The sequence below is a fragment of the Bos mutus genome, chromosome 11 (genome assembly GCF_027580195.1).
Source record: "Bos mutus isolate GX-2022 chromosome 11, NWIPB_WYAK_1.1, whole genome shotgun sequence".
NCBI classification, from domain to species: Eukaryota; Metazoa; Chordata; class Mammalia; order Artiodactyla; family Bovidae; genus Bos; species Bos mutus.
The window spans coordinates 91,744,391-92,032,748 of NC_091627.1; the positions used below are offsets into that span (position 1 = coordinate 91,744,391).

Sequence of the window (288,358 nt, forward strand, 5' to 3'; positions counted from 1 at the left end):
CCTCTGTCCATCTGATTTTCCAGGCAAGAATTAACTGGAGTGGGTTGCTATGTCCTTCTCCAGATGGGTAATAGTAGAGAGTAAGTGCGGAGAAGGCAATGGCACCCCACTCCAGTACTCTTGCCTGGAAAAGCCCATGGACGGAGGAGCCTGGTGGGCTGCAGTCCATGGGGTCGCAGAGAGTTGGACACGACTAAGCGACTTAGCAGCAGCAGCAGCAACAGAGAGTAACTGAGTCGCTGATTTAAAGAGGTAGTCACAGAAAGCTCTAAGAAGATTAAATTTGACTTTCAAATGACAAGTCTTTTTGTGAAGATTTTTGCAGGCAGGATAAGTAGTGCAAAACTCAAGTAAGTGTGTTTTAAGATCTGAAATTAGGTAGTGTGTCTGGAGCGTTGTCTTTGAGGGGAAGAAATGAAGAGAATATCGAAGTGGTAAATAGGGCCCAGATCAAGCAGAAATTTCTAATCAGGGTTAAAGAGCTTGCTTTTTTTTCTACCCTCGCCACCCCCACCCCCACTCCACCCCCCACTCCCCCCACCCCCACTCCCCCACTCCCACTCCCCCCCCGCCCCGGAGTGAGACAGGAAGCCAGGGGACACTTTTTACAACGGAGTGACCTGCTACATTTTGGCTGTGGTATGCAGAATGGATTGTAGTTGGAAGATAATTGCTAACATTTATTAAAGCACTTATGTAGTAGGCACTCAGGACTTAAAGTGTATTAGCTCATTTAATCCTTATATTATCTTTTCGGGCTTCCCCAGTAGCTCGGTTGGTAAACAAATCGTCTGCAAATACAGGAGAGCCCTGTTCGATTCCTGGGTAGGCAGCTTCCGTTGGAAAAGGGATAGGCTACCGACTCCAGGATTCTTGGGCTCCCCTGGTGGCTCAGATGGTAAAGAATCTGCCGCAATGCGGAGACCTGGGTTCGATTCCCAGGTTGGGAAGATTCCCCTGGAGGAGGGCATGGCAACTCAGTATTCTTGCCTGGAGAATCCCCATAGATGGAGGAGCCTGGCAGGTTACAGTCCATGGTGTCACAAAGAGTCCAACAGGACTGAACGCTAAGCACAGCACAGTATCCCTTTGATACAGGTACTGTGGTTAGCTCCTGCTTGGAAAATTGTGTGTCAGGGTCAAACAACTAGTCAGGGGTGGAGCTGGAATTCTGTACAACCTAGTTTTAAAGCCTTACCAGCTATCCTGTACTTGCTACTCTTGGATAAGGTTAGCATGGAGAAGGAAAATTAGAATATTATTGCTTCACTTACACTGAGCAAATCGTTTTTGATTCTTGAAGTTTCTTTCCAGGCTTTCGAATTTTAACAAAACTGAAATCAGACAGTACATATTCTTTATAGTTTGCCTACTTCATTATAAGGATGTACTGTGACTTTTTCTCATGTCTTAATTTTTCTAGATTATAGTTTTAGTGCCTTAGAGAATTCAGTCATAGGCATGTGCCTTAATATCAATTGTGTGTATGTGCTGTGCACGTGTGTGGATGTGTACAGTCACTGTCAAGTTTGACTCTGCAAACCCATGACTATAGCCCACCAGGCTGCTCTGTCCATGGAGTAATTTTCCAGGCAAGAATACTGGAGCAGGTTTGCCATTTCCTCCTCCAGGGGATACTCGCGACCCAGAGATCAAACCCATGTCTCCTGCATTGGCGTTGGCAGGTATCACTGTGCTACCTGGGTATCAGTATAGTTAGCTAATTCCTTATTGATGAGTGTAACATGGTTTAGAGGTAAAAAGAAATCTCTCAAAAGTATTTTAAGAAGGAGAAAAGAAGACTCTAATACAGGGAATTGAGTAATTGGTATAAAATCATAGGAAACAACTACACAAAAGATCACAGTGAAACTGAAGACTTGAACAACTCTATATACCTGGTAGATCTAACACATCTAGAATACACCATCCAATTTCCATCCGGTGGAAATTAAAAGAATCATATTCTTAGTCAATGGGACAATTAAGAAATCACAAGAGAACTTAGAAAAAACATTGAGATGAATGAAAATTAAAACAACATACTGAAACTTACTGGATGCAGCAGAGGCAGTCCTTGGAGGGAAATTTATAGCTGTAAATGCCTATATTGAAAAAATAAGAAAAATCTCAACAACCTAACCTTCCACTTAAGAAACTAGAAAAAGAAGAGCAAACTAAAAGCAAGCACAAAGAAGGAAATAAAGGGACTTTCCTGGCAGTCTAGTTGTTAAGACTTCATGCTATCTCTGAAGGGGGTGCAGGTTTGATCCCTGCTCAGGGGCACTAAGATCCCACATGCCATGTACCAAAGAAAACACACAAAAAGCAGCCACCTAAAAATATGGCAGGTTGAACAGACTCAGACAATGGAGAACTTAGAAGACAGGAGTGATATGTGTGCTCATTGCTTTTGGGGTGTAGTTACTCCAAGGCTTTCTCAATGCAAAGAACTTGAGAATATGTGTACACACACAGACACATATTTACATCTACATTTCTTCACCTACTTTTATATGTCTTAAATTATGGATTCATATTCTTAAATCCAATTCCAACCCAACCATACAGGTTTCATTCTTTTGTATTCATAACTCCTCTCTGCCACAGTGAGAAACATGGTTCCAATAGGGATAATGTACATTGACTTGTTTGAACAAGTCTCCTGTATGTAAGCAGTTTGTCATCTGTGCTGACTCCGTTCCTCCATATATACACCTCTCTATTCTTGAGAATGTATTCCTCATTGCAGATTGCCCCCACCCAAATAAATAACTTCCTCAGACTAAGTGTCCATCATTGTAGACACCCTCCTTATCCCACCTGGTCTGTAATATCCCACATATGTTGCTTTTCCTCATTGCAAAGCCTGCCCTGAACCACAGTGCAGAAAAGAACTAAAATAGCAGGGCTGAGATTGCTATCCTCTGAAAGGCCTTGCCAGTTTGGCCCTTAGTTGGCATCTGGGAACTTGGATTTGTTCTTCCCTAATAATGGTTCACTGTGCTTAATGGGGATAGGCCTAATGTTTTCACAGATGTCATAATAATGCTGGAGGAATTAAGCACATCCTGTGTAACTCCATTGGGAGAGGACTCTTCAGAGCCAGTCTTTGGTTTCCTCTGGACTTTGCACCATACCCTTGTTTCCTTTGCTGGGTAAGAGATGCACCATCATCAGTCTGCCTTAATACTATACAACTTTATGTACGATAAACTTATTTCAACATAATTCCATTTACTGTCCTCTCCCATTCTTTGTGCTATTACTGTTATCTACTTTACTTCTACGTATATTATAAATACCACACTGTAAACTTAAAAAAAAAAAACCTGATAGGTATTTAGAAACATAAAGGAAAAATTATCTTTTGTATTTACTGACGGTTATATCATTTCCAGGTATGACCTAAATCAAATCCATTAAGATTATACAGTGGAAGTGACAAATAGATTCAAGGGATTAGAGCTGATAGACTGCGTGAACTATGGATAGAGGTTCGTATTATTCTACAGGAGTGAAAGTGAAGTGAAAGTGAAAGTTGCTTAGTTGGGTCTGACTCTTTGTGACCCCATGATACAGTCCATGAAATTTTCCAGGCCAGAATACTGGAGTGGGTAGCCTTTCCCTTCTTCAGAGGATCTTCCCAACCCAGGGATCAAACCCAGGTCTCCTGCATAGAAGATGAATTCTTTACCAGCTGAGCCACAAGGGAAACCCCATTGTATAGGAGGTGGTGATCAAAACCATCCCCAAGAAAAAGAAATGCAAAAAGGCAAAATGGTTGTCTGAGGAGGCCTTACAAATAGCTGAGAAAAGAAGAGAAGCAAAAGGCAAAGGAGAAAAGGAAAGATATACCCATTTGAATGCAGAGTTCCAAAGAATATCAAGGAGAGATGAGAAAGCCTTCCTAAGTGATCAATGTGAAGAAACAGAAAAACAATAGAATGGGAAAGATCTCTTCAAGAATACTAGAGATAGCAAGGGAACATTTCATGCAAAGATGGGCACAATAAAGGACAGAAATGGTATGAACCTAACAGAAGCAGAAGATATTAAGAAGAGGTGGCAAGAATACACAGAACTATACAAGAGATAATGACCCAGATAACCACGGTGGTGTGATCACTCACCTACAGCCTGACATCCTGAACTGCGAAGTCAAGTGGGCCTTAGGAAGCATCACTATGAACAAGCTAGTGGAGGTGATGGAATTCCTGTTGAGCTATTTCAAATCCTAAAAGATGATGCTGAAAGTGCTGCACTCAATATGCCAGCAAATTTGGAAAACTCAGCAGTGGCCACAGGACTGGAAAAGGTCAGTTTTCATTCCAATCCCAAAGAAAGGCAATGCCAAAGAATGCTCAAACTATCACACAATTTCACTCATCTCACATGCTAGCAAAGTAATGCTCAAAATTCTCCAAGTGAGGCTTCAATGTACAGGAACCAAGAACTTCTCGATATTCAAACTGGATTTAGAAAAGGCAGAGCAGCCAGAGATCAAATTGCTAACAGCCATTGGATCATAGAAAGAGCAAGAAAATTCCAGAAAAACATCCACTTGTTTCAATGACCATGCTAAAGCCTTTGACTCTGTGGATCACAACAAACTGGAAAATTCTTAAAGAGATGGGAATACCAGACCACCTTACCTGCCTCCTGAGAAACCTGTATACAGATGAAGAAGCAACAGTTAGAACTGGACATGGAACAACAGACTGGTTCCAAACTGGGAAAGGAGTACATCAAGGCTGTATATCGTCACCCTGCCTATTTAACTTATATACAGAGTACACCATGCGAAATGCTAGGCTGGATGAAGCATAGGCTGGAATCAAGATTGCCAGGAAAAATATCAATAACCTCAGCTACGCAGATGACTCCACCCTTATGGGAGACAGTGAAGAAGAACTAAAGAGCCTCTTGATGAAGGTGAAAGAGGAGAATAAAAAAGCTGGCTTAAAACAACATTCAAAAAACTAAGATCATGGCATATGGTCCCATCACTTCATGGCAAATAGATGGGGAAACAATGGAAACAGTGACAGACTATTTTCTTGGTTCGCAGATCACTGCAGATGGTGACTGCAGCCATGAAATTAAAAGACGCTTGCTCCTTGGAAGAAAAGCTATGACATCATATTAAAAAGCATATTAAAAAAGCATATTAAAAAGCAGAGACATCACTTTGCCAACCAAGGTCTGTGCTGGGAGCCATCTCCTGGCATATTGCATATTGAGTGCAGCACTTTCACAGCATCATCTTTCAGGATCTGGAATAGCTCAACTGGAATTCTATCACTGCCGGGAGCCAGCGTGAGGAACTCCGCCCGTGGCAGAGGTCATGAGGAAGGAGGCTCGGCATACGCAAAGGTGGGATCGAGCCTCAGGAGTCCCCCAGGAAATTCTCGAGCATCTACCCCCAAAACCAGAGTCTGCCTTCTTTCCACTTTGTGCTCTCACCTACACCTCTGACTTTACAGGGGGCTGTCCCCCACTACCTCTCTCTGCAAAAAAGAGTTAACTTACAGCTCCAGTTAATAAAGTTCCTGGGTGTGATAGTGTTTCAACCTACAAACTCCTTTGCAAGTCCTCTAGCCTGCCTGTATAGGTTTTTCCGGCCACATGTGATTGCTCAGAGCCTCCCAACTGTGAGAAGCATGAGATGTTCTAAACTGTCTAAATACAGATTCCTTTGAGCAGTTAAAAGATTGATTAGAAATTGTATTGGTGAAGGGTTTTTCACTTGTTGGGCCAATGTTTGCTGCTAAGTCTCCATATCCCTTACCTGCTGTGTCCCTGGCAGTGTATTGATTAATATAATTGGTGTAAGTAGTAGCTTTAATGTTTGTAACCTGGGACCCTTGAGTTAATTCTTTTTCTTGTTATAGCCCACCACACCTTTGCCCTATAGGAATGCAACTTTAATGCTTTTGGAGGGTGGCACTTGACTAATCACCTTTAGAGAAAAATAAGTTTTCTGAAGAAAGGGTCTTAAAATGTTAACAGGCCTCCAGGCCAGAAGATGATGCAAATCACCTAAACTTTTGCATATGATAAGTTTGCAGGAAGAAAGCCTGGCTTACTGCATGACTCTACCCCTTTCCCCATTATCCTCTATGCATAACTTAAGGTATAAAAACTACTTTGGAAAATAAAGTGTGGGCCTTGTTCACCGAAACTTGGTCTCCCCATGTCGTTCTTTCTATCACCTTCTGGTTGAATTTTTCCTCTGAGGCGGGGAAGCTCGTCAAGCCTACTAATTTTGCCTGGGCTTCTAAGATCTGACCGGGGAGGCCTTAGTGTCTCCTCTCCTTCGGGAGAACAGGAGGACGCCTGCGGCCTTCGTAGGTGACATAAATTCCCTGCTTTGGAATTTTATTCAGCCTCTTTTCTCCACTGAATTTCCTCACTGAGCTATCCTCATTCTATTACTCTTTATATCTTTGATGAATATTTAAATAAATAGGTCGCCGATGCCGTCTCTCCTTTGAATACCCTGGATCAGCCGGGGCTGGACCCCAGCAGGTCTGTATAGTCAAAAATAGGTTTTTCCAGTAGCAACGTATGGATGTGAGAGTTGGACCATAAAGAAGGCTGAGCACCGAAGAATTGATACTTTTGAACTGTGGTGTTGGAGAACTGCAAGGAGATCCAACCAGTCTATCCTAAAGGAAATCAATTGTGAATATTCATGGGAAGGACTGATGCTGAAGCTCCAATACTTTGGCCACTTTGGGAAGAAATGACTCATTGGAAAAGACCCTGATGCTTCAAAAGACTGAAGGCAGGAGGAAGGGGATGACAGAGGTCGAGATGGGTGGATGGCATCACTGACTCAATGGACATGAGTTTGAGCAAGCTCCGGGAGATGGTGATGGACAGGGAAGCCTGGCATGCTGCAGTCCATGGGGTGGCAAATAGTGGGACAAGACTGCGCGACTGAACGACAATATCATTTCCAAAGTCCTTAAATCCTTCCTGGAGATGTGGATTCCTTTGGAGGATTCCTTTTCATCAGCCCAAAGAATTTCTTAGATACTTCCCCTGGTGGTCCAGTGGTTAAGACTCTGAGCTCCCAATTCAGGGGGCCCAGGTTTGATCCCTGGTCAGGGAACTAGATCACATGCCACAATGAAGATCAAAGATCCCAAGTGCCACAACTAAGACTTGGAGCAGCCACATAAATAACTTTTTAAAAACAGTCTATTTTAAAGAATTTCCTATGTCAGCCTGCTAAGAACAAATTCTCTTACTTTTTGTACAACTGGAATGACTTTTATGTATTCTGAACATTCTAAGTAAACACAAAATTTTAGGTTAACTTTTATTTTTGCACTTATTGATGTATAGTTGAGTTCCAGTGTTGTTGATAAGATGGTTGGATGGCAACATCAACTCAATGGACATGAGTTTGAGCAAACTCTGGGAGATGGTGAAGTACAGGGAAGCCTATCGTGCTGCAGTCCACGGGGTCGCAATGAATCAGACACGATTAATCGACTGAACAAAGTATGTTTCAGGTGTATAGTCAAGTGATTTCAGTTATATATTCTCTTTCAGATTCTTTTTGATGATATGTTATTGTAAGATATTGAATATAGTTTCCTATGCTACACTGTAGGTCCGTTGTTCACCTTTTTTTATATAGTATTGTATAATTTTTACACTTTAAAAATGTCACTCCATCATTTCCTGGATTCCACTGTTTCAAATAAAGTTACCCACCATTTTTGCTTTATTCAAGTGTAATGTCATTTCCCTTTGCTGGCTGCTTTTGGTATTTAACTGGTTTTGTGCATGTGTGTGTGTTTTGCAAAGGATGTACTCAGATGTGATCTTTGTTGCATTTATTCTGCTTGGAGTTCACTGAACTTCTTGGACCTGTGATGTCTTCCAACAATTTTGGGGAATTCCAGGCATTACTGCTTCAAATATTTCTGTTGCCCCATTCTCTCCCAGTCCTCTCCTTTTGGACCTCAAAGTACATGTACATTAGACAGATTCTGTCCCACAGGTCTGAAGTCTCTTTCTTTCTCTGTGCTTCACTTTGATAATTATATTAACTGCCTTCCTGTTTTCTTATCTCTGATGTACCCAGTTTACTGTTAAGCCCACCCAGTGATTTTTCAAATTTCAGACACTGTCATTCATTTCATAATTTATAATCACAGACTTTCTATTTGCTTTTCAGTTTCTACTTTTCCGCTAAGAATCCTAATCCATTAATCCATCATTTTCCCTTGTAAATTTTTTAATGTATTTTAAAGCTGTTAAATAATTTTCTGTTAATTCCAAAATAGTCATCTGTGTTTCTGCTTCCATAGATTTTCTGTTGATTATGGATTATATAATTTTTCTTTATATGCTTATTATTTTTGCTGGGCTTTGTGAATTAATATGTTGTAAAGGCTCTGGATTCTGTTTTAACAATGTTTTATTCTGGCTAGCTGTTAAATTACTAATGGATAACCTTGATGTTGTGAAAGCCTGATTTTAAGCTTTGTTTCCAAGTGAGTTTCTTCCAGTTGTGCCCAGAGTTCTAAAGTACAGCCCTTATTCTAGGATGCTGTCCTTCCTCCTAAGCCATGGCCCTTTCCTGGTGTCAATGGAAAACCAGAGTGTTTACTAGACCCCTCTTACTGGAATTTGAATTTCAAACTCTATTTGTCCAGCAACTGCTACAACTACTCTGGATTTCAACTATTGCTTTCTCCTGGATTCTTTTGACTGTCACACTGCACAGGTATAATTTCAGAATCCAACAAGCTTTTGAAAAGAATTTGCAGGCAGATTTTGGGACTTAGATCTCTCCTTTTCAAAATTTCCCTCCCAATTTCACACTGTTCTAGAAGCACTAACTGATTCCTCAGCTCATTAAGACTGTCACATTCTCCTTGAATTCTATTTCCAAGCACACTGCAGATGCTGCAAGTGGCTCTCATGGTGAAACCCAGTTAATGTGGATTTCTTCTAGTATATGATTTTGTGCTGGTTTTGCCCATTTTTGACTGCTCTCTAGTCTTCTAATCACGGCTTTTTATATTTTGTTCAGAGTTTGTAATTGTTATTGGCAAGAGTCGGTTCAATACAAGCTACTCCTTCAATACCAGACTACAACCTCTGAAATCTCAAAAAGTTTCAAATAAATTAAAGGCAAAATAAAGTTTATAATTTATTTCCAATCCATTAGGATAAAAACTCACTTATGCAGCTGAATCTTTTAATTCATTTCTTCTGAAGAAAAGTACAAAAGTCCAGAGTAAAACTCAGACAAGTATTTGAAGGAAAATCCGTTGACTCAAAGTCCAAAAACAAACTGTAAATGGTTCATTCTGCCAAAAGAATTAGTTTTTGTACAAAATATAATGAATTTTACACTATAAACAAAGACTGCTGTATATTAAATTAGAGTTCTAGTATCTGCTTTTCCTCCAATTCTTTCCAAGCACAAAGCATATCTGCAAGTCAGAAACCTAATAACCCCATTTGGCAGACTGTCTTAGAATAAGCTTTTACCCTTAAGATATCTGGAAAGAGAATACTGATTCTTTCCATTGGCTCAAAGTCCAGTACATCAGTAAGTTTTAATTTAGTTTACAAAACTCTGCCATAGTAACATGAAGAGCACACTAAGGTTTAAACATTACCTTTTACTAAATAATATGACACAGAGCTCAATGCAAAATCTACAAGGTCACAATCTAAGTCTAATATTATTTCTGAAATCCTCAGCAACTGCTATCTTTATTGAAAAAGATCAAACCAAAACCTTACACGTCCTACCATATAATTACTCTACTTTTATGGCCCTTCTATAAGAGAAACACAGCTTAAAATAAAACTTAGGTCATGTAAGTCAAAGAAAATTGTTCTCTAGCACTAAGTTCAATTTCAGACTTGATCAGGAAATTAACTTCCATAGATGGATGTGCATACAGTACTATAATTCTGACTCAATGTTTATGACAATATTAATTTACGTAACATGTGAAGTCTGTTATCTAAAACTTTTCCCAATAAATGAGCTACAATTAATGTATATAATATTATGACAATTTTAAAGGAGTTTGTAGTTTAAAAGTTGTAAGTTTAAAGCACATGGACTTTTAATACAACTTACTACTCATCAATAATCTTTTTCCAAATGAAAATTTAAAAATGAAATTTTATGAGCTTTATTGAAAATGTTTTAATTTGGGATGTTCATTATACTTATCGTGTATATTTTCATCATCTTTCATTATCAGTATTTTATAATGGATGCTATAATGTTTGAGACCTTAAAAAGATACTACTCATGACCTAAAATATCATGGTTTTGGCTTAAAATTTTTTTTTCTATTTATCTCAACCCTCATTTTTATTATCCAGGGAGTTCTATGATTAGAGGAGACATGATTTAAGTTATAGCTACAAACAGCATATAATCATACATCTTCTACATTTAGATAAATCTTTAAGATAAGAAAGAGTAAAGTTAAGAAGTATGGGTTTCTTCATTATAAAATTCTTATCTAGTGGGGGAAAGTTAACTTTAATATATTTTCTCAAAACCAAAGATATTTTTCCTAAAAAAAAAAAAAATTTTGTTACTACTATAAAATTATTCTTTCCACCCATGACATTTTACATAAAAGCACCAAAGACGATTTCTGTAAACAAACTTTTAACCAGTAAACTAATGGCAAATATCCATTTGCCTTTATTACAATATTTAGAAGGCCTTGATATGAGTCTCTACTTCCTACAAGGACATTTTTATAACAAAAACCTACACATACAAACAAGAAATGGAATTACTGTACATTTTTGGGGAACAAAAGGCAGATTAACAGACTAAAACTTTTTAGTTAACAAAGTGAGCACAAGAAACCTATAAAATGTATGCAATGTATAAAAATTCAGTAATTTTTTAAAGTTTCATTGGAGGGATTAATAAAACATGGTAGATCCACTGGCTTGTAATTATCCTGTAAACAGTAAGGAAGTAATAAGCAATAAATTAGAAATGTCTTCACTCCCAGTATTTCCCTTCTCTTGCACAGGAACCACTTTCATAGTGGTTAAAATTGGCTTTCTTAAATATTAGAATAATTCTAGCAGAAAATAAATTCCATTAGGAATAAGTTAACAGTCTACAATAGATTTCTGACAAACATATTAGAAAAAAAATACTACAGATCACAGGAGGACTGGTCTACATATTATATGACAGAGTATCTGAAAACTTCAAAATTTCTCCTTCTCCTTTCACTAAATTTGTTTTGTTTTGTTGCTATCGTATTGCTCTCCAAATTATTTGGTTGAAAGGTAATAGAAAAAATAAAAAGTGAAAAGAAAACATTTTTAATGTCTGTAGATGTATGAAGAAGAAAAAAAACCTTCAAAATTCTTTTTCCTACTACTGTTACATAGGAAAAAGTTTCATTTGGCACACAATTTGTAAAAAGAAAAAAAAAAACAGAGTGTTTGGCATTCCAATCACCCATAGTAAAGACAATAGTAGGAAATGAAAACAGGAAAAATGACTATTTTAAGAAAAGATGTCAGAAGACAAACCACCAAAGGCTCTGTGTCTTCTACCATTCCCCGTCTCTGGAACACTTTCATCTGCAACATAATATACAAATTACTATTTACATTACGATTACGTTGGTAAAGAGACCAGATTCAGTTTTTGCTGTGTTCTGACTTACAGTGCCCATTGGGATATCCATGACCATCAAGCCAAGAAGGCCTTAAACAAAAATATTCCATTTGCATTGTATACTTTATTTAAATTTATTTTATGGTTCATCTTCTGGGGTGCACAAGTAATTGTAAGACTCTGAAAAGTCCTGTAAACTTAGGCTGACTTTCTGTAGCTGATAAAAGTATTCATCGAAGATGGTGTGTTTTTCTCTTGAAAAGTAAACATTCTGCAGGCTTACACAGTGGTATCTCCAAAGTCCTTGTTCCAACGTATGTATGCTTCTAAGGTTTGAGGGCTTACACTGCGTTTTATCTTTTTTAAGGATTCGGTGAAGTCAGATAATCGAATATTTCTCATCTAGATTTAAAAAAAAGCACACAATACAAATGATTATCACATATACAATAGCTGACCCAATGGTGGCTAAAAATGCTTTATTAATGTGAAAATATATATAGACGTATTCTTAGAAAATCATGTCAATCATCTTATTTTACATATTAGTATATATTAGGTACGTTTCCTATTTAAGAAATCCTACCAAATAATATACTTTCATTTCATGTGTTTGGCTTCTTAGGTATTAACATTTTAAATCCCAGTATTTTCCCACTATAAAAACAAAACACAATCATTACAGAAAACTAGACAAAATATTCGCAATCAGAAAAAATAAACACAATCCCACTACTCAGATATACAACCACTATTTGGGTTATCTCCTTCCAATTTTTCTTCTGCATAGTTTCATGAAATTTTACATTCTCAAGTCTCACTCACCACAAGCATACTCTAGCTAAATTCACGTTTCTGAGAAAGGGAAAAGGAGTTAACAAGATGCACATGGGACTCTGAAGGAACTATTGCTCTTAATACAACATGGAGGATGCGTATGTCTAAAATTTTATTGTTATTGCTTGTAATACATTTTCATATTAATTTGGTCTTATTTTCTGAGACTTTTAATTGGTTTTGAGAATACAGAATAAAACAAAAATGAGTTAATAAATACCTAATTTTTACCTAAGCATTTTTAAAAGACAAAATGGAATCTGGCACAAAGTGGTCAATTAAAAATTATCACATATTTACATGTATATTTTGCCCCCAAATAAGAAGTTAAGAACTGGAGACAAAATTTCAACTGATACTTATCTGTATTTTTTTTTAATTTACATTTTAAAATTTATTTTAAATTTTACTTATTTATGGCTGTGCTGGGTCTTCATTGGTGCCTGAGGGCTTTCTCTAGTTACAGAGAGTGGGGGCCACTCTTGCAGGCCCTAGAACATGCAGATTTCAGTAGTTGTGACACACGGGCTTAGCTGCTCCCCAGCATGTGGAATCTTCCTGGGCCAGGGATCAAACCCATGTCCTCTGCATTGGCAGGTGGATTCTTATCCACTGAGCCACCTGGGAAGTCCTAAAATTTATTTTTAATTGGAGGATAACTGCTTTGCAATGTTGTTAGTTTCTGCCATACATAAACATGAATCAGCCATAGGTATACATATGTCCCCTCCTCTTGAACCTCCTTCCCACCTCCCAGCCCTCTAGCACCAAGTTGAGCTCCCTGCGTCATACAGCACATTCCCACTGGCTACTATTTACGTATGGCTATGGTTTTTCCCGTGGTCATGTATGCATGTGAGAGTTGGACTGTGAAGAAGGCTGAGCACCGAAGAATTGATGCTTTTGAACTGTGGTGTTGGAGAAGACTCTTGAGAGTCCCTTGGACTGCAAGGAGATCCAACCAGTCCATTCTAAAGGAGCTCAGCCCTGGGTGTTCTTTGGAAGGAATGACGCTAAAGCTGAAACTCCAGTACTTAGGCCACCTCATTGGAAAAAGACTCTGATGCTGGGAGGGATTGGGGGCAGGAGGAGAAGGGGACGACAGAGGATGAGATGGCTGGATGGCATCACCGACTCGATGGACGTGAGTCTGAGTGAACTCCGGGAGTTGGTGCCTGGTGTGCTGCGGTTCATGGGGTCACAAAGAGTCGGACACGACTGAGCGACTGAACTGAACTGAACTGAATGAATATGTTTCAATGCTACTCTCTCAATTTGTCCCATCCTCTCCTTCCCCTGCTGTGGTACACAACTCTGTTTTCTATGTCTATGTCTCTATTACTGCCCTACCAATAGGTTCATCAGTACCATTTTTCTAGATTTCATATGTATGTATTAATACATGGTATTTGTTATTCTCTTTCTGACTTATTTAACTCTGTAAAACAGGCTCTAGGTTCATCTACCTCACTGGAACTGACTCAAATTCGTTTCTTTTTATGGCTGAGTAATATTCCATTGTATGCTGCTGCTGCTGCTGCTGCTAAGTCGCTTCAGTCGTGTCTGACTCTGTGCGACCCCATAGACGGCAGCCCACCAGGCTCCCCCATCCCTGGGATTCTCCAGGCAAGAACACTGGAGTGGGTTGCCATTTCCTTCTCCAATGCATGAAAGTGAAAAGTGAAAGTGAAGTCGCTCAGTAGTGTCCGAGTCCTAGCGACCCCATGGACTGTAGCCTACCAGGCTCCTCTGTCCATGGGATTCTCCAGGCAAGAGTACTGGAGTGGGCTGCCATTGCCTTCTCCCATTCCATTGCATATATGTATACAATTTCTTTATCCATTCATCTGTTGATAGACATCTAGATTGAGTATATTCTTTTTATTACTCTTATAAAACCCAATCTAACTACTTCATATCCTCTCTAATATCAACACTGCATAGATTAACAAAATCAGTAAGAAAATAAAATGGATTTCCTTGATCTCTATAAAAGGTTGCCATTATTTAGTATTTTCGTATTTTTAAATTAGGGCTTCCCTGGTGGCTCAGACAGTAAAGAATCTGCCTGCTCTGCAGGAGACCCAGGTCAGTTATTTAATGGACACTTATACAGTAGAATTTCATGGACAGAGGAGCCTGATGAGCTACAGTCCATGGGGTTGCAAAGAGTCGACCATGACTAAGTGACTAACACTTAGTTAATGCAGTATTCACTATTGCCAGACTTTCAGTGCTTTATAAACATCAACTCATAAGCCAGGACTAATAGCTAAAAGCTGTTACCAAGTTATTAATATTAAGACCATTAGGTTAAAAATAAATTGCATAAAAGTATACATTAGAAGCAAAAACTTTAACAATGTAACCAGACACACATTATTAGCGGAATGATCACAAAAAGGTACATCATGTTATTTTTTATAATTCAGTAGTTTTAAGTTTTAGTACTACCTAAAATTTAGGGACTTCTCTGGTGGTCCAGAGGTTAAGAATCCGCCTTTAACGCAGGGGACACAGATTCGATCCCTGGTTAGGGAACTAAGATCCCATAGGCTGCAGAGCAACTACTAAAGCCCGTGTAGTCTGGAGCCCATGTGCCACAACTATTGAGCCCACACACCACAACTAGAGAGTCTGTGCACCACCATGGAAGATCCCACAGGATGCAAGGAAGATCCACGTGCCACAATGAAGACCCAACAGCCAAAGAGCTAGATAAAATTGTTTAAAATAATGAAATGGCTTACATATTTTTAAGATACAAGATACAATTCAAGTAGATATGTTACACTGTAATACTGAAATAAATGTACTGTTAGAATGAATTAATGATATTTTTAAAAATTTGCATTTTTAAGCTGTCATTGGAGTAGACTAACACCCAAACTAACAAAAAGAAAGCAGTATGTATTTTGACACACAGTCATTAAATTATTCTCCATTAAAATGAACCCAGGTTCCTAAAGTTGCTGATTCTAGTCTTGGGATAGGCAATTTCAAGGTGTGCCTTGCTCCCAGAAGGCAACAATGTTTTTCAGAGTTCTAAAGTAGAGTTGAGAGGACTCATCTTAATATAAAAGCAGATTTTGCTGGCCAAGTGTGACCCATTAAACATAAAATTAAATTGATTTACAGATGTGGCAGGTTCTCCTGCTGTGTCTCCTAATGATTCCATCTCTTGTTATATATGCCCTTGTGTAATCCCTTCCCCTGAGTATAGACTGGACCTAAGCACAGACTACAGCAAAAGTGATGAGATGTGACTTCCATGATTAGGTTATCAAGACTATGCCTTCCATCCTGCTGGCACTCTCTATTCTCTTCCTGGCTCACTGGCTTTGATGAAGCAAACTACTATGTTGGAGAGGCCTACGTGACAAGGAACAGAAGGTGGCTTCCAGCCAATAAACACAGAAAACTGAGGCTTTCAGGCCAACAACACAAGAGGAAATTAATCTGGCAAAAAACAAAACACAAAAAAACACATGAGCCTGGAAGCAGATCTTTCTAGTTTGAGCCTTATAATGACCATAGCCCCAGACAACATCCTGATTACAGCTTTGTAAGAAACTCTAGACCAATGCCTTGACTGCAGCCCTCAGAGAGTTTGAAGTGGAGGATTCAGCTAAACTGTGCCCATGTTCCTTTCTCTGTGAAAATGTGAGATAATAAACACATGTCATTTAAGCTGCTAAATTTTGTGGCAAGTTTTGTTATATGGTAATAGACACCTATTGTCACAGAATTGCCTTGTTTTAAAATCATGACTCTAGAAGAGTTACTAAAAAAAGAAAACAGACTGAATTTATTCTTCAAGTAAAATAGGAACTATGTTTAATTGAGTTTGTTCAATGAAGAAGAAAAATGTTGAAGTTTAGGTATACGTATAATTCTCAGGATGGGTAAAGCATAAAGGTTAATAAATCCACTATCAACAGAAGACAGGTTTCTTATCTCATGAAATAATTATGGACAGATTCCTAAGAATTTTTCCTATTCCCTAAGCAGCCACCCACTTGCTTTCATAAAATTTGTATAAGGTACTAATGAAGGTGTATCCAAGCATCCATTTATAGGTTTTTTAGTGGCCTTCCGAATGGTTCAAAGTGAAAAAGTACAAGTGTTAGTTGCTCAGTCATGTCTGACTCTTTGCAACCCTATGGACAGGGGCCTCCTCTGTCTATGGAATTCTCCAGGCAAGAATACTGGAGTGGGTAGCCATTCCTTACTCACAGAAAATGCCAGGGCCAAGGCGCTTGAGACAGAGTGAGGAATGCTTGCAGACATGGGGTTCAGTGGATTTTGCAGAAGTTGATTAGGAGTTAGCAGACAACTTCTTACTAAAAATTATTTGTCAGCTGATGGTTTTATTTCATTACTTATGGCCTTGATTAGCTCCTTCATTCTGTATGGTCTGTTCACGGGACAAAGACAGGCCTAAAGTGTCACACAATAGACCTTTCTTCAATTTTAATCTAGGGGGGCCAGGGTATATACATGAAATACCAAGTTTACCTGTCCTGAGTCCAAGGCAGGGAGAGTGGTGTGTGGGAAAGAAAGAATTCATGTACAGTGTTTATTTTTTGGATAGAAAAGCACATATTAGGTTTATTTTAAAAGAACATTTAAAAAATAATATATAGATGGGATACTGTTAATAATTTATACATAAGTAAAAAAGCCCTCAAGACACTTAGTACTAATATATATTTAATTAGAAATATATGGAATCAAAATAATAAGTCAGATAAGAGGAACATGAAACTATACTTTAAACGTGAATTTTAAAGGTAAACATAGCTAAACACCAAAGTATATGATATGTGGAATTCTTTATTCCTAAAAAGCTTCATTCATACTCCAGGTAAACTAGACTGTTGAAATGGAAAAGTGCTGTGGTTGCAAGAAGTGTGAAGGCTTTCTTAGTAATGTAGCTGGCTAACCACTATGCACAAGATGCCTGAAGATAAGAACCTCAAATTTACTTGGAAGCATGAAGAAAAAGGACAGCCAAAATGTACTCAAATTCAAGTACACTCATTCTCTATATTAAGATTTCACTATTAATACTTGGACAGGACTCTCTGCAATGTGTAAACCCCTTGCCATCCTCCAGCCCATGTTTCTGGGGGTTTTTGTTGTTTTTTTTTTTTTTGAGTTCACACTCAAACTCCAGTGGAGTTCTCTTCTCCATTCTATGCCAAGAATGAAGTCTCTTTGGTTGGTTAGTAATGTCTCAGGTGCTATCTGAGCTCTGAGAGATAAGTTACATAATTTAAATCTGATTTAAAATGTCTGAATACATAGTTATGATCATTCTATATATCCAATTCTATATTTTGCAGGCAATTTTTTTTTTAAAGTAATGCTTCAGCATCTCTTAAGGGGACCTACCATATTTTCAAGATGTAACAAATTATGTTACAATGGAAACTGTATTGCTTTTATAAGAAAGAAAACAAACATTACTGAAAAACTAACAGAATAGAACATCAAGGGGTTAACCTGTTACAAGCCATCTTTACAATGTATAGAATTCTCAAGTTGCCTATAAGTTTGTTTTGTTTAGTATTTATATAATGATTTGACAGAAAATGATTTAATGATTATATATAATATATTTTGTGCATTACCAAAGGACACCAAAGGAGACCGTCATTTGACAGTCCTCCATATTTTGAAATGAAGCAAAAGTAATTTTTTCTGGTTTCTAATCAAATTGGAAAAATCCAGACAAAAGGTATATTTTACAATCTACAGGACCAGACAAAAGAAAGATAATTATAAAATAGTTTACCTCACTGGCAGACATATTCTTCACTTGTTCTGGTTTCAGTTCTGTAAAATATAAAAATGAGCCACTTAGGGAAAAAAATGACTTCCAAGTTTAAGTTAACAAAGTTCAATAATCTAAAAGTATATGTTCAACATGAATCATTATATGAAGAGAAAAATAGATTAATAATAAGAGCACATACAATTTATAAATGCTTAGACTAATACTCTTTCTTAGGAAGGCATCGGTTTCTTCATATATGGCTCAAGAACAATAGAATCTATAAATCTGAAACTAAACTTAAAATAATGCAACTTCTTTACAAAAGTCATTAGTTGTTTTAAGCCAACAACTTTTTTTTTTCAGAATAACAGCTAACATATCCCCAAAATACAAATGATTTATACATTAGCTAATGTTTCTGAGTTCACTATCTGAACAAGATATTATGCCTCCAACATAATGAAAGCTTGACTAAAATGCTTTACCCAGAGTTTCAAAATATATTCTCAAGGTTATATTTATTACTCTCTAAAGCAACAGTTCTTCGGAGAAGGCAATGGCACCCCACTCCAGTACTCTTGCCTGGCAAATCCCATGGACGGAGGAGACTGGTAAGCTGCAGTCCATGGGGTCGCAAAGAGTCAGACACGACTAAGCGACTTCACTTTCACTTTTCACTTTCAAGCATTGGAGAAGGAAATGGCAACCCACTCCAGTGTTCTTGCCTGGAGAATCCCAGGGACAGGGGAGACTGGTGGGCTTCCGTCTATGGGGTCGCACAGAGTCGGACACGACTGAAGCGACTTAGCAGTAGCAGCAGCAAAGCAACAGTTCTTAACCAGTAGTCTGTTTGACCAGAGGAGGCAATGGCACCCCACTCTAGTACTCTTGCCTGGAAAATCTGGTAGGCTGCAGTCCATGGAGTTGCTAAGAGTCAGACACGACTGAGTGACTTCACTTTCACTTTTTACTTTTCGTGCATGGGAGAAGGAAATGGCAACCCACTCCAGTGTTCTTGCCTGGAGAGTCCCAGGGATGGCGGAAGCCTGGTGGGCTGCCGTCTATGGGGTCACACAGAGTCGGACACGACTGAAGCGACTTAGCAGCAGCAGCAGTCTGTTTGACCGTGAGAGAGATACTCTGAAGTTGCATGTTCCATGTTCTACTTTGCCATCATAGCCAGTAATCTGAGTGCAAACCTGGGAGCATCACCCATCCACTTCCCATGCTGCCTGTGGAAAAGTAGCTGACAACATCTACTCTAAAGTGATTATCACCCTGAGTTTAACATAACCTAAGAATGATAGATGTGGTATTTCAGAATCAACAAATTACCTTGAATCAAAACAAAGCAATGAATGATATACTTTGCTGCAATTTTTCAAATAACATATAATAATAAAAGTAAAAACATCTATTTATATGTTTCCTTATACACATTAATTTCAAGTGATATTAGAATACTGAACTGAAAAGAACCATAAATAGATAAGAACATTTTCCCTTTATTATTCTTTTTCACTTGCTTAAAAAAGCTCTCTTATTCTTGAGGGGTTTTTATTTTTTTTTGCTGCCAACCTACTATCAAGTTGCAAAATCTGCTGTCTAGAACAAGGCTCACGGTACAATGATCCATGGACTGTTTTTATATGGTCTGTGAGCTAAGAATGGTTTCACATTTTCTGTGTTGTGGGGGAAAAAAAAAGGGTAGGGGAGGAAGGAGGAGGATGAGGAGAAGGAAGAAGAGGAGGAAGGAGGAGAATGGAAGAGCAGGAAAAGGAAGAGAAAGAAGAAACAGCAGAAGCAGTAGCAACAGCAGCAGCAGCAGAGCTACAGAGCATGTGTGGCCAATGAATCTAAAGCTTTTCTCAGAAAGGTTACTTAACCTTAAGTCTAGAAACTCCGAATCAAGTTTTAATCAAGTTTTCCACTGATTCAGCTTTACTGCTTTCCAGTGAATAAAAAAGACCTCTCAATAATGACTTCTTAAACTTCTGAATGGTGTAATTAACAGTTCTAAATGTTTCAAGCTCTGGAACTCCTACCTCGGATAGGACCCAGTGCTGCATCCTTTGCCAAAGCTGTTAGATCACTGCCTGAGTATCCGTTGGTCATTCTGAGAATAAGAAGGGAGAAAGAACAAGTTATTTTTACCTTTTCAGATTTAAAATCACCACATAATAAGAGGGTAAAACCCTAAAAACCCTGCTTGTCATCAAGCAGACAGCTCTGTGATTTGATTTTTAAGTGCACAGGAAGGCCCACTCACTAAAAACAAAACAACCTACTGGTTCCTTATAATGCCTCAAATTTTCACCATTAGAATCAATCCCTTTTTATTTTTTAATCAATTTATTTTAATTGAAGGATAATTGCTTCACAGAATTTTATTCTCTGCCAAATGTCAACATGAATCAGCCATAGGTATACATATGTCCCCTCCCTCTTGAACTTCCCTCCCATCTCCTTCCCCATCCCACCCCTCTAGATTGTCACAGAGCCCCTGTTCGAGTTCCCAGAGGTATACAGCAAATTCCAATTGGCTATCTATTTACATATATAGTATTGTTAACTTTCCATGTTACTCTTTCCATATATCTCACCCTCTTCTTCCTCCCCCACCCCATGTCCATAAGTCTGTTCTCTATGTCTGTTTCTCCACTGCTGCCCTATAAATAAACTCATCAGTACCATCTTTCTAGATTCAATATATATGTGTTAGTATGTGGTGTTTATACTTCTCTGACTCACTTCACTCTGTATAGTAGGCTTTAGGTTCATCCACTTCATTAGAACTGACCCAAATGCATCCCATAAAAGTGGCTGAGTAATATTCCATTGTATATATGCACCATAGATTCTTTATCCATTCATCTGTTGTTGATGTTCTAGCTATTGTAAATAGTGTTGCAATGAACACTGGAGTACATGTGTCTTTTTCAATTTCAATTTCCTCAGGGTATATGCCTAGGAGTGGGACTGCTGGGTCATATGGTGGTTTATTCCTAGCTTTTTAAGGAATCGCCATTCCATCTTCCATAGTGGCTGTATCAATTTACATTCCCACCAACAGTGCAAGACGGTTCCCTTTTCTCCACACCCTCTCCAGCATTTATTGTTTATAGACTTTTTGATGAGGGCCGTTCTGACCAGTGTCAGGTGGTATCTCATCATGGTTTTGATTTGCATTTCTCTAATAATGAGCAATGCTGAGCATTTTTTCATGGGTTTGTTAGACATCTGTATGTCTTCTTTGGAGAAATATCTGTTAAGGGTCTTTTTCCCACTTTTTGATTGGGTTGTTTGTTTTTCTGGTATTGAGTTGTATGAGCTTCTTGTATATTTTGGAAATTAATCCTTTTTCAGTTGTTTCATTTGCTTTATTTTCTCCCATTTTGAGGCTTTTCTTTTCACCATGTTTATAGTTTCCCTTGCAATGCAAAAGCTTTTAAATTTAATTTGGTCCCACTTGTTTATTTTTGCTTTTATTTCCATTACTCTAGGAGGTGGGTCATAGAGGATCTTGTTTTGATTTATTATGTCATCAAGTGTTCTGCCTATGTTTTCCTCTCAGAGTTTTATAGTTTCTGGTCTTACATTTAGGTCTTTAATCCATTTTGAGTTTATCTTTGTGTATGGCAATAGGAAGTAGAACCATTCCTTTAGATTAAGGTATACTGCATCTCCAGGAGACTCCATTAAGTTGTAAATATGTGCCCTGGAGGTTACATCTATAAACCATTGCTGGCCAACTGACACATAACTGCAATTACTTCTCTATAGATTAATGAGTCTCTATCTAGACCAAGAACTGCCTTGATGGAATGAGGGGCAATCAAGGAAGATTTCTTCATCTGTAGGACACCCTACAGGACAGACAGGGTGAAGGAAGGGTCTGGGGTAGAAGACACTGGCAAAAAGAGGTACACCTGAATGGGATGCCACGGTGGGAACACCTGGGCAGCCAAAAGATTATTAAAGGGAACTAAGAACTAGGGAAGTCAAGAGGAAGAGGAAAATAGAACAGGAAAAAAACATTTACTTATCGTGTACTCTGTTAAATAACTGCAGAAACATTATTAGCAGATTTTTTACTGGAATAACAAAGAAGGCTCTCAATATTTCCAAGTACTGAATTTGTTCTTTTTTCATAGGTATCTGGGAACTCAAAGAGTTTTTACTATCAATACTAGCTATTCACATTCTTGTTGAATATTTTAAATTACTTTTTGAGTTTTTTCCAATGACTAAAAATGCATGAGTGCATCTCCTATATTCAGTTTCTACTTAATACACCACTTACTAAAAAAAACTTGAAGATGTCAAAGTTTAAAAAAAATTATGTGTAATATAAAAGAACAAGTTTAAGTGAAAATACCTGGTGGTGTGGGCAAATACGCAACGTTTTACATCTGAAAAATTATTTTAATACAACTTAAATGTATTAAAAAAAATATAGTACCATCATTAGCAAATAGCTAATAGGTCATGTCTTCCAGAGGATTTAGAAACTGAAATTTAGGTATCATACATAAGAAAATGAGATAAGTGAAAAGATAAAGGAAGTAGAGAATGAAACAAGTATTTAGATAAATTACTCGTTTCAGACGTGCGCTTAAACAAAACAGAAAAAGACTTCTTAAAAATAAAGAAAAGCTGCAGGATAGACGAAATCAAATCACTCACCTAGCAAGTTGAGCTAGTTCTTTTTGGGTCAATGGGCTTCCTTGTTTACATAATAGATTTTTTAATAAAAGTAGTCGTGTCTGAAAAGAAACATTAAAGAATTATCAGTCCTAAGAGTTAGCTTAATAAAATATCCAGGAGTTAGGTTCAAACCCTAACTCTCATTTAGAAGCTCTATGATTTCACACAAAACACTCTACCTCTTACAGCCTCACTCTTATCTATTAAAATGACAATTTTTTGAAAGTTCCTAAAAGAGTTAAAACTAATCCAAATAAAGCACTAAGTAAATAGCTGCTGCTACCACCAAGGATGTTAAGGGTCTGAGATAGACAACCACAATTTAAAGGTATGGATTCATATAACATGGACTCTCACCCACTTTAAGCTATAATTCAGTGACTTTTAATAAGATTAGAGTTGTGCAACCATCACCATAATCCAATTTTAGAACATTTCTATCACTCCAAAAAGCTCACCTGTGTCTGTTTGCAATTAATTCTGACTTCCACCCAAAGCCTTAGCTAACCACTATCTACTTTATGTTTCTAGAAATAGCCTTTTTTTAGACACTTCATATAAATGGAATCATATAATAGGTAATCTTTTGCATCTGGCATCCCTCACTTAATAAAATAGTTTTGAGGTCCATCCATATTACAGTATGTGAAAGTACCACATATGGAACAGTATGGTACCATTTAGCAATAAAAGGAATGAGCACATTTGTTTATCTATTCACCAACTGATGACTAGATTTTTTTGCAGTTCTTGGCTATTATTTACAATGCTGTTGTAAAAATTCTTGTACATGTCTTTATAGATACATGTTTTCATTTCTTCAGTAGAATCTTATGAATAAAATTCTGGAGTCTTACATGCATGCTCAGTTGCTAAGTCGTGCCCGACTCTTTGCAACCCTATGGACTGTAGCCTGCCAGGCCCCTCTGTCCATGGGATTCTCCAGGCAAGAATACTGGAGTGGGTTGCCATTTCCTCCTCCAGGGGATCTTCCTGACCCAGAGACTGAACCGCGTCCTCTTCGTCTCTTGTACTGGCAGGCAGATTCTTAGGCACTGTGCCACCTGGGAAGCCCGTGGAGTCTTACAGTAAGTTCATCTTTTTAAGAAACTGCGAACTTTCCAATGCAGCTGTACCATGTACTAGAAGACTTAATAATGTTAAATGGTAGGTCTTGTTTCTGCCTAAAATTAAAAAGTTCAAACATGGATACATACCTCCTCATTTGGCAAAGACACATAAACCCGTTTGGTAAAACGCCTAAAAAAAGGATTCAAGCAATCTCAGAAATACAGTTTTGAATTTAAACAGCAAATAACAAAAACAAAGCTTTAAGTATAGTGCTCAAGGCATTTGAATACATTTTAGTAGTCATCAATGTAAAAAGTCACTCTTTTAAAATATTCTAGTTAAATACATAAAATAGGTAACTAATAAGGATCTACTGTATATACCACAGGGAAGACTGCCCAACACTCTGTAATGACCTACATGGGGAAAGAATCTGAAGAAGAGTGGATATATGTATATGTATAACTGACTCACTCTGCTGTACACCTGAACCTAACAGAACATTGTAAATCAACTGTACTCCAATAAAATTTTAAAAAATTCCAGTTAATGTTTAAAAATCCTTAGTATTGTCAGATTTAAATTAACCATTTGTGTATCTGTATTTTTTAACAGTAGTAACACTTTAAAACAAAATATCTGATATAAGAAGTTGAAGAAACAGATCTCTGCTATCTCCGTGAAACTGAGAACTAAAACCAACGAGAACAACAGAAACAGAAACGTAAAGTCCATCATCAGCAAAGTAGGGAATGTTTATAACTAAAATGTATGAAGAAGGCCTGCCTAGGGCAGTGAAAATTACACCACAAAGGTGAATGTAGACAGGACCCGCCACTGCAAATTCCAGACACGGTTGTCAGAGCAGTTTTCCAGAGGGAACAGAGAACACTCTGAGGGGAATAAAACTAACCTCCCCACATTTAAACAAGCATGTGAGGACTGGCTCTGCAGATCATGTGACCCTAGTCAGCAGCAAAGGAATGACAAGGAAGATGAGACTGAACAAAGAAACTCAAAGACACAACATCTTTGTAAGAAGATATCAGTCAGTCTGGCAAGAGGACAAGCTGTCTTGCAATGGCCAAATCTTTTTCAGTGGAAGAAGAGTAAATCGACCCAATCTCTTATTTACATACATGTACACTTCTTCACCAGGTGCGTCTTTGTTGTGAGTCAGGGAGATGGCCCACCAGTCCAGGGTATATAGGATAATTCAAGATATTTGCCTTGCTATCTTAGTTTTCTAGCTCTTCTACAACATCCTTTCAAAATTACATTCTCCAAGAAAACTCCCCTTATTCAAATAAAATAGGCAAAACAGACAAAAGCATAGGACTGATTTTAAAAAACAGTACCAAAAAAAGAGGGGAAAGAATACAGTAAACATAAAATAGATAAAATGAAGAACATGCACAAGAGGATTTTGCCATAAAGCAAATTAAAACTGTGACCAAGTATCTTTCCAAGAAAATAATTTAATGAAAAAAAGGCTCCTATGAAATTAGAGCTCAATGAGATAGAAAGATTCAAAGAAGTAAGACAACAGAAGATGAAAAATGGGACTGCAAAGAACAGGAAAGCAATAAAAAAGAAAAGAAAAACCACCACAAAAACAAAGATCACAAAAGTAAAAGTAGTAGTAGAAAGGAGATTAGACACTAACCCTACTGGGTTAACCCATAAATGTGAATAAAAGCAGGCTGGCTTCAGACTTTCACACTGCAACATCCAGTCCTAGAAACAATAGGCAATGTTACAAATTCCTCAGGAAAGGAACGGGAGGTCCAAGAATTTTATGTTGAGTCAAACTGTCCTCCCAGTAGAAAGGGAACACATTTGCTCAAACACATGAGAAGAGAGAATGCAGCTCCCATGAACTGTGTTAGCAGGGTAAAAATCAGTTTTGGAGTTTTAAGATACTTTAATTCAACCCAGAAGAAATAAGCAATTTGCCTAAAACCATAAAGTTAAAAACAGTTTTCCTGGTATCATGCTGGTCCTGTCCTCAAAAGTTTTGTTTACTAACAAGAAGCCAGAGGATGGATATAGAGAGGAAAACAATGAATTTAGTCTTTACACTGAGAACGAAAGACAGAAGAAATACGTGAGACGAATGAAGGAGTAAATACATCTGTAATAAATGTGCGCATTTCCACATGAATTTCCCTACCTGAGAACAGCTTCATCAAGCTCTTGTGGCCTGTTGGTTGCACCCATTACAAGCACTCTGTCATCTCCAGCAGACTGTACCTGTAAGTCAAAAATTTTTTCAATACTTTTAAAGTAATAACAAAGAAAAACACAATAAAGATATCTACTTCTAATCTGGGCCATTCAATTGGAAAATACATACATTACAATGCTACCACATAAAAATATCATAATCAATACGTACACCATCAAATTCTATTAGAAATTCAGTTTTTAGACGTCTGCTAGCATCATGTTCTCCTTCTCTTCTTTCACACAAAAGACTATCAACTTCATCTAGAGGAAATACAAGGATGGAACTTTAATTAAAAGCCAAGCTACATGAGTTATCTGAGATTAACCTAGTTTATTATACATTTAGGATACATTAGGTTATTAATATAATGTATCCTACTCAATTTGTTGGACAGTCTTTAACCTTGTGCTTTTTGAAAACTTTTTACTTCTGCAACTATACTTCAATAAAAATTTTAAAAAACTTTTTACTTCTGAATAATCTTTCTTATCATTCCCTCACATTTGGAAGAAGGGAACTTTACAAATGTTCAACTAAGCTGTTGGAAGACATGTTCTTACCTATAAAAATTATGGAAGGTTGAAGTTCTCGAGCCACAGCAAAAAGAGCTCTCACCAATTTCTCTCCTTCTCCTACCTAAAACAAGGCATTGGACACTGTTAAATCAATAAAATGCAAGATTGTTCCTTCCAGCTTTTTTAATTTCACTACTGAAAATCTAGTACCTAGGAATTTAACTTCCCTTCTTTGCAGCAACCAAAGATTTGGTTTAAAGAATAGGGGTGAGTGGGGTTACTGATTGATCCTTATAACACCAGTAAATAGACTACTTATTTATTAAGAGAATCTGGTGAGTACTTAAAAAAATATATATATATATATCTCTCTGTCTTGTTTCACTATGCATTTCTAAGACTTGAGACTGGAGTAACTGTTGGGATATAACTACTGAGAAGAGGGAACACCAGAGGACAGAGGGATGCAGCACTATTCTGTAAGCCGTAGGCTGCAGGGTGTATTTATAGAAGCACGTAAGTTGGAACGTGCTCTCCTAAACAAAACTTGCTTTACTAAAAACATCTTGAAAATCCATTCTCACAATATCACTGTCAATAAATGTTAAAGCATTTCTAGGTGGTCCAGGTGGTCTATGAACACTCCTTAAGACAGTATCAGGGGCTTGAACACTATACTAAAGCCATTCTATGCACCAAAGCATCTATGCTCTGAAAGGGTCATGAGGTTTGCGGTAATCTACTACAAAAACTACTTTGTCCTCTAGGTGGCATCTATACTTTTTATTGAAAATTAAATTATAAAGAAAAACAGGAAAAGCCTCAGATTTAGAATCTGCAAAACAAATATTCCCAGAGCCAGAAGGAACTGAGAGAGATGACCTCTTATGACATCAACCCTGTAAGATTTCCCTGGTGATCCAGTGGTTGAGTCCACCTGTCAATGCAGGGAACCTGGGTTCAAACCCTGATCTGGGAAGATTCCACATGCTGCAGGAACAACTAAGCCTGAGGGATACAACTACTGAGCCTGTGTTCCGCAACAAGAGAAGCCACCACAATAAGAAGCCTGTGCATCGCAACAGGAGAGTAGTCCCTGCTCGCCACAACTAGAGAAAGCCTGCATGCGGAAATGAAGACCCAGCCTAGCCAAAAATAAGAAAATACATTAAAAAAAAAAAAAACTTTATAAAGGAAGTAAAACCTCAAGTGATACTTTCTTAAGGCCAGTTCCGTAGGTAAGTCAGGTTGGCATCCCTACCTCCTAACTTCCAGGACAGTGTTCTCTGTTGTAGGCTAATATAGGTAACCTACTGTAACAACAGTTTTACTTGTAAAATTTCACACAGGAAGCAAAATTCAACCAGGAGAAGTATCACTGTATAGTTACTTTTAATTACTTTACAAAACTGAGACCTCTGCCAGTACCTGATCTTGTACTCCTATCCTCCAAATTTCTATTGTTCAAGCCAGCTAGTCTGTGGTATTTTAATACACAACCCTAACAAACAAATCTCACAGAAAAATTTCACTTTTACTTAAATGAGCCTAACAAAGGCACATAACTTTCTACTTTGAAGAGTAAAAAAAGAAGATATTTAAATAATATGTAAGTAATAGATATAAAACTCATAGAAAAACATCTTTGTATAAGGTTATTGCCATTTATTCTTAACACAGTAACATTTAGACAGTAACTTAAAGCATGACAATACTGGAAAAAGAACACTCACATATTTTGAAGTTAAACTTGCAGCACTTATATTAAAGAAGGTTGCATTAGATTCTGCAGCTACTGCTTTAGCCTTTAAAAATCAGAAGGGTAAATATATTAGTTCAATTGCTTTAAAAAGATAACTACATGTGATCAATTTAATTTCTAGAAAACATTTCCTGAAAACATAAGGTATGACACAATTTCCAATAAATAGCAATCAATGTATTTTCTTCTCAGCAATGAGAAAAAGGTGCAGGAGGAGCTGTGCTTCTTCTCACTCTCTTTTTCTCTAAGAGAGATGTCAAAGGGACAGGTTGAAAAAAAAAAGAAGGGTGTGTTATTCTCTTCCCAGTTATAAAAGATATCTGGTTAGAGAAAGATAAACAGCTGAAGGAAAAAGTTACTCTTTCCCTATTTAGTTTTCCCTATAGCAGAGTCATGCAGGAAAAGAGGTATTCAGATCCTAGCAAAAACTTCTGGCAGAACGATATAGAAAAAAACAATCTGTTGTATGTCAGTTATGCCTCAATTAGAAAAAAAGAAAGGGAGAAATCTGTTATCAGGCTGATTATTTTATTTAAATAAACCTGCTAAAATAGTAAAAAAAAAAAAAAAAAAATCCAGAGATTAGCAAGATACTCAATATAGTAAGGTAAGCTCTTCTAGGGCAAAATTTTAATATTTAACTTGGGAAAACAATGAAAATTATACTGTTCCCAGAATCAAACTAATACTGGAGATAACATACATGGTTTTTTTCCTATCTTCATCATTAAAAACTAGCTTAAAACCTGGGAGTTCCCTGGTGGTCGAGTGGTTAAACTCAGTGCTTTCACTGCCATGACCCTGGATTCAATCCCTGATCTGAAAACTAAGATCCCACAAGGTGTGCAGTATGGGGGGAGGGGAGGGAGGGGAGAGGGAGAAAGTATATAACAACAAAAGGCAAACCATAAACAACAGACTCAGTGACAATGAAATGTTTCTTTTATTCATATTATACCCTTAATATCTCAATAGAACTTGCCAATTTAAAAGGGATTCTTACCAGCATTGTTTTCCCATTTCCAGGTGGGCCAAAGAGTAACAGTCCTCTGGCAGGAGCCCTAAGCCCTGTGAACAACTTAAAAATACATACTTTAGTTCATAACTGTGATTCTAGAGACACTTTTTCCAGACATTTTGAGTATTATTTGTTATCTAAAAAGTACTATTTGTGATCAGTAGCATCCTCCAAAAGAGAGCTGCCCAGAGCTCTAAAGAGAACATATTATCAATAAATTACTACAATTACCCCAAACAGAAGAAAACAAAGTGAAGTAAACCCAAATTCTTATTGAACAAATTGAAAGCAACTGAGCTTCCCTGGTGATCCGGTGGTTAAGAATCCGCCTGCCAACGCAGCGGACACAGGTTCAGACCCAGGCCTGGGAAGACACCACAGGCTGTGAGGCAACTGCCCGTGAACCACAACTGCTGAGCCTGCCAGCTGCAACCACTGAACCCTGTGTGCCCTAGCGCCCGTGCTCCACAATAAGAGAAGCCACCACAATGAGACGCCCGTGCACAACAGAAAGTAGTCCCCGCTCACTACAGCTAAAGAAAGCCCCCTTGTGCAGCAGTGAAGACCCAGTACAGCCACGATCAAAATTAAAAACATTTTAAAAGTACATTTAAAAAACTGAAAGCAGGCTGATTAAACAAGACATACGGAACAAAGAATGTTTCTCCCCTTCTTTTAGAAATCTCACCAAAATAACAGTAAATGAATAAAAAAAGAAATACATCTTCAAAACAAAACAGAACAAAAATACAAAAGGAAACAACAGAGGACACACATTTCTGTACATGGTGAGTTGATAAAGTGTGGTAAATTATTTAATGGAGTTGAGGGAGCTAAAACTAAGCACCTGCTTGTGAAGGGATACCTAAATACCAGGAGCATGCTAACATGAACAAAAAACACTGGAAAAGCTCTGGAATTGGAGGAATCAGGTATGGGAGAAAGCACTAGTAAGGCAGTTGGCCAAAAACGGGGGACTGATTGAAAGTCTGTGTGAGGAACAACGGAAACCATGCTCCTGCCCTGACCAAGAGCACGCAGCGTGTACTGCTCTTCCACAACAAAAGGAGGCAGATGCTTCCTTCTCTGCTGCTGAGTCACTTCAGTCATGTCCAACTCTGTGCGACCCCACAGACAGCAGCCCACCAGGATGCCCAGTCCCTGGGATTCTCCAGGCAAGAACACTGGAGTGGGTTGCCATTTCCTTCTCCAATGCATGAAAGTGAAAAGTGAAAGTGAAATCGCTCAGTCGTGTCCAACTCTCAGTAACCCCATGGACTGCAGCCCACCAGGCTCCTCCGTCTATGGGATTTTCCAGGCAAGAGTACTGGAGTGGGGTGCCATTGCCTTCTCCATTCCTTCTCTAGAGACATGAAACCATAGTTGCCAAACTCAAGGGCACCAGGCATAGCAGGCATGAAGGGTGAAGACTCAACTGATAACATTTTACTGAACAGTGAAAGTGTGTGTACTTTTAAGTTGAACCATATAAAGTAACTGATATTCAACTTAGAGACAAAATTTTATTTGAGTGGGTTCAGGTTTACAGAAAATTTAATGGAAAGAACAGAGTTTCCATGTAACTCCTCACCTCCCCCACCTCCACTATTATTAACATCTTGCATTGGTATGGCACATTTAATACAGCTGATGAATACTGATACATTATTATTAACCCAAGTTCATAGTTTACATTAGGGTCCACTATTTGGGTCAAATATTTACCATTAGTTTCATGTAGAACAGTTTCACTATCCTAAAAACTACCTTCTCCACCATTTATTTAACCTTCCTGCCCTCCCTACGAATGCTTGGCAACCACTGATCTTTTTACTGTCTCCATAGTTATTCTAGTTGGAATCACACAGTATTAGACTTCTAAGATTGTCTTCTTTGACTTAGCAATATGTACTTAATGTTCCTCTATGTATTTTCATGGCTTGATAGCTCATTTCTTCTTAGTGCTGAATAATATTTTATTATCATGCATATACCATAGTTTGCTTATACATTTAACTACTGAAAACCATCTCGAATGAACAAAGGTTAAAGTATTTGCTTTAAGTAATTCTGAGAATAAATTAACTCAAGAATGTATTTTTAATATTATTTATCTCATTCAAGCCACTTTTAGTGTTCAGTAACTTAATTATTGTTGTTGAGAAGGTCTTACAACTAGCTGAGAAAAGAAGTGAAAGGAAAAGAAGAAAAGGAAAGATATATCCATCTGAATGTAGTTACAACGTGAAGTCAAGTGGACCTTAGGAAGCATCACTAAGAACAAAGTTAGTGGAGGTGATAGAATTCCAGTTGAGCTATTTCAAATCCTAAAAGATGATGCTGTTAAAGTGCTGTGCTCAATAGGCCAGCAAATACGGAAAATTCAGCAGTGGCCACAGGACTGGAAAAAGTCAGTGTTCATTTCAATTCCAAAGGTCAATACCAAAGAATGTTCAAAGTACTGCACTATTGCACTGACTTCATATGATAGCAAGGTAATGCTCAAAAATCCTTCAAGCTAGGTTTCAACAATACGTGAACTGAGAACTTCCAGATATACAGGCTGGATTTAGAAAATGCAGAGGAACTGGAGATCTAATTGCCAATGTCCATTAGATCATAGAAAAAGCTAGGCTATTTCAGAAAAACATCTGCTTCACTAACTATGCTAAAGCCTTTGACTGTGTGGATCACAAAAAATTGTGGAAGATTCTTAATGAGATGGGAATACCAAACCACCTTAACCTACCTCCTGAGAAATCTATATGCAGGTCAAGAAGCAACAGTTAGAACTGGAATGGAACAATGGACTGGTTCAAAATTGGGGAAGGAGTACATCAAGGCTGTATACTGTCACCCTGCTTATTTAACTTACATGCAGAGTACATCATGCAAAATGCCAGGCTAGGTGAAGCACAAGTCAAAATCAAGACTGCTGGGAGAAACATCAATAACCTCAGATATGCAGATGACACCACCCTAAGAATAGAAAGTGAAGAGGAACTGAAGAGCCTCTTGATGAAGGTGGAAGAGGAGAGTGAAAAAGCTGGCTTCAAACTCAACATTCAAAAACTAAGAACATGGCATCGGGTCCCATCACTTCATGGCAAATAGATGGGGAAACAATGGAAACAGTAACAGACTTTATTTTCTTGGGCTCCAAAATCACTGTAGATGGTGACTGCAGCCATGAAATTAAAAGACACTTGCTCCTTGGAAGAAACGCTATGACAAACCTAGACAGTATATTAAAAAGCAGAGACATTACTTTGCCAACAACAGTCTGTATAGTCAAAGCTATGGTTTTTCCAGTATACGGATGTGAGAGCTGGACCATAAATAAGGCTGAGCACCAAAAAAATTGATGCTTTTGAACTGTGGTGTTGGAGAAGACTCTTGAGAGTCCCTTGGACTGCAAGCAGATCAAACCAGTCAATCCTAAAGGAAACCAATCCTAAATATTCATGGGAAGGACTGATGCTGAAGCTCCAGCACTTTGGCCACCAGATGTGAAGAACTGACTCATTGGAAAAGACCCTGATGCTGGAAAAGACTGAAGGCAGGAGGAGTAGGGGATGACAGAGGACGAGATGGTTGGACAGTATCACCAACTCAATGGATATAAGTTTGAACAAACTCTGGAAGATGGTGAAGGACAGGGAAGCCTGGCGTGCTGGAGTCCATGGCGTTGAAAAGAGTCAGACATGACGGAGTGACTGAACAAAAACAAAATTATGATTCCGTGTTTTTAAGATGAAATAAAAATTCCAGCACTGTAAAAAAATGAATAAATTCATCATGATGCCTGTCATACCCAACTTTCCAATCTAGCCTAACAATGTCCCCATTGTGATCCATGCAAGCTCCCCACTGTGGAGAATTAAGAATAAAGCTGATCTGTTGCACAATGAAGGTGCTTTATGAAATAAGCTCTGACCCATGATCCATTTTACAGTCTACTGAAAAGATGAAAAGATGAGCTAGGACAATCACATTCTCTTTCTTGGGAATCTTAACAGGAATTATAAAAATGTTCAAATTGACAGATGCAGAGATAGACAAATGGTCCCAATCCTGAGATCTGGCTCTACCTCAGATGCTGTTCCTCCTTAAGCTCCAATTTAGTACAGTTACTAAAGCTTCTGCCCCACCCAAGCCTAGGTTATTCAACTTTGAAATTCCAGTTTTTTCAAACAGTATGGCCCTACCATGGAAATATTCCTAAATGTAAATTCATATGCTGTTTGACCTTACTCTCCACTTTAGATATGCTCCTTAAAGCTATGCATAGAGCAGAAGCTGAATGACTTCTAACACAGTCCAGATATTTCCTTACTACCTTTACAATTTTAGATATATTTTTGTACCCTAAGAAGAACATCATTTATAATAAAGCCCATACTTGAGACTGATCCACCACTTAACTAAAATGTAGAGAAAGAAATTTAGGTCTTAGGACTAGTTTCTTTGGCAACAAATGGACTAAATGACTGCTAAGATCCTTTTCAGGTCTGCGGTTGCATGAATCCTTTCAACAAGCATTTTTTTGGTCAATACTCAGTCTGCTGCATTTACTATGCTTATATATAACCCTAGGGAAAAAGTTAGCCCAAAATACAAACCATCATATGTTTCCTCAAAGTGTGGCCTGAGGTGGTACAAGAGACAAATTTGGCTACTATAAAGACAAATGCTTTCCACCTTAATAATTCTCTTATTATTTTATTGAGTGTTAAGAATATTCAATTAGTATATTAAACCAGTGATTTCCTGCACACTGCTTCTTAGAATGAGCAAGAGGTAAAAGAAAGTAGAATCTACAAATAATAAATTTCAGTATAGTTGGTGCTCACAAGTTACAAACAGTATGAGAATGACAGAGACTATAGAAAAATAGGGCTACACAACCTTTACACGTTCGTTTAAGAGTGTATTCACAATAACGTGCCATATAACATCTATGTTCACTAGATTCTGTAAACGAGTCCACAAAGACTTGATAGCTCAGGAGGAAGAGAAACAGCTGACCCAGACTGGATCCTCAGATTTATTTTTTGCAATTTTTTTAGAACAGCATCAAATATGAAATCTGTGAATTGTGAAAATCCAAAACAATACCAAATATGGAAAATTAAATATTTATTATCAGTTGCAAGATTACTTAACTTCTTCAGTGAGTTAAAAAATTATGGGATGGAAGGTTAGGCCCCTACCCATCACTTATCAGCTCTTCCACTTACTTTGATCACTTAATATCTTCAAAATAATTCTTTTAAATAACCTTATCTTAATTTCTCTTTTCTCAAGTATGATTTCTGTCTTTTAATTTTAAATCTCTCTTACCTTAATATAAAATTATTGCCTGTTACCTATTTTTCCTATAAACTTAATTACAAATGCATTGGGAATTAGTTACCATTATAGTCAATCTCCTTTCCAATACAGTTAACATCAACTGCTAATGATTTTTCCTTTAAAAAAAAATCAAATCTACTGTTAAATGAATTAATCATTCTAGTATAGCTCATTTATTTACTGATACTATGGATTCAGTAATGGATGATGCTATAAGAAAATGACAATATAAAGTCCTTACCTCAGGTCTCAGAGAAGGAAGAATAACAATTTCTTGCAATGCTTGTTTTGCCAGCTCTTGACCAGCTATATCATCAAATTTAACAGCTGTTCCACTAAGAAACAGAATTTCAGTTAACTACACACATATTCTTCAGTTATTATAATATTAAGTCTAAGCTCTATGTAATGCAGCCATTTTTATGTTAACAAGAGTGAAACTGTATAGTTAAATCAGTACAGCAACGGCTTTCTCATTTATAGTAATTGAAAACCATCATAAAAATTAAATATGTAAATTAGACAAGGTATTTATTATCCATTTTACTAATGATATATTTTGCCAGTAAAAAATGTTTAAACTCCATAAAACGCTTTAGATGACAATACTTACTTGTCCACAATTTCATTCATTATAAGGTTAGCAAGGTTGCTGTCCACATTCCTAAAATTCTTCAAGTCTTTCTTTTTACGAGCAGCAGTTGTAGGGGTAGAAGGCTTATTTGTTCTATTTGTTTTTGGTGTACTCTTGGAAGGACACAAAATTTTGATGTGAAAACACAACATAATGTTCGCAATTTTCACATGTGAGTTAACTTTAATGTTCACAGAATTAAAGGAATAAAAGTAGCAAAAAATAGATATAAAATCCCCAAATTGTATATTTATTCTAAGATAAAATGGCATTCTCTATAGAACTACATTTGGCATGAAGTGGGTTTATAGAAGATTTTATCCAGAGAGATTTACTTACTATGAAATAAAAAGGTTCTATGACAACACACTCACATAATTTTGATCCTTGTTAGAATTGTAACAAAACTCTATGTATGTTTAATGTTATAAAACATTTATGTACATTTACATAATTATACAAATAACGAATTTAAAATGTCCTATAGGGAATTTCCTGGTGGTCTAGTGCTTGGAACTCCCTGCTTTCACTGCTGAAGGCCTGGGTTCAGTTCCTGATTTGGGAACTGATATGGTAAGCCACATTTCATGGCACAGCCAAATAAAGAAATTAAATTAGAAACAAAAAGACTGGATAAAGAATACATAAAACAGACTGGATAAAGAAACTTACTGTTAAAAACACCTAGTTAGAAAGATTTCCTTCAAAGATAATAGAGAAAAAAAAAGATTTGCTTTTTAGTAGCAAGTTGCATCTGCTACTTAGACTTTATTTTTTATTCTTTTTATTTTTAAAAGTTGTATTTATTTACTATTTGGCAGTACTGGGTTTTCACTGCAGCATGTAGTATCTTTTAGTTGCAGCATGCAGGATCCCTAACCAGGGATTGAACCTAAGTCCCCTGGCTTGGCAGTGCAGAGTTTTAGCCACAGGACCACCAGGCAAGTCCCTACTTAGATTTTTATAAATCTAAATTTTAAAAAAAGAAAAGAAATCATTCAACTTTGTGGAAACTTATCAATTCTCTTAAGGTATTACAAAGTACTTATAATAAATTTAAGCAAGCATTGTCATATTCAAAATTTTGTTTGCAACAGCATAGCAACTGAAGTTACTGTCTCAAAATACCTTATGAGTGGCAGCTGAAGAACCAGGTCCTTGTCTCACGCCAGAAACCATGGATAAACCACTGCAACTAGGTGCTCTATGGTGGCCTGAAAGACCTGTGGGTCCAGTTTTCATAACTGTTTTTGAACGAGGCAGTGAATTACTAGCATGTGTTAACGGATCTTTTCTTTTTGGAACAGCTCCACTTTCTATCAAGGAAAAAATAAAGTCATCATGGTCAGAAAATTGTGGCTAAACATTATAAAAGTTAATATAAGAACCAGTACAAATTTGAAAGCTAGTAATATTATTTTTATTTCAGCAGTATCTCAAAATAAGACTTCAGTCAGAATATACACTAAAGTGTTCATAATGATTGTTACTGGGTGTGGACAAGATTATGAGTATTTAGCCTTTTCCTTTTCCTGGTGTATAATTTTAAGAAATACATATTTGTCATAAAAAGAAATAACTATTTGTGGGGGCAGGAGGAGGATACAAAAAAGGTACCAAGAAAATAAGGCTGCCAAAATTTTTTTCTTTTTTGTTTTGTTTTATTTAAAAGCTGCGAAAAATTAAAGAAACAAAATGTAGTAAAGCACTAGGGGTAGGCTGTATGGGGGTGGGGGCGGGAACAAACAGCACATCATTCCACACTTTTCAGACTACAAAACAGTATGAAAATCCAATCTGTGCCACCAGAAGAGTTTTAAAAGGTAATTTTAATTTAAAGAGTATAAAGATGTGGTTAATATGCCAAGTATTTCGTGCTGTATCTATGTTACCAGGTGGCTCAGTGGTAAAGAATCCACCTGCCAATGCAAGGAGACACAGGAGATGGGGGTTCGATCCCTGGGTCGGGAAGACTACTCATTCAGTATTCCTGCCTAGAGAACCCTATGGTCAATGGACCCTAGCAAGCTACAGTCCAAGGGGGCAAAGAGTCAGACATGACTGGGCATGCATGCATGCACATATAAACAAACAAGTATAAGATATTTTCTAATAAGTCTAAAAGGTCACATGACCTACCTACTCTGCTCTTCTACATAAATTATACACTTTAAATGTTCAAATCTCACTGCTTCTAAATAATATTTTCATATACTATATAACAAACATCACAGTTTATTAATAGAAATGTTCACTGTTAAATCAGTCAGCAAATTAGAGTAGCCTAGAGAAAAGACTAGCTTAAACACAAAAGCCTTTGCCATAATATCCCTTAATATAGCTTAAGGAAACTCCAAAGAAGGGAACTTGCTTCCAGTGTACGGGGCATGGGTTTAATCCTTGACTGGGAAACTAAGATCCCATATGCCACACGGTACGGTGAAAATCTGTGCCATTTGTTCAAGGAACTAAAGGATAATGACCCTATAGAAAAAACAAGGAAGAAAAGAGAATGACAACAATTAAAAGCCAAAGTGTGAATAAAAGCAAGATCCGTCTAGGGTGGTAAGTATTTATCACTCACTTCAAACAGGAAAAAGGAGACTGGAGAAGAATTTCTACAAACAGAAAATATACAGTCCTAAGATTATAAATGGATAAAAATTTTTACAAGGAATTGTGACAATGATAGCAGACTTCTCATAAAAATAACAAAGGTCAGCAAGCAACCAAGTGTGCTCAAAATGCTGAAGGAAAAAACAATGTTAACTTTCATCTATTCTATATTCCGGTGACCAGCCAAGTAAGGACGAGGGTATTTTCAGACACTAGGCTGAGAGAGTTTACTATCTACAAAACTTCATTAAAAGAAATATTAGAGCAGGTCTTTTAGTTAAAAAGCACAGAAAAGGGCAAGAACCTATAATGTGAAGCTAAAGAGCAAGAAAAAAAAAATCAGACAACTTGAGGGGAGGAAAAATGGAAATTGAGTTACAGATGTAGAAAACAAACTTATCATTACCAGGGGGTAAGGGAGGGGAGGGATAAATAGAGATTGGGATTGACATATACATACTACTGTGTATAAAGTAGATAACTAATAAGAACTTAACGTACAGCATAGCGAACTCTAGTCAATATTCTGTAATGACCTATATGGAAAAAGGATCTAAGAAAGAGTGGATATATGTATAACTGATTCACTATGCTATACACCTGGACCTAATATAACATTGTAAATCAGTTATATATAATTGATTTAAATAAAAATTTAAAAAACAAGAAATCTTTAAACTTTTTTATTACATATGAGTAAAGAAAGCAGTTTTTTTATGGTCTATACTATGAATTTTCTGTTACAGTTTGAACAAAGTAATATTTACTTTAATAAAATTTAAGCACTGGACACAAAACTAATTCTGAAAAAGTTACCAATAAAACTAGACAAGATGTTAGAGAACCTAGGAAATGAAGATTCCTTCCACCCAAACAAAACAAGGCAAAAAACCATTTAATTTTCTGTAGGAGCTGATGTGATGCTCAAAACTTATGGGAAACAAATTTATCCTATAGTAAATAATAGTATTCTAATGTTTCTCCTTACTGTGTGAACTCAGCTTCAAACTTTTTCCAACAGGGGTTATAACTAAATACTCATTCATTGTATAGGTGAAATGTATATGCACTGTAAACTGGTATATGATCAAAAAATTAAAATTATTGTCTCAAAAAACACTGCTTTATAAAAACCTGGTACAGGTACCGATAGGAAAAAACACCAAAGCTCAAAATAAAATAGAAACAAAAGAACATCTTAATAATTTAGGAAAATGAACCTGCACATTTTATCATCTCAAAACTTGGAGGTTGTAAAATATGCATATATAACAGGTTGAGAATGGCTACACCTATCTGTTACATGTTTACATGCCATGAACGACAAGGATGCTGTTTTTTCTACACAGCCCTGTGCGAACAAAAACCAATCAAATCTATCACTGTAAAATCAAATCAACATTATCAGGTTAAGCAGGACTCTACTTTGCATGCAAGCTTTATTATTTGACATGTTAGTTAACCTAAACCCACCTGACTGGAGATGTCCATTACGGCATGTCAAGTTAGTACTGTCATTATAGACGTCCGTTTGTGACTTGGAAAATTGCAAACTTGGTTGCAGCTTCTCTATGCAACAGAGGGGAGTGTAAAAAAAGAAAAAAATAAACAAACAGAAAACAACATAATAAAAAATGTTTATGTGAAAATTAAAAATGATTCAAGGTGTTAAAAAGTTATATAGTAAAGGGTTTTGCATTTATATAAAATTATCTTTAACAACATAACTAATTAGCAAAAACTCAGACGTTAAAATAGCAACAAAAATAAACGAGTGAATTACTGTGTTCAAAATATGCATTATTCAGGTTTGGTAACCTGAGGCAATTCTATAACACTACTATCACCAGTAAACATTTCCTGAATATCTAATACATCCAAATCATTGTACAGGGAGAACAGGATAGAGTTAGAAAGAGAACATTAAGAAGACTTTACAGAGGACGTGGGCTGTGAGTTGGCTAGGATCTGGAAAGATTTAAAAAAAAAAAAAAGGACATCTCATCAGCAAAAAAGAAATGCAATAAAGCAGAATGGAATAAGCAAGCTGCAGAACTGTGTGTACAGTACCCTACCATTTATTTAAACACACATGTATATTTGAATATCTAAAAATTCTCTCTAAAAAAGACCCAGAGAAACTGGTAAATACTAGCTGCCTCTGGGGAGGGGAAATGGGTGGCTGGGACACAGTATGGGATGGATGCTTTTCCAACTTCTCAAAATTTTTGGCATGTGCATATAGTATCTATTTTTAAATTAATCAAAGATTTTAAAGGATTATATCAACCCTACCCCTCCCCCCCAGTTCAAATTACAATGTGATCCTCTCAAGATCTGGGTCTCTATGTCTAGGACATGAAGCCCCAAAGTGTAGCGGTTTGAATTTTCTTGCCACCCTACATCACTGCTGCACTCTTTTCCCAGTCAAGTCACCCCATATTGCTAACTGATGAACACCTTGCTCCACCACTCATTCACTAGTATGAACTTGCTTCAGCATCAGTTTTCCAAGGGTTTCAAGGATTAAATAAAGTAATACATAAAGGACCTACCTGGGCTTCATTTATATTAGGGCTAAATTTTGACCATATCTATTTTATTGAAATACTCCAAGTTATCATTACTGATTCTTTTTTTAAATGATTTATTTTCATTTATTTATTTGGCTCTGCAGGATCTTAGCTGTAGCATGTGAACTCTTAGTCGAGGCATGTGGGATCCAGTTCCCTGACCAGGGATTGAACCCAGGCCCTCCTCATTGGGAGCACAGAGTCTTAGCCACTGGACTGCCAGGGAAGTCTCTCATTACTGATTCTTATCTCCAGTACTAAGAAGTCAATGAAACGTAGCACATATATACTGTTTAAACTTTCATTGCTAAGGTCAGACAAGCAGGCGCCATGCTTGGTTTATGGTACAAACACACATGCCTTTGGGACAGGTTAAATAGCAGCTATCCTCTCTGCACAAAGCACAAAGCTTTTGTATCCTAGAACTGGCTGATACAATATACCTTGGAGCCCTTTTATTATTGTTAGTTAACAGATAGGTCATCTGATTTTTCTCAAAGATAATACTCATCAAATCACCATATTGAGAAAGAAACCATTTGTGTTGGTTAAAGACATAAATTAGAAAAAACTGATTTGTAAATGTCTTATTTATCAATTAGCACTCTCTTCAACATTCTCTTCAATGTTAACAAAAAGGTCACGTAAACACTCATTATATAGCAAAAAGAAACAGAAACAAATCCTTAGTTCTGATAACTAAGAATAAAAAACCACAGAATTTGTTTGTAGGGTTTACATTTATATGTGTGAAAACGTACACATATACAATAGCAGGACACAGCTAATGTAAATCTGCTCCAGTCTATTTTTTTTTTTTTTAAGAAAGTAAATTTAGTTTAATGCTTTCTTTTAGAATGACTAAAGGTCATAGATTAACCAATGATGTAACATGAAACAAGTCACCTTGCTTCTTGATCCCCTCATGGGCAACCCCCACACAATCATCTCAGTGATCTACTTAGAAGGGAACCCTTTAGCAGCTTCCTGCTGCCCCCAGATTAGCACTGAAGCTCCCTGATATGACCAGCAAGGTCTGCCATGATCTGCCTACATCTCTCATGCCTGAGCAATCCCAAATTCACATCTCCATCAGCACCATGGTTTTCCTTGTCCCTCAGTCTATGTTCATGCTGTTAGTTCCTCCTGGAATATCCTTACTCCCAGACATTAATAACTTTTATTTATCTTTTTAAATCCCCACTTCAGGTTTTACTTCTTCCAGGAAGACTTCTCAGACACGTGTTTTCCCATCTCCACAAAATACATACATTATCTCCATCCTGCAGTGATGATTTATCTATTTATGCCTCCTCCACTGTATCAACAAGAGCCTTAAACAGAATATTTTAGCCAATCTATCGGTAAATCTGTTTGCTCAACCTTCAAATATAATACTAATTCACCTGATGGTTACTCCTGGTATCACCCTAATCCAAGACTCCATTTCCCCCAGCTTACCATAACAGTTGTCTTACTCATACTCTTGCAACATCACAACCAGGGATCCTTTTTATACGGAGGTCAGATGATGTTATTCCTTTCCTAAAAATCCTTCTAAGTGTACCCCACTTCACACATGGTAAAAGCTCAGATCTTCATCATGCCCTCTAAAACCCTGCCTGTTGTCAAGACCCTCCCCTCCCCACCTCCACCATCAGCTCTTCGATCTCTGCTATATTCTCCTTGCTCTGGCGCACTGGTCTCTTAGCTGTGTGCTCAGTCATGTCCAACTCTTTGCCACCCCACGGACTGTAGCCCGCTAGGCTCCTCTGTCCATGAGGATTCTCCAGGCAAGAATACTGGAGTGGGTTGCTGTTTCCTTCTCAAGGGGGTCTTCCCAACCCAGAGATTGAACCCAGGTCTCCTGCATTGCGGGCGGGTTCTTTACTGTCTGAGTCACCAGAGAAACTCAACATGTCAGATGTGTTTTCTTAAGGCTTTGCATCAGCTCTTACTTCTCCACAGACTTTCTTCTCCCAGACACCTGCAAGACTAACTGATGTCAGCTTCTCAAAGAGGCATACCCTGACCATCCTATTTAAAGCTAAGAATTCAGACCACCTCTCATCTACTCCTAAACCCTTGTACTGTATTTTATGCTTTCTTTTTTCCATGTATTTATCACCATCTAACACATGCTATAACTTGTTTATTCTATATGTCTATTGCCTACTGTCATTATTCCTCCTGCTAGAATATAAACTCTTTGACACAGGGATCCTTGTCTATATCCTAAGTGCTTACAATGTGATAACCACCCAGTAAATATTTCCCAAGTTAAGAAATAAATTCAGTTTATATTCCTTGGCACTGTATCTGGTACAGAGTAAGGATTTAATAACTGGACACTGAATAAAGCTAAATCTTTTAAAAAGAGCAACTGCCAAGCATACCAAGAAGTCACTGCCAAAATTACCTTTCTATTTATAACAGGTTTTACACTTAACCTTTGCTCTAAGGTCCACTTTGACTAAATTAAAGATATATTATACATAGGAACTCTTCCCACCTCCATCAGAGAAGATATATCCTCTCAAACCAGTCTGTGTGGGGAACTCCCAATATCATTCTTCATCCTAATTGGGTACCTATCAGCCATCCCACCTCTGAAAAGCTCCATTTTTTAAATAGCACATGATACTCAAATACACTCTACTGTGCACTTTTGCACACTTCTTTACTGTCTTTTGTATATAACTCCCAGAAATTCTGCATTCTCAGAAGACAGGAATATGTTGATGATGTCTTTTATTCCACCCTCTCTTTTTTAAAGTAACGTCTTTCATGAATGGACATATCGTATTTTTGATAATAGACAACAAGAGCACCCAAATATTAATTCTATTAATACCTAGCTTCATGTTATATTACTATTATATATCTGTTTTGTCCATTCTTCTAATAACACAAATAAGAAATCACAAAGCTACATTTAAAGAGAAGTCTACAAACTGATGAGCTGCTTGTAATGTTTTACCATATCACAACTTACAATAAAAGATTAAAAACCAGCCATTGTTCAATTTGAAACAAGTTATAAAATGTTCCATAATCAAACAATCTACATCACATATATTGATACTCTGTATATATACTACAAAGTGTTACAGCTAAAACACACAGAAAGGACCAATTAGAACAACTAGGTAGTTATTTCACTACAACAACCCTTGATGTACTATAACACTACTAACCCTGTCAGCCACAGGAGCCAGGGGAACACTGTCTTATTAGCTATCTGAAAACAGTAAGGGCTTTTTTTCAACAATGTGGGGGGAAAATTTATAAACACAACAGACCATATAAGAATGAATGGATGAATGACTGAATGAATAAAATACAAATGTATATATACTACTCAAAAGCAGGGGTGGTGATGGTGATTACACACAGGTAAGGAGATGAACAAAAATCAGCATTTCTAAGTACTTGCTTACTCAACAATTTATTGGTCACAAATATGGTGAGACAATAATTATCTATCAGCCTCATGTTACAAATGAAATAAAAAAGACTGAGACATGCTAAATAACTTATCAAAGTTGCAGAGCAACAGATAAAGTCTGCTGTTTGCCAAGTTTCTATACTATCTGTATCACTTCAAGCGATGGTAGAAACAACCACCCAAGAAGGGTGGGTTTTAGTTCCACTTTGATTTACCATAACCTATTTTTAAAGCCTATACCATCAAATAGAAAATGAGAAGTGTCTCATTATAGTCCTTTTCCAACTGATAAACACAGAAAGAATGACAATTACAATGTCACTGGGCACAAGTCATCAACTGCTACTAACATCATTAAGAACTATTGATGCATAAACACAAACCACCCATCATGCAGTCTTATCATTAAGAAATAAAAGTCTACTTTCAATCCAATTAAGCCTCTATATTCAAATATCAATTTATAGGGAGGACAAGAATACATTAAAAGATAACATGGATATACATGCAGCAAAATAGACTACAGGAAAAACTATGTGACAAAGATTTGGTTCATAAATCCCAAGAAAAAGAAAAAACCAGATGTGTATATTAAAAAAAGACATATAGAAAAAAAGAATACATTTGAATCAGTCCTAATGAGGTGGATGAAACTAGAGCCTATTATACAGAGTGAAGTCAGCCAGAAGGAAAAACACCAATACAGTATACTAACGCATATATATGGAATTTAGAAAGATGGTAACAATAACCCTGTGTACCAGACAGCAAAAGAGACACTGATGTATAGAACAGTCTTATGGACTCTGTGGGAGAGGGAGAGGGTGGGAAGATTTGGGAGAATGGCATTGAAACATGTAAAATATCATGTATGAAATGAGATGCCAGTCCAGGTTCGATGCACGATACTGGATGCTTGGGGCTAGTGCACTGGGACGACCCAGAGGGATGGTATGGGGAGGGAGGAGGGAGGAGGGTTCAGGATGGGGAACACATGTATACCTGTGGTGGATTCATTTTGATATTTGGCAAAACTAATACAATTATGTAAAGTTTAAAAAATAAAATAAAATCAAAAGAAAAATAAATAAATAAAATTCAAAAAAAAAAAAAAAGACATATAGTATGGATCTTCTTGAGATCCGGATTCAAACAATTAAATTATAAAAAACAGTAGCAGTTATTAAATTATGAGATACTGACTGCACATTATATATTAAATCTAGAAACTGACCTTTTTTGGCTATTACTTTTATGTTTGTATTAAAAGAACTATTTTTTTTTTTAGGTGTGATAATGGTATTTTGGCAATTTTTTCCCCCTGGTGGTCATGTCTATGACCCCATTTAATACAGTTTCCTCAGGAGGAGGAATCATTACCTTCATTACCTATAATGAAATGAATTTTCATTTTGAAGGTTCCAAGTACAAAGCTAAGTGAAAAATAAAAATGACACACAGGAAAGGAGGAAAGAAGGGAAACATAAGAAGGTACATTCTTCTCACTTTGGGAATTTTATTTTTAAAGCATCTTTATCTTTTGAGATACAATATAAAATATTGATAAATGAAATAAAAAGATATGAAGAAATAGTTTCAAAATAGTAATATGAAGCTGGGGAAAGTGGGCAGGGATATAAACTGGGGTTTGCAAACATTTTTTGTAAAGAGCCAGAGACTAAATATTAAAATACTTTCAAAAGTTATATATTAAGAGGCTTTGCAGGCTACATGATCTCTGTATCAACACCTCAATTCTGCCACTGCAGCACAAAAGCAATCAGATCATATACAAAGAAATGAGAGCAGCTTTGTGTCAACTTATAAAAACAGGCAGTGTACTGAACTGAGTCCATAGGCTACAGTTTGCCAATCTTGAATCAAGACCAATGATAAACTGATAATTACCAAAGTTGAGTGACAGATAATTAGTTCAATATGCTCTTTTCTGTATTTTAAAATTTTCATGAGTTAAAAAAAAGACTAGAACATATTTTCAAGTGTGTTCTTATGTGACCATTGATCCAGTGTGATCACTGATTTATTTCTAACTATATTCAGAATTTCACTAAACACAGATTTCAAATGTATCTCATTGCAGTTATACAATTCATTAACTGATACCTAATAGTTGTAAACGGTCCTTGGCCATAACTAAATTAGTCATCATTTTAGCCTGAAGACGTCTAGCTCTTTCACACTGTTCACCTGAAAGAAAAAGTAGAAAAAATAATTAAAATATCTACATTTACCTACTAACACTGCTTCCAGATAAGTTATCATAACAACTAATCTCAAGAGAAGTCATTGTCTTTATAAAGAAATTAAGAAAATATCATTTTCAAATAATATCTTAAAAAAAATCAGTTATAGTTCCTTATGAGAGTATCAGACCTAGTGTGGTATTTCATGGATTTCATGGCTTATGAGACATATTTTTTTCCCCTACATTTAAAAATCTCTGAAGTTGGGAAGTGTTTTAACACCAGTGCCAACCTATTAATGCTATTAGCCAGACTGCAGTCACAACATAGCTTGTCACTGCCTCTGCATACAAAAACTTGGTTATAAATATTAATATTTCTATTATAGCTATATCTAAATAAGATCAAGACAGCAAACTGAATAAGGTTAAAATTAAAATTGTTTGTGATAAGAAGAGAATGTGTTAATAGTTTAACTGACATTTTTTTCTCTTAGTGGTACAATCGAAGGCATCTTCAATTCAATGAAATATTTTTCTCATAACTCATTTTCTTTGATCTCTTCTTCTATACATTTGACAAAAATTTTTGTACATAATTTATAAAGTGATGCTCATAAACTCATGAAAGTCTCCAAGACCCAACCTCCCTGCTCTCTTTTATATAGGAGACCAGTAGCTAGAGAAATAGTCAAAATAAAAAGGAGACAGAAAAAATCATGGTAAATATTGGACACATTGTAGTTATTGGAGATTAGCTGATATAAATTATAGAATCAGTCAGCCAGATAAAATATCTACTGGGTGGATTGATCCCTAAGGCTAAGATTCTTAGCCCATGTATTATAATTTCTGCTTTTGAATTTATCAGAGCTATGATAGCCAAGTACTTTATTCATTTAATAGTGTCACATATAACACATATTCACATACAGTATTTAAGAATTCAGGTTTTAAAGCCAGACTGCCTGAGTTCAAATCCTGACTCTACCTCTTCATGCCTATGAGATCTCAGGCAAGTTACTTCTTCCCACTTAAGGTTTTTAATCTGAAAAATAAGGATAACAGTAGCAGCTTCAGAGTGTAGGGCTGTGGTGAAATTAAGAGAGATGATAAGTATGAAGCACATAAAATGATGCTTCAGTACACAGTATGTGTGCAGAAATTTGTTGTCTATATATTTAACGGTAATATTAGACTCTGATTTTTAATTTGATGTGACAGAAAAAATGAAAAATAACTACTTTGATTTTAAAAGACCATGTGTAAATAAAAACAAACATTACAGCTCATATTCTAACACACAGTCAAGCATCACCCACAGTGCAAAAGGGGGATCTGTGGATTAACTACTCCCTCCCTGCCTTGACGGCTGAGGAAAGAGTGAGGTTTCAAAGCCAGGGCTACAAATAGGTTAAAATATCATGAATCATGGTTCCAAGGAGGACACAAGTAATATACCATTTTTTATCTTACTGCTATAGGTAATCAAGTTTAAGCATATTTGGTCATAACTTCATTTTTAGCACAGGTAATAAAGCATTAACTGTAAGTCTAGAAAGAGTAACAGTAACATTTAAAAATCTGTTAAATACTTTTATTTAGATAAACATATCGGAAATCAGGGCAATCATGTGAATATAATTTGGGATGCCACTAAATAAATGTAAATACAACCTTACCTTGTCCTGTAACTACGACGGCTATTCCTTTTTCTAGTTCTTCAATACCTTTCTTATACCATTCCACAGCTTGGTCCTTTTGTCCTACTTTAAAATAAAAATAATAATTTGTATAAATCATGTGCGTGTGTGTGTATGTATGCATGCGCTAAGTCGCTCTAGTCGGGTCTGACTCTGTGTGACCCCATGGACAATGTAGCCCACCAGCCTCCTCTGTCCATGGGATTCTCCAGGCAAGAATACTTAAGTGACTTGCCATTTCCTTCTCCAGGGGATCTTCCTGACCCACGGAAGATCTGGGTCTCCTAGACTGCAGACAGATTCTTTACTGTCTGAGCCACCAGCGAAGCCTAACCTGCTGCTGCTGCTGCTGCTGCTGTCACTTCAGTCGTGTCGGACTCTGTGCGACCCCATGGACAGCAGCCCACCATGCTCCCCCGTCCCTGGGATTCTCCAGGCAAGAACACTGGAGTGGGTTGCCACTTCCTTCTCCAATGCAGGAAAGTGAAAAGTGAAAGTGCAGTCGCTCAGTCATGTCCGACCCTCAGGGATCCCATGCACTGCAGCCTTCCAGGCTCCTCCGTCCATGGGATTTTCCAGGCAAGAGTACTGGAGTGGGGTGCCATTGCCTTCTCCAGAAGCCTAACCTAAGAATACACTAAAACATTTTCCAAAGCATGCTGTTTTTAGGAGATACAGGGATGAAAAAAGGGGGTGGGGTTGTGATCGAGTAAGCTAGAAAACTGTTATCCTGTGACTTCTCAGTACTTAAGCATTCTAATGAATATGTGGCTCTGCATGAGAGGAATACATACCTCAATGTTTCTCAGTTTCAGAGCAGAAAGTCTTTTGTTGTTTATCATCTCATGGTATTGATGCTTAAAACCACTATAATAGTGTGTTAGAGAAATAAACTTGACTTCTCAAGATTTTACTTTAGATAAATGGTTTTAAACATGATTTCAATAATAATGAGAAAAAATAAGCACTGTTTAACCTAATTGTATTCAAATATGATGTAACATGTTCATTGTTGGATGATCCTTTCAAGAGTTAGTTTTTATTTCACAAATGACAGTACCATGAGAACTGGCATAAAAGGTCGCACATGTGGCCATTTAGTAACACATTTCTATTTTCTTTGAAACATGACAGCATTTATTCTTGATTCAAAATTAAGCTCTAAAAGGACCTAAAAATTCAGCATGATCAAAATATGTATAGAAAATTTCTTTCAAGTGGTAACAGTTCAGTTCAGTCAGTTCAGTCGCTCAGTTGCGTCTGACTCTTTGCGACCCCATGAATCTCAGCACGCCAGGCCTCCCTGTCCATCACCAACTCCTGGAGTTCACTCAGACTCACGTCCATGGAGTTAGTGATGCCGTCCAGCCATCTCATCCTCTGTCGTCCCCTTCTCCTCCTGCCCCCAATCCCTCCCAGCATCAGAGTCTTTTCCAATGAGTCAACTACTTCACATGAGGTGGCCAAAGTACTGGAGTTTCAGCTTTAGCATCATTCCTTCCAAAGAAATCCCAGGGCTGATCTCCTTCAGCATGGACTGGGTGGATCTCCTTCCAGTCCAAGGGACTCTCAAGAGTCTTCTCCAACACCACAGTTCAAAAGCATCAATTCTTTCACGCTCAACCTTCTTCACAGTCCAACTCTCACATCCATACGTGACCACAGGAAAAACCATAGCCTTGACTAGATGAACCTTTGTTGGCAAAGTTATGTCTTTGCTTTTGAATATGCTATCTAGGTTGGTCATAACTTTCCTTCCAAGGAGTAAGCGTCTTTTAATTTCATGGCTGCAGTCTCCATCTGCAGTGATTTTGGAGCCCAAAAAAATAAAGTCTGACACTGTTTCCAAGGTTTCCCCATCTATTTCCCATGAAGTGATGGGACTGGATGCCATGATCTTCGTTTTCTGAATGTTGAGCTTTAAGCCAACTTTTTCACTCTCCACTTTCACTTTCATCAAGAGGCTTTTGAGTTCCTCTTCACTTTCTGCCATAAGGGTGGAGTCATCTGCATATCTGAGGTTACTGATATTTCTCCTGGCAATCTTGATTCCAGCTTGTGCTTCTTCCAATCCAGCAAGTATATGCAAATTTCATTGATTTTGAAAATTAAAGCTCAACATTCAGAAAATAAGATTGTGGCATCCGGTCCCATCACTTCATGGCAAATAGATGGGGAAACAGTGTCAGACTTTATTTTTTGGGGCTCCAAAATCACTGCAGATGATGACTGCAGCAATGAAATTAAAAGACGCTTACTCCTTGGAAGGAAAGTTATGACCAACCTAGATAGCATATTCAAAAGCAGAGACATTATTTTGCCAACAAAGGTCTGTTTAGTCAAGGCTATGGTTTTTCCTGTGGTCATGTATGGATGTGAGAGTTGGACTGTGAAGAAGGCTGAGTGCCAAAGAATTGATGCTTTTGAACTGTGGTGTTGGAGAAGACTCTTGAGAGTCCCTTGGACTGTAAGGAGATCCAACCAGTCAATTCTGAAGGAGATCAGCCCTGGGATTTCTTTGGAAGGAATGATGCTAAAACTGAAACTCCAGTACTTTGGCCACCTGATGCAAAGAGTTGACTCACTGGAAAAGACTCTGATGCTGGGAGGGATTGGGGGCAGGAGGAAAAGGGGACAAGAGAGGATGAGATGGTTGGATAGCATCACTGACTCGATGGACTCACATGAGTTTGAGTCAACTCCGGGAGATGGTGATGGAAACGGAGGCCTGGCATGCTGCAATTCATGGAATTGCAAAGAGTCGGACATGACTGAGCGACTGAACTGAACTGAACTAGAATCTGCAATGCGTCATAAGTGGCTAATACAGAGATACAGTAAAGCAAAGGTGGAAATCATCCATAAGAACTGCTTTTTGTTTTTCCCAACTCATGTCCCTATTTAATTAAAAATTCCCATGCTATTCTTCAATATAATTTGAAATGTCAAAATCAATAAAATATCATGACTCTCCTGATAACAAAGAATAGATGAAGTCTTATTATAAACATCACACACAATAACTAAGAAATGCTGTTGGGCTTCGCTGGTGGCTCAGTGGTGGGGAATCCACCTGCCAGTTCAGGAGACACGGGTTTGATCCCTGACCTAGGAAGATCCCACATGCTGTGGACCCACTAAGCCTGTGCGCCACATCTACTGAGCCTGTGTTCTAGAGCTCAGGAGCTGCAACAACTGAACTGAAGTGCTGCAACTACTGAAGGCCAAGCGCCTAAAGCCTGTGATTCACAGCAAGAGAAGCCTCCGAGACGAGAAGTCTGCGCACCACGAGCGGGTGGCCCCCACTCACCGCAACTAGAGGAAAGCCTGCTCAAGAATGAAGACCCAGTACAGCCAAAAATAAATTAAAAATTTTTCAAAAAAAGCAATGCTGTCCCCTTATCAGTGTGTACCTCCGACCACCTTCCTCCGCCGCCTCTCAAATAAATCACTAACTAGATCCGGCCCCTTAGGGTACTTTCTTTCTTACTATGGTGCCATTAGTATTTTACAGTGTCTGATCCAGAATAAGTGCTCGATAAGTACTTGATAATGACACACGAAGAAATTATTAAGCATTTAAGTCAATTCAAACTACGTAGATGTTTACTTTCCGTTTTTTTGTTAAAAGAATCTGTTTACATTTTTGGTTTTATAATTTAAAAAAGAAGCAAGTTACAAAAATCAGTAAAATAGCGTTTGCATTCTGAGTGGTAGGAATATTGATAATGTCACATTTGCCTTAGAATTTTAAAAATAAAGTGCAATTTAACAGATACAACAGAAGTTCCCTTTGTTGCTCCTCTTCCCATGTCCATGCTCCTTTCCTTCCCAGAAATCAGTATTAAGAACTGACTGCCTATCTTACTTGTACATTTTTTCTATTGTTCCTATTTTATTTGTATCACTTTATTTTAAACATATACATTGTTTCTGAGATCTATGTAGCCATACAGAGATCCAATTCATTCATTTTGACTTCTGTATAGTATCCTATCCTATAGTTTAACTATTTCCTATGAAAAGATATGTAGGTTTCCAGTTTTCCAATATTTCAAATAATGTTACAGTAAACAGTCTTGTACCTGTCCCTTTATATACATGTGTCAGTTTCTCTAGAGTGTATATATATATATATGCTTAAGAAGTAGAATTGATGAGTCATAGGTTCATCACATATTCTCCATTAACCGGAAATCAACAAAATGGTTTTTGAAAGTGCTTGAGCCAATTTATACTCCTATTAACAGTGTATGACTGTTCTCACTGGCAACATCTGAACAAAATCTTTTAAGGAATTTTACCACATTACATGGAGGCAAGTGAAATGACTGATTCTGTACAAATAAACTCACATGCTCAATAATTACTCAATTATCTAATATTCTTTGGTAATAGGAAGTTGATTTACTGCCTTATTTGAATCTCGGATGTCAGTATGATAGTAGAAAATGAAAATGCATAGATTATCTCTTATCTAAAAGTACAAGACCACTGGAGAAAGGAGAGATGTATAAATCAATGGAATAGAAATACAGAAATAGACCCTTACAGACATTATTGATCTGACTGACAAAGATGACAAGGTAATTCAAAGGAGAAAGAAGAGCTTTTTTAAAAAACGACACTGGAATAACAGGTATCTGTAAGCAAAAAAGCTTCACATGAGATATAAAAATTAAGTTAAAATGGGTTATAGACCTAAATGTAAAACCTAAAAATATAAAATTTATAACAGAAAGCAGACAAAATTCTTTGTGATCTTGGCTTTAGGCCAATCACAAACCTTAACAAGAAAAATTGATAAACCAGACTTCATAAAAATTAAAAGTTCCTGCCCTTCAAAAGACAGAGTTGACAATATACAGACAAGCCAGAAACTGACAGGGAGAAAATATTTGCAAACAATACGTCTAATAAAGGTCTTGTAACCAGAATATACACAGAACTCTTACAATGATATTTTAAAAAGTCATTAAAAAATAGTGTGCAAAAGATCAAAACATATACTTTACCAAAGAAGAGAGCACAAGAAATGATCTTCAACATCATTAGCTATTAGGGAACTACAAATTAAAACTATAAGATTTTAATTTTGAATGGAAAAAATTACAAGACAAAGTATAATGAATTTCTCATACATTTGCAGGGGTGACTATAAAATCATATGGCCATTTTGAAGAGTCTGGTTGTTCCTCACAACATTAACATATTCTTACCACATGATCTAGCTCTTCTTCTACATATTTACCCTAACAAATTAAAACATCAAAGACCTGTGCATGAATATTCACCAACTTTATTCATAAAAGCTAAAAACTGGAAACAACCCAGATGTCCACCATTTCGTGAACAGATTAACAAATTAAGGTACATCCATACACAGAATTGGAGAAGGCGATGGCACCCCACTCCAGTACTCTTGCCTGGAAAATCCATGGATGGAGGAGCCTGGAAGGCTTCAGTCCATGGGGTCGCTAGGAGTGGGACATGACTGAGTGACTTCACTTTCACTTTTCACTTTCCTGCATTGGAGAAGGAAATGGCAACCCACTCCAGTGTTCTTGCCTGGAGAATCCCAGGGACGGGGGAGCCTGGTGGGCTGGCGTCTATGGGGTCGCACAGAGTTGGACACGACTGAAGCGACTTAGCAGCAGCAGCAGCAGCAGCATACACAGACTACTACTCAGCAATAAAAAGGAACAAAATACTGATGCATGTAGGAACAGAGATGAATCTCAAAAACATGCTAAGTGAAAAGAGCCTGACACAAGAGGCTACACACTGTATGATGCCATTTACATGACAAAACTATAGTGACAGATGAGACTGCTGACTGCCAATAGCAAAGGGGAGTGCAAAGGGATCAGCTAGAAAGAGACCCAAGGGGCTTCTGTGGTGACAAAACATTCCATATACTGATTGTAGCGACAGTTTACACAACTGTTTGTCAAAACTCACTGAACTATACAGATCCCTAAAACTTTACTGTATGTAAATTATACCTCAGTAATTAAAAGTGCAATACTCTAACATTTAGATATAAGAACATTTATTTTGTGTTGGATAATAATACCAGAGTTAAAATTTTGATTACAAGAATAAGATTAGAAGAGAAAAACTAGAAAAATATTTTAAAACATCCGTTTGAAGAGATTAGAGAGTTTTCAAAACAGTGAAAATTATCAAAATTTGGAAGGAGAGATCATTTCAGACCCATTAGGATGGTTATTTTGAAAATTACCAAAATATGAAAAAGAGAAACGTCAAAGAGGTGAGTCTACCATCTGGGGCACTTCTCTGCTTTAAGTGAAGTGAAACTCGCTCAGTCATATCCAACTCTTTAAGACCCCATGGACTGTAGCCTGTCAGGCTCCTCTGTCCAAGGAATTCTCCAGCAAGATTACTGGAGTGGGTAGTCTTTCCCTTCTCCAGAGGATCTTCCCAACACAGGGACCGAACCCAAGTCTCCTGCATTGCAGGCAGATTCTTTACCATCTGAGTCACCAGAAAAGCCCAAGAATACTGGAGTGGATACCCTATCCCTTCGCCAGGAGATCTTCCAGACCCAGGAATCAAATCATGGTCTCCCACATTTGCAGGCAGATTCGTTACTAGCTGAGCTACCAGGGAAGCCCATCAACAATTCTGAATGAGAATGTGACCAAGAGACTAAACCCAAGTCTCCTGCATTGCAGGATGATTCTTTACCATCTGAGTCACCAGAAAAGCCCAAGAATACTGGAGTGGGTAGCCTATCCCTTCACCAGGAGATCTTTCAGACCCAGGAATCAAATCACGGTCTTCCACATTTGAAGGCAGATTCTTTACTAGCTGAGCTACCAGGGAAGCCTGTCATCAATTCTGAAGGCGAATGTGACCAGACTCATGGAACTAAGTTGACAAAAAATGAATTCTAGGGCATGCCCAGGAGAACTAGTGGCAAAGATTCCTAAATTTTGATTGGGCCCTTGCATCAGTGAAAAAGGATAGCTTGCATACGGACTGACACCAACATTCAAATCACTTAAATCCCTTAAGTTAGGGGAATCTACAGCCTATAACCTTCGATGACCATCCTATTGACTAAATTTTTTTATTATTTTTTTCTTCTTGGACACGTCACACAGCTTGTAGGATTTCAGTTCCCCAGCCAGTGACTGAGCTTGGGTCCCAGCAGTGAAAGCACCGTGGGACCGTCAGGGAATTCCCCCTTTTGACTAAACCATGGCAGAAAAATCAAAACTTACAATGATCTCCAGCACACAAAAGGCCTTCGGGATGCTTCAGCAGTTCTTGGTTTCCCTTATACATTTCCCTGTCTCCTATATGGGCCCCAATAACATTCAGACTCAACCAACTGCTGCTGCTAAGTCACTTCAGTTGTGTCCGACTCTGTGTGACCCCATAGATGGCAGCCCACCAAGCTGTGCCATCCCTGGGATTCTCCAGGCAAGAACACTGGAGTGGGTTGCCATTTCCTTCTCCAATGCATGAAAAGTAAAAGTGAAGTCGCTCAGTCGTGTCTGACTCTTCGCGACCCCATGGACTGTAGCCTACCAGGCTCCTCCATCCATGGGATTTTCCAGGCAAGAATACTGGAGTGGGTTGCCATTGCCTTCTCCAACTCAACCAACAAGACTACATCAAATCAAGAGAAGAATGGGATGGCAGAAGCTTACAATCAATGGTTGCAGTTGTAGCTGAAACTATTAGCCAGTAATCTGAACTACATACACAGTATGGCTCATAAATCTAGGAACTACATAATCTATGGACAACAGTGGCCCAAGGGTCAAATACAGTCAGCTTCCTGGTTTTCTATATAAAGCTTTACTGGATCACACCCCCTATATATGAGTGTTGAATAGCTGTGAAAGAGCACTTGAACAATGGTTCAACAACAACAAGACAAATGAGGGCTTCCCTGGTGGTTCGGTGGTCAAGAATCCTCCTCCCAATGCAGGGGACACGGGTTCAATCCCTGCTCTGCAAAGATCCTACACACTGAGGGACAGCTAAGCCCATGCACCACAACTACTGAGCCTGCATTCCAGAGACCGGGAGTCACAACAACTGAGCCCACGTACGGCAACTGCTGAAGTCCGAGCACCTAGAGCCCATGCTCAGCAACAAGAGAAACCACTGCAATGAGAAGCCCACCCGCTCACAACCAGAGAGCAGCTCCTGACTTGCTGCAACTGGAAAACGCCCAGGTGCAGCAACAAAGACCCAGTGAAGCCATAAATAAATTCTTCAACATGAATGCAAAAATGGGCAAAGAACTTTAATAGACATTTTTCCCAAGAAGATATGCAAATGGACAATAAGCACATGAAAAGATGCTCAACATCCTAAGTCATTATGGAAATGCAAATCAAAACTATGATGTGATACCACTTCGCATTAATTATAGCATGGCCATTATTTTACAAAGTAAACAAACCTTGAAACTAACCAATGTGGGGAAATTAGAAAACCTTGTGCACTGGTGTTGGGAATGTAAAAATGCAAGGCTGCTGTGGAAAGCAATTTGGCAGTCCCTCAAAAAATTAAACATAATAATGAACATAAGATCCCACAAGTCTACTCCTATGTGGATACTCAAAAGCACTAAAAGAGGGACTCAGAAACTTGTATACCAATATTTATATTATTATTATTAATTTTTTAGCTACCCCTTACAGCATACAAGATCTTAATTCCCAGACCAGTGATTAAACCCACGCCGCCTGCACTGGAAGCACGGAATTTCAGCCACTAGACCACCAGGGAAGTCCCTAGAGCAGCATTATCAACAATAGATAGAAATAACCCAAATATCCAGTAGCAGATGAATGGATAAACAAAAGATGGCATACACATAGAATGGGATATTATTCAGACTAAAAAAGGAATGAAATCTGTTACATGCCTCAGCATTGCTTATAGATGCTGAAATGCTAAGTGAACTGCCAGACACAAAAGGACAGATACTATGTGATTCCACTTATATGAGGTGCCCAGAACTGGCGAAATCACAGATAGAACGCAGAACGGAGGCTATCAGGGACTGGGGGCGAGGGAAGAATGGAGAAGGGGAAATGAGGAGTTATTGTTCTATGGGTACTGAGTTTTGGTTTGGGAGGATGTAAAGCTCTAGAAATGGACAGTGGTAATGGTTGCACAATACTGTGAATGTATTTTTGTTTTTTTGGCCATGTGGCATGTAGGATCTTAGTTCCTCAATCAGGGATTGAACCACGCGTCCTGTAGTGGAAGCATGGAGTCTTAACCACTGGACTGCCAGAGAGTCCCCTGTGAATGTATTTAATGCCACTGATTCCCACACTTTAAATCATTAAAATGCCAAGTTTTGTTATCTATGTTTTACCACAATAAAAAAAACTAAATGACCCATTACAGGCAGTTTGTTGACCCCTTGTATACAGCAATGAAAATGAACAATTACTGCCAAAAGTAACCTCAAAGATTAATCTGACAAGCATGAAGTGAAGTGAAAGTCGCTTAGTAGTGTCTGACTCTTTGTGACCCCATGGACTGTGGCCCACCAGGCTCTTCTGTCCATGGAATTCCCAGGCAAGAATATTGGAGTGGGTTGACATGCCCTTCTCCAGGGGATCTTCCCGACCCAGGGATCGGACCCAGGTCTCCTGCACTGCAAGTAGATTCTTAACCATCTGAGCCACCAGGGAAGCGCCCTGACAAGCATAATGTTGAGCAAAAGCAGCCATACACAAAAAGAACATCAACTGTATGATTTCATTTATAAAGCTGATTTATGGTGTAAGAAGATACGAACTGAAGATACCTTTGTGCAGGGTGTGGAAAGGTGGTGAGCAGAAGGGAGGATGAGAAAGGCAGGCTTCCAGAGCAATATTCCAGTTTTTGACCTGGTGAGGTTTCAAACTGCTATGTTCAGCTTAATAATTCATTAAGCAATACACAAAGTGTGTACTTCATGTATACTTTAATAAAAGTGTACTTAAAACTGAAAAAAAATACAAGAGGAAGATTAAGTATTTTGAAATGGAGAGTCCCTACATATTAAGTGAAAAAGGTTACAGATGAGTTTCTATGCAACATGATTCATTTTCTTCTAATGAATAAATATTTATGCTTATGTAACTAGACAAAGTCAGGAAACTTATCAGTAATCATCCAAGGATAAGGTTACAGAAGATTTTCACTTTCTATATTTGTGCATTATTTTAATTTTTGATGTGTGTTATTGTACAAGCAACAAAAAGACTGATGATATCCATCTTTAAATGAAGGTAAGAATACTGGACTAATTTGTGGATTATCTATTGCATCTTTTTCTTCACATGTTAGTAGTACTCAGATTGCCACTGAGAAGATCAAAACAAGAGCAGCTTGGGTAGAGAGGATGTCAGTCTGCAACTATGTGAGTTAGAAGATAGAGATTTAAGTCCTTGCTCCATCATTTAAGAGCTCTCTGACTTTGGGAAAGTCAGCCAATCTCTCTGAACTTTAGTTTCCTTACCTAAAAACAAGATGACACTTCTTTTACCTAACTCCAAGTTGTGGCAAAGATCAAATGAAACAGGGCATGGGATAATATTTTAATAAAAGAGATACGTAAAAATTACTTTTGGCATACTTAGTAAATCTGTTGATAAATATAAATCCTTCTACTGCAGAACTGTATGCACAGTTGTATTTTTGCTCTTAAAGCCCACTGTTTTTACTCATCTATTTAGTCCTTCTTAAGCAACATTCTACAAACAACTCCAGGAAATAAGTATATCCATTTTCCTACACAATTTTCTGCTAGCAACCTGCAAGTGTCACATTTGAAAGTAACAGGAATCTTTAAAGACCTTACAGTAGATGTTAATGTGTGCTGATCCACAATGAACTATAGAGGCCATGAAGCATCAGACTGACAGCTCCCAGGTTCATTCTCTCATCGTTCACTATCACAGAAAGGATCCTTTCTATTGTTTTAATTCAGCAAAAAGGCCATATTTGCTTTCATGTTCAAATATCAAGGTTTATTTCTGAAACGAAGATTTATTTTTTCCCCCACTTAACTGGAAAGGTTTTCAACCCTGTGTAAAGAAATCATTACAGTTTTTGGACATTTTCTTTAACCTTAAGAATTTCAACTGATTTTCTTTAAAAATCTTTCGTATTTACTATGGATGGATGGTGGATAATTTTAACTTCTGTGCATTATCGGTATTTCCCAAATTCTCTATCAAGAGCTTGCATTCTGGGCTTCCCAGGTGGTTCAGCGGCACAAAAAACAAAACTTCCATCTGTCAATGCAAGAGACACAAGTTCGATCCTTGATCCAGTAAGATCCCACATGCCTTGGAACAGCTAAACCTCTGTACCGCAACTATTAAGCCTGTGCTTTAGAGCCTGGGAGACACAAATACGGAGCCCATGTGCTCCAACTACTGAAGCCGGAGCTCCCTAGAGCCTGTGCTCTGCAACAAGAGAAGTCACCACATTGAGAAAGCCCATGCACCACAACTGGAGAGTAGCCCCCACTGGCCACACTTAGAGAAAAGCCCACGCAGCAATGAAGATCCAGCATAACCAAAAATCAGTCAAGCAATCCTAAAAAAAAGCCTGTATTCATCTATGAGTACGTACATAAGAACAAAAAATTCATTTTATCTCTTTTGTAATAAAAAGCTAGGATACTAAGTGAGGCTAAGAAGAGACTTCCATTTGTTTTTTCTGAACTAAGAGTCATAATTAACAAATATATTTTTATATCACTCCTTAGATAATTCTCCTTCTTCCCCAAATCACATTTAGACCGCTGTTTCCTAAAAGGAAGATAATAAAAACTAGATATCAAGGTTTAACAATGTTCAAGCATAACCTCTAGAGGCTGTAACCTTAAAAGAACTGTAAAATTAATAATAGTAGTTCCTATTTTCTGAGGATCTATTATGCACAAGTACTGAGTATTTCACAAACATTATCTCAGTGTAGTAGTAAGTAACTTGCCCAGGATCCTGTACAGTCAGAATTCAAATGTCTATTTGGGTAAGAGGCACTGCAATTTAAAAAGGATGAAATTAGACCCTCAAAACTGAGACAATGAAAAGCAGCCCCTGACATCCAGGAGCTAGTACCATCAACTAAGCCTTAGTGTAACAAGGAAATGATTTGACATTACAACTGTGCCTTGGTGTTATACTTAATATAAACAATTTCATAGAACAACAGACAGGTCCACTCTGTAATCATGATGAATGAAGATAAAAACAAGACTACTCTGCAATCATGTCTAACCACACACAAAACATCAATACTGCCCAAGCCATGAAACACCAAACATCCTTCTCTTCAGGCTAATGAGTGCCTCTCAACCAACCATAGCTTCATCCTCACTCTAGTCTCCCCTTCTGTATCAAATTTAAGAAACTTAATTACAGAATTATCCACAATTCCTGAAAGCATCCAATCCAGTGCAAAACCTTGCTTCCATAACTCCTCCTCAAAAATCACTGAGCACAAGCCCAAATTCTGTACATTCTTTCTAGTTGCCTTTTCCTGAGATAAGGGATGGTTCCCCATGGTGTGTGTTCTCTTGGCTACAATAAGTAATACATCCCACTTTTTAAGCCACAGGTGTGTGTTCTAGTGATAGTTCACTGAAAGGCTCTGGCAAAATTCACTTAAGAACAACAACAGTTAAGCACAAAATATCTCCACTTCAGCATCAAATATCTGCCAAAGAGCAGAAAGATGTGAATAAGCATAATCTGTCTATGCTATATCTATATAGCTGTAAAACATTTACTAGTCCCAAGAAAACCTCAATTTTGACATTTTTCTTTCCTTATTTACCAGAACAAACTGCTGAGTTTGAGCGTGCTCAAAGATGTTTTATTCTACAGGGTATCAAGTGTGAGCAGTTGTTAATTCACAAAGCAAGAGCCAAAAAAAAAGCTAGGTCAGCTTATTAATACCTTCACTACTATTATATAGGTCAAGAGAGAGGAAAATTAGTAGAAAAACAGAGAATCTATACTTTGCCAGAGTGAAAAATCCAACTATTATTGGGTAGAGCACACAGAATAAGCTAGCAGAAAAAAGGCAGGAAGGGTTAGGAAAGATCCTTCTTTGGTAATTTAATACTTATTTACTGACAACTGTCATCAGGATGAGTAACAATAATCTTAGGAATCTAGTTACCAGGTGAGTTTTACAGGGTTAACTGTATTTTACATTAGGAAGGATATAAACTATAATAAAAAAAACAAAACCCTAAAAACAGAACAAGGGAGGAAGTTCCTAAGAATGGCTGCCTTTTGGGCTTTAGTGCAAATGTCACTCCATATTCTTGCAGAGAAATATGAAATGTTTATTGTATATTTAATAAAAAGTAATGTTATTCTCTGGGAAAAGTATGATATTATCAGAATGTCAATCCATCAGAAACATTCTTTCCTTGTTCTAATCATTTAAACCAGAAATGAGGCCCCAAAAAATTGCCTGAAATCAATCCTTTCAAACTGATGTCTCAGAGTTTTTAAGAGTAAAAGAAAATGTACCAGATCTCCAGATCTGATACTTCTGATTTCTATCCTCTAGCTTCACCTTCTGAAAATAGATGTGGATAAGCAAGTATTTTGTGTGTGTTTTAAATAAAGAACAGTGTTGGTTTACATGAAATTATAAAATTATACAGTAGTTTAAAAAAAAACCTCTTTTAAATATAAACTGACTCGAAATTTTAAACAGAAAAGGATTGTATTTAGATAATTTCTATCCTTGATGACAGATGCTGCATGCAGCCCTATCTTATCTTGAGAAACTGACTCTCTCTCTCTCATACAACACACTGGGCCCTTGCTATCTGTCAAGTCCTACATATCTGAGGTAATTGAACCACACCTAGAGAATCTGTACTACTGTATTACTCAGGAGATTCCAGGCTTGTCTACCTGTCTACCTGTAGGAGCCATGTAAAGCATGTTAGTTCATGTTAATCTGAAGAACCACTATTACAACCTCCTTTTCTCCCCTAAGTATCCAAGGGGCCCTTGGAATTACACAATAGAGAACCTGCTTGCTGCTGCTGCTAAGTCGCTTCAGTCGTGTCCGACTCTGTGCAACCCCATAGACGGTGGCCCAGCAGGCTCCCCCGTCCCTGGGATTCTCCAGGCAAGAACACTGGAGTGGGTTGCCATTTCCTTCTCCAAGAGAACCTGCTTAGTATAAAATAAAAGTATGAAATTATGCATCTGTTCACCTAAACTCTGTTCCTAATTCTGCTACTGTGCGTTCACTCTTTAAATTCCAGTTTCTCCAGATATACAGCTGATATCATAGGTTATCAGTTTTCCAAAATGTTCAACAATAAATAAAACATCTACAAATCATTTAACTCCTTGGGGAAAAAAAGGAGGATATATATGAAAGAATAAACACATTTTTTTAAGAATACACACATTTATTAATCACATAAGAAACATCTTAACACATCTCACTGGAGAGGAAGTAATTTTCTCTCAAGTTAACATCCAGAATGCAGAGCTGAGCAAATTAACTGGTATTCAATAAATGCTCTAATGAACAAACTTCACATAATCTTTTATTAGGTGAACAGAATCTGCTGTGCTATTCTTTTCTATTCAAAAATAGCATGATTTTAGATAATCTAGGCCTTTATGAAAGTTCAGCATCACAGTTAAGTATGCCATAAAAAAATAAAATTCAAAATAGTCACCACATAAACAACATTTACACATTACTTTGTTAAAATAAGATTTAATTTGGCCTTTATTATTTGAAGGCACCAAATATGTCGATTACCTAACATCATGACAGTCTGAAATAGCCCACTTCACCTGCTGGAATAAAGTGGCTTTCAGTGTATTTATAAACTAAGTCAAGTTATCAAGGGAAAGGGAACGCAGGACATTACTAGCTCCTTAATGATTCAGGGGCTAACCACAGAGTTAGGAAACTTGTGAAGACTATCTATTCAATTCATTTCTATGTATTTTGATGCAGGAGGAAAGAGAGAGAATGAAATTCTCCTGGAATTAAGTTCTGTATTGTCAAGGATGCCAGAGAGGCAAACAGACCTCAAATATGAACTCCTGCATCTACTGAATTAAGGTTAAAATATAAAAAATTTCAATATACTCAAGGGAAAATCTGAAATAAAAGAGAACCACAACAATGTAAACTCAGTTTTACTTCACTTTTAAAGGAAAATGAATATAACTAATTTGCTTCAGTCTGAACCAATTTCATTTGGAATATAATGCAGCAGTTGTAGAACTCAAACTAAAGACATATCATTGCCTATTCTGATGTCCACTTTAGAAACTAAAGTATAAATAAAGCAAAATCTTTGAATAGAAACATTACCTGCTGAAAAAGAGCGAAATATGTGGTACATAGATGCTGAAAATATTTATACTTAAATATTTTAAGAGGACTTAAATATAATAGAGGCATATATGTGATATCCAAAGATAAATCACCAGCATGAAATCCAAGGTCTGAATTCCACTTTCATCACTTACCCCTCACATGGAACTGATTTCTCTTTAATTTTAAGAGTCTAGGACCTTTTTTTAAAGCCTAAGTTTTCGTTGATCTCTCTTGCTACCTCCCAACTCCCATCACCCAGTGTTAACAAAATTTCCTTGTGTGTACTGGCATTCTCTTTTCAAATGCAACAAATGATCTACCCTCAAATATATCCCTCTATTCAACTTTTGACCTAGATTAGTAAACTTCAGAGGACTCTATTATAATAAAATAGTGCAATAAACAGTGCTTCTCTAGAAAGGGATAATAGTATATGCTTCTTCATCCTCCTCAGGTGATCTTGGATCTTCCTTAAAGGTGGTAAATAAAGTAGTTAATAAAAAATTTCCCTCCAAAAACACACAGTATTCTTTTCTTAAATGTGTCTCCTTTCTTCAACTTTCTGAAGCCTCCTCTCTGTCCTTTCACTCCAAGCCCATGAATACCTGCCTCCTTCCTTATACCCTACTTTCCAGTCCAAGGGCCCACAAAGGAAATAGATTTCAATGAAACTGAAAATCTAGAACAGTTTGTGGAGTTAGTAGTGGAGACACTACACGTGAACTGCAGATTGCTTTTTTTTATACTAATGAACAATGCAAATGAGTAGTTAGAGGGAAAAGATCTCAGCAAACTGGAGTTAGAAATGAAAGGAGGGATTTTCAAAATGTTATAATTTCATTTATCATTTTCCATAAAAATTTGTCATTGAGTGAGTGAAAGTCGCTCAGTCGTGTTACTCTTTGCGACCCTGAATTCTCCAGGCCAGAGTACTGGAGTAGGTAGCCTTTCCCTTCTCCAGGGAATGTTCCCAATCCAGGGATCGAACCCAGGTCTCCCGTGTTGCAGGAGGATTCTTTACCAGCTGAGCTATCAGGGAAGCCCAACAGTATCTTCACCTCAGGGGGTAATTGTGAGGATTAAACAGATTACACATGCAAAGCCAAGAAAATAGTGCCTGGCATATAAAAAGACTAAAAAAAACGTGTTAAAGAAATCTGAAGAATGTGGTACCCTTGCTTTCATCCAGAAACAGAAATCTTTACATTTTACTGTAAAATAGTATGTATAAACTAACCCTATTCATTCAATATTTCAATTTAGAAATTTTGAATGGAATACTTGGAATATTCATTTAGATGAAATCAAATCAACCATGGGCAAAAGTTTTATACTAAAACAGAATTTTATTGAAAATACTTAGAAGTCATTATACTGATAAAAATAACTGTCGTGAAACTTAAAAAATAGTGCAAATTCAGCTGTAATCATATGCAGCTGTTCCTTTCAAAATTAAGTCACCATTTGTTCTCTTTTTTCTGACACTACAGTACTCTGCTTTCACTAAAAGCCTGTAACAAGGAACAGCTTCTTCGATATCAAAACCTTTTGGAAACCTGGCTCAGAGCAAGCCACTCACTGTTTACAGCGCTAGAAAGGCTCTGTGTGGTCACTCTAGGACAACTGTCACTGTCAGCAGCACGTCCAGGTGTCTCACAGGGACTCGGGTCATACAGAAATGTAGGTGTAGGCTAGTGTCTGAAACAAAGTCAGCGGCTAGGGTGCCTGAAAGGGGAGGGTTTTTCAGTTGAGACTCATAAAGGATGAGGGTCTAACCCCGAGGAAGCGGTCTCGCAGGGCAGATCAGTTTCGGGGGCGCCCGCTGGCTCCGTCAGGAAAGGGACGCAGGTGTTGCCCTCCCTCGGCGACCGCATCGCTTTCTTCCCGGCGCCGCCGCCCCCTCCCCCCCAGCCCCCCATTTACCTTTCTCGTCCTCATCGATGCGCAGGGCGACGGAGATGTACTCGAAGGCCTGTTTGTGGAACGCTCGGACGCGCTCGGCCTCCCCGCCTGGCACCGGTGCCGGGGGCGACGCCGAGGCCGGCGCGGCCCCGGAGCTCCTCTTGGCGGCCATGAGGGCGCGGGAGAAGCGCTGGCAGAGCCACACGAAGAGGAGCCCCAGGTGGAAGGCGACCAGGCGCAGCAGCGCGAAGCCTAAGAACAGCGGGTAGGAGAAGTAGTACAGGTTCCGCTTATGCGGCGATTGGGGCGGAGGGGCCGGCTTGGGGGCGGGACGGGAGCGGGCCTGGCAAGGGGGCGGAGGCCTGGGAGGCACCGGGCTGCTGGGGCCGCCGGAGCCTTTCTTCTTCCCTCGTCCACCCGGAGAATTCATTCACAGCTCCCACTGCCGCCGCCGCCATAACCCGCCTCCCGCAGACCGACGGCGGCCAAGCGACGGCGGCAGCCACTGGGACGGCAAGGGCCACAGACCCCCGGGCGGCCCCGGTCCCAGGAGCGGTGCACCTCCGCGCGCTGCTCGCCGGCCCCGCCCCTTTCTCCTCGCTCGTCCAGGAGCACAACCCCTTCTCCTCCGGCGGTCGGTGGCTCCTGCCCCTCCCTCTCTCTGTCCTCTTGGCTGTTCGGTAGCTCAGAGCGGCGGCCGGGAGCGCAAGCGCAGCCCTCCCGACTCTTTATCCGGCGCGTGCGCGCACGTCGCCGTCTTTGTTGCCCTGAGCTCCTTGTGCGCGTGTGCGCCGCTCGCCATTCCTCCCTTCCCTCGCAGAACTACATTTTCCAGTATGCAGTTCGGCCTACTTACCCCTTAGGGACCCGTAGCTCAATCGATTTCGCTGACCCTGGTAACTCAGTATCAGGGCACCTAGACCGTTAACTCAAGAAAGGGACCGCTGCAGCTTGGGGTCCCTCGGCTAGTTTGTAGGACTTGGGGTGTCGTCGTTTTCTTATATTTCTTTCAGCATTTTCTGCTGGTCTTCCATAAGGAATGGTTGATCTCAGTTTCACCGCAAAAGTAATGGGTCCAATCTAGTAATTATTATCTAAGAAGATAGAGGTTGTAGGACGCTCAAAAACGTCAGGTCACTGAAAACGAAAATGTTAGTTCATTGGGGTGAAATAATCGATTCGAGAAGTTTAATTAAATTGGTGCGTATTTATGACCAACATAGACAGCATATTGGGCTTCCCTGGTGGCTCAGATGGTAAAAACGTCTGCCTACAATGCGGGAGACCCAGGTTCCATCCCTGGGTCGGGAAGATCCCCTGCAGAAGGAAATGGCAACCCATTCCAGTACTCTTGCCTGGAAAATCCCATGAACGGAGGAGCCTAGTAGGCTACAGTCCATGGGGTCGCAAAAAGTCGGACACAACTGAGCGATTTCACTTTCAGACAGCATATTAAAAAGAGAGACATTACTATGCCAACAAAGGTCCCTTTAGTCAAAGCTATGGTTTTTCCAGTAATCATGTATGGATATGAGAGTTGGACTATAAAGAAAGCTGAGCGCCGAAGAATTGATGCTTTTGAACTGTGGTATTGAAGAAGACTCTTGAGAGTCCTTTGGACAGCAAGGAGATCCAACCAGTTCATCCTAAAGGAAATCAGTCCTGAATGTTAATTTGAATGACTGATGCTGAAGCTGAAACTTCAATACTTTGGCCACCTGATGCAAAGAACTGACTCATTCGAAAAGACCCTGGTGCTGAGAAAGATGGAAGGCGGGAGGAGAAGGGGACGACAGAGGATGAGATGGTTGGATGGCATCACGGACTCAGTGGACATGAGTCTGAGTAAGCTCCGGGAGTTGGTGATGGACAGGGAGGCCTGGCGTGCTGCAGTCCATGGGGTCACAAAGAATCAGACACGCCTGAGCTACTGAACTGAACTAGATGTCTAGTCTGAAGAATTAGTTTCAATAAGGGAATTTTTAGGTTTTGCATGGTAGTCATTCCATACTTCCTCAGGAATCCAGACTGGACTTTTTTTTTTTTTTTTTTTCCGTTTTTCAAAATCTGCTCGACGTCCCTTCCTTTGGAAAACTACCTCTGCTGCCAGTATTATCCTGAGCTGCAAGCGCAGAATCTCGCCTCCCGAGTCACAGAGGGGAAACGGGAAACACTAGGGAAGCCCTAGGTTACCCATACTGTCCTAGAAACTGGAATCTTGCATGGAGACACACTGAAATAGGAGGTAAGTTAAGAACTGAGTGCTCTAAAGAGCTGCTCTATCAGTTCACATCATTGAGATGCTCAGAACTACGAGGTTCCTGGGCTGGTCACTTACTTGATAACCTATCTCAAAACTATTGAATTTGTTTCTCTGTTTTTCTCTTCTGTTTCTCACACTCCCTTTATCCTTCCCCGGTCTCTCTTTTTCTCTCTCCATCTATCACCCTATTTTGTTTTTTCTTTTTGGTCTCTTTCTCTTTTTACTTGGGTTAGCTGCAATTGTTTCTTGTTGCCTCAAACTAGGGAATCCTAGTGGATATAAAGACTTCATCGTTTACAGTGTAAGGTTTACAAATGCTTCCAAGAAACTCCACATTCTGGCCACATCTTTACCTAACTTTTGTGCACCACTACACTCTTACAAATATAGGCTATTGCAAAAATGACCTACTCCCTGTTTCCCTCTTACTACTCCCCACCCCTTTTCCTGCCTCTGTTCTCTGCCAGTTCCTCATTCTGAAATGCCCTCTCTCTTTCACATCTGATTAATTCAATTCCTGAAGTCTCTCTTTTGAACCCTGTGGTATGATTCTGTTGTTGTGTGAAAATTGATTTATACATTTATCATGTAATATATGATATATCCATTGTTCTGCATCCAAATTCAACCAATAGCAGGTGGAAAATATTTGAAAACCCAGAAAGTTCCAGAAAGCAAAATTTGAATTTGCCACATGGCCTGCCACTATTTGCATAGTAATTACATTGTATTAGGTGTTGTCGGTGACCTAGAGATTATTTCAAGTATATGGTAGAATGTGAGTTGTTGTTCAGTCGTTCAGTTGTGTCTGACTCCTTGCAACCCCATGGACTGCAGATTGCCAGGCTTCCCTGTCCTCCACCATCTCCTGGAGTTTGCTCAAACTCATGTCCATTGAGTTGATGATGCCATCGAACCATCTGATCCTCTGTCCTCCCCTTCTCCTCCTTCCTTCAGTCTTTCCCAGCATCAGGGTCTTTTCCAGTGAGTCAACTCTGCATCAGGTGGCCAAAGTATTGGAGCTTCACCTTCCACATCAGTCATTCCAGTGAATATTCAGGGTTGATTTCCTTTAGGATTGACTGGTTTGATCTCCATGCTATCCAAGGGACTTTCAAGAGTCTTCTCCAGCACCACAGTTCACAAGCATCAATTCTTCTGCATAGGAACCTGGAATGTTAGGTCCATGAATCAAGGTAAATTGGAAATGGTCAAACAGGAGATGGCAAGAGTGAACACTGACATTTTAGGAATCAGTGAACCAAAATGGACAGGAATGGGCGAGTTTAATTCAAATGACCATTATATCTACTATTGTGGGCAAGAATCCCTTAGAAGAAATGGAGAAGCCATCATAATCACAAAAAAGTCCAAAATGCAGTACTTGGTTGCAATCTGAAAAATGACAGAATGATCTTGGTTCATTTCCAAGACAAACCAGTCAATATCACAGTAATCCAAGTCTATGCCCCCAACCACTAATGCTGAAGAAGCTAAAGTTGAATGGTTCTATGAAAACCTACAAGACCTTCTAGCACTAACACCCAAAAAAAAAGATGTCCTTTTCATCATAGGGGGCTGGCATGCAAGAGTAGGAAATCAAAAGATACCTGGAGTAACAGGCAAGTTTGGCCTTGGAGTACAACATGAAGCAGGACAAAGGCTGGAGAACACACTGGTCATAGCCAACACCCTCTTCCAACAACACAAGAATGTGAGTATATTATATTAATAAACAAATACTATGTCATTTTATGTAATAAACTTGAGCATCCCTGGCTTTTGGTATTGGGGAACAGAGAAATGACTGTATAAGATATATATTATTTAAAGAAAAAATAAACAGCTTCTATTTTAAGAAAAACTAATGTAACCTGTTCTTTGAAGCACTCTGTGATTCCCCCTAATCTCAATCTCTTTTCTTCCCTCCAGAGGAAGACACTATTCTGAATTTTGGATTTTGTGGTTTTTTCATTCCATATGACCTTTGGGATCTTAGTTCCTTGGTCAGGAATCAAACCTGTGCCCCTTGCAGTGGAAGCATGGAGTCTTAACCACTGGAATGCCAGAGAATTTATCTGAATTTTGTTTATTTTCTTTCTTTTTTAAAAATTTTGTTTAAAAAAAATGTTTCTTAAAAAAGAAAAGAATTGTTTTCCTCTAAAAAAAAAAAAAAAAAAAAAGATCTCTTCATTTTTTACAAACCCTTATGTCAAGGGCTGACTTTCAATAGATTGAAGTGAGGAAGCTATTCTGCTATGTACGAAACCCCGACCCAGAAGCAGGTTGTCTACGGATGACTGTCTACTTTAGCACCAGGTTCCCCAGGAACGTGCAGTGCGTGATGGGCAAGGGGGTATCCTGAATTTTGTACTCATCATTTTTCTCCTTTTCATTTTAGTTTCATGTATACATTAACATGTATAAACATGTTATGTAGTTGCCTGGTTTTTACCTTATACAAATATAATCATATTGCACATATTGCCCTTAATTTGATTTTTCTGTTCAATATTAAGTGTTTGAGGACTTCCCTGGTGGTACAGTGGCTGAGAATTCGCCTGCCAGTGCAGGGGCACAGGTTCAATCCCGGGTCCAGGAAGATCCCATATCTACTGAGTGCGCGCGCTAGAGCCCTTGGACCGCAGTTACTGAAGCCTGCGTGCCTAGAGCCTGTGCTCGCAGCAAGAGAAGCCGCCGCAAGGAGAAGAATGCGCACCACGGGAAGACTGGTTCCCACTTGCCGCAACTAGAGAATGCCCATAAACAGCAATAAAGGTCCAGCACAGCCAAAAATATAAATAAATAAGTATTTGAGATTCCTTCTTGTTGGTTTGTACAGCTATAGTGTATTTGTTTTCACTGCAACTGTTGAAGGGTATTTAGTTTGGTGCCAGTTTTGTTTTTTTCCCCCTGACTAATTTCTTAACTTAGCCAAGACACAGCACAGTAGTGGAGTGGTTCTGGAGTCAGACTACTTGCATTCGAATCCCTGTTCCGCCACCTTCTTGCGCTAGCGACTCGGCCAGCCTCCACGTCTGTAGTTCAACTTCCACACCTATTACATAACAGAGTAGTAGCCAGTGCCTGGAATGAAGTTGTACCTGGATATTTGTTAAATGAGTTCTCCCACATCTATACATATATTATAATCCAAGTAAAATACTGACAAGTTTCTGAGCACTCTTTGCTCTTTCCCAGGACCACAGTTATCCTCAGGTCATTTTTCTTTCCCTTAGAATTGATTTTCCTCCTACTTCCACCATCAAAATCCTTCAAGGCTCTAATACTATCTTCTTGATAAATCCTCCCCTTACCACTTCCAGCAGAAATTATATATTTTTAATTCGTATAACAATATGGTTGTGTTACTCTGTGGTTCTTCTAATATATAGTTTATGTTATTTAAATACTTTACTATCTCCTGATATAGTTTATAAATTCTTTTCAAGGCAGTGGCCAAACTTTACACATTTTGATTCACTTTCTGCACCTAGCCTGATGCCTTGCTTATGGTACTCGTTTAATAAACACTGATATTTTGAAAAACAATTCAAATATGGTAATTGTTGTAGATATCTGTTGCTATGGGCTTCTCTGGTAGCTCAGCTGGTAAAGAATCCACCTACAATGTGGGAGACCTGGGTTCTATCCCTGGGTTGGGAAGATCCCCTGGAGAAGGAAACGATTACCTGGTTTTTACCTTATACAAATATAATCCTTATATTTGTATCTTATCTTATTATCTTATTCTTATTATCTTATATAAGGTATAATATAATCCAGTATTCTTGCCCGGAGAATTCCATGGACTGTATAGTCTATGGGGTTGCAAAGAGTCGGACATGACTGAGCTGTTGCTATATAATTAACCACTCCAAAACTTACTGACTTAAGATAACCATTTATTTACTCACAGTTCTGTAAGTCAGCAACTTGGACTGAGTGTGGCAGGGTGATTCTTCTGCTGGCCCTACCTGGGTTCATTTATATGACTGCAGTAATCTACTACAGGCTTGACTGGGGCTGGATGGTGTAGCTATCTTCATTCAGATGTCCAGAGGCTGGTGGTGGCTATTGGCTGGGGCATGTATCTCCAGCAGAATATTCCATATCTTTTTTTTCTTTGTAACTTTTTATTTATTTATTTTATTTTTGGCTACACTGGATTTTCCTTGCTTTGCATGGTCTTTCTCTAGTTGCAGTGAGAGGGGGCTACTCTTCATTTCAAAGTGCGCTTCTCATTGTAGTGGCTTCTTTTGTTGCCGACAACAGGCTCTAGGCACCAGGCTTAGTAGCTGCGGCTCACAGGCCCTAGAGTGTGGGGTCAGTAGTTCTGTGGGCTTCCACAGCATGTGGAATCTTCCCAGACCAGGGACTGAACCCATGTCCCCTGCATTAGCAGGCAGATTCTTATTCACTACACCACCTGGGAAGTCCCACCATACTTCTTTATATAGCGTCTGGCTTCCAACAGAGCATGAAAGGAAGATGTAAATTCTCTTTAAGCCCAAACTTCAAAGTTGCATAATGTAATTTCTGCTGCATTCTATTATCAAAGCAAGTCATATGGCCAACCTCAATGGAAGAGATGGGAAAATAAATTCCACATCTCAATGGAGTAGTAGCAAAGTCACATTGCAAAGAAGTGTACATGTATGGATGAAAGGAATTACTGTGGCCATCTTTGCAAGTAATCTACCACAGTGATTGTAGGTAGAATTTCCTTTTACCTCGATTTCAGATTAGAATCTAAGAAAGCATTTCCCAGCCATTTTGCTGAGTCATCAAAACATTCCTAGTTTCAATCATGAGGTACAGTAACATACTTAAGTTTAAGGAGACAACAGCAACAGTAATAATGATGACTATAATCATTAATACAGTAATAATGATGACTACTACTAGCTAACATGTATTGAACCCATATTCTAGGCTAAGCAGGTTAACTTGACTGTTGTAGTCAATCACCACTATTTTAAGCCTTATTGCCTCCATTTTTCAAAATAAGGAATTTGAGGCTCCTAACAGCCTGTTAGTTGCCCAACATCATGTATTAATTAATGACACATGCTACTTTAGGGTTTTAAGTTTAAAATCTAGGCCTCCAAAGAAAAACACTTTTATATAGACTGTTTATATTTTATTAATCTTGAAATATATATATCACTTGCCCCTGTATGGAGAGTGATCTTTCATTCCTGAGCCTCGAGGTATTGGGTTTTTGGCCCCTTGACTCCCACTTGCTAGATCTCTGCTATCCAGTTGTTCTTAACATTGACTGCTTTTCTATACCTCCCCCCCCCCCTTTTTTTTTTGGTTTGGTAAAAATATGGGTTTGAGAGAAAGACAGGTTGGTGTTTTGGTTCTGTCACTTATTGGTTGTGTGATATGGATCAACTCCTTTAACTCATCTGTAAAATTGGTAGAATAAGAATTAAATTGCAAAGTAAAAGAATACATCTAAAACCTCCTGCATAATACCTGCAATGTAAGAAGGCTCAGTAAATTTTGTTTCTGTCTCTTACATGTACAATGCCATTCCAGAATTTATACTCTACTGGGATCTGAGTTTTCAATAATCTCAGTCCACATCTTCTGCCTCTTGGAATTATATGCCAGTCAAATCCATTTTTCTCAATTAACATCTTAACTTGCCTCAAGAAAAATAATGCCTGGATATTGTTGACGCTGTTTATTTGCTAAGTCATGTCTGACTCTTTGCAACCCGTGGGCTGTAGTCCACCAGGCTCCTCTGTCCATGGGATTTCCCAGGTAAGAATAATGGAATGGATTGTCATTTGCTTCTCCAGGTGATCTTCCTGACTCAGGGACTGAATCAAGGTCTCCTGCATTGGCAGGTGGATTCTTCACCACTGACCACTGACCACTGGGAAGCCCACCTAGCTATTACCCTGGCTTTATAATCTCCCTGCACTGAAGATACTAACCTTCTCAGCCATTTACTCTATAGCGTGACAACTTCCCCATTGTCAGATGGCAAGAACTTGCAGGACACTTAATCTTGAAGGGAATCTGGGCCAGTTTCACCAGGACAAAAAGGAGGACCTGAGTACTGTGCTAACGAATCCAGGACATTTGGTCACTTTATCACTTTAACCCATTAATTTATTTAGAAAGAGATTACCACTTAATAGTTGTTTTATATATAATTATAAATATCTTGTAAATCTCCTTCTCTTCTAAGAAATTCCCCAACCTTCAGTTTGAAAGATGCTGAATTATTTAAAGTAGGGACCTATGACACTTATTAAGTATTTCTTTTCAATTAATAATTTAAAAAAAGTAAAATGAAGTGGTGCACCTAGAACCAAGAGAAGAGATAACTGATTTTGAAACAGGCAGAAAATATAAGAGAGAAACATTAAACATGGTTGGAGATAAGAAATGGCAAGAGTAGAGTAACAATTAGGGAATTTTTATCCTATAGCTATGTTCATAAGCAAAAACATGAAAGAAAGAAAGTAAAATCGCTCAGTCGTGTCTGACTCTTTGTGACCCCGTGGAGGTCACAAAGAGTAGCCTACCAGGCTCCTCCATCCATGGGCTTCTCCAGGCAAGAGTACTGGAGTGGGTTGCCAAAACACAGTTGTCGACAAGTAATCATTTCCCCACATTGTGACATATATTTATTCATTCATTTGTTCAACAAACATATTAAGCACAGACAACCTGCCAGGTGATGAGTAAGGTGCCAGGACACAGTAGGGAATAAGAGTAAGTGTACAGTGCAATACATGGCTAAAAAACTTAAATAGCAAGTAGCAATAGTGGTCAAACATATATATATATAAATTCCATGTGTGGATGTGAAATTCAAATATATATATATGATGTGAATAATAAAGACTTTGAAAAATAAATAAATTCTTAAAAAATATTTTGAAAAATTAAAGAGTAGAATTCCCTTATTAAATGTGACAGCTGTTACTCGGCTCAAGCTCTTTGCCTTTCAGAAATGTGTGCCTCTGTTGCCAAAGTTTTAAAACATTTAAAGAGAAAACAGAATTCTGAAATTTTATGTGAAATTTATTGCTCAGGAGATGTTGGCTCAAAATTTGAAAACAAACAAACCAAAACTGAGGCACCAGTTTGAGATTCTCTAGTTTGCAGAGGATTTGTTACTATGGAAAGTGTGGATGAGCTCATGGTTTTGAAATAGTAGTAGGTGTAACAGTATAAATTGTTACCTAATTTGCTCAGCTCAGTTTTTAAAGCTGTGAGGCTATGGAGGCAGAGCAGAGTCAGTTAACACAGGATATTAAATGAATGTGGTAGAATGGCAGTCTAAATTACCAGAAGGTATATTCAGTCATCACTCTAAAGAAAATACTTGGGTATGTAAATATGTTACATTTCCATGTTTATGGTGGGAAGGCATTTACTCTGACATACATGAAAAGGAGAGTAATGGGAATTGTTAGCACTGGATGAGTGTTGGGGCATAAAAAACAAGTCGTCAGTTTCCCAGAGTGGTTTCCATTGTCATTTCAGAAACTCTTCATTATCCTTGAAATCCTTCTTATCAGATAAGCTTGATTCCTATACTGTTTGTAAAAGTATTTACTTATTTATTTTTGGCTGCAATGGGTTTTTGGTGCTGTGCACGGGCTTTCTCTAGTCACAGCAAGCAGGGGCTACTCTTTAGCTGTGGCGCGAGGGTTTCAGTAGTTGTGGCACAGAAGCTTAGCTGCCCAAGGCATGTGGAATCTTCCCAGAACAGGGACTGAACCCCTATTCCCTGCATTGGCAGGCAGATTCTTTAACTGCTGGACCGCCAGGTAAGTCCTCAATCCCTATATTCTAGTATTTGTTGTTGTTCAATCGCTTAGTTGTGTCCCACTCTTTGCCACCCCATGGACTGTAGCACACCAGGCTTCCCTGTCCTTTACTTACCATCTCCCAGAGCTTGCTGAAACTCATGTGCATTGAGTTGGTAATGCCATCCAACTGTCTCGTCCTCTGTCATCCCCTTCTCCTCCTGCCTTCAATCTTTTCAGGCATCAGGATCTTTTCCAGTAAGTCAGCTCTTCACATCAGGTGGCCAAAATTTTGGAGCTTCACCTATAGCATCAGTCCTTCCAATGAATATTCAGGATTGATTTCCTTTAGGATTGACTGGTTTGATCTCCTTGCAGTCCTAAGGGACTCTCAAGAGTCTTCTCCAACACATATTCTTACAACATATTTTTGCAAGGATACTTGAGTTTCTCCATTTAATTTCTTCATCAGTGAAATTATGTTAATTGGAATTATGTCCCCTTGATCCCATTCCTCCCTGCTTTGCTGAAATAATTATTCTTTGGTCCAACTTGCTCCAAGGTTACCTGCTTGCATTTATCTCAACTTCATGTGAACTCCTTCAGAATTAATCTGAAGCATTCAGATAGCTAGCATTCATCTGTAATCAGTTATCTTATACTGACATTTAAATGTCTGATCTAGCTGAACTAGAATACAAATTTATGAGGGCAGGCACTGTAATTTATATTTATCTTAAACTCTCCAAGAGTGGAAGATCTCCATGTTTACCCCCAGGTTTGGTCATTTACTAGAAGTACTCACACAATTCAATTTCTCTGATGGCTCAGATGGTAAAGAATCTGCCTGCAGTGCAGAAGACCTACATTCAATCCCTGGGTTGGGAAGATCCCTTGGAGAAGGAAATGGCTACCCACTCCAGTATTCTTGCCTGGAGAACTCCGTGGACAGAGAAGCTTGTTGGGCTACAGTCCATGGGGTCGCAAAGAGTCGGACATGACTGAGAGACTTTCACTCACTCACTTATACGACTCAGAATAGAGTCTTATTTGCAGCTCTGATTTATGACAGCAGGAGGATACAAAGCAAAATCAGCAAGGAAAAAGGCACATGGACAAAGTCTGGAGGAAACCCAACATCAACTTCCAAGAGCCTTCTCTCAGTTGAGTCACACAGGACACCATTCCACCAGCAGTGAGATCTGACAGTATGTGTGAAATGCTGTCTATCAGGAACACTCATCAGAAATTCAGTCCTGCTGATCATGTGGTCATCCTCTGCCTAACACATACCAGAAGTCCCAACTCCTAGAAGGAAAGCAGGTGCTTAACATAAACCATGTTGTCTGCACAAACATTTTAGACTCAGTGAGCCACTCTTATCATATAGGGAAAGTTTTATATCAGTGTTGTTGTTTAATTGCTCAGTCATGTCTGACTGTTTTGCAAACTCATGGACTGTAGCCCACCAGGCTGCTTTGTCCGTGGGATTTCCCAAGCAAGAATACTGGAGTGGGTTGCCATTTCCTACTCTAGAGGATCTTCTTGACTCGGGGATCAAACCCACATCTCCTGCATTGGCAGGTGGATTCTTTACCACTGAGCCATTGTGACCCCATATATCAGTGTAGGGAACAGTTTACTCTTCAAATGCCTAGACACCAGCCAGTCTTTCAAGCAGGCCTTTCTAAAGCCAGCAGTCTTGGCCCTGCTATGTTAACTCTTTTCTGCAGATGCCCCATAAATAGGAGGGTAAAGGGAAGAATGAACTGGAAGGCTTTTTTTTTTAATGCTATCATATAACCGACGAGACTCATTACTCATGTAAATATTCTTCCTCATTATTGCCTGTGTTACATACAATAAAATGACATACAATTTAAAAAATTATCTAAATATTTTTGGCCTCTCTCTTTTTTTTTTCCACTTGTTCCCTGTGGCATGCAGGATCTTAGTTCCTATACCAGGGACTGAATTTGTGCTGCCTATACTAGAAGTGCAGAGTCTTAACCACTGGGCCACCAGGGAAATTCCTGGTCTTTTAATATTTTTTGCAGGTGCATTTGTGTATTTCCCTGTTGCTTATTCCTTGGAAGGAAAGTTATGACCAACCTAGGTGTTGGAGAAGACTCTTGAGAGTCCCTGGGACTGCAAGGAGATCCAACCAGTCCATTCTAAAGGAGATCAGTCCTGGGTGTTCACTGGAAGGACTGATGCTAAAGCTGAAACTCCGATACTCTGGCCACCTCATGTGAAGAGTTGACTCGTTGGAAAAGACCCTGATACTGGGAGGGATTGGGGGCAGGAGGAGAAGGGGATGACAGAGGATAAGATGGCTGGATGGTATCACTGACTCGATGGACGTAAGTCTGAGTGAACTCCGGGAGTTGGTGATGGACAGGGAGGCCTGGCGTGCTGCGATTCATGGGGTCGCAAAGAGTTGGACACGACTGAGTGACTGAACTGACTGAACTGAGATGGCATATTAAAAAGCAGAGACATTACTTTGTCAGTAAAGGTCCTTCTAGTCAAGGCTATTGTTTTTTCCAGTGGTCATGTATGGATATGAGAGCTGGAGTATAAAGAAAGCTGAGTGCTGAAGAATTGATTCTTTTGAACTGTGGTGTTGGAGGAGACTCTTGAGAATCCCTTGGACTGCAAGGAGATCCAACCAGTCCATCCTAAAGGAGATCAGTCCTGGGTGTTCATTGGTAGGACTGATGTTGAAGCTGAAACTCCAATAATTTGGCCACCTGATGCAAAGAGCTGACTCATTGGAAAAGACCCTGATGCTAGGAAAGATTGGGGGCAGGAGGAGAAGGGGATGACAGAGGATGAGATGGTTGGATGGCATCACCGACTCAAAGGAAATGGGTTTGGGTGAACTCCGGGAGTTGGTGATGGACAGGGAGGCCTGGCATGCTGAAGTTCATGGGGTCTCAAAGAGTCAGACATGACTGAATGACTGAACTGACTGTTGCTGTTATTAGTGGTGTTTCACCTGTTTGCTATTCATAGGCGTGATAGGGCTTTCTCTTTCTCTTCTGCCTCAGGTGGTCTTCAGTGTGATTGGAGATGGCAGGGATGAGCATATTCCTGGCCTTTTAATTTCAAAACAAATTTATGCCTTTGGTAAAAAAAAAAAAAAAAAAAACTCAAACAATATAAAAGTTTGTAGAAAGCAACAACTTATTTACCTTCCACATTTTCACTCTCCACAGGTAACCACTATTAATAGTTTGTTGTATATCTCTCCAGGCTTTTTTATATGCATATACAAGTATGTACATGCAAAAAAAAATACCTCACTACACAGATTTCCTACAACATGTGTTTTCAGACAAAATTATGTTGTGAATATTTTTAACATGCCAGTAGCTATAGATGTAGATTTATATAGCTATGACAAATCTAGACATCATATTAAAAAGCAGACATCACTTTGCCAAACAAGGTGCATATAGTCAAAGCTATGGTTTTTCCACCAGTCATGTACAGCTGTGAGAGTTGGACCATAAAGAAGGCTGTGGGCTGAAGAATCGATGCTTTTAAATTGTGGTCCTGAAGAAGACTCTTGACAGTCCCTTGGACTGCAAGGAGATCAAACTAGTCAATCCTAAAGGAAATAAACCCTGAATCTTTATTGGAAGGACTGATGCTCCAATGCTTTGGCCACCAGAGGTGAACAGTCAACTCACTGGAAAAGCCCCTGATGCTGGGAAAGATTGAGGGCAGGAGGAGAAGGGGATGACAGAGGATGAGATAGTTAGATAGCATCACCAACTCAATGGATGTGAAACTGAGCAAACCTCAGGAAACAGTGGAGGCCAGAGGAGCCTGGCAGGCTATCGTCCAAGAAGTCACAAAGAGTTGGACATGACTTAGCAATTGAACAACAACAGCACCGTAGATCTACCTCATTCTTTTCAATGGCTGCACAGTAGTCCACTGTATTGAGATATCATAATTTAATCTATTCCCAATCTTCTCCTACTAAAAACTGTGGTATAGTAAGTATCTTTGTATCCTTGTGTTCTATGGGATAAAATCCCAGAAGTATAACTGCTGTGTCATTCTTTTGGCATTCCATTTCTTTTGTCGTAAGCTTATAATGAGTATGAACTCCTTCAGAATACACGATAGTCAATATTTTTTGGCTAACTCTTCAAATTCATTCCCTTTCTTTCCTCTTCCTAGTCATTCTAAGGTTTTCCCTTGGGAAAACCTCTCCTGTCCCATTGCATAGCCGTCATGCAATTCAGGTGGGATTAACTACCACCAGCTCATATCTGGTCGACCAGATCATGTCAGGTCTGAACCAAGACGGACGGGTCATAGTGGAGAATTCTGACAAAATGTGGCCCACTGGAGAAGGGAATGGGAAACCACTTCAGTATTCTTGCCTTGAGAACCGCATGAACAGTATGAAAAGGCAAAAAGATAGGACACTGAAAGATGAACTCTCCAGGTCACTAGGTGCCCAATATGCTACTGGAGATCAGTGGAGAACTAACTCCAGAAAGAATGAAGAGATGGAGCCAAAGCAAAAATAACACCCAGTTGTGGATGTGACTGGTAATGGAAGTAAAGACTGATGCTGTAAAGAGCAATATTGCATAGAAAACTGGAATGTTAGGCCCATGAATCAAGGCAAAATGGAAGTGGTCAAACAGGAGATGGCAACAGTGAACATTGACATGTTAGGAATCAGCGAACTAAAACGGACTGGAGTAGGTGAATTTAACTAAGTTCAGTTCCGTTCGCTCAGTCGCTCAGTCGTGTCCAACTCTTTGAGGCCCCATGAATTGCAGCACGCCAGGCCTCCCTATCCATCACCAACTCCCGGAGTTCACTCAAACTCACGTCCATCGAGTTGGTGATCCATCCAGCCATCTCATCCTCTGTCATCCCCTTCTTCTCCTGATCCCAATCCATTCCAGCATTAGAGTCTTTTCCAATGAGTCAACGCTTCACATGAGGTGGCCAAAGTACTGGAGTTTCAGCTTTAGCATCATTCCTTCCAAAGAACACCCAGGACCGATCTCCTTTAGAATGGATTGGTTGGATCTCCTTGCAGTCCAAGGGACTCTCAAGAGTCTTCTCCAACACCACAGTTCAAAAGCATCAATTCTTCGGCGCTCAGCCTTCTTCACAGTCCAACTCTCACATCCATACATGACCACTGGAAAAACCATAGCCTTGACTAAACGGACCTTTGTTGGCAAAGTAATGTCTCTGCTTTTGAATATGCTATCTAGGTTTGGTCATAACTTTCCTTCCAAGGAGTAAGCGTCTTTTAATTTCATGGCTGCAATCACCATCTGCAGTGATTTTGGAGCCCCCCAAAATAAAGTCTGACGCTGTTTCCACTGTTTCCCCATCTGTTTCCCATGAAGTGATGGGACCAGATGCCATGATCTTAGTCTTCTTAATGTTGAGCTTTAAGCTAACTTTTTCACTCTCCTCTTCATAGTAGTGGTTAAAGTCATGAATTGAGCCAGTGTCTGAATTTGAAAATCTGACTCCTCCACTTGCTAGCTATATGTCTCTAAACAGTTACTCTTCCCATTATATCTACTATTGTGGGCAAGAATCCCTTAGAAGAAATGGAGTAGCCATCATAGTCAACAAAAGAGTCTGAAATGCAGTACTTGGATGCAATCTCAAAATGACAGAATGATCTCTGTTCATTTCCAAGGTAAACCATTCAATATCACAGTAATCCAAGTCTATGCCCTGACCAGTAATGCTGAAAAAGCTGAAGTTGAATGGTTCTATGAAGACCACAAGACCTTCTAGAACTAACACCCAAAAAAGATGTCCTTTTCATTATAGAGGACTGAAATGCAAAAGTTGGAAGTCAAGAAATACCTGGAGTAACAGGCAAATTTGGCCTTGGAGTACAGAATGAAGCGGGGCAAAGGCTAATAGAGTTTTGTGAACAGAATGCCCTAGTCATAGCAAACACCCTCTTTCATCAACTCAAGAGAAGACTCTACACATGGACATCACCAGATGGTCAATACCAAAATCAGATTGATTATATTCTTTGCAGCCAAAGATGGAGAAGCTCTAAACAGTCAGCAAAAACAAGACTGGGAGCTGACTGTGGCTCAGATCACGAACTTCTTATTGCCAAATTCAGACTTAAATTGAAAAAAGTGGGGAAAACACTAGACCGTTCAGGTATGACCTAAATCAAATCCCTTATGATTATACAGTGGGAGTGACAACTAGATTCAAGGGATTAGATCTGATAGACTGAGTGCCTAAAGAACTATGGATGGAGGTTGGTGACATTGTATAGGAGGCAGGGATCAAGACCAAGAAAAAAAAATGCAAAAAGGCAAAATGGTTGTCTGAGGAGGCCTTACAAATAGCTGAGAAAAGAAGAGAAGCTAAAGGCAAAGGAGAAAAGGAAAGATATACTTATTTGAATGGAGAGTTCCAAAGAATAGCAGGGAGAGATTAGAAAGCCTTCCTCAGTGATCAATGCAAAGAAACAGAGGAAAACAATAGAATGGGAAAGACTAGAGATCTCTTCAACAAAATTAGAGATACCAGGGGAACATTTCATGCAAACATGGGCACAATAAAGGACAGAAATGGTATGGACCTAACAGAAGCAGAAGATATTAAGAGGTGGCAAGAATACACAGAAGAACTGTACAAAAAAGATCTTCACAACCCAGATAATCACGATGGTGTGATCACTCACCTACAGCCAGACATCCTGGAATACAAAGTCAAGCGGGCCTTAGGAAGCATCACTACGAACAAAGCTAGTGTTGGTGATGGAATTCCAGTTGAGCTTTTCAAATCCTAAAAGAGGATGCTGTGAAAGTGCTGCAGTCAGTATGCCAGCAAATTTGGAGAACTCAGCAGTGGCCACAGGACTGGAAAATGTCAGTTTTCATTCCAATCCCAAAGAAAAGCAATGCCAAAGAATGCTCAAACTACCACACAGTTGCACTCATCTCACATGCTTTCAAAATAATGTTCAAAATTCTCCAAGCCAGGCTTCAACAGTATGTGAACTGTGAACTTAGATGTTTAAACTGGATTTAGAAAAGGTAGACGAACCAGAGATCAAATTGCCAACATCCTCTGGATTATCAAAAAATCACGAGAGTTCGAAAAACATCTACTTCTGCATTATTGACTATGCCAAAGCCTTTGACTGTGTGGACCACAACAAACTGTGGAAAATTCTGAAAGAGATGGGAATACCAGACCACCTGACCTGTCTCTTGACAAATCTGTATGCAGGTCAGGAATCAACAGTTAGAATTGGACATGGAACAATAGACTAGTTCCAAACTGCGAAAAGAGTACGTCAAGGCTATATATTGTCACCCTGATTATTTAACTTATATGCAGAGTACATCATGAGAAACACTGGGCTGGATGAAGCACAAACCGGAATCAAGATTGCCAGGAGAAATATCAACAACCTCAGATATGCATATGACACCACCCTTATATAAGGCAGAAAGTGAACAACTAAAGAGCCTCCTGATGAAAGTGAGAGTGAAAAAGTTGGCTTGAAACTCAACATTCAGAAAACCAAGTTCATGGCATCGGGTCCCATCACTTCGTGGCAAATAGATGGGGAAACAGTGATAGACTATTTTGGGGTCCCAAATCACTGCAGATGGTGACTGCAGGCATGAAATTAAAGACACTTGCTCCTTGGAAGAAAAGTTATGACCAACCTAGGCAGCATATTAAAAAGCAGAGATATTACTTTGCCAACAAAGGTTCATCTAGTCAAAGCTTTAGTTTTTCCAGTAATCACGTATGGATGTGAGAATTGGATTATAAAGAAAGCTGAGTGCCGAAGAATTGATGCTTTTGAACTGTGGTGTTGGAGAAGACTCTTGAGAGTCTCTTGGACAGCAAGGAGATCCAAACAGTTCATCCTAAAGGAAATCAGTCCTGAATATTCATTGGAAGGACTGATATTGAAGCTGAAACTCCAATATTTTGGCCACCTGATGCGAAGAAGTGACTCATTTGAAAAGACCCTGGTGCTAGGAAAGATTGAAGGCAGTAGAATAAGGGGTGACAGAGGATGAGATGGCTGGATGGCATCACCCACTCAGTGGACTTGAGTTTAAGCAAATTCTGGGGGTTGGTGATGGACAGGGAGGCCTGGCGTGCTGCAGTCCATGGGGTCGCAAAGAGTCGGACACGACTAGCGACTGAACTGACTGAACTGATATTCTTTCCCGGCTTGTTGAATTTCGGTCTGAGATTTTTTCCGTAAGAATTATTCAGCAAGTTTTTTCGGTTCCGCGAAGAGCTTCGGCAGATTTCAGGCAGCACCGAGGGATGGCCGGGCCAAACCCCTGACAGCTGGTCTATTCACTGGGTCTGCAGATGGGGTGGCGACTGCTCAGCGTAGGCCCGTCAAGGAACGATTGTTTCGCAGACTGCAGGTCACACCTTGGCCAGGACGCTGCTTATCGTAGACAGCACGTTATCCTTACAACCCGTACGGTCCCGGCCGTACAATTCTGCGCAGGCGCGGCAGTCGTGCGACATCCGCCACTTACGGCGGAAGCGGTTTGTCCTGGGAGTTGGCGCGGTGCAGGGCTCTTAAGAACGAACGGCTTGGGCGCGGGTAATCAGCTCCCTTTTCCCTTTTCCCCACCTCTTCTAGGTTTTTGGGAGTACCGCGGAGCTACCGGACCTGATGCGGGCGCCCGGTCGTGGACAGTCCCATCCTGCTCCTCTACAACTCGGGGTGCTCCCGCGCCCAGGTGGGGGTGAGGGGCGGGGTCGGGACTGGGTTGGGCTCCATCCTGGCGTCTTCATCTTAAAATCTCCCAGGTAACTCACGGTTTTTCTTGTTTTCCAAGACTGGTATCCTGGGAGTGTGACTTGCAGGGTCCACCATGGAGCCAGAGCAGATGCTGGAGGGACAGACGCAGGTACTAGGAGGCCCTGGATTTAGGGTGGCTGTGTGCAGTAAGGAAGAGTGGCTGATGCCTCTGTGACTTGTGTTTTGTTTTCTAGGTTGCAGAAAATCCCCACTCTGAATATGGTCTCACAGACAACGTCGAGGTAACTTGCCCAGTTCCTATGCCATATCTTTGCGTCTTTTAAGAGCTGCAGAAAACTTGGGATCCATTTTTGCTAGGTTGCTTTGCACAAGGGAAAACTTTATCATCATGAACCAAATAGTGTCAAATTATGGGCAGCTTATTTTATTAGCAGCACTAATGCTTCGTGGTATGTAGACGTACGTATTAGCTGAGTCCAGGGGTTGAACTTTGAAAATGATATAGAGAAAGAAACGTATATTACTAACGGAGATTGTCAGAATCGTTTTGCTTGGTGGCTGTTTATGTTCTGTTGGAATATTGCAGTGGAAAAACTGCACATTACAATTAGGAAACCCGTTGTTTTTGTAGCAGATAGTGTGCTGGTGAAGTCAACATTTAGTCAAGGTTGATATCTTTGCAGAGTTTATTAGCAGGAGACATTGGAAGCTATAACACAGGTAGTAGACACCGTTTTTGCCTTACATGGTTAAATCTGAATTCAGAGAGTACACGTGCAAAACCGTATACAAAAGGAGTATACTTTTATAGAGCTTTTTCATTAGGTATTAAGAGGTTACTTTCTAAAAGAAGAGGTTACTTTGTAAATGAATGCTAGATCAGTTCAATTAACCAGAGCTAGGTGGGATTTTTTTGCGGGGGGGGGGGGGGTGGAGGCAAGAATACTGGAGTGGGTTGCCATTCCCTTCTCCAGGAGATCTTCCTGACCCAGGGATTGAAGCCAGGTCTCTGGCATTGTAGGTAGATGCTTTACCGTCTGAGCCACCATGATATATGATGATATATGATTTTGAAAAAATGATTGCTATAATATGATTTGTGAAGATGAGTTACCATGAAAAAGAGACAAAGATAAAAGGATAAAAACACTGGGATGCATAAAAGCACTGAGGCAGAGAAACACACAGACACCTTTATGGAATTTTCTCACCATGGTTAGTATGTTACAGAGGAACTGGCTTCCACCATCGCCGCAAAACAATCCCCAGGTTTCCAGGTGTTATTTTGGATTTACAGTGTAATGTCGAAAAATCTGAACCTTCAGTCTGGGGATTTATTTCCACCTCTGTGGTGAATGATCCGGAAATACTTCAAGCAGTGAGAGCTCCTTAGGGAAGACATTTGTTATGAATTATGGATGAGGGGGCCGGAGAAGGCAATGGCACCCCACTCCAGTACTCTTGCCTGGAAAATCCCATGGACAGAGGAGCCTGGTGGGCTACAGTCCATGGGGTCGCTAAGAGTCGGGCATAACTGAGCGACTTCACTTTCACGCATTGGAGAAGGAAATGGCAACCCACTTCAGTGTTCTTGCCTGGAGAATCCCAGGGACAGAGGAACCTAGTGGGTTGCTGTCTGTGGGGTCGCACAGAGTCGGACACGACTGAAGCGACTTAGCAGCAGCAGGTGGGATTGGTTAGGAATATAGAGAAAGTGTGTGTTTTATGGGGGAAAGAAAGACATCAGTAATTACGTTTGGATAAATGAGGGCAGGAGCATTTCCAAGTACAGTAATAATAGTAATAGCTACTAGTATTAGCGCTAAGTAACTTTTGTGTATTTTTCCTCTTGCAAAGCTCAGAGAAGTTGACTAACTTGTTTAAGTTAAACCTAGGCAGGCTGACATTTTTGAGGTGGGATTAAATTATATTGCTCATCTTGATCAACTCCAGAATTCCCTGTCATGTGGAGTGACTTCTCTGTGCCTGTAAATTGCCAGGATTATTCATTGGTTTGATAACAGGGTTAAGAGAATTTGAATCTTCATGATGCAGTTTTTAATTGAGCTGCTATGCTGAATCAGATGAAGATACTCTATGCCACTTAGTGTTTTAGTCATTTAAGAGGATTGTTTTTAGGCATCAGTGCAGTCTTTTCTTGTTGATGTTTGTATAAGGAGGCAGAGCCATGATACAGGGATACCAAATACATTTTTTCAAACCTTCAGACCAATTTCCATAGTACAGTGAGAAAAAAGGAAAGTGGAGTGAATGAATGATGATGCTACATTATTTGGTGATTGGTTTTCTTGCTTCCATAATTTTGAAATGCCTGTTCTTTTATGAGTTAATGGTGATAGTAAAATAATAATTATGCTTGTTTGTTTGTGAGGTTTTACTTGGTTAAATAAAGTTAACAACCTTATGTTAGTCCCTTCTTTCAATATGTTATTGTTAATTTACTTGTTTGTGATATCTCAAAGTCTGGAAATCACTGTTCTACAGCTGCTGCTTTTCTTTTTAGAAATTCATTTTTAGAATTCCATTTTATTTTGATTATTGACTTATAATTTTTTTGGTGGCTGCTTTAGGACTTGTACAGAAGTTTAACTTCCCACAATTTACCTCCAAGTGGTATCATATCTTTTCATGTATGGTATAAGGACCTTACAACAGTATCTTTCCATTTGCTCTCTCCAGGCCTTTATACTGTTGTTATCACATATTACATTTCTGCATATGTTATAAACCCTTCAATTGATTGTTTTTATTTTTTCTTTAAAAAGTCAATTATCCTTTTTATTTAAAAAATTTTAAATTGTTTACTTCACATTGTAGTTAATTTATTGCTCTAGAAAATTTTTAAAACCATCAGATTACATAATGATAATGAGACTCTGCCCCCTCCACAATCAACTGAAATTAATGGGCTTCTCTAACTTCAGTCAGTTCAGTTCAGTCACTCAGTCGTGTCCGACTCTTTGTGACCCCATGAATCACAGCACACCAGGCCTCCCTGTCCATCACCAACTCCCGCAGTTCACTCAAACTCACGTCCATCGAGTCGGTGATGCCATCCAACCATCTCATCCTCTGTCATCTCCTTCTCCTCTCGCCCCCAATCCCTCCCAGCATCAGGGTCTTTTCCAATGAGTCAACTCTTCGCATGAGGTGGCCAAAGTATCGGAGTTTCAGCTTTAGCATCAGTCCTTCCAATGAACACCCAGGACTGATCTCCTTTAGAATGGATTGGTTGGATCTCCTTGCAGTCCAAGGGACTTTCAAGAGTCTTCTCCAATACCACAGTTCAAAAGCATCAATTCTTCGGCACTCAGCTTTCTTCACAGTCCAACTCTCACATCCATACATGACCACTGGAAAAACCATAGCCTTGGCTAGACGGACCTTTGTTGGCAAAGTAATGTCTCTGCTTTTGAATATGCTATCTAGGTTGGTCATAACTTTCCTTCCAAGGAGTAACTGTCTTTTAATTTCATGGCTACAATCACCATCTGCAGTGATTTTGGAGCCCCCCCAAAAAAAGTCAGCCACTGTTTCCACTGTTTTCCCATCTATTTCCCATGAAGTGATGGGACCAGATGCCATAATCTTTGTTTTCTGAATGTTGAGCTTTAAGCCAACTTTTTCTCTCTCCTCTTTCACTTTCATCAAGAGGCTTTTTAGTTCCTTTTCTCTTTCTGCCATAAGAGTGGTGTCATCTGCATGTCTGAGGTGATTGATATTTCTCCCGGCAATCTTGATTTCCAGCTTGTGCTTCCTCCAGCCCAGCGCTTCTCATGATGTACTCTGCATATAAGTTAAATAAGCAGAGTGACAATATACAGCCTTGACGTACTCCTTTTCCTGTTTGGAACCAGTCTGTTGTTCCATGTCCAGTTCTTACTGTTGCTTCCTGACCTGCATATAGGTTTCTCAAGAGGCAAGTCAGGTGGTCTGGTATTCCCATCTCTTTCAGAATTTTCCACAGTTTATTGTGATCTACACAGTCAAAGGCTTTGGCATAGTCAATAAAGCTGAAATAGATGTTTTTCTGGAACTCTTGCTTTTTCCATGATCCAGCGGATGTTGGCAATTTGATCTCTGGTTCCTCTGCCTTATCTAAAACCAGCTTGAACATCTGGAAGTTCATGGTTCACGTATTGCTGAAGCCTGGCTTGGAGAATTTTGAGCATTACTTTACTAGCGTGTGAGATGAGTGCAATTGTGTGGTAGTTGGAGCATTCTCTAACTTAGTAGATAAATATTTCAAAATTACAAAAATAGCTGGCTACAGTTGAGCTATCAAGTAAGTATCACATTTCTGTGGATCAAAAAGTTGAATAAAAAGAAAACTGATGTTACTGATAAGTCCCTGAGTGTATTTGAGAAATCCAAGTTACATACACAGAAGAAAACTGGTTACAAAAACCATTACATTACTCAGTATTAACATTTTGCAGTGTTTTAAACAGCAGTAATAAAGATCAGAATGAGTTTTATAAAGGAGTTGATGGAAGCGCAACAAATGTATTAAACATACAACTCAATCATAGTTGGATTATACATCCAATTCCCCCAAACTTATCTCTGCATTGCAAATTAGAAATATACACTGTTTACCTCTTAATTCTTCCTCTGGCCCCATTCCCAATCAATAACCTTACCTATAAACCTTTCTGTTAAATCTTTTAAATCAGATTTGATGGGCGAGTATACATAATCTTCATTATTATTTAAGAACAGATACTAAGTTTAGTCATATGCTAAATCTTCAGTTACATGACTTTCAAAAGGCATCTGCACTGCTGTAATTATGAAAATTTAGGCCTAGGAAACTAAGAAAACTCTCAGTCAAGAATCTGATCTAAGTAATTGTGTAAACTACTGAAACCTGTGTGTGCACATTTCTAAAAAAAGGATTTCGTATTTGAGAAATGTTACTCAATGGGTCTCTGAAAGGAAAAGTGTCTTTTGACTACTGCTCTGTAACGTAAAATGCTAGGTGACCACAGACATTTACCCAGTTGGCTAACAAACAAGCTTACAGTGGGACCTTTTAAAAAAAATGTTTGAAGCCACAGAAATAATTATGAAAATAAAAATTTGGAGGATCATAGCATAAGATACATATAGAATTACTATTATAGTGATACATCAAAAATAAATCTGTCCTAACCAAGTAGCACTTGGTTGGTTCAGAAAAAATTTGAAATTAAACACAGTGGGAAGTGTTTTTGTTAAAATCACCCAAAATTACTAAAAGCCAAAAGAATACTGTCTCAAAATATGCTGAATTTACACGTTAGTATTACCATAATCAACTCATGCCAGGTACAAATTAAGGTTACCAATTAGATGAAAACAATTTTTAGAGCTATTTTTATAAGAGAAATAGATGTACTTTATGATGAAGGCACACCAGTCTAAAGGATTTCTGATACATTGTCACAAGATTTAAACTTACTTAACCATTAACAACAGGTTACAATAAAGTTCCTCAGTGTTTAAAAGTTTGATTTAGCATTCTGGGAAAACGATTATTTTTCTTTTGAGATGTATTTATGTAAATTGCATTGAGGTCAGTTTTACACCTGGAGAGTACCAGCTGCTAATAATACTCATTTGTATTACATATAACTTAGCTGGATGGTAAACTATGCAACTGTTAGTGCTAGTCTGCTCATCAAAGCAATGCTCTGGAGACAAAGTCTTCTTACAAAACAGTGGGCAAGCAGGTTTCATTATTAGATATTCAACAACAGCCCTCAATTCGTTAATGTCCTCTACGATATGGATTTCTTTGAGAGTGGTATTGAGGAATCTATAGTATATAAAAAGCTGGAGCAAACTTTCTTGGCCACTAAAAAAGCATAAAAACTGTAGCAGCCATCAAGATTATTTAATGATAAGTATTGAATTTCAGAATATTCTGTTGATTAGTGCTTAATTTATGGACGAGAGGTCCCAGTAGAGATAAACTATTTGAACCCTTTGCACTAAGTGCCTTTTTCCAGTATGTGGCAGCATGAAGCCAAGAAAATAACAAGACTGGGAGAATATTCATTGTAACTGGAAGAGTTGACAAAGATGAATGAATATAACAGGTAGTGCCAGCAGTCCCCTAACAAAGCTCAGGCCAGGAATGCTCTGCTTAACTGGAAGCGAAGTCATCTTTGGTACAGCCTCAGAGCACTGGCCAGAGCACTTGCCAGCAAAGCAAGTTACTTGGTAACTTGCTTGGTAACAGCTTGCCGCTTCATGCAACCCAGCAAGAGGCAGAACAAACAGAACAGTAAACTGAACAAGCCAGAAAGCCACATTGTTGTTGTCCATTCACTGGCCATCAAGAATTGCACTGTGCCCGCCCCTGGGGGGCCGTTTGGGGAATGTATGCACTATGGGGGTCCCTCACACACGTCTGGGAGGCTGTCTGGTACCAGCAAGATTTCCAGAAAGACCAGAGCAAAGGCGGAGCTGCAGAAAGAGGCCCAGCAGGGTCGACCTAACGCCGCCGCCCGCTCCAGGTGATTGTGGAGCCCGGAAGTGTTCCCTTCACTTCTGTCTAATTATCTCTTTAAAGGAGATTTAAACATTAAGAGGAAGGAGTCACGTTTATCCATATAGTTATTATTTCTGGGTTCTCCGGCCGTCTGTGTAGATCCAGCTTCCCATCTGGCATCATTTCCCTCCTCCTGAAGGGTTTTCTTTAGTGTTTCTTGTAGTGGAGGTCTGCTGGTAAGGAGTTCTTTAAGGTTCTGAATGTCTAAAAAGGTATAATTATTTTCCCCTTGTTTTGAGGTATATTTGCTGAGTGTAGATATGCTTCACTGTCTTCTGGCTGATGTTGTTTCTGATGAAAAGTGTTCTGTCACTACTCTCTTTGCTCCATATTTAAATCCCTTCTCTTTGTGCTTTTAAGATTTTATTACTAGCTTTAGATAACTTAATTTTGATGTGCCTTGGCATAATTTTTTGTTTGTTTTAATGTTTCTTGTGCTTAGGATTGAGTTTCTTGGACCTTTGCATTTAGAATTTTAATGATATTTGAAAATTCAGACATTTCTTCAAATATTTTAAAGTATTTTGTTAGCTTAATTTATTCATTCTTTCCTCTGTCTTCTTTAACATATGGAATATATTATAATAACTAGCTTAATGGCATTGCCAATGCTGTCGGTATCTTTCTGAGTCTGTTTCTGTGAATTGGTTTTTCTCTTCATTATGGGTGGTTTTTTCCTGCTTCTTGGTCTGTCTGGTAATTTTTACTAAGGGCTTTGCACTATGCACTTTGTTGGGTGCTGGTGCATTTTTTTTTTTTTTGCATTTCTTCAAACCTTGAGCTTTGTTCTGGGACATGGTCAAGTTATTTGATCCTTTTGAAGTTTGCCTTTAAGCTTTTTTAAATGGGACCAGATTAGCCTTTGGCAACCCACTTCCATGGACAGAGGAGCCTACACTTTATGGGGTCACAAAGAGTCGGACAGGACTGAGTGACTAACCCACTAGTCTTTAGTTCATGCTTAATTTCTTCCTTGTGTATTCTGCCCAATGCTTCATGTATTACGAGGTTTTCATTCTGGGTCATAGGACCATGAACTACTCCTGGCCTGTGGAGCTCTGGGGATTGTGCCATGTGCTTCTTCCAAGTGGTTTTTTCTTCTGGCCTTGGGTAGTTCCCTCACACTCATGCTCTGACTAGTACGCACCTGAAAACTGGGAGACGATCTCTTTGTCTCTTTCTGATCAACTCCCTTCTGTGAAACTGTCCTCTTAGCGCTCTGCGATTTCTAGTTCCCTTGGTCTCTCTGAATTTTCAACTCTGTCTTCTCATCTTGGGGAGACTGCAGGGCTCTGCTTGGTTCCTTCTTCCTGGGTATCACTGTAAGTTCTTTAGGCAGGATGCAGTAAGCATGGCAATCATAGGATTCACCTCACTTTTTCCCATTTTTATGGTCACTGTTCTACACTCTTAAAAGCTTAATCTATTATGAATATGTGTGTTAGTTTGGATATACGTTTGACCCTTGAACAGCATAGGTTTGAACTGCGTGGGTCCACTTAAATGTGGATTTTTTTCCAATAGTAAATACTGTAGTACTGTGATTTCCAGTTGGTTGAACCCAAGGATGTAGAACTGTAGGTACAGAACCACAGATATGGAGGAGCCAACTGTAAGTTATAGGTGGGTTTTGGCTGGGCAGAACGTGTTGGTGCCCCAAACCTTCATGTTCAGGGGTCAACTGTAAATTTTTTTAGATTAATTTAGGATTTTGACTACTAAAATTAAGCATTACAGTACATCGTAAGTATTTAGTGAATGTTTAAATGATATAAATCAGAGAACTTGTTAAGGACCTTATTATAGGATCTATTAGAGTTGCTTAGGTATTGGTGTTTTTTGTTAAGGTATTGGGATGTCATGTAAATGACTAGTTTTTATCATATATTTGTTGAAATTTACTGATGAACAAGAAGTTTCTTAATTCATGGGCAAATAGCTATTCCATTCATTAGCATATATAATTTTTATTAAGTCCAAAAATTAGACTGAAAAATCATAAGCAAAACTAGACAAGTTATCTGATAGTTCTGGCAAATGTTTTGAAAGGCATGGTATGTATGTTATATGCTTAAAGTTTTTTCTCAGTTTTTACAAAATAAAAATTTTCTTAAAAAAATTAAGTATAGAAAAATAGTTTTTATAATTATTGACTTATTTATATCCATTCCAGTATGATTGGAACAAAAGTTCTTTAAATAAAAGTGCTCTTAATAGTGTTTTGACTTTTGAGATGGCGACTTATTTCTAAACTTCTGAAATGGTAGATTTTCAGAAGGCATAGCTTTTTAGTAAAGCAGTTTTTGATACTCTGGATATCAGATGAATCTATATGAAAGGCCTGAATTTTCTCATGGGGATTCTTAGTGAAGGAAGTATAAGTCATCATTTTCTAAACATCATTTAAATATCACAGTAATGATCTTTCCCGTGTTAGTAATTTCTTCTGTTTTTTGGCTATTTTTACTTAATATTTTTTCTTAAATTTACTTAAAAAAAATCAGATGTATTTATTTTAAAAAGAAACATAAATGGAAAAGCATTCTCATTGTGGTAGAGGTAACTATAAAAATGAAAACAGGGAATTCAAAACAGACTACAAAACAGAAGTAATATATTTTAGCTCTGTTGCCTGTTGAAGCCTCTGAGCCTGAAACCTGTTCCCTGTCTAAGGAGGGAGGTTAGCAAGTGTTACAGAAGTGTTAGAGACATGTTAGGATCAAACTGAGACTTTGTCCTTGATATTATCTGTGATGAAAAAATTGAAACAGAACTAGTTTTCTCACTGTGATTCAGTGCTGCTGCTGCTGCTAAGTCACTTCAGTCGTGTCCGACTCTGTGCGACCCCATAGACGGCAGCCCACCAGGATCCCCTGTCTCTGGGATTCTCCAGGCAAGAAAACTGGAGTGGGTTGCCATTTCCTTCTTCAATGCAGGAAAGTGAAAAGTGAAAGTGAAGTCGCTCAGTCCTGTCCGACTCTTAGCGACCCCATGGACTGTAGCCTACCAGGCTCCTCCGTCCATGGGATTTCCCAGGCAAGAGTAGTGGAGTGGGGTGCCATTGCCTACTTAGTGTCATGTCCAGATTTTTTTGAAGCACACTGTAAGAAGGTATTCTCAAAGAAAAAGTACTTATTTTTGCTCCTACAAAAGGCAAAGAGAGAAAGTAAGTGAGCATCTGGAGATACGACATTAAAAGGATGAGATATTATGATGCCTTCAGAAAATTCTTGAATGACATTTAGAAATGGGTCTGATTTTATTTTGGCAGAGAGATTTGCAGTTTTAATATTTATGCATTTTTTTTTTAATTCTCTAGAGGATAGTAGAAAATGAGAAAATTAACGCAGAAAAGTCATCAAAACAGAAAGTGGATCTCCAGTCTTTGCCAACTCGTGCCTATCTGGATCAGACAGTTGTGCCTATCTTATTACAAGGACTTGCTGTACTTGCAAAGGAAAGGTAAGATAATAGTGTCTGTCTGCAAATGGGCTTACCAGAGAAAGCAAAATAATAACTTCCCTGGTTGAAATATTAATTATGTGTAGTTATTTTTTTTACTGTATAAGGAACTTATAGATACTAAAGATTTTTTAAAAAGAAGTCAGATATAACCTCAGTTCAGACATTTTATTTTTCTACTAGTCTTAGATCCTATGTGTATATTTGTAATCATGGTATACATGTAATTTTATATCTCGTTTTTGAACATTTAGGTTCAATTTCCTTTATTGTTGTTGGTCACCAGGTAGTTTATCTGCTTTCATTTCTTTTTGTTTTTGTTTAATTACTTCCTTATGATAAACACCCAAGAGTTGGTTTACTATTTCAAATGACATGACTATTTTTATGGTGTTTGACCCATAATAATATATTTCCATCGAAAAGTTTATCCTTAAGATTCTTCCAGTGTAGCCTTAGCTACATGTGTTATAAACTTTTTTTTACCAAGTTGTTTTAATTTACATTTTTTTGTTAGCAAGATTACAATTTTTTCTCTGTCCTGTACATATTTTTTCCCTGATAAGTCTACCTAAATTATTTTTGTATAAGTAAATCAATAAGAAAATTTTTTTTTGTAAGTTACGTTAGTCAATATTTATTGGGTGTAACTGGCTTCCAGGTGGCGCAGTGGTAAAGAACCTTCCCTCCAGTGCACGAAAAATGGGAGATGTGGGTTCAGTCCCTAAGTGGGGAAGATCCCCTGGAGAAGGAAATGGCAACCCACTCCAGTATTCTTGCTTGGATATTTTTCTCAAAAGACTAATGGTGAACACTGTAAAAGAAGGCCAGTATATTGGAAATTCTAAATATTACTTTAAATTCTAGAAGAATAAAATTTGAAAAAGTTTTAAAGTAATATTCTGTTAATAAATGCAAGTTTTTGCATTTATTGTAAGGCATTTTAGCAAAATAATCCCTCAAATTATTATGTAACAAGTATTGTCTGTGTCTGCTGCTGCTGCTGCTAAGTCACTTCAGTTATGTCCGACTCTGTGCGACCCTATAGACAGCAGCCCACCAGGCTCCGCCATCCCTGGAATTCTCCAAGCAAGAACACTGGAGTGGGCTGCCATTTCCTTCTCCAATGCATGAAAGTGAAAAGTGAAAGTGAAGTCGCTCAGTCCTGTCCGACTCCTAGCGACCCCATGGACTGCAGCCTGGCTCCTCTGTCCATGGGATTTTCCAGGCAAGAGTACTGGAGTGGGTTGCCATTGCCTTCTCCATGTCTCTGTCTAGTTAGTTCAAAAGGCTATTTAAAGTGCTAAGAGAACGTTTAGAGATTATTGTAAATCAGTTCTAAATATGCTTTTTTATAATAGAGTTTAAAATAGATGTTCCCCCAACTTTTCATTTTTGGACCTGTTTTATCAGCAAAAAGAACATATGTAAAGGTGATAAATGTGAAATAACATTTTATTAAAATTTTTTTTCCAGTTTTATTGAGAAAAACATGGACATACATCACTGTTTAAAGTATACAGCATGGTGGTTTACCACATAGGTTTAGTTAACATCCATTATCTCATATATAGATACAGTGGAGAAAAAAGAAAGCATCTTTTTGTTATGAGAACTCTTAGGATCTACTCTTTTAATGACTTTCTTGTATATCACATAGCAGTGTCAGCTATGGTCATGTTGCACATTACATCCTTTGTACTTATCATTGGAGTTTTGTACCTTTTGACCGCCTTCTTCCAGCTCCCTCTCCTACCCGCTGCTTAATTTTAAGATATGTTTAAGGGACTTCGTGGCAATCCAGTGGGTTAAGACTCTGTGCTTCCACTGCAGGGGCACAGGTTCAATGCCTAGTCCAGGAACTAAGATCTTGTATCCCATATGGGGCAGCCAAAAAAAAAAAAAAAAGATTTTATGGAACAATACATTTAACACATCTAGAATGTAAATTTCTAAAATTTGGATTTCTTTTCCCTTACAGACCACCAAATCCCATTGAATTTCTAGCATCATATCTTTTAAAAAACAAGGCACAGTTTGAAGATCGAAACTGACTTATTGGGAAGAACAGAAAAATTTGGTTTCTACTGTAGATTTACATGATTAAGAGGCAGCTTTAGTTGCCATGATTCCCCACCCACCCCTTTTTGGAAGAATAAGAACCTTCAGGACAACAGAACTTATTTCGGAGTTGCAGAAGAAGACATCATTTCCCTTATTGATTTAATCACAAACTTATTTAATAAATGTGTTCCGTGCAATTTTTTCAGATTGTCTTTAACTTTGTTTTTAAAATGACCTTCAAAATAAACTGTTAAAACATCATTATTTTACAGTAGTTTTTGTTCTATGTGGCAAATATTTTATGTGGTTCAATTGTTTTCATGTATTACTTACTTCCACGTGTCTTAGCATGTTGTAGAGTTTTACAACAGTGTGAAAATATACCATAGTCAATTAGAATATAAAAAACTCTCAGCCAGTTTTTGTAGTGTTGTTCCTGGATCTCTGAGAGACTAGGATTTGGGCATCTTCAGTTTTTAACAGATGTCATTGGTGATTCTAACACATAATAAATTTGGAGTTCTGTTGTAAGTACTGCAGAGGGTGTACAATATCCTTCGGTGCTGTCAACCTTTATGGTATTAATATAATAAAAAATATCATTTATTATAGTTCTACTATGTGTTAGGTGCAGAATTATTTTATTTAAATTATCTCTAATGTAGCAACTCTGCAAAGTAGATCTTGTTATTCCGATTTTGCAGATGAAACTGATTGGGAGAGGTTAAGTGACTTGCTCAAGGCCACACAGCTGGTAAGTGCTTGAATGGGCATTAAGACCCAGTTCTACCAATGTGTTGCTGATAGCTAAGAGAGAAGTTCTTGGGCTAGTTAACATACTGCTTTTTGCAATTAAAAAACACCAGCTAGTCCTTCTATTGTTTTTCAGGTCTGCTCACTTTGTCCTGTATGAAGAAATTGAGATAATGCACTAGCTCAGAAAAGAGAAAATTGTCTGCAGAGAGCCAGGCAGGAAAAACATTCACTAGAGCAGTGGTTTCTCAACTGGGGGTGATTTCGCACCCATCTCCCCTCCTTTCCCAAGGGACATTAGGGGATGTCCAGAAACATTTTGGTGTCATAACTGGAGTAAGGTGAGATTCTACTGGCATCTAGTGGATAATTGCCAGGAACACTGCTAAATAATCTTAATGCACAGACAGCCTGGGTGTCCCACACATTCCCCCAAATCATCCAGCTCAAAATGTCAGTAGTTCTAAGGTTGAGAAATCCTGCTTTGGAAGCATGTTAGAGAACATGTCTCCAAGCTAAACATGTGAAGTTGGAGTTAGAAATGTAATGCTGACATGGTATGTCTTACAGTTCTCTTTAATACAGCAAAAACATATTAAAGTTCTCTTTAATATAGCAAAAAAGGAGTGACACTTGGGGAGGTGATATGGTTTTGATGTATCTATGCGGGTTGATAGGTCTGAATGGGAAAAACCTGGAAATACTGGACTCATACACTGCTTATAGATTTTGCAAGTATTAATTTCACTAAATTTATTTTGGTGATTAATATGTTAATCTGCCTTTTTTAAAAAATTTGAGTATTTTATTAAAGCATAAATAGTTTCAACAGTCCATCAGCGATTCACATCAGAGCCACTTGTGAAACTTCATATATAAATATAAAATATATTAAAAGTATAAATAGAAATTATATCTGTTATATATCTCATGCATATATATCTCTATATGCATGCCTGGACCCTGGAGAGCCTGATGCAACTGGAATAGAGCCCAGGCTTCTCATTTTGAGAGAAACTCTAAGGCATTCTCATACCACCTTTGGTTAGCGACTGAATTAGAAGTAATTCAGTACTCTGCCTAGTGCTGCATTACTTTTAGTGTTCTATTGAGTTATCTTCAAGATAGGGCTTAAATTATTCAATCTTAAAATTGATACCTTTTTCAGTAAGGACTGAGAATAGGCGTGTCTTGCTGGCAGTGCACATCCCACTTAGCGCTCACCATATGCCAAGGCCCATTCTAAGTACATGAATTGTCATTTAATCCTCAAAACCCTGTGATGTAGGTTAAGGTGAAAAAAGTGAGATTTAATTAACTTGCTTAAAGTTACAGGGGAAGTAGGTTTGGGGCAGAGATTCAAACCCAGCTTAAATGCTGTATTGGCTCCCTTCCCTTAATGCTGTATTGCCCTCAGGTGTGCTTAAAATTTTTCCTTGAGGGGGAAAAAATCAGTCTGTTTTTATGTGTGTACAATAGAAGCCCTCTTATCTGGTTGGTAGATTAAAAGAAGGAGTCATAATAAGGAATCATAAAAGACACTGAACAGTTTTTTTTTTTTTTTAATCTTTATTATTAACTTCATAATATTTTTTATTTCAGCCATTGCTTTGGGTATGGATTCTTTGATTGGAATTCTGTATTTCTTCCACAAACCACTCCTATAATGTATGCAGTTTCAGGTTTTTTGAAAGTAGAATAAGATCTTAGGCAAAATGATACGATACTGAAAGAGGAACTCCCCAGAGCGGTAGGTGCCCAATATGCTACTGGAGAACAATGGAGAAATAACTCCAGAAAGAATGAAGGGATGGAGCCAAAGCAAAAACAATACCCCGTTGTGGATGTGACTGGTGATGGAAGCAAGGTCCAATGCTGTAAAAAGCAATATTGCAGAGGAACCTGGAATGTCAGGTCCATGAATCAAGGCAAATTGAAAGTGGTCAAACAAGAGATGGCAAGAGTGAACGTTGACATTCTAGGAATCAGCAAACTAAAATGGACTGGAATGGGTGAATTTAACTCAGATGACCATTATATCTACTACTGCGGGCAGGAATCCCTCAGAAGAAATGGAGTAGCCATCATGGTCAACAAAAGAGTCTGAAATGCAGTACTTGGATGCAATCTCAAAAATGACAGAATGATCTCTGTTCGTTTCCAAGGCAAACCATTCAGTATCACAGTAATCCAAGTCTATGCCCCAACCAGTAATGCTGAAGAAGCTATTCATTATTTTTCGCCTTCCTTTATAGAACGAACTCCTGCATTATCCTATATTTATACAAAGCTTATTGCTTATGAAGAGACGGTATTGTTAGAAAAGAGCTAATTGCATGTGGAATAACCCCTGGTTGTCCAGTTGTGCCACCACCGTTTGCTGAAAATTCAGATGATCTTTTCTCTGTTGTATTGCCTCTGTTCCTTTGTCAAAGATCAGGTGACTGTATGCATGAGGGTCCTTTTCTGGGTTCTCCATTCTCTTCCATAACTCAATTTGTTCTTTAATCAATTATGTTCAAGCTGGTTTTAGAAAAGGCAGAGGAACCAGAGATCAAATTGCCAACATCCGCTGGATCATGGAAAAAGCAAGAGAGTTCCAGAAAAACATCTATTTCTGCTTTCTTGACTATGCCAAAGCCTTTGACTGTGTGGATCACAATAAACTGTGGAAAATTCTGAAAGAGATGGGAATACCAGACCACCTGACCTGCCTCTTGAGAAACCCATATGCAGGTCAGGAAGCAACAGTTAGAACTGGACATGGAACAAACAGACTGGTTCCAAATAGCAGAAGGAGTACGTCAAGGCTGTATATTGTCACCCTGCTTATTTAACTTCTATGCAGAGTACATGATGAGAAACGCTGGACTGGAAGAAGCGCAAGCTGGAATCAAGATTACCAGGAGAAATATCAATCACCTCAGATATGCAGATGACACCACCCTTATGGCAGAAAGAGAAGAGGAACTCAAAAGCCTCTTGATGAAAGTGAAAGAGGAGAGTGAAAAAGTTGGCTTAAAGCTCAACATTCAGAAAACGAAGATCCTGGCATCCCGTCCCACCACTTCATGGGAAATAGATGGGGAAACATTGGAAACAGTGTCAGACTTTATTTTTTTGGGCTCCAAAATCACTGCAGATGGTGACTGCAGCCATGAAATTAAAAGACGCTTACTCCTTGGAAGAAAAGTTATGACCAACCTAGATAGCATATTCAAAAGCAGAGACATCACTTTGCCAACAAAGATCCGTTTAGTCAAGGCTATGGTTTTTCCTGTGGTCATGTATGGATATGAGAGTTGGACTGTGAAGAAAGCTGAGCACCGAAGAATTGATGCTTTTGAACTGTGGTGTTGGAGAAGACTCCTGAGAGTACACCCTTGGAGATCCAACCAATCCATTCTAAAGGAGATCAGTCCTGGGTGTTCTTTGGAAGGACTGATGCTAAAGCTGAAACTCCAGTACTTTGGCCACCTCATGTGAAGAGTTGACTCATTGGAAGAGACTGATGCTGGGAGGGATTGGGGGCAGGAGGAGAAGGGGACGACAGGGGATGAGATGGCTGGATGGCATCACCGACTTGACAGATGTGAGTTTGAGTGAACTCCTCGAATTGGTGATCTACAAGGAGGCCTGGCATGCTGCAATTCATGGGGTCGCAGAGAGTCGGACACGACTGAGCAACTGAACTGAACTGAACTGACTGAAGATTTTAGACATGAGATCTTAATGCCTTAAGGTGTTAAGTGTATAATGATCCTTTTTTCATGAGTTTTTTCTCCTGCCTTTGGTCATCTTATCCGCCTCTCATTTGACAGTTGTTTTTATTGAGTCCAAAGCATTTCACCTAATTTTTGTACTAATACCTTTTGCATTATGTATTTCTATTTCATTGGCTTGTGTAATATTTTATTAAATTATGTAATGGCAGTACCTTGTACATCTGGTATAAATAGGTTGGAGAATGTGATTAAGCCTTGTTAGTGATGCACACACACCTGGGAGATGAGTTGCAACAGTGTGAATTTCCTAAGTGTAATCTACCAGCTTTAAGAATTCAGCTTGTGTGGACATGGTACAGTGTATTTACTATGGAGATGGAGAACATCGCTTTACTCCAGTAAGCTGGTTAAATAGGAATCACTTAAGCAAGCTTCTGCTATACTTCGAGGAGGTATTTCATGTGTAGCTGACAATTATAGTATGGAAACAGTTCCTATCCTTTGATTAGGAAGATAATGTTTAGTAAGCAAATTTTACAATAATAGAGTAAAAGTACTATATCCTATAGAGTGAATTTCTTTTTTTTTTTTTTAGAGTGAATTTCTTGAAAAAGGTGGATAAGTGAGAGGACCAGTACAGTAAATCAGGAATAGATTCCCAAAGGATATGGAGACCTTAAGTTGGAAAAACAGGGACTTCCCTGGTGGTCTAGTGTTTAGGACTCCGTGCTTTCACCACCAAGTTCAATTCAGTTCAGTCGCTCAGTCATGTCCGACTCTTTGTGACCCCATGAATTGCAGCATGCCAGGCCTCCCTGTCCATCACCAACTCCCGGAGTTCACTCAGACTCATGTCCATCGAGTCAGTGATGCCATCCTGCCATCTCATCCTCTGTCGTCCCCTTCTCCTCCTGCCCACAATCCCTCTCAGCATCAGAGTCTCTTCCAATGAGTCAACTCTTCACATGAGGTGGCCAAAGTACTGGAGTTTCAGCTTTAGCATCATTCCTTCCAAAGAAATCCCAGGGCTGATCTCCTTCAGAATGGACTGGTTGGATCTCCTTGCAGTCCAAGGGACTCTCAAGAGTCTTCTCCAACACCACAGTTCAAAAGCATCAATTCTTCGGCGCTCAGCTTTCTTCACAGTCCAACTCTCACATCCATACATGACCACTGGAAAAACTATAGCCTTGACTAAACGGACCTTTGTTGGCAAAGTGATGTTTCTGCTTTTGAATATGCTATCTAGGTTGGTCATAACTTTCCTTCCAAGGAGTAAGCGTCTTTTAATTTCATGGCTGCAGTCACCATCTGCAGTGATTTTGGAGCCCCAAAAAATAAAGTCTGACACTGTTTCCACTGTTTCCCCATCTATTTCCCATGAAGTGATGGGACCAGATGCCATGGTCTTCATTTTCTGAATGTTGAACTTTAAGCCAACTTTTTCACTCTCCTCTTTCACTTTCATCAAGAGGCTTTTTAGTTCCTCCTCACTTTCTCACTGCCAAGGGCACAGGTTTAATCCCGGTCAGGGAACTAGATTCCCACACGCTGGGGCCAAAAATATAAACGTTTTAGTAGAAGAAAACTGTCTTCCTAATTCTGGTGAACCTATTGGGAGAATATTGAACCTTTGTTTAAATTTCATTTAGGAAGGACTTCTCTGGTGGTTCAGTGGTTGAGTCTTCACCTTCCAATGCAGGGGGTGTGAATTTGATCCCTGGTCAGGAAGCTAAGATCCCACATGCTTCTGGGCCAAAAAGCCAAAATATAAAACAGAAGCAACATTGTAACAAATTCAATAAAGACTTTAAAAATAAATAAATTTCATTTAGGAAAAGGTATAGGAGATTTTGGGTTTTCCAGGTGGCTCAGTGGGTCAAGAAGCCAACTGTAATGCAGGAGACACAGGGGACACAGATTCAATCCCTGGGTCAGAAGATCCCCTGGAGTAGGAAATGGCAACCCATTCCAGTATTCTTGCCTGGAGAATCCCATGGACACAGGAGCCTGGTGGGCCATAGTCCAAGGGGTCACAAAGACTCAGACACAACTGGGCACAGACACACACCACAGGAGATCTTAAGATTGATAACCTTCCATTAGCAACATGATAGAATGGTTGTAGGGACTGCATTAAATATTGTAGCCAGGTATGTTCCTTGACTGGATTCCAAAAAGGTATTAACAAATAGGCCTGATACATATGTCTAAGTATAGCCACAAGCGGAAAAAGATGGATGGTGTAAATGACTACTTCTGAGGATCCACTTGCTTAAAATCTCTGGAGTTAAAGTAGGTGATCTAGGGAAATAGATCACCAGAGCTAAAGGGGGCAGTCAGTAATGAATAAGAATTTTCTTTATAAGAAAACTCGTCAGCCTTTAAATACTTTAAATGTTTTGACTCAGTTTAATTTCTCTGTTTGTTAATCCTAAATAATTAACAAACTTGCAGAAAGGTCCGTGTACAAATTTTACTCCAAAAAATGGGAAGTGAACAAGTTTTCATCTTGTGGGAATCATTAAACATGTAAAGACTTAGCCTAGCGTCAGGTACATAGTAAAGGTTTAGTAAATATTCCTTATGGAGAATGATTTCTAAAGAAGAAAAGGGCTAAGTCAACGGATACTAGGTTATAGTGTTAACTGAAATCAAAAGAGCATCCTTATGCTAAACTCTTCTCTCAAGTTTCACTTTTTCAAAACCCTGTGGTATTCTAGAATGTTTTTCTGGTAAAGAGCTTTAGGAATTAGAGGGCTCCTCAGTCTAGCAGTTGTGTATAAAGTGAAGGTGAAAGTCGTTCAGTCGTGTCCGACTCTTTGCAACCCCATGGACTATACAGTTCATGGAATTCTCTAGGTCAGAATACTGGAATGGGTAGCCTTTCCCTCCAGGGGATCCTTTCCAGGGGATCTTTGCAACTCAGGGATCGAACTCGGGTCTCCTGCATTGCAGGCAGATTCTTTACCAGCTGAGCCACAAGGGAAGCCCAGGTGTGTATAAGTAAGATTTAAAAATGGGCAGTTTAATACTGCCATATAAGCTCCAAAAATGAAGCCTAATAAATTACCTATTTTGGGATATAGGTAGTGTACGTATATGGCACAAAGTTCAAAAGATACACAAAGATGTACACTGACTGTTAGCAGTTTGTTGTATCCTTCTAGAAATATTCCACATCTATGCAAGTGTGTGAGAATAGAAGTATTTGGTTTTACACAAATGATATCGTAACCATACACATTGTTCTGCAGTTTGCTTTTTGCATTTTTTCTGGAGCTCTTTCCATACCAGTATATAGCACTACCTTATTGTTTTTAAAGGGTGCATACATACGGATATATCCTAAATTAACAAGTATCATTGACAGATACTGTGTTTGTTTCTAGTTGTTAGTATAGACTGATGCAGTGACTCTCTGACATTCTATTTCAGAAGATAGTTATTAATGTTGGGCTCTGGGTATCTTATTTGTTGAAGTCTGTGCTTCATGAGTGACTTCACTTTCACTTTTCACTTTCATGCATTGGAGAAGGAAATGGCAACCCACTCCAGTGTTCTTGCCTGGAGAATCCCAGGGATGGCGGAGCCTGGTGGGCTGCCGTCTGTGGGGTCGCACAGAGTTGGACACGACTGAAGCGACTTAGTAGTAGTAGTAGTAGTGCTTCATGAAGACTATTAATGAAGATTTCCTCCTTGCCCTTTACTTTGGATGATGTTTGTGGAGTGTCAAACCCAAATCCTTGGTAGATATAATGGAATTGTTAATATGAAGTGTACAGTATTGCCAAACAGGCTTCTTTGATATCAAGTATTTTCCATTGATCAAGTATTTATATGGATCTTCCTAAATTTAGGGGTTGTGGATAAGTGAGTAGTTTCAGCATCTCTTTAAAGAGTTTATCCTTGAATAAAGTAGCCAGAATAAGATGGACAAGAGGAGTAATGATGGGATATATTAAGAGCATTCTAGAGATAATAGAAGATCCTCTAACCTTTGACTTCACTTGGCATTGTGGTCTTTGCTGAGTTTGATCAGTAAGAAAAATCCTTTGAGGAAAGAAGCCTCCAACTGAGCATTTTAATAGGGATGATGCTTAATTTTAGATTAGATTACTAGTTTGGAATGAGACCTAGGAGCAGAGGATAATGAGAAAACAAACATTTACAAAGAACAGTTTATAAGTTGTTTTCAGGTGCCTTACTTGGTGATTCTCACAGCAAGCCAGTGAGTTAAATATGACTGCTGTTTGCATTTCACAGATGCGATAACTGAGGGTTGAAAAGGTTAAATTACTAGATATCCATAACCACACGGCTGATGAGTGACAGAGCAATCAATGTTCTTACACCATATAAACCATATCAACTATTTCCTTTTCTTGAAATTTACAATGAAGTGTTTACAATGTCATCAGTTATCACTGAGTTTTGTCACTTCAGAAAGAGTACCAGGGAATCGGCTTCAGCCCTCCTTTTTCTGTTATCCCTAGATTGACTACTTGGTACGTGTACCCCCACCCTCCAATATTTGGGCAGGTTAGTGGTGAAGTGAGAGGGTTAAAAATTGAATACAGATCTATATAGAATGGAAGTTTTTTTCTTTTTCTTTTTTTTTTTTTGCAGCTTAAAAAGAGTGTATAAAAAGGTGTGAAAGTCAGAAATGTTCCAATAATTGACCAGGACTGGGATCTCAAGCAAGATCCACGGACCTTAAAGTTGAATAGGTGAGAATACAAAGTGTAGTACCTAAAGAAAAAAAAAGAAATTCTATGACTATGACACTAGGGAAACTTGAAAATTAAGCACAGTCGTTTGCTTTGGCCTCTACCACGGATCTGTTTAGTGTGAATTTCAGATATAACAATGTTATAGTTTTAATTCCAAGTCTTTCATTGAAGGCATGCCATTTGCTCTTACTCTCTTCCTAGTTTCGGAATGGTCTACTCCATAACATTTTCTTGAAGGTCCAAGATATTCTACTTTACTGTGATTATTATATAATTTTAATGTAATTCTTTGTTTCTGACACTTGCGGTGGGATTTAAAAGATAACTGAAGGTTGGAAATAATGTTTGGGGGGTTAGTCGCTAAGTCGTGTCCGGCTTTTGCAACCCCATGGACTGTATGTAGCCTGCCAGGCTCCTCTGTCCATGGGATTCTCCAGGCAAGATTACTCGAGTGGGTTGCCATTTCCTTTTATCAGGGGATCTTCCCAACCCAGGAATCGAACCCATGTCTATTTGTACTGCAGGCAAAGTCTTTACCAAATGAACTATAGGGAAACCGATGTACTAGCCTTTCATAACACCTCTAGTATTGTTATGACCATTTTATAGATCAGAATAACTGAGGCTAGGTATGTCACACTGTCGCCCAGGTACAGAGTTAAGATACGCACTTACATAAACATAAATCGAAACAAGACAACTTTACAGTATGAAGCCACAATTAGGTAGTAAGGGTGGCCCTGTGAAGCAAAAACAGCATTTGCCGCACCACAGGCACACCTGCTTCTACAAATGAACTTTCCAACGTGGCGACAGAGTTGCGTGCCTAGGAGTGAGATCTTGGGGGTAAGCACCCACTAAGGGTTCCTGCGTATGGTGGGGAAGACAGGGGACTTTCCACGTGGAAAGCTGCACCGAAGAGCCCTCGGTGCTCCTGGTTTAAGGAAGTTGGTTGGGGGAGGGGGCTTGCCCTGCGGCTGCGTCCTGCTCCCCGCGCCCTCCTCCTCCCCGCCTCTGCTGCCGCTAAACCCCGGAGAGCGGAGCGTGCACGGTGAGATTCCTCGGCGGGCCTGGCAGCGGCTGCTGGGCATGCTCAGTGGGCAGGACCCGTTAGAGTGGCGAGTAAGGAAGCGTTGGCTCTTCTCGAGGCTGCCTTCCCCGGTTCAGGCCCCGGCCCTGGGCTTTTGTGTGCGCAGAGCCGCAGCCGCCGCTGCTTCCTCGCGGGGCCACCCGACCCCAGATGCCGTCTGGCCTGTCCGGTGTCCGCCGTTAACCTCGCCGCGCAGCCGGAGGAGGAGCGGGGCGGGGCGGGGCCGGCGGGCCGGCAGCCGGGCGGGCAGGAAGAGGGCCCGGCCGGGGGTGGGGGTGGGGGTGGGTGCGGGGAGTCCCGCTGGGGGTGGGGGGAGGGGGCGGGCGTGGAGTCACGGGGGTGGGGTCACTGGCGGTGGCTCGGGGAGGCCGACCGGGAAGGGAGGGGGCTGTGGGGGCGGCTCGGAGGCACCAGCCCCGGCTGGGGAGCAGCGGTGACTCCGGTGGCCGGGGCCACGGCTTTCCGAGCTTCGGTGTGAGGCCGCCGCGGGCCCCGTTTTCCGGCGGCCGCCCGAGTTTGTGGTGATTGTTGCCGCCGCCGCCACCGCCCCGGCTGCCATCTCCTCCTCCTCCTCCTCCCGGGCCGCCGCCTCCTCCTCTTCCTCCTCCTCCTGGGCCGGGCCGATCCCCTCCCCGCTGCCGCCTCCTCCTGGGCTGGGCCCGCGGTGTCTCGTCCCCTCGCGGAGCCGCTCCTGCCGCCGCTGCCGCCGCCGCCTCCTCATTCATCCTCGTGCACCATAGGCGGCACAGGCACCAAGATGTCCAACCGAGTGGTCTGCCGGGAAGCCAGTCACGCCGGGAGCTGGTACACAGCCTCAGGTAGGGCCCCAGGCCGGCCGGCCCGCCCGCCGCTGCCGCCGCCTGGCCCGGCGCCCGGCCGGCCGAGGTCGGCGGCCCGGCCCCGCGCGGCGGCGGGAGGGACGAGGGCGCGGACGGTCGCCGGCCGCGGACCGCGTGGGGAGGGAGCGGGCCGGAGGCCGGCCTCGCCGCCTCCCCCACCCGGGCGGCATCGTGCCGGGCAGCCCGGGGCCGGCCACCCTCACGCTCTGCCCGGAGTTGGATGAGAGAGAGAGAGTTGCCTCCTCGGCAGCCTGCGCCCTCCCTCGGGACCCGGCTTGGGCAAAGAATGTGCTCCGACCGAGCCTCCTCGTCGCCTCCTCCAGCTCCCGGGAAGCGGGTGGCCGGCCGCAGCCACCCTGGGGAGGACTGTTCACCCGGCGCCCGAGTCCCGCTTCCTCCGCGCGACCCTCCGGCCGCGGGAGGGACGCGCCTTCCTCCTCTCCCCTTCCCTCCCCTCCCGTCTCCTCTCCTCTCCTGCCCGAAGGGCGCCCGCGGGACCCGGGGAGTTCTCAGCCTCCCGGGTGCACCCGGGCTCTGCTCGCCCGCCTCCTGCCAGGCAGCCTTCGCCCTCTCCACCCCCCGCCCCCCCGACAGTTGAGAACTGGAGGCCGCATTCCCCCCTCACCTCTTCAGGTGCTCTGCTGTCTTGAGAGGAGTGAAGGGTAGTACTTTTTCACTTGTCAGACCGGAGGCAAGATCTGGGCTTGGGAGATCTGGGAGAGGAGGCCCTTTTCTGGGATTGGCAGCTCAGCCCGTTGGGGGTAGGGTAGGAGTACTGTTAAGCAGGGGCATGGGGTGGCCTCCCAGCTCTTTTGTCAGTGTTTTCATTGTTACTGTCATTCACGAAAGGGGCAGCTGGAGATGGCATCAGCACTTTTCCTGAGCGGCCTCTCAAGCCTCAACACCGAGCAGGTGCTGGAAATAATGAACGCGGTGGGTCAGGTTTTGAGTGAATTTAATCTTCTGTCGACACTGTCCAAAAACATTTTAGAGCTCTTTATGTAAGACAGTGTAGGGACTTTCCCTTTAATAAAGCTCTGGTTGGAACGACTGTTTGGGGGGATTACTTTCTGGAGTCACATTTCTGTTAAGTGACAAAGTTCCACTGTGATTCCTGAATTTTCACTCATTTGGTATTGGCTTATCAATAACTAGACCCAACTCTTTAATGTGAGTCAGATCATGTTTTACTTTGCAAATGGATGGGTTGGACAGTGACATGGTTTGTGAGAAGACAAAGCTTTGCAAGATAATTCATTTCTCTGAGGTTGCTAAGCTCTCTCATTAAATGCATGCACTTTACTGACTCACTGAAGATTTCCTGTGTTAAGAAGACACAAAGGATTTGCAGGCCTAACAGGTAGCTATAGTTTTGCATTAAGCAGATGACTTTTCATGGTTACAGTGGCTTCCCTCATGGTCCCAAAGTACTTCATAAATATTTCATCAGGTCTCACAACCTAGAATGTTAGCTCAGCTTTTCTTGTTCAGTTTATGCAGATGTGCCCAAGATTCTGTACAGACCAGTGGCAGAACAGGAATGGGAGACACTGGTTCCTGGGTTTGTCTTCCAGTCAGTGCACTATTACTATTAAATTTATCAATGAATAATAGTCTTTTCAGGGTTGTAAGTCACTAGACATTTTTTCTTCAGTGTGTTCTGAAGCGTTACAGAGTCTCAGTTTTCACTTTCATGACCATCTTTTGGTTAATTTGTCTTCTATACCTTTCAAAAGTGTTTTAAACTTCTTTTGTAGTTTGCATTGAACTGTGGGCAAATGATTCCGGAGCAATTTTTATAGGTTCTTGAACATTCTTTTCATAGTAAAATGAGGCATAGTTCACACTTCAGACTTGAAAAGACTTCTTCAGTAATCTTCTCAATGTTAAGAATTCTTTAGCTCAAGACATTGTGTTTTTAAAACTATCAATAGTGAACTAAAATGGACAACTTAAAATTTTTTTTTAACTATATTCTTATTTCTCTAAATTCTGAATGAAGTCAGTGTCATTTTGGTAATGTGAGTTGTCCTGGAGAAGTTTATTGTTAAAAAAAAATTCAGACCACGTGTGGCTTGTGTGTGTGTGTGTGTGTGTGTGACTTAAGTAATAATTAAGGGTGAATTTAAAGCAATTTAGTTTTAAAAGCTGATTTCATGTTTTAAAAATGAGTAAAAAGATATGTAAGTAAATTTTGATATAATCTAGTGACCCTAGACCCCAGTGTACCTAGATTGGTAACACTGACCATTGGAAAAATTTTACTTGTGTTATTGTTGTTCCCTTAAACTAACCCTAAAAACATATAATAGGAGACATATGCTGTTGGATTGTCATTCTGTAGTTGCTACAGCATTTAAATGATTGTGTCTGTAAAATTGAAGTGTTCAATTACTGATAAAAGAGAGAAATAAAATATGCTTCATTTATATAGCTAGTTCAGAAAAAAAAAGTGTGTGCATACATATATGTTTTATAACACACATCTTCATCTAGCTATATGCTAGATCCCTTGATAGAAGTATCAAGTATTCCCTGCCTTCCAGGAAGATAATTTGAAGTAAGTAGTAACTCAGGACAGCAAGTAAATATCAGATAAATTGAAGCAGTGCTTCTAGGTGCTAGGAGGAGGGTGGAATCACTTCAAAAGATTTGAATTATGCTTCAAAGGAAGGGTATTTGCGTAGCTTTGGAAAGGGGAAAGTACATTGGGGAACACCACAAAGATACAGAGGCGGGTGAGTATAAGTAGGTCAGTTTAATAAGAATGGAAGGTTCTCAAAAGGGTGTGGTTCAAGGACCTGGTTGAAGCTAGGGTGTAGATGCCTTCGCATTCATAGGGATTTGACTTATGCAGTGGGCAGTCAGGACCAGTGCAGAAGTTTCTGAGTGGGGCACTGATACACAAGAAACATTTTAGGAAAATTAATCTCACAGGACGGTTAATCCTCACTTCTTTACGGGTGCACAGCAGGGATCAGCAAAGTGAACTCACATTGCCTGCGGTCCAAATCCAGCCTGACCTTTTTTTTTTTTTGTTAAGTCCACTAGTGAAGTATAGTTTTTCATTTTTAAAGGGTTTAAAAAACAAAACCAAGCCACTGTATGTGGCTTGTAAAGCCTAAAGTTTTTACTATTTATTGGCCTACAGAAAAAAATCGTTGACACATAGTGTACGTTAGTGGTTCCCAATGTGACTTCTAGACCAGCAGCATAATGACTGTACTCTGTCTTTGTTTCTGGGTGTGTTGTATCTTTCATTTCATTGTTTCAGGCTCTTATCTTCTATCTGGACAGTTATAACTCTCTCCTAACTGCAGTTCTTTCTGCCAGCTTGATTCCTCTTAAGTCTGTGCTCTGCATTGCTCCCTGGATAATCTCTCTGACCACATAATTTCTTTGCATAAACCTCACTGGCCCATCTTGCCTGTTGGATAAGTCCTTTCATGACTTGGCATCTTTCTATCTCTTGCCACTTCCCCCAGTCCCATCCTAGTTCTCCCTTTTACTACTCTTAAGCAATGTCTAACAGCTGTTCATTGTTTCTTTAAATACACTATGCTGTTTCTTATCACCGTGTTTTTATTCAAGCTGTTTCCTCTGTTGGAATGCACTTCGCCAGGATAACTTCTAATGTTTTAAGGATTCAGGTGTTAACACCTCCTAGAAGCCTCCCTTGATGCCTTTCCTCCCACTGTCTGTTGTTGATGTTCCTTTGTGTTCCCATAATATCCTGTGTGTATCTCTATACATTTACCTGGTTACCCATGTGTGTGGTCTTTTATAAGAGTATGAACTAGAAGCCAGGGATCATTTGCTACTAATTTTTTTTATACCTTAAGTTCTCAACACTGGTTTTGTATAACTTAGTAGATATGCAGTAAGTATCTGAACAAGTGAACGTTAAAGTACTTGGCATATAGGAGATTCGGACAAAGATACTGATGTCTGAATCCGTAAGAGCATTGGGCGTCATATAGGACCATTGCTAGTTAAGTCTCTGAGCATGCTGTAGGTGAAGAATCCTGGTAGAAAAGGATTAGAAATCTTCATTCACTAGTTGGGGGGACTGTATTTAATATAAGTTTTTAAAGAAATATGACATACATAGAGAAAAGTGTACAGCTAGTTGAAGTTTCACAAAATAGGGATATTATTGTAAGTAGCAGCCAGCTCAGCAAATGTCAGTACTGGAATTCTCAACTTCACTGTATTCCTTGTATTCTAACACCATAGTTAAGTTTTGTCTGTTTTTGAACTCTGTATAAAAGGAATCATGTAGTATATCTTGTTTGACCTTCTTTTGCTCAACATTATGTTTGAGATTAATTCATGTTTTACTGTGGTTTGTTTATTATTGTATTCTATTCTAATGTTTGGGGGGTTAGTCGCTAAGTTGTGTCCGACTCTTGCAACCCCCTGGACTGTAGCCTGCCAGGCTCCTCTGTCCATGGGATTCTCCAGGCAAGATTACTGGAGTGGGTTGCCATTTCCTTCTCCAGGGGATCTTCCCAACCCAGAAATTGAACCCAGGTCTCGTGCACTGCAGGCAAAGTCTTTACCGACTGAACTATAAGCTGAGCACCGAAGAATTGATGCTTTTGAACTGTGGTGTTGGAGAAGACTCTTGAGAGTCCCTTGGACTGCAAGGAGGTCCAACCAGTCTATTCTAAAGGTGATCAGTCCTGGGTGTTCATTGGAAGGACTGATGCTAAAGCTGAAACTCCAATACTTTGGCCACCTCATGCGAAGAGTTGACTCATTGGAAAAGACTCTGATGCTGGGAGGGATTGGGGGCAGGAGGAGAAGGGGACGGCAGAGGATGAGATGGCTGGATGGCATCACCGACTCGATGGACATGAGTTTGGGTAGACTCTGGAAGTTGGTGATGGACAGGGAGGCCTGGCGTGCTGCGATTCATGGGGTCACAAAGAGTCGGACACGACTGAGCGACTGAACTAAACTGATTCTATTCTATGACTAAACCACAGTTTTTCCATTCTACTGTTGATGGAAATTTATTTACAGTTTTGCCGCTTTGAAAATTTTTGTACTCTTATTTCCTGATGAACACATATATGCATTTTTGTTGGGTATGTACCTTAAGTGGAATTATTAGGTCATAGTTATGGCTATGATATATTCATTTTTAGTAGATTTTGCTGAAGTTCTGCCAAGTGGTTTCATAAACTTATACTCCCTCCAGCAGTGTGTGAGACAGTTCCAGTTGTTCCACATCTTTGCCAACACTTGGTATTGTCAGTCTTTTTATTTTTGGTTATTTCTGGGAGGGTGTGTAGTGACATTGATTGTAGTTTTTATTTTCCTGATTTCCAATTTCGTTGAAATTGAGCATCTTTTTTTATTAACCATTTGAACTTCTGCTTTTGTGAAATGTCTGTTAAGTCTTTTGCCCTTTTTCTACTAGAGTATTTACTTTTTCCATATTGATGTAGTTCTTTATGTATTTTGGATATAGTCTTTTTAGATAGGAGTATTGCAGATATCTTCTGCTCTGTAGCTTTTTCAGGATCTTGGTGTCTTGGTGACTCAAAAGTTCTTCATTTTAAAGAAGTCTGGTTAACAATTGGTTAGTGTTGTTTTGTTTCCATTTATGAAATCTCTACCTACCTTAGTGTCATGAGATTAACTTTCCTATGTTTTCTTTTAAAAGCTTTCTTTTCACCTTTCATAGTAGGATTAGTAATTCATTTGCTTGATAGTTGTATCTATATGGTTTTGGTAGGTTACATAGATTTATTTTGAAATGTACATATAGAAAAATTATAAATGAGTGTGCAAAATGGGTGGTACACTTTGATGAATATCCAGAAATATAACATACTCTGTAACTATCCCCAGCTCAAGAAATAGAACATTTTCAACATCTCTGAGGGATGTATTACATTTTAATGTTTTCTGAGATTGGTATATTTTATATCTTAAGTGTGTATATAATGTGGGAGTATTTCCCCCCCTGGAAATTTGTTGTTATAGCTTATAATCACTCGTGTCATAGAAGTAAGGAAATATATCAGAGTCTAATGATTTCATAAAGCATTCTTGAAATGTTTGTTTGATATATCTTAATAGCAGTTTGCTTTTTTAAGTTCTAATTCTTTCTGTCGTATTTCATGAATATATTTAATAGAATTATATCGGTTCTATCGTTGGAAAACCACAACCTTTTTTTATTGCTTGTATCTTGAGTTCTAGAGTGTCAAAATATATCTTGGTGTGTGAGAAACACACATTCTTTGAAGAGAAAATACTATATAGTATTTAGTTTTGGAATGAACTTTTTAGATTATTAATATGGTTTTTCTGTATGATGGTCTTTCTTTGTGCTTCCTCTTATAATTTTATCTTGGAGAAAGACGAGAAAGCACACGTTCCTTAGGTAGACTGCTGAGAGCATTGCTTAATTGCCTCCCTCTCACTTTCTCGCTTGTCCTTTCACGTGCGGTTTCCAAGTCAGAAATCTCCCTCACCTCCGTAGTGTAGTTTATGTTATCTACTTTTGGGGTTTTGTCCATTTTGAAGAAAATCAAGACACCAAACAAAGATGTCATTTGTTAAATGTGTTCTGTAGTTGCATTTACATATATGTGTATGTAACCTCTAATCTTCAAAAGGCTGCTACAAGTTTGGTGTTATCTGCATTTATGGATGTGGAAACCATGACTCAGAGAGTTTGAGCAACTTGTTTAAGTTGTTTAAGGTGTAGTAAGTAAGTGGAAGAGCCAGTCTGACTCTGAAACTAGGGGTGAGGAAGTATGCTTTCCCAAACACTGAGATTCTGTTCCAGTCAGGTTTTTTCCATACTACAATATTTGTATTTAACTGGCACTTATGTTTCATTTATGGTTTGTAAAGCATTGTCTCATTCATTTTTTATTTTCACAATAATCTTATGATGAGGTGTAGGACAGGTAGGCTGGGCAGGTCTTTAATCCACCCCCACTTTGCTATTTTATTCATGAGAAACTAAGACTTGAAGGAGACTAAGTTGCCTGAGTCATCTACTGTTAAGTGGTAGAGCTAGAATTTGAACCTAGGACTTGTAGCTGAAGCCTAGTGTTCTTTCTAGTTATAGTACTGCCAGAGTCAGTAAGAAGTTGAGCTATTTGGAATCAGTAAGCACCTCTATAATTGTCAGGTAAATATATTATAAAATAATAAACATGATTAAAAACATTTATGAAATATTGAGTATTATTGATGTGGTATAAAAACTGATGGAAGCATTGGTAGAATTTAATTAATCAAGGATTAATCAAATCTAGCTTTGAATTTGGGCCTAACAAAACTTGACACTTCTGTACAGGCTTCATTTAATATATTTGTCAGTATTGGACAGACTCAGTTCCGTCTGAAAGGTACTACTCTAGGGACAGGTGCATAGAAGATGAAACAGACAGAATCGTTATAGAGTTTATATTCTAGTTGGAGACAGGCTATAAATAAGGTAAGTAAAACATAAAGTACGTTAGATAGAGGAAAGTGCTTTGGAGAGTTACAAAGCAAATAAAGCAGAGCTGACACATGAGGACGTTAAGGAATGGGAGGAATTTTAAATGGCAAGGAAAGGGTTGACTTCACTGGACCTACATTTGAGTGAAGAAGTAGGTGAAAGAACAAGGCTTGCATTCTATATAATTTCAGGTCAGGGGTACAGCAAGTTCAAAGGTACTGTGGCTAGAGCAGGCCTGGAGTATTTGAGGAATGCAAGAAGGTCATTGCAACTAGAATGAAGTGACATGAGGTGGTTTGATATGAAGTTAAGAGGAAAATAAAATAGCTGGGGCAGAGGCACAAAGGTGTTGTGGTCAGACGACATTAGGTCTGGAAGGCAGTGTGAGGACTTGAGTGAGATGACCATTGGAAAGTTCTGACAGGATCGAATTTAGACTTACTTGAACAGCTTGACTGCTATGTTAGCAGTAGACTAGAGTTGGGTGTGGTGAAAGCAGTGGCAAGGGCTGCACCAACAGTTAAGAGGAAAGTAGCACTCCATCTTACAGATGGTGATGGATTGAGTAATAGCTGTGAAGGTGAATAAGAAGTGGTTGATTATTGGATATATTTTGGTGGTAGAGTCTAAAGCATTTGCTGACATACTCAAAGTTAGATATGAGAGGCAGAGAAGAGTCATGGATAGCTCTAAGTTTTATCCCTGAGATTGCAATAATGGAGTTGCTGTTATCTGAGATAAGGAAGAGAAACAGGTTTGGAGGGGGAAGGTAAGAAGCTTAATTTTGGTCTATTAAGTTTGAGATGTTTGCTTTATAGTTAAGTGAATATGTGAGTCTGGAGTTTAGGGGAGATGCCTAGGGTGGAGATATAAGGTTGGGAATTATCATCATGTTGGGTGGCTTAGCAGTAAAGAATTCGCCTACTAATGCAGGAGATGGCGGGAACATGGGTTCAGTCCCTGGGTTGAGAAGATCCTGTGGAGGAGGAAATGGCAACCCACTCTAGTATTCTTGCCTGGAAAGTTTCATAGACAGAGGAGTCTGGCCGGCTACAGTCCATGGGGTTGCAAAGAGTTGAGCACGACTGAGCATGTGAGCATGCATGCAGATAATATATTTGAAGCCAAGTGTCTGGATGAGATCACTGTAGGAATCAAAGTGGCCAGAAAAAAAGAGGTTTGTGAGTGAGCCTTAGAACACTTCGCACTTGAAGAGGTTGGGGAGGTGAGGGTTATCATGTAAGTAAGATAGATGAAGCTTCTGGTGAGGAGAAGATGTCCTGGAAGCCAAGTAGGGAAAGTGCTTTAAGGCATCTCAACACAATTTATATAGTTTTTTTCTTAGATAAGCACATTTAATGTGGTTTAAGCGACTCTGGTCTTAGCCATCTCTTACCCTGCTCCCAGAGCTTCCTAACTGGTTGCCTAGTTCCCATTCTATTCTTTACACAACAGCCTGAGAGATCTTTTTAAAATGTAAGTAAGATAATATTCTTTTCTAAAAATCCTATCATATTAATATTTAAAATCATACTTAAAAATCCTTGCCAAGGCTTAGAAGGTTTTACATGCTTTGACCTCTGCTCAGCTTTCTCATTTTATCTCATATTGCTTGTTGTTTACCTTATGCTATTCCAGCCATTCAGGCCCCCTTCTTGTTCCCCAAATATGTCAAGCTTATACCTGCCTTAGGACTTTTGCATATACTTTATGACGTCTTCATGTATGGATATGAAAGCTGGACAGTAAAAAAGGCTGAGCGCGGAAGAATTGATGCCTTCAAACTGTGGTGCTGGAGAAGATTCTTGCGAGTCCCTTGGACTGCAAGGAGATCAAATCAGTCATCCCTAAAGGAAATCATCCCTGAATATTCATTAGAAGGACTGATGCTGAAGCTGAAACTCCAATACTCTGGCCACCTGACGTGAAGAGCCGACTCATTGGAAAAGACCCTGGTGCTGGGAAAGATTGAGGGCAGGAAGAGAAGGGGACGACAGAGGATGAGATGGTTGGATGGCATCACCCACTCTATGGACACGAGTTTGAGCAAACTCCGGGAAATAGTGAGGGACAGGGAAACCTGGCAAGCAGCAGTCCATGGGGCTGCAAAGAGTCGGACACAACTGAGCTGCTGAACAGCAAGGTTGTTAACTAACAAAGTAGTTAACAACAAAGTGTTAACTAATCCTGGCTTGGTAGTCAAGGAAAGGGTGTTATTTATTGACTCTCTTATTAGTCACAGTTAAGAGGAGACTTAGGGGGAGACATTGAAAATGAATGGAATAGGTTTTCCCAAAGTGTTCTGGGAAACAGTAGTCCTTGGAGATGCCTTTGCAGAAAGGGTTTATGGTCAGATAAGTTTAGGAAATGATGCATCTGTTTTTCTCCCTTGGGCTCAGACATCTAACAATGGACTTTTTTTTATGGCTCATTACATGGTCTGTCTTGGTGAGTGTTCTGTGTTTGTTTGAAAATAATGTATGTTTTCTGTAGATGTGGGGTAGAATGCGCTCTAAATATTAATTAGGTTAGGTTGGGTTGTTGTATTTAAATCTTCTAACATTCCTATTGCTTTTCCTTTTTTGTCTGTCCATTCCTGAGAGGAATATTAAAATTCCAACTGTAATTCTGGATTTGTCTATTTTTTTTTTTTTTTTAGTTTTGTTGATTTGTTGTTTCAAGTTTTTTGAATCTCTGTTTTTTGATACACCTGTTAGGAGTTACACTTTCTTGGTGAATTGAGCATCACAGTATCTGTTCCTTTCTGTCTGGTAATATTTCTTACTTTGAGTTGTTCCTTGTTTTGTATTAATGAAGCCAATCCAGCTTCCTTGTGGTTAATATTTACATGGTATATGCTTTTCCATGTGTGTCAAGGGTCACCAAGACCACCTTCAGGTTTGATGATTCGTTAGAAGGAATCTGTTATACTTACAGATGGGGTTTATTACAGAGAAAGAATACAGATTAAAATGAGGAAGTGTACATATAGTGGAGTCCAGGAGGAACCAGGTGTGAGAGTCCAGTTGTCCTCTCAGTGATGCGTGACAGCAAGCATGAAATATCGCCAACCAGGGAAGCTCAGCCGGGCCTTGGTACCCAGGTTTTTATTGAGGGTCAGTCTGTAGGCATGGGGCACTTTTGTGACTAGCTACTCAGTCTCCAGCCTCCTGTGTCCTGCAGAGGTCATATGATACAATGTGGCCCAGGTTAGCAGGAGAACAAAAATAGGAGTTCACAGTAAGTCACATTGTTGGCATAAACTATCTGGCAAGGCCCCAAGTGTACAAAGACACTTAAAAAAATTGTGGTAGAATATATGTAACAAAATTTACTATTTTACCAATTTCTAAGTGTATACTTTTCTGACATCAGTACATTTGTGTTATTTACAACCATCTCTAGCATCCATTTCTAGAATGTTTTCATCTTTCCCAACTGGAGGTTTGTACGCATTAAGCAGTTAACTCCCTGTTGACTCCTTCCTTCAGCCTTGGCAACCAGTCTTTTTTCTTTATCTATGATTTTGCCTATCCTTGGTGCGTTTAATTAAGTGAATTCATACAATATTTGTCCTTTTATGTCTGATTTATTTAACTTGGCATGTTTTCAGAGTTCATTTATGTTGTAGCATGTTAGAATTCTTTTTAAAGCTGAGTACTACCCATTATATGATATACCATAGTTTACTTGTTCATTTATCTGTTGACAGACATTTCGGTTATTTCTGCCGGTTGACTTTTGTGAGTGACACTGTTGTGAATGTTGGTGTACAAGTATCTGCTTGAGTCTTGCTTTTAGTTATTTTTTATATCTATCTAGAAGTAGAATTGCTGGGTAATATAGTTCAATACCTGGGTCGGGAAGATCCCCTGGAGAAGGAAATGGCAACCCACTCCAGGACTCATGGAAAATCCCATGGACAGAGGAGCCTGGTAGGCTACAGTCCGTAGGGTCACAAAGAGTCAGACATGACTGGGCAACTTCACTTTATAGTAATGCTGTGTTTTAACTTTTTGAGAAAACACCAAGCTGATTTCCACAGCAGTTGCACCATTTTACATTTCTTTCAGCAGTGTGTGGGGTTTCCATTTTTTTTCACAACCTTGACAACACTTGTTAGTTTCCTTTTTTTTTGATAATAGCCATCCTGAAGACTTAGTTTGTATCATTATGGTTTTGATTTGTATTTTTCTAATGACTAATTATGTTAAACACCTTTTCATGTGCTTATTGGCCATCTGTAATCATTTTTGGAGAAGTATCTTTTCAGGTCCTTTGCCCATTTTTGAATTGGGTTGTTTGCTTTTTTTGTTGTTGTTGTTGATCTATAAGAGTTTGTAATATCTGTAATATTCTGGAAAGAAATCCTTTATCAGATATATGATTTGCTAGGATTTTCTCCCATCCTACAGATTGTCTTTTTACTTTCTTGATAATATTCTTTCATGTACAGTTTTTAATTTTGCGAAATTTAGTATTGTCTTTTTTTTTTCTTTTTACTCATTCTTTGATATTATATCTAGAAAACCATTGGCAAATCCAAGGTTATGAAGATTTGCCTCTGTATTCTGAGAGTTTTAGTTTTAACATTTAGGTTATTGATCCATTTTGATACAAGTTTTGTAAATGGAGTGGGTTAAGATCAACTTCATTCTTTTGCTTGTGGATAGTCTAGCTGTCTCAACACCGTTTGTTGAAGAGATTATTCTTTATCCATTGAAAATTCAAATCAATAGTTCATAGATTTTTGGGTTTATTTCTGGATTCTTAGTTCTATTCCATTGGTCTTTCTGTTTGTCCTATGTCACTACCATAATCTTCTATTGTATTTATTTGTGTTTTTTTTTTTTGACTGCCTCACGACTTGTAGGATCTTAGTTTTCCAACCAGGGATCGAACCTGCACCCTTGGCAATGAAAGTGTGGGTTTCTAACCAGTGGACCACCAGGGAATATGCACAACCATACTGTTTTGATTTCTGTAGCTTTTTTTTTTTTTGTAATTATTTGGCTGCAGAGTGTCTTAGTTCTGGCACGTGTAATCTAATTTTCTGACCAGGGATTGAACCTAGGCCCCCTACATTGGGAGCACAGAATCTTAGCTGCTGGACCACCAGGGAAGTCCCTGATTTCTATAGCTTTTTTTTGACTCTGTTTTTGAAAGGTAGTTTGGTAGGTATTGAATTCAGTAAATATGTTGACATCACTTCTTTTAGCATTTTATAAATGTTCTGTTGTATTTTGGCTTGCACAGATTCTGAGAATTCTGTGATTTTAAAATATTTGTTCCTCTGAGTTCAGGGTGTCTTTTTTTCATCTGGTTACTTTAAGATTTTAAAAAGTTATTACCATTTTCCTGCTAGTCTATTATCATGTGCCTTTGAATAATTTTCTTTGAATTTAGTCCTGTTTCGGATTTGTCAGGTTTCTCAAGATGTGTGGGCTGTAGTTTGCAGCAAATTTGGAAAAACAGTCATCATTATCATCTCAGATGTTTTTCTTTTTCACTTCCTTTGTTTTCTAGACTCCAAACAAAAGTATGTTAGATAGCTTAATACTGAACCACAGTTCACTGAGAATTCTTTTTTTTTCTCTCTGCTTACTTTGGATAATTTCTTTTGCTTTATCTTCCAGGTTCACTGATTCTTTTTTTCTTGTGCAGTATCTAATTTTGCTTTTAGTTCTATCAGCGACATCTTTGAAGTATAAAAGAATTAAAATAACTGCTGATTTCATGGTTTCACCTGAATATTTCTCTTTCTTTCTTCCTTTCTTTTCCACACTGTGCAACTTGTGGAATCTCAGTTCCCTGACCAGGGGTTGAAGTGGAACCATGGCAGTGAAAAGTCCTGAATCCTAACCACTAGATCACCAGGGAACTCCCAGTATTTTTTTTAATAATTACTTTATTCATTACTATTTCTTTTAGGTGATGGATTAATTTATAGGTTTAAAAAAATTCCCTTTTCATTTGAGAAATCAGATACTTATTCTTCTGGCATAAGTATTTATTGATAGTTGCTAGTGATACTGTTTTGCTTCAGAGAGGGGAAAAAAAGGTTAAACTTTTTTGTTTTCTGAGCAACCTAGAAATTGAAAAGGCATTTGAATTATGGTTTAATACTGGCTTTAGGATTATGTTCTTTAAATTAGACTATAAATTAAAAGTTTTAAAATACATTTTGTATGTTTTAAAGATTAAAGATAATTCATTGAGAAGTCTCATTCTGGTACCTTTTTGTGTATCCCATATTCTGCTTCCCTTTATCGGATTCTTGAGTTCCCAATGTTCATGCATATACAAGCACGTATGGACATGCCATCATTTTCTCTCCCTTTTCAGCAAATGGAAGCTAAAGTGTAAAAGGCCAGTCTCTTAGGTTTTGTCTTTGCCTTTTTGTACTTACACTTTTAATAATTGAAGATCTTTTTAGTGGCCCAGACAGTAAAGAATCTGCCTGCAATGCTGGAGATCCAGGTTCTATCCTTGGGTTGGGAAGATTCCCCTGGAGAAGGAAATGGCAACCCACTCCAGTATCCTTGCCTGAAAAATTCCCTGGACAGGGACTTCCTTGGTGGTTCAGTGGCTAAGATTCTGTGCTTCCAATGCAGGGGCTCCAGGTTTGACCCCTGGTCAGGGAACTAGATCTCACATGCCACAACCAAGACCCAGTGCAGCCGAATAAATAAATAAAAATATTTAAAAGAAAATCCCATGGATTGAGGAGCCTGGTGAGCTACAGTCCATGAGGTCGCAAAGAGTTGGACATGACTGAGTGGCTAACACTTTCAACATTTTCATATTACAATAGATATTTTTTCAAAATTATTGATAACCTCACAGAACTTGTTTGTGGATTATGTCTATTAATACCTATCATATTAGAGATTGAAACTAAGGGACTTCAGAAATATTTACATTTAATTCATTTACAATAACAACAATAAGCCCATTCCATGTTAACATAAGTAGCATTTTTAAGAAAATTTTATTGGAGCATAGTTGATTTACAGTGTTGTGTTAGTTTCAGGTGTAAAGAGATTGACATTTAATAACATTTTTGCAAATATATTTAGTGTCTAGCTTAATAGAAAACAGCTGGATTCTCATATCTGTTACTGCATTCTCTAATGTTATTTTACTTGAAGCATATGAGGAAATTCTGGTCTCATACAGATATGTAGTTAGAAAAGAACAGAGTATTTTAATAGACTGTTCAGATAATTATAGCTATTCTTTGATGCTGTACAAAAACTCAAGTGGTAGTTTATTATTTTTTAAACTTTTACAGACGTATAGTTGACATACAATAAGTTACACTTTTTTAACATACCTGTGAAACTGTCAACAAAATCAAACGGTGTGCTCCTTGATGGTGAACTCCAGTTTCAGAAAGATTTTATTGCAGTGTGAAATTTGAAATCATGGCAGTGAAATGAAGTTTTCAAGATCAGTTGGTCTGTCCCCCACTTTGAATGTTTCCATCCACGCAGGATTTTTTAACCCCTTGCACTAATCATTTGGAAAATATTTGTTCCTTGGGTTATGCAGATCTGACGAGTGTTTACACGTTTTATTATTCATTGTTAAAGAATCACATTTGTTAATTTCACATACTCTTCAGAAAAGTGATAAAGTAGGAAGCTTTTAAATCTACAGTGGCAGAAGCAAGTTTGCAAAATTCTGCTCTTCTCAAAGGTTGAATTTTGTAGTTAGCAATAGATATTGACAGTTGTTTTCCTTGATGTTATTTCAAGGAAATATCTGCTAAATACCCAAGATTAAGTAACCATTTGTCTAGGAATCGTTCTTTCAAGAAAAATAATTTTCTATAAAAACATGGCTTGCAGTGCAGTTGTGTAAGTGCCCTGGGAAACCGTTGAACACAGAATATTAAAAAAGTGTGTAGTTAAGGCTAGATATTTTATAAAATGTGTATATTTATAGCTACAGTTTGATCAAAGGTATTTTTGAATAAAACTTTTTTTGAATAGTGGTTAGTGTGGGGTGGTGAAGAATGTAACGACTACTAGTATAGTGTGGTGCTAATGCTAAGATGTCCACCACTGCTTTTGAACCATCAGGCAATGCCAGTGAGTGAATCCCAATGAGTGCCAATACAGTGAAACAAGCAAATAATGTTTTTAGTATTTTGAAAATGGTTTTGACTTGATGGACCTTTTGAAAGGGCCTTGGACTTTGAGAACCTCCAGTTTGCAGACTTGGCAATTATGATTAAACTTTCCAACACACACACACCACACCCTATGCCATATTACATACTCCTTCTACTAATTATAATGGCTCAAGGAAAATGGGGAGATGTAATTTATAACTCACATGTGATTTTGATAAACTTCCTCACTTGTGTTTTTCAAAGTGTGGTGAGGGATTACCATAAAACTTTTGAGTTAGACTTGCTGATATGTGGGACCCAGATGTTTGCTTTTTTTTCTTCCTGGATGTCTGCATTTTTACCACACACCAGAGTTGGTTCTAATACAAGGAAACTGGGTTGCTCAAAGTAGAGGATGACATCAACATTATTAGTTTTGTGTTTACTGCTCAGAGTGGAAGATGACATCACCACTATCATGTTTGTATTTCTAGCACCCAGAGAAGTGTCTGGCGCAGAGCAGGAACTCACTAAATGCTTGATGAGTGAGTGAATGACTAATCTGACTAGATTATTATGCTATTTGTCTGACACCAACTTGCTAAATATTAATATATGATGACAGAGTTAGCCTTAAATTATGTCTTTCATTATATTTTGTAGTGTGCTTAGTTTACAAGTATTTAGAACTTAAAAATATTTAAGTCAGCTAATATGGCTGTACTGCTTAATGATTGCTGCTTTGGTGATTTCCTCTTGTTTTTAAGCTTCTGATTTTAGATAACCTACATAATTTGGCTTATGCCTGCCTATCCTCTCTTGTCTTTTGTCATTCTCTCCTTTGTTTCCTATATTTTAGGATTCATGAAACTGATCCCTTTTCCTCCTGGTTCCTGACCTCAGGGCCATTGTGCTTGTTGTTCGTTCTTCCTGGAAGTCTTTTCCTCCAGCTCTTTTCTTGCTTCTTTCTTGTTATTCTTCAGGTTGCAATTCAATTGTCGCATGCTTGGGCTGCCTTTCCTATCATTTTTACTTATTCTTCCTTTACTGCACATGCAGTGGCAATGAAATAGTCTATTTCTTTCACAGCATTCATCACAGTTTGAAGTTACTTTATTTGTGTACTTGTTTACTGTTTGCTTCCCTTCTCTAGAATATATACTCCATGAGAACATGGACCCACCTGTCTTGTTTATTGTTGTCTTCACATACTAGTACCAGAAATAGTATTGGCATGTAGTAGACATTTTATAAGATTCATCAAACAAATAGGTGAATGAATGAATGAAAAGAATATATGGAAGAAAAGTATCTGATCATACAAGAAATAACTTTAATTTTTTATTAATAAATTAAGGACTTTATGTGAATAACTTTGTTCTACTAGTTTTTAAGTTAAATATCACAGATTACAGTTTCTGGTTTATAAAATTGCCTGTGGATTAGACATTTCTCTTTATAAATAAATGTGATTTAAACAGTTAAAACTAATATAAGAGGGAACAACAGTGTTTTCTGATTTAAAATAAGTAGGTAAATAAAATAAAGCCTTTGTTCTTTATAACCATCCAATAAGTCATTTTAGATAATGTGGTGACCCAAGGACGAAAGAGCAGATAAAACCAAGGAGGGTCTTGGAATGCAGGAACGAAAAACCAGACCCTTATCATCCTTCCCTCCTCCATGTTGTAACTATTAATGGAACAGTATAACCCATCTCGCCTCCTCCCTCATAGGGAGAAGGTATTTGCCCTACTCTTCCTCTTACCCAGTATACATGCCTCATCCAATCAGCAAATGACCTGTAAGACCCCTATCCCACTCCTTACACCCAGGGTATAAAAATGAATCAAGAACCCCTGTTCACTGTCTTTTACCGTGGCTGGCCTGCTGTGCTGGCAATGACTCTCCCCTACCCACTCTAATAAACTTTATTCTTCTTTCATTCTGCCTCGTGTCTGGAAATTCTTTTCCAACCCATACTCAGACCGTGACAGATAAATTATGACTTTCAGCATTGTAGCTTTTTTTTTTTAGGGATTTGGAAATAGAAAAGTATATGACATAGCTCCTTTTCTTCCTCCATCTTTATTGAATCATAATTGACATATAACATTGTGGAAGTTTAAGATGTACAACATGATGGTTTGATGCTCTTATATGTCATGAAATAATTTCCACAGAAGGGTAACACTCAGTCATCTCACATAATTACCATATCCTTTTTTGGTAAGAACATTTAAGATCTACTCTTTCAGCAGTTTTCAAGTATACAGTATAGTATTGTTAGCTATAATTGTACATTAGATCCCCAGAACTTATTTATAACTGATGGTCATTTTGACAGATGTGAGGTGATACCTCATTGTGGTTTTGATTTGCATTTCTCTGAGAATTAGCAGTGTTGAGCATCTTTTCATGTGCCTCTTGGCAATTTGTGTATCTTCATTAGAGAAATGTCTATTTAGGTCATCTGCCCATTTCTTGATTTTTTTTTTTTTTTGTTTGTTTTGATATTGAGTTATATGAGCTGTTTGAATATTTTGGAAATTAAGCCCTTGTTGGGCCCTTCATTTCCAAATACTTTTTCTCATTTCATAGGTTGTCTTGATGTTTTGTTGATGTTTCCTTTGCTGTGCAAAAGCTTTTAAGTTTGATGAAGTTTCATTTGTTTATTTTTGCTTTCATTTCTTTTGCCTTGAGAGACTGATCTAATAAAGGATTGCTGTGATTTAAGTCCAAGAATGTTTTGCCTGTGATGTCTTCTAAGAGTTTTATGGTGTTAACTGTAATTCAAAAAGATACATGCGCCCGGTGTTTATAGCAGTGCTAGTTATGGTGATTAAGATGGGAAACGATCCACATGTCTGTGTGCAAAATGGAGTATTACTCAGCCATAAAAAAGAATGAAATAGTACTATTTGAAGCAACATTGTTGAACCTAGAAAATGTTATTCTAAGTGAAGTAAGTCATACAGAAAAAGACAAATTTATATGACATCACTTATATGTGAAATTTAAAACAAATACAAATGAACCTATATACAAAGCAGATATAGACATAGAAAACAGACTCACAGACATAGAAAACAAATTTACTGTTACCAAAGGAGAAGGGAGGGGGGAGTGATAAATTAGGAGTATGGGATTAACAGATACAAATGACTGTAGGTAAAATAGAGAAGCAATTTATTGTAAAACACAGGGAACAATATTCAATATCTTGTAGTAATCTATAATGGAAAATAATCTGAAAAAAAACCCCAAATCACTTTGTTATATACCTGAAACTAACACAATATTGTAAATCATCTGTACTTCAGTTCTAAATAAATAAACTGTAAGAGGTAGAAGGCAAGGAGCTGACTGTTCAGTGATCTCCATCTCTGCTTTGTGTAGAATTCTTTGTCTTCTGAGGCTACTTTACCAGCTGTTGGCCAGCCTATAAATGGACTCTTCTTGGCTCTAGACCCCCATTCCTGTTGTAGTCAGTTGTGGCCAGATTGGAAAGGTTACTTGGCATTATGCCATTTGTAACCATACTTGTTACTGTTTGTCTCTGCATTTGACTATGCTATGCTAAGTCACTTCAGTCGTGTCCGACTCTGTGTGACCCCATAGATGGCAGCTCACCAGGCTCCCCCGTCCCTGGGATTCTCCAGGCAAGAACACTGGAATGGGTTGCCATTTCCTTCTCCAATTCACGAAAGTGAAAAGTGAAAGTGAAGTCGTTCAGTCCTGTGCGACTCTTAGCGACCCCATGGATTGCAGCCTAACATGCTCCTCCGTCCATGAGATTTTCCAGGCAAGAGTACTGGAGTGGGGTGCCATTGCCTTCTCCGGCATTTGACTATAGTGAAGACGTAATAAAGAAGTGAGTGGAGGTGAAATAGTAGAGGTGAAATGCATGGGGATTAGAAGAGGCCTTTCTGTAGAGATGGAAGTAAGTTGAAATGTTGAATGCTGTGAAGTTCCTGAGGAGAGAGATTTCTAGTTAGACTATATATGGCTGAAATACAGGAAAGAGGGTTGGAGAGGGAGACTAGAACTACATCATGGAGAGTCTTAGAGGGCTGGTAAAATGGTTTGGGTTTTATCCTAATTATAATGGGAATCCATGTAAAGGCAGATAGAACTAAAAAAATTTTGATCAAGCATTAAAATGTTTATACTAAAACAAATATTTAATGAAGAGCCATGATTTAAAAATTTTAAAAAGTCCTTAAAATATTTCAAAGTTTCACTGGTAATTGATATTAACATTGGAACTTTAATCTCAATATAGTTTAATCACCAGCTTTCAATTTTCTTTAAATTTTAAAGTGCTGTTTTTAAGTAATTGGAGCTTCTCTGTTGTCTCAGGTGGTAAAGAATCTGCTTGTAATGCATTAGACCTGGGTTCGATCCCTGGGTTGGGAAGACCCCCTGGAGAAGGGAATGGCTACCCACTCCAGGACTCTTGCCTGGAGAATTCCATGGACAAAGGAACCTGGCAGGCTTCAGTCCATGGGGTCGTAAAAAGACACAACTGAGCAACTAACAATTTAAATAACCAAGCTAAGGTATTTTGGGTTATGGACTTAGATACAGTCTGTCTACCAGTTTGCCCATCATCTAGTATAGTAATAAACAGTTGGGTTCTATATACCAGTTAATAAGGAAGTGTTTACGAAATACATGGTAGCTTTACACTAAGAATTTTGGGGAATAGAAAATAAGTGCAAAGGAACCCTCACTGAAGTTCAAATGAGCCAGCCTCTAATAATAGTAGGGCTTCTGGATTTGGCTTAATGACTGTTAATCAACATTTATTGAGTCCTTACTATATGTCAGGCATTTGCACTTGCACTTTTAATATGACAGGCACATGAAGAAGCTGAGTGTTAGGTTGTTTAAGATTATGAACTTTGTGATGTGTTCTGACCCATTGGCTCCACAGTTGGAACTCTTACCCACTGTTCCATATTGCTTCCCATACAAGGTTTTTTATAAATGAATATTCTAGATTATTAAACATATATTCATTTGAAAATAAAATATTAGGAAGTAATTAACTTTTAAAACAAGTTTTATTTTGTGGAGTTTCAGAGTGTAATATCAATAAAGGTAAAAATAATCATTAAAAACTTCCAAATGTGTAAAGTGTTAGCCATGCATGGTGCATAAATTGTACAGTGACCATGGGTAGTTCAGTTCAGTCGCTCAGTCGTGTCCCACTCTTTGTGACCCCATGAATCGCAGCAAGCCAGGCCTCCCTGTCCATCACCAACTCCCGGAGTTCACCCAGACTCATGTCCATCGAGTCAGTGATGCCATCCAGCCATCTCATCCTCTGTCGTCCCCTTCTCCTCCTGCCCCCAATCCCTCCCAGCATCAGAGTCTCTTCCAATGAGTCAACTCTTCACATGAGGTGGCCAAAGTACTGGAGTTTCAGCTTTAGCATCATTCCTTCCAAAGAAATCCCAGGGCTGATCTCCTTCAGAATGGACTGGTTGGATCTCCTTGCAGTCCAAGGGACTCTCAAGAGTCTTCTCCAACACCACAGTTCAAAGGCATCAATTCTTCGGCACTCAGCCTTCTTCACAGTCCAACTCTCACATCCATACGTGACCACAGGAAAAACCATAGCCTTGACTAGACGAACCTTTGTTGGCAAAGTAATGTCTCTGCTTTTGAATATGCTATCTAGGTTGGTCATAGCTTTCCTTCCAAGGAGTAAGCGTCTTTTAATTTCATGGCTGCAGTCACCATCTGCAGTGATTTTGGAGCCCCAAAAAATAAAGTCTGACACTGTTTCCACTGTTTCCCCATCTATTTCCCATGAAGTGGTGGGACCGGATGCCATGATCTTCGTTTTCTGAATGTTGAGTTTTAAGCCAACTTTTTCATTCTCCACTTTCACTTTCATCAAGAGGCTTTTGAGTTCCTCTTCACTTTCTGCCATAAGGGTGGTGTCATCTGCATATTTGAGGTGATTGATATTTCTCCCGGCAATCTTGATTCCAACTTGTGTTTCTTCCAGTCCAGCGTTTCTAATGATGTACTCTGCATAGAAGTTAAATAAGCAGGGTGACAATATACAGCCTTGATGTACTCCTTTTCCTGTTTGGAACCAGTCTGTTGTTCCATGTCCAGTTCTAACTGTTGCTTCCTGACCTGCATACAGATTTCTCAAGAGGCAGATCAGGTGGTCTGGCATTCCCATCTCTTTGAGAATTTTCCAGAGTTTATTGTGATCCACACAGTCAGAGGCTTTGGCATAGTCAATAAAGCAGAAATAGATGTTTTTCTGGAACTCTCTTCCTTTTTCCATGATCCAGCGGATGTTGGCAATTTGATCTCTGGTTCCTCTGCCTTTTCTAAAACCGGCTTGAACATCAGGAAGTTCATGATTCACATATTGCTGAAGCCTGGCTTGGAGAATTTTGAGCATTACTTTACTAGCGTGTGAGATGAGTGCAATTGTGCAGTAGTTTGAGCATTCTTTGGCATTGCCTTTCTTTGGGATTGGAATGAAAACTCAGTGGTAAATAATTTGCCTGCCAAGGCAGAAGATGCAGGAGACATGTGTTTGATCCTTGGGTAGAGAAGATCCCCTGGAAACGGAAAGGGCTACCCACTCCAGTATTCTTGTCTGGAAAATTCCATGGATAGAGGAGCCTGGCAGGCTGCAGTTCATGGTGTCAGAGAGTTGGACACAACTGAGCACCTACACGTTTTGATATGTAGCTCTTATAATTAAAACATATCTTTAAGCAGGAGAACTTTCAGTAGCTACCCATTTTCTATCTGGATAACAAGCTAACTCCTTAATGTAGGCCTTAAGGGGTCACCCATTCTAGCTTTCCCCTTGTCAACTGTGCAGGCTTTTGTTTGAAGCAGCTGGAATTGTCATTTCCACTTCTGTGATTTTCTTCATAGCTTCCTTCTGTTTGGAAATAGCCTGCTGTCTTCTCCTGTGGTTCTACGTTAACACTTAAGTCCATTTTCTTCCCAGCATTTTTTCTTCTTCACAACTTTTTAATCCCTCCCCAGGCATTGTGTATATCCTACCTTGTTTGGTTTAGCTGTTTCCCCAACTAGATAAGCCGTTTGATGGAAGTGGCTGTGACCGATACCGTTATGTAGTTAGTGTTTTATACACATAAGAAGCTCAATATTTGTTTGCTATTGAAAAAGAGGATGAAAAGATATACATGGCAGTATTAGTAATGCTTTTTAATAAACATTTTCATTTTGTTTATCTTATCTCATTATATAGCTTATAATCTGAAAATTTATGTTCTTTTGGAGGATTTTGGTGTTTAATTTCACAGAAATGAAAGGTTGAAATTCTGAAAGAAAAACCAAATGTATTTTGTGTTGGTGTGTATAAATAGCAAGAATATGATTATAGTAATTAATATTGTGAGTAGTTAGAATTGGGTATTCCCTTGACATTTGATGTATTTAGTTATTGATATTTCAAAGCAGTTTTCTTGAATAACTTACACTGGTTTTAAAAATATAGTCTTTATAGCTTTGACTTATACATTCTAAATTTGGAATTTAGAACATGAGGGAAACTTCTGACTTCATTAGTGTTTTTCTACTTTGAACTATTTAAAATTTTTAAACTGTCTGAGAATTTGCTTTCTCAGTTGCCACTTTATCTTTCTCCTATAAAGTGTTCAGTTGAGGAGCACTAATTTTTGGAGAAATATTTGTTAAAAGTAGTTGAAATTAGCTATAGTATAGTCTAGATGGCGGGAGTTCCCCGACGGTCCAGTGGTTGGAACTCTGCACTTTTCACTGCCGTGGCCTCGGATTCAATTCTTGGTCAGGGAACTAAGATGTATGGTGCAGCCAAAAAAAAAAAAAAATGTCCAGAGGGAAGTTAAACAACCCTTTTTTCATTTTATGGGCCACTTAAAGAGAAAGTGGTTTGCATGTATGATCCAACTTTGTGGACACTGTGGGTTGTTTTCTTCAGTTGTGCTTTCATAATCTTAGTATGTGGATATATGTTTAGTAAGTTTTAGAAATGTGACCACTAATGCTAGGTTGTTACGGTATATAGTTTTTACATTATTTTCAGCATTTTTTATTTCTACCATATTTAAACATGTTTTGGAGTCTAGACTCCTTTCTCAGCTCATCATTGCAGTGTACTTGCTTCCTTTCCTTCTCCAGAGACAGTTTGTTTCTAGGCAAAACCACTTTGTTTTTTTAGCACGCAGCCCACATAGAGGGTGGGGAAGAAATGGAACTAGGACACTACTGCCCTTTTCTGGATAACCACTAAAGGATGTGTAAGCTAAGTGTTCTTTAAATATGGGTGGCATCTCCTCCATGGGTTTAGGTGTTTAGGCTTTTGCTTAACTGGCCTCAGTAAGACCCTATCGTATATGCATTGCCTGCTGACTCTTCTCTCTGTCACACAGATCTGGAGTTGAGGATTTTCCTCAAATCCCAACTTTATCTGGTTAAAGGAGTGTTGTCCCAGGAGAATGCATAATTTAGGAGTCATTAAATTCACCAAATGTGCTGGTGTTTATTTTTATTTTTTACATTAGTTTTACTTTCCTACTGCTGACTGTCTAAATGGGCGAAACTTTATTAAAAAAAAATTTTTTTTTTTATTATGTTCCTGTTCTGGTTTAAGAAAACTCAGTGTACCTCTTAGAACTTTTAAGATTTCACTATCTATTTCTATTACTCATGATCATTGTTTTGTTTTTCTTGGTGACATGTGGTTCTGAACACAAGATTGAGTTAACTTAGATTTTGGTATTCTACATCTGTCCATAAATTTTTTTTATCAGTTTATTGGTATTTTGTACTTTGAAATGCTGAATTTATAGAGATGTTGAAGCCATGAGAAAACAAATGTATTCATATGTTTTAATTTTTACTTAGAAGCCAATTTGAGTCATTAAAAAGGTGCATAAAGGATATGTAAGTATCCATTACATAAATCATCTTGTTAGGTATATGTAATTTTTTTAAACATTTATGTCTTGAATAAGAAAACAAAGTATAGTTTTCCAACCAATATCATGTTAATTGAAGCTAATTTTCACATATTTAAATTGTTAACTGCAAATGACGTGATATACTGACCTTGCTTCTTTGTTGAGTATCAGGCAAAAACGTAGTGAGTCGGAACTTCCCTGGTGGTCTAGTGGTTAAGACTCCGCACTTCCACTATAGGGGCACAGATTCATCCTTGGTTAGGTAACAAAGATCCTGCGTGCTGTGTGATGCGACAAAAAAAAATGCAAAAACTCAAAAAACCGCCCAAATGTAGTGGATAAAGTGCCTTTATTTAGTATTGCAGAGCAAGGTGTATATTTTATAGATGTCTGTGACATTGAAAGTGAAAGCCGCTCAGTCATGTCTGACTCTTGTGACCCCATGGACTATAGAGTCCATGGAATTCTCCAGGCCAGAATGCTGGAGTGGGTGGCCTTTCCCTTCTCCAGGGGATCTTCCCAACCCAGGGATCGAACCCAGGTCTCCCTCATTGCAGGCGGATTCTTTACTAGCTGAGCCACCAGGGAATAATCCCAAGAATAATGGAGTGGGTAGCCTATGCCTTCCCCAGCAGATCTTCCCAACCCAGGAATTAAACCGGGTCTTCTGCGTTGCAGGAGGATTCTTTACAAGCTGAGCTAGGAGGGAAACCCTTTGTGACATTAAGCAGGTACAAAAAATTGGAGTTAGAGGAGGAGAGAGAATAATTAGCACTTTCTGATTTACTGACTTCATTTTTATCATACTATGAATGAAGATTTGTCTAAATTATCTTTGTTTTATTGAGGTAAATTTTAGATAATATAAAATTAGCTGTTTTAAACTGTCACAAATTTTACAGTTTCATGTACATGAAATATCCCAGTGAGGTGAACCCCCGGAGACAGAAAGCAGATTGGTGGCTGACAGTAGGTGGGGATGAGGAATCATTGCTTAGTAGGTACAGGGTTTTCTTTGGGGATTCTGAGGATGTTCAGGAACTTGGTACAGGTGGTGGTTTCACACAACTTTCTGTTGAAATATTGGGTATTGGGAATTCTCCTAGAAAGTTTCCTATGTAATTAATATTGTCTTAAATGGCTAACTGGATCTAATAACTAGCTTTTCTATATAAGAGGTAGATGGTATTGAATTATTTATAACATTAATCTGCTGCTGCTGCTGCTAAGTCACTTCAAAAGTAAACATTAATAAATATTAGTGAAAATATGCATATAAGATCAAGTCAAATTGGTATTTTACATTTTTTTAGTAGTTTACAAACCCATGTTTTTCCAGTTTTTTTTTAAGTTTAAAATTTTGTTATTATGAATATACTGTAAATTGAACCAGGACTCTAATTTTTCTAGATGATGAAAAAACGTTAAAAATCTGGAATAGAAATGTCCTGTTTAGAGAGAGAATGTATTTACTATCTAAAATTCTATTATGGACATTGACAGTGAAATTAGGATGAAAACAAAAAACACAAATAGAGATTAAATTGTGAAACAAAACAGTTTATATGTCAAGAATTCTGGGGAAGCATAGAGTTTGGAGTGTAAGAATATGAAGTTGAAGGTAGTTTTGTAATCAAGGAGATAAAAAGTGAAAGAGGAGGAGGCCTCCTTTGTAATTAATATGACGCACTTGTAGGATTTATCACATTGCAATTTGGTCTCTTAACACAGCAGAGCCAAATAAATGGAAGGTTTGCTACCAGGAGAAGGAAATGGCAACCCACTCCAGTATTCTTGCCTGGAGAATCCCACAGACCGAGGAGCCTGGCAGGTTACAGTCCATGGGGTCGCAGAGTCAGACACGACTGAGCGACTTCACTTTCACTTTCTTTGCTACCAGGAGATGGAAATCTGCTAATACCAATAGGGTAGCAGGCAGTGCAGTATTCAGACTTCCAGGTCAGGAGATCAGCAAGAGAGAGTTCTGAGCAGAATCAGTGAAACCAGGGTACAAGCTGTTTGCAGTTTGCCCTGCTGGGGTGTTGGTAGCCCTGGGACCCTTGGTATTAATTGAAGCCAGGCAGAGCGCAGGTCTGCAGATGCATCCTATTGCCAAGTGAGACAGAATCAGATACTTCAAAGGTGAGATACCTGGAACTGTTTGAATGAGGTAAGATCATTTCAAGGGTTGGCCAGGGGGCAGATATTTAAGGATAATAGGAAGAAATAGAATAATCTTCAATAAGTGCTTTTATCTGCTAGGTTTAGGCTTGATATTTTCCTGTATACTCTGACTTAGTCTTTTTGAGTTAGGCTTTGGTTGGGGCGGGTGGTGTCTGAATTTTTATTAATTACATCAGCAGTTCTCTTGAATATGGCTCTTGGACCAGGGATTGAGATACAGAGGCAGGACTCTTGACACTTGGTTAGCATTTGTGAATTTGATTCCTATTAGCTAGTCCTCCTGGGCAGCCCCTCATTGTTCTGAGGCCTCAAGTGGCTTTCCAAGATAACATTTGAGAACAGAGGTCAGAGAGTACTTTCATAATACCTGTTTTCAGAACATACATAAACAACAAATCAAAAATTTTAAAACCTCTGCTAAACACCAACACATTAAAAAAACCATAAAGTTTTACTTGGGAATTATGTTTTTATTAGAAGTAGTTACTATTGATTACCAAATGATTGGGACCTATTAACATTTCTACCTGGCAACTTCATTTAATGAAATTAGGCCCATAACTACAAAACAATTTACTATTCATTATTTTTCGCCTTCCTTTATAGAATGAACTCCTGCATTATCCTATATTTATACAAAGCTTATTGCTCACGAAGAGACGGTATTGTTAGAAAAGAGCTAATTGCATGTGGAATAACCCCTGGTTGTCCAGTTGTTCCACCACCGTTTGCTGAAAATTCAGATGATCTTTTCTCTGTTGTATTGCCTCTGTTCCTTTGTCAAAGATCAGGTGACTGTATGCATGAGGGTCCTTTTCTGGGTTCTCCATTCTCTTCCATAACTCAATTTGTTCTTTAATCAATTATGTTCAAGCTGGTTTTAGAAAAGGCAGAGGAACCAGAGATCAAATTGCCAACATCTGCTGGATCATGGAAAAAGCAAGAGAGTTCCAGAAAAACATCTATTTCTGCTTTATTGACTATGCCAAAGCCTTTGACTGTGCGGATCACAATGAACTGTGGGAAATTCTGAAAGAGATGGGAATACCAGACCACCTGACCTGCCTCTTGAGAAATCTGTATTCAGGTCAGGAAGCAACAGTTAGAACTGGACATGGAACAACAGACTGATTCCAAACAGGAAAAGGAGTACGTCAAGGCTGTATATTGTCACCCTGCTTATTTAACTTCTATGCAGAGTACATCATGAGAAACGCTGGACTGGAAGAAACACAAGTTGGAATCAAGATTGCCGGGAGAAATATCAATCACCTCAGATATGCAGATGACAGCACCCTTATGGCAGAAAGTGAAGAGGAACTCAAAAGCCTCTTGATGAAAGTGAAAGAGGAGAGTGAAAAAGTTGGCTTAAAACTCAACATTCAGAAAACGAAGATCATGGCATCTGGTCCTACCACTTCATGGGAAATAGATGGGGAAACAGTGGAAACAGCGTCAGACTTTATTTTTTTGGGCTCCAAAATCACTACAGATGGTGACTGCAGCCATGAAATTAAAAGACAGTTACTCCTTGGAAGGAAAGTTATGACCAACCTAGATAGCATATTCAAAAGCAGAGACATCACTTTGCCAACAAAGGTTCATCTAGTCAAGGCTATGGTTTTTCCTGTGGTCATGTATGGATGTGAGAGTTGGACTGTGAAGAAGGCTGAGTGCTGAAGAATTGATGCTTTTGAACTGTGGTGTTGGAGAAGACTCTTGAGAGTCCCTTGGACTGCAAGGAGATCCAACCAGTCCATTCTGAAGGAGATCAGCCCTGGGATTTCTTTGGAAGGACTGATGCTGAAGCTGAAACTCCAATACTTTGGCCACCTCATGCGAAGAGCTGACTCATTGGAAAAGACTCTGATGCTGGGAGGGATTGGGGGCAGGAGGAGAAGGGGACGACAGAGGATGAGATGGCTGGATGGCATCACTGACTCGATGGACGTGAGTCTGGGTGAACTCCGGGAGTTCGTGATGGACAGGGAGACCTGGCGTGCTGCAATTCATGGGGTCGCAAAGAGTTGGACACGACTGAGCAACTGAACTGAACTGAAATATCTATCTCTTTGTATGTTACAGTAACGTGGAACTACAGACATAATTTAGTTTACCCTTTTCTTTTTACAGAAGAGGAAATTGAGGCTTAGCTCTGTAGGAAAGCTAGGGCTCACCTGGATCACTTGCATTCAGATTTGGCAGTGTGTGGCGGCGTTCAGAGACAGACCAGTATGACTCAGAGATCTTGACATTGCCATTTATTAGCTGTATGAACTTGAGGAAACATATTTTTTTGATCATGCCACGTGGCACGTTGGATCTTAGTTCCCCAACCAGGGATTGGACCCTTGCCCCTTGCAGTGGAAGCACAGAGTCTGAACCACTGGACTACCAAAAAAGTCCCTGGGGAACTTTGTTTTTTAAATTTATTGTAAGCTAGATATAATAACTATGTGATATGATTACTATGACAGTTAACCAAGAATAACATTCTAAGGAACCCAGTACTGTGCCTGTCACATTGTACTGTTGTTCAGTAGCTAAGTCACGTCTGATTCTCTGGGACCGCATGAACTGCGGCATGCCAGGCTTCCCTGTCCTTCACTCTCTTCCTGGAGTTTGCTCAAACTCATGTCCATTGAGTCGATGATGCTGTCCAGCCATCTCTTCCTCTATCGCTCCCTTCTTCTGCCCTCAGTCTTTTCCAGCATCGGAGTCTTTTTCCATTGAGTCTGCTCATGTGGCCAAATTACTGGAGTTTCAGCTTCAGCATCAGTCCTTCCAATGAATATTCAGAGTTGATTTCCTTTAGGATTGACTGATTTGATCTCCTTGTAGTCCAGGGGATTCTCAAGAGTCTTCTCCAGCACCACGGTTTAAAAGGATCAGTTCTTCGGTGCTCAGCCTTCTTTATGGTCCAACTCTCACATCTGTACATGACTTCTGGTAAAACCATAGCTTTGACTATACAGGCCTTTGTTGACAAAGTAATGTCTTTACTTTTTAATACACTGTCTAGGTTTGTCATAGCTTTTCTTCGAAGGAGCAAGTGTCTTTTAATTTTATGGCTGCAGTCACCATCTGCAGTGATTTTGGAGCCCAAGAACATGAAATCTGTCACTGTTTCTACTTTTCCCCCTTCTGTTTGCCATGAGGTGATTGGACCAGATGCCATAATCTTAGTTTTTTGAATGTTGAGTTTTAAGCCAGCTTTTTCACTCTCCTCTTTCACCTTCATCAAGGGGCTTTTTATTACAGTGGTATCATCTGCATATCTGAGGTTGTTTATATTTCTCCCAGCAATCTTGATTCCAGCTTGTAATTCATCCAGGCTGGCCTTTCACATGATGTACTCTGCATATAAGTTAAATAAACAGGGTGACAATATACAGCCTTGTCATACTCCTTTTCCAGTTTGGAACCAGTCTGTTGTTCCATGTCCAGTTCTAACTGCTGCTTCCTGACTCACATACAGGTTTCTCAGGAGATAGGTTAAGATGGTCTGGTATTTCCATCTCTTTAAGAATGTTCCATAGTGTGTTGTGATTTGCACAGTCAAAGGCTTTAGTGTAGTCAGTGAAGCAGAAGTAGATGTTTTTCTGAAATTTCCTTGCTTTTTCTATCATCCAACAGATGTTGGCAATTTGATCTTTGGTTCCTCTGCCTTTTCTAAACCCAGCTTGTACAGCTGAAAGTTCTTGGTTCACATACTGCTGAAGCCTAGCTTGAAGGATTTTAAGTATAATCTTACACTCATATGAAATGAGTACAGTTGTATGGTAGCTTGAACATTCTTTGGCATAGGAATGAAAACTGACCTTTTCCAGTCCTGTGGCCACTGCTGAATTTTTCCAAATTTTCTGACCTATTGAACGGAGCACTTTAACAGCACCATCTTTTAGGCTTTTAAATAGCTCAGCTGGAATTCCATCACCTCCACTAGCTTTGTTTGTAGTCATGCTTCCTAAGGCCCACTTGACTTCACACTCTAGGATGTCTGGCTGTAGATGAGTGACCACACCATTGTGGTTACCTGGATCATTAAGATGGTAACGATGACCCTATATGTGAGACAGCAGAAGAGATGCAGATGTAAAGAACAGACTTTTGGGCTCGGTGGGAGAAGGCGAGGGTGGGATGATTTGAGATAATAGCATTGAAACATGTATATTACCATATGTGAAATAGATCACCAGTCCAGGTTTGATGCATGAGGCAGGGTGCTCAGGGCCAGTGCCCTGGGATGACCCTGAGGGGTGGGGTTGGTGGGGGGAGGTAGGAAGAGGGTTCAGGATAGGGAACACATGTACACCCATGGCTGATTCATGTCAGTGTATGGCAGAAACCACTACAATATCGTAAAGTAATTAGTCTCCAATTAAAATTAAAAAGAAAAGACCTTTTTTGTATAGTTCTTCTGTGTATTCTGGCCACCTCTTCTTAATCTCTATGCTTCTGTTAGGTCCGTACTGTTCCTGTCCTTTATCATGCCTATTTTGTATGAAATGTCCCCTTGATATCTCCAGTTGTAAGTATACTATAAGCTCTTGTTTTTCCTGTCCTCCTCCTTTTTTTATCTTTAAAAAATATTCCTTTATTTATTTGGCTCTTCCAGGTCTTAGTTGGGGCATGTGGGGGATCAGCTCCTGGACTAAGGATGGAACCCAGGCCCCGTGCTTTGGGAGTGCAGAGTCTTGATCACTGGACCACCAGGGAACTCCCTGGTTTTTCCTGTCCTTGTTTGCAGTTCTTTTCTTGCCTCTTTTTGAAGTGAACATCAAGTGTATCTAAAGTAAATGAAAACAGTATACTTTTGTTGCATTTGTTACCTTGCTCATGGTGTTTACTTAACAAATGTTTTCTTTTTTTTTTTTTAAGCCTTTATTATTTATTTTATTTCTTTTAACTGCATGGGATCTTTGTTGCTTTGCTTGGGCTTTCTCCAGTTGCAGTAAGCAGGGGCTCCTTTTCGTTGCGGCGTGTGGGCTTCTGATTGTGGTGGCTTCTCGTCGCAGAGCATAGGCTTTAGGCAAGTGTGGGCTTCAGTGGTTGCGGCACACAGGCTCAGTAGTTGCGGCTTGCAGGCATGATTTAAATGGGCTTCAGTACTTGTGGCACAAGGGCTTAGTTGCTCTGCGGCATGTGGAATCCTCCTGGACCAAGGATCAAACCCATGTCTCCTGCATTGGCAGGCAGATTTTGGTCTGGTCCTTTTCTTAACTTTCTGAATGACAGTTACTAAAGGTCACATTCAGAAGATTTACTTTTAGTCTGAAGTATTTTATCCAAAATAACTTTGGTTGTTATATTCCCATTTATTGTCATTATTGAATATTAATCACAAATGTTTTAAACCACTTTATGTGTCATTAGGGTAGATTTTAAACATGTTGATGCTTGTATGCTCCTGGAGCAAGCAGGACTGTTTGGTCAGCATTAATGGATGTTTAAATGTTGCTTTTATGTCCTTAGATGAAAGCTATGTTACCAATATTAAATGTTAGTAATTTTAATTATCACTCTCCTTTTTAATATGAAATGTTGGCTTGAATTTCTATGGAACTACCTACAGGATTGTAAACCTGTAATACATGTTTAAATGTGAATATGTAGAAAAAAATCTTAAAACTGTTTATCTTCCCAAAATTTTTGCTATTTTGGATAATATTCCAAAAGCATACTCAAATGTTGACTTTCCCATGACATTAATAGATGGCTTTGTTTATTGAGAGGTATAAAAATATGATTGCTAGTGCCTATAGGTTAAGGTTATATTTCATAAAGTGAGTAAATTGATGTATTTGAAGTGTTGGAGAGTTCAAATTAGGAGACCTAGAAGTGATGAAAAAGAAGGCAATGATAGTTGCTTTCAGTTCTTCTTGGAGTGTTTTCGTTTGATGACTCCATTTTCTTGTAATTCATCTTGTCTATAACTATTGTATATGCAGGTTTTACTCCCAAGCACTGGAAAGTAATTGTTCTAAGATTACTAATTTCTCAGAGTCACCAAATATATTGCTTGGCATTTTTCGGTTCTCATCATGCTTGTTTATTACAGACTATTGGAGTAGATTCTGCTAATCTTCCTGAAGATCTTACCTCTTTGCTTTCTGTGTACTTTCTTTCCCCCTAGTCTTGTGTTGATCTCCTTGCCCACCTTTGCTGGGTCAGCTTCGTACTCATACCTCTGTCCTAAGACTCAGTTTTTTAACGTTTGCGTTGTCAGCATTGATATGTACACGTTCATACTTAACCATCGTAATTAGATGACTCCAAAATCTGTTTCTGTCCTTTTTTTCTGCAGTTAAGACTCTTATTCTTTACCAGTTGGATATCTTTATCTGGTTGCCTTATTGTCTCCAAAAACTTTCAGTGTGTCTGAAGTCAGAGTCTTCCTCTTAGAAGAGACTTCATGGTCTTAATTCTGTCATTGACACCATGACAATGTGTCATGGTCATGTCATTGGTCATGGTGCTGTCATTCGTCTGCCTCCCAAGTGTAGTCACAATCAATTCTTTCACTCAACCCTTTCCGATTTATTTAGGCACAAAGGTCTGTATTTTAATTTTGCTGAAAAAATTTGGGTAGTGTTCGTTTATAGAATTGATTGGTTGAGTAGTTATCTGTATGTCTTTCAGATTGGCTAAGTGTACAGGGGTTTGAAAGAGTGTTTTTTATTTCTTTAATAGAGTTTTTGTGGTGGCTGTAATTTAAAAGAAAGTGCCAGTGACATTATCTAAGGCCTCTTAAAGGAGCTAATGCCTGAGCATGGCTGTGAGGCTTTCAGAACTTTTCTGGTTTGATCTTCTGGGAATGGGAGAGATTCCACTTGGGTTTAAACCAGGTATTCTTCAATCTGGGCAGCTTTTAGATTAACATATTTATTTCAGTATTAGGCAGTTTGATGAAAACAGTTCAAATGATATGGAAAGTATTTGGTAGAGCGGATGCACACATGTACCTTAACTTTCTTGCTTAATCATGTCCATTAGTTTCTAAACTTAGTTTTACCCCTAAATCATCACTCTCAGAACTCCTTAGAAAGCCTTTTATTTTGATGGCTTTTCTGACCAATTATCTTTTTCTTTTCTTCTTGTTTGATACCTGGCATGCCCATCTCTGTTCACATTAGGCATGTTTTCTTGGCTAGTTATAAAGGAAAAACTTGCTGAAATTCTTTTTGTTTGCATCTTATGGTTGCAAAATCAGAAACAGTCTTTAAATCAATGAGCTGGCACATACAGTACCAACAATTGTGAAAAAAAGGAAAGAGGCCTCAAACATGTTACAGCAAAAGTACAAAAACAAAAACTGTGGTAGATTATCGTTAATGACTTCAAAAAGTAATAATGACTTATCTAGATTGTCTGTTACAAGATTGCTGAAGAAGTCAGAGTGGACAATAACTCAAGTAGCTGATAGACAAATTTAAAAAAAAGAAAAAACAAATTGTTGAAAGTGTTGCATTTTCAGGGAAAAAATTATAAAAAGAAAGGTATTAATAATCAACTGTGCTTCAATAAAGATAAACTGAAAAAAATACTACTAAAGTGCTTAATGTTCTCTTTTCTGGACCATTCTTTTCTAGATTGTTTTTCTATTCTTTGATTCTATCTACCAGAAATCTGGTAATGGATATCAAACCTAGGAAGACTTCCCTGGTGGCTCAGTGGTAAAGAATCCACCTGCCAATGCAGGAGACACAGGTTCCCTGGGTTGGAAGATCCCCTGGAGAAGGAAATGGCAACCCACTCTAATATTCTTGCCTGGGAAATTCCACAGACAGAGGCACCTGGCAGACTACTGTAGTTCATGGGGTCATAAAAGATTCAAATATGATCTAGCGACTAAACAACAACAATCAAACCTAGGGAACTAAAGTAAAAGGGGGAAGTCCCTTCTTGGTAACAGGGAAATATTGTCAGATTGGTCCATATATATGTATCCCAACCCTCTGATACATATTTTATTGGTCAAATAGCAATTCTCAACGATTTGGGTTTATTTATTTTAATCTAGATTAGTAATGTAGATGTTGTTTTAGGTTTAACAATGATTTGTTGTTTGGTTTAGTGTTTATAAGTTTTTTTCTGTGTCATTATCATTTGGAATATGAAAATAGATCCAAGAGCGTTGTATATCTCACTATCTGTGTCATCTTTGATCTCTTTCATCAGTGTCTTATATTAATAGTTTTCTGAGGGCAGATGTTTTGCCTCCTTAGGAACATTTATTCCTAGGTATTTTATTCTCTTCGTTGCAGTGGTAAATAAATGGGATTATTTCCTTAATTTCTCTTTCTGATCTTTCATTGCTAGTTTATAGGAATGGAAAAGATTTCTGTGCATTAATTTTGTATCCTGCAACTTTACCAAATTCATTGATTAGCACCGGTAGTTTTCTAGTGGGATTTTTAAGATTTTCTTAGTGTGAATATCATGTCATCTGCAGACAGTGACAGTTTTAGTTTCTCTTTTCCATTTTGCATTCCTTTTATTTCTTTTTTTCCCTTTATTGCCATGGCTAGGACTTCCAAACTATGTTGAATAATAGTGATAAGAGTGGGCATCCTTGTCTTATTCCTGACCTTAGAGCAAATGCTTTTAGTTTTTCACCATTGAGAATGATGTTTGCTGTGGATTTTCTGTATATGGTACTTACTGTATTTGGGTAGGTTCATTAGAGAAAGTATCTGCATAAAATTCACAGAAAAATTCTTAACTCAGAATTTTGTGATTGATCAGTTTTGAAAATTTTATGGTAATAAAGGCCACCTCATGCGAAGAGTTGACTCATTGGAAAAGACTCTGATGCTGGGAGGGATTGGGGGCAGGAGGAGAAGGGGACGACAGAGGATGAGATGGCTGGATGGCATCACTGACTCGACGGACGTGAGTCTGGTTGAACTCCAGGAGTTGGTGATGGACAGGGAGGCCTGGCGTGTTGCGATTCATGGGGTCGTAAAGAGTCAGACACGACTGAGCGACTGAACTGAACTGAACTGAAATTTGCGGTTATAATGTACAAAAGGTTGGAACCAAAACCTAAGGGAACAAACAAAATGTGAATGATAATAACAATCATAAGTTGTATAATGAACTTTTGGTCAGTTTTAAGCTCTAATAGCTTGGCATGGTGATGTTAAATGTATCAGTCTCTAAAAATGTATTGATACATCTCTGGTCAATAACATTTGGGTAACAAAAGATGTATTAATGCGTCTCTGGTCAAGAATATGTTAATATGGAATATCATATTAATTTGTGTATATTGAAGAATCCTTGTGTTCCTGCGATAAATTCCACTTGATCATAGTATGTAATCCTTTGTAATATGTTTTGGATTTCAATTTGTTAATATTTTTTTGAGAATTTTTCTGTGTTCATCAGTGATACTGGTCTGTAATTTTCTTTTTTCGTGATTATCTTTTTCTGCTTTTGGTATTAAGGTGATGGTGGCCTTGTAGAATGAGTTTGGGAATGTTCTTCCTCTGCTATTTGTTTTAGAAGAGTTTGAGATGGATGGTGTTATTTGTTTTTCTCTAAATGTTTGATAAAATTCACCTGTGAAGCCATCTAGTCCTGGACTTTTGTTTATTGGAAGATTTAAAAGTTCTTTAATTTATTTGTTTTATTGTTGACTGTGCTGGGTCTTTGTTGCTGCGAATGGTCTTTGCGTAGTTTTGGCGAGCAGGGGCCACTCTTCGTCGTGATGCGCAGGCCTGTCATTGAGGAGGCTTCCCTTGTTGTGGAGCACAGGCTCTGGGCATGTGTGCTGGAGCCCACGGAGCAGTCGCAGCAGGCAGGCTCTGGAGCTTACAGGCTTCAGTAGATGCAGCGTTTGGGCGCATTAGTTGTGGTGTACGGGTTTCATTTCTCCGAGGCAGGTGTCCCTTGCGTTGGCAGGTGGACTCTTAACCTCTGAACCACCAGGGAGGTCCCTCTAGGTATTTTTTGATTTCCTCTTTGATTTCTTCAGTGATCTCTGGGTATTTAGTAGCATATTGTTTAGCCTGCTCGTGTTTGTGTTCTTACAGTTTTTTTTCCCCCCTATAATTCCCAATCTCATAGAATTGTGATTGGAAGAGATGTTTAATACTGTTTCAGTTTTCTCAAATTTAACAAGGCTTGATTTGTGACTGAAGATGTGATCTCCTGAAGAATGTTCCATGTGCACTTGAGAAGAAAGTATATTCTGCAGCTTTCAAATGGAATGTCCTATAAATATCAATTATGTTTATCTGGTCTAATGTGTCATTTAAAGCTTATATTTTCTGATTAATTTTCTGTCTGGATGATCTGTCCTTTGGTATAAATGAGGGTGTTAAAGTTCCTTACTATTACTGTGTTACTGTTGATTTCCTCTTTTATGACTGTTAGCATTTGCCTTATGTATTGAAGTGCTCCTATGTTGGGTACATAAATGTTTGTAATTGTTACACCTTCTCCTTCGATTGATCCCTTGATCATTATGTAGTGTCCTTCTTGTCTCTTGTATTACTAATAGTCTTTATTTTAAAGTCTGTTTTGCCTGATTTGAGTGTTGCTACTCCAGCTTTCTTTTGACTTCTATTTGCAAGGAATATCTTTTTCCACCCCCTCACGGTTTAGTCTGTGTGTGTCCCTAAATCTGAAGTGGGTGTGTATAGATATCGTATAATGGGTCTTGTTTTTGTATCCATTCAGCCAGTCTATGTTTTTTGTTTGAAGTATTTAGTCTATTCCCATATAAGATAATTATATGTATGTTCTTATTACCATTTTCTTAATTGTTTTGGGTTTGTTGTTATAGGTCTTTTTTCTTCTTTTGTGTTTCCCACCTAGAGAAGTTCCCTTTAACATTTGCAGTAAAGCTGTTTTGGTGGTGCTGAATTAATTTAACTTTTGCTTGTCTGTAAAGCTTGTAGTTTCTCCATTGAATCTGAATGATATCCTTGCTGGGTAGAGTAATCTTGATTGTAGATTTTTCCCTTTCATCACTTTAAATATATCTTGCCAGTTCTTTCTGGCCTGATATCCTTTGCCATATTAAGGAAGTTTTCCACCTATAATCTCTTCAAATATTTCCTCAGACTCTCTTTTTCTTCTGGAACCCCTATAATTCAAAGATTGGTGCATTTGATGTTGTCCCAGAGGTCTCTGAGACTGTCCTCATTTCTTTTCATTGTTTTTTCTTTACTCTGCTCATTGGCAGTTATTTCCACCATTCTGTCTTCCAGCTCACTTATTCATTCTTCTGCCTCAGTTATTCTGTTGTTGATTCCTTCTAGTGTATTTTTCATTTCAGTTAATGTCATCACCATTTGTTTGTTCTTTACTTCTTCTAGGTCCTTGTAAACATTTCTTGTATTTTCTCAATCTGTGCCTCCATTCTATTTCTGAGTTTATGGATCATCTTTATTAATATTACTCTGAATTCTTTTTCAGGTAGATTGCCTATTTCCTCTTTATTTATTTGTTCTTATAGGTTTTTAGCTTGCTCCTTCATTTGTAACATATTTCTCTGTCATCTCATTTTGGTTGATGGGTCAGGCTGTGTTCCTGTCTTATTGATTGCTTGGCCTGAGGTGTCCAGCACTGGAGTTTGGAGGCAGTTGGTGTAACTGGGTCTTGGTGCTGAGATGCAGACCTTTGGAAGAGCTCACATGGATTCATATTTCTTAAGGTTGAAGTACTCTGTAAGTTCAGCAGCTTGGACTTGGTGCTCCTACCACAGTGCCTTGGACCATAAAGAAGGCTGAGCACCAAAAAATAGATGCTTTTGAACTGTGGTGTTGGAGAAGACTCTTGAGAGTCCCTTGGACTGCAAGCAGATCCAACCAGTCCATTCTAAAGGAAATAGTCCTGAATGTTCATTGGGAGGACTGATCCTGAAGCTAAAGCTTAGATACTTTGACCACCTGATGCAAACAGCCAACTCATTAGAAAGACCCTGATGCTTGGAAAGATTGAAGGGAAGAGGTGAAGGGGACGACAGAGGATGAGATGGTTGGATGGCATCACTGACTCAATGGACGTGAGTTTGAGCAAGCCCCAGGAGATGGTGAAGGACAGGGAGGCCTGGCGTGCTGCAGTCCATGGGGTCGCAAAGAGTCAGACATGACTGAGTGACTGAACAACCACCACCATCACAGGGGCTTAGGCCCAAGTCCTGACCTGTTAGGAGATGAGAACTTCACGTCCTCCTATTCTGCCATCTTGACCATTGGTATCAGAAACTTATTTTGAGCAGTTACCTGAAAATTGTTTCCTTGTGTGGAAAGTCTTATCTTATTTCTGATTCTTTCCACTCAGGCAGACTTGTTTTATTTTCCCATAAATTGTGTGTTTGCATTTGGTATCAAATTATCCACATTGGGTAGTAGTAACTGGTTGGTTGTAACCCAAAGAAACATTAAAAAAAAAAAATGTTAGTTGCAGTTGGGAGAAAATAACAAGTTCTGGTTAGACAGGCATTAAAGAAGTATTGTGGACTCAACTTTAAGCATTTGTACCACTTTAGCTTCTTGCTTTTTATGATTCTGGTTCATGTTTCCTAATTAGAGTACTTGACCCTGGTGTTAGAGGGTAAATGTGGTGTGTCTTCTTAGGGCCTCCATTTAAATCACGGGTAGGAGCATGGGAGTTTTGAAATGACTATGGATATTGTATTGTCATTTAGTTTATTACATTCACATAAATTATTGGACTAAGAAGATGTAAGAGTTTGTTTATCATCCAGTTTCTGTGAATCTTGAATTTATTTTCCTTTGTCATCAGGGTTGTTTGAGTGGAAAAGCTGGTGAGGCATTGATTGAAGTGAGAGGTTAGAAACACTATTAAAAATAAACTTATGTATATTTTAAGGAATAGTGGATCACTTATGGATTCAATGACCTACAAGGGAAGCCCTCAAGTAGTTTAGAGACAAAAATTCATGGATTTTTATATTGCTAATTTATAGATTATGTGATTTATTTATGTAATGGAAACAGTTGTCACCAAGGGTCTGTTACGTTAGCTGCGTTCGTTCATATACTCATTCATATAGCATGTTCTTGCTCACATTAATGCCGTTATGGCAGCGGCCCGCATTTTAGTGTGTATCACAGTCACCGCAGAGTTTGCTAAAAGCTTGTTCAAAGCTGTAGGTACCATCCCCAGAGATTTTGGTGACATAGTGATCTCTTTTTAAAATAAACACATTGGATGATTCTGGTCTGTAGACCACTTTTTGACTATTATAGGAGAAAGAATTATTGTTACTGAAATAGGTTAAAAAAAATACCCCATTACTTAAGAAGATTTAATGCCAGGAGAATATGAAAGTATTTATGATTGTGAGTGATTTAAAACTTGAGCATAATACAACATAATAGGCTTGGTTTTGAATTTGACCTGTCTCCTGTAAAGGCCAGTAGATGGTAGTTGTTTGCTAAACTTCAGTAATGGATAACTTATGACTGGTATAATGGATAACTTGGGCACAATAAAGGGTAAAAATGGTAGAGACCTAGTATATGCTGAAGAGATCAAGAAGAGATAGAATGAATACATGGAAGAATTGTGTAAAAAAGATCTTAATGAACTGGATTACTACAATGGTGTGGTTGGTCACTCAGAGCCAGACATTCTGGAGTGCGAAGTCAAGTGGGGCTTAAGAAGCACTGCTGTTAATAAAGCTAGTGGGTGTGATGAAATTCCAGCAGAACTATTCAAATCCCTAAAGATGATGCCATCGAGGTTTTGCATTCATTATGTCAGCAAATCTGGAAGACTCAGGAATGGCCACAGAACGGGAACAGGTCAGCCCTCATCCCAGTTCCCAAGAAGGGTAGTAAAAAGAATGGCTAACCATTGGACAGTTGCACTCATCTCCCACGCTAGTAAATCTTGCATGCTAGGCTATTCATCATTATGTGAACCAAGAGCTTCCAGATGTCCAAACTGTGTTTAGAGAAGGAAGAAGAACTAGAGATCAAATTGCCAACATTCACTGGGTTAAAGAGAAAGCAAGGGAATTTCAGAAAAACATCTATCTCTGTTTCATTGACTGCACTAAAGCCTTTGACTGTGTGGATCATGACAAACTGTGGAAAGCTCTTAGAGAGATGGGAATACCAGACCATCTTACCTGTCTCCTGAGAAGCCTGTATGCGGGTCAGAAGCAACAGTTAGAACCCTGTATGGAACAACTGATTGGTTCAAGATCAAGAAAGGAGTATGACAGGGCTGTCTGCTGTCACCCTGTTTGTTTAACCTATACACGGAGCACATAATGAGAAATGCTGGGCTGAGTGAGTTACAAGCCGGAATCAAGATAGGCAGGAGAAACATCAACAATCTAAGATATGCGGATTATACCACTCTTAATTGCAGAAAGCAAAGAGGAACTGAAGAGCCTCTTGATGAAGGTGAAGGAGGAGAGTGAAAGAGCTAGCTTAAGATTAAGTATTAAAAAACTAAGATCATGTCATCCAGCCCCATTATTGCATGGCAAATGGAAGGGGAAAACGTGGAAGTAGTGACAGATTTCCTCTTCTTGGGCTCTAAAATCTCTGTGGATGGTGACTACAGCCTTGAAAACAGAAGACGATTGCTTCTTGACAGGAAAGCAATGACAAACCTAGACAGTATTTTGAAAAGCAGAGACATTACTTTGCTGACCAAGGTCCATATAATCAAGGGTATGGTCTTCCCAGTGGTCACGCACGGTTGTGAGAGCTGGACTATAAAGAAGGCGGAGCACCGAAGAATTGATGCCTTCGAGCTGTGGTGCTGGAGAAGATTCCTGAAAGTCCCTTGGACAGCAAGGAGATAAAACCAGTCAATCTTAAGGGAGATCAACCCTAAATATTTACTGGAATGACTGATGCTGAAGCTGAAGCTCCAGTTTTTTGGTCATCTGATGTGCACAGACAAATAATTGGAAAAGCCCCTGATGCTGGGAAAGATCAAGGGCAGAAGGAGAAGAGGGCATCAGAGGATGAGATGGCTGGACGGCATCACCGATGCAATGAACATGAACTTGGGCAAACTTTGGAAGATGGTGAGGGACAGGGAGGCCTGGCTTGCTGCAGTCCATGGGGTTGCAAAGAGTCGGACTCGACTGGGTAACTGAACAGCAGCAACAACTGTAAAGGCCAATAGATAGTAATTGTTTGCTAAACCTTAAGTATTCCTACCAGTCACAAGTTATCCATTGTTAACAATCATGTTGCTATTCCGTGGTCTAAGTAGAAAATACATATCTTAAGAGTCAATATGTATATATTTTAGTCATTTTAATTGCTTTGAAGAAATAGAATGATTTATTTTGAAATGCCAAATATAATTGAGGTCAGGCATTAAATTTTAATTTTTATCAAATGAGAGAAATGAGGTGAGGGTATGGTAAAACAGGTGTTGTTCCTGCATGGTGCATAATTATGAAGGGATGCAATTTTGGATAACATTTTTAATACATGTTTTGAAATCTTAAAAAGATTCACATTGATTTACATAGTAATTCCATTCTGAGAGTCTCCAAAGGAGAGAATTTAAAATATGAAAATAGAGATATGTGTTATAGAATTATTTATAATTGCACAAAAACTTTGAAAAAATCTAAACATATTAGAGTAATATTTAAGGAAACCAGTGATCCATTTACACAAAGAAATCTTATTTAACTATAAAATGTTAAAGTGTCCATAATATAGGAGAATACTTATGTATTGTTATGTAAATAAAAGCAGTTTACAGAATTGTCTATCATTTTAAAGACTAGCAGGAAAGTTGGAAAATATTAATTTTGGTGTTTTTTATAATTATAGGATTATTGTTCTACCCTTGTCTTTATATGTGTTCCCTCATATTTTTTTTATAATGAAGAAATAGCAGATATAAATCAATATGTTGATGTTTAAAGAGAGTTGAGGTGAGACACTATAACCAGGTACTCTCAAGGAATTCAGTGGCAGCATTTGATAGGGATAGGGAATTTGTTTATAAATAGATTCAGAATAGTGATTCCAAGTTAATAGACTGTTAAAGGATTCAGTGCTGAACCCATTTTTCAGATTATGATTTTGTAAATCACCTCAAGGGAGGAGTACATTGTGATCCTTCAAATTTTGAATCCCTTTTAGGTATGAAATCCAATGGAATTGATATTAACTATATGAAAAACTTTGAAAGACTGTATGAAGGGGCAGGAATGTGGTTAAGTGATAGCCACTTGGCCAGATACGAGTTGGATGGTATGCACTGAAGATTGTTCACTGCATAGTTATTTGCCCTGATGAATTGTATCCTGAACTACAGAGTTTAGCAAAAATTATAAACAAATTCTTATGTTTGTAATTTTAGTGGGTAATAAGGAATCCAAGATATTTGGATTTGGTCTGACTCTTTGAGGTTTGTATCAAGGAGAACAATAATGTTCTTTACAACAAGATTGTTTCTGTGTTTTGGGTTTGCTATAGTGCTGCTCTGGATGGGCTTGGGGTCAGATTCAGTGAGACAGTTCTTGTGTTCCCAAGGGCATGTTATTTTCTGTGTGAGGAGTCTTGTCATAGATGCATAAAAACAAATAGCATCCCTTGAGATGTATCTAAAAATAAGATACTTAGTTTTGTAAAAAGCATAGCAATAAATTCTGAGTATATGATCAAGGTAAGACAACAGTAAGAAGGGAAGGGATTTGGGGAGAACTGCTGAAATGTTACTTTTTAAATTAAATGAGATGATTATATTCAGGAAGCCTTTTGAGAAACAGTTTTGGTTACAGTGAGAAGCATTCCCAGATGCTAGTCTTCGATGATTTTTTTCACTATTCTCCATTGAAATAAAAATACCAGAACATTGTGGAGAGTGTGGTTTTCATAGTGCTACTATATTTCATTGATTTAAAGATGTAGATTTCCCCCAGATTTTAATATTTCTGATATTGCAATGGGTTTTGCAGTCAGTGGCATCTTTAAATCATTGTCAGTTGTGAAATGGTTATCACTGCCTACATATACCCAAACTCAATAATTAATCCTGTTGGGTATGACTAGGTAATGCAACCCATTGGTGTTTCAGGTAACATATCGTTTAAGGAAGAGATGAACACGCTGTGTTGTCTTCTGAAACCTGTTAGTTGCACTTTCTGGTGATACCTTTTGGTTTGGTAACATCAGGAAAGGTGTAGCATCACAGCTTGAACAATGTGTGTCAGTTGCTTGCAGGAGAATTCTGAGGCAGTAGAGGTGCATTTTAAAAAGAAATATCACATCACTACTTCCTTAAATGGTACAGAGGATGATATTATGGAAAAACAGGGTCATTGATGACTGAGTTAAAAGAAATTTAGAAATCAGATTGTGAATATGAAGAAAATTTTAAGAATATTTTGAATTCATTTTGCTTTTGTTTTTACATAAACATGAGTGCTATGAACATTCATATCTAAATAAATTTAAGAACTTTTTCAATAAATATAAAAATTCTGAGAAAGGAAACAATTGTATTTTTGATAAGTAATTAGCTTGAATACGATGCACATCACCAGCTGTCTGCTAAGAGATTGCAAAGACCTAAAGAACACTTATCCTTTTATACAGCTAAGCAGATAAAATCCATTACATGCATATTCTTAGGATAAATAATAAGTAGTGCTCAAGAAAGAGGACTTGACAGCAACATTTGTCACACATAGTTCATTCTAAATTCGCTTGGTAATCAGAGTGACCATAATGTATTAGCTAATTGCTTTATCCAAGGAAAAATAAACTTAGGTATTTTTATGACAGGAAGTAGTTTAGCAACCTGGGGCTAGGTGACCCTCTGAAGTTAGGCTCCTATCCTCCTTGATCACATTTCAAAGAGATGGCTACTGGGTCCTTGAGAAAGATGGTCCTGAGTTGCTGGTTAGAGGCTTGTTTAGCTTTTCTTTTTTCTTAATTAAAAAAATTTAAATTTGCATGCCGATGATAATGATCTTGTACAAAGGGACAAGTTAGGGCGGAAGAAAAGGATAGTTGGAAGAGCAGGAAAGGAAGACAAATTGGGACCCAGTGCAGAAGTAGTTTATTTTTCTTTTAATAGGAGCAGGAAAAGAGGAAGAGGAGGTAATTCTCTTCTGAGTTTAGGGTGACTCACATTCAGGTTTGCCTGGGACTGAGAGAGTTCCCAGGACACCAGACGTCCAGTGCTAAAACTGGCGAAGTCCTGAGCAAACCAGGATGGTTGGGTATTCTTCTGCGGCTTGTTTTTCCTTAACAAAGTGAAAAGGTTGATCATCTGCTGGGAATGGGAAGGGGATGACGGTTTAAGATAAATGGAGAAGCTATATGAAGTAATTCTTTATCTTAAAGATGGAGGAGCAGATTCACTAGGTTGTTGTGGTATGATTTCTGGGCTTTGTCTCCTAAGGGTCTACTGAAATTTACAAACATAATTTCAAAGTTCTTATGGTTGTGTTTCTTTACAGTCTTATTCAGCTATTCAGGTGGAGCTGCTGTGTTAGGTGGAATGCTGGTTTTAACTATGATTTGACTATGATGGAGGAAGAGAGGAGCAAAGGAGGAGGCCACAGGCAAAGAAGTGATTTATAGTGATGTATCATCAAATCTCAGGATAGGTATAAGAAGTGGAGAAGAGAGGATGAAGGATAGTTGGCAAAATGACTCCAACAGACTTTTAGAAGTGAACTGGAATAATAGGAAGTGAAGAGAGTGGGATGCCTGAACTTGAAATTTTTGAGGTGGTATAATTCCTGGTTATTGATATGATATGGGAATAGGGGCTGGAGTGGATGGCAGAAACAATCATTGAGTATTGTAATGATCACACTATAGATGTGATTTTAGTGATTAAGGCAGCTTTTGATGCTCCAGAAATATTCAGTTATTTTCTTTTCATATACTGTTGTTTTCTGTTTGCTGTTTTATTTTGTTTGATCAGTACCTTTGTTTGAGGAGGAGGTGTTGTTCTTGAATGAAGATGGTTGTAAATAAATAAGTGGATGGATTAAAGCAAATATTGTTTAATCAGTACTTGTCTTTATCATATGGCTTGCTCCTGGAAACTTTATAAGTGGTTAAGTTTCAGACATTAACATCTAAAATGATGATCCACTGCCCATTAAGCTATTTTAGTCCCAAATAAGTTCAGTGAGAACTTTGTGTCATGTATGGTTACTGGTACTGTACTGCTTTGCTCACTCCAGTTTCCTTCTTTCTCTTTTTATAGGACCGCAGCTGAATGCCCAGCTAGAAGGTTGGCTTTCACAAGTACAGTCTACAAAAAGACCTGCTAGAGCCATTATTGCACCGTAAGTTTTAAGGGTCTTTACCCAGAATCTTCCATGTGTTGATTTTTAATAAAGGATGAATGTCTATGGATTGAATTAAAAATTAAAAATCAAATGCTGTGTTGAAATGAAGAAGTTATATTCACTAAATTTCATGATTGCTGTGGCTTTCACTTTAACTCAAGGATAAAGGAATTGGCTGTTTTCTCAGATGAAGAAGTTTCCAATTTTATTTTTGGTAATAAAACTGACTTTTAAAACAGTTAAACATTAGTTGAAACAGTTTAAACATTAGGTAAGCTTGGTGATTGCAGTAGTATTTGGTACAAATGAGTAAGTTCTATTTTAAACATTAAAAAGATCGACTTTAATCACATAATTTTAAACTTACAAATAAAAGTGTATTAAACATAATGTGGTGCAATATGGACTAGCAGCCAGGATTTTAGAGGATGGGTAGATTTTTTTTAAATGAAGGCAGTCTATTGCCTATTAGAAGGCAATCTGTTGTCAGTGTTAGAGCACTTTTTGAGAATTACAAGCTAACAAACACAGTTAACTGTTTGTATGGTATGAATTCAGTTAATTTTGATTTGGTAAATGTTGGAGTTTCTGCTGTTTCTCTCACAGCAGCATCTTTTATGTGACTTCTCGAGTTCAGGTTGGTAACTTGATAAATAATAAATAGTGAAAATAATAATAGTAACCACTTATTAAACACTATGAGAATTAAACAAGTAAATACACATAAAGAACTTACATTAATGTTGGGCACATAATAAGTATTATATAAATGTTACGTACTTTATGTGCCAAACATTTAGTTAAATGAGATCTAAGTTGATCTCATTTAAAAGACTCAGGAAGTTGACTACACTACTTACCAACTGTGTGACATACAAGTTATTTAATCTCTTGTGCCTTTGTCTTATTGGTAAAATTAGAATCATGATATTACCTTCATATAGTTTTTCTAACGATTAAATGAGCTAATCTTTATAAAACTTTTAGCATAATGACTTGCTGTTACTTATTTTGTCATTCAGCAGATGTCTATCAGGCTAAATACTAGATGCTCTTCTTTGTGCTGCTCTTTGAATAAATTGAAATCACTACTCATAGTGCTTGCCTTTTAGTATTTGGGGAATGCAGACAGTAAATAATACTTCTGTGTCGAGTGCAGTTGGGCGCTAAGAAAAATAAAGCAGATAAAAAGATTGAGAGTGACAGCATGGGTTGGAAGTTGCTAGTTTATATAGATTAATAAATAACAAAAACTCTCCCTGTTAAGGAACAATTGAGCCTAAATGATGTGAGAGAGGAGTTATGCGGATACCCAGGAAAGAGAGTTTAGGTTGCGAAGCAGCAAGGACAGAGGCTCTGCGACAGAATATGCTTAGTGTGTTTGAGGAAAAGCGAGGCCAGTGTAGCTGGAGAGGCATGTGTGTGGGGAAGAGTGGTGGCTGAGATTGGCAGTGGGGGCTTGACTGTGGGGCGGCTTCGTAGGAAATCATAAAAGCTTTGGTTTTCATTCCAAGTTATATGGCAAGTATGGAGAAGCTTTAAGCAGAAAAGTAATACCATCTGACTTAGGTTTGCAGGGGATTACTCTTGCTGTGGTCTAGACTTTTTGTTTTGTGGAGGCAAAGAGTCTGTTTAGGAGGCTTATTACTCTTAGTACCGAAAAGAGATGACATAATGGCTTTGACTGGGAGTAGTGGTAGAGGTGATGAGAAGCAGTATATTCTGGATATTTTTGAAGGTAGGGCTAATAAAGTAGAAGAAAGAGTCATGGATGACTTAAGTTTTGGCTTGTGAAATTGAAAGGATGGAATTGTGTTTGTATTAATTAAAGGAAAAAACAAGGGTAGAGGTGGGGAGTGGAATTTTAAGTGTTTGTATAGACTCTAACATTTTATTCTCCCTGTGTTAATGTTGAGATGCAAATGGGCAGCTAAATGTGTGAGTTTGGAGTACAGGGAAGAAGGGCTAGGCTGTGTTGGTATATCACACTTAACACAGTTAAGTGTGTAACTTATCACTTAAAGTCTAATTGGACTGTAGTAAATTAGGGAGTAAAATAGGAGAAATTCAAAGACTAAGCCCTTAGGCAAGCCAGCTTTATTTAGAGGTCAGGATGAAGATGAATATTTGCAAAGGAGATTTTGAAGGAGGATGAGGGAGGAAGGAGGAAAACCAAGAGTGAGTGATGTTTCTGGGAAGTAAAAGGACGAAAATGTGTCAGGGAGGAGGAGATCAGGTGTGTCGAATTTTGCCAGTAGGTCAAATAAGATGCAGACTGATAATTGATAATTGGATACTGTGGAGATCGCTGGTTATTTTAGTACAATTTCTGTGGAGTGGTGGGGATGAAAGCACAGTTGGAGTGGGTTCAAGAAAGAATCAAGGAGGGAAATGAAGACAGTGAATATAGACATTTTTTGGGGGGAGAAATTTTGCTATAAATCAAGGAGGGATTTATAAACAGGGCAATGGGAATATGGCGTCAATTTAAAGTAAGAGTTATTAAAGTGTTTATAATGTTGACACAATCCAGTAGAGAAAAATTGATGCAAGGATAAGTTGGGAAGTTTGTATAAGTGAGATCCCTGGTTGGGTGAGAAACGAGAGCTTAGTAATCATCTTTTTATAGTATATCATAATATATGTTCTATTGTCATTCCCATTTCTATGCTGATATTTGACTGTTATGGTTAAAATGAGGTTAGTTATTCATGAAAAACTAGCTATGCTTGTTTCCTTCTTGTAGTTAGTTTTAAATTGAAATCTTTGGAAGTGGTCTGGGAAATGAGATATTTGGGCCTGAGTTCCAAATACTTTGTAAAAGATTTCTTAAGTTACCTGAGGTTTCAAAATGAATATTGAAAATAGTTTTGGCTTTGGTGTGCATGTTTCTGCCATATAGTGACTTTGTAGTTTATATATAAATAATTTCTACTTTGTTAATATATGAAAACTTTAAATGTAGTTAAGTTCATCTAATCATATGGTTTCCAGAGATAACTTTTCCAGAGTTACCTTCCTTTTTTTTTAAGGCAGAAATATTTTAATGTTAAATAGGCATAAAGGGGTTTCCAGGTGGTTCAGTTGCAAAGAATCTGCCTGCCAATGCAGGAGTCCTGACACAGGAGACTTGAGTTTGATCCCTGGGTTGGGAAGATCCCCTGGAGGAGTAAATGGCCACCTGCTTCAGTATTCTTGCCAGAAAAATGTCATGGACAGAAGAGCCTGGCTATGGCTCAAGTCTGTGGGGCCACAGAGTTGGACGTGACACAGGCACAGAAAGGTCTTTGTAAGAACTACTTATATAGTAATTAGACAACTTAAAATTTTAAGATTTCTGTATTTATTTAAAATAAAAAATGTATTTTTAAAATTTTATAAATTCTAGCTCTCTGGGACCACCTTTTCTTAGATTCTGCCTTCATAAGAATAAATCATACACGGGGAACCTTAAAAAGACAAACCCAGAACCTAAGTAGCACACTTTCAAAGATGCTTAAACATTTGGTCCTTTTTATATTGATGTGGATTAAGTAGAATAATGTCACTTATTATTGACATTAGAAAAATAAATATTGACCCATAAACTAACTGTTGATCAGTCTTAAAGAATTCTAATCTGTATGACATATAAGCAGGCACATTTGGGAGAAGGATTCAAAAAATTTGACTAAAAAATATCCTTATCCTTTGATTGAAACAGAACTACAGGTTACTTAAGGCACAGGAGACAGTGTGTGGCCCAGGGATATATATTGAAATGATCTCATGAACTAGGAGTTCCAAAAGCCCTCCCACCATGAATGCCAGATACTTTGATGCCAGAATTGTTTATCTTGCAGTATTCTTGAATAATTCAGCAACCCTTAAAATGGATCTGTACAGGTCTGCATCACTTAAGAAACCTCTTACTGAATATAAAAATATAAGCCAATGATTATGGAAGGGGCTTAATTTACATGATGAAGCTATATTTTGCTGTAAAGCATAGAACCTGCCTCCAATGCAGGAAACATAAGAGACTCAGGTTCCATCCCTGAGTCGGAAAGATCCCCTGGAGGAGGACGTGGCAACCCACTCCAGTATTCTTGCCTGGAGAATCCCATGGACAGAGGAGCCTGGTGGGCTACAGTCCATAGAGTTGCAAAGAGTCTGGCACTACTGAAGTGACTTAGCATGCATACACACACAATGACTATTGGAGGCTCCCACCATACATTTACAGTAGAGTTTGATTTTTTTTTTTTTAAGTTTTTGGCTATACAACATGGCATATTCTACATTGACAGCATAGAGTCTTACCCACTAGACCACCAGAAAAGTCTGTTAGAGTTTGATTTCTTAGTGGCTAATCTAGCAGGAATAGTATGGAACAAAGGATACTTTTACTTTTCATTCTGTACCTTTTTTCATTGTTTGACTTTTTTCTTTCTTTCTTTTTTTTTTACTGTGGACATGTGTCACCTTTAGTATAAAAACTGGTTTGAAAGCCAAGAAACATTTACATAGAAGACCAGGTTGTATATAGTGAAGCATACCTATAGAGCTCTTACCAGTGTATATCATGAGATAGTGAATCTTCATAAATTATCTAGTTAATTTAATTTCCTAGAGATATGCAGTCCTTGTTAAGTGGCAGGTTATTCATGGCAGTATCTCAAATCATATATACTCCAGCAGTAAAAGAAACTCAATATGCAACATTGTGGTTAGTTTATTCTTACTTGACTTTTTAGCTCATAACACTGTTTACTTAATATTTGTGAGGTTCCAATTATAAAAATAAAATATCCCGAATAATGGCTGTTTTACTTGGACATTTTTGGGGTATAACAATCTACTGATATTTTTTATTGAAGCAGGAATCTTTAGGGCCATTGAGCCATGCCTATGAAAGAATGCAAAGTTAGGTGCAGCAGAATAAAATTGAGAGGGCAGTATGGAGGTTGCTGCTTCTGTGAACTGTTTGGGGCCAATTGTCCCTCAGCTTGATCCTGTATGCTCACAGGTGTTGTTTTTTTGTTTTGTTTTGTTTTTTTTCAAATTTTTGTTGGCATATAGTTAATTTACAATGTTGTGTTAGTTTCAGGGGTACAGTAAAGTGAATCAGTTATATATATATATATTCACTTTTTTTTTTTTTTAAGATTCTTCTCCCATGAAGATCATTACAGAGTGTTGTGTAGAGTTGCCTGTGCTCTGCAACAGGTTGTTATTAGCTGTCTATTTCATACATAGTAGTGTGTATGTTCACAGGGGTTTTTAACTTTAGATTCTAGGTTTGTAGATCATAGCTTAAGGTTGCAAACTTTTCTTAAATCCCTTAAAAAAAAGATCTCATTTCATCTAGTCCAGTCTTCTCGTTTCATCCAGTGTGGTCTTTATTTTGCATTTTTTGCTGCTGTTCAGTAGAACTAGGACTACTAGATTCTGACTTTGTTGAAGTCGAATCAGTGTTCTTTTACGATTCCCTATATCCTCTTTGATGAAAAGCCTCTCATAGAATATTTGTAGACTCTTGGCATTCATGGTTGATACAAGTGAAAGTCCATGTAGTGATTGGTAATTTTCCTGATGTAGGAATTTAAATTATATCACACTGCAAGGTCGCTGTATGGAAAACTGTCACTTACCCAGTGAATGATCATGGACAGTGACTTTGCATCCTCATTTAATAGCAGCTCTGTAAGGGGCACAAATTCTGGTAGGTTAGGAACTGGACTTGCTGATACAAAGGGTCTGCTATGTAGGCGTAAAGGGAGAAACAAAAGTACTCTGCATTAAAAGAAGGATTAGTTTTTAGAGGCATAGCTCTAGCCTAATGACAAACTCTAGATATTAGAGTATAATTCTGTATTTGTTTTCATGAGAAGTTACATTAAGAATCAGAGTGACCTGTAACTGCTAGCAAGGATGTCTTTGTATTAAGGATTTTAAAAACTTTAAAAAGACTGACTTGGACACACTTTTATGATACATAGTCAAATATCTGTAGAGTGCAAATTTTCATTGCTCTTCTGGCTGTCATGCACAAAAGAAAATAACTTAGTCATTCCCTTAGCAAAGCCTTCTTTCTTGTGTGTGATCTCTTAGTGGAACCTCTTTCTACATACATGTAGAATTAGATGATATTAGCAAGAGAAAGGTATAGGGACAGAGGATCACTGGTGAGAATTGATGATAATTACTACAACTTTATTCTTTACCATATATCTGGGCCAGGATAAAGGAAAGTAATAGAAATTCTCTTCTTTGACTGTGATCTTAGTCCTTTCATGTAAGTAGAGTTCCTCACTATGGGGGATAAGAGGGATGGTATACTCAATGATTTTTAAAAAAAGATACACTGCAATGTATTTTTTATCCAGGTTAAGATTCCTCTCTCTTTGCCACTATTTTGTCTTTCGTTCAAGCATACTTTTAAGCCTTCAGCTTCAGAAAGGACTAAAACCGTGAAATCTGAGTTCTTATTATGAAACAAATTTACTTTAGTTAATCATGTTATTAAAGCTATCGTCTTTCCCTGTAGTCTTACAGGATATATGATTCTGGAATTATTCTTTAGTTGTTAGGACATTTACTTTTCCAACTCCACGGACCCTTCCCCTTTTTCCTTCAAATATGTAAAGGTTTCTTTTGGTGGTTAAGAAAGGGTTCTGGAGCTCTACTGCGTGGCTTTGAATCCTGGAGTACCACTTACTATCTGTATGACCTTGAGCAAGTTTCTTAGCCTTTCCGCTTTAGTTTCTTCACCTATAAAAAGAGAAGAATAGTAACTCCTATTTCAGAGAGTTGTTGGGATTAAAAGAAATGCTTTGAGTTAACATAGAAGATTGCCTGACATGTGGTAAGCACTTAGTAGACGTTAGTTACCACCCTTAATCATAACTGCCCTCTTCTTCTTTTTCCTACGTGGTCACTAAGATATGTCAGTTTTTCTTTTTAGACTCTAGTGCATTGATTTCTCATTTCCCACTGACACTGACACCATTCTGGACCATGACATTACTACCTGAAACCTCAGTTTCCGAGAGAGCTTCATGTAACTCTTCTGTCCCTGATGTCCTCTGTGCTTGTGTTTCAGTACACGATGACAGTTTCACGTGGTCACTTCCCTGCTCAAGAGCATACATCAGCTTTTCAGAAACTTGTTTTACCAAGTCCAGACTTGATACTGAGTCAGAGTCTCATTCTGTCTTAGTACTACTCTCTTACTGCATTCAGGCCAATTTCATATTTTCTCATTTACATCATACATTCGGACATTTGCTCATGTTTTTCCTTCAGCCTTTATTCCCTTCCTGCATGCCCTTACACTTCTTCTCTTACTATTTCTGTCCTACCTGTTCTTCAAGAATCTAGTGTTTCTAAGAAGTCTGGCATTTAAGAACGCACACACTTACAGCGAATTAACGTATGACAAAGGAGGCATGATTATACAACGGAGGAAAGACAACCTTTTCAATAAATGGTTCTGGGAAAACTGGACAGGTACATGTAAAAAAGTGAAACCATTCTTTAACTCTGTGTGTAAAAATAAGCTCTAAATGGATTAAAGGCCTAAATGTGAGACCAGACACTGTAAAACTCCTAGAGGAAAACAGGCAGAATAACTCTCTGACATAAATTGCAGCAATATCTCTTTTAGTCTCTCTCTCAGAATAATGGAAATAAAAGAAATAAACAAACAAACATGGGACCTATTTAAATTCAAAAGCTTTTGCACAGCAAAGGAGACCATAAACAATATGAAAAGACAGCCCACAGAATGGGAGAAAATATTTGCAAATGACTTGACTAAAATCTACAAGTAGCTTATGTGCCTCAGTATCATCAAAACACACAGCCCAATCAAAAAAAGGGCAGAAGACCTAAATAGACATTTCTCCAAAGAAGACATACAGATGGCCAAGGGGTATATGAAAAGATGTTCAGTTGGGAGAAGGGATAGTTAGGGAGTCTGGGATTAATATGTACACACTGCTATATTTAAAATGGATAGCCAACAAGGACCTACTGTACAGCACATGCAGCTCTGCTCAGTGTTACGTGGCAGCTTGGATAGGAGGGAAGTTTGGGGAAGAACCGATACATGTATATGTATGGCTGAGTCATTTTGCTATGCATCTGAAACATCACAACGTTGTTAATCAGCTGTGGTGGTGTTTAATCGCTGAGTTGTGATAAAAAGTTAAAATATGTATTTTAAAAAAAGAACTAAGCTTAAGTAGTAACAGCATTGGTAAAACCGGGAGAGACTCAGAAAGACAGGTTGATTTAGAGATTGGAGCATAGATTGGGGTTCAGGGCCTTTAAATTCATGAAGAGCAAGTAGTAACTAAGGTCTGAAAAGCAGATCTAAGAAGAAAGGACCAGTTTAAGATATAAGAATTGAGAAGTGGAGGAATGTGAAGTGAGTGACAACTAAGAGCAAAGTAGTGTTGTAAATCTGAATGTCATTCACGTTTGAGACAGACCAGGACAGGTCCGGATGGATCAGATGAATTTTAAGGTCCACATGGCAGGGCAAGACAGTGTATTTCTGAATTGATTGGAAGGAGCCAGTAATGTTAAGATGAGGAACAGGTGTTAAGAATCTGAAGCAGTTGGTATTGGTGTCTTGGGCACTGAAAGATGGGGGTTATAATTGGATCAGATAGAGCCTCTGGTTAGTCTGGAGTATCAAGATTAGTACAGGATGACAGCAAAACTGAATTTGCTGAGCCACAGGACAACTTAGATTACCTTCTGGCTAGAATTAGAATTGGGTTGTGAGAATATTGCTATATTGAGGCAGCTTGATAGGCTCCCTTGACAGAGATGTGAGAATGGAGTGACCACCATTAATGTGATTAGTAAAGCCTTCAGTGATTACACTGTGCTTAGCGTATGTCCCATGGTACCTTAGTCCTAATTAAGCATGCACATTGCTATCTTGTATGACTGTGGTTGACTTATGTGACTCTTTTTCTGTGTTTAGTTAAGATGAGAGTACCATTTTTAAAACAGCTCTATTGGGGTATGATTAACATTCAGCTCCATATAAAGTGTATAGTTTTATATGTAAGTTTGAAATATGTATATACCTGTGAAATCATTACCACAATTAAGACAGTGAACATACTCCTCATCTTCAGAAGTTTCCTTGTGCCTTCTTATCCTCTCTGCCCTTCTCCCCACCCTCCTATGTCCACTGATTTCTTGTCACTATAGTTTTTATTTTTTAGAATTATTTATTTTTTTAGTTTAAGTATAGCTGATTTACAGTATTGGGTCAGTCTCTGCTCTACAGCAAAGTGACTCGCTTTTACACACACGTATATGTATATATTCTTTTTCAAAATTAAACATTTTTAATTATAGAATTATTTAAATGGAATCATATAATATGAAACTTTTGTCTGTGTTCTCACTCAGCATATTTATTTTTCTTTATTTTGCCATTCCTTTTTTTTAAGCATAATTATTTTGAGTGTGTCAATAGTTTGTTCCTGTTTATTGCTGAAAAGTTACTTTGTTGTATGGATATTTTTTAATTTGTTTATCAGTTCACCTTTTGAGGGATAGTTGACTGTTTCTGTTTTTGGCTACTGCAAATAAAAATGGGATGAATATTGGAGTATAAATCTTTGTGTGCACATAATGCTTTTTTTTTTTTTGGAGTGGAATAGCTGGCAGGAGTTATATGGCAGAAGTATGCTTAGCTTTTTTTTTTTTTTAAATAAAGACATCGCCAAACCATTTTTTCCAGAGTAGTTGTACTGTTTTGCATTTCCACAAGTACAGACTGAATTTCAGTTCTGCATCCTTGCCACACTTGGTATGGTCACTCATTTTATTTTTGCTTATTCTAGTGGGTGTTTAGTGGTAGCTCATGGTTTTAATTCGCCTCTCCTTAATGACTAACTGATGTAGAGCCTTCTCTCGTATGCTTTTTTGCCATCCCATGTGTTCTTTTTGAAAGTATCTGTTCACATCTTTTTCTATTTAAAAATTTTAAAAAATCATAATAAAATATACGTAACATAAAATTTACCATTTTAAGGGTTTTTAACCATTTGTATAGTAGTGTTAAGTGCATTCACATTGTTGTGTAGCCAGTCTTCAGAATTCTTTTTGTCTTGTAAAATAGTTACCTGTATCTTTTTAAAGCATTAGGTTGTTTTGAAATTTCTTTGTATATCAGATATAAATCTTATATCAGATATTTGCTTTTTCTTTATATATTTAGATATAAATCCTTTATCAGATATATGCTTTACAAATATTTTCTCCCAGTCTGTGTTTTGTCTTTTCAGTTTACTGTGCATCTTGAAATTGGCCATGATAGGAATGATTTACTCCACATTAATAGGCAGATTGCTACAAATCAGGACTTTATTTTTTGTTGATTATATGTCTATACTCAAGAAAAGAAATGGGGAAAAGTTAATAATGCAGGTTAAACTTTATGGTATGTCTATCGCTTTACAATTGTGACTAGCACAAAGAAATGAGGAAGCAAATATGCTTTCCCGTATTTAAAAAACTACTGTCTAATAAACAAAGACATTTTTCAAGTTGTTGAATGAGTGAAATTCAGACATATGTCTTCATTGTTTCACTCTTTTCATTTGCAGTCATTATTTGGCTAATGATTAAAGAGGTCAGCTAAAATCAGGGAAAGCATTCTGGGACAATCAATTGCCTGTGCGGAATTTGCAGTAAAGGATATTACATATTTTTTCATTGTTTGTAAATTGTGTGATATATATCTTTTTATTTTAGTTAAATTTATAATAAGCTTCTGTATATATGTATACATTTTTTTTCCCTGCAGAGCCATTTGTTAAACATTTACTGCCCACACACTAGAAGCATTAAATAAAATATTTCTGGACTCACATAACTTGAGTCAAGAAAGAAAATTGAAGTTCTGAAACGAAGGCATTGTATGGGTGATCAGAGAACTAATGTAAAGCTAAGACCAGAGGGTGAGAAGGATAGAATGCGTAATAGAGAGAGAAAATGAAAGGGTGTGGTACACAAAAGGCCAGGTCAGGTCTCTTACCTCTGCGTATGCAGAGGGACATGAGCTGTTTCTTATAAGGTATTTGTTTTGCTCTGATTTGACTTACTTTTAATCTTATCGTTTTTGTATATGTAATAGTCTGTTGATGGTATTGAACAGGAATGTTAAAAACTCACATCTTATTATTAGTGTTACATTGCGTGTTAAGTCGCTTCAGTTGTGTCCAACTTTTTGTGACCTTATGGACTATAGCCTGCCAGGCTCCTCTGTCCCTGGGATTCTCCAGGCAAGAATACTGGAGTGGGTTGCAGTGCCCTTCTCCAGGGGATCCCAACCCATGGCTTGAACCTGAGTCTCTTTCATCTCCTCCGTTAGCAGTCAGATTCTTTACCACTGATTCCACCCGGGAAGCCCCTTAGTGTTACATTAGCAACTTCAAATAAGCCATGAAAAATTTAAATCTAATTTTCTTTTAGATCAAAAAAAAAATTACAAAATACTTTTTAACATTTAAAATTGGAACACAGAACAATCATGTGTTCCCTGTGCTATTCTAGAAGTTGCATCATTCCCTACATTGCTTTTTAATCTATACACATAATTCTGTTATGTTTACCATAATTACTATATTTCTTTCAGAAGTTATTTTTCTCCCAGAATGATTTGCTTTTGAATCTGATCATTAAGTTAAACATTTTTTTGTTTTGTAGCCATGCAGGGTATACGTACTGTGGGTCTTGTGCTGCTCATGCTTACAAACAAGTGGATCCATCTATTACGTAAGTAATATAGCTAGATTCCATTTTGATTAGGTGATTGGAGATTATATCATACTTGCTTTGTCACTGAAGTAATTTGTTTTACATATTATATATTTGATTTCATTAAGAGTTTGACTTTTTATCAATTTGATTATAACATGTAGGTTATAAAAAGCTTTAATACTGTTTTTCATTATCTGAACATTTGGTTATTACCTTCCCTTTGATGGTGAAATATTTAGTTCTGGAAATGTTAGATTGTTAATACACTGTTGTGATTTTGTAAGAAATATATATTTGGTCATTTAGATGATCAAAATATATTTCACATATATATTTAGTTTTCTTCCGTAGTTCCCCAAACCGTTGGACTTTCCTAAGTGGTGACATTGACAAAAAAGGTGTTTCTTGTATGTTAATGAAGTGACTTTTGGACCCCACCTAAGAATGGGGACTGGTTGCCAGAATATTCAACCTGTGTTTTAGAAGGTTGGAATTTTCATTCCCACTTCCTGACCTCCTCTGGGGAGGGGAGAGGGCCTGGAGGTTGAATCAATCATGATCTTGATTAAAAGCCCCAAAGGCAAGCTTTGGAGAGCTTCTAGGTTGGTGAACTTGTGGAGATTCAGGGAGAGTGACCTGCCTGGAGAGGGCATGGAAATTCCTGGCTCTTTCCCCTAAACTGCCCTTTGCATCTCTTCCTTCTGGCTGTTACTAAGTTACATCTTTCTATAATAAACCAATGATCTAGCAAGTGAAATGTTTTTCTGAGTTTTGTGAGCTGCTCTAGCAAATAAATTGAACCCAAGGAGGGGGTCATGGGAACCTCTGACTTGTAATCAGTCTGTCAGAAGTACAGGTAATAACCTGGACTTAATTGGCATCTGAATTGAAATTCAAGGAGGTGGTTGTTGCAATATCTCTGATCAGTAAAGCCTAAGTGACAACCTGGGCTTGTGACTGGCATCTGAGGTGGGGTATGGCTGTGGGGACGTTCTTGGAGGACTGAACCCTTAACCTGTGGAATCTGATGTTGTCTCAAGGTAGATTCTGTCAGAGCCGAGTGTGCCCCTCTCCTGCCCCCATGAATGCACTCAGTGGAAGTGGGTCCAGGAGCAAGACCAGTTAAATAGTTTGCTTTTTAAAATTTTCTTTGAAAACCTGGAGTTGAACACTTTTTAAAGAAAAATCCAAAGCCCTTTGTTCTGTTTTAATCACTTTATAATTGAAAATTTCTTATTGTACTTGTTAAATTCTGATTAATGAATGAAGAATAATTTCTCATTGACAGGAAAAGGTATCTGAATTATTTTAGAATCTGACAATGAATTTAATATGGTGTTTGAAGTATATTATCTTATAATAATTTAATGACAGCTCTGAAATTAGCTTAAAAAAATCTTCCTGGCAAATTGAGACTGAGTCATATAGTACTCTATAAAATGAGAAAGTTGTGAACTTTAAAAGCTTAGTATACCACTCTCTAAAATAAGAAGCTTGTGAAATTTCAAAAATTTCTGCTGGAAACTTTTAATTCTGTCAGATGTCGATTGGTTGATTAGACCTGTACTAGCATAGATGAAGTATAATCATTCGTGGTGAGATGTAGAAATAACTCACAGTAGCCATGAGTTTAAAAAGAGAATCTCACCCTTAGCCTACTTCCTTGCCTTTGAGCAGTTTGTTCAAATTGTTTAAAAAGCTGCTCTCTTTGTTTTTTATGTAGTAAGTTTGTCCTGCACATTTTATCAGGCCTTGATTGAAAGTTATTTTTAGTCAATTTTTAATAATAAATAGACTATAATATTGCCAGATGATTTGAGGAGAGTCTTTAACAGGTATTTCATAGTACATATTTAATGTATAATTTTAATTTGTTTCATGAATAAGAGTGAAGTAGAAATTAGATTGTAAAGCTTTTTAGAAACATCCTTTATTTGACCCTGGTCTATAAACCATCTATAATCAAGGCTAGTTCATATAACAGGTTTTTCCAAACCTTTTCCTGTTTGGCAGAATTTTTTTGATGATGATATGTACTGAAACGGTACCCCAGAATTAATTTGGCCTAGGAGTACATAGAGAGTCTATATTGATATAAGTGGAAATTGTGTGTTAAATAAGCTGATGGACAGTAAGAATGGAAGGGAAAAAATGGTAAAAAGGAAGGACTGAGGAGGTGATAAAGGCTATCAATAAAAAGAAAGACGAATGATGGGTAATGTGAGTGATCACCTTATTCTTGTAATTATTATATTGGAATTGAATTCTGAATAAATAAATTTGAAGGTCTGAGTGTTGAAAATGATCATTGACAGTCATAGTTGTATTCTCTTGAAAGTGGCTATCCCTGAGATTTGCAATGTCTTCAGAGTCCTTTGAGAAGATAGAGAACACGTGCTTTTGGGAATAATAAGTATAGAGAAAAAATAACAGTCCAAGAGAGAAGCTTGAACTTGATACACTGGCTTCCATTCTTACTTTCCCATTCTCTACACGTCCACCAGGATCATCTTTTGTGCATAGGCTTTGAATGGATCTTTTACCTTGGCATGATTTTTTGATATCTTACATGACATTTTGAAAATACTTGTTCATTGAGTTAGGCAGGTCTTTCAGATGTTGACATTTCATCATACAATGTAAAAAAAAATCACATTTGTTAATATCACCATCAATTTCATTAGAAATATTTTTAATTATTGGGACGCTGTCAATCTCACAATGATACAAGTTTTGCAAAAGTCCTAACTTTCACTTAAAAGTTTCAGGTTTATCATTGGCAACAAATGTATCCAATGTTTTCTATGAAGTGTCAGGCTCATTTTGTTTGTTTTCTAGAAAATTTCTGCCAGTTAGCTAAGTTGGAATAACCACAATTTCTCTGCAGTCGTTTTTTGAACTCAAAATTGTGTTCCATGGGGAAAATGTTTACTTTAGCTCATAACTCAAAAACACACAAATGCTTTTTCCTTGAGACATGCTTCTGTATGTTGCAGAGGTACTTTGTGCATTTATTACCACAAATTGAATGCATTTTGTCATACAGCATATTTTAATAAAACTGTATTCAGAGTTCAGCATTTAATGAAATGAAACTGGCTTTAAAAAAACAGCGTGGGTGAAGGTGAAGAATACATAACTACTAGTACATTTTTATTCCATTATCTTTATTGTAGCCAGCAGTTTACACAGTCCCACTTTTGTATCACAAGTGTAAATGTTAACACACTGCAAAGGCAGATAACTTCTTTGTATTATTATGAAAATAGTCTTGATTTTGTGAACTCCTTGAAAGGGTATTGAGGAATCCACAGTTCACACTTTGAGAACTGCTATAATTCAAGGTGATTGGATTTATATTGTGGGTAAGGTATTGGAGATAGCATCTCTGGGGAGATGATCTTAAGCCAGCAAAAGAAGCAATTAATGTGAAAAGGCTTTGAAATAGGCAGAGGTATCCTTGTCATCAGGGCACTGCAAAGACAGTGTGTATAAAGTACTGTGATCTAAGTTGGGGAGAATCACACTGGAGGGACCGGTTCATTTGAGACTTTAGAACCTGTTTTAAGGATTTTGGATTTTATCCTCTGACCATGAAAAACCTTTGAAAGACATTTTAAGTGGGAGAGGGATATGATCTGATTCATATTTTAGAAAGAGTACTCTGGCCGTTTAAGGAATTTTTAAAATGATACATTAAGTTCTTTCCCATATTTATAGTTGACAAGTCTTTTCCTATTACTGAAACTTTAAAAACTGAAACCCAGGATGTTACTTAGATAGTAACTTGATTTTGATTCGTATCTTTCAGAAAACTTTGCAGGGCAGAAAAAGAGAGCCAAAAGAAATCTTCTTTGGGGCCACATGACATTTCATTTTTCAGTTAAAATATCTCCACTTAGTATGAAACATTAAAAAACAAATTACTTGTGTTCCATTATTTAGTATAAAGAGTTGACTATGAGAACAGGCATTTAAGTAACTCATGTGTTGAGTGCACAGACTACTGTCTTAGTAACTCCACAAATGTGGATTCTCTGGAGGTATAATTATGTGTAAACTACATTATTTCCTGAAAGAATGCCTACTGATTTTTTTCCTATTTTTTCATATTAAAGGTTTCTTTTATATGTATAGTAACAGTGATTATATGCAGATATTTTAAAAGTAACCCCTTTATGACAAAGCACTTTGTAATTAATTAAAGGGAGAGAAAGTGGCATTACTTCCAATGCTTATATTATCCATTTCTCTCCAAAATATGTGTATGGCTTAGGTGTTTATGGACCTAGCGATCTAGGGGGAAAGAAAGAGAAAACATGTTATTTTTTATTTATGCTGTTAATTGTCTTTTAGCATATAGCTAACACAGAAATTCAGTCTGAGATTAGTACTCATTCAATGTGTATTTTGTTTTTCCTTCTTTTCAACAATACCTAGCTTTTTTTGGTTTGTTTTTTGGTATATCACTTTTAAGGGTTTTGTATTGATGGGACTTAAATCTCTTTTTTCCCCTGGTATCTCTCTTAACTAAATGCAAAACTTCACTATGTTGCTTTCGGGTGAGTTTCAACCTTTGGGGTACCCAGCTGGGTAATTCAGACTGTTGGGAGCTCTTTTCCGAACTAGGCTTTATCTTTTCATCTCAGTTGGGTCTGACGAAAACTCAAGCAAGATGAATAGCCACGTATTAAATTAGAGGAAGCAGTTAGGCTTTCTGACCTCAGGTGTTTATTTCTGAAGTAATACTCATCTTGTAATCACCGTTGGAAGAACCTTGTTACACTTACCTATGAAATATATCTGTGTCTCAATTGATATTATAAAAGTCATTTCATGTTTTAATTATCCTGAATTCCCAGGAGTTCTCTGATTTTAAGTATTCTAGTCTTCTTTTCTTAGAAATACATTCCTCAATCATAAAAATGCTTTTCTTTCCTTACTTAGCTCTTAATTCATACTGGGTTGGCCAAAAAGTTTGTTAGAGTTTTCTGCTTACGTCCTGTGGAAAAACCCGAAGGAATTTTTTTGCCAACCCAATATAGTACCTTGTCCTTAAGCAAGTTTCCTAAACACTCAGATATACCATTATTTATGTCCCACATTAGACTTTAATTTTAAAAAGTGTGGTGTTATTTATATGCCATTAAGGTGTGAGAACATAGTGGTGTCTCTTTGTTCATTTAGGAATCTATGGATTTGATTTTTTTTTTTTTTTCTTAAACGTTATTGATTTGCTCATAGAGATGATGACAGGAAGTGAGTATTAGCAGGGGAGGTGAGAAAAGGGATTACGTTTCTGACTAGAAATGCTTTGTGGTATTACGTGTCTGCTCTGAGTGACATCTTGAGGATTGCAGTTTCTTCAGGAGATTTTGGGACGAAACTGAGAATCACCTTTTCCTTACCTACATCTTTCCTAGCTCCCCCAACCCTCCCAACACCTCAGATAGCAAGTAAGGTACACCCAACCATAGGTTAATTTTACTTAACCTGTAATAGAATTTTATCAAAATAAATACTTTGCAATATGGCGCACATTCCTTGGCCTGCAAGTTTTCGATGTGAAACAGGTAGAGCTCTGGTGTCTTTTTGTCCCTTAATTGAGCAATGAGTAGTTTTTAATTTTCTCTAGAAAAATTTTAATTTTTCTTAGAGTTTCCTGTCTGTGAGCATGTGTGTGATGGGGAAAGTTTTGTTCATATAAATCTGGGAGAACAGAGAAAAAGGAGAGTTTTAGAATTCAGATTGTAGAGATGTTTGAGATAAAATAAGAATTCGTCCATTTTAATCTTGATGTTTAAGAGAAAGAGATTGTAAAGATTTAAGCTACAAGTTAGTCCCATTCTTTTCTTTAGCCTATAGTGCAAAGAACACATAATTATGTTTCTTTGTTTTGGGGAATGACTTCTACTTGAATAGGAACAGATAAAGCTTATTACACTGAGTTCTTCTCAACAAGATGCCTTTCTTCTCTGCCATGGATGAAATGTGGAAATAGCTTTATCTGAATAATTCTTTGTAGTAGTATGTTGGATTTTCAGACTTTATACTGTTATGTAGTTTTATTAAAGTTGTAGGCAAGTTTAGGATGTGTTTGAGATTTTATTTAATAGCTGGAATGTTTAAAATGCAATTAATGTAGCTATTGAAAACCTGTGTTCTAGCCATTGTGAATACAGAGGTGATTTTAAGCGTAGTCAATTGGTTTACTGTAGATAATTAGTAACTGGTATTTCCAGGTATTGAACATGGTTCTTTTAAAGCCCTTTCAACAGAAAGACAGAGATAAGGAACTGAACTTAATTTAGAAGCAAGTCATTAGGTACACTAGTTTGCTAGTGCTGCCGTAACAAAACACCATAAACTAGGTGATTGGAACAACAAATTTATTTTCTCCTCATTCTGGATGCTGGAGAAGTCCAAGATGAAGGTGTTGACAGGGTTGGTTTCTTATGAGGCCCCTTCCTTGGCTTGCAGACGGCTGTCTTCCTGATGTCTCTTCACGTGGTCAGTTACCATTTTGTATGTGTGCACCTTTGGTGTCTCTTTCTCTTCTTGTCAAGACACCAGTCATATTGAATTCAGGCCTCACCGTAATGACTTCACTTTAACTTAACCACCTCTTCAAAGACCTCATCGCCAAATAGGTTCCATTTTAAGGTACAGGGGGGTGGACTTTATGTATGATACCAAGAGAACACAATTTAGCATGTAACAGTAGGTGATGAAATCAAGAAGGAAAACAGTATTACACGTAATTTTTAAAAATTACTTTTTTTTCTTTTTACTTAATAAAGTTTGTGTAGAAGCGCAATTGTCCTGTGTTTTTTGTTGTATATCTCCTAGCCGGAGAATTTTCATCCTTGGGCCTTCTCATCATGTGCCCCTTTCTCGATGTGCACTTTCCAGTGTGGATATATATAGAACACCTCTGTATGACCTTCGTATTGACCAAAAGAGTAAGTATATAGAACTCTTATAGCTTGTAAACAAAGTTTTTAAAAATAGGAATTATGAGTTTATTTTAAATTAAAAGTATTACTTTTGTAATATTTCAATTTTAAAAATAAAATTTGTTGTAACTAATCTGCAAAAAAACAAAAACTAAGAAAATCTTCCATATGCCTAAAAGACAACTGCAGTTTTTCTGCCAGCCACAAAAATCTGTAGATTCACTAGTCTCTGAACTGTAGTGGTTCTATTTATAATCAGGGAAGTACCATGTACTCAGTGTAGCATCAGAAAAGAAATTGGTGCCCACAACAACTTGTTGAAAGAATTTGGGCATGTTAGTCTTCCTCTGTGTATAACAAATCCCTCACTGTAAATGGATAATGAGGATAATGATTTTATTTCCTTGTTTATGGTTTTTATGGGAAAAAATGAGCCTGTAGTTGTGAAGCTTAGCAAGAAGAGTGCTATATGAATCTTAAGTGTATTTTATTTATAAAACATACCTATTATTTTGATTTTTAAAATAAGATTCCAGGCATCACATTTTTTATTTAGTTGTGTCTCATTTTGTACACTGAATGTGTAAAGTAAAACTTTTTCTGAGTTTTAATAGTATTTTTGGAGGAATGGGTAAACATAATTTTAAAAATGCCAAATAGTACGGAAACTACTAAAACAAACACTCATGTACTTATCGTTCACACTTGACTCAGACTTTCTCCTCATCTGAACTGACTTTACATTCCCACATTCCCGAAAGTGACCACGGTCATGAACTTAGTATATATCCTTCCAGTTCATTAAATTATATTTTAATTATGTTGAGTGTTTATTGTTTTAAGAAATTTTGCAGCAAATTCTTTTGTAGAATAAAAGAACCTATTTGCAAAGGAAATGGTCACCTCTTTTTAAACTTTAGGCTTAAATTTTCATAATTTTGGGCTTTATAGAGTATTAGCATTTTGTTGTTAGGATATAGCTTATTAACAAAACTGGAATATTTCTAACCTTACTCCCTGGAATGGCATTAGGCTATGTAACTTTTAAATTTTTAAAATGCTTTTAAAATGTTTATTTTTTCTTCCAGTTTTAGTGAGATATAATTGACATACGGCAGTTTTAAAGTATGACACAGTAATTTGACTTTTCATATATCATGAAATGATAAGTTTAGTGAATATAATCTCATATAGATACAAAATTAAAGAACCAAAATAATATTTTTCCCTTGTGACGAGAACTCTTAGGATTTATTCTCAACAGCTTTAATGTATAATATGCGGCTGTGTTCATTATATTTATCATGTTGTACATAACATCCCCAGTACTTACTGATTTTATTACTGGAGATTTGTACCTTTTTACTACCTTCATCCACCCTCTGGGTCACACTTGCTTTGTAAAACCTTGTTAGAGCATTCAGAAAATTTTGGTTTTGGATAGCCTAACAATGAGAATTTTTAATCAGATGCAGTTTCATAGAAGAAAAGTCATACAGTTATTTGTTTCTTTCTTTGATATTGGTAAACCCATTTAAGGATTTAGTTATAAAAATGCTGATTCTGTTCAATGATAAAATAAAAATATTCTTGTGTCTTTTTTGTATTAAATTCTATTATTTTCTTGCTATATAATATCTTGTTTTAAGTATAATCCACCAGAAGGGTCTGAATTGCTAAATCATTTAAAAAATTTAAGATTAAGGCATAGTCCTGTGGTAAATTTATATTCCAGTCTACCTGACAAGTTTAATTCTTAATGTTGAGGAAAATAACATTTTTCAGTAGGAATTTTCTGTTCTTGGTATAACAAAACCTGAGGTGTAAAACAATAATCCTATACATTTTATTTAAAAATAAAACAAAACTCAAAAACTGTATTATTAAACCTCATGAGGAAGTAGACGGGGGGATTTTTCCATATTTCAGTAGTAGTTTTGATCAGCTGTTCTTGTTAGTATCTGCTGGTTGATTAAGGTCAAGGAAAACCTTAAACTTAGAGGTGATTTTAGATATAATGAAAGGACCTGATGAAAAATTTAAATTATTATTTTTTATGTAACTATATAACATATGAAAATGCTGAGTAAATCATTACGTGTCTGACTGTTTTGTCTTATATAGAAGCTAGTTGTTTTTTCCTTTTTTTTAAACTAAAACCAAAGGAGAATATTACGTGATACTTTTGTCTCTTGCCAAAGCATGTAGTTTTGTGTTACTGGGTAGTCTCACAGGATAAGGATATACATTAATACATTTGTTTTACTATATTTTGAAACCTCTAGTTTACGGAGAACTATGGAAGACAGGAATGTTTGAACGCATGTCTCTGCAGACAGATGAAGATGAACACAGTATTGAAATGCATTTGCCTTATACAGCTAAAGCCATGGAAAGGTATACTAATTAATATAAGAAATCCCAGAGAAATCATGGATATTAGTTTCTTTGGAATTATTTTAACTAGGGTAAGATGATCACTAGGATAAAGAGATTTAAAAATTCTTGTTACAGTGAAATAAAGAATTTGAGATTAGATTTTTCTGAATGTGGATTGAAGTTGGTTTTGAGTAGTTTGCCTATGAAGGTTAAATTTATGAAGTGGCATGGTTGTTTTCTTAGGTAGAAATATTAACAAGAAAACCCATGTGTCTATGTGTTTGTATGTATTGGTTTGCCTGTTATCTTATTCATTATATATTTATTTATCTCAGAATAACAATTACATTCTTTCATGGTATAGTGCTCCAAGTAAGTAATCATAAAATTTTAGATTTGCGAGTAACTTTGGAGGTAATTTATTTCAGCCTTTATCAAAGTGTGTGAATCTCTATTATAAAAGCAATTATTATGTAGTAATATATAATAAGTGAGATAATCTATATATAACACAGATCTATTATAAAAGAGATCTCTGTTATAAAAAGTGCTGACATCATTACTTGGTGCCTGCTAAGAGCTCTGTCTTTGAGGACAGCATGCTCACTAGGCTGTAAGTAGGGTGAGGACAGGACATTCTGTTTTCCACTGTTACCCCAGTGCCTAGCACAGTGCCTGTCACATAGTAGTCATTATTTTGGTAAAATGAAAGAATTGTTTTAAGAGCTTTCTTCCTTCTTTAGGGCAGTATTCAAATTCGAACGTTTTTCTTTTGAAGGTCACATTTCTGTACTTTTTTCAACCATTTCCTTCATATGGACTTAATATTCCATATGTTTTTAGTTTGATTAGTTCTAAATAGGGTGAAATTATTCCTTCTCTGGTCCTCATTACTGTATTCTCTTAGGAAAATAAGTGGTACATCTTAGGTTTGCAGTGAATATTTGTTAATTAAATGTGTTAATGAAGTATGAGATTAACAATATTTATGCTGATATGGCTTACTTACTTTTGTCTGATACATTTGCGGTCAGCTCAAACCCCAAGGATTTTTTATACTGTTAAACTAGATGATTTTCTCCTCTTGTGCTTCAGTGGTTGGTTTCTTTTTAACCCTAAAAGTGAATGTCTCTTCAGTTAATTTTGTTTAATTTTTTCATGTTGGTTTTATTTCATTATTGCAGTTTTGGCAGTCATTTCCATTCTTAATTCTGTTATCAAAGTATTATGTATTTCTCTCAGTCTCATGTTGTCCACATCTTTTCACAAAAATAACTATAAGGGATTACATAGCTGAAGAAGTTTGCAAAAATAGAGTGATATTAAATTATAAGCAGTATAATTTTAGGTTGTGAAAGTGCAAGTTGCTCAGTCGTGTCCGACTCTTTGTGACCCCATAGAATTCTCCAGGAATTCTCCAGGCATAACACTGAAGTGGGTAGCCTTTCTCTTCTCCAGGGGATCTTCCCAACCCAGGGAACAAACCCAGGTCTCTCGCATTGCAGGTGGATTCTTTACCAGCTGAGCCACAAGGGGAGCCCAAGAATACTGGAGTAGGTAGCCTTTCCCTTCTCTAGTGGATCTTCCTGACCCAGGAATCGAACCAGGGTCTTCTGCATTGTAGGCGGATTCTTTACCAATTTTAGGTTAATTGTGTTTTAATACATTCTAATTCTTCAGAAAATTTTAAAGCAGTATAGCCTGTTTACTTTTTGAAATGCTAGTGTCATCAGAGCATCCCATTCTTCAACTGCAACAGGACATTAAAAAAACTTTTGTTCCTGGCTAAAATGTTATTTCAAAAGTAAAACAGGTGTAATGTGGAAATGTAGGAAAATAGAAATTTGAAACCAGTGAACAAAATTTATGTTTGTAATTTCCTCCATATTAAGTAACATTACATTACCACTTTTAAGTATAGTGGCAATCCACTCCAGCACTCTTGCCTGGAAAATCCCATGGACGGAGGAGCTTGATAGGCTACAGTCCATGGGGTTGCAAAGAGTCGGACATGACTGAGCGACTTCACTTTCACTTTAAGTATATCACTTCTCAGGGAAACCTTCCTTATCTCTCAGATTACATTGCTGCTGCTGCTAAGTCGCTTCAGTCGTGTCTGACTTTGTGTGACCCCATAGACAGCAGCCCACCAGGCTCCCTCATCCCTGGGATTCTCCAGGCAAGAACACTGGAGTGGGTTGCCATTTCCTTCTCCAACGCATGAAAGTGAAGTCTCTTAGACATGTCCGAGGCTCCTTCGTCCATGTGATTTTCCAGGCAAGAGTACTGGAGTGGGGTGCCATTAGGATCCGTAATACTGACTCTTTCAAAAGTACCTAGTACTTTTCCTTTGTCACCTTTGCTGCAAGCACTGCTTACCATTACCTGTATCAGTTATCCTTTACTGAATAACAAATTGCCTCAAAACTTATGACTTAAAATCATAGCTGTTGTTATTGCTCACAATTTTGGGGTCAGGAGTTTGAGTAGGGAACACCGTGCTCTGGTCCACAAGACACTGACTGAGATGATTTGAATAGGCCTTGAGGATCCAAGATGACTTTAGAGCTGACTTTTACTTGAGATACCTCATTTGTTCTCTATGGCCTGTTTTTTTTTTTTTTTTTTTTAATCAGCCAGGGCTTTTTTATCTTTTTGGCCTATCTCTAGAAGGATGGTCTGGATTTCTTTACATGGTGATTCTGGGTAACAGAACAAAACCAGACATTTCTTGGCTTATTAAGGACTAGGCCTAAAATTGCATATCATCATTTCCACTGCATTTTGTTTCTCAAAGGAGAAATAGATGCCACTCTTGATGGGAGGAGTAGCATAAGTGTACAGGAGTAGGAGGAATTGTTGGCAGGCATCTTTGTTGATGGACTACCACAGTTCTTCCTGTGGTAGACAATTCATGTTTGTCCAACAAGGAGGACATCTCCTAAGATGCCCAGAAATCTCATCCAGTTATGACATCATGTTCAAAGTTCATTATTTTATCATCTGAATTTGGTTGGGATGTGGATGAGGCTCCTTGAATGCAGCTCTTTTTTATTTGGGTACCTGTGAACTGGGAAGGCAAGTCTCCCCGTTGTCCACCCCCCTCCACAGGCCCCAATATACTTAGTATGCGGTTTTGAGACAGACAGTTAATCACATTGGAGGTTGGAAAAGGTAAAAGCATGTAGTATCTCTGTTCTAAAGCAGTTCTGAAATCTAACCAGGAAACAGAAAATGTCCTTGATTATGGCTTGGTTCTATCTTCTGATAGTGGTTTCATAATTCATTACAGATGGTTCCTGATTTATGCTGGCTCCACTTAGGATTTTTTGGCTTTTTGATGGTGTGAAAGTGATACGTAATTAAGTAGAAACTGTACTTTGAATTTTGATCTTTTCCCAGGCTAGCAATATGTATGATACTCTCTCATGTTTCTAGGTAGTGGCAAGGAGTAGCAGCTCCCAGTCAGCCATGTGATCATGAGGGTGAACACCCAATACACTTAAAAATCCTTTTGTACTCAGACAACAGTTCTGTTTTTCATTTTCAGTACAGTATTCAATAAGTTGGGCTTCCCGGGTAGCTCACCTGGTAAAGAATCCTCCTGCATTGCAGGAGACCTGAGTCTGATCTTTGGGTTAGGAAGATCCCCTGGAGGAGGGCATGGCAACCCACTCCAGTATTCTTGCCTGGAGAATCCCCATGGACAGAGAAGCCTGGTGGGCTATATAGTCCATGGAGTCGCAAACAGTCAGACATGACTGAGCGACTAAGCACAGCACATTCAATAAATTACATGAGAGATTCAGCACTTTATTATAAAATATACTTTGTTTTAGATAATTTTGCCCATCTGCAAGCTATTGAAAATACTGTAAGCACACTTAAGGTAGGCTAGGCTAAGCTATGCTATTTAGTAGGTTAGGTGTAGTAAATGTATTTTCAACTTATAATGGATTTATTTAGATTTAACTCCATCGTAAGCTGAGGAAGATCTGTATTATTCTTAGCTCTTGGCTGGGTCCTTTTGGCTCTTGGCTCTATTCTTTGAGTCCTTTTTACTTTTCCATAAGAAATGGGCTTTGTTTGCATCTGAGTAGCAGTTTTATTCTGCTTTATGTGACAGTTAAAAGCCTAAAGGCCTCTTTTCATTTGAGATAGTGTTTTATTTTAGTACAAACTGATAGAACTCCGTTAACTACTTTGTGGATTTTCTATATATAAGATTAGAAGTGCATTCCATTAGACAGAAGTCACATCCACAGTTCTTACTGAGGTAAGATTCTGTCCACTTTCTTACGGAGACTGGATTCTCTCCACTTTGGAGCCCAAGTTAGAGTCGTGTAATTTCTCAGAAGCCCTTTTACCTGCCTGAGAGAATATGCAAGCATGGTCTGAAGTCTTCCTGTGGTCCTAACAGGCTTTTACAGACGTGGTTTTGATTTGATGATTCTGAGCCCATGCTCTTGGTAGTCCTCTGTATTTGGTCTTTGTCCTTAGGCTGTTTGCTTGACAGTGTTTGGCTATCTATAGAGGTTAGTAATGAGAAACAGTTATTTTTTAACCAAGAAACTCCTAGTTAGAAATATTTCTTTTAAACTCAGCTTATAGTTCTTTAAGTCATGTTTTTCTTCTTACATCTCCTCATATTTGGCTGTGAAGAAACCATTGACACTTTGAATATTTTGTTGGGGAATCTTAGTTAGATTTATAGATTCTCTTATCTTCTAAGTTTTATCATGTGACAGTTCTATGCTAATTGTTTTCTGCCAGGAAATAATATGGATAACCCTTCTTCGAGCAGTGTCCTTACTGCTTGTCTACTTTTCAGGCTCCTTGTTGCCCTTTCACCTTCCACCTATCTCTTGTCCCCAAAGCCAATATTATATTTTCTAGGTGTTTCTTTTAGTAATACACTTTCCAGGCACCCATTTTTGGTCTCGGTTATCAGTTGTAGCATGGCATATCACCTTAAAGTACTTTTTTTGTTTTCTTATGATTCTTTGGGCTAGAAATTTGTGTTCAGGGATGAGTGGCGACCAGTCATCTCTATTTCATTTGCTGTCAGGTAAGATAGGTTGACTTAGGCTAGAGGTTCCAGGGTGCTCTCACTTTCTGTCTGGGGCTTAATGCAGATTGTCTACTAGGCACCTTCGTTGTCGTCTTGGTCCTATCTCCACTTGTTACTTTTCTTCAGGGCCTTTCTCTACACATGGTTTCCTTTCCTGCTTATCTATCCTGAAGTACATGGCAATTCAGGATAGCAAGAAAGTAAGTAGAAATTTTAGGTCTCTTAATCTTTAGGCTTGCAAGTGGCACAGTATTACTTGTGCCATATTTTACTTGACAACGCAAATTGGAAGACTGGATTCAAGGGGAGGGAAAAATTGTACCTAACGGGAGGAGTGGCGTGAGCATTCAGATGTGGAAGGAATTTTGTTGATTATGTTTGTAGATAGCCTACCACGGTGGCACTGCAGTTAAATAGCTTTTCAGGAGATTATTTATATATGTATATCTGTCTGCTTCCCTTCTGTAGTATTTCCCTGACCTGTCCCCTATTCCAGGGCAGCTGGTCTACTCTGTATCTTCTGTACCCATCTTAGTACCTGGCACACAACAGGATCTCAGTAATTAATTGTTGAATAAATTAATAGCAATAGATAATAACTCTGGTGCCAAAAATGAGGTCAGAGTTTTTTAATTAGCTGCTTTTTATGTCATAAACCTATTTACATGTGTTTTTTTTTAAACTCCTTTTAACTGGGTATACATAGGACACTCCAGTACTCTTGCCTGGAAAATCCCATGGATGGAGGAGCCTGGTAGGCTGCAGTTCATGGGGTTGCTAGGAGTCGGACGTGACTGAGCGACTTCACTTTCACTTTTCACTTTCCTGCATTGGAAAAGGAAATGGCAACCCACTCCAGTGTTCTTGCCTGGAGGATCCCAGGGACGGGGGAGCCTGGTGGGCTGCCGTCTGTGGGGTCACACAGAGTCGGACACGACTGAAGTGACTTAGCAGCAGCAGGACTTTCCAGTATATGACTATGTAGTACTTCAGTTGACTAATTTTAAAACTTTTCCTCATTTTTCACTATAATGAAAATTATGATGGGCTAAAAAATTAAATATCTAAGTGTATTATTTATAATTCTCTTATATGAAGCATATTTAAAAGTGATATTCATTAGAGCTTTCTTTAAAAAAAAAAGAGTAATATAGAGGAGAAAACAAAATGACCCATAATGTCCTTGCTCAGTTAAATCTGTCCTTTTAAAAAATGGGTGTACATGATTTAAAAGCATACACAATGAGCAGTGAAAGCCTCTTTTATTCTCCTCAGCAGTGTTTATTGACAGTGAATATTATTATGGAAATGCTAACATATATGTTTGTGTATGTGTGTGTGTGTATATATATATATAAGACTTATACATACACATTTTTGTGTAATTAAAATGTAAACAGGAGGTTGTATCTTAAGCATTTTATTCGGATCCTTTTTTCCATGTATTATCTTTATTACTGAAACTCATAATTTTTGATATTATATATAATTGCATTTGAGAGATATTAAGTTGGGATATGTAGAATTCATCTATCTTGGAAAAGCTATTTACTCTTAAAATTTGGAGAAGTAAATGGCAACCCACTCTGGTATTCTAGTCTGGAAAATCTCATGAATGGAGGAGCCTGGTAGGCTACAGTCCATGGGGTCGCAAAGAGTTGGACTCGACTGAGTGACTAACACACACTCTTAAAATTAACAACATGATCCCACTTCTTTTTCTTTGCATTTTACTCTATTATCTTTCCCTCCTTTTATTCCTTTCTCTGTATTATTCTCATTTACTCTTTGTTTACCGTTTAAAATTTTAATTGATTTTCGGGTCACTGTAAAATATATTCTTTATGACATAGAAGTCTGTGAATATTGATTAATGTAGATTTGTAAATATCCAACACCGTCAAGATATAGAACAATTCCTTTGCCTCAGTTTTAGTGCTTTTTTGTTCAGAAAAATGTGCAAAGTAAATAGTGGAATTCTTTAGTAAATTTCAAAGTGTTTGAGAAATATGGCCCTGTAAAAATACTTACGTTCACTGTAAAAATATATTTTCAGCCATATAATACTTTTTGTTACTGCTAATATTTTTGTAACATGGACAGCTTGAAAGCACAGTACAGTGTATTTAAATCTTTCATCTTAGGTTTTAGGTTCAAGTCAATCTTAGAAATTCACTGTGGTTAGGATTTGACAACTTCAGTACTTATATCATTATATATATTTAAAAAAATATTGATTTTGTATCGTTTATCCAGATTGTTAAGCCTAACTCTTGTAATTTCTTGTGTTTATTCTTATTAATTATATTTTTGAGTTCCCTGAGTGAGAAAACTACTATCAAATGCCAAATGCCAAATGTATGGTATTAATTACTAATAACTGAACTTTTTCCTGTTCTTAATATCTTATATTAGTATAATATATTTATTAAAATTGAGGAACCAGTATTGATACAGGATTATTAAGTAAAGTTCATAGTTTAATTCGGATTCACTCTTTGTGTTAGTATAGTCTTTGGCTTTGCCAAATGCTTCATTTCATGTCTCTCTAATAGTCCCATGTAGAGTAGTTTTACTGTCTTAAAAATCCCCTGTGCTCTACCTATTCCTCTTCTCTCTTCTCTCCATCTCCATCTAACCCCTGGTAACTACTGATCTTTTTATTGTCTTCCTAGCCATATAGTTTCTGGAATATCGTGTTCTTGGAATCATGTAGTATGTAGCCTTTCCAGGTTGACTTCTTGAACTTAGTAATATATTATCAAAATTCCAAGTCTTTTTATGGCTTGGTAGCTTATTTTTCTTTGTTGTTGAGTAATAGCCCATTTTATGGCTGTGTCAGTCTTTCTACTCACCTATTAAAAGATTATTGATATCATTGGATTAAGTTCAGTTCAGTGGCTTAGTCATATCTGTATCTTTGCGACCCCATGAACCGCAGCACGCCAGGCCTCCCTGTCCATCAGCAGCTTCCAGGGTCCACCCAAACCCATGTCCATTGAGTCAGTGATGCCATCCAACCATCTCATCCTCTGTCTTCCCCTTCTCCTCCTGCCTTCAATCTTACCCAGCATCAGGATCTTTTCAAATGAGTCAGCTCTTCATATCAGGTGGCCAAAGTACTGGAGTTTCAGCTTCAACATCAGTCCTTCCAATGAACACCCAGGACTGATCTCCTTTAGGATGGACTGGTTGGCTGTCCTTGCAGCCCAAGGGATTCTCAAGAGTCTTTTGCAACACCACAGTTCGAAAGCATTAATTCTTCGGTGCTCAGCTTTCTTTATAGTCCAACTCTCACATCCATACATGACTAACGGAAAAACCACAGCCTTGACTAGACGGACCTTTGTTGACAAAGTAATGTCTCTGCTTTTTAATATGCTGTCTAGGTTGGTCATAACTTTCCTCCAAGGAGTAAGCGTCTTTTAATTTTATGGCTGCAATCACCATCTGCAGTGATTTTGGAGCCCAAAAAGATAAAGTCAGCCACTGTTTCCATTGTTTCCCCATCTATTTGCCATGAAGTGATGGGACCCAATGCCATGATCTTAGTTTTTGAATGTTGAGTTTGAAGCCAGATTTTTCACTCTCCTCTTCCACTTTCATAAAGAGGCTCTTTAGCTCTTCTTCACTTTCTGCCATAAGGGTGGTGTCATCTGCATATCTGAGGTTATTGATATTTTTCCCGGCAATCTTGATTCCAGCTTGTGCTTCCTCCAGCCCAGCATTTCTCATGATGTACTCTGCATAGAAGTTAAATAAGCAGGGTGACAATATACAGCTTTGACGTACTTCTTTTCCTATTTGGAACCAGTCTGTTGTTCCATGTCCAGTTCTAACTGTTGCTTCCTGACCTGCATACAGATTTCTCAAGAGGCAGGTCAGGTGGTCTGGGATTCCCATCTCTTTGAGAATTTTCCACAGTTTATTGTGATCCACACAATCAAAGGCTTTGGCATAGTCAATAAAGCAGAAATAGATGTTTTTCTGGAACTCTCTTGCTTTTTCCATGATCCAGCGGATGTTGGCAATTTGATCTCTGGTTCCTCTGCCTTTTCTAAAACCAGCTTGAACATCAGGAAGTTCATGGTTCATGTATTGCTGAAGCCTGGCTTGGAGAATTTTGACCATTACTTTACTAGCATGTGAGATGAGTGCAATTGTGTGGTAGTTTGAGCAGTCTTTGGCATTGCCTTTCTTTGGGATTGGAATGAAAACTTACCTTTCCACTCACCTATTAAAAGATTATTGATATTTTTGGATTAATATCTGTTATATTTTTTACCATTTTCTATTCGCTGCTCTTGTTCTTTCTTTTCTTACTCTTTTTCTTTTTCCTCTGATTTTAATTGAACATTTAATATGAGTTCATTTTCTTTCTTAGCATAGGTTCCTCTCTTAGCATAGGTTACACTTCTTTTTGCTTTTTTTTGTGGTTGCTGTAAAATTTGCAATGTACATTTGCAACTGACGCAAGTACACTTTCAAGTAACACTGTACTGATTCATGCAGTGCAGGTATCTTACAGTATTCACAATTTCTTGTTCTTATCCCTTATAACATCGTTATCATTCATAAGCTATAATTATCAAGCACATTATTGCTGTATTATTTTGAACAAATCATTATGTTAGATCAATTAAGAATAAGAAAAAAAAATGAAATATACCAAAGATGTTATTTTAAATTCTTTTATTCCTTTCTAATATGCTTCTTTTCTTCTATGTCGATATGAGCTTATGAACTATGTCGTTTTCCTTCTCTCTGAAAGACTTTTTACCACTTCGTGGCTCTGATTTTATTATTTAAAACTTGCTATTTGGGGTTGGAAAAAGGATTTCTTTTATCTTTGCCACCTCCTCAAGAACACACAAGAGATGTTTCCTTTTCCAGTGTTTCTGTTAATCACAAATTAAGAATAATGTATTTTATTTATAGGGAGTAATTAAGTAGGCTAGTAAACAAAACTCATTTTGACTCCATATGGTAATTCCTCCCTGTCTGGTTTTACTAGTTTGATGTAAAGATTTGATTGTTTTTAAGATATTTACCTTTATTTTGGGGGGCTCCAAAATCACTGCAGATAGTGATTGCAGCCATGAAATTAAAAGACACTTACTCCTTGGAAGGAAAGTTATGACCAACCTAGACAGCATATTAAAAAGCAGACAGATTACTTTGTCAACAAAGGTCTGTCTAGTCAAGGCTGTGGTTTTTTCAGTAGTTATGTATGGATGTGAGAGTTAGACTATAAAGAAGGCTGAGTGCCGAAGAATTGATGCTTTTGAACTGTGGTGTTGGAGAAGACTCTTGAAGAGTCCCTTGGACTGCAAGGAGATCCAACCAGTCCATTCTGAAGGAGATCAGTCCTGGGTGTTCATTGGAAGGATTGATGTTGAAACTGAATCTCTAATACTTTGGCCACCTGATATGAAGAGCTGACTCATTTGAAAAGATCCTGATGCTGGGAAAGATTGAAGGTAGGAGGAGAAGGGGATGACAGAGGATGAGATAGTTGGATGGCATTACCAACTGAATGGACATGGGTTTGGGTAGATTCCGGTTGTTGGTAATGGATAGGGAGGCCTGGCATGGTGCGGTTCATGGGTTGCAAAGAGTTGGACACGACTGAGCCACTGAACTGAATTGAACCTTCAAAATTTAAAAATTTGGTTAATCTAAATTTTTCAGATACGAGTAGTGTTGCTTAATTATGCAGGGAATAATGAGTGATGCAAAAACAAGTAAATATTGTGTGTTTCTTCAGCATATAGTCCAGTTGGAGAAATAAGAACTGTATATAAATAAATGTAATATAATTCAAAATGTTATAAGTACAATTGAAGAGTTTATAGAAACAGAAAAAAAGGTATGAAGATGATAGCTGAGTTAGGGGAGCACAGAGAAGGCATTGTGAAGAAGATGATATTTGAGTGTACTTTGAGGATGGCTATAGTTTTCACAGAATGAGGCAGAATTTTTTGTTGGAAACAGAATACTGTAAATATAAAATGCAGAAGTAAGAAAGCCCAGGGCTAATTTTAAGAGCAGGAACCTATTTGACTTAGCTTGTGGAAGTTACAGAAGTCTGGGTTAGTAATTGAGGTCTGTCTCTAGATGACTTTTGTTTGACCTGCATAGGTAGAAAAAGTTTTTCACCGATATGAATGTTTTTAGTTTGATGTTGATCCTGCCACTTCTTGTTATCGTATATCTTATCTGACCTTTCACACATATATGGTACCAACATGGGCCTGGAGACATTTGAGTAGGTAACCTTGTAGGGGCAGAGAGTAAAAGGGCCAAGATTAGAAAGCTGGAACGGTTGGTTGGGACAGGATTATGAAGGACATTAATGTCATTTTAAGATATTTGTATTTTATTCCATGATTGTTATAGAGCTAGTAAATGTTCTTCAGAAGGAGGGTGATGATTAGAACTTGACTGTAAGAGTATTCTTCTTTGATGTCATGATGGTACTGTGAAGGATGGATTAGAGTTGGAAGAGGTTGATAGAAATGGTTTAGAAATCATGGAGGCTTTGGACTAAAGTAATAATGGATAAAGCTGAGCAGGTTATGGGAGAATGAAGAAAACTTGGTAAATATTTCTGTGTGGGAGAGTAAGATCATTTTAAATACTTTTAACGTGTAAGAGTGTACAATTATCAGAGATGGTCAAGATGTTAACTTTTTGGTGTAAACCAGGTACAATTTTAGGAGAACATAGGGCATGGAAATGTTGACTTGTTTCCATCAAAATACTGGAATGTTTCTGTAAAAATACTGGTGTGACCATAATTCTCAAAGCTGACTTGCACCAGTTCATCATAGTACTGTTTTGCTTCAAACAGTTGAGTTTCCATAATAGAGTTCAGTAAGATTCTCTGGTACCTGAAATATGCCTGCCCTTGTAAAATCTTTTTTACTAGTTTTCCTACAGGAATGGAAATTCAGAAAGGTATACCCTTTGAAATTAATATTGATAGTCTCACTGTATTCCCTTACCTGATCAAACAGTAAAGATTTATAATGACTTAAATGTTGATTTTAGTTGTCACTGACAGTTTACCTTCTCCCTTTTCCCTCTCTTTTTCCCCTAGTTTCTTTGACGCTGCCTGATGTTTTCTGGGTCTTTCTAGTTTATTCTTTCTCACAGTGAGTCAGAGTATTCTGCATTTAATCTGTATACGTATCCCTGTCGTTGAAGGTGAATTTGATCAAGAGGAAAAGATTAGCGGAATTGTTCCACGTAGGGTTCCCTAAAACTCCACATTATGATTTCTTTCTGTCTCTGTGCCTTTAACACCTTTTTTGAGGGTTCCACGACCAGCCTCACTTGAAGGACTCATAGATGTATCATGACTATGGTTTATTAGAAAAGATGTGATACACAATAGGACCAGCAAGGGACAAAAGATGTGTCAGGGAGAATCTGGAGGAATCCAAATGTGGGCTTCCAGCATTCTCCCTCCCATAGGGGTGGGCTGAACAGTACGTGGTTCCTCCAGCACTGTAACAAGCGTACAGTGTTTCTGGCCAGGGACGCCTGCTTTAAGATTCTAAATCCAGGATTTTTGTTAGGGGCTAGTCATGTAGACATAAAACTAAAACTATAAAACTATGCTAAAACTCCCAGTAGGAAAGCAGGTGTTTGCCATAATCACATAATTTATGAACAATCTAGGCAAGCTGGTACTGTGTCCCAAGTGGGTAAAAAGAGCCTTAATCCACCTAAATAACATTGCAGGAGCCAAGTGGCTAGGTACCCAAAGGCAAGTCTTACACATAGGACTTTCTAAAGATTTCAGCAACAAATCTGCTGAATTTAACCCAGTTGCAGATTTCCCTTTCCACTTTCCCAGTTCCAGGCTGCCATATTGCCATTCCAGCTTTGTGAATTTTTGATTCACCTGAATACCATTTTAACTCTTATTATAGTTTAGGTTTGTACTAGGTCTTAAGATTCTTCTTTCCTTTCTGATTTGGCCTCAATCAAGGTCTTCAACTATTTAAAATGATCAGAGAAAAAATACGGTATGCTCTTGTGTAGTTACTCTTTAACAGAGTGGAATGACTTGTCTATGGACATGGAAAACAGCCTGAGATTTTCTACCCCCGTCCAGCTTAAATGACAGCCACAAGAGCAGTGTGATTTTCACATGTGTTCTTACCCTGTGACTTTCATACTCCTGGTCGTGTATTTCTGCATATATCGTTTTTTTTTTAATTGTCATTTATTGAGATTTTAGAGCAAACATGTTTTCTTTGTATACTGCTTAGTTTCTCTTTTTCATGAACATAGAAGATTCCTTTGGATTAGTACCTGTATATCAGGAAGAGAGCATTTTTTAGAATTACAGAGCATGGAGTATCTCCGAAATAAATAAAATTGAATTTTTGATTGTAATGAAACAGTTTTTGTTTATGTGACCATGAAAAGGATGAGCAAAGAGGTACCATAAGACATTTGAGATGATTGGAATATATTTTATTTTTATCAGAGTAGACTTTTAGTATTTATCTACGTATGTTTTATCCTCTCTTTTTTCCTTCTGTAAATATTTTCTATCTAAAAGAGGAGAGGAGAATAAATTATATAGCGCTATTGTGGCAACAGCTTCAGCATCTTAGAGATAAGAATAGCTTTTCTTTTGACTGGCTTAGTTATGGTTTTTTAAAAATTCTCACCTGAGAAGCTCTAGACTGCTTCTAAAATCTTTGGAAAGTTGGAAGGATTTGTATAGAAAAGAAAATTCTCATGTTCATCAATGTTGTTCAGAGGAGAAATATTCAAATAAATGCCATGGAAAGAACAATCAAATAACTATTTGTATACAGTATTTGATCTAGTTTAAAATGTCATCACTTTTAAGATTTCAGTTATTTATATGCCACTAATTTAGTGAAAACTGCCATTTAAATGATTTTCTTATCACTAAGAATGTTCATATTAGACTTCATAGTTTTCTTCTGATGAAGACTTTTAAAATGTATGCTTACCAAGTTTCAGATGTTCATATAGTATTATTAACTATAACATTAACTATAGAACTATGTTAGCTACTGAATTCACATTTTTATGTTAGAATTTTTGCATTAGAATTTAGACTTTTTTGTACTCTGTACCAGTAGACGCATTGGTGATAGAGTGATATTGTTTGTTTTTAAGGGGAGTGCTTCACTATTGGTTGTGTGATTTCAGTTTTTTTGTTTGTTACACATCTTGGATACAGTAATTTTCTGCAGCATAGGTTAAGCATAGGACAGAAAAAGAAGGGCTAAAACTTTCATCTGTATTACTAAAGTGCTCATAGGTATTTTGTAAGGTGGGTTTTATTAACTTTGTTTTTATGGATGACGGATGATAGTTTAAGTAACCTGCTGCAGGTAGCAGAGATGGATTTTCTTCCTTTTTTTAAACAGTTTTATTGAAGTTTGAAGTATGAATTTATATCCTATAAAATTTTTGATGAATTTATAGAATTGTGCAGACATTTTCACAATCTAGTTTTTTAAAAAAGAATATTTTGTTTATTTTTATTTATTTGGCTGGACTGGATCATAGTTATAGCATGTGGGATCTTTAGCTGCAGCGTATGGGGTCTAGTTATTTAACCAGGGATTAAACCTGGGCTCCCTGCATTGGGGACACTAGGGAAGTCCCTCACAATCTAGTTTTAACATTTTTATCACCCAAAAAAGAAACCTTGTGTTCATTTGAGGACAATTTCTGCTTCTGTTCTCAACCTCAGGTACCCATTTACCTTCTTTCTCTGTAGATTTGTATTTTTTGGAAATTTTAAATAAATGGAATCATACAATATGTAGTCCTTTGTGTTGGTCCTTTTTCACTTAGCATACTGTTCTTGAGATTCATCCACGTTGCATTGTGTATTAATGGTTCATTCATTTTTTATTGCCAAGTGGATATTCCATTGTATGAATATGCCCCATTTTGTTTAACCATTCACCAGTTGATGGACATTTGGGTCATCTTTATTTTTGGCTATTAGGAATAATGTTATAAACATTCTTGTATAAGTCTTTATATGAATATGTTTTCATTTCTCTTGAATAGGTACTTGTGAATGGAATTTTGAGTCATATGATAAGTCTGTGTTTTTCGTAGTGATGGCACCATTTTATATTCTAGGGAACAAAGCATGAGGGTTCTGTTTCTCCATATTCTGGCCAATACCTGGTATTGTCAGTCTTTACATGACAGCTCTTCTGACAGATGTGTAGTGTAAGCTGACTGTGGTGTTAGTTTGCCATCTCCCTAGTGACTTATGAATTTGAGCTACTTTTCATATGATAGTCATTTGTGTATCTTCTTTTGTGAAATGTCTGTTCATATATTTTGCCCTAGTTTTAATTTGATAATTTATCTTTTTACTTAGTTATGAGAGATTTTTGTATTCTGGACATAAGTTTTTTATTGATATGCAAAGATTTCTTCCCATGGTATGTCTTATCTGTTTGTTTTCTTAATGGTGTTTATTGAAGAGCAAATGTTCTTGATGGATTCAGTTTCTTTCTTTCTTTTTTTCCTTGTATGGATTCCACTATTGATATCAAGAAATCTTTGCCTAATCTAGGGTTACATAGATTTTCTCTTCTTGAACATGGTCAGCAAACACAACCTGCAGACCATATCTAGCTTGTTATTTTTTTATTTATTTTTTTAGTAGGAATATCACTGTATTTATTCTCATTCAGGCAATTTTTCTGTAACTTCAACATTTTCCTCTCAAAACATAAGAACAAAAGAATCCCAAAGCTTAGAACTAGATCACTTGGTCCTTTCTCTTCTTATGTCCTCCAAGTTCAAAATGCTTGCACCTCTTAATGGCCAGCATCCTCTTGGATCTGCAGTTGGGCTCAACGCATTCAAGTCTCAGCACGACCTCCTTGGTGGTTTTAGCCTTCTTCCGGAAAATTGGCTTGGTTTGCCCACCGTAGCCACTCTGCTTCTGATCATAGCGCCTCTTTCCCTGGGCATACAGGGAATCTTTGCCCTTCTTACACTGGGTCACTTTGTGAGGCTGATGCTTTCCACACTTCTTACAGAAAGTCCTGCGGGTTTTAGGTACGTTGACCATCTTTGCAGTAGAGGTGTCTTCGCGGTGCAAACGAGAGACCCGACGTCCACGTTCCTGCCTCGCCGGAAAGGGTCTAGCTTGTTATTGTCATGTTTTATGGGGCATAGACACACCCATTCATTTACCTATTGGCTGTGGCTGCTTTCTTTTTACAGTAGCAGTTGAGTAGTTGCTAAAGAGATTGTATAGCCCAGAAAACCTAAAGTATGGCCCATTTCAAAAGATGTTTGCTGAACCCTGTTCTCTGAGTGTTACACTTTTAGCTTATAATATAGTTGTGTCTATGATCCAATTTGTGTATGGTATGAGGTAAAAGTCTGACTTCACTTTTTGTCCTATGGATTATGCAATTATCCCAATACTATTTGTGAAAAGACTATCCTGTAAGTAATGAGTCATTTTCTTTTTGCTGCTTTCACGATTTTCTCTTTGTCTTTGGTTTTCATCAGTTCATTGTGCTGTATCTAGGTTGGCAATCTTGTTATACTTACCTACTTTGGGTTGTTGAGTGTTTTTGATCTCTAGATAAATGTTTCATGAAATTTTTCAGCCATTATTTTTTCTAACTTGTTTCCTGTAACTTTTGTGGGACTCTCACTGTGTGCATCCTCTTGTATTTGATGTTGTCTACATGTCTCCACTGCTCTATTCATTTTTCTTCAGTCTTTTATTCCCTCTGTTCTTCAGATTGGATAACTTATTTTGTCTTTAATTTTACTGATTCTTTATGTAATATTGATTCTCCTCTTCAGACCATATAGTGAATTTTTCATTTCAGTTATACTTTTCAACTCCAAAATTTCCCTTTGGTTCTTTTTAATGGTTTACCTTTCTTTGTTGATATTTGCTGTAGTCATTGTATAATTAAAAGACGCTTACTCCTTGGAAGGAAAGTTATGACCAACCTAGATAGCATATTGAAAAGCAGAGACATTACTTTGCCAACAAAGGTTTATCTAGTCAAGGCTATGGTTTTTCCTGTGGTCATGTATGGATGTGAGAGTTGGACTGTGAAGAAGGCTGAGAGCCGAAGAATTGATGCCTTTGAACTGTGGTGTTGGAGAAGACTCTTGGGAGTCCCTTGGACTGCAAGGAGATCCAACCAGTCCATTCTGAAGGAGATCAGCCCTGGGATTTCTTTGGAAGGAATGATGCTAAAGCTGAAACTCCAGTACTTTGGCCACCTCATGCGAAGAGTTGACTCATTGGAAAAGACTCTGATGCTGGGAGGGATTGGGGGCAGGAGGAGAAGGGGACGACAGAGGATGAGATGGCTGGATGGCATCACTGACTCGATGGACGTGAGTCTGAGTGAACTCCGGGAGTTGGTGATGGATAGGGAGGCCTGGTGTGCTGCGATTCATGGGGTCGCAAAGAGTCGGACACGACTGAGCGACTGAACTGAACTGAACTGATACATTAAACTTTTTAAAGCATAGTTTCCTTTATTTCTTTGAACATATTTATAATAACTCTAGGGGCTTCCCAGGTGACGCTAGTGGTAAAGAATCTGCCTGCCAGTGTGGTAGATGGGGGTTCAGTTCCTGGGTCAGGAAGATCCCCTGGAGTTGGAAAAGATACCCCACTCCGGTATTCTTGCCTGGAAAATTCCATGGACAGAGAAGCCTGGCGGGCTACAGTCCATGGGGCTGCAAAGAGTCGGACACGACTGAGTGATTGAGCACATGATAACTTTTAAAATCTGTCTGCTGAATCTAATATCCGATTCCACTTGAATACAGCTTCTGCTAGCTCTCTCCTTGCTCCCAAGAATGGGTTACAGTTTCCTTGTTCTTTGGCTCAGAATTTTTTTTTTCCTCGAAACTGAACTTTTACATAGTACAGTATATTATAGCAACTTTATTGTAATTAATTTTTTTCTTCAGATGATAGTGGTGATGGTTTCATTCATTCATTTATTTCTGGCTGCGCTGGGTCTTCGTTGCTTTACTCGTTGCAGCAGATAGGGGCTGCTCTTTGTTGTTGCGCATGGGCTTCTCATTGCAGTGGTTTCTCTTGTGGAGCACAGGCTCTAGGGTGTGCAGGCTTCAACAGCTGCAGCTCCCAGGCTTCCAGGCACAGGCTCAGTAGTTGTGGCACACAAACTTAGTTGCTCTGAGGCATGTGAGATCTTCCTGGACCAGCTGTTGAACTGGTACCTCCTATACTGACAGGTGGGAGGTATAGGAGCTGAGCTACCAGGGAGGCCCTCATTTTTTTAAAAAAAGTACCTTTCATAGACTCTGTCTGCAGAATCTTTGTTCCAGTGTTTGGCTATTGATGCATCTCCTCAGCTTTTAAATCATTCTTACTTGTTTTTACCTCGACTTTCTAGAGTTCACCCTGGTGTCTGCACTGCTTAGTGCTAGCTACTGTTTGTTTGGAAGTTGTGTTTAAATACCATGAGCCTATATAGCTTTCACTGTGTGCTGGTGGGTTGTGAGTGTTTTGGGGAGAACATTAGAAGTTTTCAGGTTTGCCTCCTTTACTTTCTCTTGGGTCTTCTCTGGTCTCCCAGTGCTTGTGTGCATCCCTTGTTTCCAGGCAGCCTGGGATGTGTAAGAGCTTATTGTCCCTCAGGTCTCCACTTGCCTTTGTGCTTGCTCTCATCCTCCCAGTTCCCTGGCATTTGGGTGGAGCTTCAGCCTTCTGGACCTCCCCTGCACACATGTGCTGCCTCCTGTTCAGCTGGCGCATCTTCTCAGAACTTGTTAGTTTATCCTGTCCCTATATGGCTCTCTCCTTCCCAGGACCTCCCTGTTAGATTTCTAGGTAGTCCTCAGGTTTGTGGCTTGCCTCAAATGGTGTGGTCATTTCAGGCTACAAAAGTGGCAGGATTTTCTGTTTCCTGCTGGGTGTGCGTATTCTGCTCTCTGCCCCAAGCCAAAGTCAGCCCCCTTCAACAGCGAAGCTGCTGGTTTTTCATAGCCAGCCTCACCTTGCATTTACCATAATGTTGAAGGACAGAGGATTGAGGCAGTTCCTGGTAAGGCGCCAGGCTTGCACTGTTCTTCTCAAAAAGGTTATTTTATTTTTCAGGAATTAACTCTTCTCATTGTATTTTTTTGGCCTTTGCTTGATTTTCAGAGCACAAAATCGTTGTTTTTGGGACAGTTTTATTCAGTTTTATAATTGTTCTTTGAGGGCAAGATTTTATACTCCTTTGCTAGGGAAGACCAGCTTCACAACTTGGATTCTGGACTTTTAATAGGAATGTCACAGTTCAAAGCCAAATTCTCTCTTCTTTGATTTATGCCTTGTGGGGATACAGAACAGAAGTAACAATTATTTTTTAAAAAGTGAAATGGCAAAGAGGTAGATGGATGAATCTTAATTCAAAGGTTGGATTTCTCAGTAGTATGAGACTTTTACCCCTGTATAGATAGCTCAAACTGAGGTTAACTGAGTGGTTTGGTGGCTCTTACAGATTAGACTTGTGATGTTTCTCCAGAGTAAACCAACACGGACAAAGTACTTTTCTTACAGTATTCCTCACTTTGTAACAGTTTTATGAATTAGACATTGTAATTATGATCATTTTGCAAATAAGATAAATTTTTAGGTTAGTAACTTACCTTTGTACTCAACATTTGTTTATATGTGATAGAGATAGTACTTGAACCCATTTCTTCTGACTTCTTGTTTTTTTATACTCTGCTTCCCTACTGTGTCATTTTAATGATCTTAGTGTTTTTATTTATGTAGGTAGTGCTTGAAGTTAGAACAACTCATAACAATCTTCTTGAATTTTTTGCAAGAGTACAAATTCTTTTCTTTCATATGATAATCACTCTTACCTTACTGAAAAGCCCCTATTCATTCACGCAGTTGTGAAGCACAGTGGTTAAGAATCATAGAAAGAGATATCCCATGGCAGCTTCCTCTGCCAGCTTCCTGTTTTTTTCTTACTCCATAGATGCAGATTCTGCCCAAGAAGCCCCTGCATTGCAGAGGGACTGGAGATCTGTATGATCTGTTTATTTCGCAATTGACAAGGGTAAGGGGGCCTTTTTGGGGGAGGCGCTTGGGTGCCCTGAATTTAGCTTTATGAAGCTGAGCTAACATTTATTTTGGTAATACTTAAACCTAGTTTTTCTTTTTTTTACAGACCCTTCTATAAATTCTGTTTGTCCTACATCAATTAAGTGCCAGAGTATCATATTAAAAGCCGTTTATCATAAGATTTTTTTTTTTTAAGTCCTGTTCACAACAAGTCAGACAAGCATGAGTCATGTTTCTACAATGTCAAATCTGGGGTCATTTAGAATATAAATAATATTGGATATATGTAAATTAAATTTCACTACAATGAAAATTTTTAAAGGTCTGTTTCTATAGCCTGTCACGGTTATTCTTAATTTGCTTTGTTCCTTTTCCATAAATCTTTCAATCTGTAGAGTGAAAAAGGGACTTGTAAATATGCTATAGACATTGTGGATGGGCGTGGTATCTTTTTCTTGCTGCCAGAAATTAATACCTATATCCTTGAATTCTATGTCCATCCTAGATGCCAGTGAAATTTGAGTTGTATCTTCAGACTGTTCTGTATCTGTTTAATTAGTTTAGGTTTGAGGTGTAGCTGGTGAATCTTTTGGGAGCCAAGATAAGTTTTGTGGGTCTCACTGGGCAGGTTTATAGAGCTAGTGCCAGAAATGATGGTGTTTACAATCAGAATTAAGTAAGGAAGAATTTAATGCTCTTTTAAACTGCAGAAGCATTGGGCAGAGATGATTGTAGCTTTTTTGGGTAGTTGAGAAGATTGATGATAGTGATTTGATGAGCTTACTTTTATATTTGATGATATTGTTAGTAGTAAAATAGCTGCTTTACCTAAAGAACTAGTGTACATTTCTGTAATTTACATAGATATTTTTAATATTCTGTACCTCTCATTTTTGAATGGTTTTCTTTAAATATTAATTTATAGATTTTAAGGATTCAACAACATTATGTATATTATCCATACCACTGTTAATAAATGTTCCACTTTTTAGTGCCAAGCATTGGAAACCTATTTTTATTTTATTTCTTAAATGACTTTTTTTTTTTTTTTCTGTTTTCTTTAAGCCATAAGGATGAGTTTACCATTATTCCTGTATTGGTTGGAGCTCTGAGTGAGTCAAAAGAACAGGAATTCGGAAAACTCTTCAGTAAATACCTAGCGGAGCCTAGCAATCTCTTTGTGGTTTCTTCTGATTTCTGCCATTGGGGTAAGTTCTAGATTTTACCATTTCATGGTAGAAATTATGTACTTGTGGTTAAAGGTGTCTTTTCATTCTAAGCTCTGATCTTCAGTTATTTATCACTTTCCTTGGAAAGTTACACTTTTAGCAATAATATATAAAGGTGAATAAAAAACTCTTGGTCATTTAAAAAGGATGAGATTGTAATAGGGGATTATGGATACATTTCCAAAGGCGACTGGTATAATTGGATTCACACTGTGAGGGCATCCTTGCTTAGACACTTAGGTTAGTAGGAGTTAAGATCTTTTAACCCCATTTCTAGGTAGAGCTGTGTGATAAATTCTCTGAAGTGAGTTTTTTGGCAGATAAAACAAATGTTCTTTAGAATGAAGAAGAGCACTGTATGCTATGCCAGTCTTGCTCCACATTTTTTCTTGTAATTAGTCCTTCTTTCTCTTTTTGCCTTTGGTGCTTAATTTTTGCGCATAGTTGCCTCCAAAGATTATACCTCAAAGTACCCTCCAAAGATTGTAACATGTTAGCTATTAGCACTGTGGTTTTCACTGGTTCATAAGCATAAGAACTTCGAAGAGATTTTTGTTATTGTGAATTAAAAAAAATAAGCTTCACAATGAATAGATCATAAAGGAAGTGAGATGTTTATGGATGCCTCTTTTAGTTAAATTTTTTTCTTGAATTCTTTGGATACAGTTTGTTCTATTTATTCATTACTGTGATAGAATGTTTCTGAATCCTATTCCTTTTAGGACACTCTTTGACTCATTGATTTAATGGTTTAAGGATGCCAATATCTGTTCATTCTTCAGTTGTTTCTTTGATTATGGTGAAAACATAAGGCTCAACACCATAAATTTTAAGCTACATAATGGCCAGAAAAACACCCTTAATGAGCTATAGGGAGCTCTGGCCTTTACATGTCTTGTCATTGATTGCCAGAGTTGATTCTACATTTATCAGGCCTGGATAGGCTGGTTTCTTCTTCTCTTACATCATGCTGCACTGTGTGTGGCCTTGAGATTTCAGTTCAAGAGAACCATTCTTCCTAATGGTATAGATAAATATTTTGTTATCACTGATTTCTCTGCTGGGGCTGATTATCCCCGCAGGAGACATTTGGAAAAGCCTGGAGACAGTTTTGGTCCTCATAGCTGGAGTGGGAAGGAGGTGGGGATGCTATTGGCATCTAATGAGTAGAGTCCAGCAAAGCTGTTAGGAGCTGTTAGGTAAACATCCTATAACGTACAGGATTATCTTGCCCACATGTCGATAGTGCTGAGGTTGAAAGCCCTAGTTTAGGGTATGCAGGTAGCTCTGTGTGCTACCTCGCCTCTCAGGGTTCTTTAATAATTAATTCTATTTGCTAGTTGGTTTGCTACCTTTGGCAGAAGTTATTTTTTATGGATATAAGTGTATTACTTAGATCTGAAAGGGTTCTTTTCTTGGGGATTTTGAAGTTTAGTCATAAAACTAAGGAGTATCATTATTGGGGGGGGAGAAGCTATTTTTCTTAGTATTATGAATGAAGCATGAATAAAGAATAAAGTATTATGAATAAAGAAATTTAAAGTTCCTAAGGCATGTGTCCCTTCCTCTTCACTTTTAAGGCTCTTTGAATTGTTTAAAATCACTTTGTGATCTAAATAATTCACTTCCCTGATATGATAGTATTCTTCAGGGCCTGGACTCTCCCTCAATGTTGGTATAGTACAACCACAACATAAATCCACTTAAAAGACGAGATGTTTTAATGTTGCTTTTGTGTGAACTCATCCTTTTTACCTCATTGGTGATTATAAAGCAAATCCTAGTCCGCTACTGTATTTAAGTAGAATGTTGAGAGAGAAAAACAGATTTTGTTTTGTATCTATTTAAATCTTCAGAAAATTATTTAGGCCATTTAATCTACTGATTTCTTGAAAATTTTGGAATTTAAATTGGAGGATCGAATTTTCTGGTTATAATTACAAAAAAGAAGTCAAACTTTCCAAAGCCTGGTAAATGTTAGCTATTGGAATTGTCAAGAGACTAAAACATATTTATATTTACGTTTAGTGGTTAAGTAATAGAACCTTTCCAAGTGTTTATTTTTTCAGTATAACTGTCGCTAATAATGCTCATTAAATGCTTACTTTGTACTTACGGAAAGCACTGTACTAATTCTTGTTAGGAAATTTGTTGGAGGTTTGGGGGTAAGTGGAAAGAGTTACATGGACACTATTCCAAAATTGGTAGACTCCTTTCTACAATGTAATAATGACTGCCATTCTTGTAAAGTAAGTTTTCATTTTCTCCTTTACATGCCTATTGAAATAATATGAATCATTGGCTAGTTATGGATTGAACTGTGTTTACTTAAAGAAGATAAATTTCATATTTTTGAAATTCATGCTCTAGTGGCATTGGTCCTCTTTCCTATATGGATGAACAGTAATTTCCATCTCAAAAATCTAGCCTTTTCTCATGACTACAATACTTAGTTTCTTCTTGTTTTAATGATACTATGCGGATTGATTTTATCATGCCTAAGTAATGATAATGCTGAATTCAAAATCATTTCACAGGAAAGATGAATTTTCTGAAGTACTCAAGAGATCTTAAAAGTTTCATTGAGTTAGGCTCTTAATACACTTCACATTTCTGAATAGCTGTTTTTTTTTTCTTTAAGAGAAGTCACTTGATTATGGTACAGTTGACCAATTGCTCAGATATATACAGTGGGATTTTTTTCTTGTTGCTGTTAAATAATATGTTAGAGTACTGGCAGTAACGACATCTTTATTTCTAGTGGTTGTTTCTCTTTGTATTCAGTCCGGGGTCTGTGAAAAATAAAATGAAAAACTTGATGATAGAGACAGTTGAGAGACCTATATGTGTGTAACTGGAAGAATTTTGCCTTGTCAACCTTATTTGTTAGCCAATGTCCATTGTAAAAATTAATTTTTTAAAGGGGTGGTTTGCTTTAAAGAGATTCATCTTTCTGATCCCACTTAGCTCTTGTTTAGACTTGAAGGAGATATTGGAGAAATAAAAAAATTGATTAAAATCCTCTGAATTTTTCTTTTTGGGTGAGACAAGCAAAGGGACAGTTTGGAACCTAGATTCTGTTGTGCCCTTTCTGTCCCCTCATTTGAATCTCCCTGCTTTTGGGGAGCCCCAAATGGTGTTTCTCTGATACCATTTGTGTATCAGGAAGAGTAACATAAGAGAAAGGACGCGTGCCGCTGGTAGTTGACTTCATCCCGGTTAAGTGATGTGTCCCCATGCACTGTGCACTTACAAATGCCACACCTTGCTGGATGGCTCCATTACAGAGAATTTTGTCTGTTGTCAGGACTTTTTAGTTTTTCTAGTTAGTAGAGTTTGTATTCTAACTTCCTGAGTTTTATTTTTGCTCTTTCCCATATATTCTGTTAATATTTGCTTTTTCCTGATCATCCTGAACTTTATACTTTGAAATTTAGATTATTGACAGCTTTCATTAACATAACTTTCAGTTAACTTCTGAGAAGTTTCTAAATGAAACTGGATCTAACAGAAGTTGATTCTTTAAAGTGGATTCACACTTCTGTTTATTAGATAATTTTCCTTTTAAAGGATAGTTTTAATTTCAAATCAGTTTCAGTAAATTTATTTGGTAAAAGTTAATGATAAATTATTTTGTTAAAATATGAATAAGGTTTATACTACAGTCACTTCAGCAGGTTTGGATTTTTATCTGTAAACTTGCATTTGTATATTTACATAATTTTTAATAAATACATGCCACTTATTAAAAACTGGCATTTCTAGTTTAATATGTATTAGTATATGATTATTCATATTCTCCTCCCTTTCTGTTGTTAGTCTCTTGGGTATGATGGTATTACTATTTTCTAAATATTTAAATTGATTTAAGTTAGCTAATTCCTGAAATATATCTTATTCAAGATATCATATTTGTCTTCTCAAATATTGGTACATAGTGATTTCACATATTTAGGGTTTTGATCTTTTGCAAGTTTGAGAGAAAGCCAATAATTTTACATTGTAACTAAGACTTCAGAATGAAAGGACTATAGTATATTGCTTATAAAAATGAATACCTTATTTGATGCTACTTAGATAATATTTTCTTTATGAAACATTTTTTCTTTGGTAGTGATTTCAATTAAATGTCCCTAGTTTAGGTCCTTAGTGTAGAATGGTCTAATAGTCTTATCTCAAGGTGTTGTGAGGTTGAACTCAAATATTTAAACATATAAAGGGATTAAGTAAATGTATAATAGTACAGTTTTTCCTGGACATACATCAGGAAGTCTGTTTTGCTCACTGATCTTTTGGGGGCTTTATAGAACAACTTTCCAAGCTCAATATTTATTTCTGCAATCTAGCATATAGCTTAATGTTGAGATAGTTAATTTTTTTTTTACTTCCTGTTTTGAGGTATTTCAAAAGCAGTGTTGGTTCTTGTGCCATTCATTGTTGTGTTTGTCCTCATTAGTTGACTGTTGTGTGTTAAACAGACATCCCTGGAGCTTACTCTCCACACTCTGTGAATCCACTCATTAATCACCAGTCACCTTTGGAGATGGGAAAATTACTTACCTGTATTTCTTTTTCTCAGAAAGCGTGCTCTGGAATGGATTCACAAATGAGCTACCCTCCTTCCCTCAAAGAGTAAGGTTTCTGCTTTACAGGATTTTTTTCTTGGGTTATTTTTCCTCTCATCTTTTGAATTTGAAAAGAACTGAGGGAAGGCACCTGAAGAAACTACTGACATACTCACTAGGGGAGTTCCAAAGCTTGTGCTGCCCCTAGGGGCAGTGTCAATGGCTCTTAAAGCTAGAAAGCTCATACTTGGAGTTGAAACAGGGGCTCAAAGAATCCATTTTCCCAGTGTACCTTCTGAAAGGATAAGTTTCAGGTAAGTAATTTTCTCTTACTATGTGATATGCTTAATTCATACTTATATAAAAGTTCACACGTCCAGTTCTCCAGGCACATAGGCAACCGTATTTGTTCACTTTAGCTGCATAAGCTTTACTGAATGTTAGAAATACTGTGAAACAAAACTCATGAGGTACATGAAATCATAATATATTTTAAATGAGCAATATTTGAAGGTGCATCAATGAGCAGTGTATTGTATTAGTGTCGTTTCTTTTATTTCTTAGTAAATAAAATCTTGATAAACTTTATTTTTAATAATTGGAAGCAAAAAAATCTTTTGAATTCAAATTCCAAATGGTGTTTAAGTAAAGGTGTTATGTGTGTGTACTCATGTGCTTTCACATGTATATGCATACATACGTATGTACGTATTAATGCATTTAGGCTAGGACAATGGCAACTATTTACGTTAAATTTGATGCTTTCTCTAAGCGTGTTGACCAGAATGAATTACTGAAGTAATTTTGAAATGTTTGTAAAATTAAATTATCATGAGACAGTTTGAGCTGTTACAAGTAAGATACTTTTTTCAATGTAGTAGCTATAGAAGTGTGAATTTAGCTTCTTAACAGAAATTCTTTAGTGCTTATCAAATATTTCTATTCAGTTCTTCAGCTACTAATTTCGAGATGGCTACTAAAACATAGCAAAAAGTAGATAACAAAATATTAAAACATTTGCTTATTTATTTTCTTTGTATTTTGTCATTCTTATTAAATCACATGTTGATTTAGTATTTTAACTTATTTTAAACATTCTGTGTACTTCTGTCTTCAGAAGCAGTTTTTAAGTGAATGTTACATTGAAAATGGTCCATATGAATAAGATAGCATTTTAAAATATAGTTACACTTTTGATGTATGATTAAGGCAGGTTTAACCAACTTCAGCAATTTGAAACAGCAGCTCTAAAATTGAAAATAAGTAGAAAAGACTTTTGAATAGCAAATGTCACAAAGTACACACATTTTTCTCTGCACTTGAGAGTGGCCATCTTGAGATAAGACAATTATGTCCCAGTAACAGGGATTATTGGCAACTAAAACTAACAGTTATTGTCAGAAGTAAGAAAAAGAGAATGTATTAGTATAAACTTGAAGCAGCTCAGGTTCAAAGAGTGGAGCAGGATACGTCATTCCACTTCTGCTGCATCTGGACACAGTCTTGCGACTGCCCAGTACACGTCCAGTTCTCCAGGCACATAGGCTAATTACAGTGACAGTGAGTTAGAATTTTCTTGTCCAGGATTGTTTATTTGATTGTTTATTCATTTCACAGACGATGTGAGGCAGCTTTATCTAAAGAACTTTGCAATAAAAGTCGAAATTTAGTACCAGTGAATTGAATCACTAAGTTATTACGATAGACTTTAGATTTGTCTTTGAACCTTCTGAGAGCAGCCTGGCAAATAGGAAAAATAGGGTAAATTATGTAATGCATGTTAGATAGGAGTAAGTACATATAGTCTTTAAAGAAAAACAAAGCTGTACCTAACTCTAAGTTTTGAAGGAAATGTCTGATGAATTGTTTAATATAGAGATATTGAGTGATAGAGTTGTCACTGTTTAAGAATTTTTTTAGTTCAAGGACTGTAACAGATCTGATAGTTATAGCAACATACAGTAATTTCCAGTGTTTACCAGAAAAGGTTGTTAATATTCAAAATGCAGGTAATTGTCTCAGAAACCTATTGTTTGATTCTAGGATATCATGAATTGTAAGATGCAATATTGATTTAATAGTGGTGCTCGGTGGGGGAGTGGGGGGAAATGAGAATTGCCACATTGAGTAGTTATACGTGTTAATGTACGTGAAAAGTTAATATGTGAAAGCTAAGGAAATACGGTATATTGTAGAAAGGTGACTATCAGAGATGATCAGCATCAACAAGTTAATGAAATGTTAAAAATTGTGAAGTATGGTTTCTCTCAAAAAGGACATCCAAAGGGTTTTATAATTTTACATAGCTTGTGATCTGTAAGATGATATTTTTTAAGTGAGATAAATAGAAAACTTAAAAATCATAATTATCCAGTCAAAGAAACCCATCTTCTCAGATGCGAGGATAATAATTGGCTATGTGAACTTTGCTGTAAAATTTCAGCACAAAGACGCATCGTATGTGTGTACACGATTAGTGTACTCTAATGCCTTCAGAATTGTACTTTGATGCATCTTTGAAAATAAGGAATATAAAAATATTGAGTTCTTGAAAATAAAGGCATTGCTGAAAAACAAGTTTTGATATATCTGAAATACAACACAATCAGTTGAATAATAATCTGTAATTAATTATGAATATGTTTAACTTTTGGCTTTTATATGAACATAGTAGGAAGCAAAATTCACTTCCTGAGCCTTTTGTTTCTCCCTTTTTAAACTTCTTCCATTTGCCCTCTCTGTTCTTTGGAGAATAACTAAACATTGACTGTTCTGTGCTTGTACCCTTACGGAGACTTCATTGTCAGAGTAGAACTTACTTGTTAAATTTATACTTTTGTGTATCCTACTTAAAGGCACTTGTATTAATCGTTTTCTAACATTTGCAACAGTGACATAAATTTTAAAAATTTAGATCATAAAAATTATACAAGCCACATATATCTCTGACTTACATTTTTTTTTTTTCTGTAGTAGAGATTAAATCTTTGCATTTGTACAACAAAAGCCAAGCTTTCATTGGTTTGTTATATTGAGATAGTTTCCTTAAGCCAAATCTTCTTGAATCATGTTCTTTGGGTTTACTTTCCATTATAGACCGATATAATATGTTTTAACAATGCTTCTAACTTTTAAACTGTTTCTCCTTAGTCTTTTGTATTGCTTGTGACTTTAAGGTTTTACAGTTTGAAATAGTTTTTAACCTTGTAAAACACTGATGATATATCATTTCTTTATTACCTTCCCAAATATGCCTTTTATTTTTACATACAAGGGCTCTTGGGAATCATTCTCTCAGAGGCTTAAGCTGTGCTTTGCCTTCCGTGAGAACTGAAATTATTTGGTAAGCGCTTGCTTTCTTTTTAGCTTCTAATTTTTCCCTATTTTATTTTGTACATGATATTTGTTTCAAGGTCAAAGGTTCCGTTACAGTTACTATGATGAATCCCAGGGGGAGATTTATAGATCCATTGAACATCTAGATAAAATGGTAAGTCCTTCAGGTGTGGGATTTTACTGCTCTAAGATTTTTTTCTTTAATTTCAGATTAGTGACTCAAGACTTATTATGTTAAGGTATACAATGGGCTGATAATTCTTTCCCTATCTTTAAATGTGCAAAATATATATTGTAATCATGTGATATTGATTATAAAATAATCCCTGTTCTATTAGTAGAGATTTCCTTCATCTTAATTTTATTTGATTAATTAATTATGCTTTGAATAATTAGATACAAATTTTAGATACTATTTGGGGAATGTCTTGGTTTTAGGGACAATAGCATACTAATGCCACTACTTACTGTTAAACAGAGACAATCATAGGAAATTCTAAGTTTATTTTATTACTTAATTCTATTTTTTGGCCATTTGGGTTTTCCTAAATGGAATTTGGATTTGTTTTAAATTAGAATTTTAAAACATTATTGTATTCTTTACTAGCCCAGGAATTCAGTAGATATTGATCCTGCAGTCAAAACTGCAGATATTGTCAAAATCTACAGTCAAAATATCCTGCGGATATTGAGTCAAAACCTCAAGTTTTCCTTGAAGTAGGGTGGTTAGAGTACTTGCTTTAATATTTAGTATTTAATATTTTAGATAATATTTAATGTTTTAGAGACATGCAGATCATTTTGGTATCGACTCATAATGGAATATTAAATCTAGCAAATATATCACTAATTTTCTCTGATCTTCAACAGATTGTTTCAGTTTTATAGTCCTCAATTTGTCATCTCTAAGATGAGAGACTTGGAGAGACTTAGTCTCTAAATTATCTTTAAACTCTTATCAACCTTTAACTCTGTAACCTGTAATCTGTTAAAATCAACTTGGCCAATTTGTGATAAGCTTTATGGGTATGTTTTAATATAAGAATATTTAGTCAAAGTAGAAATACATTTTAGTAAAGATTTTGGATCTGAAGCTATAAGTAGATTATATTGAGTAGTAGTATTTTATTAAAAGCCAAATGGAATAAATGCAGTTACTCAGGAGATTTTATCATATTTAAATTTATCATGTTACTTTAAATCCGATTATGGCCTAATACTTTTGCCTTTGAAATTTTGTTTGAATTTTGATTCACTGACTTTTTTTTTTTTGCCTTATTATATTGTGATGTTCATCAATTAATTCTTTTCTGGCTACTATTCTAATCTTGCTATTCTGAGGTTTAGTTCTCAGTTGCCTCAGAAAACTTTTCTGGTTCTATGTCATTTATTTTCTTCATAAAGCAAATGGTTATTGAGTGTTTACTGTATTCTAATACTGTATGAAGTATTGAAGATACTGAGAAGAGAAAGCATGATCTCTGATTTAATCGACCTTACAGTCTCATCATCCAGTAGACTTAGAAGCCATTACAATATAGAGATGTAAGATGTTTAGGAGGCATTTTGGACACACCGGTCTCCATACCGTTCCCCAGTGATGCCATATATGTGCCCTAGCTTAGAGCTTGTGCCCTTTGCACTGGACTGTCTCACTTACTTTATGACTGCTCGGTTTCCACCCTTCCAGTGAGGCCTACTGGCACATCTTACACTCGGCCCTTTCAGCATCCACCGTCCACCTTACTTTCCCTCTAAGAAACTAAATATTTCACTTATTTTTTATGTAAGGATATATGTTTTCTTTACAAATGTATCCAAAGTGCTTAGACTAGCTGTTGAAACGTAGGTAGGGGCCCAGCAAATATTTTTCAAATGATTGAGTTGGTGAATATAATCTTTCTGTGTACATAATTAGATTAAACAAATACCCTAATTGTAATCTGAGAAAGAAATAAAAGGAAAAGTAATTTATACTCAATTAATATATATTTGATAATGTTACATGCCCAGGTACCAGCTGTATTCGAGGAGACAGTGGAGTAGTTAGATACTTACAGAGTATCATTAATTCAACAGCTACACACAAACATCTATTTAAAGATGTTTATATTTGTGACTTACATTACCAAGTTACATGGGTGAGTGAATAATTCACCAATTCTAAAATGGTGAATAATTCATAGGAAAACTGTAAATTAAACAAAGTATAGTTTTCCCTCACTTTATATGATAGTTTGTTTTTGGGAAATCTATATTAAAATCATACAAAACATCTTTGTGTTTGTATGTAAAATGGTGTTAAGACTGTAGATAATTATAAGCAGGTTTTTCTCAAATATGGACATGAAAGTGAAGTTGCTCAGTTGTCTTTGTGACCCCATGGACTGTAGCCTACCAGGCTCCTCCCTCCATGGGATTCTCCAGGCTATGAAAGTGTTAAGGAATAAGAACAGTTCCTTGTGTGTGGGACTGTCCTGTATTGCAGGACAGTCAGCATCCCTGGTTGCCACCCACTAAATCCCCCAGTAGTATCTTCTAGTTATTGGCACAACCCAGAAATATGCCCTGGGTCGGGAAGATATCCTAAAATAAGAAATGGCAACCCACCCCAGTATTCTTGCCTGGAGAATTCCATGGACAGAGGAGCCTGGCGAGCTATAGGATTGTGAAGAGTTGGACATGATGGAGCATTTGAGCATCTAGAAATATGCCCACAATTTTCCACTAAGCCCCTGTGGTGAACAGTTATTTTAAGACCTTTCTATGATGTGCTCAATCATGTCTGACTCTTTGCAACCCTATGGACTGTAGCCTTCTAGGTTTCTCTGTCCATGATATTTTTCCAGGCAAGAATACTGGAGTGGGTTGCCATTTCCTCCTCAAGGGGATCTTCCCTTCCAGGGAAGATCTTCCCGACCCAGGGATCGAACCTGCATTGGCGGACGGATTCCTTACTACTGAGCGATCCGGGAATCCACCATTCTAAGACCTTTTGTTGTTCAGTTACTCAGTGTAAAACCTTACCCTGTTCTATTTTTCTTCTTAGCACTTATTACTGTGTGACTTAATATTTGTTGATTTGTTGGTGAAAACCTCCTCTATTAGATTGTAAGCTTCATGAGATCAAGATCTTTATTTTGTATTGGGCTTTTTGTGGTACTCGGTATGTATATCTGTCAAATCAATGGCTGAGGGGATGAGAGAGAGTGAGCAATTAGGCTAGAGAATCTAGAACAGTCTGTTTAAAGGATATCAAATAGGAAAGTGATAGAAGAAGATTGTATGTGAATAGATCATATAGCTGTACTGCAGCAAATGGGTTGGACAGAGGCCGGAGGAGAAATGAGTAGACTAGTTTGATAATCCAAGTGAGACATGGTAATTTGGTTGGGTTGATGATGGGGAAGAGAGGGACAGAGTGGATGTGTCCAGTATATTTTAGAGACAGACTGATGATAAAACTTGGAGGAGAAGGAAGTGTCAAGGGTAATTCCTTCCAGAAAATACAGCAAATTAGTGAATACAACACAAAAGAGGCAGACTCACAGATATAGGGAACAAACCAGTGGTTACCAGTGGGAGGAGGTGAGGGGCAACATAGGTCGGGGAGTGGGAGGTATAAACTGTAGGGTGTAAGATAGGCTTATAAGGATGTATTGTACAACGTGGGGGATAGAGGTAGTATTTTGTAATAATTGTATATGGAATGTAATTTATAAAAACATCTTTTAAAAATTAAAGAAAAAGGTGTTTCTTAATTATCTGGCTTATGCTGCTGGTTATGTCTTCGTTCTCTGCGCTTAGGTCATAATCACAAGATGATAAGACTAGTTTTTTTACAAGGGAGGGTGATCATAAATTCAAATATTAGGGATATGTTTTATTTGCTCTTACAAATAGCAAGGCATCCAAGTGGAGATATCAGGCAAGTAGGCATTTGGATTTTCTTTTCACCAATTATTTTTGAGTACATTTAAATTTAAAGTTCTAGGCACTGGTGAAAATAAGGCAACAAATAAGCTCACTTGATCTCACAGAAATTTTATTCTATCTGGAGGAGACACACACACACATATATATATATATTTTTAAAGAGGGCAATGGCACCCCACTCCAGTACTCTTGCCTGGAAAATCCCATGGACAGAGGAGCCTGGTGGGCTGCAGTCCACGGGGTCGCAAAGAGTTGGACACCTGAGCGACTTCACTTTCACTTTTCACTTTCCTGCATTGGAGAAGGAAATGGCAACCCACTCCAGTGTTCTTGCCTGGAGAATCCCAGGGACAGAGGAGCCTGGTGGGCTGCAGTCCACGGGGTCGCAAAGAGTTGGACACGACTGAGCGACTTCACTTTCACTTTTCACTTTCCTACATTGGAGAAGGAAACGGCAACCCACTCCAGTGTTCTTGCCTGGAGAATCCCAGGGACAGGGGAGCCTGGTGGGCTGCCGTCTGTGGGGTCGCACAGAGTCAGACACAACTGAAGCGACTTAGCAGCAGCAGCAGCAAGGATATAGTATATGTTAGTTTCCAAAAGTGATGTGTGCTATGCAGAAAATATTAACAGGGTTTTGAAAAAGCGTATAATTCTAGGCTGCTTTAGATTGAATGCTTGGAAAAAGACTTCCTGAGGAAGAACATTAAATTGAGGTATAAATGATAAGAAGGAACAAACTCAGTAGATAAGAGGGAAGAAAACATTCTAGACAAAACTGTCTTATGATGGGAAGAGGCTAGTGTGTTAGAAGAAAGGGAAAAAGATCAGGGTTATAGGAGTATAGGAGATAGGGATAAGAATGATACAGCTCAGGTAAGAGAGGTGGGCCGGGAATCAGATAATGTAGGGGTTTAACTTCCAGGATAGAAAATTTATGTGAATACAATGGGAAGTGAAATGATGGAATAATAAAATAATTATTTTAAAGGTTGCTTTGTTGGTTGTATAGAGAATGGATTCTACAAAAGGATCAGGAGTAGTAACAGTGGGCATTGGCAGGAGTTGTGGGGAGAGATGCTAGTAATTTGAACCAGGGTGGTATTAGTGAAGATGGAAAGAAGTTCATAGATTTGAGTTCTTGTATTCCACAGGGCTTTGCTAATGGATTAACTGTATTGGTTTGGAGCTCAGAGAAGAGATCTGGAGTAAGTTTGGGAGTTCTCAACATGTAGTTGTTAATCAAAGCCAAGGCAGAGATGGGATTGTCTACTGTAGTAATTCCCAACCCCATCTTTACAACTGAAATCACTTGTGGAACTTTCTCAAAATAGACTTGCCCATACCTGCCCCTGGGGATCCCCTTTTAATAATATGGAGAGAGTCCAAACAACTGTATTCCAAAACCAGCTTTGAAGGTGAGTTGGAGCTAGCCTATTATGGACCCTGATCTGTTGAAAAAGAACAGAATTTCCTATTCATTTTCTTACCCTTTGTTTTCTGCTCAGCTACGTAATTTGTGGACTTTAATCAGAGAACATTTAATTTTGCAAATGTAAGAATTCATCAATCAGTGAGTTGATGCTTTTAGCACAAGGGAAATGTTTCCCCAAAACATTGGTTTACCTGGTGCTCTGAAGTTACTGAACATAATAGCATCATTTGGAATTTTTTAGAATAGAGGACATATTTAAGTAATATTATTGTTCTATGTGTATATTGTATATTACAAACATCTATACTTAACATTTCTTTTAGCCTGCCTTCTAACTTTGTTGATTTTTAGGTTATATTAAAAGGACTAGCTTTGTTTGTCTTTCTTGATGTGTATGATCAGTTGGATAACTAGACCCTGGTTTCTTACTTTGAGGAAGAGCAAGAAGAGTCACATTTACCCATTGGCATGATTCTTGTAACTTCTGAAATTTTTTGCCTCTTCTGCTCACTTCTTAGGCTTTGAAACTTTTACAAATTTTGGTTCAGCAGAACCAATAAGCTTTAGGTTGAATTCCAAATCTACCGTACTTCACATATGCAAAATTATTGGAAGTTAGCTTTAAATTTTTTATTTAAATAGCCTGGAATATAATTTTGGAATAAATATTGAATATTTGCTTCATTTTAATATGCTTGAATTTAATAGTTGATATAACATTTGACTTGAACTTGATTTTTGTGGTCCATTTATTGAAACACTTATGTAATATATGTCTATATAATTTTCTTTTCTTTTTTTTTTTTTATTGTATTAGTTTTGCCAAATATCGAAATGAATCTGCCACAAGTATACCTGTGTTCCCCATCCTGAACCCTCCTCCCTCCTCCCTCCCCATACCCTCCCTCTGGGTTGTCCCAGTGCACCAGCCCCAAGCATCCAGTATCGTGCATCAAACCTGGACTGGCGACTCGTTTCATACATGTTATTATACATGTTTCAATGCCATTCTCCCAAATCTCCCCACCCTCTCCCTCTCCCACAGAGTCCATAAGTAATATATGTCTATATAATTTTCAAAGGGCTCTTAAGTGTTTTTTTTTTTTTTATTAGCATGCTGTTAATTCAAGTTATAAATCCATTCTGGGAGTTAGAATAAATGGATTAAAATAACAAGAATGGTTAGCTGTATACATATACTCATGTATATATGATTTTATATATGTAAGTATATCTATACACTCAATATTATGCCAGCTCTTATGCAGTGTGTTTTCTTAATTGATTATGTGACCAAATGGTGAATATCCTACTGTATATTCCTTTTTATGAATATCATTTTATGTTGTAAAGTTTCTTTCATTTAAGAATTAATATCATAATTTCTATATATCAATCTTTTCAGAGGAAAATATAGTAGGATACTTCTATACAAGTATTGCAAAAATGTTAGCAATTCTGAATTGTAATTATACCTTTGGAAAGTTTGATAGAGTGAAAAGATTATTTTAAGTATAAAATTATAAAATTTTAGATTTTATTTTGAAACTTATGTTAAGTTTTGGTGCCTTTTTTTTTATCAGAAGAGTCTTTTTAAACATAGTTAATAAAATGTTAGAAAATAAAGTTTTTAGGCTCCAAAATCAAAAGAAAAATTGCTGATTTTTTGACGGGAGGAATTTTATGTCTAGCATTTGGATATCTTGAAAATTAATTATGTGAAGAAAACACATAAGGAAAGAAAAATATATAGGAAAACAAGCTGAATCTTTGAAATGTTGTAGTTTGGAGGAAAAAAGTAACTAGTTGTAAGAGATGTAGATTCTGAAAGCCTTACAATATTACTGACTACTGGCCATGTTTTTTGGTAATTAGTATGTTGCAATTTCAGTTTGTATAGTGACCAAAGTAGAGCACATTTTAAGATATTGATTTCTGTGAACCTTTTAGATAACATACTTGAAACAGCAGCCACATTTATACATATTTTATATATAGTTGATTGTAGGTTATTTTTCTGTACTGCTTTTGATGTAAACCAGTGTTTGCTTATGGCTAGTGGCGTTTATGATTTGGCAGAGAGAATCTGAAAATGTCATTGTAGTCATCTTTTTAACTTCTTTTCCTTCCAGATTTATAATAGTCACTTTATTTACTTTGAACTTTAGCTGCTTCTCTTCCTGTTAATCTTTTGAAAGTGAAATCATTCATATTTGTCTCCTCACACTTCTTTCTCTTGAACTTAGCCCGGTCGTTTCTTTAGTAGTTGCTACTAGTTTCATAGTATCTTCCTTAAGGTAGCTGTTTATTAGTACATTTGTTCTTAGCACTGCTATGTTTAGAGTGGTTTTTTCCCCATAAAATTTCTTTCATTATAAGATTTTATCTTGGTACCTCTTAAAGAAACTAGAATATTTCCTTTTCCTACCTCATCTTCCTAAATGTGTACCCATCTCTCCAACATAAATGTGTATCCTTATTTTAAAAAAGAAGGCCACAGTCTTAATGATATGATAATATAATTTTAGTTATGTGTTAATAATTGAAAGATATGGTTCAGTTCTTATTTCTCAAAGACTTCTGAAAATGTTTTGCTACTCTTTTTGGTGTTTGTTTCTTTAGAGGGAGATTATTTCTAGGTAATAGTATTTAAAATTAAGTGAAATTTACGTAATATATTATATATAGGTAGACTTTTAAAACGGAGAAGGTGATAGCACCCCACTCCAGTACTCTTGCCTGGAAAGTCCCATGGATGGAGGAGCCTGGTAGGCTGCAGTCCATGGGGTCGCTAGCGTCGGACACGACTGAGCGACTTCACTTTCACTTTTCACTTTCATGCATTGGAGAAGGAGATGGCAACCCACTCCAGTGTTCTTGCCTGGAGAATCCCAGGGACCGGGAAGCCTGATGGGCTGCTGTCTACGGGGTCGCACAGAGTCGGACACGACTGAAGCGACTTAGCAGCAGCAGCAGCAGCAGACTTTTAAAAAGGGAAAACCTTTGTTATCTTATTAGAGTTCTGAATTTGCAGCTCTGCTAGGTGAACCGCCTGTTCAGTTTAGGATGACCAGGTAGGATTTGACATTACAAACTTTCACTTATTACTTGGAGAGTCAGCACAATGATAGATTCCCTTTGCTCTTCTTCCCTTCAAGGTAGGAAGTTAGCTTTCAGTCTGAGGATTTCTTGTCAAAGCTGCTAAATTCCTCAGAAACCCATATGGTCATTGTGATGGATAGGCAGTTGGATATAATGTCTTGTTGTATTTTAGAGCTGAATGGGTAGTGACCCACTTCATTGCTTCCTATTAGATTAAATTCATTAAGTTCTTAATCACATTAGATTAAGTTCAAATTCTCAATATACCAGGCCCTACCAAGCTTTCTATCACCTGGACATTAGATTTACTGATCATCTCTTCCAGTATTTTAAGAAATAGAAGAGTTCTTTAGGCATATTTGGGAAGCACTTTTATTTTTCATCTTTTTGGAATTTGGGCAGTAGCATCAAACTGGCATTTTTTTATCTTCTTTGAATTTTGGTCATAGTAGTTTCAGAATTGTTAGAATCAAAACATAAATATATATAAAAGCTTATTTGTCACTGTTCCGTGTTAATTAATGGGTGTTCCATTTTGCAGTTTTACTAATCGTTTTTATTGTTTTTGCATACTTTATGAATTTTCTAGTTGGTGAGGTTCACTCATGAGAAATGCCTCAATTTTTCTCTCTATCCCTTATTTGTAAAAAGGCATACCTCTTAACTGTTGTATTTGTCAGAGAATTGAGTATAATAAAATTGATTCTTGCCCTGGTAGGTACATAACGCACTTCAGGGAATTAAAATTTTAAATTTAATCTCTTAACTTCCATTACCTCAATTTTTTGCTTTCTGTATTGTAATTTAACTATTGTATCTTCATTTTGAACACTTTATTTAGTAGTGTCTTCTTTACATTTATAATTTTATATTTTCTGTGTGAAGTTTCTTGGCCACTTACTTTGAATTCTTTGTCTTCTACAAATGTGATCATTAGTTTTCTCTTTGAATTATTCATGTTAATATATATAAATGTAATACATTTATTCACAGTGTGCTTTTGAGATTTTAATATTAAGGTACATATTGTACCTTTAATGTTACATAATGTATTACAAAGTGGAATTTGATTTAGGGTAAGCTGTCCTAGACTTCATCCAGGAGCTTTGAAAATTCTTTTATAAGATGTATAGCATTTGTAGCTATGTGCGAGTATTAAAGGTTTATTGATATTTCTCTTGCTATTCTGTATGAAGTAGAGTAAGTAAATGAGAAGGAGCCTAGGATTAGAAATTTAGAGACAAGTTTTTAACCTTTTTAATGTATAGTTTCTTCATCTTTAGGGAGTTAGACCTTGATTATTCATATTTATGGAAGAGATTTATAACTCCATCTCTGTATTATTATTTGCTGTAGAAACATATTGAGTGATTTTCTATGTACCAACATCATAATACTAATCATTTATCTTAGGTTTAACTTTTAAATTAGTTCATATGCCACCTAGTTGACAGGAGAAAACCAACTTAGCATTAAACACTGGTTTTGGATAAATTTGAGAGTGGCTAATTGATGTGCAAGAAGTTGGAAGTTGACCACACACATAGGCTTATCTTTCAGATATATTTGTAGAAAAATATGATAATGTTTATGAAAAACTTGGATATTCTGAAGAAAGATTCTTTATAAAATTAAATTTTGATTTAAATGTTGCCACTGCAGTATTTGTACTATGTCACTTGCTAACTGCTGTCATTTTCCAGATGAGTGTTCATTTGATTACTGTAGACGCTTTTACATTGTGCTTGTTAAAATATGTTGAAATACAATTAAAAAACACACAAATTATGTTTTTTAAAAAAAGACACAATTATGTCACTTGATTCATTAGTTAAACCACAATTTACATTTCTCTCAGAGGATATTAATCCACTTCATTGAACATAAGTATAAAGTATTTTACCTGGGTAAGAAAATAAGGTGACGTAGTTAGTGAATGGATGAGTTTAGAATCATTGGTTTATTTGCTTGATTCAGATGAGTTAAAGTTGCTCTATATCGATGTATTATGAACACATTTGAAGGCATTTGCAGAATACAGAATTAATTGTGTAATTGTGTAATCTCTGATTGGACATTTGTCCAAATCAGAGATCGTTTCTATAGTAGTCTAAAAAATTTTGACTCTCAGTTAAAATTTTGAAAACAAAACATTCTAGTTTAAAAGAGAGAGAACTTTTATTTTTTCAGCTTGTTTGTAAAGACTTATTTTGCTTAAGCTTATATCAGTCTGTTATGAGCTTTAAATTGATTAAAAATATATTAACTATTTTCTTAGTTTGTGGTGTCATTTATCACATACCTAAATAATTACTGATAATTAAAATGCCTTACACACTGTTGATATTTAAGTATATGTAATGGAAGTAGTAAAATTATAATCAGCTCTTGATTATGTCAGTGGTATGAGTAATATAATGGACATGAGAAAAATAACCATATATCAAATCTAATTTTAGATTTTGTATGAAAATGTTCATAATAGGTTTACTTGTATAAATCGTGTGTGTACACACACACATATGAAAAATGTAAAATCCTGAAATGTTTGAGGATTTGTGAGCTGAGTGACAACTGGGGAACGTGGTGTAGAAACATCCCAGGAGGTTAGAGAAAACTAAACTGGGGATTAAATGTTTTTGTTAATAAAATGTGTATATTGTTGAGAGTTGACTATAATGAGATTACCTTGGATGAATGAGTGAAGTATCAACTTCACTAAGTAATGTGTTTTCTTTATTGGAAAATTATGATCATTAGCTTTAAGTAGCTGTTTTAAAATGTAATTAAATTTAATTAGGAAATAATAAGTTGTCCTATTTTCTTTTTCTTTCATTCTTTTTTTTTTTTTTTTTTTTTTTTAGGGTATGAGTATTATAGAACAATTAGATCCTGTATCTTTTAGCAATTACTTGAAGAAATACCATAATACTATATGTGGAAGACATCCCATTGGGGTGTTATTAAATGTGAGTATCCTTAGGAAGCCTTGTTTTGTTTTTTTTTTTAAAGAAAACATTTAATCTTATTATGTTTTGGAATATCTTAATTGATACCATCTGTGACAGCTTATTAGCTTTAGTTTTAGGTATATGTAGTAAATTTTCTTTCTAGTACCTTTAAGATAATTTAAATTTTATTGTTTTGGTAATTTAAGGTTATTTATCACTGTATGACTGGCCAAGACTTTCTTTTAAATACAGAGAGTTTTTTAGAGTTGAAATTCATTTTTTCCTCTTGACTCTTAGCCAGTTCCAGTATGCTCTTTACAAATATAAACCAAAGTAAGCTTTCAAGAGATATGGTCTTACTAATTTGGGGGTTTTACTTAGTGTTCTTGACTCCATAAAAAATAAGTGGAAGATTCTGTGCCTGAGTTTTAGATATTGATAATTTAATAAAGCAAGGCAAATGGTATGTTTTTCTTCTTATAACAAAGACAATAATATTTCATTTAAAGACTGGTAAAAAGGCAGAAGTTTTTGATTAACTGGACTTTCTAAAGAGATAATAACATTAATTTTTTCCCTAATAAAACTAAAATTGGAAGAAAATGTGAGACTCAAAAAGAAGAAAATGTGTACTCAGGAATGGGAAGAGGAAGGAATAATGGGCTCATTGTTTGGAGAGGCAGAGAAATCATGGAATTGGTAATGTAGTCTAGAATAGTCTAGGGTAGGAACCTAAAGGTCTAGCATTACTGTGCTGTAATTTGAAAGATAGTACATTGTGGATTTTTAGGAAAGGTCTTCTCTTAAGCAGTATTGACTGTAAGAGTCTGTTAAGGGCTTAAATTGATCTCTGAAATTTAAACAAGACTAATCTATACTAATTTACTAAAGTTTGAATTGGATCAAATAAAACTTCACTAAGTAAAATTTTAGTAAAATAAATGATGAACCAATTTACAGTTAGATTAAATTCCTGGTATACCTCTTAGATTTGGTACTTAATTTATATACGTTTAAAATTTAATCAATGTCAGAGAAAGAAAACACTCCCAACATTTTAAGACGACAGTGGCCAAGGTTTGGTTTTGTGAATAGAGAGAAAGATACTATGCTTTAAAATTTTTTTATTTTTTAAGTGGCTTTATTAAATACAGGGAGAGATAGAGTGGAAGATGACTGATATTTATCAAGAAGCTAGATTAGGATTTGTTCTTTGAGAGAATGAAATAAAGAATTCTTTTTCCTATTTAATGTGAGGTGATGGGAAATCCAAGAAACGTAGAGTGGGAGGGATCTAGGCTTCGTTTGTGAAGTGAACAAAGTTAAGCTACCAGTGCGTTCAGAGAGTGCTCACTTTTTTTGTGATGTCTGTCATAACCAGTTTTTTTCTTTTCCTAGGCTATCACAGAGCTGCAGAAGAATGGAATGAATATGAGCTTTTCCTTTTTGAATTATGCCCAGTCCAGCCAGTGTAGAAACTGGCAAGACAGTTCAGTGAGTTATGCAGCTGGAGCACTCACGGTTCACTGAAGCTCTGAATCCTCAGGAATGCCATCTGCACATACTCATGCTCTGTCCAGGGTCCCAGCCTAACCCTTACCAAGATACTGGTCCTGGTTTGGGGGGATTCTGAAACCTCAAACTAATAGAACTTTCTTCTCTTCTTTTCTAGTAGGTGTAGTCCTTCCTTAATTTCAACTCATTAAAAAAAATGCTTTATAGTTTAGAGCAGTGGAAGGAACGCTGGCATCAAAATATTTTGATCAAAAAAAACAGGCAATGTAAAGGCACAGTTGTGGCAGTCAGTTTTTTGAAAGTAACTTGTAAAGCATTTACCATATCCTAATTTGCACTCTTTGCAGACTTGTGCACATATACTCTGCTTTCAGAATAGTTTTGCAAATTGTACACAAACAAACAAAAAGGGTGGAAGCTTTTTAATAAAGAAGTTGCATTTATAAATGATCTGTATTAGAATATAAAATTCTCCAGTTATAGTCAATTACTACCCATATTGTACAACAGATACCTTCTATTTTAGTTGCTAATAAAGGGCTACACAACTCAAAATAGTCTGATTTAAACTTATTGCTCTGTGGTACATATGAAAATTGTTTTTTATTAGTTCCATTTCAGAATTTTTATGTTAAAAGTGGTAAACTTTAGTTCTTATGTAAAAGTATGTTAGGATGTATTTTTATATTTTACATATTTATGTGATTTTTTTTATCACAGATAATAGAGTCATATTTTAAAGTTAGTTTTTAAAATTACATACAGTTTGCCTTTTTATGTGTGACATCACTTTGTGTCATGACTATATTATAATACAATATAATTTCAAGATTGGTAAAGAACACAGATGTAGTTCTGTAATTCTCAGATAGTGTTTGATAGGCAGTAGTCTGCAAATGAGGAAACAATGAAGAATGTTCTTAGTGTTTCTCAAATCATTGCAGACCATACACTGCTGCTATGCTTTTTTAGTGCTCCAAGCAATTTGACTGTCTTACTTGAATTTTTAGCAAGAAGTCATTAACAATAACAACAGAAAACCACTGGATTTTCTTATAGTTCTGCGATGTTTTTTGTCATGATTTTTGGTGCGGCTCTTCCAACTAAAATAATGGTATGGTGTTGTATTTCTTTAGCCTAGATCAATCCTAGTCACTTTGGCAAAAAAAAAAAAAATGTAACTCAATTAGTTAATTATTGGCCATGATGTCTGTACTAGATTATACCTATTTTAATATAACACTGGGTATTTATATCACATTGGAGAACATTTATATCTTCAATGTTATGCCAGAATAGCACAATTTTTAGATGCCTTGCACCAATTTTATTTAAAGATTTGCATTTCTTACTAAATACCAACTTTCTGTCCTCAAGAACTGAGATGAAATACTGTAATCTTTTGGATTCAAAATTACCCACCTATACATGTATGGAAATTATATTCTTACATGTTATTGATTTATTTCCCATCATTCAGATATACTTTTGAGTGTTGTAAATATTTATTCCTTATTTATTATATAGACCATAAAAATTACAAAATTGACTACAGAGTAAATTTTTAATGTTTTCTGGATATAAGACTAATACATGATTATTACAGAAAATTTAGAAAATATTGATAAGTATAAAGAAGAGAAAAAAATTATCTTCAATCTCACTATCCAGAGATAACACTGTTAATATTTTTTGTATTTCCTTTCAATCTTTGTCTATGCTATTTATACGTATGGGTGTGTATATGTGTTTGTGTGTGTGCATAATTACAGAATTGAGATTTTGCTGACCATATAGTTGTATACCCTGCTTTTTACAATTTACCATAAGAACTTCCCCATGTCTTTGAAAATGTGATTTTAAAAAATGGCTGCCTATTATTCTGTTGTATGAATATAACATAATTGAACCAGTTCTCTCTTTGGATATTAGGTTGTTTCTAATATTTCACAGTTATAAATAGTGGGATGGACATCTTTGTATGTGAAATTTGAATTCTATATTAGACTAGTTCTATTTAGGTGAGAACTTTCAAAGCTCTTTAAAACATGACCAAGTTACCCTTCAGAAAGATTGTACCAAATGATCAATTTATAAGTACTCATCATACTGCCCCCCATTTCACTATTACTACTTTTTCTAGTCATTCACAATTTGTTAAGCAAATAGTTGGTTGTTCTTTTGATCTTTCTATTAGGAGTGGCTTTATAATGAATTATTATTTTCCCTTCTGTAATTTTATAGTTGATTGATTAATAAAAACACACAAGAGGGTTTTTAGGTTGAGTGGGCTATAGCCCTCTGAATATGTTTACTGTACATTTAAATATCCAAAGTACTTCAATATTACTTTTTTCTGGAATGAGCATATCTTTCTTACTTAGTCACAAAGTAGAAAGAGTTCCAAACTGATAGAGAAGTTTTGGTTTCTAGCTCTGCTTCTGCCACTAATTATTTGTCACACCATAAATATTTCATATTGTATTGAATCTTTAACTGTAAAATACTGAGGTAGTCTGTTAAACACTTAACAGTTTCAAAGTCCTTTGATGTTGTGACTTTGCTCTTTAGAGATTCTGATGTCACTTACGTTTAAAAAACTGCATGATTTAATTGGATTAGAAGTATTATCTTTTGATTTCAACTCTGCATACATGAAAATCCTTTTTTTTAATACAAAAGGAAATTAATTTGCATTACTTAATGCAGTTAATATTACCTAAATTACTTAAACTTTCCTACTTTAAGTGCCTTTAAAAGTGTTTTTATTTGAAATACAAAATGTAAAGGAATTTTTATGTAGTTCTATAGTTTCTTTTTTATAATATACTTTTGAGTTATTTGCCGCAACTTTTTTTTAACCTTAGATTGCACAGAGCAGTATATTAATGGATTCTTCACTATTCTCATAGTGAGTCCTTGAGAAATGTATGTTAGAGTTTAGCTCAGTGAGCAGGTAAGTAAGTGCTTTCTGTCTTGGGTGGGCAACAAATCTTTACGGCAACAGAGAAGGAATAAAGGATCATTCAGATTCCAATGCTTAGATATTCCAATAGAGAAAGTAGGTGTCCTGAGTCAGTTAATGGTTATTGTTGGAAGTCTCAAATTTTTCTTTGGTAGCAAACAGTTCATTATCCTAGATTAAAATTAGTCTTTTAGGGCCAACTGTGCAATGCTGTGCTAAGTCACTTCAGTTGTGTCCAACTCTGTGCAACCCTGTGGACCATAGCTGGCCAGGCTCCTCTGTCCGTGGGGTTTTCCAGGCAAGAATACTGGAGTGGGTTGCACCTTTCCTTCTCCAGAGGATCTTGCTGAGCCAGGGATTGAAGCCGGGTCTCCTGTGCTGCAGGTAGTCTTCTATGTTGCAGGCAGATTCTTTACCAACTGTGCCCACCAGGGAAGCCCTATCCTAGATTAAAGGTTGGTAAATGTTTTTGTGTGAAGGGCCACACAATAAATGTTTTGGGGTTTTCAGGCCATATAGTTTCTTCCCAGCTATTCACTTTTGCCAGTGTAACACAAACACGGCCATAGACAATGTGGAAATAAGGGACTATGTCTGTGCCTCACTGACACATTATTTTCACAGAAAAGATAGCTGAATTTGGTCCACTGGTCATAGTTTGCTGTCCTAGATGGTTAGTAATTTTAAACTGCAGCAGATGGTTGTGAGTTTCTGTCATCCCAACCCTCTCTTAATTTTCTATATATGGTCTGGTTGCTGAGTTTGAATGTTGTTTAGGGTTATAAACATAAGTGGGAAGTAGGTAAGGGAAACAGAAACTCTTAGGAACTAGTGTTAAAGCATTTTGAAGTCCTTTTATTTACTAGAGCTGATTAGAAACTTTGCTTTGCTGCCATAATTAACCAAAAGAGTGAAGAATAGAGATTGTAATTGGTTGTTGAAAATTATATAAATTATTCTAAGCACTTCGCTACCTAGGTGGTAGTTTTTTACCTGGTAAGATAAGCCTTTTACAGATAAACCTTTTTACCTTCGTATTCTAGGACACTTGGAGACCAGATTTAAGAGAAATTGTGAAATGTGAGACTTCATTTTGCCATGTAAAGAAAGGGTTTTGGAAAAATAACTACCATCTTCCATCACTATCACTTTAAGGCCCCCTCAGACTCCCTTCATATTTAGGAAAAACATAAACTTAGAATAAAAGAGAGTTAAACTTAAGTTGAATGACTTTAAATTGATGGAAAAATTACTCCACTATTCTTTTCTCATTTACTCTGGATCACTGAAAACTTCATCAAGGGGAAGTATCAATGTAGAGACTTATCAGTTGAAAAGTGCTGTGATACAGTTGCTGAAAGGTCTAATGTAATTATAAAATTATTATTGACTAGAAGGTGTAATAAACCACATGCACTCTGATACTAAGACTAAAACTTTTATATTACTGTGTTAAATTGTAAGTGCCACATATCAAGAGTGACATGCATGAACTGTAGTATTCATAGGAAGGCAGACAGAATGTAGAAAGGCTTGAGTGGAATGCAAAGATATTGGTGATATTTATTTTGGAGTAAATAAAGAGAGGGGTTTTTCTTCAGACATTTGAGTGACTGCCGTGTATAAGAAGGAATAGAATTGTTCTGTCTTCTTCTAGGTGGACAAATGAATTATAAGAAATGAAAGTTTCTGGTTCCACATTTAAGATTCAATATGAGAATTTCTAAATGAAAATTGGCCCTTTCCTCATAAAATCATTCGAAGTATTCAAACAAAAGCCAAATCAGTGGTTTTCAAAGTAGAATCCCTATACTATCAGTATCGCTGGGGCATATTACCTGTGTAGACCTGAAATTATGGATCACCGAGCTGAAAAACAGGTAATGGAATTTGTGTAAATATGAAACTTAATTCATTTGTGTAAAACTGTTAAGGGAACTGTTAAGGGAAATCATTTTTAAGTAAACACTGATTTTGATCTTTTAACACTGACTTTGAGAGATTATAAACTGATGTTGTTACTTATTAGTGAAAGTGACTTAGCTTTTCCTAAGCAGAGGTTCTGCTTTAATCCAAAACAGAGCTGTATCACTATCAGAAAAGGGTATTGAAATAGCTTACTTGTTTTATGTTATATTATTTTAATGTCAAAATATTACTAAATGACATGTCACAGTATCACATTGACCATGCTGTATACCTGTGATAAAAGTAATGCTAGTAACAGGAACCTCTGCTTTTTTAAAGTCACTATTATGGATAGAGTTTGTTTGCCTGTCATGAGTTTATTAATATGTTCTGTTTGTTGGGTCCTGTGTGAAGAACCTTAAGAGTTTTAGATTTGTCATTTGTTCAAGGGTTCTCCAGTGGTCCCAGATGGTTTGTTCCTAGGGGGTATCACATTTGCAGTATTTGTTTATATGTGTTTAATTCTAATACAAGATTTTGGCCATCACCCTATAAAAATAATGAGAAAAAAGTTTAAAGCCAGTTGTCCTGATTTTGAAAGCCATAATACAGTGCAGTTGGTTTTTCATTATAAATTACACATTATATTTAAAGGTATATCTCATACTGTATAAATTGAGGTTTGTAACTTTACTAGATGTAGTTCTATTTTTTTCCCTATCAGCCTAATAAGGAAACCAAAGAGAAAGCAAGTACCATGAAGAACCTGTTGAAGGCCCTGTATATCAGTTTTGGTCTTTAAGCCTGCCAGTGTAAACTTTGGAAAATATTTTAATTTTTTCACCACAGTATTCTCTGAATTACTGAATGTGATATTATATGCACTTAAGTAAAAAGTATTAAAGCAAGATGAAAACTAAGAAAATTAGAGTGATATATGAATGATGTCATATACATGACAAGGCTGAGTTTTGTAAGTTCTAAAATTAAATACTAGATTTAATAAAATATTCTTACCTTAACAATTTTTTAAATAGTTTTTTCTGAGAAGTTTTTTTTTTTCCCATTTAAGATTTATCCATTTGAATCTAGCACTTAAAAAGCTTTGATTGATATTTGTTTAGTTCTGATGAATTGGATTTTTAAAGCAAGGAGAACAAAAACTTCATGCTTATATGAAGTGTTTTTTAAAGGACTGGAAATCATAAGCCTTTTAACTGGAAACAATTTTAACTGGCTTTTTCCATTTTCAGGTTTTGATGTGGGAACCAGCATTCTTATTAATTTTAAAAGGTGATAGAATTTTATATTCGTAAATTCTGTATAATGCCAAATGAAGTGAATAGTAATATAAGTGGTAAATTTGAAACCACTGGCCTACAAGTCTTGGCTCATGTTTTACAATATCCTATGGTGTTTAGTATTATTTACCTGTTTGCCCAATGACATGTCCAGCCAGCTCTCAATTGAAAGATGCTATGGGGTGCTAGAAGCTTTAAACTGGAATCCATCTTCAGCTTTGCCAGTCAGTTGCTATTGATTTGCTGGAACATATCACAGGTCTTTCCTAGAGCAGAGGTTATCTCTTTAATGTGTGCTGAAAGTGAATAGTATGACTCCTAAGGGCCTTTCCACCTTTGACTTTTTATGACAATAATAAAGAAATACCCTATTATTTAACATATTATACTTTTAATTTAAAAAATATGTTCACGGGTTTTTCTTTTAATCTCAATTTTAAGAAGGCCATACGTTGCCGCATTTTTACTGAGAGAATCCTAAGCCCATATAAATAGCCTGACATAAATTTGTTTGGCTAGTTAGTATCAAGAGCTAGTGTAAGAATTCAGTTCTCCTAATTTTTAGTTCTGTGTGTTACAAATGTTATACTGTATAATAATATTCTGTGTTTTGTTTTTGGTGTTCACTCTTTGAGATATCACATTGGATTCAAATAGTAATGTGGATGTGTGGCTTCAGTAAAAATGGGAACCATTTATGTAAAGGTCTATTTTGATTAATTCTGGCAAAAATAGATTTCTTTTGGTGGATTAAAATATTCCTAAGAACTGCAGACTTCTCTTTCCTGGGAGGTTTACTTTTAGACCTCAAAATTCTGATCCATTGCTTTCATCATTAAAAATGCACTATTTCTTTGTAAGGAGATCGTAACAGAAAATGAAATTTATTTGTATGTAAGTCTTTCTGATGGTGAGACTTTGCAGCAGACACTTGACTCCCACCATTCCTGTTCATGCATTAAAGTGTCCTGCAAGTACCTGCGACTCTGCGATTTTCTCATCCACATGCAGGGCAGATCGGATGGGAATCGGAGAATAATTTTTCCAGCTTCCTTACCCTTCTGGTAATACTTCGAGGCATGTTTTCTAGAGTTTGCAGTGGGGCTAGACCTCATTGTCCTCTGCAGAAGAAAGACTGGACTGTTGAATAAGTATTCTTTATTTTCTTCCTCCTCTTCTCTGTCTCGCTTCTGATTCATTTATCAGTGTTTTCTGACATAACCTCCCAAATGAAATTCTTGTCTTTGAATCCTGTCTCAGTTTCTGGGGTCATCTAAAAAACATGTTTGATTTGAAAAATAAGTCATTACCAGTGTTTGTTAGATATAAAAGATTTTTTTAAAGGCAGTTATTTTGAATAAAATTAAAAACAAGTGTTTAATATTCTGACTTTTTTAGTCTCATAATCATGTCCATGTTCAAAATTGTTCCCTTAGCTTCATTTCATAACAAAGATTCAAGGTAAAAAGCTCTTTAAGTAGAAATTCAAGGTTAATGTCTTATGTGGAAATCTTTCTACTAGATCTGTTTATTCTTTTCTTCTAAAAAAAATTATAGACTGATTTTCCAGATGCTTTATAAGGATGCAGTGAGTTATCTATTTTGGTAGAAATTGGATTAACATGGAATTTGGTTCAGCCAAAATTACAAATTATTGTCTACTTGAATCCAACTTTCTCATCTCTTATTTGGACCTGTTTATTCTCCATCAGGGACCAGGGTTAGCCTTGCTGAACATTGATTGTAAAGATAAATTTAGTCCCTGGCTAATTTCCCCAAAGGTTGTTCTTTGGTCCTTGTTAAGTAAAAAACTTTTTGATTTATTAAGGATTAAGGAATAAGGCATTTTTAAATTGAACAAGCTCTACATTAAGTCCAGTGTATTATAAGTACATCTTTGTAGTTCTTTGATACCTTTTTAAAAATTAGAAATAATGATTTTTACATGATTTTTGAAAATTGATTTTGGAGATTTGTATTCATTTTAGGCACATATTATCAATCTTTTTTTCTCCCCATGTAAAAGTTATGTTTGTGTGTCTGAAATGTATTATCTATTTGATTTATGTGATGGCACATGCATGAATTTAACCAAAGTTATAGTTCTGTTTATAGGGCCATCCTAAGATTATCATGCACAGATATTTTTCCATAGGAAAAATGAAATATTTAAAGAATATATTTTAGTTAGTTATCCTTACTGTAAAATAACATCTTTAAACATTTGTGTTTTTTAAGCAAAAATATTTGTGTATGCAGAATATTTTCCTTCAACGTAGTCGCTTGTGGTACCTTCACATTCTGCCATGTTCTTTTTAATACAGGACAGGGCATTTATTGACCTGTGAGGTTGCATTTTTCTGTTAGAAATAATCAAAGGTCAGTTGGGTGATTAAATTGGGTAGTATGGTTTAGGGGAAAAATGTGTTCAAGAGAAAATAAGTCTGACTTTCTCCTGGGATACATCAAACTGGTCTAAAGTGGAAATTCCTCAAAACCCCTGCAGCGGCATACTAGAATAGCTTGTGCATGTGTGCTAAGTTGCTAAGTGTCTGACTCTGCAACCCTGTGGACCATAGCCTGCTAGGCTCCTCTGTCCATGGTATTCTCCAGGCAAGAATACAAGTAACTATTCATTTATAAGTTCAATTGTTTTTTAAAAAAAAAATCAGTCTTACTCATTTTATAAGTATAAGCTCAATTGTGTAAAAAAAAATCAATCTTGTTACTTTTTAGTGATGTTATATCCCAACAACTACCTAGTTTATCAAATCCAGTCAAGGCTTTTGACATTTGAAATATCTCAGTATGATAGGTTCAAAATCTGGAATAAGAACCAGAGATGGTTTTAAAATGTATCAAGAAGGCATTCTCATTTTCTAAAGACCAAATATTTTCTATAAGGAATGTTAGATAAAAAATGTCGAGTATCATTTTACTGTCTTTACTGGAAGCTGATTCCTTGTGCTAAATGTGAACAGTCTTAAGATAACTTGATGTAAAACAAGCTTGAAAAATTTCTCTCTTCAGAGTTTACATATTTTCCATCACCAGTAGGCCACTTATACAATACCTCTGTACTGAGTATTTAAGTACAACCTGACTTTGTTAAGGTTTAAAAATTGCTCCTTGCCTACATTAATATTCAGTTCAGTCGCGTCCGACTCTTTTCGACCCCATGAATCGCAGCGCGCCAGGCCTCCCTGTCCATCACCAGATCCCGGAGTTTACCCAAACTCATGTCCATTAAGTCGGTGATACCATCCAGCCATCGCATCCTCTGTCGTCCCCTTCTCCTGCCCCCAATCTCTTCCAGCATCAGGGTCTTTTCCAGTGAGTCAACTCTTCGCATGAAGTGGCCAAAGCATTAATGTTAAGTACTTGTATTTAGCAGTGTTATATTTTTGGATGTTAGTTAATTTGATGAACCGTTCAGCGTTAGTCTGTTCTTCAGAGTTCTACTTGGTACAGTGTCCAGGAAAATTAACTTGGATAAAACAATGATGCATATTTTACAGTTAAAATATTTTAAAATTTCTGTTTAAGAAGTAGATCTCCAAAAAAAAAAAAAAGAAGTAGATCTCTGTAATTGCCACAGATAATTTTGTGATTCTGGTTCTGGTAGTTGTTTTTGTGTTAGGAAAATATTGTACCTCGCAGTGCTTGATTTGTATTTTTTTTTACTGTTTTAAAAATCTTCACATTTATTATCTCTTAACAGAAATGATTTTTAGCTAAATGTTTACATTATTGAATGAGGAAAGTTGAACCAATGGTTAGGACTAAAACAGGCTGAAATTTAGATTTGGTGTTCTGCATGGAGTTTTGTTATTGACCATCTCCACTCAGGTATTTATGCATTAGAATTAATATTGGATTCCAAATCACTTGATTGTAATTTGCATTTTAAGTGTAATATACAGATTCTACTTTATTAGTAAGTGTTGTTTTAAATTTCTACCTTCATTTAAGCTTGTTTTTAAAATGAAGATTAAAAATTTTTAACTAATAGAAATTTAGGTAAATATGTAGTATTTAAGTTATTGCTAGTTTATTACTTGAACTTTGATTCAGTGTGCAATAATAGCTTTTATGTGGTAAAACTACATGTTCCTTTTTTTTTTTTTCCACTTGAAATACCTCTTTAACTGAAGTGAGGTTTGTCCATAACAGCTTCAGGTTTCTGTGACCAATTCATATATGACTGAAGTGACTCTTGATATAAAATGAGTTAGAAAAATTATTTTTTAGCAAACTGAATATTAACTTTAATACTGTATGATAACAAAAGCTATCTGGCTTGAATTTTTAGCCTTTCTTGTTAGTTTCTATCCTATTATTTCCCCTCCTTAAAAGAAAAAGTCTACATTCCCAGTACCTTTTCTACAACTTAAGGAAAACTGGATATTTGACAGTAGAGTTATTTTCACTGAATTTTAGTCTTTGTGCCTGAAATAAGCAGTACTGACAGGAAGATATAATTAACTTCCCTCTCTTGTAACAGAGTTTATAGCACCTAATATTCTTAAAGAATAAACCTTTACCAAGTTATGTACTTATTTGCAGATCAGCCTAGGAACACCCTTAAGAAAGCAGTAGGTGGATTGTGTAGAAAATAGAGAGACAGAGATTATTGATCATGGGGATTTTATCATGTTCACTGAAAAAAAAAAATTTCAAATAAAGATAATGAAGTTTATAAGTGGAAAATAATATGATTAGTCAAAGTATTTTTTAAAAAACTAAACTCTTGAAGACAAAATAAATTGGTTATTTCTAGGAAAAGGGTATCTTTCATGTATTTGGAAACAAAGCAATTAATGCCAAGATTTATCTGTTTCTTTTCCCCTTTTAGTTGGTTGACACAACCAAGTAATTCAATAGTAGTATTACTGGTTTAATTCTATAATGCTTATTATCTCCTAATATTTAAAAAGACATTGCCTCCAAGATAAAAGATGCTGGTAGAAAGAGAAAAGATACTGATCTGTATCCATCCTTTTTTTCTCTCTGTTGTATCCCCCCACCCCTGCCAATATTAAAAACAACAACAACAACAGTCTACTTCTGTAGGCCTGAAGAGGCTGCTTTTACCCAGGAGAAACTTTTTCAAGATAGCTCAAAACCTGTGACTTCTGGTCATAGGTAATGTATTCATCCTCTTGTATCCTTAGTCATGACTTTTTAATGAAGACTGGAACTCTGGAGATAATATCCAGCAGCTCAAGTTTGTGTGCAAGAATGGTGTTAGGCATTTTCTTCCATTGTAGGGGATGTCTCAGATGGTTTTTTATGGTTCCCTCCAAGGAGCTTTCCAGACCCCCAAAATAACGGCCCACCAGCATGACCCTCTTCTTCCCCCTTTTCCCTCTCCTTTTCTGTTTCTCCTCCTCCTTTCAATGAACACATCAAGGAAAACAGGACCCTGTAAGTATGCAATTACTGTGTTTCATATTCTTAATTAGCAGTCATAACTTCAGCATTGTCTCCTAACAAGGCAGTTTCACCATTAGTCATGCTCCTGTAGTTCATTGTCCTTCTAAATATCAGTGTCACTGTGGATCACCTTTAACTGTATTGAACATAGGGAAAAGGATAAAGGGAAGAAATAATAATTTATAACGTTACTGAGTTTCATTGCTTATGGTATTTAATGTTTTAATCTTTTGCCAAATGAAAAACAATCTTTTAAACAAAAAGGGAAAAAATCATTTTATGCAAATGTTTGTAAACATGTATGTAAATATGTTGTTTTCTTTACCTCCAAAAATCATTAATAAAAATGGATTTTTAGTTTCTTCTTGAATGGGGTTCCTTTGTGTATAGTAGGGCAAATTTTGCAAGCCCAAAACAACACTTAAATCTGAGTTTCTTTTATCACATGATATCAGAAGGGATACAGCTTTTTCTGTCTTGCCATTTTTCAACTTTTGTCTCTGTTTTCCCTTTGTCTTAGAAAGAATGTCATTTTTTTTTGATTGAGGCACAACTGACAAATTATATTAGTATACATTGCAAAATGATCTTCATAATAAGTGTAGTTAACATGTCACCATGTAGTAATACAATATTTTTTCTTGTGATTAGGTCATTTGAGATCTTGCTTTTAGCAGCTTTCAGATATGTAGTACATTTTTATTAACTAGAGTCACTATGCTGTACATTACCACCCCTATTATTGATATGTTGTATAGCTGAAAGTTTTAGCTTTTTTTTTTTTAGAGTCCACCTTTAAGTGAGATCTTACAATATTTGCCTTTCTCTGACTTATTTCACTTAGAATAATGTCCTCAAGGTCCATCCACATTGTTGTAATTGGCAAGATTTTATACTTTAAAAATGACTGAATAATAAATACTCATGTCATTATGTCATTACCATAGTTTCTTTATCCATACATCAGTGGATTCTTAGATTATTTTTCTATCTTGGCTGCTGTAAATAATGCTGCAGTGAACATAGCAGTGCATATATCTTTTTCAGTTAGTGTTTCCATTTTTTAAACGGAATAAATACCCAGAAGTGAAATGACTAGATCATATGGTAGTTCTATTTTTAATTTTTTGAGGAAACTCCATACAGTAGTTGGCCTCTTTCTCAGAAAGATGGAGCTCTGTTTTACAGTAACCACACCAGTTTATATCCCCTCCAGTAGTGTACGAGGGTTACCTTTTCTCCAAGTCATTTCTAACACTTCTTATTTATTGACTTTTTTGATAATAGCAATTCCACTAGGTGTGAGGTGATGTTTCACTGTAGTTTTGATTTGCATTGCCCTGATGATTAGTGATGTTGAGCATCTTTTCACATACCTGTTGGCCATGAGCATGTATTCTTTGGAAAAATGTCTTTTCAGGTTCTTTGTCCATTTTTAAATTGGATTTTTTTTTTTCCTCTTGTGGTGTTAGAGTTCCTTATGTGTTCTGGGTATTAACCCCTTATCAGTTATGTGGTTCTCAAATATTTTCTCCCATTCTGTATGTTGTCTTTTCATTTTGTTAATTGCTGTGCAGAAGCTTTTCAGTTTTGATAGAGTCCCACTTGTTTATTTTGCTCTTGTTGTCTTTGCTTTTTGAATCAGATCCAAAAAGTCATTGCTAAGATTGATGTCAAGGAGATTACCATGTATGTTTTCTTCTAGGAGTTTTATAGCTTGAGGTCTTAGCTTTAAATTTTTAAGCCATTTTGAGTTAGTTTTTGGTATGGTGTAAGATATGGTGCAGTTTGATCTCTGCTCATTGCTCTGCATTAGATAAACTGGCCACCTCTTCCAGTCTTGAAGGAGTTACCTTGTGTAAGAGATAAACCTTATCATTCAACCCTGCCCTAGCTCTTATATCTCAAGCCTTTGTAACTGTTCATGTAGCCTATTTTATTTTTAATAATCTCTAATAGTTGAGGGTGTGCCAAGACCTGTCAGTGTCCCAAAGCGGAGTATTTTAGCACCTAGATTCAGGCTGGTTGGGAGCTAAACCCTCAGGCTGCAGCTTTTGAAGCCTGTAAACATATACAATCCCATGGGACTACAAGCATAAGCCCTGTTGGAGACCAGACCTAGGCAATCTGGAGGTGTTCCCTAGGCAACAGTTACACAAATCTGTGCTCCAGATGAGTATATAAACTCCTTTCTAGAGAATACCTGAGAGCTCTAGCAAGCAGATGGAGAGTGCAGAGATGACACCCTGGTCCCAGAAGACCTCTGTAGTTTAGATGTGTGGCAGGCAGAAACCTGCCCCTCAGGCTGAAGTTACAGGACAAGCAAATAGGCCTCTTTCTCAGGAAGGTGTATGTGTGTTTCAGCTGGCTGTCCTTGCAGTGCCCTGGGGTGGCAGGCTACTTAAAACTGCCTCTTGGAGGGTTTCAGTTTCAAGGGACCCAGGAATGCAAGCCCCGCCCCATCCCCCACTGGGTTTTCAAAAAGAAAAAATAATTCTGGAAATTGAATCTGCTTAATTGCCATCCACTTACAATACGGCATCATAAGTTCAGTGAGAGAAGAATGGCCATCCTACTTGTTTTGCAGAGTCCTTACATATTGTTTAAACATTTTTAAGAGTTTTGTGCTTGATTTTGGACTCCACCCATGGAAAAAGGAGAGAAAAATTAAGAGTAAGGGGTCACATATAATTGAGGAAATAAAAATTTGAGGAAGATACAAGAAAACTGTTAAATAGGAGGGTGAAGAAGTCAGGATTGACTAGTAGCATGTGGATGAGTGACTATCTCTAGTATCTAACTATCTCTAGTAGGATGATGATGAGGTGCTTCTGTTTTAGTAGCTAGTTTTAAACAGTTATGAATCAGACCAGACCCAGGGAAAAACTTTGGTAGCTTCTGGAGCATAACAGAACACACAGTCACAGGAAGGTTTGGTGAAGAAAACGATGTAGCTTCATCAAGAATGGTGTAGGTAAGGTTCTGCCCAGGAAAAATTTCAAAGATTAGGGAAATTCCTTTAGAAATTTCTCTTAGTTCAAAGTGAGATTGCAGAATGAATTGTTAAGGGTAATGCCACAAGGCCTTTTGTGTGGTGTATGTTGGGAGTGTGGGCGGGGGTCGGAGGGGGAGGGAAGCAAAAGAGAATATACCTCAAAAGTTTTGGAATAATTGTTGTTTAGTCACTTAAGTCCTGTGTAAACTGTAGCCCCATGGCTCCTCTGTCTGTGGAATTCTCCTGACAAGAATGCTGGAGTGGGTTGCCATTTCCTTCTCCAGGGAATCTTCCCGATCCAGGGATCGAACCTGGGTCTCCTGCATTGGCAGGTGGATTCTTTACCACTGAGCCACCAGGGAAGCCCATATAACATAATACAAATTACTTAAATCATTAGAGAATTATGTGTGTGAAAACTTCTAGACCAGTGAAAATTGATAACTGGTATAAAAATGCAGTTTTTGAAAACGCAGAAGCTTCAAGTTTTTTTCAATTGATTTTCTTAGAACCACTGTGAAAGTTGGGGAAATATGAATTAGTAATTTTAATATAGAAAAATGTTAACTTTTACTTCATTAAAATTTAAGAGAGAGCTGTTTTGCAGTCATTCAGTTTTTTTTTTTTTTTTAAACTTATGTTCTTTAATCTGGCACAGGAATCAAGGCATCTGCAGCTGTGATTTTCAGGGAAGTAATGTCATTTTAAAACTTAGTTGTGCTTTTAAAATAACAGTGTTCTTAAACAGTTCTTTCTTGGCAATACTTTAAAATTACTTTTTCCATCTTTTAAAATGTTCACATAGCATTTAAATATATATATATATATATATTTTTTTTTTGGTAAAGGCATTTGATGAACATTATGAGTGTATTCAGTTCAGTTCAGTCGCTCAGTCATGTCCAACTCTTTACGACCCCATGAATCGCAGCACGCCAGGCCTCCCTGTCCATCACCAACTCCCAGAGTTCACTCAGACTCACGTCCATCGAGTCAGTGATGCCATCCAGCCATCTCATCCTCTGTCGTCCCCTTCTCCTCCTGCCCCCAACCTCTCCCAGCATCAGGGTCTTTTCCAATGAGTCAACTCTTCGCATGAGTTGGCCAAAGTACTGGAGTTTCAGCTTAAGGATCATTCCTTCTATACCTAGTAATGGAAAATGATAACATAACCTTGTAATATTCAGCCAGTTTGAAGCTATATTATCAAATCTCATCATAGAAAGTACTGTTTAAAGTCTGCATAACAATGCAAACAATATACAAAAGTAGACTTTGAGTCAGAATGAATTTGCATACAATGTGATGATCCCCTAGAATAAGATATACCTATCAACTGAGGAGACTTTTGTCTTCTACCAGCTTAGCAGAATTCATGTACACAGACAGCTGCTGCCCTTGTGGTAATATCTGGGTAACTGCCTGCCTATCAGCACTTTGGCACTTTCTGTAACTGTTTCACGACTTGGGAGATACTCATTTTTATTCTTCTCAGTGATCACCTTAAGCCTTAAGAAGGATACAAAACATGTTGGAATAGTTAATAAATTAGGTTTTTGTCAGATCACCTGTACCTTTGAAATTTAATTTGATTCCATTTTTTTAACAGTAGACTTTTTCAGAGCAGTTTTAGGTTCACAGAAAAATTGAAGATAAAGTACAGACTTCTCGCATATCCCCTCTCCTGACATGTGCACAGCCATTCCCACTATCGTGGCCTGAATCAGAGTGCTATATTTGTTAAAATCCACAAACCTGCACTGACACGTTATCACTCAAAGCCCGCAGCTTACAGCATTACACAGTGTACCTTCAGTGGGTTTTGATAGATGTGTAATGACCTGTATCCACCATTATACTATCGTACAGAATAGTTTCATTGCTTTAAAAATCTTATATGCCTCTGCCTCCATTCCACCATCCTGCACACTCCTGACCATCACTCATCTTTTTACTGTTGTCATAGTTCTGCCTTTTCCAGAATGCCATACATTGGGATCATAAGTTATAACATTTTCAGATTGGCGCCTTTCACTTACTAATGTGCATTTAAGATTCCTTCAGGTCATTTTATGGCTTTATAGCTCACTTCTTTTTTGTGCTAATATTCCATTGCCTGGATTTACCACAGTTCATTCATCCATTCACCAACTAAAGGATGCTTTGATTGTTTCCAAGTTTCAGCAATTTTGAATAAAACTACTATAAACATCTTTGTGAAGGTTTTTGTGTGAATGTAAGGTTTCAGCTCATTTGGGTAAGTACCAAGTAGTGTCATGCTGAATTGTTTGGTAAGGGTGTGTTTAGTTTTGTAAGAAATTGCCAAACTGTTTTCCAAAGTGACCGTACTGTTATTTAAATTTTTTTATTGTGAAAAAAACATACTACTTTTACCACATTTAACTACAGTTCAGTGGTGCTGAGTACATTCACATTTTTGTGCAATTTCCACTATCATCCGTCTCCCATATTTTTCACTTTCCTAAACTGAAATTCTGTCCCCACTAAACATTGAAGTTCCCAGCCCCTGCCCTCAGCCTGGCCCCTGGCATCTAGCAGGGTACTTCCTGACTCTATGAATTTGACTATTCTAGGTACCTCGTATAAGTGGAATCAAGTAGTACTTGTCTGCACCTACTGTATGCTGCTGCTGGTGCTAAGTTGCTTCAGTCGTGTCCGACTCTGTGCAACCCCATAGACGGAAGCCCACCAGGCTCCCCCGTCCCTGGGATTCTCCAGGCAAGAACACTGGAGTGGGTTGCCATTTCCTTCTCCAATGCATGAAAGGGAAAGTGAAGTCACTCAGTCGTGTCTGACTCTTCAAGACCCCATGGACTGCAGCCTACCAGTCTCCTCCGCCCATGGGATTTTCCAGGCAAGAGTACTGGAATGGGGTGCCATTGCCTTCTCTGGCACCTACTGTATATTGGAATGCATTTTTAAGGCTAGCTTAATATATGTGACTTTACTGTTGCTATTGCATTTTCAGCAGCAGTGAATAAGAGTTCTTGTTGCTCCTTTCCTCCCCAGCATTTGGTTTTGGATTTTTGCTGCTTGTTTCTGAATTTGTCACAAGGGGAATTTACCCGTAAATTGTTGAATTGGTGGGTTTGTTGGGGAAGGCTTCCTGTTTTGTCATCTCGCTGATTCTGCTGCTATATGGTGCTTCTATGTTAAGACCTTAACCAAAGCGATAACTCGCCAGGAAAAAAATTTTTTTAAAAACCTTGTAAAGTTATTTTGTTTGTTTGTTTACTTAGAACTCTGAAGAGTTAAACTCTTCTCTGTGAGACTTATCTAGAATACAACTGTTAACCCGGAATTAGACTATGTAAAAAAACTAAAGAACCTACCCAGCTTAACTATAGAAGTTTTCCCTCTATTTTCTTTTTATGTTCTTAAAGCCTCTCTTAAAAAAGTGAAACAAGTTCTGGTTCTTCAAGACTGTGGTTGCAGTGGTTTGATTTGAGAAAAGCTGAGTCTTCTAAAGGTCCCTGGGGGATTTAGTGCATTAGTGTGGTTAATGTAGTGACACCCTGTTGGTATTCTAGCACAGTGTATTTCATGCCACTTTGCAGTGATACAGTAAAGGCTTGAGTGGTGACCATTTACTCACATGTTTTCCTTAGTACCTTTCTGGCAGAGTTAACTTGTGGGTGAAAAGGAAGATTTTCTTCGGATATTTAAATTTATGTTAAATCTGTATACAGTATTTGTTGAGTCAACATACTTATAGCTGTCTGAACAACCAAAGATTATAGCAGCAGTAATTGAAGTAGTGATTAATACTCCTTTGGATAATCTTGACTACATTTGCTAACCCATACTCTATTACGGATTATCAGGACACATGGCTGTACTTGTTCAGCGCTACTTCTCATATTTTTGCCAAGTGAGAGTGTTCAAACTTGTGATGTCACTGTTTTGTGGTGTTTTGGATTGGTATGTAGATTCTGGAAGCATCGAGCTTAGCTGGGTTATGGAGAATAACCTGTTCTTTATTTCTGCGAGATCTCCAGGGGGAAGCTTTATAACTTTACCTAACAATATGTATGTATTCATTTTTCTCTATGTACTTGAAATCATTTTCAACTGCCTTACCTATCAACCCCAACTACTCTTCCTTGGCTTAATTCTTTCTTATCCTTGAATATATCTTCACTGACTGCTTCCATTTCATCATCTTCCAGGTTGTTGTTTTTTGTTTACCTGAGTTGTTTCTTTATCATCTTTTGATGATGGGAACATAATATAATGAAGTCCGAGACTAGGTTACTTTCATCTTTTACCTCCTAAAATCAGTTCAGTTCAGTCGCTCACTCGTGTCCGACTCTTTGCGACCCCATGAATCGCAGCACGCCAGGCCTCCCTGTCCATCACCAACTCCTGGAGTTCACTCAGACTCACGTCCATCGAGTTGGTGATGCCATCCAGCCATCTCATCCTCTGTCGTCCCCTTCTCCTCCTGCCCCCAATCCCTCCCAGCATCAGTCTCTTCCAATGAGTCAACTTTTCGCATGAGGTGGCCAAAGTACTGGAGTTTCAGCTTTAGCATCATTCCTTCCAAAGAAATCCCAAGGCTGATCTCCTTCAGAATGGACTGGTTGGATCTTCTTGCAGTCCAAGGGACTCTGAAGAGTCTTCTCCAACACCACAGTTCAAAAGCATCAATTCTTCGGCACTCAGCTTTCTTTACAGTCCAACTCTCACATCCATATGTGACCACAGGAAAAACCATAGCCTTGACTAGACAGACCTTTGTTGGCAAAGTAATGTCTCTGCTTTTGAATATGCTATCTCGGTTGGTCATAACTTTCCTTCCAAGGAGTAAGCGTCTTTTAATTTCATGGCTGCAATCACCATCTGCAGTGATTTTGGAGCCCCAAAAATAAAGTCTGACACTGTTTCCACTGTTTCCCCATCTATTTCCCATGAAGTGATGGGACCGGATGCCATGATCTTTGTTTTCTGAATGTTGAGCTTTAAGCCAACTTTTTCACTCTCCACTTTCACTTTCATCAAGAGGCTTTTGAGTTCCTCTTCACTTTCTGCCATAAGGGTGGTGTCATCTGCATATCTGAGGTGATTGATATTTCTCCTGGCAATCTTGATTCCAGCTTGTGCTTCTTCCAGCCCAGCGTTTCTCATGATGTACTCTGCATAGAAGTTAAATAAGCAGGGTGACAATATACAGCCTTGACGTACTCCTTTTCCTGTTTGGAACCAGTCTGTTGTTCCATGTCCAGTTCTAACTGTTGCTTCCTGACCTGCATATAGGTTTCTCAAGAGGCAGGTCAGGTGTTCTGGTATTCCCATCTCTTTGAGAATTTTCTACAGTTTATTGTGATCCACACAGTCAAAGGCTTTGGTGTAGCCAAGAAAGCAGAAATAGATGTTTTTCTGGAACTCTTTTCTTTTTCCATGATCCAACGGATGTTGGCAATTTGATCTCTGGTTCCTCTGCCTTTTCTAAAGCCGGCTTGAACATCTGGAAGTTCACGGTTCACATATTGCTGAAGCCTGGCTTGGAGAATTTTGAGCATTACTTTACTAGCGTGTGAGATGAGTGCAATTGTGCAGTAGTTTGAACATTCTTTGGCATTGCCTTTCTTTGGGATTGGATTGAAAACTGACCTTTTCCAGTCAAGTGGCCACTGCTGAGTTTTCCAAATTTGCTGGTATATTGAGTGCAGCACTTTCACAGCATAATTTTTCAGGATTTGAAATAGCTCAACTGGAATTCCATCACCTCCACTAGCTTTGTTCATAGTAATGCTTTCTAAGGCCCACTTGTCTTCACATTCCAGGATGTCTGGCTCTAGGTGAGTGATCACACCATCATGATTATCTTGGTCATGAAGATCTTTTTTGTACAGTTCTTCTGTGTATTCCTGCTACCTCTTCTTAATATCCTCAGCTTCTGTTAGGTCCATACCATTTCTGTCCTTTATTGAGCCGATGTTTGCATGAAATGTTCCCTTGGTATCTCTCATTTTCTTGAAGAGATCTCTAGTCTTCCCCAATCTGTTGTTTTCCTCTATTTCTTTGCATTGATCGCTGAAGAAGGCTTTCTTATCTCTTCTTGCTATTCTTTGGAACTCTGTATTCAGATGCTTATATCTTTCCTTTTCTCCTTTGCTTTTCGCTTCTCTTCTTTTCACAGCTATTTGTAAGGCCTCCCCAGACAGCCATTTTGCTTTTTTGCATTTCTTTTCAGTGGGGATGGTCTTGATCCCTGTCTCCTGTACAATGTCATGAACCTCCATCCATAGTTCATCAGGCACTCTGTATATCAGATCTAGTCCCTTAAATCTATTTCTCACTTCCACTGTATAATCATAAAGGATTTGATTTAGGTCATACCTGAATGGTCTAGTGGTTTTCCCTACTTTCTTCAATTTCAGTCTGAATTTGGCACTAAGGAGTTCATGATCTGAGCCACAGTCAGCTCCTGGTCTTGTTTTTGTTGACTGTATAGAGCTTCTCCATCTTTGGCTGCAAAGAATATATTCAGTCTGATTTTGGTGCTGACCATCTGGTGATGTCCTTGTGTAGAGTTTTCTCTTGTGTTGTTGGAAGAGGGTGTTTGTTATGACCAGTGCATATTCTTGGCAAAACTCTGTTAGTCTTTGCCCTGCTGCATTCCGTATTCCAAGGCCAAATTTGCCTGTTACTCCAGGTGTTTCTTGACTTCCTACTTTTGCATTCCAGTTCCCTATAATCAGTTTGCCATGACAATACAGATGTCTTCTCGAGAATGCTAGAGTATTCTGGCTTATAGTTAGTTGCTTTGGGTGTGTGTGTGTGTGTGTGTGGCTGGGGGTGGGGGGTCGAGGGGTGGGGGGAGGTGGGAAACATTGGGTCAATTTAATGTTCTATGCCCATAATGTTAGTCCAAGGTAATCCTACTAGGATGTATTGTTACTTATTACTGCATAATAACTACAACAAAAGTAATAATTTAAAGCTAAACCTATTTATCATCTCACATTTTCTGTGAGTTAGGAATCTGAACACAGCTTAAGTGGTTGGTCATCTGCCTCATAGGTGGTATGTCATATGGATTCAAAGTGTCAGTCAGGGTTAGAGTCTCATCTGAAAGCTTGATTGAAGAAGGTCTGCTTCTAAGCTCATGTGAGTGGTTTTGGCAGGATTGAGTCTTTTAGTGATGTTAGACTAAGGCTTTAGATCTGTAGCTTCCTGCCAGGCCAGAAGTTCCTTGTTGTCTAGGCTTCCTGAACATGGCAACTTCATCAGAGCCAGCAAGAGAATAAAATGTAGTTGGGGCCAATAGCATACATAGAAGTAAAACATCTAAAAATAATATCAGTGTGAAAATGGGGAATGGGCAGAATGCATTTGTAAGATTCTTACAGTATGTGTGATGTGGTATAATGTTATTTGAAGATTGGCTGCAAGTTCTAAACTCTAGCAACTGCTAAGACAAAATAACAAAACAGTTATAGCTAATTAACCAATAGTGCAAGTAAAATTGAATTATTAAAATAAAAAAACCAGGTGAACCCAGAAGAAGTTAGGGAAAGAGGAAAGGAACAAAGACCATGTAAGACAAAAGAACTATGAAAAATGTAGATTAAAGGTAGTCATTAAAAAATCTTTTTTTCTGATCACAGTAGATTTGAACTAAAATTAATACCAAAAGTTTGGGACCAACTTCAAATATTTGAAAATTAAAAAAAAATGCTTTTAAATATTGGGTCAAAGAAGAAATATTTTGGACTGAATGAAAATGAAAACAATGTATGGGATTTAGCTAAAGCAGTGCTTAGAGAAAAATTTGAATGCTTCTTTAGAAAATAGAAAAGATTATGAGTTTATAACCTAAACTTCTACTTTTCAAAACTAGGAAATAAAAAGCAAAGTAATGCAAAGTACAGATACTTTGTACTGTATACTATATAACCCGAAGTATAAAGATCTTATCTGCAAAGATAAGAGCAGAATTCAGTGATACAGAAAACAAACAAAAATAAATGGAATCAAAATGGATTTTGTGAAGAAGAAATATAGATATATTTCTATCCAAGTAGGTCAGAAAAAAGGGTGAAGACATGAATAACTAGTTATAAGAATGACAGAGGGGACATCACTACAGACCATTTAGATATCAAAATAATGAAAGAAACTTGTAATTTTATGCCAGTAAATTTGACAACTTAGGTGAAATGGGTAGACACACCTACCAGAGCTCACTCAAGAAACTAGATAACTGGGAAAGTAGTCATATCTTTTAAAGGAATTAAAATTAAATACCTCCCACAAAGAAAATTTCTGTCTTAATTAGATTACTTCACTGGTAAATTCTAATAAGCATTTAAGAAGGAAACAATACTAATTTCATACAGACCCATAAAATATAGAACAGTAAGGAACATTTCCCAGGTTTTGAGTCCAACATTATCCTGATACCAAACCAAGACGAAACACAACTGAAAAAAATTCAGAAAAACCCAGTAATAGAAAAATGGCAAACCAATATTCCTGATAAACACTGATATAAAAATTTATGAGAAATTTTTAACAAATTCAATTTGGCAACATGAAAATAATAATATGGTGACTGTGAGTGTATTTTGTCTCAGGAATGCAGACTTAGTTAACATATAAGAATCAGCCAGAGAAAAATAAATACTGTGTGATTTCATTTGTATGTGGAATCTAGAAAACAAATGAACAAACACAACGAAACTGAAAAAGACTCAGATACAGAGAACAGTGGTTGCCAGAGGAGAAGGTGGTGTGGGGAATGGATGAAACGGATGAGAGGGATTAAATGCAAACTTCCCTGGTGGCTCAGACGATAAAGCCTCTGCCCACAATGTGGGAGACCCGGGTTTGATCCCTGGGTCGGGAAGATCCCCTGGAGAAGGAAATGGCAACCCACTCCAGTATTCTTGCCTAGAAAATTCCATGGATGGAGGAGCCTGGTGGGCTATAGTCCATGGGGTTGCAAAGAGTCGGACATGACTGAGTGACTTCACTCAGCTATAAGATAAATATCACAGTGATAAACACATGGAGAATACAGTCAATAAGACTGTAACAACTTTGCATGGTGACAGATTACCATTGTAAATTTTTATACTATATAAAATATTGGATTACTATGTTGTATACCTAAAATCAATATATGTGTAAGCTATACCAAAAATAAAAGAAGAATCAATTAATTTAACTCATGGCATAATAAGAAAATCATATAAAAACTTTAATAGATGTGGAAAACACATTTGACACCCATGTAAGATAAATAATCTTCTATGAGCAAAGAATGGATTAAGAACTTTCTCAGCTTAATAAGGAGAAGGCAATGGCACCCCACTCCAGTACTCTTGCCTGGAAAATCCCATGGACAGAGGGGCCTGATAGGCTGCAGTCCATGGGGTTGCTAAGAGTCGGACACGACTGAGCGACTTCACTTTCACTTTCATGCATTGGAGAAGGAAATGGCAACCCACTCCAGTGTTCTTGCTTGAAGGATCCTAGGGACGGGGGAGCCTGGTGGGCTGCTGTCTATAGGGTCGCACAGAGCTGGACACGACTGAAGTGACTTAGCAGCAGCAGCAGCTTGATAAAGGATGTCTACAGTAAACTTACAGCTAATTTCATACCTGATGGTGAAAGATTGAATACTTTGCCCCCAAGATTGAGAATAATGCAAGGATGTCTGCTGTAATTATTTTTATTCATCTTCATACTGGAGGTTTTCACCAGTGCTGCTGCTGCTGCTGCTGCTAAATCACTTCAGTCATGTCCAACTCTGTGCGACTCCATAGATGGCAGCCCACCAGGCTCTCCTGTCCCTGGGATTCTCCAGGCAAGAACACTGGAGTGGGTTGCCATTTCCTCCTCCAGTGCATGAAAGTGAAAAGTGAAAGTGAAGTCACTCAGTCGTGTCCGACTCGTAGTGACCTCACGGACTGCAGCCTACCAGGTTCCTCCATCCATTGGATTTTCCAGGCAAGAGTCCTGGAGTGGGTGCCATTACCTTCTCCATTCAACAGTGCAGTAAGGTGCAAAGAGCATTCAGATCTCAAAGGAAACAATGAAGTTGTTTTTCTATGTTAATTCTATGATTGTCTAGAAAATCCTTAAAAATATTTTTAAAAATTCATTGGGAATAATAAATTCAGCAAGCTTGCAGTATTCAAAGTTAACATACAATGTTCAATTTTATTTCTACATACTTGTAATTAATGATTGGAAATTGAAGTTGATGATACCACCAAAGCAGTATTAAAACATAAACCATGGACTTCCCTGGTGGTCCAATGGTTAAGAATCTGCCCCTGCTCATCACAACTAGAGAAAGCCTGTGTGACACAATGAAGACACCACAGCCAAAAAATAAATCTTAAAAAATAAAACATAAACTACATAGAAGTAAACTGTAAAAATCTTACATTATTGGTATACTGAAAATTCCAAAATAATGCTTAGTGAAACTAAGATGCCAGTTAATGGAGTTATATACCATATTACTGAGTTAAAAGCCTCAATATTATTAAGATTAATTATAACCAAATTTGTTTTGCATCAATTAATTTTCAATCTATCCAAGAAGAGTTTGTTCTTGTTGTTGTCCAGTCTCTCAGTCATATCTGATTCTTTGGGACCCCATGGACTGCAACACGCCAGGCTTCCCTGTCCTTCACCATCTCCTGGTGCTTGCTTAAGCTCATGGCCGTTGAGTCGGTGATGCCATCCAACCATCTCATCCTCTGTTGTCCCCTTCTCCTGCCTTCAATCTTTCCCAGCCTCAGGGTCTTTTCCAGTGAGTCAGCTCTTTGCATCAGGAGGCCAGAGTATTGGAGCTTCAGCATCAGTCCTTCCAATGAATATTCAGGATTGATTTCCTTTAGGATTGACTGGTTTGATCTCCTAGCTGTCCAAGGGACTCTCAAGTGTCTTCTCCAACACCACAGTTTGAAAGCGTCAATTCTTCAGTGCTCAACCTTCTCTATGGTCCAGTTCTCACATCCATACATGACTACTGGGAAAACCATAGCTTTGACTATATAGATCTTTGTCAGCAAAGTAATATCTCTTGTTTTTTCCCCCTAGCTTTCTCTCTATATAGTTGACATATTACATTCTGTAAGTTTAAGGTGTACAACATGATTTGATACATGTATATGTTGCAAAATGATTCCATAGGTTAATACATTCATTACTTCATGTAGTTACCTTTTTGTCTGTAGTGAGAACACTTAGGATCTAATTCCATAGCAACTTTCAAGTATTCAATACACTTATTAACTATAGTCACCATGTTATATTGATACATTAGATCCCCAGAATTTAATCATCTTAGTGTTGGAAGTTTTACCATTTGACCAATATATTACTGTAAATAAATATACCAGTGTTTCTACCAAGCTTTCAGGAAAGAACAAACTCTTGGCTACCTGGCTGGGCAAAAAAAAAAGGGCAAGTCTTTCAAAAATTTGAATAAGGTGACTAAAGGCCTCCATCTCAGAGGGCAGTAATGCATGTAGTTTTCATAAATAGTTATATCTCCATTATATTTTTTCACTTACTACTGTATAACATTTTTCAAATATTTACTTGAATTTTTAATTTCAAGCATTTAATTGAAAGTTTTGAAATGTGGTTAAGGACCATTTGCATTAGAATTACCTTAGATGTTTATCCCATACACAAAATAAACTCAAAATAGATTAAAGACCTAAATGTAAGGATACTATAAAACTCTTAGAGGAAAACATAGGCAGCACACTCTTTGACATAAATCACAACAATACAGAGTAATGGAAATACAAGCAAAACTAAACAGGGCATAATTAAAAGCTTTTGTACAGAAAATCATAAAATAAGCCCACAGAATGGGAGAAATTTGAAAATGATGTGACTGACAAGGGGTTAATCTCCAAATTTTACAAAGAGCTCATGTGGCTCAATACCAGGAAAACAACCTAATTAAAAATGGGCAGATCACCTGAATAGACATTTCTCCAAAGAAGACATACAGGTGGCCAAGATGCACATGAAAAGATGCTCAGCATCACTAATTTAGAGAAATGCAAATCAAAACTACAATGAGATGTCATCTTACACCAGTCAGAAGGCCTGTCTATGGTATGGTGGTCCATGAAATTCTCCAGGCAGGAATACTGGAATGGGTAGCCCTTTCCTTTTCCAGGGGATTCAACTTGGATCTCCTGCATTGCAGGCAGATTCTTTACCATATGAGCCACCAGGGAAGCCTCAGTCAGAATGGTCATCATCAAAAAGTCTACAAACAATAAATGGTGGAGAGGGTGTGGAGAAAAGGGAGCCCTCTTACACTATTGGTGGAACTGTAAAGTGGTATAGCCACTATGGGAAATAGTATGGAGGTTCCTTAAGAAGCTAGAAATTGAGCTACCATATGACCCAGCAATCCCACTCTGGGACATATTTCAAGAGAATTACATGGTTCAAAAGGATATGTATACCTCAGTGGTCATTGCAGCATTATTTACAGTAGCCAAGACACAGAAGCAACTGAAATGTCCATCGACTGAGGAATGGATAAAGAAAATGTGGTGCTCATATACAATGGAATATTACTCAGCCATTAAAAAGAATGATAGTGTCCTTTGCAGCAACATGGATGGACTTGGAGATTATCATAATAAGTGAAGTAAGTCAGAGAAAGAGGAATATCGTGTCACTTATATGTGCTGTGCTTAGTCACTCAGTCATGTCCGACTCTTTATGACCCCCCATGGACTGGAGCGGAACAGGCTTGTCTGTCCATGGAGATTCTCCAGGCAAGAATACTGGAGTGGGTTGCCATTCTGTCCTCCAGGGGATCTTCCCAACCCAGGGATTGAACCTAGTTCTCTCACATTGCAGACGGGTTCTTTACCTTCTGAGCCACCAGGGAACTATATGTTGTTGTTCAGTCGATCAGTTGTGTCCGACTCTGTGACCCAATGGATTGCAGCATGCCAGGCTTCCCTGTCCTTCACCATCTCCCAGAGCTTGCTCAAACTCATGTCCATTGAGGTGGTGATGCTATCCAACCATCTCATCTTCTGTTGTCCCCTCTCCTGTCTTCAGCCTTTCCCTGCATCAGGGTCTTTTCCAATGAGTTGGCGCTTCACATCAGGTGGCCAAAGTATTGGAGCTTCAGCTTCAGTATCAGTCTTTCCAACTGATATATTTCCAGCTTGAGTATTCAAGATCTTCTGCTTCTCTTAGCTCCATACCTTTTCTGTCCTTTTTTGTGCCTATCTTTATATGAAATGTTCCCTTGGTATCTCTAATTTTCTTGAAGAGATCTCATATCGCATATCTGAGGTTATTGATATTTCTCCCAGCAATCTTGATTCCAGCTTGTGCTTCATCCAGTCCAGCATTTTGCATAATGTACTCTGCATAGAAGTTAAATAAGCAGGGTGAAAACTGGAAATAGAACTGCCTTATGATCCAGCAATCCCACTGCTGGGCATACACACTGAGGAAACCAGAAGGGAAAGAGACACGTGTACCCCAATGTTCATTGCAGCACTGTTTATAATAGCCAGGACATGGAAACAACCTAGATGTCCATCAGCAGATGAATGGATAAGAAAGCTGTGGTACATATACACAATGGAGTATTACTCAGCCATTAAAAAGAATACATTTGAATCAGTTCTAATGAGGTGGATGAAACTGGAGCCTATTATACAGAGTGAAGTAAGCCAGAAAGAAAAACACCAATACAGTATACTAACGCATATATATGGAATTTAGAAAGATGGTAATGATAACCCTGTATACGAGACAGCAAAAGCGACACTGATGTATAGAACAGTCTTATGGACTCTGTGGGAGAGGGAGAGGGTGGGAAGATTTGGGAGAATGGCATTGAAACATGTGAAATGTCATGTATGAAACGAGATGCCAGTCCAGGTTCAATGCACGATGCTGGATGCTTGGGGCTGGTGCACTGGGACGACCCAGAGGGATGGTATGGGGAGGGAGGAGGGAGGAGGGTTCAGGATGGGGAACACATGTATAATTTTTTTAAATTAAAATTTAATTAAAAAAAAAAAAAAAATAAAATAATATAACTCTAAAAATAAATAAATAAATAAATAAGCAGGGTGACAATATACAGCTTTGATGTACTTCTTTCCCAGTTTTGAACCAGTCTGTTGTTCCATGTCTGGTTCTAACTTGCTTCTTGACCTGCATACAGATTTCTCAGGAGGCAGGTAAGGTGGTCTGGTATTCCCATCTCTTGAAGAATTTCCCACAGTTTGTTCATAGTGGTGCTTTCCTAAGATCCACTTGACTTCACATTCCAGGATTTCTGGCTCTAGGTGAGTGATCACACCATCATGGTTATCTGGGTCATTAACAGCTTTTTTATATAGTTCTTGCCACCTCTTCTTAATATCTTCTGCTTCTCTTAGCTCCATACGTTTTCTGTCCTTTATTGTGCCTATCTTTATATGAAATGTTCCCTTGGTATCTCTAATTTTCTTGAAGAGATCTCTAGTCTTTCCCATTCTATCGTTTTCCTCTATTTCTTTGCCTTGTTCGCATAAAAAGGCTTTCTTATCTCTTCTTGCTCTTCTCTGGAACTCTGCATCCAGATGTCTTATTTACAAAACAGAAACAGACTAAGACTTGGGAATCAATGAATGGTTACCAGAAGGGAAGGGTGTGGGGTAGGGACAGACTTGGAGTTTGGGATTGATATGTACATGTTGCTGTATTTAAAATAGACAACCAACAAAGACTGCAGCACAGGGAATTGTGCTCAATATTCTGTAATAAGCTAAATGGGAAAAGAATTTTGAAAAAGAGTAGAAACATGTATATGTAACTGAATTACATTGCTGTACACCTAAAACTAACTCAACATAGTTTATCAACTACAAGATAAATAATGTGTACTATCTTATAAATGTAAAATACATCCTATATCTCAAAGACTTGGTGCAAAATGTAAAGTAACTCAGTAGTTCTAATGTTGATTACATGATGAAATGATAATACTGTTGATATACTGGTATAATTAAATGTCATGAAATTCTTAAAAGAGAATTCCCTTAGGTGTTTAAAGGCTTCAAACCAGAGTCATTAATTAGAATTCTTTGAGGATAGTCTAGGAAACCCAACTCTTATCCATCTGCCCATCAGGATTACTCACTGAATTTTGAAAACTACTGAAATGATTGTAAAATGTGTATAACTGGGAGCCTATGGGAAGTAAAGGGGTTCCCAGGTGGCACTAGTTGTAAGGAGCCCACCTATCAATGCAGGGGACATAAGAGATGCAGGTTCGATCCCTGGGTCGGAAATATCCCTTGGAGAAGGGAATGGCAAACCCCTCCAGTATTCTTGCCTGGGAACCCCCATGGACAGAGGAGCCCGGTGGGCTACAGTCCATGGAGTCGCAAAGAGTCAGACATGAGTGAAGCAGCTTAGCACATTGAGGGAAGTAATATTACTCTATCAGATGTTAGATATCTTCTTTTTAAAAAATTACTTATTTGACTGCATTGGGTCTCATGAGCTCTGTAGTTGTGACACATGGGCTCAGTGGTTGTTGGGTGTGGGCTTAGTTGCCCATCTAGGGTTCGAATCTGCATACCTTTCATTGAAAAGCAGATTTTAAACTACTGGACCACTAGGGAAGTCTGAGTACCTTTAATATCTACAGTTTTCAGACAGTGGCATTTATTTTACTGAAACAGACTGTAGGTCACTGATACAAATGAATTTGATTTTCTGGAAAAGATAAAATTGTTGAATATGGATTTGTCCAATTTTGTGTTAATAGAAATAACATGGTATTAAATCAGCTCTAAACTTCTACTTCATCTAAAGGTCCTTACATCAAGTGAACAATAGTCATTAATCACATACATTTTAATTTGAATGAATTTATTACAGAGTTTCCCAGAAAGAGGATTATGGGATATTGTGCATCCAGAGTATTTGGGATATTCTGTATCAAAAGGTAATTTTTAGTAAAGTAAAAGGTCAGCACTGCTGTTTTCAGATGGGTGTTTGGATAACTGTTTCAAACTGAAGTTCAGGCCTGACAGGAAAGACTTACTTTTTTCATGCAAAAGGAACAAAAGGAACACTGAGTTTTGGACTTGGGATTCGTAGTTGTAAAGCGTTGGATTTTGAGTCAAATATTACTCTGGAGCTTGAACTTGGGTGAATTACTTAATTTCTCTTATTGTGTTTCCTAATCTATAAAATTGAAGCAATAATAATAGTTTTTTCCCCTAATATTGTGAAATGATATAATGTATGTGCTTTGTTAAGCAAGACACTTGTATGTGCCAAGTATTTGATCAATGGTAGCTTTGTTTTCTCTAGTACTAAACTTTCATCAAGAATGCATTATATGCTAGACACCAGAAGGTGAAGGTGAAAGTGAAAGTCAAGTCACTCAGTCGTGTCCGACTCTTTGTGACCCCACGGACTGTAGCCCACCAGGCTCCTCCGTCCATGGGATTTTCCAGACAAGAGTACTGGAGTGGGGTGCCATTGGCACTGGGACTAGAGTGAGGCAAATGAGGTGAAACAGGCACTTGTTTTTCTTTTGCAAAATTTAAGAGGGCATGAAAAAACTCAGTAATCAATATAAATAATATTCTAAGGCAGCACTTAAAGAACAAAGCAATGTACAAAAATTTATTGTGAACAAAATATCAAGGTTTTAAACAAAGGCAGAATCAGTGATAGTGGCACACTAACCTGTATTAAAGCTTGAGACAAAAGCAGAAATAAGTAATATCTTGTCCTCTTCTTTAAAACACAGAATATGTATTAACATATTAAAGGCTTTGAAAAATACTGCAGGAAAGAACCCTATTCAACTTTGGTTAATCCTACAGGTTCCACATATACTACAGTGTATATTGCTCATGGGATAAAGTCTTGTCCTTTCTGAAAAACCAGAGGTAACCAGAACTTACATGGAGGCCTCCATGAGTCTTCTTATGCCCTCAAAGGGAGAATGAAAGGGCAACAGATCTGGGTGATTCTAGGCTTGACTTCCTGTCATAGAAGAACTAAGATTTGTCATATTTTCTGCCTTGACTCTTGTGGATAGTCTTGAATGAAGTCTGTTGTAAACTTGTACTCCAAGTGAATAACATATAAAGTAAGTTAACTGTCCAATGAAACAATCTATTTAAAAAACTTATTTTAAGAATAGTTATTGAGTGCTTCAGTTCCAGAGTCAGACATCTGCATTTGAATCCTAACATGTGCAGTCATAAAATTTAAACTTAAAAAACATTTTTATTTATGTTTTATTGAAGGATAATTGTTTTACAGAATTTTGTTGTTTTCCGTCAAACCTCAACATGAATCATCCATAGGTATAAATATATTCCCTCCCTTTTGAATCTCCCTCCCCATCACACCCCTCTAGGTTGATAGAGAGCCCCTGTTTGAGTTTCCTGAGCCATACAGCAAATTCCTGTTGGCTATCTATTTTACATATGGTAATGTAAGTTTCCATATTATTCTTAACATACATCTCACCCTCTCCTCCTCTCTCCGCATGTCAGTAAGTCTATTCTCTATGTCTGTTTCTCCATTGTTGCCCTGTAAATAAATTCTTCAGTACCATTTTTCTAGATTTGGTATATATGTGTTAGAATATGATGTTTGTCTTTCTCTTTCTGACATCACTCTGTATAATAGGTTCTAGGTTCATCCACTTCATTAGTACTGACTCAAGTGCATTCCTTTTTATGGCTGAGTAATACTCCATTGTATATATATACCATAACTTCTTTATCCATTCATCTGTCAATGGACATCTAGGTTGCTTCCATGTTCTAGCTATTGTAAATAGTGCTGCAATGAACAATGGATACATGTGTCTTTTTCAATTTTTGTTTCCTCAGGGTATATGCCTAGGAGTGGGATTGCTAGGTCTTTTGGTGGTTTTATTCCTAGTTTTTTAAGGAATCTCTATACCATCTTCCATAGTGGCTGTATCAATTTACATTTCCACCAACAGTGCAAGAGCGTTCCCTTTTCTCCACCCCTCTCCAGCATTTATTGTTTGCAGACTTTTTGATGATGGCCATTCTGACCGGTGTGAGGTGATATCTCATTGTAGTTTTGATTTGCATTTTTCTAATAAAGAACAGTTTTGAGCATCTTTTCATGTGTTTGTTAGCCATCTCTATGTCTTCTTTGGAGAAATGTCTGTTTAGGTCTTTTTCTCACTTTTTGATTGGGCTGTTTGTTTTTCTGGTATTGAGTTGTATGAGCTGCTTGTATATTTTGAAAATTAATCCTTTATCAGTTGTTTCATTTGCTATTATTTTCTTCCATTCTGTGAGGGATGTCCTTTCATCTTGCTTATGGTTTCCTTTGCTGTGCAAAAGCTTTTAAGTTTAATCAGGTCCCACTTGTTTACTTTTGTTTTTATTTCCATTACTCTAGGAGGTGGATCATAGAGGATCTTGCTTTGATTTATGTCAATGAGTGTTATGCCTATGTTTTCCTCTAAGAGTTTTATAGTTTCCGGTCTTAGATTGAGGTCTTTAATCCATTTTGAGTTATCATTATGTATAGTGTTAGGAAGAGTTCTAATTTCATTCTTTTACATGTAGCTGTCCAGTTTTCCCAGCACCATTTATTGAAGAGGCTGTCTTTGCTCCATTGTATATTCTTGCCTCCTCTGTCAAAAATAAGGTACCCATAGGTGCATGGGTTTATTTCTGGGCTTTCTATCTTATTCCATAGTTCCAGAAATACTATATTTCTGTTTTTGTGCCAGTACCATACTGTCTTGATGACTGTAGCTTTGCAGTGTAGTCTGGAGTCAGGACAGTTGATTCCTCCAGCTCCATTCTTCTTTCTCAAGACTGCTTTGGCTATTCGGGGTCTTTTGTGTTTCCATATGAATTGTAAAAATTTTTGTTCTAGTTCCGTGAAAAATGCCATTGGTAATTTGATAGGGATTGCGTTGAATCTGTAGACTGCATTTGGTAGTATAGTCATTTTTACAGTATTGATTCTTCCTATCCAGGAACATGGAATATCTCTCCATGTGTTTATGTCGTCTTTGATTTCTTTCATTAGTGTCTTATAATTTTTTGTGTACAGTTCTTTTGTCTCCTTAGGTAGGTTTGTTCCTAGATATTTAATTCTTTTTGTTGCAATGGTGAGTGGGATTGATTCCTTAATTTCTCTTTCTGATTTTTCATTGTTAGTATATAGAAATGCTAGTGATTTCTGTGTATTGATTTTGTATCCTGAAACTTTGCTAAATTCACTGATTAGCTCTAGTAATTTTCTGATACTATCTTTAGGGTTTTCTATGTACAGTATCCGGAGAAGGCAATGGCACCCCACTCCAGTACTCTTGCCTGGAAAATCCCATGGACAGAGGAGCCTGGTAGGCTGCAGTCCATGGGGTCGCTAAGAGTCGGACACGACTGAGCGACTTCGCTTCCACTTTTCCCTTTCAGGCATGGGAGAAGGAAATGGCAACCCACTCCAGTGTTCTTGCCTGGAGAATCCCAGGGACAGGGGAGCCTCGTGGGCTGCCGTCTCTGGGGTCGCACAGAGTCGGACACGACTGAAGTGACTTAGCAGCAACTTAGCAGCATGTACAGTATCATGTCATCTGCAAACAGTGAGAGATTTACTTCTTTTCTGATCTGGATTCCTTTTATTTCTTTTTCTTCTCTGATTGCTGTAGCTAGGACTTCCAGAACTGTGTTGAATAATAATTGGGAAAGTGGACACCCTTGTCTTGTTCCTGATCTTAGGGGGAATGCTTTAAGTTTTTCACCATTGAGAATAATGTTTGCTGTAGGCTTATCACATATGGCCTTTACTATGTTGAGGAAGGTTCCTTCTGTGCCCATTTTTTGAAGAGTTTTAATAATAAATGGGTGCTGAATTTTGTCAAAGGCTTTTTCTGCATCTATTGAGATTATCATATGGTTTTTATCTTTCAATTTGTTAATATGGTGTATCACATTGATTGATTTGTGTATACTGAAGAATACTTGCATCCCTGGAATAAACCCAACTTGATCATGGTGTATGAGCTTTTTGATGTGTTGCTGAATTCTGTTTGCTAAAATTTTGTTGAGGATTTTTGCATCTATGTTCATCAGTGATGTTGGCCTGTAGTTTTCTTTTTTTGTGTTGTCTTTGTCTGGTTTTAGTATCAGGGTGATGGTGGCCTCGTAGAATGAGTTTGGAAGTGTTCCTTCCTGTGCAATTTTTTGAAAGAGTTTTAGAAGGATAGGCATTAGCTCTTCTCTAAATGTTGGATATAATTCTCCTGTGAAGCCATCTAGTCCTGGGCTTTTGTATTTTGGGAGATTTTTTAATCATAGCTTCAATTTCAGTGCTTGTAGTTGGGTTGTTCATAATTTCTATTTCTTCCTGGTTCAGTCTCAGAAGATTGAACTTTTCTAAGAATCTGTCCATTTCTTCCAGGTTATCTATTTTATTGCCATATAGTTGTTCATAATAGTCTCTTATTATCCTTTCTATTTCTGCATTGTCTGTTGTAACCTCTCCTTTTTCATTTCTAATTTTGTCGATTTGATTCTTCTCTCTTTTTTCTTGATGAGTCTGGCTAAAAGTTTGTCAATTTTGTTTATCTTCTCAAAGAACCAGCTTTTAGTTTTTTTAATCTTTACTATTGTTCCTTTCATTTCTTTTTCATTTATTTCTGCTCAGATCTTTATGATTTCTTTCCTTCTACTAACTTTGGGGTTTTTTTGTTCTTCTTTTTCCAGTTGGTTTAGGTGTAAAGTTAGGTTGTCTATTCGATGTTTTTCTTGTTTCTTGAGGTAGGATTGTATTGCTATAAACTTCCGTCTTAGAACTGCTTTTGCAGCATCCCATAGGTTTTGAGTTGTTGTGTTTTCATTGACACTTGTTTCTAGTTTTTTGATTTCCCTTTTGATTTCTTTAGTAACCTATTGGTTATTTAGAAATGTGTTGTTTAATCTCCATGTGTTTGTGTTTGTTACAGGTTTTTTTTTTTTTGTAATTGATATCTAATCTCATAGCATTGTGGTCAGAGAAGATGCTTGATACAATTTCAATTTTCTTAAATTTAAGAAAGGTAAATTTAAGAGTTTTGATTTGTGACCCAAGATGTGGTCTATCCTGGAGAATGTTCCATGTGCACTTGAGAAGAAGGTGTATTCTTCTGCATTTGGATGGAATGTCCTGAAGATATCAGTGAGATCCATCTCATCTAACATATCATTTAAGACTTGTGTTTCCTTATTAATTTTCTGTATTGATGATCTGTCCATTGGTGTGAGTGGGGTGTTAAAGTCTCCTACTATTACTTTGTTACTTTCAATTTCTCCTTTTATGTCTGTTAGTGTTTGTCTTATTATTGAGGTGCTCCTATGTTGGGTGCATATATACTTACAACTGTTATGTCGTCTTCTTGAATTGATCCCTTGATCATTATGTAGTGTTCCTCCTTATCTTGTAATATTCTTTATTTTAAGGTCTATTTTGTCTGATATGAAGATTGCTACTCCAGCTTTCTTTTGCTTCCCATTTATATGGAATATATTTTTCCATCCTCTCACTTTCAGTCTATATGTGTCTTGAGGTCTGAAGTGGGTTTCTTGTAGACAGCATATATATGGGTCTTGTTTTTGTATCCATTCAGCCAGTCTGTGTCTTTTGGTTGGAGCATTTAATCCATTTACATTTAAAGTAATTATTGATATATATGTTCCTATTGCCATTTTCTTAATTGTTTGGGGTTGATTTTGTGGATCTTTTTTCTTCTCTTGTATTTCTTGACTATATAAGTCCCTTTAACATTTGTTGTGAAACTGGTTTGGTGGTACTGAATTCTCTTAACTTTTGCTTGTCTGAAAGCTTTTTATTTTTCCATCAATTTTGAATGAGAACCTTGCTGGATACAGTAATCTTGGTTGTAGATTTATCCCTTCCAGTATTTTAAATATATCCTGCCATTCCCTTCTGGCCTGCAGAGTTTCTGCTGAAAGATCAGCTCTTAAGCATATGGGTTTTCCTTTGTATGTTACTTGTTGCTTCTCCCTTGCTGCTTTTAATATTCTTTCTTTGTTTAGTCTTTGTGAGCTTGATTAGTATGTGTCTTGGTGTGTTTATCCTGTAAGGGGCTCTTTGTGCCTCTTGGACTTGATTGACTATTTCCTTTTCCATGTTGGGGAAATTTTCAACTATAATCTCTTCAAAAACTTTCTCATACCCTTTCTTTTTCTCTTCTTCTTCTGGGACCCCTGTAATTTGAATGTTGGTGTGTTTGATATTGTCCCAGAGGTCTCTGAGACTATCCTCAGTTCTTTTCATTTTTTTTACTTTATTCTGCTCTTCAGAAGTTATTTCTACCATTTTCTCTTCCAGCTCACTGATTCGTTCTTCTGCTTCAGATATTCTGCTATTGATTCATTCTAGAGTATTTTTAATTTCAGTAATTGTGTTTTTTGTCTCTGTATGTTTATTCTTTAATTCTTCTAAGTCTTTGTTAATTGATTCTTGCATTTTCTCCATTTTGTTCTCAAGGTTTTTGATCATCTCTACTATCATTATTCTGAATTCTTTTTCAGGTAGTTTGCCTATTTTCTCCTCATTTATTTGCACTTCTGTGTTTCTAGTTTGTTCCTTCTTTTGTGTAGTGTTTCTCTAGTATTCCTCTGCCTTTTCATTATTTAAGTTACTGTGTTTGAGGTCTTCTTTTCCCAGGCTTCAAGGAAAGCTGAATTCTTTCCTTGAAGAAGGTTGAATTCTTTCTTCCTTTTGGTTTCCGCCCTCCTAAGGTTGGTCCAGTAGTTTGTGTAAGCTTTGTGTAGGGTGAGATTTGTGCTGAGTTTTTGTTTGTTTATCCTCTGATGGTCAAGGCTGAGTGAGGTGATAATCCTGTCTGCTGATGATTGGGTTTGTATTTATGCTTTGTTTGTTGTTTAGATGAGGTGTCCTGCAGAGGGTGCTACTGGTGGTTGGGTGATGCTGGGTCTTGTATTCAAGTGGTTTCATTTGTGTGAGTTCTCACTATTTGATACTCCCTATCAAATAGTGAGTTCTCTGGTTGTCTAGGGTCTTGGAGTCAGTGCTCCCACTCCAAAGGCTCAGGACTTGATCTCCTTATCCTAATTATCTGACAGAAAAGGTGCATCTGATGTGAAAGAAGGGCATGAGTTCCACTGTGATTATCACTGGAGCTGTCCTGTCCAAGGTAATTTTCAGGTTGGTCTCCCCCTGGATGGGAAATTAACTAATTAGAACTAACTAACTAGAACTTTTAGTTAAAGTGAGGAGACCTTTTGCCACCAGAAAGAAACTTTCCCATCAAATTTAAACTCTCTTAACCTCTCCCACTTGCCGCCTTTTGTTTTTAATGAAATAGGGATGATGGTAAATAATTATTTGTAGTTAATGAAGATAAATATGTTGTAAATTCTCAATAAATGTTTGCTTTTATTAAACTATATCCTAGGGAATTCCCTGGCATTCCAGTGGTTAGGACTCCAGGCTTCCACTGCCAGGGAGCAGGGTTCAATCACTGGTTAGGGAACTAGGATCCCACAGGCTGCATGGTGCAGCCAGAAAAACCCACAAGCAAGAACCTATATCCTCATAGCCATTCTTGGAGGAAGGGAGGGAGGGAGGAAGGGAAAAAGGGAAGAAAGGAGGGAAAGAAGGAAAGATGGGAGAGAAGAATAAAGGAATGAAATAGAAAATAATGAAAGAAAAAATCAGATAATACACTAGGTGTCAGCATTGTGCTTCAAATAGTCATGTATACAAAATGCCTACTCTGATTTTATTTGGAGGCTATCTAAGCTGAACTGGCTTGGAATAGAAAGATATGTAAGCAGATCTGGGAAATTCAGATCTAAAACTGGAAAAGGATATAACAGGGTACTAGCTTAGGCCACTATGCACCAATTATCTTTCAGACTGGCAGCCTGTTGAAAGTGAGAGATCTGCCTATCTTATTTGACTATTGCTTTCTCCATAAACGCAGCATATCAGAAATTTAAACAATCTCCTCTGTGTCTAAGATCCTAACATTTTCTCATATCTAGGCTTTAAGTGTTGGAGTCATTTTTAAGGAAGAACTGTGTTTGAATCTTGCCTTTACTACTTACTAGCTATGTAGATCAGAGAAGGCAATGGCACCGCATTCCAATACTCTTGCCTGGAAAATCCCATGGACGGAGCTGCAGTCCATGGAGTCGCGAAGAGTCGGACACGACTGAGCGACTTCACTTTCACTTTTCACTTTCCTTCTTTGGAGAAGGAAATGGCAACCCACTCCAGTGTTCTTGCCTGGAGAATCCCAGGGACAGGGGAGCCTGGTAGGCTGCCGTTTATGGGGTCGCACAGAGTCGGACACGACTGAAGCGATTTAGCAACAGCAGCAGCAGCTATGTAGATAATGATAATCTCTACCTTACCTACTACACAGGGTCATCTGAATGACATTTGAAACAAATATTTTCAAAAAAGCTTTACTGAAATGTAAGAAACTCTTTCTTTTAAATTAATTAGTTGACTGTGCTGGGTCTTAATTGCAGCACACAGGACCTTCAGTCTTCATTGTGGCGTGTGGAATCTTTAGTTGTGGCATGAAAACTCATAGTTGTGGCGTCTGGGATCTAGTTTCAAGACCAGGGATTGAACCTGGGCCCGCTGCATTTGGGAGCATGGAGTCTCAGCCACTGGACCGCCAGGGAAGTCCCAAGAAATTCTTATTATTCTGTACATTTTGTACATGTGTGAATCTGAGTGAACTCCGGGAGTTGGTGATGGACAGGGAGGCCTGGAGTGCTGCATTTCATGGGGTCGCAAAGAGTCAGACACGACTGAGCGACTGAACTGAACTGAACTGAAAGGTAAATGGAAGTAGACATGGTGGAAGACTTGACCCAGAATTTTTCTTTTAAAAACTGAGATATAACTGAAATATAACATTGTATAAGTTTAAGGTGTACATGTTGAGTTGATACATTTACATATTGCAATTTTATTGTCACTATAGTGTTAGTTTATCCTTCCATCACATTACATAATTATCACTTGGAAGACTATACTAAATATAGGAATGGTGACTTAGGAGCTTTGTATCTCAGGGCTGAAATTGGAGAGCTGTTCCAGCTTCTCTGCAGAGGTATGGTTCTAGGGCTATCTCACTGTACAGTTATTTCTGCCTTTTCAATGTACTCTTACTCTCCTTTCAGCTCAGCCATGAATAATGTATATTGCAGCTTTTTTAAAAAAATGTTCAGTACAAAAGGAATTTTTCTGACATTTATTGACGCCAGAGGGCTGGAAACAAAACTCAACTGATGAGTATTTAACATTTCATCATTAGTTTTATTCAGTTTATTTCTAACTTTTCCAGATTACTCATATTCACCTAACTTTACAGTCTGTACAAGAACACATAGTTGGATATCTATCATCTATCATAAACTCTTGTCTTCTATTAATAAATATAAATGTATTAAAAATGGTGTTCACAGACTCATCAACTTACATATATTATCTTTTAGTTTTAATACACCTAGAGATGTTGCTGTATATTAAAGGGTTGTACTTCATATTCTCTTAGCTAATCCTATTTTCTTTTTAACACAAATGACACAGTCATATTCTCTTGTTAGCAATTTTTCTAAGAGTAAGTTTTAAGACAAAGCCAAAGTCTAACAGCTGGAAACTGATGGACATAGAGCAATAATTCTGGTTGCCCACTGGAATATTTATAATAAGATTTCACCTTATACTTCACTTGCTTTGTTCCATTTGCTATGAAATAAATTAATTTTAAAAGCTCACACACACAAAAAGAAAATAAAGACTTCATTCAGCTGTTCTTAATCTTTACTATTCAGATAACAGATTCTGGTAGCAGAAGAAATAGGAAGGACTTCCATCTCATTATTAATTATTTTCCTTTCCTAGCCAATGATCTCAATACTCCAGAGGAAACAAAAACTAATTCCTGTTCTCACAAAGGCAAGGTACCCTTAAATCCTCAAATTACTTGGCACATGGCTAAAATCAATAAGTACTGAAATAAATCAAGAGGTAAGGTTTTAACCCCTCTAATAGAAAATTATGTTGTCCAGAATTTTCATGCTTGTATAAATCTTTTAAAGTGAGAACTGGCATGGTAGAGATTACACACTAATACAAGAAGTTAAATTGGCATGAGTTCTGGCTCTTCAAATTTAGTAATTAGATAAACAATTTTATTCTCAATACTTTGAGTCATAATCGACTTGAATGCTATTTTGATTTGTAGTTGCTCTGGAATAGGAAATAGATGATTTTGAAACATTTAACTTTCTAAGAACTAAAAGCTGGCTAGTTGACTGACTAGTTCTTAATATTGAGAAAAATGTTCTTAAAAGACTACTGATTGACTTTTATATTTCCTAACTGGTTCTTCTATATTAGGGCATATATATGAGAGGTATGGCTAATTTCTTCTTGATCTTTTGTGTTGGCATTTGCCTATTGAAAAGAATCCTTGGCTATGAAAATATCATTTAATAATCTCTTCACTGTAGGAAGAGCACCTCATTTGTGCAGCACTCTACAGAGAGCTTTTACATAGCCATTTGGTTTTTACAATTTTATGATGCAGATAGGAAATGTATTATTATTCATTAATTTAATATGTTCATTCAACATGTATTTATTAATGCCTTGCTCTGCAACAGGAATTGAGGATATGTAATGAACTAAACAAAACCTCATTCTCATAGAGCTTATGTATTAGTGGGCAAGACAGACAGTAAACAAATAAATATAGGTTTATGTCAGTTCTACAGAGAAAGTTAAGCAGGGTAAAAGGAACAGGGAAATATAGGGTTTGTATATGAATACTACTTTATATATTATATAGAGTAGTCAGGAAAATTCCCTCTGATAAGGTGACATTTGAGCAAAGGATTCCAGAGGAAGAATATCCCTGGCAGAGGAAACAGGAAGAAGTCCTGGAGAAGAGGATGTTCTTCAATGTGTTCAAGAACCATAATAAATAGAATTATAGAAGAAGCAATGTGACTGGAATGAAGTGAGCAATAGAAGAATGGTAAAAGACAGAGAAAACAAACAAAAGGCTCTCAGTAAGATTAACTGTATTGCTCTTTATCATTAGGTATGTGACAGAATTGAATTCAAACACAGGTCCCATGACTTCAAATCCCATTTGTAATAGTAGCTGCTTTATTAATTGTTATTGCGTGGATTCAGTGCATCTAGGGAACTGACGAGAGTCAAAAAGATAAGGTTAACTTTTATGATCTCTCCTTGGGCAGTTATAATTTGGCTGCATTTATGAAAATCTCTTAGCCAAGGACAAGAACAGACCTTAACTGGTCAGCTAAATGGACAACTAAGACTACCTCCCACTACTCTCCTCGTTTAAAATTTCCCCCTTGAAAGATTCATTCAGCTATCCCTAACCTGTAATATTGAGACAAGTTCTGACAGCAGAGAAAATGGGAAATAAATATTAAAAACTTGAAAGAAACTTTATGACATTATTAAACTAATTCCCTATGTGTGCTGCATGTCCCTATGTGTGAAATGTATGTATATAAACATCTCCAGGGTGGTAAAGAAGCCGCCTGCTGATTCAGGAGACGTAAGAGACACAGGTTCAATCCCTGAGTCAGTAAGATCCTCTGGAGGAGAGCACGGCAACCCACTCCAGTATTCTTGCCTGGGAAATCCCATGGACAGAGGAGCCTGGCAGGCTACAGTCCATAGGGTCGCAATTGTGTACAAATATATGTTTATATATTTTATATATATATATCCAGAGAAACACACCCATACACACACACACACACACACACACACACTTACATATGCATACATACTTGTAAAGATATACATACATCACTCCCCATGGGAAACTTCTATAGCTAATATTAGTGGTAGTTGTAGATATAAATGATGATATAGACCGAACATCAGAAGATGTCTATTGCAATATGGTGAACTCAAGTTTATACTGTAATCATAGGTTAAATCATACTATTATGTATTATAAGTTTTCAATAATATAATACCACAATGAAATGCAGATATTAAAAATAAGGGTATTATAATAACAATGGAATTAGTTATTAAGTGATAATAACATTCTTTGGACTGAGCATTGAACTAACTCTCCCTTAGCATACTTTAAGAAGACCTAGCATTACTTAAATGGACATGAGTTTGGGTGAACCCTGGGAGTTGGTGATGGACAGGGAGGCCTGGTGTGCAGCAATTCATGGGGTTGCAAAGAGTCGGACACGACTGAGCGACTGAACTGAACTGAAGCATTACTTAATCAATTTTTGTAGAATATTGTAAATTATTTTGCTTTGGAGATTGCCAAATAGTACCCAGCACAATGACTTAAACATTGAGTGGGAGACAGTGGAAAGTGGTGCTTAAGAGGAGACAGTCTCTGGATTCTGGCTAAGTTGAAAAACCCAGTTCCACAGTTATTTTCTGTGTGATCTAGTTTCCAACTGCTTGCCAAATTTTTCTGTCTTGATATCAAAAGACATTGCTAAATAATGTTCAAAGCTAAACTTACTGTCTTCACTATGAAGTGCATTTACCTCCTTGTTTTAATGATCTCAATTAACAAGGTCACTGCCAACTAATTCATCTCAATTAGAAATCTCAGTTATCTTTTGTTACTGACCCTTTGTTCTCCTGAACATATTCCAAACACATATGATCCATTTAATTTATTATTAGACCTTGTTGATACTTATAAAACACTTTTATATTCCTTGCTACATGCCAGACTTTTAACAGTTTTATTATACAATGAATATTTAAGGTACTTTGCATCCTTACAAGAGGAAATTGTACTTCCATATACCAAGCAACAAACAACTGAAAATTGAAATTAAAATACCATTTATATAGCATAAAAATATGAAAACTTAAGACAAATCTGATCAAAGATGTACAGATCCTGTGCACTGAAAACTACTAAATATTGCTTACAGACATGAAAAAGGTCAATAAATGGAGAGATATACCTTGTACCTGGGTGGGAAGACCCAGTATTGTTGAGATGTTAGTTCCCCCCAGATTGATTTATAGATTCAATATAATCCCAATTAAAGTCTCAGCAAAAATTGGCAAGCTGATTCACATAAGAATGCCAAAGATTAGAATAACTAAAACAGCTTAAAAATAATAAAAGTTAGAAGGCTACACCAACAGATGTTAAGCACTATTACTAAGCTATGTTAATAAAAATTTGGTATTGGCACGAAGAAAGGCAATTATATCTAAAGAACAGAATAGAGAGTTCTGAAATAGACTCACACATATATGAACAATTGATTTATATTTTTACATCAGTGTAAAGGTCGAAAAAGCAGGAGAGTTCCAGAAAAACATCTATTTCTGCTTTATTGACTATGCCAAAGCCTTTGACTGTGTGGATCACAATAAACTGTGGCAAATTCTGAAAGAGATGGGAATACCAGACCACCTGACCTGCCTCTTGAGAAACCTATATGCAGGTCAGGAAGTAACAGTTAGAACTGGACATGGAACAACAGACTGGTTCCAAATAGGAAAAGGAGTACGTCAAGGCTGTATATTGTCACCCTGCTTATTTAACTTATATGCAGAGTACATCATGAGAAATGCTGGGCTGGAAGGAGTACAAGCTAGAATCAAGATTGCCGGGAGAAATATCAATAACCTCAGACATGCAGATGACACCACATTTATGGCCCAAAGTGAAGAATAACCAAAGAGCCTCTTGATGAAAGTGAAAGAGGAGAGTAAAAAAGTTGGCTTAAGCTCAACATTCAGAAAATGAAGATCATGGCATCTGGTCCCATCACTTCATGGGAAATAGATGGGGAAACAGTGGAAACAGTGTCAGACTTTATTTTCTGGGGCTCCAAAATCACTGCAGATGATGACTGCAGCCATGAAATTAAAAGACGCTTACTCCTTGGAAGGAAAGTTATGTCCAACCTAGATAGCATATTGAAAAGCAGAGACATTACTTTGCCAACAAAGGTCCGTCTAGTCAAGGCTATGGTTTTTCCTGTGGTCATGTATGGATGTGAGAGTTGGACTGTGAAGAAAGCTGAGCGCCGAAGAATTGATGCTTTTGAAGTGTGGTGTTGGAGAAGACTCTTGAGAGTCCCTTGGACTGCAAGGAGATCCAACCAGTCCATTCTGAAGGAGATCAGCCTTGGGATTTCTTTGGAAGGACTGATACTAAAGCTGAAACTCCAGTACCTTGGCCACCTCATGCAAAGAGTTCACTCACTGGAAAAGACTCTGATGCTGAGAGGGATTGGGGGCAGGAGGAGAAGGGGACGACAGAGGATGAGATGGCTGGATGGCATCACCGACTTGATGGACATGAGTCTTGAGTGAACTTTGGGAGTTGGTGATGGACAGGGAGGCCTGGCGTCCTGCGATTCATGGGGTCACAAAGAGTCAGACACGACTGAGCAACTGAGTTTTTTCAACAGATGGTACAGAGATAGTTGTATCTCTCTCTATATATACATATTTAGAAAAGAATTTGTGTCCATACCATGTATATATATAATAACTAACTCAAAAAAGACCATTTACCTAAATGTAAAACCTACAACTATAAAAAGCATGGAAGAAAATGGAAAAATCTTTGTGACTTTGAGTTAGGCAATATTTCTTAGAAAAGATACCAAAGTGATAATCAATAAAAGGACAAATTGGCAAATTAGACTTCACCAACATTTAAAATTTCTGTTCTTCAGAAGACACTGTTAGGCAAGGACAAAAAGCCACAGACTAGGAGAAAATCTTTGGAAAGCATTTTATAAAGGACTTGATTTCAGAATTTATAAAGAATACTGGAAACAATAATAAGGAAATTACCCAATAAAAATGGGGAAAGATTTGAAAAGACACTTTGCCAAAGAAGATACATAGCTGGAAAATAAGTGAAAATATGCATAATATCATTATTTATTGGGAAAATGCAAATTTAAAACTTTAGAGTGACTAACATTAAAAAGATTGACCATGGCAAGTGTTGGAGAGGTTGTGGAGACACTGGAACTCTCAAATACTACTGAGGCTGTTAAAGGTACATTCACTTTGGAAAACAATTTGGCAGTTACTTAATATGTTAACTATAGATCTATATAGCATGATCCAGCCATTCCACCCCAAGATACTAACCCCCACAGAAAAGAAAATAGTGTCCATATATAGATTTGTGCACAAATGTTCATAACAGCTTTATTTACAGTCCCAAATAGTAAGCTACCCAAATTCCCATCAACAGATGAATAAACAAATTATTGTATATCTATACAGTGTAATAGTCCTCAACTATAAAAAGGAATGAACTGTAGATAGAGTCAACAACAAGGATGACTCCCTATTTATACTGAGTAAAATAAGCCAATCTAAAAGGAGTGTCTACTGGATGATTACATTCATATGAAACTCTAGAAAATGAAAACAAACTTATAGTGATAGAAAGCAGATCAGTTTGGGGAGGCAGGGAGGGATGGAAGAACAGAGTAGAGTGGAAAGGAAGGGATTAGAACGGGACATGAGGAAACCTTAGGTGATGATGCCTGTGTTTACTACCTTGATTGCAGCGATGGCTTCATGGGTGTATACATATGTCAAAGCTTATCAAATTGATTTCTTAAAATATGTGTTATTTATTTTATATCAATTACATCTCAATAAAACCTTTTTAAAGGTGATTCCAACATCCATTTGAGTGTTTGAGGTGTGGGTGGTTTATTTGGGTGCTCACGTTCAACTTGGGGTTGGAAAAGGGGATCTGGAACTTGAAGGAGAAGCTGGGGAGAAAGATTTTAGGAGTATATGTCCCTCTTTCTTCCTCCATTCATCTGTCTACCATAAAGATTTGATATGGTAAATACTATTAATATAGAGTGGCAGTTGAAGGTATGAGAAAGGCTGGTTGTATCAAGGAATGGATACAAAGAAAAGTTATTAGGGAAATGAAACTTGAGAAACACTTGGAGAATGTTTGAAGAGGACATTGGAGAATAAGAGAAATTTGTATGACCAGAGGACTGATGGGCGCATAGGAAAATAATCAGTAGAAGGGAATGGATGGACTACATTGTTTTTCAGTTCAGTTCAGTCGCTCAGTCATGTCCGACTCTTTGTGACCCCATGAACTGCAGCACGCCAGGCCTCCCTGTCCATCACCAACTCCTGGAGTTCACTCAAACTAACGTCTGTCGAGTCCGTGATGCCATTCAGCCATCTCATCCTCTGTTATCCCCTTCTCCTCCTGCCCCCAATCCCTCCCAGCATCAGAGTCTTTTCCAATGAGTCAACTCTTCACATGAGGTGGCCAGAGTATTGGAGTTTCAGCTTCAGCATCAGTCCTTCCAATGAACACCCAAGACTGGTCTCCTTTAGAATGGACTGGTTGGATCAGGGCCTCTCAAGAGTCTTCTCCAACACCACAGTTCAAAAGCATCAATTCTTTGGTGCTCAGCTTTCTTCACAGTCCAACTCTCACATCCATACATGACTACTGGAAAAACCATAGCCTTGACTAGACGGACCTTTGTTGGCAAAGTAATGTCTCTGCTTTCGAATAAGCTATCTAGGTTGGTCATAACTTTCCTTCCAAGGAGTAAGTGTCTTTTAATTTCATGGCTGCAATCACCATCTGCAGCGATTTTGAAGCCCCCAAAAATAAAGTCTGACACTGTTTCCACTGTTTTCCCATCTATTTCCCATGAAGTGATGGGACCAGATGCCATGATCTTCGTTTTCTGAATGTTGAGCTTAAGCCAACTTTTTCACTCTCCTCTTTCACCTTCATCAAAGGCTTTTTAGTTCCTTTTCACTTTCTGCCATAAGGGTAGTGTCATCTGCATATCTGAAGTTATTGATATTTCTGCTGGCAATCTTGATTCCAGCTTGTGCTTTTTCCTTCTCAGCGTTTCTCATGATATACTCTGCATAGAAGTTAAATAAGCAGGGTGACAATATACAGCCTTGATGGACTCCTTTTCCCATTTGGAACCAGTCTGTTGTTCCATGTCCAGTTCTAACTGTTGCTTCCTGACCTGCATACAGATTTCTCAAGAGGCAGATCAGGTGGTCTGATATTCCCATCTCTTTCAGAATTTTCCACAGTTTATTGTGATCCACATAGTCAAAGGCTTTGGCATAGTCAATAAAGCAGAAATAGATGTTTTTCTGGAACTCTCTTGCTTTTTCCATGATCCAGGGGATGTTGGCAATTTGATCTCTGGTTCCTCTGCCTTTTCTAAAACCAGCTTGAACATCTGGAAGTTCGTTTCACGTATTGCTGAAGCCTGGCTTGGGGAATTTTGAGCATTACTTTGGTATTTAGTCTTCCCTGGGGGCTCAGATGGTAAAGCATCTGCCTACAGTGTGGGAGACTCGGGTTTGATCCCTGGTTTGGGAAGATCCTCTGGAGAAGGAAATGGCAACCGACTCCAGTACTCTTGCCTGGAAAATCCCATGGATGGAGGAGCATGGTAGGCTACAGTCCATGGGGTCTCAAAGAGTCAGACACGACTGAGCAACTTCACTTACTTAGTATTTAGTATTAAGGTCAATTAAAGTATCTTGCCCAAAGTCTTTAGAGAAAAGTGAGTTGGATTATATACCTGTGGCTTAATAGTGCCCAGGGAGGAACAACAACCAAAGAAAAGAAACCAGTTGACCAAACAAACAAAACCCCAAAGTAACAAAAATAAAAACAGTTGTAAACCTAATACAGCATTGTATGCTGACCTGATTGTAAGATGTCAGACAGCCCTGCGCTCCAGTCTCTGGTGTGACTGATTGCCTTTGTGATTTTGGACAGATTGGCAGTCTCTCTGAACTTCCATTCTTCTGTAAGTGGCCTCATACTACCTACCTTGTCTATAAAGGTGTGGTGAAATAAACAGGGTATCTATGGGAGAGGGCCTGGCCCAAATTATCCAGATATGTTTTATTTAAGAGCTATTAAACATTTTATCTCTCATATTTACCTGCTTTTCCACTCACCTCACCTTAGCCCAACCCCTGAAAGGTGCCTTGGCCTGGGGAAGTACTAATCTAAAGGATTTATTTGCTGTGTAAATCCTGATATGTCATCTCTCTAATTGTTTCATCCCTAGGATGTCATTAGAGAGAATACCAGCTGGGAAAATTTGCAAAGACCCCCACGGCATCCATGAATACAGTGTGTCCTCATAAAACCAGTGCTTTAAAAATAGCTACATTGTACTGAGAGAATTAAGTAACCAAAAATTGAGGCTAATTTTTGCATCTGAAGGAATGGAGCTGCGTTAATTATTTATGAAACTTATTCTGAAGTGGTCCTGAGTTCTAAAATTCTCAAGAACACGGGCAGAGTACAGTATGCAATGTTCTCTGAGGCAGATGATCCAGGCTTCTCAAGTTAGGAGGTCTCATTGGAAGCAGTTATGATGCTGAATTGTTTTATGGTTTTACTCTTCTAAAAGAGGCTCTTTTAAGCCCACAGAGCAGAACAAGCTGGCCTATCTCTGAGCACCGGGGCTAGATCCAAAGCGCAACAACTTTTTTTCTTTTCTAACAAAACAAACGTAAACAATATTTCCTCTAAAATTGAAAAAAAAAAAAAAAAAAGCAGTGCAGAATAGTCCGAGAAACAGTTAAAAGAAGGACACTTTTGGATTTTGTAAGAATTAAACTTTCATTCAGAACTTGAGTTGAATCTGTTTTAACTTGCATTCACTGAAGGCCTAGCCCCAGGTCTAGAAGAATGACTATAACATTCTCTGAAAGACTTTGAGCAAGCCCTGGGAGTTGGTGATGGACAGGGAATCCTGGTGTGCTGCAGTCCATGGGGTTGCAAAGAGTCAGACATGACTGAGCGACTGGACTGAACTGAAAGACTTTCCTTTGTTTTCCACATTTAAGTTGAGTGATGGAAGAAACACAAGCTGGAATCAAGATTGCCAGCAGAAATATCAATAACCTCAGATATGTAGATGACATCACCCTTACGGCAGAAAGTGAAGAGGAACTCAAAAGCCTCTTGATGAAAGTGAAAGTGGAGAATGAAAAAGTTGGCTTAAAGCTCAACATTCAGAAAACGAAGATCATGGCATCTGGTCCCATCACTTCATGGGAAATAGATGGGGAAACAGTGGAAACAGTGTCAGACTTTATTTTTGGGGGCTTCAAAATCGCTGCAGATGGTGATTGCAGCCATGAAATTAAAAGACGCTTACTCCTTGGAAGGAAAGTTATGACCAACCTAGATAGCATATTCAAAAGCAGAGACATTACTTTGCCAACAAAGGTCCGTCTAGTCAAGACTATGGTTTTTCCTGTGGTCATGTATGGATGTGAGAGTTGGACTGTGAAGAAGACTGAGCACCAAAGAATTGATGCTTTTGAAGTGTGGTGTTGGAGAAGACTCTTGAGAGTCCCTTGGACTGCAAGGAGATCCAACCAGTCCATTCTGAAGGAGATCAGCCCTGGGATTTCTTTGGAAGGAATGATGCTAAAGCTGAAACTCCAGTACTTTGGCCACCTCATGCGAAGAGTTGACTCATTGGAAGAGACTCTGATGCTGAGAGGGATTGGGGGCAGGAGGAGAAGGGGACGACAGAGGATGAGATGGCTGGATGGCATCACCGACTCGATGGACGTGAGTCTGAGTGAACTGCGGGAGTTGGTGATGGACAGGGAGGCCTGGCGTGCTGCGATTCATGGGGTCGCAAAGAGTCAGACGTGACTGAGCGACTGAACTGAACTGAACTGAACTGATGGGGGAATTTCTTGCTGGTCCAGTGGTTAAGATTCGGTGCTTTAACTGCTGTAGGTCCTGGTTTGACCCCTGGTTGGGGAATTATGATCCCATAAGCCTTGAGATGCCACCAAAAAAACTAAATAAAGAAATTGAGTGAGTGGTGCAGTAGGATTCTCTTTCCAATCTGAATGGACTTAGAAGCATGGATGAACATACAGTGTGTACAAAGCTGTTAGCATGGCTGAGGAATAAGCTTAGATCTCATTGCAACAGATATAAATCTTATAGAATAAAGGACCTGGGGCTAAGGTGACTTTAAAATTTTAAACAGCATTCATTATGACAAACTTTTATTGTCTTAGAATTTATTTGTGTTCTAGGCGTTCAAAGCACCTTATTTATTCTGAGAGATGGAATCAGTTTTACGATGATAATTAACTCTTCAACAGATGAGAAAATTGATGCCTGATGTTATGACTTGATCTCTTCTGCTCAGCTAGAGCAAGGAGTTTAATCTCTGACTTGACTGTGTTGTAGCTGCAGAGCAAGGATCACAGGCTTTGGAGTCAGTTTCTGCTATTTATATGCTTTGACCTTGGGGAAATCACTAGTGATTCTTAAAATTTAATGTGCATACAAATCACCTGTGAATTCTGCATCTGTAGGTTGGTGAAGCCTCAGGTTCTGTATTTCTAACAAACTCCTAGGTGATGCCGGTGGTCTGATAGCCATGCTTTGAGGACAGAAATCTACTGAAATCTTAATTTTCTCATATGTGAAATAGGACTTGGGAAGACTGTTAGGAATATTAAATGAGTCAGTGGGGTGCGGCATCTGGCACTTAGAAGGATTACCACAAATATAAAGGACCTACTCCTCCTTTCCCCCTATTTTGTTCCTGTGTGTGCTTAGTTGCTCAGTTGTGCCCAACTCTTTGTGACCCCAGGGACTGTAGCCTGCCAGGTTCCTCTGTCCATGGGATTCTCCAGGCAAGAATACTGGAGTAGGTTTCCATGCCATCCTCCAGAGGATGTCCCCAATTCAGGTTTCGAACCCTGGTCTCCTGCAAAGCAGGTGGATTATTTGCCATCTGAGCCACCAGGGAAGCCCTATTTTGTTCCTACCTAGCTCAATAGCTTGTTCAACTCTCAAGTTTCCTCAGCCCCAGTTTTCACTGGGTTCACTTCCATATTTGTGTGGCTTAATCAGGTTCATGGCAGAAAGGTATGTATAAATAACTAAGAATCCTCCTCTGTTCTCTTTCTCCAAGTCAGTGTCTTACATGACATCCAATGTAACATGAAAAATCTCTGCCAAATACAAATGCTCAGAATTGACATGCAATTTGTTTAAACTGGTTTTCAACCTTTACCATTAATAAAAGATAACTGTTTGGATCACAAAATAAAACTCAATTATGTTGGTATTAGAGACAGTTTTAAAATAGTTTAAAAATGGTTAAAAATAAAAGGATGGGCAAATGTCCTAGATTTATAAATTGCCAACATCTGTTGGATAATTGAAAAAGCAAAAGAGTTCCGAAAAACATCTACTTCTGCTTTATTGGCCATACCAAAGCCTTTGACTATGTGGATCAAAACAAACTGTGGAAAATTCTTAAAGAGATGGGAATACCAGACCACCTGACCTGCCTCTGAGAAACCTATATGCAGGTCAAGAAGCAATAGTTAGAGCTGGACATGGGACAACAGACTGGTTCCAAATCAGGAAAGGAGTATATGTCAAGGCTGTATATTGTCACCCTGCTTTTTTAACTTCTATGCAGAGTACATGATGCAAAATGCTGGGCTGGATGAAGCACAAACTTGAATTAGGATTGCCAGGAGAAATATCAATAACCTCAGATATGCAGATGACACCACTCTTATGGCAGAAAGTGAAGAAGAGCTAAAGAGCCTTTTGATGAAAGTGAAAGAGGAGAGTGAAATAGTTGGCTTAAAACTCAGCATTCAGAAAACTAAGATCATGGCATCTGGTCCCATCACTTCATGGCAAATAGATGGGGAAACAATGGAAACAGTGACAGACTTTATTTTCTTGGGCTCCAAAATCACTGCAGTTGGTGACTGCCGCCATGAAATTAAAAGACGCTTACTCCTTGGAAGGAAAGTTATGACCAACCTAGATAGCATATTCAAAAGCAGAGACATTACTTTGCCAACAAAAGTTTGTCTAGTCAAGGCTATGGTTTTTCCAGTAGTCATATATGGATGTTAGAGTTGGACTGTAAAGAAAGCTGAGCGCCGAAGAATTGATGCTTTTGAACTGCAGTGTTAGAGAAGACTCTTGAGAGTCCCTTGGACACCAAGGAGATCCAACCAGTCCATCCTAAAGGAAATCAGTCCTTAATATTCATTAGAAGGACTGATGCTGAGGCTGAAACTCCAGTACTTTGGCCACCTGATGCAAAGAACTGACTCCTTGGAAAAGCCCTGATACTGGGAAAGATTGAAGGCAGAAGGAGAAGGGGATGACAGAAGATAAGATGGTTGGATGGCATCACCGACTCAATGGACATGAGTTTGAGCAGGCTCTGGGAGTTGGTGATGGACAGGGAGGACGGGTGTGCTGCAGTCCATGGGGTCACAAAGAGTTGGACATGACTGAGTGACTGAACTGAACTGAAATGATAAATTTCCTTTCTCTGTGTCCTCGTAAAAACATAGGCGTTTCTTTGTTAGTAGGCACACTGTGGTGTAGTTACCTGTTCATGTGTCCAAGACAGGGGTATTGTATTTGACTTAAAAAAATCTTTAAAGTCAAATACTTAGCACATTTTCTGGAATAAAATGACACCTCATTAAGTTCTTTGTAAAAAGAATAGGCAAAAGCATACTAGACAATTCAAACATAAATTGGGGGTTCTAATTTTATCAGACAAATTTAGAATTCAATTCACAAACTGTTCCAGAAAGCAGAAGAGGAGGGAACACTTGCCAATCCATCCTCTAAGGCCAGTTTTATGGCGCCCCACTCTGATATTCTTGCCTGGAAAATCCCATGGACGGAGGAGCCTGGTGGGCTGCAGTCCATGGAGTCGCTAAGAGTGGGACACGAATGAGTGACTTCACTTTCACTTTTCACTTTCATGCATTGGAGAAGGAAATGGCAACCCATTCCAGTATTCTTGCCTGGAGAATCTCAGGGATGGGGGAGCCTGGTGGGCTGCCGTCTATGGGGTGTCACAGAGTCGGACATGACTGAAGTGACTTAGCAGCAGCAGCTAGGCCAGTTTTAACTGGATACCAAAACCAAAGACATTGCAAGAAAAGAAGACTACAGGTCAGTCTCTTATGAATATAGGTGCAAACTCATTCTCAACAAAATACTAGTAAAAGTGTTTGATAAAATCCAGTTTTTCTCAGGATAAAATTCCTGAACAAACTATGAACAGAAGAGAAGGTCTCCAAACTGATGAGGAACATCTATGAACACCTATGCCTAATGTACTGCTTAATGGTGAAGGAGTTATTGCTTTCCTTCTAAGATTAGGAACAAGACAAAGGTGTCACTTTTACCATTTTTAGTCAACACTGTACTGGGTGTTCCAGCTAGGAACAGTGTCTTGACCCATTCAGGCTGCTATTACAAAATGCCGTAAACGATGTGGCTTATGTGCTGTGCTGGGCTAAGTTGCCTCAGTCACGTCCGGCTTTTTGCGACCCTGTGGACTTTCTGGACCCAAAGTTCCATATAGTCAAAGCTATGGTTTTTCTAGTAGTCACGTGCAGATGTGGGAGCTGGGCAATAAAAAAGGCTGAGTGCCGAAGAATTGATGACTTTGAACTGTGATACTGGAGAAGACCCTTTAGAGTCCCTTGGACAGCAAGGAGATCAAACCAGTGAATCCTAAAGGAATTCAACCCTGAATATTCATTGGAAGGACTGATGTTGAAGCTGAAGCTCTAATACTCCTGCCACCTGATGCAAAGAGTCGACTCATTGGAAAAGACCCTGATGCTGGGAAAGATTGAAGGCAGGAGGAGAAGGGGATGACAGAGGATGAGATGGTTGGATGGCATCACTGACTCAGTGGACATGAGTTTGAGCAAACTCTGGGAGATGATGAAGGACAGGGAGGCCTGGCATGCTGCAGTCCATGGGGTCACAAAGAGTCAGACACAACTGAGTGACTGAACAACAACAATAATAACATGGGCTGAAGCCCACCAGGCTCCTCTGTCCATGGGATCCTCTAGGCAAGAATACTGGAGTGGGTTGCCATTCCCTCCTCCAGAGGATCTACCCTACCCAGGGATTGAACTCAAGTTTCTTATATCCCCTGGATTGGCAATCAGATTCTTTACCATGAGCATAGGTGGCTTATAAGTAACAGAAATTAATTTCTCGTAGTTGTGGAGGCTCAGTCCAAGATCAAGGAACTGGTGGTTCCATCTGTGAGAGCCCACTTCCTGCAGACAGCAGACCTTTTCCTGTGTCCTCACATGGCGGAAGGGGCGAAGAACCTCTCAGGCCTCACTTCTAAGGGTACAAATCCAGTTCATGAAAGCTCTGACTTCATGACTCAATCACCTCTCAAATGTTGCACCTTCTAATGTTGCACCATTGCCTTGGAGGTTAGGATTTCAACATACAAAGAGGGGGGAGAGACACAAATATTAAGTCTATAGCTGGTAATTAGGCAAGGAAAAGAAATAAAAGACATTCAGACTGGAATTGAAGAATAAAACTCTCTCTATTTGCAAGTATCGTGATTTGTATATAAAAAAACCACATGGAACCTACTAAAGACATGCTGGAGCTAATAATAAATTTTAGCACAGTTACAGGATACAAGATCAGTATAAAAATCAGTTGTATTTCAATATATTAGCAATAAGTAATCTGAAAATAAAAGTCAAAAACATTTCTCTTTATAATAGCATCAAAAAGGATAAAACAGGAATAATTTAAACAAAAGTGTTTAAGACGTGTATACTGAAAACTACAAAACATTGTTGAAGTAAATGAAAGAATATCTAAATAAATAGATATCCCGTGTTCATGAACTGAAAAACTTAATATGTTAAAAATGGCAGTAGTCTAAGTTCCATAGATTCAACACAATTTCTATCAAAAATCCCAGATATTGACAAGGCAATCCTAAAATTTATGTGGAAAGGCAGGGAATCTATAATAGCCAAAGCAATCATGAGAAGAACAATAGTTGTAGGACTAATACTTGGAATTTCAAAACTTATTGCAAAGTTGTAGTAACCAAGACAGTATGTGAAGCAAAAGTCGCCCAGTTGTGTCCAACTCTTTGCAACCCCATGGACTGCAGCCTGCCAGGCTTCTTTGTCCATGGAATTCTCCAGGCAAGAATACTGGAGTCCGTTGCCATTTTTTCTCTAAGACATTATGGCACTGCCATAAAAATAAGCATAAAAATCAATGGAATAGAATTTGGAGTCCAGAACTAAATTCTAACTTATATGGACTTGACTTTTAAAAAAGACACCAAGACAATTAAATGGGGAAAGTAATAGCCTTACAACAAATGGTACTGGAGAAACTAGATCCGTATGCACAAATGGCCACAGGAAAGAAGGAGAGAAGCATGGAATGAATTCTCCTTCAGAATCTAGAAGGAACCAATGCTGCCCAGACCTTGGTTTTAGACTCCAGAGCCATGAAAGAATGCATTTCTATTATTTTGAGCCAACAAGTTTGTGGTAACTTGTTTCAGCATCCCTAAGAAACTAACAGATTTTGGTACTGGAAAACGTAGTGTTGGAATAAATACCTGAATGTGTGGAGTTGGGTTTGGAATTGAGGGATGTGTAGAGGTTGGAAGAATTTTGAGGTGCATGATAGAAAAGTTCTGGGTTGAATATTAAAGGTGATTCTGTTGTGAGTTCAGAAGAAAGTGAAAAGCACAGTAGAGAAAAGATTCTCTCATCTTAGCAAGTACATATATCATAGTGAATAGAATGTCAATAGAAATACGAATGTTAAAGGTGCTTCTGATGAGATCTCAGAAGAAAATGAGGAGCATATTTTGAAAACTGGAGGGAAAGCAATCTTTGTTACAGAGTGGCAGAAAACTTGGCTGAATTGTGTTCTACTATTGGGTAGAGGGCAGAAAGTATAAGCAATGAACTTGGATATTGAACTGAGGAGATTTTAGCATGGTATTGAAGGTGTAGCCTTGTTTCTCCTTGCTATTTACAGAAAAATGAGAAGAATAAAATAAATTGAGGATTTATTAAGCTAAGTGGAACCAGCACTTGATGATTTGAGATGTTCTTGGCCTATCTAGATTGCAATGGATGCTGAAGTTAGAAAATTTATTGTTGGAAAAGCCTGCTCTGGAGAGAAGGCCAAGGATGTGACTGGGCAACATTTTATACAAGAGAATAAGTATATGACTCATGGGTCCCAATCAGTCATACCAGCTGAAACTAGGAGTAGAGGTGAGCTTATCCAGGAAGGATCTGTAGAGACCTTCTTATCTAATGGTGTTGATCCCCACGACATACACAGGAGGTCCACAAGGCTTTTGAGGATGTTATCCTGGAAGAAAGCACTACCAACTTGATTGAAGGGAACAGAGACAGGACAAATTGAGAGAAGGCTGTAGGTGTTCAAAAACTCTATAGGTGGAAACAGGCTAATAGGACTACTCAACTGCCAATGTTATTCATCAAAGAAAAGGAAAAATGACTCTGAAGCTGGTGAGGTCACTGAAGGCAGCACAGAGGCCAGCAGGGCTGCTGCTGTGTGTACACAGGCCAACAAAGCCCGAGCTGGGCCTAGAAGGTGGAGCTGCTGGCCCAGATGTTAGATGATTGATCTGAGATTGTTCTTCTTTAATATAGGTTTTTGCAGCTATAAATTTTTGTTGGGGGCCAGAGTGAGGTACTCCGCCCGTGACAAAGGTCATGAGGAAGGAGGCTCGACATTACGCAAAGGCGGGATCGAGCCTCAGGAGTCCCCCTGGAACTCCTCGAGCATCTACCCCCATAACCAGAGCCTGCCTACTTTACTACTTTGTGCTCTTACCTACACCTCTGACTTTACGGGGGGCTGTCCCCCACCACCTCTTTTGGAGAAGGAGTTAACTTAGAGCTCCAGTTTATAATAATTCCTGGGCGTGATAAGAGTGTTTTAACCTACAAACTCCTCTGAAGGTTCTCTGGCCTGCCTGACAGGCTTGTCCGGCCACATGTGATTGCTCACAGCCTCCCAACCGTGAGAGGCACGAGATGCTTTAAACCCTCTAAAAACAGGTTCTTTAGAGAAGTTAGAAAACTATAAGTATAGTGGGCTAATTAGAAATTGTGTTGGTGAAGGGTTTTTCATTTGTTGAGCCAATGTTTGTTGCTAAGTCTCCACATCCCCTGCCCTTACACACATTAATGAATATATAGAAGAAATAAGTATTAACCTTTGATATTAATCACGTTAGACCTTAGGCTAAGTAAATTCTTTCCTTAACTAAAACCCACTACACCCTCACCCTGTAGGAATGTAACTTTACTTGGGTGGCGTCTGTTTTGAGAATAATCAGCCCTGGAGAAATAAGTGTCCTGATTGACTGACCGCTGTCACAAGGAGAGGGTCGTAAATTGTCAGCAGGCCGCCCTGGCCAGAAGATGATGTAACACCCCTAAGACCTCTGTATACATTTGTGTGAAGCACCTGACTTTAATAAAAGTCAGGACTGCTGTCCCCACGTGACTTTTGTATAACATCTTAGTGTATAAAAACAGACTCTGGAAAATAAAGAATTGGGATCAGTTTCTCGAAATACTGGTCTCCCCATGTCGCTCTCTCTCTCACTCTGGTTGAGTCTCCATCTGGAGCACGGAACCTGCCATGCTTACTAATTATGCATGGGCTTCTAAGATCCGACCGGGGAGGCCTCAGTGTCTCCTCTCCTTCGAGAGAACGGAAGGACGCCTGCGGCCTACGTAAGTGGTGCAAACTTCTTGTCTTGAAGTTTTATTGGTCTCCCGCGTAAACCAAGCCACTCAGCCTCTTTTCTCCACTGAATTTTCTTACTGAGCTATCCTTATTCTATTACTCTTTATATCTCTAATTAATATCTAATTGAAACTATTGTATCCTGACCCTCGCCGACGCCGTCTCTCCTTCGAGTACCCTGGATCAGCCGGGGCTGGTCCCCGGCAGGTGGCGCCCGAGACAGGGACTTTCGAAGGTAAGCTCCCCAAAGCAATCAGGGCCATCAGCCCTATTGCTCCCCGTTCTCGGAACAACTGGGTTATCAGCCCTCTTGTTCCCCACGGAGCAGTTTGGGTCACCAGCCCTACTGCTCCTCCCTCGGAACAGTTTGGGCCATCAGCCTACTGTTCCTCCCCCGGAACAATCTGGGTCACCAGCCCTATTGTTCTTCCAATGTTCGGGACGGCTAGGACCCCACTCGAGGGTGCCGCGGACCCCCCTGTAGGATAGACAGGGCGAGAGGAGCGGGAAGTGTTGAAAGTGTTAAAGAGTTAGAGTTAGAGAGAAAAAATGGTTTCTGAAGTTAAAAGGCCAAAGAAAAGCCTGATCTTTTGAAAGCTAAAAGCTTTATCTTCTATTATATTTAACTTTCTGACATGGATAACACTGAAACTAAGAATGGCAACTCTTTATACAAGTAATCTTGAAACTGTTAAAGCTACTGTTAATTTAGATACTTGGGTGAAGGTGAAAAAAACAACTGAACACTTATCCTATAAATATGATTAAAAATGTTCTGGACCCTCGTCATGAGGCTGTGGGATGACCTATGGGAGAGGCTATAGCGGTGGATGGTAGTGGGTCTCCACCTTCTGCACAGATCATATTTTCTGCCATTGACGAAGAAAAGGAGGGAGACTGTGCTCTACCTCCGGAGGAAGGAGAGGGCTTACAGGACGCTGCGGCCGGGCGCCCTGGCGAGCCCCCTCTCCCTCTGCACAAACCTTTAAAAATTTGTCCAACAATTTCTGATTTAAGGCGACTACCCCACCTCCGCTTGCACCTCTCAGGGCCTAGGAATTCCCCAGTTTACATCCAAAGCCTCCCAGAGCATTGCCTAAGGTTGAAAAAGATTAAAAAGTTTTATTTTTAAAGAAAGGAGCTTTTAAAAAATACACAATATACAGAGCCTACTCCTTGCAGAAAAACCCCCTCAGGGGGGCTTCACCCAAGCAAAAAAAGAGAGAAAAAGAAAAAAGAAAAAAAGTGAAAAAGAAAAAAGGAAAGAAAATAGAGAAAGATCTAAAGATAGAAAAACTAAAGAGTGAAAAGGAGAGAGGAACGGAGGAGGAAGAAATCAGGGAATGCAGCAAGATAGAAAAAGGAAAAAAGGAAGTTAGAAAAAGAGATACAGAGAGAAAGAGAGGGAGGAGGAAAGAAAAAGTTAGAGAGAAAGATGGTAAAGGAAAGAAATGAAAGAAAGAGAAGACAGTAAGAAGGAAGAAGGGAGAATGAAAGAGGGAAACAAGAAGGAAATGATAGAAAGTAAAAGAGAAGAGAAGAGGAAGGAAAAAAGATAGAGTGAGGGAAAGAAAACTTGAGAAAGATTTAAAGAGAAGAAGGAAGAAAAAATCAGCAGAGGAGAGAGGAGAGGACTTACAGGACACTGTGGCCAGACGCCCTGGCGAGCTACCTCCCCTCTCTAAACTTTTAAAAAAACTTATCCACCACTTTCTGATTTGGGGCGATAGCACCGCCTCCGTTATGCCTTCCAGGGCCCAAGAGTTCCCCACTTTGCCCCCAAAGCCTCTCAAAGTGTTGCCTAAGCCTGAAAAAAAAGATAAAAAGTTTTTAAACAGTGGAGCTTTTAAAACAGACTGCATGCACAATATGCAGAGCGTGCTCCTTGGAGAAAACCCCCTCAGGGGGGTCTCACCCAGGCTAAGAAAAAAGCGGACCGGTAAGGGGATTTAGCAACAATTTTAACCCCGGACAAGCAGGTTACTCCAATTCCAACGGGAGTGGCTGGCCCCCTACCTGAGGGCATTGTAGGACTTGTGCTAGGGCGTAGCTCGCTTTCTTAAAAAAAAACAAAAGAAAGAAGAAAGAAAGAAAAAAAAAGAAAAAGAAAATTTCGGTGGTGCATGGTGTAGTAGATTCTGATTATATTGAGAAATTAAAGTTTTGTTCTCACCGCCTACTAAAACTGTGCAAATTAATAAAGGTCAAAGAGTAACACAGCTATCAGACAAGAAAAACCTTGACTTCTCAAGCTAAGAGCCACAGAGCATTTAGATTTAGTGATCTAGCTTTTTGGGTGCAGGAAATTACAGCTCCAAGGCCTTTAAAAGATCTTTTAATTCAAGAAAATAAAATGTCAGGGCTATTAGACACAGGAACAGATGTCTCTTAACATTGCTGGAAAAGACTGGCCCAGTCCCTGGCCCACACATACTACTAAAAATGAGTTGGTGAGATTAGAGAAAGTGATATGCGGGGTGAGAATGCTGTAGAAAAAAAAAAAAAAAGGTGAGGGAGAGTTTAAAACCTTGAAGAGTAGTGAGTTCCCTGTTGCTGGAAGTATTCAAGCAAAGATTAGATGGTTGCTTGTCATCTAAAAAGCTATAGACCAGATTTAGGTTACAAAACAAAAACTGGAGAAGCTTATAAAGATGTTGTGCAACACCTCTTTACTTGCTTCTCATATTTAGGTGCCAAAAGTTTTGAAAACTGACAATGCCCCTTTGAAGCTGGAGAGATTGTTTACTAACTTTAAATGATTTCCAAAAATTATTAGGGGACATTAATTGGATACGCCCACATTTAAAACTGACTACTACAGATTTAAAGCCTTTATTTGATTGCTTAGAAAGCGATCTTAATTCCAGTTCTAAGAAAAAGTTGACTAATGAAACAGGCTCTTGTCAAAGAAGATGAGACTTTAAATGATCAGTTAATTAAGATTAATATTACCAAAAGATGAGATTAAATTATTCTTGCCACAAAACATACACCTACAGGGTGCTTGTGACAAAAAGGCCCATTGGTTCCATCTACCAGTGACCCCAAGAAAAATAGTTTTATCTTATCCCAGCTTGGTGGCACAATTAATTATAAAAGGAGGAAAAAAGAAGTGTGGAACTTTTTAGAAAAGAAGTAGCAAATATAGTAATTCCATTCAATAAGGATCAACTACAAGTCTTTTACAAAGTAGTGATGATTGGCAAGTTGCCCTGATAGATTTCAGGGGTCAAATTTTGTTTCATTTGCCCTCAAGCCCCACAGTAGTTAAAAGTTCAAAAATGTTAGATTGGCATTTTGAGGGTACATGTGGAACTTTCCAACCCTATGTAGTTCCTACGCTCCCCTTTACCCTATGGGGGAGGGACGTGCTATCTCAACTAGGAGATACTCAGAGAAGGGTTTTCTCAATTTCTTAGTTATCAACAGGCTGTACAATTAATACTATATATATTATTATAAATACATAATATAAATATATTTGCCTAATTACAGTTTGCCTAATTAGATAAGGGTATAAATAAAATATAATAAAGGTATACCTAATTCTATTTATAGATCTATACTTAATTAATTTGTATATAAATTAGTATGTATACTATATATGCATATTATATATATACTGTATAATTAAATATATATTACAGTAATATAATGTGTGTGGCTGATATTAATTGGTATGGTTTGATGTGCTGTGATGATATATGCTCTATATACTGTATAATTATATATGTGTGACATGTGCTATTACAGTACATTGGTTTGTGTTGGCTGGTATTAGCTGTGTACATGTTGTATTGCTGTAATATATATTAATTAACATATTAATTATGAAGATTAATTCAAGTATATTGATTATGTCAATAAGTTTATACTTGTTGCCATGTATAAATACATATATAAATACATTTTGCATTTAGATATATCTGTACACCAAAATGAGATAAGGAGGTTATGCATTTATTATTTAAATTTATACAGAGACCTAAACTAAACATTAGACCTAAATTAACATATCCCAAAATTTATGCTGTTAAAATGTAAATTTTAAAAATTTAAAAAATTAAATTGACAACTGCTTGACAATTCTTTTACCATAAAACCCCCATAGGTGTAATTGGGGTAGCCAGACAAAAAATTGGTTTTATGGCAAAACAGCCCCCTAGAATGGGTCCATCTCCCCGCCCAAGCTAAAAAGGTAGCGGCTTCTTATCCGGGATTGATAGCTACTTTGATATTAAAGGAAAAAAGCAGAGCATTAAATTATTTGGTAAAGAGCCATCAGAAATTGTAATTCCATATAATAAGGAACAACTTGATGCTCTTCTAATGTTTGAAAATTGGCAGATTGCTATAGGAAACTATTTTGGTCAAAATTTTTGCATCATTTACCTTCACATGTTTTGCTAAATTTTATATCCAGACATCCAGTTATTTTTCCTGTCAGATGTAAACAATCTCCTATTCCAAATGCTCAGATAGCCTTTACTGACGGGTCAACAAATGGTAAAGCCTCCATAGTTACTAAAAATCACCAAAAGGTTTTAGAAACACGGGAAACTTTAGCTCAAAGAGCTGAAATAACAGCAGCCATAGAGGCTTTTGCTGTGTTTGGAGATGAGGAATTTAACCTTTATTCTGATTCTCAGTATATTGTCAGGTTGTTTCCACACATTGAAACTGCGGTTTTTGTCTGAAAATAAAACTACCATATTTCATTTGTTAACTAAATTACAGCAACAAATTTGGAAAAGAAATAAAATATTTTTCATTGGACACATTCGGGCTCATTCCGGATTGCCCGGCCCTTTAAATGCCTTTAATGATTTGGCTAACTTGTTAACCAGAAATACAGTGGCTACTGTGATTGAGGAGGCCAGAGCCTCTCACTCACTTCATCATCAATATGCTACCGCTTTAAGATATCAATTCCAAATTCCCAGAGAAACTGCTAGGAGATTGTGCGTTCTTGCTTATATTGCCCCACTGTTTATAATAGTCTACCTACGGGAGTTAATCCTCATGGTCTCAAACCTAACGTACTCTGGCAGATGGATGTAACTCATGTCTCTTCATTTGGAAAACTGTCCTTTGTTATACCTTTTCTCATGTCATTATTGCAACTTCTCGTACTGGAGAGGCAGTTAAAGGTGTTATACAACATCTTTTTACTTGTTTTTCATATTTGGGCCTACCAAAAGCTCTGAAAACTGACAATGCTCCTGCTTACACTTCTAAGTCTTTTCAGGAATTTTGTATAAAGTTTCAAATTAAACATAATACAGGCATCCCTTACAATCCCCGGGGACAAGCCATTGTGGAAAGAGCACATCAAACATTAAAGCTTCAAATTCAAAAATTAAAAGAAGGGGAGTTTAAGTATAGCTCTCCCCATCAAATCTTGCAACATGCTCTTTTTGTAATAAATATTCTAAATGCTGATCTGGCTGGAACTACTGCAATGCTTCGTCATTGATGCCTGGAGCAATTAAATGCAAAACCATTAGTTAAATGGAAGGACCTCCTCTCAGGACAATGAAAGGGTCCTGACCCATTATTAACTAGCGGTCGAGGATGTGCTTGTATTTTTCCACAGGATGCAAATTCTCCAATTTAGATCCGGGACAGGTTGATTCTCCATGTTGCAGACCCCCAGACATCCAGTTCCCCCATTGCTTCGATCACAAAAGAGGAGCCCGCCGGCAGGGGAGACAAGATAAACATCGAGATCCCGGCGAGACTGACAGGGCAGCTGCAGCGTGAACTCCAACCAGAAAATAATTCTACTTATTCTGTTTTAGCTTATCCACCCTCGCCTTATGTTTTCCTTTTTACTAATGACTCCAACAAACTTAATGTAGGCATGAATTATTCAGGTGGACCTAACATAGTGACTTGTGAACAATGTATGCTTTCATCTTATTTAAACCCTCAATGTAATGTTTGCTCCTTTGTGGTGTTACAATGCCCATCCTATCTTATGGTGCCTATATGATAGCTATGGTCTTACTGTGTTACAACAACTGCAGGATTTAATGCGATCGCGACCAGGTTTGTGGTCTTGCTTATCTTAGGAATATCAGCTTTAATAGCAGCAATTAGTTCTGTTACTGCAGCAGCAATATCATTGACTCAACAAGTGCATACTGCCCAATATGTTGATACCATGTTTAAAATTGTCTTTTTAACTCTAGCAACTCAGGAAGCTATAGATAGGAAATTAGAGATGAGAGTAGACGCCTTAGAAGAAGCAATTATGCATATTGGGACTGAGTTACAGGCTTTGAAAGTGAAGATGGCTTTGACGTGCCACGCTGATTACAGGTGGATATGCGTGACATCTTTGAAGGTAAACGAGACAGATTATGAATGGGAAAAGATTAAAAATCATATCTCAGGTGTTTGGAACAGTTCTGATATTGGCCTGGACTTAGGGAAACTTCATAATCAAATACAGACCTTGGAACACTCTCGACTGGATTTTACCGCCACTGGAGCAGCTAATGATTTTTTTAACACCTTCTCTAACTTTATTTCTGGAAAAAATATTCTGTCTAATATCCCTAGTCTCTAATCCTACTTCTCATAATCATTCTTCCTTGTATTGTCAGGATTCTCCGGCAGAGCATTCGGAGGCTCGCGACTGAGCTGCATCTGGCTGTTTTAAGAAATAAAAAAGGGAGAGATGTTGGGGGCCAGAGTGAGGTACTCCGCCCGTGACAAAGGTCATGAGGAAGGAGGCTCGACATACGCAAAGGCGGGATCGAGCCTCAGGAGTCCCCCTGGAACTCCTCGAGCATCTACCCCCATAACCAGAGCCTGCCTACTTTACTACTTTGTGCTCTTACCTACACCTCTGACTTTACGGGGGGCTGTCCCCACCACCTCTTTTGGAGAAGGAGTTAACTTAGAGCTCCAGTTTATAATAATTCCTGGGCGTGATAAGAGTGTTTTAACCTACAAACTCCTCTGAAGGTTCTCTGGCCTGCCTGACAGGCTTGTCTGGCCACATGTGATTGCTCACAGCCTCCCAACCGTGAGAGGCACGAGATGCTTTAAACCCTCTAAAAACAGGTTCTTTAGAGAAGTTAGAAAACTATAAGTATAGTGGGCTAATTAGAAATTGTGTTGGTGAAGGGTTTTTCATTTGTTGAGCCAATGTTTGTTGCTAAGTCTCCACATCCCCTGCCCTTACACACATTAATGAATATATAGAAGAAATAAGTATTAACCTTTGATATTAATCACGTTAGACCTTAGGCTAAGTAAATTCTTTCCTTAACTAAAACCCACTACACCCTCACCCTGTAGGAATGTAACTTTACTTGGGTGGCGTCTGTTTTGAGAATAATCAGCCCTGGAGAAATAAGTGTCCTGATTGACTGACCGCTGTCACAAGGAGAGGGTCAGAATTGTCAGCAGGCCCCTGGCCAGAAGATGATGTAACACCCTAAGACCTCTGTATACATTTGTGTGAAGCACCTGACTTTAATAAAAGTCAGGACTGCTGTCCCCACGTGACTTTTGTATAACATCTTAGTGTATAAAAACAGACTCTGGAAAATAAAGAATTGGGATCAGTTTCTCGAAATACTGGTCTCCCCATGTCGCTCTCTCTCTCACTCTGGTTGAGTCTCCATCTGGAGCGCGGAACCCACCATGCTTACTAATTTTGCCTGGGCTTCTAAGATCCGACCGGGGAGGCCTCAGTGTCTTCTCTCCTTCGGGAGAACGGAAGGACGCCTGCGGCCTACGTAAGTGGTGCAAACTTCTTGTCTTGAAGTTTTATTGGTCTCCCAGAAACCAAGCTACTCAGCCTCTTTTCTCCACTGAATTTTCCTACTGAGCTATCCTTATTCTATTACTCTTTATATCTTTAATTAATATCTAATTGAAGCTATTGTATCCTGATCCTCGCCGATGCCGTCTCTCCTTCGAATACCCTGGATCAGCCGGGGCTGGTCCCCGGCAAATTTTCCTTTGAGCACGGCCTTAAACTGTGTCTCATACGTTTTCAGATATTGGATTTTTCATCTTCATTCATCTCAAGGTATTTCTAACTTCTCTTGTGATATCTTCTTTGACTTAAATTGGTTATTTTGGAGTATGTTATTTAATTTCCACATATTTGTCAGTTCCCCAAATTTCCTGGTGTGTTGATGTCTAACTTAATTTCATTGTGGTAAGGAAACATACTTGTTATAATTTCAGTCTCTTTAAATTTTTGAGGCTTGTTCTGTGACATACCTGCATACCTCAAAATATTGTAGATTTGGTTTCAAATGACCGCAATAAGGTAAGTATCACAAAAGGTGAGTCACACAAATATTTGGGTTTCTCAATGCACAATCTTCACACTATTCTGTAATCTGTTAAGTGTGCAATAACATTGTGTCTTTAAAAAATCAAGGTTCATTCCTTCATTGTAAAATACTTTATTGATAAAAAAAATGTTGACCCTTATCTGAGCCATTGGAACGTTCTTTTTGCTAAGATGGTCTTGCCTCAGTGTTGATGATTCCTGTGTGATCAGGGTGGTGATTGCTGAAGACTGGGGTGCCTGTGGTAATTTCTTAAAATAAGAAAATTTGAAGTTTGTTGTATCAGTTGACTCTTCCTTTCATGAATGACTCCTCTTTAGCATGCAATGCTATTTCACAACATTTTACCAACAGTGGAACTTCTTTCAAAATTGGAGTCAATCTTCTCAAACTCTGCCACACCAGGAGTAGTTTCCATCTCAGAAAACCACTTTATTTGTTTATTCATAAGAAGCAACTCTGTATCTATTAAAATTTTATCTTGAGATTGCAGCAACTCAGTTCCATTTTCAGTTTCCACTTCTAATTTTCACTCTTTTGCTATTTCTACCTCATTTGCAGTTACAATAGTAACATCAAAGATCACTGATTATATATCACGGTAGCAAATGTAACAATAGTGAAAAATTTGAAATATTGTGAGAATTACAGAAATGTAACACAGAGACACTAAGTGAGCAAATGCTGTTGGAAAAATGATGCTGATAAACTTGCTCAATGCAAGGTTACCACAAGCCTTCAATTTGTTAAAAACCTGGTATCTATGAAGAGCAATAAAATGAAACATAATACAATTAGTATGCCCATAATATATTCTATTGTAGAGAATGTTTCATGTGCACTTGGATGAATGTGTATTGTGCTGCTGTTGAGTGGAATGTTTTATATGTATCTGCTGTATTTAGTTGGCTTATAATGTCGTTTGAGGTCTGTTTTCTTGTTGATCTTCGGACAAGTTGGACACATCCTGCCTGTCTTTGTTTATGTGGGGCTTGAAGCCACACCAGATAGTTTATACTGAAAATGTGTTTCATGGCGAGTGTGTTGGGACATGGAGTATCAGTTTGATATCTGAAAGGACTGGGAATTGAGTAACCAAGGCCAGCCATATGACCTTTGCTGATTTTAATCTCTATCCTTAGCTATAATAAATTATAATCATGGGCATAACAGTCTAGAGATAAATTTCCAATGAATAATGAACTCACACAAATCATTAAACACACACGAAAACCAGTCTCTGAATAAGAGTCATCAAAAACAACAAAATGTAAGATCAGACCAACAGATATTGAAAACATCAGATGCAGAAATAAGAATGTCTAGTATTTTTGAGGAAATGAGAGAAAAATTTTAAAATGTGAATAAAGAGAAAGAGACTATTAAAAAATGACCAGACTTAAAGAGGAATCAAATTACATATTTTTCTTTAAAGAAGAAGATGCAATTGAAATGGAATGCTAAATGTAAATGAGAAGTTTAGAGACAGATGTAGAAAATTACTGAATTGGAAAAAAGACTTAAAGAAATTAGCCAAAAATCTGCAGAGAAGTGAAGATATGGACAGTATGAAAGAGTTCAAGATAAAAAGGGTAAGTATATTGTGCATCTAACTGGAGTCCCAGCAAAAGAAAATAGAGATAATGGAAGTTAAGAGAGAATGGATTTTCCAGAATTAAAGATATAAATTCACAGATTCAGGAATTATAACCAATCTTAAACAGAATAAGTAAAAATCAAGTCTATAATACCTAGACATGTTCTAGTAAAACTGAGAACACCAACCATGAAGTAAAGATCTTAAAAACAGCCAGATATAAAAGAAAGATGGTAACAATAACCCTGTGTACGAGACAGCAAAAGAGACACTGATGTATAGATCAGTCTTATGGACTCTGTGGGAGACGGAGAGGGTGGGGAGATTTGGGAGAATGGCATTGAAACATGTATAATATCATGTATGAAACGAGTCGCCAGTCCAGGTTCGATGCATGATACTGGATGCTTGGGGCTGGTGCACTGGGACGACCCAGAGGGAGGGTATGGGGAGGGAGGAGGGAGGAGGGTTCAGGATGGCGAACGCGGGTATACCTGTGGCGGATTCATTTCGATATTTGGCAAAACTAATACAATATTGTAAAGTTTAAAAATAAAATACAATTTAAAACTTAAAAAAATAAAATAAAAGACAAATCACATACAAGGAAACGATAGATTGTAACCTGACATCGATGGAAACCAGAGATGACAGAATATCTTCAAAATGCTGAAAGCAAATCACTGTCCACTTTGAATTGTATGTCCAGGAAAATAGTCTTTCAAAATGAAAGGTGAAGTACATGAAATAAAAGACATTTTCAGACACTCAAAAATGGAGTTTTCACTAAAGAAACTTCCCAGGGGTATACTCAGGAAAAAGAAAATAGCCTGAAAAGGAAGTTCTGCATGAATTTTGAGCCAAGAAAGTCAGGTAGGTTGTTCTAAATAGTCATCAATTATATAAAACAATAAAATTGTTTAATATTTGGAGTTAAATGTAAAAAGGAAAATGCCAGACTATAATAGTGTAAGGAGTGTAACTGAAGTGTAAGGAGTGATTGGAATTAAAGTATTCTAATATCCTGTTCAGAAAAAGGATGGAGACATTGGCTTTGTTAAGGAGCATATACAAAATTTAAATTTAACTACTAAAGAAATGAAATAGAGTATGCTGTTTCAAAATCATTAGAGGGAAAAAAAGAAATGAGGGAAAAAATCTTCTCAAACAGATGAAACATAGAGAAATGGAAACAAATAAATACATAAAATAAAATAATGGAACTAATTACAAATGTATCAGATTCTCAACAAATTTAAGTTAGAAGCACATTTGGTTAAAATATGTATAGGTATCCAGAAAGGTCCTCAAATAGGATGCATCCAGCTATAGATCTCAGACAAAAACTGTTTTCCAAAGTAGCTGGGACACATGAAAGGCAAAAGCCAACCGTTCTAGTTTGAGACAATGGAAATAGGGTGCCACAGCTGGAGAGAGGTACCTCCCAGGCCCTTGTTGGTACCACAGTGCGAATGTATGCAGCTGTGGTGGGAAAGAAGGGAGAGGAGATGGCATTGAATAGGAAACATACAGACAGTGCATTCTTGTGGGCAGTACACATGTGCATGCACGTGCGCGTACACACACACACACACACACACACACACACATTGTGTTGTAGGAAGCTACACTAAGATTCAGGGCAAATACCTGTTAGCCCAGGAACCGCCCCAACTAAACTTCCCTGAAAGTTGCTAGGCCAGGAAGAACTCATGTCATTCAAAATGAATAATCACAAAAAAGGAACCAGTGCGTGCATGCTAAGTTGCTTCAGTCATGTCCAACTCTGTGACCCTAGGGACTATAGCCCACCAGGCTCCTCTGGCCATGGGACTCTCCAGGCAAGAATACTGGAGTGGGTTACCATGCTTTTCTCCAGGGGATCTTCCTAACCCAGGTGTTGAACTCGTGTCTCTTTTCTCCTGCATTGATAGATGGGTTCTTTACCACTGGTGCCACCTGGGAAGCCCCTTGAATGGCTTCTAGTGTATCATTTTGGAATATTCATACCATTCACCTAGAAAACTAGCATGATACTCATTCAAACATTTTTTTGCGTATGTAATAGACATAGAAACATAAATATTAAACTTAATCTCAATTTTTTAGAAAAGACAGAAGAATCATCATTTTGTAGATGTCATTGCATGTGAAGTCAGAATAATTAATAATTTCCTGGTTGAATCTAATGTGAAATGAACAGACAAGAGGGTGATTCAGCAATTTTACTTCAACCCAACTGTGATATTTATTGAGCTCTAAGTGTATGCAAGGCACCACACTGGGCTTTTCAGAGAATGCAGATGCTGACGAGGAGTTATTTGACACTTGTTGAACACCCATTTTATTCCAGACATTAGTCTAAGCACTTTGTACATATTTTCTCACTTAATACCCTTGCAAGGAAACATCCTGATCTCAACTTTAAGGTGAAGGCTATTCCTCAGTTAAATAACTTGTCCAAGAGTGACTAGGTGATGGTATACCAGTTTTTGAGGCTTTTCTGAGGCCTTATTCTTTGTTCTTGGGGATGTACAGTCTAGAATACCTAAATATTGGGTCGAGTGAGATAGGTGGCTGCATCTGTCAAATGAGCCAGTGCTCTAGAGTTGAGAGGAAGAAGAGAACACTGGAAAAGCCTTCAGGAAGGAGGAAGCATTTTAATTTATTCCCCAAGAGTAAAAAGGCCTTTAAGGATAAATAAAACCTTGCTACTTTTAAAGCATGTAAGCCAGCCCTAGCTAATTTATGACAAGGACCATCCCAGAGTGAGGTTAGTACACAACCTATATTACAAGTAAAAGGTGAGGAAAAACTAATGAAAGATGAAGACCCTCCCAAGAAAAACGTTGACCCTAACCAGATAAGAATAGTGACTAAACATGTCACCAAAACTTCAAAGAACTTACTCAAGTACTCAACAATGCTCAAAAAAAAAAAAACAAACAAACAAACACAAGCATTTAAGGAAGATGTAGATGTAGAGGATGATGTCAAACTTGTAGAATAATTGAACTGATAAAGGCTGAAGAAGAAAAGGTAGGAGGTGCTATAGATATAATTGTTATTTTTTATAGGTAAGCATCAGGATATATTGAAAATTCAGGAAAAGCCATCTGAGTACTTGTAAAGGCATGTGTATCAGGTAACTACTCCTGTACAACATATTATCATACAATTTAGAGATTTAATCTCAGATTAAAACTTGGTGATTTAAAACAACCACTTACCGTTTTTCATGAATCTATGCATTGGTTGATTTGTTC

General features: G+C 37.7%; 5 protein-coding genes, 1 long non-coding RNA gene and 1 pseudogene across 11 annotated transcripts; 4 read left to right on the plus strand and 3 right to left on the minus strand.

The window, feature by feature from the left end:
- Positions 1–9,165: 9,165 nt before the first annotated feature.
- SPAST (spastin) lies at positions 9,166–66,109 on the minus strand. Of its 4 annotated transcripts, none has more exons than XM_070379769.1 (17): positions 65,409–66,108; positions 48,087–48,170; positions 46,326–46,409; positions 39,654–39,749; positions 36,693–36,880; positions 35,544–35,677; positions 35,172–35,265; positions 29,561–29,635; positions 28,529–28,600; positions 26,841–26,916; positions 26,449–26,540; positions 26,224–26,303; positions 24,197–24,239; positions 22,959–23,038; positions 20,318–20,388; positions 18,291–18,331; positions 9,166–12,055 (listed from the first exon to the last, which is right to left on the minus strand). In XM_070379769.1, exons 1-17 carry the CDS (start codon positions 65,815–65,817, stop codon positions 11,933–11,935), a joined length of 1,842 nt encoding a protein of 613 aa, XP_070235870.1. In that variant the 5' UTR covers positions 65,818–66,108; the 3' UTR covers positions 9,166–11,932. The 4 variants fall into 4 exon arrangements, with proteins under 4 accessions (XP_070235870.1, XP_005893072.2, XP_070235872.1 ...); XM_005893010.3 differs by having other exon boundaries at positions 48,087–48,173; positions 65,409–66,107; XM_070379771.1 differs by lacking the exon at positions 39,654–39,749 and having other exon boundaries at positions 65,409–66,109.
- A 223-nt stretch (positions 66,110–66,332) lies between these two features.
- Positions 66,333–70,428, plus strand: LOC138990005 (uncharacterized). The gene is made up of 3 exons (XR_011466197.1): positions 66,333–67,632; positions 69,225–69,364; positions 69,583–70,428. It is a non-coding gene; the product is annotated as an uncharacterized lncRNA (long non-coding RNA).
- Positions 70,429–83,974: 13,546 nt separating this feature from the next.
- Positions 83,975–96,565, plus strand: DPY30 (dpy-30 histone methyltransferase complex regulatory subunit). 2 transcript variants are annotated; one of them, XM_005893011.3, is made up of 5 exons: positions 83,975–84,057; positions 84,296–84,367; positions 84,453–84,500; positions 94,098–94,240; positions 96,222–96,565. In XM_005893011.3, exons 2-5 carry the CDS (start codon positions 84,332–84,334, stop codon positions 96,292–96,294), a joined length of 300 nt encoding a protein of 99 aa, XP_005893073.1. In that variant the 5' UTR covers positions 83,975–84,057; positions 84,296–84,331; the 3' UTR covers positions 96,295–96,565. The 2 variants fall into 2 exon arrangements, with proteins under 2 accessions (XP_005893073.1, XP_005893074.1); XM_005893012.3 differs by having other exon boundaries at positions 84,057–84,196.
- LOC102271513 (transmembrane protein 33 pseudogene) lies at positions 85,588–91,852 on the minus strand (annotated as a pseudogene).
- Positions 96,566–105,522: 8,957 nt separating the features above from the next.
- On the plus strand, positions 105,523–107,090 carry LOC138989921 (uncharacterized). Its single transcript, XM_070379772.1, is given in 2 exon segments — positions 105,523–106,659; positions 106,662–107,090. Coding segments are annotated over 2 exon segments (693 nt in total). The 5' UTR covers positions 105,523–106,388; the 3' UTR covers positions 107,084–107,090.
- A 17-nt stretch (positions 107,091–107,107) lies between these two features.
- MEMO1 (mediator of cell motility 1) lies at positions 107,108–217,371 on the plus strand. Of its 2 annotated transcripts, XM_070379774.1 has the most exons (9): positions 107,108–107,423; positions 153,376–153,457; positions 165,182–165,250; positions 172,085–172,197; positions 174,477–174,588; positions 195,813–195,955; positions 203,955–204,031; positions 215,215–215,319; positions 216,700–217,371. In XM_070379774.1, the coding sequence occupies exons 1-9, from the start codon at positions 107,363–107,365 to the stop codon at positions 216,829–216,831; spliced, it is 894 nt and encodes a 297-aa protein (XP_070235875.1). In that variant the 5' UTR covers positions 107,108–107,362; the 3' UTR covers positions 216,832–217,371. The 2 variants fall into 2 exon arrangements, with proteins under 2 accessions (XP_070235875.1, XP_070235874.1); XM_070379773.1 differs by lacking the exons at positions 165,182–165,250; positions 172,085–172,197; positions 174,477–174,588 and having other exon boundaries at positions 107,216–107,423.
- LOC102270942 (large ribosomal subunit protein eL42-like) lies at positions 190,349–190,827 on the minus strand. The gene has a single exon (XM_070380165.1). It carries the CDS (start codon positions 190,743–190,745, stop codon positions 190,431–190,433), a length of 315 nt encoding a protein of 104 aa, XP_070236266.1. The 5' UTR covers positions 190,746–190,827; the 3' UTR covers positions 190,349–190,430.
- Positions 217,372–288,358: the final 70,987 nt, after the last annotated feature.

Bases quoted from the DNA above. Each gene is read 5' to 3' on its own strand.
- SPAST (XM_005893010.3), bottom strand. From the start codon at position 65,817: ATGAATTCTCCGGGTGGACGAGGGAAGAAGAAAGGCTCCGGCGGCCCC. The intron at 35,266-35,543 runs GTAAGTATTGTC...TCTGTTTCTTAG, and splicing joins ATGAATGAAATTGTGGACAA to TGGAACAGCTGTTAAATTTG. The intron at 18,332-20,317 runs GTAGGAGTTCCA...TATATTTTACAG, and splicing joins AGCACTGGGTCCTATCCGAG to AACTGAAACCAGAACAAGTG.
- LOC102270942 (XM_070380165.1), bottom strand. From the start codon at position 190,745: ATGGTCAACGTACCTAAAACCCGCAGGACTTTCTGTAAGAAGTGTGGA.
- DPY30 (XM_005893011.3), top strand. From the start codon at position 84,332: ATGGAGCCAGAGCAGATGCTGGAGGGACAGACGCAG. The intron at 84,501-94,097 runs GTAACTTGCCCA...TTAATTCTCTAG, and splicing joins GTCTCACAGACAACGTCGAG to AGGATAGTAGAAAATGAGAA. The intron at 94,241-96,221 runs GTAAGATAATAG...TTTCCCTTACAG, and splicing joins GCTGTACTTGCAAAGGAAAG to ACCACCAAATCCCATTGAAT.
- MEMO1 (XM_070379774.1), top strand. From the start codon at position 107,363: ATGTCCAACCGAGTGGTCTGCCGGGAAGCCAGTCACGCCGGGAGCTGG. The intron at 107,424-153,375 runs GTAGGGCCCCAG...CTCTTTTTATAG, and splicing joins GAGCTGGTACACAGCCTCAG to GACCGCAGCTGAATGCCCAG. The intron at 172,198-174,476 runs GTAAGTATATAG...TGAAACCTCTAG, and splicing joins CCTTCGTATTGACCAAAAGA to TTTACGGAGAACTATGGAAG.